This window comes from Giraffa tippelskirchi, chromosome 13 (assembly GCF_054371585.1).
Source record: "Giraffa tippelskirchi isolate mGirTip1 chromosome 13, T2T-mGirTip1v1.2.pri, whole genome shotgun sequence".
Taxonomy (NCBI): domain Eukaryota; kingdom Metazoa; phylum Chordata; class Mammalia; order Artiodactyla; family Giraffidae; genus Giraffa; species Giraffa tippelskirchi.
Genome location: NC_137287.1, coordinates 101,206,190 through 101,435,911, shown reverse-complemented (window position 1 = coordinate 101,435,911; position 229,722 = coordinate 101,206,190). Strand labels below are relative to the sequence as shown.

General features: G+C 45.9%; 1 protein-coding gene and 1 long non-coding RNA gene across 2 annotated transcripts; one reads left to right on the top strand and one right to left on the bottom strand.

Moving 5' to 3' along the window:
- Positions 1 to 15,686: 15,686 nt before the first annotated feature.
- Positions 15,687 to 169,355, top strand: LOC145533356 (uncharacterized). The gene is made up of 6 exons (XR_014074017.1): positions 15,687 to 15,807; positions 40,274 to 40,387; positions 40,513 to 40,619; positions 82,633 to 82,737; positions 165,078 to 165,124; positions 167,408 to 169,355. It is a non-coding gene; the product is annotated as an uncharacterized LOC145533356 (long non-coding RNA).
- LOC145533354 (uncharacterized) lies at positions 31,268 to 44,118 on the bottom strand. The gene is made up of 7 exons (XM_081560561.1): positions 43,251 to 44,118; positions 40,255 to 40,321; positions 39,838 to 39,924; positions 38,574 to 38,630; positions 33,446 to 33,715; positions 32,503 to 32,794; positions 31,268 to 31,737 (listed from the first exon to the last, which is right to left on the bottom strand). Exons 3-6 carry the CDS (start codon positions 39,860 to 39,862, stop codon positions 32,766 to 32,768), a joined length of 381 nt encoding a protein of 126 aa, XP_081416687.1. The 5' UTR covers positions 39,863 to 39,924; positions 40,255 to 40,321; positions 43,251 to 44,118; the 3' UTR covers positions 31,268 to 31,737; positions 32,503 to 32,765.
- Positions 169,356 to 229,722: the final 60,367 nt, after the last annotated feature.

Below are 229,722 nucleotides of genomic sequence, written 5' to 3'. Positions count from 1 at the left end.
ATTTATGCATAATTTAATGGGGTCTGTAAATACGGGTGCACTTCTTATGACTTTTTGAGAAATGGGATTCGATTTTAATATTAACTTTTAAAGGTGAAGGGGTGATCTAAGACACATCTTTAGGTTTTATTCGTATGTACACAGGGTATTAAGAGTTAAGAGGATCTTTTGACTCTGGAAGACTCTTATTTAATTGAAGCTGTCTGTCCACAAAGCAATAACTTTGTCTTGTTCCTGTTGGGCTGACCCCCCGAAGAGGTACAGTGCGTGTGGGTGAAAATGGAGTTTTGGAATTGAACTCCTTGCCTGTAAATGTTCCCTAGATAATTGTTGTGTATATGAAACCTGTATAATAAAAAGTATTCTCGATAGAAGCTGTGAAAGTCTGGTTGGAACCTGATGTATTTTTTCATCTCTAAGAGGAGTGGCAGAGATCATTTCTGGTTTGACTGTAGCCGAGCAGTAAAGCTGTGTGCCAGGGCAATCCCTCGCAAGATTGCTCTGTCACCCCATGCCATGCACTCAGCAGCTCTCACCTTCGTAAGGTACCATCTCCCCTGACATATAAGGGCTGCTGGGAGATGTGTAAGGGATGGTTGATTGATAAATAAGAGGAATCTGCAGTTTGGGAATCCTGTTTATTGTGTAAGGCCACTTATTGAGAAATATGGTTCATATGGTTAAGTTGCATCAAAATTTTGAGAGTGGACATGAGATGATTGTGGGTCAAGACTTGGGCAGATCCTCCTTGGGAGGTCTAGGCATTCAGTCAGATGCAGGCAGTGGAGGTGTGTGGTAGGTGCCCTGAGTGTTTTCTTCATGGAATTTCTTCATCTTTGGAAACATGATCATGCACATAGACATTCTAATCATTTTGTCTGCTGGGCAGATCAGAGGTTGGGTTTTTGTCCTTGGGGAGCAGAAGAGACTGGCAGGGCTTGTGTGCTTGTGGGATGTTTGCTAGGATCTTGGATGTTCGCTGACAGTACTTAGGTTTCAAGTTGAAGTGGCCTGGCACATCCTCCAGGAAGTGATATGTTTATACTTCGGCCTAAGTGGCTGGGCTTCAAAGGGAGTGTGGGAGCAAAAGGGTTTTCCACGTCGGATAAGGCTGTTGCTTCAACTCCAGACTCATAATCCTTGATTCATAACTCTCTACCAAATGCTTAGCAATTCCTTATTTAATATTGGCATTGGATGTTATTAAGTAACTTAAACTCTGCCAACCTAATACTTTGCTCTTGGCAGCTTGTCCCTGGCCATTGAACATTCCCATTAAGTTGGATTTATCTGGTTGCTATCTCAGGATTACAATTGCTTCGCTTTAGAGCAGCAAAAAGAGGTCTCACATTGGCAGTTATTTCTCAATCGAGATGGGAGACCTTGGGTGTTAAGAGGAGATGAAGAGGGCAAAGGATTGAAGGAAAAAGGACTATTTGCTTATCAGCATCTCTGCTTGCTTTTGGACTAGACTCTGGCTTTGAGGAGCTGTGCTGAATTGCAGTGCAGACAGTGCTCTGGAATCACCCCAAAGTCAACCCGGGCTTGAATGAGTCATAAAGCAGGGCTTATGCCTGGCTCAGCGCTCTGCGCTCAGTTCTTTTTCTTTGCTCCCACTGAACACCAGCAGGACAGCCACTGGCTTCCTGGGTCCAGTGTGTTTTTACAGGTTTTACTTCCCAACACTCTGAGCTGATGGCATGGGGAGCAACTGAGCACCCTTATGAGGTCCTTACCAAAACCTTGGCCGCCTTGATTTCTCTCCTGCCCTCTGAGCATGTCCGACTCCCATGGCCTAACCTCAGGCCATCAGACATACAGACTGTTGTTGTTAAGCCCTGTGTTGGTAAGAATTACGTTTCTTTCTCCCTTTTCCCTTCACCCTGTGCTGTTGCCTCCCTGGCTCTTTGACAGGTTGATTTGCTTTTTATGAAGACATATGATGCTGCTGAAGTCTTTGCACTCCAGGAGAAGAATGAAAATGCTCCTTTTTTCCCTCCTGGTTGCACTGAAAGAAAACCCATCACTGTCCGAAGACACGCACAATCCAGAGTTCATTTAGGAGAGAGACTCAGCAGGTCTCTGCATCTACAGACTGGATATCTGCCCATCCAGGCACCTTGGAGATGCCTGCCTGTCTCACAGACACTTAGAGGTTCTCTGGAAGGTCAAATGGGGTGTTGTCAATAGCCCTTCGTGGCTGTCTTCTCTCCATGTGCACACAATTTAAGTTGTGACTTAGGAAAGGGACGATTAGTCTGTTTCTCATTTGAAATGATTTGATAACAACCATCATTCTTTCTTTCCGTTTTGGGTGTCTAGTGTCAGGGTGAGATCTGAGATCCTGTATTTGGATATGAAGAAACAAAACAAGATAAGGTCACGGATGGGTGAGAGGCAGAAACTCCTGAGGCTCAGCAGTAGTGGGAATGCTGGTTGGGAACCCACTGCCTTTTTCCTGGGGTAAGTGTTGGTTACTAGCTGTTAGGAATTCCTGTATGGGTTGCTGTGATGCCTGAGGACTTCGGGTCGATCCTCCTTGATGGAGGATGGGCCTACACCTCAAACTCATCAGAAGTTAAAATTGCTTCAAGTCCAAAGTGTATTATTGTATATCAGCTATTTTTTTTTTTTTTGGCTGTGCTGTGCAGCTTGAAGGATCTTATTTCCCTGACCAGGGACTGAGCCTAGGCCCTGAAAGTGAAAGTGCCAAGTCCTAACCACTGAATTGCCAGGGAGTTTCCTACACCTCAAGTGTTTAAAAAATTATTTAATTCACTTGATCTATCAATTGTCTTCACTTAGCCTTGCTTACCCTAAACCTTCTCAGAACACTTACATTAGCCTATAGTTGGGCAAAATCATCTAACACAAAGCCTGTTTTATAGTAAGGGGTTGAATATATCATAATTGTTTTTCTTTTTTAAAAGATTTTTGGCCACACCCCTTGGCATGTGGGATTTCTTTTTAATTTGCTGAATTCTTTATTTTTGGCTGTGCTGTCTTCGTTGCTGTACATGGGCTTTCTCTAGCTGCAGTGAGTAGGGGCTACTCTAGCTGCGGTGCTTGGGCTAATTGTGGTGGCCTCTCCTGTTGCAGCTCTAGGTGCTCGGGCTTCAGTGGTTGTGGCGCACACACAGGCTTAGTTGCCTCGTGGCATGTGGGATCTTCCTAGACCAGAGATTGAACCCATGTCCTCTGAGTTGGCAGGAGGATTCTTAACCACTGAACCACCAGGGAAGTCCAGCATGTGGGATCTTAATTCCCCAACCTGGGATTGAACCCTCACTCCCTACATCGGAAAGGGGAGTTTTAACAACGGGACTGCAGGGGAAGTCCTCATGGAATTTGTTGACTACTCTATTGAAGGTGGAAACTAGAATGGTTGTGAGTGTATCAGTCACTGACCCTTGCTGCTGCCCAGCATCACGAGAGGGTCTCACTAGCCCAGGAAAAGGGCAACATTCTAATTTTGAAGTATGGTTTCTACTGAAAGCCAGTCATTTTTGTTCCATCCTTAAGTTGAAAAATTGTAAGTTAAATCCTTCTAAGTCAGGGAGCATCTGTATTTCTCTAGTCTTTGCCTTTTCCCAGGGGTGTGTTGGGGTGGTGAAGTGACAGTTTAATTTGCCCTCCTTTACTGCAGGTGGAAAAGACCTTGAGGCTGGGAAAGACTGAGGGCAAGAGGAGAAGGGGGTGACAGGATGAGATGGTTGGATGGCATCACCGACTCAATGAACATGAGTTTGAGCAAACTCCGGGAGATGGTAAAAGACAGGGAAGCGTTGTGTGCTGCAGTCCATGGGGTCACAAACAGTCAGACATGACTTAGTGACTGAACAACAATAGCAGGTGGAGAACCCAGGAAACAAAACAGCTGTCCTGGGTGACAAGGGGAAGAACAGTCTGAGGTAATTTTAAGCATGGTTTCCAGGTGAGGGAGCTTTCTCTGATTCCTGGGGGTGGCCGTGACCCTCAGCCAATGCCTCTCCAGTTGCCTGTGCTGAGTGCATGGTGAGGCTTGTATCCTTAATAGGAGATAAGAAAGGTTTGCTTTCAAAATTTCAATGGCCATAGTGCACCCACGTGCTATTCTCAGGGGTGGCCTTTGCTCCCTGATGATCTGATCATTGTTGATTTACTTTCTCAGATCTCAGATACATTGGATTTCTCTTCCAGTTGACAGTTTTCATGTACTTCTCTGAAATCCATAGGCCACCAGGCTGGGAGGCTTGGTGACTCTTGGAGTCACCAACACCTGACCCCTTCCTGGCTTTGCCAACCCAGGCTGGCATTATGTTCAAGGTCCATGGATGCAAGGCGTATCAAACTTCTGTCTTCTAGTCTGCAGGAAAAACCTGATCTCTTGAGTTTTAAAAGCTACACTGGAGTCCATAGTTTCACGGAATGCTCAATTACTTTTGGCACCATCATAAACACTAGTTTTCTTGCCTCTTTTGGATAACATCTTGATGTGGGAGATGGATGGGAAAAAAGCATACAAACTGAGAAGAGCTGAAAGGCCTAGTTCCAGGAATATGTTCAAGGAAGAACCTTGGTAAGAATGTTTACAAGGTCAAGTCTCAGGCTTGTGGGATTTTAGTTGCCTGACAGGGGATTGAACCTGGGCTTTCAGGGCCCTTGGCAGTGAGAATGCAGAGTCCCAACCTCTGGACCGTGAGGGGATTCCCTTATTCTCTTTTATCATGATGCGCTGAGTGTTCTTTGTGGCTTTCCAACAGTTTCCAAGGAAAGATCTTGGTCTTAAGGAATGGTCCCAAAAAAAGAGTCTGAGAGGTGGTGGGTTCAAGAGCGTGTCTTGGCACCTGGCCCTTGCTGAGATTAGAAGGCCTTTGGGATGTTAGGAGTTGAATTGTACTCCCTAGAAGTGTATGTCCAAGTCATAACCCCTGTACCTTGGTTTTGACCTTATTTGGAAATAGGAATGCTGTGAGTAAATAAGATGAGGTCGTGCTGGAGTCCAGTGGGCCTTAATCATCATGACATGTATCCTTACAAAGAGAGGGGAGGCACAGACATGTGAGCGGAGATGGCCACATGAGGTCAGAGGCAGAGGTGGAGGGTGGCTGGCCACCTCTCGAAGCTGAAAGAGGTGGGAAGGCTCCTCCCCAACAAACTTCAGAGGGAGCATGGTCCTGTGGACACCCTGACTTTGGATGTTTAGCTTCTGATGAGAACAGAGCCAGTCACTGTGTCGTCATTTCGTCCCAGACCTCCCGTTCCCCTCCCCCACCTCTCCTTCATCTCCCCTTTGAGGTGGGGGTGGTGGCCCAGAGCGGCGGCTCGGTTTCATCACAACTTGCCCCCGCAGTTCCTTTTTGAGGAACCAGGAGGGAATCACGTTTGGGCCTGAGGACTTGAAGAGGGGGTATGATTTTTCCCCAGATTTGACGATGTCTGGAGATACATTTTTGGTTGTCAAGAGTAGGGGGAGGGAAAATTGCTATTGGCATCCTAGTGGGTCGATGGCTAAACACCCATGGCTAAACACCCTACAGCGCACAGGACAACTCCCCCCACAAAGGATCCCCCGGGGTGTCAGCCATCCAGAGGTAGAGAAATGCTGCTGTAAATAAAATCTGGAAGCCTTGCTCAAAGTGATCGCAGGATTTGCTTCCTCAAGGTGGATTACCATCTCATTTTCTACCTGATGTGAGTCTAAAATTTTTTAAAAACAAATAGGCTTTACTTTCATAAGTACATAATGAATGAATAAATGAATAAATAATGAATGAATACAGAATTTGATGCATCACTAATATCCATGCATATTCGTTTAACCTTGAAACAGGAAAAATTCAGTGGTGGCAAGCACCAACTGTTTAAGAAGATCTTTAGAAAGACAGAATTTTCTCAACTGTTCCCTTTAAATTGTCGTTTTCTCTATCCATTGTTGCTAACTACTTCTAGCTGATGACAGAATGAATTAAAGTGTCACAAACAATTTCCTTTTTATGTTGACAAAAGTAATACAAATCACACTCTTGTACACACTTAGAATATCTTTGGGAGTACAGATGAGTGACCAGGAAGTGGTTGTCCTGGGCAGGGATCTGGGAGGCTGACACCAGGGCTGGGGGTCGAGGGTGGCTGGCAGACCATCTTCCACTCTCTGTCATGTTGTCCAGTTTAAATGTTTTAATTTGAATGTGGTCAAAACAGGGCTTCCTTCATAGCTCAGTCGGTGAAGAATCTGCCTGCAGTGCAGGAGACCCAGGTTTGATTCCTGGGTTGGGAAGATCCCATGGAGAAGGAAATGGCAACCTACTCCAATATTCTTGCCTGGAGAATCCCATGGAGAGAGGAGCCTGGCAGGCTATAGTCCATGGGGTCTCAAGAGTCGGACATGACTTGGTGACTAAACCATCACCACCAATACGTCTCGGTGGACCCAGCAAAACCACATTTTGGATGTGATCAAAACCAGCAAAACCTGGTATCAAATCTAACAAAATAAAAACTTTAGTAAAACACACACACACACAAATAAAATCTAGGGAAATCCCTGGTGGCCGAGTGGTTAGGACTCCACACTTTCACTGCTGAGGTGTGGGTTCAATCCTGGTCAGGAAACTAAGATCCCGAAAGCTGTGTAGCATGGTCAGAAGGGAAAAGAGAGAAAAAGAAAGAAAGAAAATGCAGAAAAACCAATTTAAAAAAAATGTGACGCTTACTGTAACACAACCTACAGAAAACACGTATGCACCATGTTGTTTAATTCCCTAATAACCCTGCATGCATGCATGCTAAGTTGTTCAGTCATATCCAACTCTTTACGACCCTATGGACTGTAACCCACCAGGCTCCTATTTCCATGGGATTCTCCAGGCAAGAATACTGGAGTAGGTTGCGATTTCCTCCTTCAGGGGATCTTCCCGACCCAGTGATTGAACTCTTTAATGTCTCCTGCATTGCCAGGCAGGTTCTGTACCACTAGCGCCACCTGAGAAACCCCCCTAATAATCCTATCTTAGCCCATCTTGCAGATGAGATGCCAGAGGCTCAGACAAAGGTGAGCAAGATGCTGAAGCTCTCATAGCTTCCAGAGCAGGCCTGGCTGCCTCCAGGGGTGCTGCTTCTGACCCAGTGCTGTCCTGTCCCCACATGGTAAGATACTACCTTATCCAGCATGTAGTATGTGCCAACCACTGTTTTAGACCTTTTTCATGATAAACTAGTTTACTCTTCCCCAAAACCTTAGGATGTAGGCATTACAGCCCCATTTTACAGATGGAGAAACTGAGGCTCCAAGTGGTGAGTTGCCTGGGCAAGGTCCCTTCCTCAATGGATGGGCAGCCCAGACTGGAGCTCCAACTCCAGCGTCTGTCTTGGGAAGCAGCAGCTTGTCCTTCAGGTTTGCTGGTCAAGGGAAGTTTCCTGGGAGGGACTCTCTGCGCCACGGATTCTGAGCCTTTAAGGAAGGGACCAGACACAGAAGATAGAAATTCCTGGCAAGATCACATCAGAGCAATGGGTAGCTTTTTATATTATTATTATTATTAGTGTAAAGTGGGGTCCCCAGGAGGAAATACAATGGTACACAGAGATGAGGGTGTTTCCCTCCCACCCCCATCTCCCCGGTTGGAGACCAATCTCATTACCAATTACGTGTGTGTAAGAAGCTATTTTAGGCACATACACACAATGACATGTATTTCTTTTTTAACTGAAATGGTGGCATTTTGTACACACAGTCTGGCACCTCACTCTTCTCACTCGGTTTATCACCTTGATGGCTCCTCACTGGTTCATATAGAGCTGCCTTGTTTTGCAGGATGTCGTTTTGTGCATGATGCACAGATAATTCATCCTGTTCTGACGGGGTTTAGAAGGTTTCCAGTCTTCTGTGGTTATAAACAAGTGGTGGGGAGCATACCTGTTCACCAGCCATTTCACAGGGGTCTTTATTGGCAGGTTCTTGAATACAGAGTTTCATCCCTGCAGTCTGCAGTTGTAGAGTCTACATGAACAGGCCTGCTGGGGGTGATGAAGTGGGGCCAGGGGCTGCTTTATGTGAAGTGTTCAGGGACTCTCACCAAAGAGGTGATATTTGGGCTGAAGGATCGGGAGGGATCATGTAAAACTCCCAGGATTGGGCCTCAGCAAAATTTACTGAGATGGTGGAAGATTCAATATATCGGCTTTGTGCAAGTAAGACCCAGAAAGTCAATCACAGGGAATAAAAACCCATGGAAGGTGCCACTGGCGTTTTTTTTTTTTTGGCTGGAACGTGACACACTAAATCCTAAAGGAAATCAACTCTGAATATTCATTGGAAGGACTGATGTTGAAGCTAAAGCTCCTGTAGTTTGGCCACCTGATGTGAAAAGCTGACTTGCTGGAAAAAGCTGACTCGCAAAAGCTGACTCGCTGGGATAGATTGAATTCAAAAGAAGAAGTGGGTGACAGATGATGAGATGGTTAGATAGCATCACTGACTCAATGGACTTGAATTTGAGCAAACTCTGGGAGATAGTGGAGGACAGGGGAGCCTGGTGTGCTGATGTCCATGGGGTTGCAAAGAGTCAGACATGACTTAGCAACTGAACATCACCAACAACTAGACACTGAAGCAGGGCCCTGGGACTTCCCCGGCAATCCAGTGGTTAAGACTCCCAACACAGGGGCTTGGATTTGATCCCTAGTCAGGAACTAACAGTAACAGGAAAGGTCCCCCAAGCTGCAGCCAAAAAAAAAAAGACAGGGTCCTGGAGGTGGTTGGTTTGGGGGCTCAAGATGAATCCCAAACTAGCTCTGAAGACTGACACCTCCAGATGCCCTGTCACACCAGGACCAGAAAGCAGAGAAATGAGCATTCTGTGTGGGGCTAGCCTTGTCTAACTCAGAATTTAAAATTCCTCAAGCTTACAGTGTCTGTCCAGGAGATGAGGGTGGGGTTGAAGCCTGTGGGTGGGGCTCATCAGAACTTTATTGACTGTCAACAGTGGAAGGATCCTTAGAGGTCCCTGGCTAAGCCATTGATTTGGAAAAACAAAATTTGTTTAAATGGTAAATTCCTGATGCCCTTCAAGTGGTTATTTAAAAGAATTACGATAATAACAGATATTGTTTGTTTATCAAGTATTATGTACTGGGATCTAGGTCAAATGTTTTACATTCAGTATTTCATTTCAGTTTTCCTTTTTTTTTTTTTTTTTTTGCTTAAGGATATTTCTTGAAGATCTTTACCAGTTGATACATAAAGAAGTGCCACACTCTTTTGTGTAGATGTATAGTATTCCATTGCGTGGATGAACCATTTATTCCATTGTATGGATGGACCAGAGCTAGGCATCATTCCAAATGATTAGGTGAATGAAACTACATGTGACAGTTTGTTCTTCCATGACATTATTATTATTGTTTGTAGCATTTACTGTGTGTTTGTGTCTGTGAGGAATCTGAGAGGAATAACTTTATCAGGGAGGTGATTTGAGACATCAGAGGAGGGGCTGCAGTTTCAGACCCACCTTCTTTGAAATGGGTTTTTGTGTTATTTAAAGAGAAAATTGACACAAAGGCCCCAAAACAGTATTTTGAAGCAGGCACCCAACATGTAATGTCACCTGCTATCTTTTCTTATATATTGCCTGCTACCATGCAGAAGCCTGAGCTGTGTGGGGTACTTCATAAACACCAGCACCATCTTCCTTGAAAAATCGCTTCTGTGGTCCAAATCTCCCTTTCGGAGATTAACTGTCCTCTTTAAGGAACCGAAGGCTCTGGTAAATCCTGCAGTGAAGAAACTTTTGTTTCATCCATTGTTACCTGAACTTGAGGACATCATTTAATCCCTCCTCCATCCCTCAACTGCCGTCAACATCTCAGGGGCCCAGAGCTTGACAACCTGAGAAATGCTGGCTGCGGTTGACACATCAGTGATCAGAAAAAAAGATTATAAAAGATTTGTGTCAACTTTTCAATGAATGATGTCTCTCTCAGGTGAAACCCCTTGTCTTATTCTTTCCCACACACGATCTCTGGGGAAGCTCCCAACCGCCCACTTTCATGCCTTTTTTGCATCCTGTGAGGCACTAGGGTACAGTATGCAAATTAAATAGCACCCAGTATGCAACTTAAGTAGCACCCTACCCAAAGAGCTCCCTCCCATGAAAAATGGGGCCTCACCTGGGTCTTTCATGAGAACATTTTACCCTGGGGCTGCGCAAGGTTTAACTTCTGGAGTTACAGTATATTATTTGCTCAGTCGTTTCTAACTCTTTGTGACCCCATGAACTGCTGTAGCCTGCCAGTCTCCTCTGTCCATGGAATTCTCCAAGCAAGAATATTATGGTGGGTTGCCTTGCCCTCCTTCAGGGGATCTTGCTGACCCAGGGACTGAACCTGGATCTCCTGCATTGCAGGAAGATTCTCTACTGTCTGTGCCCCCTGGGAAACTCACAGTGCAAAAGTGAATGGCTTTAAAAACCTCTTTACCATCTGAGCCACCTGGGAAGCCCAGGATTCCCCTGAAGAAGGGGCATGGCAGTCCACTCTAGTATTCTTGCCTGGAGAATCCCACGAACAGAGGAGCCTGGAGGGCTACAGTCCATGGGGCCGCAAAGAGTCGGACACGAATGTGTGACTAGTGACTAACACCTTCACTTTCACGTAAAAATCTCAATGCAAGTAGAAACTTCTTAGGTGATAGACATATTTTAAAACTGGATAGAGGCAATGAAGATGCAAACTCCAAAAGCTAATGAAAGTCACAGCACCGTGTACATGCAGTGGGTGGTGATTTTGTGGTATGTAAGTTACAACATTTATAAAGTTGCTTTTTAAAAAGAAGGCAAAAAAGAAAGATCCCACAGTCTTGACTCCCGAGTCTGCAGAAGGAGTCTTGTTGCCTCTGCAAAAGATACGGGTTTCTGCAGGACTGGGTGTGCGCCCCGCCGTAGGTGGGCTGGAGGGGTCTATCTGGATTCTCTCCTGTAAATGCATGAATTCACAGTTTAGGTGGTGGGAGCCTCTGCCCACGTAGAACTGACCAGATCAAATGTCCACCCCCAAGGGCATCATCACCATGCAGCCAGAAGCACTTGGGCCAGCTGCTTGCTTTGTGATTTGTGGTTGACTTTGCTGGGTGGTGGTTTCTGAGGAAGCACAATTACATTGATTGAGGCTTTCAGGAAATGGTCCCTGAAGAGAGGTAAGAAGACCTTAATTATGGGTCTGGCTGCCAATTAGAGTGAGATCCAGAGTTTATGAATCCAAGAATGTCTCACCAGACTTCTGCTGCTCTGTGGCTTTTAGCCCCAGAACACTCACATGGGAAGGTGGATTCTGGAACTTATGGTAGAGGCTCCCTACTGAGTCTACAGTTTCTTCTGAAATCATTTAGCTGCTTTTCCAGGGGCTTCCCTGGTGGCTCAGATGGTCTGCCTGCAATCCAGGAGACGAGGGTTCCATCCCTGGGTCGGAAAGATCCCTGGAGAAGGGAATGGCAACCCACGCCAGTATTCTTGCCTGGAGAATCCCATGGACAGGAGGAGCCTGGTGGGCTATAGTCTACGGGGGTCACAAAGAGTTGGACACGACTGAGCAACCAACACTTTCACTTTCAGCTGCTTTTCCTTAAAGATTTTCTGACTATAATGTAGGAAAGAGAGTTTCCAGTTTATGATCGCTCTCTCTTTTCTTTTGGCCACACAGCATGTGGGATCCTAATTCCCTGACCAAATCCATATCCTCTGCATTGGAAGCTCAGAGTTTTCACCACTGGATGGCCAGGAAAGCCTCCAGTTTATAATCTTGAAGGGACTCAAATTCCTCTCTTTTTTTTTCTCATGAACGCTCTTAAGTTTCTAGAGCACCTTCTATGTGCTGGCCCCGATGTGGGCAAAGGGATGCACCCTGGGAGCCAGACAGGCTCTTTCTCATCTCTGTGGAGTGTCTGGCCCAGCGAGAGTGTGTAGTGCATACCAGCCTCTGCCCCCCCACTGTCCTTTGCTGTGTGACCTGTAACAAGGGGTGACCCCTGCCCCACTCGTGACAAAGTGCTCACAGACTGTCCTCCTGATCCTGGAATTTTGAAATCACTTTTTGGTAAGTCTCTATGGACCCCGCTTTATCATTTCTTCACTTATAAGGTATTTACTGAGTACCTACTATGTGCCAGCTCATTTATGGCACATGGTGATGAATCAAATAGACCTGGTCTCTGCCATGGAGGTGATGGTCTTGCGATGATGATCATCACCTGTGCCCTTTGCCCCCGTGGGACCCTCCTAGTGGCCCCTCTCAGAGATAGGCACCATCTGTGCCCATTTTGCAGATGTGGGAGCTGGGGTCCAGCCTCTTGTCCCTTCCTTCTGGATGCTGACCTACTTGTAAGACCCTGAACCTCCGCAGCTGAGGCGGAGGATGAGCTATGTGGACCCCACCCTTCAACCCCCACACTCAGAAAAGCTGAAGAATCCTCCTGCCTTTCAAGATCATTTCCATAAGAAATGAAAATCTCTTCTCATCTGGCCCTGCCTAGTGATTTACAATTCCCCAAACAGGGCAGTCCCACCTAGTCTTGGCATCCTAGGTCCTGACCCTCTCAGCCCTCTACCCCCACACCCGCCCCACCTCAGTCCCTATTTATTTCTATGCACTTTCCATCCTCACAAAACACAGAAATTATTATTTTTTTTAATAAAAAGTAATTAATAAATGTTTAAAATTCTTTTAAAAGGTTAAGGAAAATTATGATAATGTCTTAAAGTGTACATTGAACAATACTTCTTTTTTAGACAAACAGATGCAATGTAAGGTATTTGTATCATTCAAAAAATAATTGAAAGAAGTGAAAGTGTTAGTTGCCCAGTCATGTCTGACTCTTTGTGACCCCATGGACTGTAGCCTGCCAGACTCCTCTGTCCACGGGATTTTCTAGGGAAGAATACTAGAGTGGGTTGTGATTCCCTTCTCCAGGGGATCTTCCTGACCCAGGAATCAAACCTGAGTCTCCCACATTGCAGGCAGATACTTTACTGTCTGAGCCACCAATCCCCCCAAATAATTAGAAATTGCCTAAAAATAGCAGAGCTGTTAAGAGAAGGGATCTGGTGCCAAGATCAGCTTGGACTCGATACCTACTTCTGCCACATCATAGCTGTGTGACTTTGGTAAGTGTTGCACTGCCAGCCTCAGTTTCCTTGTTGGTCCCATGGAGAGCTGTTGAAGAGTCCCATGGCAATGCAAGTCCAGTGCTGTGTGTGGTGCCCGCCCCCAAAGGGGTTCTGTCTGTGGGTTTTGTTTGTTTTAAAATATTTATTTATTATTTATTTATTTTTGACAGTATCAGGTCTTAGTTGTGGCATGTGGGCTCTTTCATTGCAGCGTGTGGGCTTCTCTCTAGTAATGGCACAGAGATTTGGTTGCCCCGCAGCATGTGGCATCTTAGTTCCCCGACCAAGGATCAAACCCGTGTCCCTTGCGTTGGAAAACAGATTCTTAACCACTGGACCACCAGGGCAGTCCCCCTGGGTTTTATTTGAGGCAGCCCCACATGGGCCCAGGGTGCAGCTGTGAATGGCGGTTCCTGTGTATACACCTTGCTGCCAGCAGAGATGCTCACACTTGGAGAGGTCCAGACCTAGGGCTGGAAGCTGGTGGGGAAAGTGCAACTTCATGGGGTGGGGGTGGACGGTGCCTGCTCTGCCCTCCTCCTTGGAGAAGCCTTCTTGGACCCTTCCAAGCGCAGTTGGCCAGTTATGCCTTTGCACCGGCTGAACGGAGACACCTGCAACACACTTCGTAACAGAAACAGGTTGCATGCTTATCTTGGTGATGGGACAGTGATGACAAGGGGTCAGAGGCCACATTTTTATCTATCTTTGTCCTCCTCCAGTTCAGTCCAGTGCCCAACAGGCAGAGTGATTGGATAGCAATGCTGGGGTCAGACTGCCTGGGTTTGAGTTTCAGCCTCTCCACTTACCAGCTGTGTGCTCCTGGGAAAGTTACTTAACCCCTCTGTGCCTCTATTTTCTCATAGGGGATAAAAGTTAATAGTGGTCCTCGAATAAGAGGATGACTTTGAGGAGTAATGAAGGTCATGCATCTACCTTTCACCATGTCTGGCAGTAGGAATTTGTTTCCCTCATGGACCCATTCAGCACATACTCATTCCCTGCCATTTACACAGGGATGTTCTTCTAAATGATGGGGAGGTCAACAGAGAACATCAACAACTCAACAGACATGAGTTTGAGCAAACTTTGGGAGATAGTGAAGGACAGGGAAGCCTGGTGTGCTGCAGTTCATGGGGTCGTGAAGAGTCAGACACGACCTAGCGACTAAACAACAACAACAACAGAGAGCAGATAGTCAAAGATCCCTGCCCACCTGGAACATCTATTCTAGCTGGGGTGCCAGTGGTAGGGACCAGGCTAGACTATGGGCACGGCTTCATCAGGCAGCCCCTTGCAGCCCAAAGTATGGGATTGGAGTTAATTCTGAGAGCAATGGGAAGCTTCTGGAGGGTTATGTTTCCAGATCACTACTCTTAGGCAGAGGAGGGATAAGAAGGGATTGGGACACCAGAGAGGAGGCCCTTCAGTGGTTCCATGAACAAGGATGGGGCTGGGGATGGTGGTGGGTGAGCTGAATGGCGACCCCCCCAAAAGAAATGTCCATGTCCTAATAACCTGTTGTTTATGATTGTGACCTTATTTGGAAAAAGTCTTTGCAGATGTAATTAAGTTGGGGATCTCAAGATGAGATCATCCAGAATAACCAGATGGGCCCTAAATCCAATGACAAGTGTCCTTTGTAAGGGACAGAAGAGAAGAAGACACAGACTCATGAAGAGGCGGCGGTCCTGTGACCGTGGAGATGGAGACTGGGTGAGGCAGCTGCAAGCCAAGAACACCTGGATCCACCAGAAGCTGGAGGCAGCAAGGAGAGTCCCTCCTCTAGACCCATCAGAGGGAGCACAGCCCTGCCCACACCTTGATCTCAGACTTCTGGTCTTCAAAATGAATGTCATATTAAGCTGCCCACATTATGTTAATTTCCTGGGCAGCCCCAGGAAACCGATAGGGTGTCAGAGTTGTGGGAGTAACAAGATAGCAGTTACATTGCCTCCAAGTACTTTCTCAAAAGGCGAGCGAACATAACTTGACAGTGGAGATGCCTGGTCAATACCACCTTGACCAAGTGACAAAAGTTAATCTCGCCCATAATGTCACTGATCCTTTTGAGTCAGGCCCCAATGAGGGTCTTCCTGTTCACTGTTGTTGAAGATAATAGAATGAGATCGTGTTCAATTCAGAAGTGTTAGTGTTAGTCACTCAGTCGTGTCTGACTCTTTGCGACCCCATGGACTGTAGTTTACCAAGCTCTTCTGTTCATGGGATACTCCAAGTAAGAACACTGGAGTGGGTTGCCATTTCCTTCTCCAGGCGATCTTCCTGACCCAGGGATGGAACCTGGGTCTCCCGCATTGCAGGCAGATTCTTTACCCTCTAAACCACCAGGGAAGCCCTAAAGGAACATTTTATTTGATCAAGGGATGGAGGGTCTTGAACCCATGGTCTCGAGCACAGGCTCTCCTGGATAGGCTATGGGCGGGGCTGCTTTACCATCTTGACAACTGGGAGGGGAGGGGGTGGGGTCTTTGCACACTGCCCGCCTCCATCCTGAATTGAGTGTGTGAGTCTGCGCACACCTCCCGCAGAGCTGCGTGGTCAGCGCAGGCGCAGCTGTATCCTGCAAGGAGCTCGGGTCCGAAGGTGGGCTACTAAGCTTCTGAGTATGGCACCCTGTGAGCCACTGACAGCAGAAAGAAACAAACAGGTTAGACTTTATTTTATTACCAGATTCTGATTCCATTTCCTGGGACTTGTTACTGGGCTTTGCTGGTTCCCCTTGGGGCTGCTCCCTCTGCGGACTCAGTGGGAACCCGCGTCTTTACCCTCACCTTCATCTTGTGCAGCTACTCATGCCAATCACTGACTTGTGGGGCCAAGGTCAGGGCCAGGACAGACACCCGAAGTTCACTGGCAATGAATGAGGCTCGGAGAGGAGTAGCCCTAAGCTTGTAGTGCACCGGCTGCCTTGTGTTGCTTGAAAGAGCCCTTCCTAATTACCCTGCAGATGCGCCAGAAGTGATGGAAATAGGCCCAGAGCATAGCAACCTGTCTCCAGGCTCACAGGGCCAGTGGGAGGCAGAGCTGGACGCCTAGCCTGTCGGGATCGACCTAAAATCTGTGCTCCTTGGTCTCAAACCTGTACTGGGCCCTTTGGAAGGAGGAATTCTCAAAGAACTTTTTCTTCTGGAAGCTGCATTAGGGCTGTTGGGACAGAAAGGTGTTCTGTGCAGCTGGGGATGAATCTGCTGGAGATTTCCCTTTGGAAACTGGAGGTGAGGGATCCCTGCTGGTCCAGTAGGTAAGACTCTGCACTCCCAGTGCGGGGGGCCTGGGTCTGATCCCTCATTGGGAAACTAGATCCTGCACGCTGCAACTAAGACTGGCACAGCCAAGTAAATAAATAAATAAAGATAAATATTGAAAAAAATAAAAAGAAACTGGAAGTGGAGCTGCAGGGGAGGATCCAATGATTGGATGATGTAATAACAAGTAATAATAAATTTAAACACTGTAGCAGTAATAAAAAGAGCTCCCCTTCAAGCCTTAGGATGTTTACAGGATGCTAAGAACTCTGCCAAGTAGTTTTGATACATTATCTTTTGTGTTTTTATTATCTTAATCATTTCAGTCTTCCTTTCAGCATTTAAGCTAGATCCAACTCCTACCCAAACTGACGTTTCCCTGCAAGTGAGAAGAGCACTACAGGTCACATATAGCTGCTCACTTCATATTAATAATGTTCACAGGATGGGATGCCGAGGAGTTGATGCTTTTGAACTGTGGTGTTGGAGAAGACTCTTGAGAGTTTGTTGAACTGTAAGGAGATCAAACCAGTCAATCCTAAAGGAAATCAGTGCTGAATATTCATTGAAAGGACTGATGCTGAAGCTGAAGCGCCAATAGTTTGTCCACCTGATGTGAAGAACTGACTCATTAGAAAAGACCCTGATGCTAGGGGAAGATTGAAGACAGGAGGAGAAGGGAGAGACTGAGGATGAGATGGTTGGATGGCATGACCGACTCGATGGACATGAGTTTGAGCAAGCTCTGGGAGTTGGTGATGGACAGGGGAGCCTGGGGTGCTGCAGTCCAAGGGGTTGCAAAGAGTCGGACACGACTGAGCGACTAAACCAAACTGATGGAATGCTAGCTTAGGTGTGCTAGTACTACACACACACACACACGTGTGCGAGTGTGTGTATATGTGTGTGTGTGTATATATATATATGTCAGGTATACATATATATGTACATGTGTGGTGTACTCATGTTCAGTCATGTCTGACTCTTTGCAACCCCATGGACTATAGCCTGCCAGGCTCCTCTGTCCTTGGAATTTTCCAGGCTAAAATATTGGAGTGAGTGGTTATGCCCTCCTTCAGGGGCTCTTCCCAACCCAGAGATCGAACCTGCAACTCTTGTGCCTCCTGCATTGGCAGGTGGTTTCTTTATCACTAGTACTACCTGGGAAACACTATATATGTATGTGTGTATATATATATATATATATATACACACACACACACACACACATATGTATGTAGTTATATATACAGTCATAAATACAGTCCTATATATACAATCATATATATGACAGATGTATGTACATTAATAGTCATGTAAACACCACAAAAATATATAGTCTTATATATACAATCATATATGTGTGACAAACATATATATAGTATATATATATAAACTTTCATGTATTTATATATATATATATATATATATATGTAGTGTGTGTGTGTGTGTGTGTTAGTTGCTCAGTCGTGTCCAACTCTTCACGAGCTCATGGACTATAGTCCACTAGGCTCCTCTGTCCATATAATTCTCCAGGCACTAATACTGGAGTCAGTAGCTGTTCCCTTCTCCAGGGGATATTCCTGACCCAGGGATCGAAGCTGGGTCTCCCACATTGCAGGCAGATTCTTTACCATCTGAGCCACTAGGAAAGTCCCATATATATATATATATATATATTCATAGGTTTATAATAGACTTCCTGCCTCTGAGTCATGGGCCACATGGAGGAGGGGACATTGCCACGGGAAGGGGTGGATGATAGTGATCACATTGGCTTCATTTTGGCTCACTGTGCAGAAGGCATGGAGCTAAGCCTTCTGCATACATTTTCTTTTCTTTCCTTTTTTTTTAAGGCTGTGCTGTGAAGCTTGCAGGATTCTTAGTTCCCCAACCAGGGATCAAACCCACGCCCCACTGCACTGGGAGTGTAGAGCTCAACCACTGGACTGCTCAGGAAGTCCCCACATCTTTGTATTTAATGTCCCCGACACCTGAACACTTAGGAAACAGAATTCTCACCCTGCACTAGGTTGGAAGCTCTGGGCACAGAGGAGTTTCCTGGACAGTTCACTGCTGTGTCTAGAACAGACCCCAGCATATCGTGAGCGCCCAGCACATGCTTGGAGGAATGAATTACACTGCATAAGTATTTGTCAAATCGAGCAGTGTTTCCACCCCCAAGTACACACAGCCAGGAAGAGGAGGAAAGAGAGCATGGCGTCTGGATCCGTTTACACTCACCATGGAGCCTGCTCCCTTCTTCCCACATTGGGCAGGTAGGGGGGCAGCTGGGTGGGAGCTGGGACGGAGCCCCTCAAGGCTGGGGCAGTAGTGCAGTGGAGTGCCAACATTCAGGGTTATGCCAACTCTTTCAGCCCCTGGCTTTGAATTCCCAGGACATGCAGAGACCTGGGCCTGGAAGAAGCATGGGTGTTAGGAGAGGACCTTGGCCTCAGAGGGGTCATTCATTTGCAGAGTCTAGCTCCTCATGAAGCTGTGTGCACTGTGAGCCTCTGGGCCCAGAGATGAGTCATAATACATTTCCACCTTTAAGGGGTTTGTTAATTGGAGAGAGGTGGACACCATACTGGATTATGTTTAATTTAAAAAATTTCTAGATTATGAAAAGAAGTTAGTGAAGTACAAAGTTTCCAACAGAACAGAAGAGAAAGTTTTGCTGAAAAGTAAGTTTTGTTGTCCTCCCTGACCCTCATCCCTCTCCCTGGGGGCTGTTGTTACCTGGTAATGCTTTCCTTCCAGAAAGTCTGTGTCAATGTGTGTGGTATGGACCCCTTACACCCTTTATACCTTTGTACTTTACACACTTTTGTGCACTTTGTCTTTTTTCTTTTCATAAAATAATAGCATGTATAGTCCAATGGCACCATTTTTCATTGCTGCATACTATTCCACGGTGTACATGTAACATAATGTACTGAATATTTAACATTGGTGTGGTTTTATTTCCTTTGCTAACATAAATTATGCTGCAGAGAAAGTACTTGAAGACTCATCTTTCCTAACGTGGAAGAACATATGTGCATTTTATCATATATACATATATAATATAGAAGTAGAATTCCTAAAATAAGGGGTATGATTTTTGCAATCTACTATAGTTTTTGCCAGATTACCCTCCTATGAGATTGTATCAATGCTTATTATCACAAATATGATGATTCTTTCTCCATATTTATAAAAGCTATATTATAAAACTTTTTGATATTTATACATCTGATAGCTAAAAATGATATTTCCTTGTTTATATTGATATTCCTTTAACTATGTGGTTGAGCATCTTTTCACATATTAGTTTTTATTTAATTTTAAAAAAAGTATTTATTTGGCTGTGTCAGATCTTAGTTGCATCATGCAGGATCTTGCATTGTGGTGCTGGGGCTCTGGAGTATGTGGGCTCAGTAGTTGCAGTGGGCAGGCTTAGTTGCCCCAAGGCATGTGGGATCTTAGTCCCACCAGGGACTGAACCCATGTCCACTGCATTGCAAGGGGGGTTCTTAATCACCAGGGAAGTCCCTGTTTGTTTTTGTATTTATGTGAACTGCTTATTCATATGCTTTGCTCTTTCTTTTTTCTATTGCCTTGTCTTCTTAACATTGATTTATAAGAGCTTTTACATATTAAGGAGATGAATACTTTGTCATATGACTTTGTTTATACAGGGCTGGGTCAGGAGTCTTAGTGTAGTGATAGACATAAGTCCAGGATAATATTGGAGCAAAGACAAGGGTCCCATGATGCCTGGTGAGTTTGTATAAGTTCTGAGAGACTTTTGGGAGGAAGTGAGATGGAAATGAGTCTTAAAGGATGAGATAAAGCACGAGGATGTATCAGAAGATTGCATATGCAGGGTGTCATGGCTGGAAATTGTGTGTACATTGGTGGCAAGTTGGGGGAATTATAAATAATTGTCTTCTGAAGGTAGAGGGCTGGGAAGGAGTGATGTGCCAGTGAGAGATGCTATTGGAGAAGGCCAGTAACAGAGTTGGTTCACTTTCCTGTAAGCAGTTAGAACAAGAGGTTCTAAGCGAAATGATTAGATTTGTGTTTTAACTCTGCATGGATTTTAGGAGAACAAGCTCCGTCTAGTCAAGGCTATGGTTTTTCCAGTGGTCATGTATGGATGTGAGAGTTGGACTTTAAAGAAAGCTGATCGCCGAAGAATTGATGCTTTTGAACTGTGGTGTTAGAGAAGACTCTTGAGAGTCCCTTGGACTGCAAGGAGATCCACCCAGTCCATCCTAAAGGAGATCAGTCCTGGGTGTTCATTGGAAGGACTGATGTTGAAGCTGAAGCTCCAATACTTTGGCCACCTGATGCGAAGAGTTGACTCATTGGAAAAGACCCTGATGCTGGGAAAGATTGAGGGCAGGAGAAGAAGGGGACGACAGAGGATGAGATGATTGGATGGCATCACCAACTCAATGGACATGGGTTTGGGTGGATTCCGGGAGTTGGTGATGGACAGGGAGGCCTGGCATGATGCGGTTCATGGGGTTGCAAAGAGTCTGACATGACTGAGCGACTGAACTGAACTGAACTGAACTGAAGCTTAGAGAAGGAAAACCAATAAGGAGCTTATTGTAGCAATCGAAGAAGGGAGAGTGCCCAGACCAGGGCAGGCGGACTCTTAACTAGTGGACCACCAGGGAAGCCCCTTGAATCTCATGCTTAAATGTGAATCAATAGCCAAGATCACCTGATGTTAGAGAGAAGGTTCCCAGATGAAACACAGTGATGAACTCCAAGAGGAAAAGGAATTCTGAGGATGTAGGGAGAGAGCAGAGAACTTCAGAGAAGCAGAGACAAGAGAGCCGCCCCCCTCTCCCATCTCCCCCACCTCAGCACTGGATGACCTTTGCTGACTTCCCAGTTTGCAGTTCTTATGGAGCCCCTGCCCTTTCCACCCCTGGTTTCTGTGATATGGTCCTCTATCTACCATGATCCCCCTGGGCGCTTAAGATGCTGTTAGTGTGGTTCTTTCGTTTCTGACCTAAAGATTCTTCTGTCCCGAGGAAAAGTATCTCCTATCCAGGATACAGGCTTCCCAGGTGGCGCAGTGGTAAAGAATCCACCTGCTAATGCAGGAGATGCGTGTTCAATCCCTAGGTTGAAAAGATCCCCTGGAGGAGGAAATGACAACCTACCCCAGTATTCTTGCTTGGGAAATTCCATGGACAGAGGAGCCTGGTGGGCTACAGTCCATGGGGTCGCAAAGAGTCGGACACAACTCAAAACATACACAACACAACACAACCCATGATGTGTCTGCTCTGGCCCCTCTGTGCTGACCCCAGGCAGCTGGAGGAAGAGGCCCCCCCACACCACCCAGGGTTAGCAATCAGCCTAGGGTCTCTGCCAAGTGACCCTGGCAGCTGCAGCCTCCCCGTGCCCCCAGGGAGCCAGGGCCATGTCCAGAAGTCTCCATCTGAGGCTGGCCCGGCTCCTGGCTGCCCCTTGGCTGGCAGAGGATGGAGCCAGTTGGCTCTGTTTCTCAAGTGGAAGTCGTGAGCCCACACGTGGTTTGTGCCCCTCATCAGTGTCATCTCTCCTTTGCTGAAGCAGGCAAATCTCATGCTCCTTTGCATCTTGTCTCCTCCCATGTTGAGAAGCTCTGGGAGAGTCAAGGTCTTGATGAACCTAACTCTCTTCAAATGGTGTTCCTGCGTGTGTGGTTAAGTCGCTTCAGTTGTGTCCAACTCTTTGCAACCCATGGACTGTAGCCTTCCAGGCTTCTCAGTCCATGGGATTTTCTAGGCAAGAATACTGGATTGGGTTGCCATGCCCTCCTCCAGGGGATCTTCCTGACCCAGGATCAAACCTGCGTCTCTCTTTTTTTTTCAAACCTACGTCTCTTACATCTCTTGCATTGGCAGGTGGGTTCTTTACCACTAGTGCCACCTGGGAGGCCCCTCTGATAGATTATTGTATATTTATTTGAAAACTCCTGGAATGAAAGCACTCCTGTATCTGAAGCACCTGGCCCCAGGCCTGGGCTCTTGGAGGCACTGGAAGATATTTGTGTGATTGAAAGGATGGGTGAATGTGTTGCTTTGCTATCTGAATGAGCCCTAGAACTTCCTTTTGGGGGGAAAGACCCTGGGGACATAAGCCAGGAGACAGTGGTCTGTCCCCCCACTGACTGGTGGTTTGACCACTAACTGGTGGTTTGACCACAGGCTGCTGCTCAGTTAAAGTCTCTGGACATGAATTAATTACTTTTTGACTGTGCTGGGTCTTCAATGCTGTACATGAGTTTTCTCTAGTTGTGGCATGCAGACTTCTCATTGCGGTGGCTTCTCTTATTTCAGAGCACGGGTTCTAGAATGCGGGCTCAGTAGTTGTGGCACACAGGTTTAGTTGCTCCAAAGCATGTGGGATCTTCCCTGACCAGGGACTGAACTCATGTCCCCTTCATTGGCAGGTGGATTCTTAACCACTGGAGCACCAGGGAAATCCTGGACCTTAATTTTTTATCTTGCAAATGGAGATAATAACAGGCATGCAGTTTCCTTGAAGTGTTGGGGAGCGAATAGAGACCAGGAGATGGGGAAGTGGAAGCTCTGAAAGGGAAGACAGGTGCCAGTCTCCACTGGGGGTGGGCGTGGCAGCAGATGGCTGCAAGCAAAGGGTCCCAGGTGAGCTGGAGCCCTGGTCTGGCATTGGGTGCAGCCCCACACCCACAGGTATGCACAGACATGGAGATGCACAGGTATGTATTTCTTTTTGCAGGCGTTTGCATGGACGCACACTCCCCATATGGGCACAGGCAGATGCGTGTCAGTGCACACATGCACCCCCACATCACGCATTCCCTGGTGTTCACACCCACTCATGTTCACATCAGCAGGAAGAGATTAGGAGTGGAGTCTGCTGCGAGCCCTGCTCTGCTCCAGCTGATGGCTATGTGGTGAGGCTGAGGAGCAGGGTTGCCAAGAAGCCACTCACGTGGGGGACATGTGCGTGAGGTCAGGCGGGCAAGGCTGTCTCTCTGACTCTGTCCTAGGTGCCAGGCTGGGCAAGGCCACATGCTGGGCTGAGGTGTCCAAGCCAGCATTCGTGGGTGCCTCTGGTCCCAGGGCTGGTCTGTAAAGAGAACAACTGCTGGCAAACTCAGCTTTTCTTTAGTGATTTGTCCCAGGAAACTCTGAAATGCACCTGAATTAATGGTGTTGAGGGCTGATCAGTGGCATTGAGTCTGATTTCTCTCCTCATCCTTTGTTTTCTCTCATTTCTCTACAGTCAGCATGCATTAGCTTGAACAGTAACCAGGGTCATAAATGCTACTGGTTGAAGACATCACTGATGGACATTTGAGTTGCTTCCAGTTAGGGGCTATTTTGAATAAAACTGCCATAAGTATTTTTGTCTATACTGTTTGGTGGACACAAACACTCATTCCTGGAATTGTGGGATTGCTGGGTTAAGGATATATGTTTTACTTAAGTGGATAGACAGACAGATTGCCAGAGTGGGTACATCAGTTGACTTTCCCACCAACAGGGTATGAGTGTTCATTGTTGTGTGTGCTGGATGTCTTTTTGATTTCAGCTGTTCTGGTACGTATGGGTTAGTATCTCACTGTGGTTTTAATTAAGTCTTTATTAAAAAAAAAATATTTGTAGGATGAGACCTAAAACAGACTCCCACACAACTTGAGAAGTTTTTTTTTTTTTTCTAATGTGATCCTGTGCATCAGTTTTCAGAGAGAAGGAAGCCAACATTTGCCTTGCACCTCCTCTCTGGCAGACACTGTGCTAGGGGCTTTACAGATTTCATCTCGTGTCATCCTTGTGCAAGATGCGGACAACGCCAGGATAGAGTGGGGACAGGCACCACTCCTATCCCCAAAGAGCTGAGCATGCCAATGAGACAGGTTCACACTCCCCGAGGAACTGATTCAGCAATTGCTTCAGTGACAGGCGCGGTGTGAATGTGACAGATGTTCCCGCAGAGAGAAAACTGCTTTCGATGGGAGCCACCCAGGAATCAGCTAGGTCTCAGCATGTGTGTTTCCTGTTGGTCCTTGCATCGGGACTGCAGGTTGTAGGTGTAGGGAGCAGAGGCAGCCTGTGGTTTCCCCGCAGACCCGTGTCCTTGTGCATGGATGCCGCATCTGCCTCATGCACTCTGGATCTTCTGGATTTCTTAGGCCAGGAACATTTTCTAACCAGCCTTTGGTGAAGGTTGTAGGTGAAGGTTATTTCTGTTGTGTGAAGGCATTTTGTTTATTTTTGGCTGTGTTGGGTCTTTGTTGCTGTGTGCGGGCTTTCTCTAGTTGTAGCAAGTAGGGGCTACTCTCTAGTTGCGGTGAGCAGGCTTCTCATTGCAGGCTTCTCTTGTTTCGGAGGGTGGGCTCTAGGGCTCGCGGGTGTCAGTATTTGTGGCTACCAGGCTCTAGAGCTCTGGCACAGGCTTAGTTGCTCCATGGCATGTAGGATCTTGCCCATCAGGGATCAGACCTGTGTCTCCTGCATTGGCAGGCAGATTCTTTATCACTGAGCCAGTAGGGAAGTCTGAGAAAGCATTTTTGAGTTCACTACCATTGTCTCTTCTTCAAGAGAACATCTGAGCACTAGAAAGCAGGTAGAAGTGAATCTCCGGGGTTAAAATACATCTTATATATTGAAAAAGTCAACATCTTGTCCTTATTTTTCTCATTGTGCTATGGACTAGTGGAAAATTCACCACAGAGTGGATTTTGCAAACCACCAGAGTGATATGAAAGTACAGAGGTTGGTGCTAAACCTTGGTTGGGAAACTGAATCTGCTTCTTAGAGCTCTATGACCGCGGCAAGGTCACTCATCCTTCTGCAATTCAGATTCTGGGTAAAGGCTCAGAAGGGTATCTGTCTGCAGATACAGTGCCTAGCCCATGTGAGGGGGTCCACTAAATGTTAGGTGAATGACCTTCTGCTGTATTTCAGCTCTGCAGTCTGTTAGCCACAAGTGCAAAACCTTAAAACACTGTGAAAATAGAAAATGCTTTTCTTATGTTTGGTGCAAATTCATATGGCAGCAAGGGACTTTCCTGGTGGTCCAATGGGTATGATTCTGCGCTCCCATTGCAGGGGCCCAGGTTTAATCCCTAGTCAGAGAACTAGATCCCACATGCCACAGTTAAGAGTTTGCATGCTGCAACTAAGACCCTAAAACCCAAATTAATCAATTAATATTAATTGATCAGTTAATATTTTAATCAGCCAAATTAATCAATTAATATTTTAAAAATCCATGTGGCAGCAAAACCTGACATGAGGCTATTTTATAGTCTTCCTTGATCCCACTTGGCATGAATAATCATATGTTTTTCTCTAGAGATATTATCGTATTTGATACTGAGATATTTCCCCATTGTATAACATATGCAATGTATTACATTTCTACAGTCTGCAGTGTCCTAAATTCTGATACACATTTGCATTCCAAATGCCAGGAACTAAATTAAGATTTACTTAGGAAAATATTTAAAATGGTGTGTATCATCTCATGGACCTAAAAAGGCTGGGGGTAGTTCTGGCTTCAGGTGTGGCTGAATCCAGGGGGTCAAATTATGTCTGTCTCTGCTTCTCTTTTATCACTTTGCTCTGAGCATCTCTCCTTTGCTTTGTCAGGTCCATTTGCATTCTTGCCTCAGGCAAATGGAGGGTATAAGGCATCGTATATGATATCATATATGACAAACCTAGGCAGGGTATTAAAAAGCAGAGACATCACTTTGCTGACAAAGGTCTGTATAAGTCAAAGCTATGGTTTTTCTAGTAGTCATGTATGGATGAAAGAGTTGAACCATAAAGAAGGTTGAGCACTGAAGAATTGATGCTTTTGAACTATGGTGCTGGAGAAGATTCTTGAGAGTCCCTAGGACAGCAAGGAGATCCAACCAGTCAATCCTAAAGGAAATCAACCCTGATATTCATTGGAAGGACTGATGCTGAAGCTAAAACTGCAATACTTTGGCCACCTGATACGAAGAGCCAACTCATTGGAAAAGACCCTGATGCTGGGGAAGATTGAAGGGAGAAGGAGAAGGGGGCAGCAGGGGATGAGATGGTTGGATGGCATCACCGACTCAGTGGACATGAGTTTAAGCAAACTCTGGGAGATAGTGAAGGACAGGAAGCCTGGTGTGCTGCAGTCCATGGGCTCTCGAAGAGTCAGACAGGACTTAGTGACTAAACAACAACAAGGGCATCATAATTCGTTTAGTTTGAGTCACGTCTACAACTCTGCTTTGGATGGGGGGTGGGATTGGTAGCTCCTCAGAGAGATGAGGAGCAGACCAGAGCAGCAGGTGCCCACCAAGTCAATTATGAACTAGTTCTGTGCCAGTCTAATCCTTCATGGGCTGTTCCAGCTCCAGGGCAATCCCAGTCAGGCAATGAGCACCTGGAGGAGGTGAGACTCTTGTTGTCAGCTGACCTTCTCTCTCTCTTTAAATGGTTATTTATTTGGCTGCATCAGGTCTTAGTTGTGGCACTTGGGATCTTTCGTTGTGGCACGCAGGCTTCTCTAGTTACAGCGCATATGCCTTGTTGCCCCACTGCATGTGGGATCTTAGTTCCCCAACCAGGGGTTGAACCTGCATCCCCTGCATTAGAAGGTGGATTCGTAACCACTAGACTCAACAGGGAAGTCCTTGAACTTCTTTTTGGCTGAGTCTGCTGCACGATGATACGTCTAAGCATCTCACTGCCACTTTACCTCTCACTTCTCCAATCAGAGCGCGGGTCCTTCAAGCCACCGGTGTTTCTGCACCTCTCGGTGATGGGAAGAGCCACAGCACATGCTGTTGCCCCTGCTGGGATAGTCTCACCGCCCATCCACCTGGTTACAGCCAGTTCATTTGTGATTGTCAGCTTAAAGGACACACCTTCAGAAGAGACCTCTCTGCTCCTCCACGGTTCTCCTTTCAATCATTTCCTGCCCTTCTTTTTTTTCCCCCAGCATCAATTTAACTTCGTAATTATATGTTAACTGGGACTTTCACAGCCAACTTCCTGCTCAGACTGGCATGGTTTGATGGCTGGGCTGTGTCTCTCTCATTGCTGTACCTCCTCAGTGCTGGACACACAGCAGGTGATCAATACTTTCTGAATGCATGAATGGGTGAATAAATGAGTGGTGGGAATTGAACTTAAACCCTGACCCCTGCAACGCCAACTGAGGGGCTCACACTGCTAACCATAGCCCACATCTCAGTATCTCCAGGTTGAAATGAGACCTGAGTCTGTCTTATTCTGGTGTGTTCTAGAGCACACTGTGGTGGTTTTCCATGTTCATCCTTTTCTGTGTATATTTCACATGTGACAGTCCCCTACTTGGGCCAGATTCCTAGTTTTCAGCAACTTTGGAAGCTCTCTTCCAGCTCCAACACCTCTCCCTGTGCCTGCCTCTTCTTACCTGGGGTGTGGTTCCACCTGGATGTCCCCACGTGGGCAGCTTCCTGGCAGAAGAGCCCTGTGTGTGTCTCTGGGCTTTTCCAGACATTCTCTCAGGATGGCTGTCTCAGTCCCAGGGCGCTGGGCAGTGCTTTCCCATGAAGTGCCCCACAAGAGTGTACAGTGAACTCACTTCTCTCTCTTTCCATGCCATGCCATCCTTTGGGGAAACTGATCTATGTGGTTCTGACAGGGTAGGGTTCTCTCCTGGAGCCTGCTTGTGGTCAGGAGACTGAGCACCAGGGAGGTTGGTGCAGGCCCATGGCACAGGGAAAGCCAGTCAGAGTCCTTTCCTGAGATTTCTCTAATTTCTGCTTATGGGGTCAGATGATTGTGACGCTGAACGCAGTTCTAATTCCAGAGAATAGCTGCTCTGAGATAATAAAGCTGGCTCACCAAGAGAAGCAAAGACTGAAGAATAGAAGACCCTTAGAAAAGGAATGACTCTTTTAGTGGACACCTCTCTACATGCCAGGCACCCTGCATATGTTTTCCCTGAAGCATCACCAGCATTATGATGGAAGAAGTAACATGGGATGATGAAGCTCTTGGAGGTTCAGACATTTGCCTATATTTCAACAAGGTGGAGCCAAGCTTCTGACACAGCAGGGTCTGCCAGAAAGCCCTGTGGCCCGTGCACTGGTCTGTGGGATGCATGCCTGCCCCCCACCCCCGGCCAGTTTGGGGGAGTCCCTTGCCTTGGAGTTGATCTTGCCCCAGGAGACAAGAGGGCACCCTTCATGCACCTCCATGATCCCAGTGAGAGAGCACAGGGTGGGCAGAGGACCCTGTGCCAAGGCCTGGGATGCTGTCCTGCTTCCCCTCCTCTGCCCTCCCGCAGGGCAGATGCTTCAGGGCCACAGTGGAAGCAACTCTTAGAAATACCTGTGAAACAAAGGGCTTCCTTCATGACCAAGAAAGTCCCTTTCCCAACAACAAGCAGAACGCTTAAACAAACAGCTGCAAAGCACACCCATCCAAGGAAGCAGTTGGGAAAAAAAAGCCTGCATCTCTCACTTGGGTAGCCATATCCCTGGGAGGGAGGCTGGAGCAGATGGAAAGCATCCCCCCCGCCCCGAACCTGGTGGCCAGAGGAATTGCTGGCATCTCTTAGAGTTGGAGCAGCCCAGCTCTTGACCCCATCAGCCAGAACAAAGAGCTGAATGCACTTCTGAATGGGGATCCCCGACACTGAAGTAGGGCTGGGGGGCTCTCCCGAGGACAGGAAGGCCCCTCCTTGTGCCAGATTTTCAGCAACATCAGGATGTGGAGCGAGCCCAGCTTACCACATCCCCTTGGCGAACTGTGACAAGCAACGCACCAGCTTTCAACACCACCCTTGTTCTCCGTCAATGGGCTCCATTGTAGGCACGAATTCTCTGGCTCTGGGAGTTGGTTCTGTGCCCTGGCCAGAGTCTCAAACCAGGGGACCTGGGCTCATCTACTCCCTTCCTCAGTGTTGGGAAGCATCCCCAAGGTCTTGCCCAAGAGCCCCACTGGGGGAGTTTCCTTTTGCTCCATCAACGGAGGGGCAGAGCGCTGGTGAACATGCTTGGCCATCCTCCGTCTGGGCACTTGAGCCTCTAAGTCTCCACTTTGCCCCCTCTCATTGCTTCTCACCTGATGTTCTCCATTTAAGCCTGGGACAGAGGTTGGCAAACTACCACCTGGCGGTCAAATCTGGCCCACTGCTTGTTTTTCTAAATAAAGTTTTATTGGAATAGTGATGCCCGTTCATTTACATAGTGTTTATGGCTGCTTTTGCCTATAATGGCAGAGTAGAATAGTGGCAACAGAGAATTGTATGGTCCACAAAGCCTATCATTTTTACTACCTGGTCCTTTCAAAAAAACTTTGCCCACTCATGTTCTAGATCCAAGGGGAGCAATAGAGAATTTAAGGTTTGGCATTTTCAGTCTCTAGCTTGACTGACTGATTCATTCATTGGACAAATACTACCTGAGCATCTCCTATGCCCCAAGCTCTGAGACGGTTGCTACAGATACAGAATGGGTAAGATAGACATGCTGCTTGCCCTCCAGGGAAGCAGAGGAGATGATTACTGTACAAGCCGTTCACACACATTTAGACTGTGCTGAGGGTTACAAAGAAAAGGGTGGTATGCTATGTCAAGAACACAGGTAGGGGTCAAGGACAGTTCCCTGGTGGGAACAATATATCAGCTGAGACATCAAGGAGGGGTGGGAGGTAGCCAGATCAACAGTTCAGGGAAGAGAGGACAGAGGATCTTCTAGCCAGAGGGCCCAGCCTGGGCAAGGCAGGACAGAGCATGGCCCTGGCCAGGAATGGGGTGAGGCCCTAGGAGGAGACTTGAGACATGGGCCTCACTGGATGGGTGCTTGCCCCCTAGGCCACCTATTCACTGTGACTAGTCTGATGAGAGGCTGGGACAGTGTCCCTCCTTCTTTAAGACAATAAGCTTTCCCTTCTCCCTTGTGCAAAGCTCAGTCTAAATCATATTAACAGTTTCTTCTAAAATGTCTGATTTGATAGCCACTAGCCATGTGTGGGGTTCCAGGTGGTTCAGTGGGTAAAGAAGCTTTCTGCGATGCAGGAGATATGGGTTCAATCCCTAGGTCAGGAAGATTCCCTGGAGGAGGGCATGGCAACCCACTCCAGTGTTCTTGCCTAGAGAATCCCATGGACAGAGAAGCCTGGCAGGCTGCAGTCCATAGGGTCGCAAAGAGTTGGACGTGACTCAAGTGACTGAGCATGCACACACGCACAGGTGTGGTAATGTAAATCTAAATTTAAATGAATCAAGATATGATTTAAAATGTTGAGATCCTCAGTCACATGAGCCATGTAGGGAGTGCTTGAGAACCTCATGTGCAGACTTAGAGCATTTCCACCATCAAAGAATGTCTCTCTGGGTGACTTTGGCTTAAATGAGGACCCTGGCCTGATCCTCCATCAAGACATCACCACTGGGGACTTCCCTGGTGGTCCAGTGGTTAAGACTTCCAATGCAAGGGGGCATGGTTGGATCCCTGGTCAGGGAACTAAGATCCCACCTGCTGTGTGCTGCAGCAAAAAAAAAAAAAAGTCACTATGGAAGTACTTGTCTATCAATCAGAAAAATAAAAAGTCAGCGCTTTGGGATTTAGGCTTTTCCATTCACAAACTGTGTGATCCTGGGAAGGTTATTTATTTATCTAAGCCTCAATTTCTTCACCTGCAAGACAGGCCCAAAACAGTGTTGGTCCTCCTTCTAAATTCAACTGTAATAATTTCAACCTTGGCAATAGAATAAAAAAAATGAAAAACCTTCATGGTGCACTGAGAATCCCTATGAGGGAGGAAATTGTCTTTGTGAAAACTGCTGAGTTGCTATGAGGTGAGACCTGCGGGGTGGGTGACAATATCCAGTGGCTTTCACTGGAGGTTAGTTCTTTATTCATTCATTCATATGAATAAGTGGCCAAGTGTCTGACTCCTTGTAACCCCATGGACTGCAGCACACCAGGCTTCCCTGTCCTTCACTATCTCCCAGAGTTTGCTCAAATTCATGTCCATTGAGTCGGTGATGCCATCCAACTATCTCATTCTCTGTTGCCCCCTTCACCTCCTGCCTTCAGTGTTTCCCAGCATCAGGGTCTTTTCCAATGAATCTGCTCTTCGGCTCTTCACATTAGGTGGCCAAAGTATTGGAGCTTTAGCTTCAGCATCAGTCCTTCCAATGATATTCAGGGTTGATTTCCTTTAGGGTTGACTGGTTTGATCTTCTTGCAGTCCAAGAGACTCTCAGGAATCTCCTCCAGCACCACAGTTTGAAAGCATCAATTCTTTGGCACTCAGCCTTCTTTATGGTCCAGTTCTCATTATCTATGTCCCAAAATGCAATGCAAACTAATTGAAGGGAGAAAAAAATGAATAGTTTATGTAACATGAGTAATCTAGGGGGTGAATCAAATCTGGCTCTAAGGGAAAGCTGGATCTGGGGCTCTAGGAATAGGAAAAGGGCTGAGTTTTCCCTCTTTCTTTGGTCCCTCATTCCATTCTAATAAGACAGCTGCCAGCAGCTCCAGGGCAACATGAGCTTCCTGATTCCACAGCAAGGGGAACAAGGAGTTTCCCAGAAGCCCCGGTGACTGTGTCTTTGTGAGTCACTGGCTCTGATGGGGTCACGTGCTTCTTGAACCTGTGAAATGGGATGGTCTGATTGGTTTGGGCTCTCATATGTTCCCCAGGGGCTGAGCTAGAGAAATTAAGGAACAAAGTCAGTCAAGGGAACCCAGGAACAAAAACAGAGTTGGGCAGATGCTGGGCGTGCAACAAGAGATGTTCAACACCCTGTGCTGCTCTGAGGCAGCAGAGGGCGGGCTGGGCCCTGCGCCCTCACTGAGCTTATATTCTAGCGGGAGTGTTGACCCTTAACCCGATGGCCCTTTGCCTCCCTTCCCTTCTGGCCCAAGTCCAGCCCAGAGAGAGGAGTGAAATTAACTGTCCTTTGTTATTGGGACATTTCCTGAGAGCAACAAAGGGCCTTTCACAGGAGAACACAGAGCAAGTAGATGCAGGATGACCTGGAAGTCACAGAATTTGGTTGTTGAGGTGCCAGATGGAAGACACCCAACAGGTCATGTTCAGAATCTGGAGCTGAAACACACATACTCTTAAAGAGAAACATCCATATATGGCCAGTGTAGCAGGTACATCTTTTGGAGTGAAGGGCGCTGGGCTGGATCCTCAGAAACTGAAAACGCACGTAAGGTTCTACAAAAGTCGGTGCTCGATGGCAGCCAAGTTCTCTTCCAGGCTCACTCTGGCTGGACGTGTCCCTCTGGGAACTGCCGGGAATTGAGGCCCCAGGAACTGGTTCTCAGGCTCACCCGTCTCACCTCTCAGGCCCACCAGACCACTTTAAGTGGAGAGTTCTAGGTAGAGGGTATAGCAAGTGACAAAACTGTGGAGAGAAAGAACATGGAGAATCCAAGGGACAAAAAACAGAAGGCTGGAGCAGAGAGAGAGACAGGGTGGGCGATGAGGGTGGACGTGGAGTTTGGAAGCCGAGGAAATGGGTTTCATCACTATCCTGAGAGCCTGGGATGCCCTTGACAGGAGTGAAGTAAGGACAGAGTGGGAGAGATGGGCTGTATGAGTTTCCTGGGGCTGCTGCCATTAAAAAACAAAACCAACCAACCAAACAAAAAGTGTGGCTGAAATGAGAGAAATGTGCTGTTGGAATTCAGAAAGTTAGAAGTCTGAACTTAAGGTGTCAGTTCCCTCCAGTGACTCTGGGGAGGGGTCTTTCCTGGCTCTTCCAGCTTCTGGGGCTCCTGTCAGATCTTGGTTTTCCTTGTTTGCAGCTGTGTCACTCCAGCCTCTGCTTGTCTTTGTGCAGCCCTCTTTTGTGTGTGTGTGTCTGTGTGTGTGCTCTCCTCTTATAAGCACCGGTCATTGGTCTTAGGGTCCACCCTAATACAGTATGATCTCATCTTAACTAATTAACACCTGCAGAGAGCATATTTCCTATAAGATCCCATGTGAGGTTTTAGGTGGACATGAGTCTGGGGGGACACTTCAGTTCATAGTGGTGGTCTGATATGACTCTTACTTGGCACAAAGGACTCCAGCAGCACGAGGAACGGGTTGAAGGTTGCTAGCATGGTGAGCAGGAGAGAGGCGGAGGGAATCTGGACCAGGATGTTAATGGTGGCGATGGATGGAGTCCAGAGATGCTTCGGAAGCAGAATCAACAGGACTTGGTGATGGACCAGGTGTGGGCAGATTGAAAGGGAGATTGTAAGAATGTGCCCTAGGTTTCCAGGTGCTCCATCGTCAGTGAACCCAACTTGGTGAGGCTTAGGGTAGGATATGAAATAGACTTGCAGAAGGAAGAAAAGGGAAAAAAAAAAAAAAGAAAGAGAAGGTGGGTTGGGCTTGTTTCCACCCCAGGAGCTTTGCGCACAAGCTGCAGGAGTTCTCTGGGGACACCTCACCACCTTGTGGCTCAGCGCGTGGGCTCCACACAGGAATGCTGATGGCCCAGCGATAGAATAAATAACCCTCCCAGTGAGCTCATCCTAAATTAGGTCTCTTCTCCTTGCTCACTCCAGCCCCTAGACCGAGGAAATTGCTGACAACGTGACGGAATGTAGCATCCTGCGGCCCTGGGGCTGGGACTGCCCAGTGCCAGGTGACAAGTTTGCTTTCTCTGTCCCTTGGTGTGTGAGGGACATGGCCTGACACAGCGGGCAGGGGCAGGTGCTCAGAGTCCACATCTCTGACCCAAAGTGCTGGGACATGGGACAAGTCCCTACCTTTCTTCCTTCTGTGGACTTCTGGTGTCTTAAAGGTAAAGAACATGCTCACTGGAGCCAGGCAACCTGGGTTTGCTTAGTCTGGGTTAGTTCCTGGTGGCTGGCTTAGTAACAAACTAACATAAACTTAGTGACTTAAAAGCTACAGAAATGTAGGGACTCTCCTGGTGGTCCATTGGCTAAGACTCCATGCTCTCAATACAGGGGACCCAGGTTCAATCCCTGGTCAGGAAACTAGGTCCCACATGATGCAACTAAGAGTTAGCATGCTGCCACTAAAGATCCTGCATACCACAACTGAGACCCGGTGCAGCCAAATAAATAAGTAAAATAAATATTACAATTGCTTTGTTGTTGTTCAGTAGCTAAGTCATGTGTGACTTTTTGTGACCCCATGGACTGCAGCACGCCAGGTTTCCCTGTCCTTCACTGTCTCTCAGAGTTTGCTCAAACTCATGTCCACTGAGTTTGTGATGCCATCCAACCATCTCATCCTCTGTCATCCACTTCTCCTTCTATCCTCAATCTTTCCCAGCATCAGGGTCTTTTCTAATGAGTTGGCTCTTCGCATCAGATGGCCAAAGTATTGGAGCTTCAGGGTCAGCCCTTCCGATGAATATTCAGGGTTGATTTCTGTTAGGACTGACTGGTTTGATCTCCTTGGGGTCCAAAGGACTCTCAAGAGTCTTCTCCAGTTCAGTTCAGTTCAGTCGCTCAGTCGTGTCCGACTCTCTGCGACCCCATGAATTGCAGCACGCCAGGCCTCTCTGTCCATCACCAACTCCCGGAGTCTACCCAAACCCATGTTCATCGAGTCGGTGACGCCATCCAACCATCTCATCCTCTGTCGTCCCCTTCTCCTCCCACCCCCAATCCTACCCAGCATTAGGGTCTTTTCCAATGAGTCAACCCTTCGCATGAGGTGGCCAAAGTATTGGAGCTTCAGCTTCAACATCAAACCTTCCAATGAACACCCAGGATTGACCTCTTTTAGGATGGATTGATTGGATCTCCTTGCAGTCCAAGGGACTCTCAAGAGTCTTCTCCAACACCACAGTTCAAAAGCATCAATTCTGCGGCGCTCAGCCTTCTTCACCGTCCAACTCTCACATCCATACATGACCACTGGAAAAACTATAGCCTTGACTAGACGGACTTTTGTTGGCAAAGTAATGTCTCTGCTTTTAAACATGCTATCTAGGTTGGCCATAACCTTCCTTCCAAGGAGTAAGTGTCTTTTAATTTCATGGCTGCAGTCACCATCAGCAGTGATTCTGGAGCCCAAAAAAGTAAAGTCTGACACTGTTTCCACTGTTTCCCCATCTATTTCCCATGGAGTGATGGGACCAGATGCCATGATCTTAGTTTTCTGAATGTTGAGCTTTAAGCCAACTTTTTCACTCTCCTCTTTCACCTTCATCAAGAGGCTCTTTAGTTCTTCTTCATTTTCTGCCATAAGGGTGGTGTCATCCGCATATCTGAGGTTATTGATATTTCTCCCGGCAATCTTGATTCCAGCTTGTGTTTCTTCCAGCCCAGCGTTTCTCATGATGTACTCTGCATATAAGTTAAATAAGCAGGGTGACAATATACAGCCTTGACGGACTCCTTTTCCTATTTGGAACCAGTCTGTTTTTCCATGTCCAGTTCTAACTGTTGCTTCCTGACCTGCATACAGGTTTCTCAAGAGACAGGTCAGATGGTCTGGTATTCCCATCTCTTTCAGAATTTTCCACAGTTTATTGTGATCCACACAGTCAAAGGCTTCTCCAGTACCACAGTTCAAAAGCATCAATTCTTCAGTGCTCAGCCTTTTTTATGATCCAACTCTCACATCTGGGCATGACTATTGGAAAAACCATAGCTTTGACTAGATGGACCATTGTTAGCAAAGTGATATCTCTGCTTTTTAATATGCTGTCTAGGTTTGTCATAGCTTTCCTTCCAAAGAAAATAACTCCCCCCACCCCCCCAGAAAAAAGCCGAAACACCAACACCAAAAACCTCTCTTCTCATAGTCTGCAGGCCAGATGTCTGAAGTCAGTGCCTCAGGGCTGAAATCAAGGTGCAGGCAGAGGCCATGCTCCCTCTTAAGGGGAGAATACTTCTGGCCTCGTCCTGGTGATCACCCTGGTGGCTGTTGGTGATCCTTGACTTTTGACCCCATCACTCCAGTCTTCAGGGACAACATCTTCAGGTTTCCCTCTGTTTCCTGCTTGTAGGGGTACATGTGATTGCATTTAGAGCCCATCACATAATCCAGGACACTCTCCCCATCTCAAGGTCCCTAATTCAATCACTCTTTTGATCCCTGGGTTGGGAAGATCCCCTGGAGGAGGAAAAGGCTACCCACTCCAGTATTCTGGCCTGGAGAATTCCATGGATTGTATAGTCCATGAGGTCGCAAAGAGTAGGACATGACTGAGTGACTTTCACTTCACTTTTCCTTTACTATGTCCAGGGATTAGGACCAGAGATTTTTGGTTGGGAGGCAGAAAGTAGCTTTATGTTGCCTGCTACAAACTCTGCTTAGAGTCTGCATGGCAATTTACTTTTCTCTCTGTGTCTCTGTTTCCTCATGTGTAAATAGCAGAGACTCTGCTTTTAATGAAAAAACCCTGTTTCTTTGGGCTTCCCTGGGGGCTCAGTGGTAAAGAATCTGCCTGCCAATGTAGGAGACGTGGGTTTGATCCCTAGGTTGGGAAGATCCCCTGGAGAAGGAAGTGGCAACCCACTCCAGTATTCTTGCCTGGGTAATCCCATGGACAGAGGAGCCTGGCGGTCTACAGTCCATGGGGTTGCAAAGAGTCAGATACAATCTTGCGACTAAACAACAACAACCCCAACTTCAGGTGGCCACAAGGTCATTGGAACACAGACAGCATTTCCTGGGATGCCTTGAAGCTTGAGGAGATCATATGTCTTGGGTCTAGCCAGTGGGAAGTATATAATCCCCTTCTCTTTCTTCACGTTTGCTGGTTGGGAGTTGGACATGATGGCGGGAGAATTGGAGCAGACATCTGGGACCAGGAGGTCAACTAGGGAATTTAATAAGAGGAACATGTTTCTCTCTCCTCCCCCTTCCCCTTTACCCCTTGTTCTTCCTCTTCTTACCCTTCCCCTATGAATATTCCTCTCTTCTCCCCCCCCTCCCACTTCTCCTCCCTCTCTCTTCCTCCTCCCCATCCTCCTCTTTGTCATCACTGCTGCTGCTTTAGTTCTGAGACTCCTGGACTCTTAGGCGACCTTGGCCACGACACTCAGCCCTCTGACCAGCTGAGCTTTGGGGATCTTTTCATGGAGTGCCTACCTGGGCCACACCCACAGTTTGCTGTTTTTTAGTCTTTCTTGATTATTAATACAAACAAGCAGTGACTAAACAAGCTGCTGTGCCGGGCACTTGACATACCTGGCTTCCAGACTTTACAGCAATTCCTTTGTAAAATGATCCCTGTGTAAGAGATCGTGTCATCTTTATCAAATTCCTGCTGTCCAGTGTTACAGGTGAAGAAGCTGAGGCTCAGAGCCCCACAGTTTCACATCTGGTGGGGATGGAATCAGGGGTCTGCCTGCTTCTTCAGCCATGGCCCTGCGTCCTTCCACGATAGTTTACAGAACCCCGAGAGGGGACTGGTGCTGGGTCAGTAAGGGAGACCAAGAGAAAAAAGATCAGCCCCACCCTTAAGGAACTCCTCACGGGGAAGGGCATGCTGGCTTCTGGAGGTCCTCTGGGGTCAGCTCCGGGGTTTCCTGGAGAAGGCAATATGTGACCGGAACCATGAGGAGAGAGTAGGGTGTATCCAGGGGCAGTGCGGGGAGCTCTAGGGTGGTGGGATGAGGGTGTGCTGGAGAATCAGGAAGTGGACCATTTGTCCTGGGGATGGGTGAGGGTTTTTATTATTATTACTATCATCATTTATTTATGTGGCTGCATCCGATCTTGATTGCAGCACTTGAGATTTTTAGTTGCAGCAGGTGAACTCTTGGTTGCAGTCTGTGGGGTCCCTGACCAAGCATCTAATCCAGGCCCCCTGCAGTGGGAGTGTGAATTCTTAGCCACTGGACCACTTAGCCCTGGGGTGAGGGTTTTGAGTCTGAGCAAAGTAGTGCTTTCTCTGTTCACCAGGAGATCTGTAAGTTTCTTCCTGTCTCCGAGAAATGTGTTTCTCTTTATATTAACATAGCACATATTCATTGGGAGAAAATTTGGAAAATACAGGAAATCATAGAGCAGACCTCTCCACCTAAGTGGAGTAGGAACAGGCAACCCACTCCAGTATTCTTGCCTGGAGAATCCCACGGACAGAGGAGCCTGGTGGGCTACAGTCCATTGGGTCACAAAGAATCGGACACGACTGAAATAACTGAGCAAGCTCCACCTAAGGATTCACTGTTGTGAGATTGATTAGCATCTGTACTCACCCTCATGGACCCTTCTGATGTAGGCATCCCACTGCCAGCTCTTCACATCGCTGTGTCCTGACAAGGCGGAGGGGACAGGGAGCTCTCTGGCCTCCTATCCCATTCATGAGGGCTTCACCCGCATGACCTAAGCACCTCCCCAAACCTCCACACCCCCCACCCCCAGTGCTGCCTCACTAGGGGTGAGGATTTCAACATGAATTTAGGGGGTGGGGTGGTCACAGACATGTAGTCCATAAAGAGTGCCGCTCAAGACCCTTCCTGCCCCCCTTTTATAGCCACAGCTCATCCCACCCCTGGCAGCTGATACTATATTCTCCATTTCTATAATTTTATCATTTCAAGAATGTTATATAAATGAAATTACACAGTATATAACCTTTTGAGACTTTTTTTTTCACTCAGCAGAATGCCTTTGAGAACTACCCATGTAATTCTGCATCCCACAAAGGGAGGACTGCATTCAATTAGATGAATAGATCGTAATGTATTTAACTAACCCCTCCTACTACTTAGTTTGTCCACTTAGAAGTTATTTTGAGTTAGGCTGTGACAAATATCCTTGAAGCCGAGCATTTGCTTATATAAAGTATTTGCTTATATAAAGATTTGTTTCTGAAGACAGATGCACCACGTTGGACTTGCTGAGTCACACATGTTTTAAAATACAACACCTCGCCTAATTGGCCAGTAGAAGCCATGTCCTTATTTTCACCCCTCCCACTAACATGGGAGACTGTTTGGGTCCCTACATCCCCACATCCCTCGTCCCTCTTGCACCACTTGGGCATGTGAAATCTTAGTTCGCCAACTAGAGATGGAATCTGTGCCCCCTGCAGTGGAAGCAGGAGTCTTTTTTTTTTTTAATTTTTAATTGAAGGCTAATTGCTTTAAATAAATAAATAATTTAAAAAATTGTTGCCGACAAATTTACAATACCATCATTAACGACAACAAGCCCACTGCTTGGGCCAAAGGGCCATGTCTGTGAGCTGGGTACTCCCAGGACCATTGGTTGGCAAGTAACATAAAGGTTTCAATAGCTAGTCGTCATCCCCAAATGCAAAGTATCAGCTCTCCTGGGTCCGTGGGTTCAGCAGAGAGGAACAGGGCTAACAGAAATGGAGAGGTGGGAGAGAAGTGGGAACATGGAGGAGTCCTGCCTCCCCCACATACCAACCGCAGACCCCTGCAAGAAGCCCCTTCTCAGGGAGGGGCTTCTGCCTGCAGTGGTTCTTCCCCGAGCCATACGGGGCGGCCCTACCTTGCTGGCCCCAGCCCGAGCCCATTCTCACTTCTGGGTGGGGTGTGATTTCATCAAGCGGCAGGAGCTTGTCAGCGCCGTTGCTGCCTGTGATCAGATGCACAGATGTTCGAAACTCAGAAAGGTGCTAAAGAGGCTGCTGGGCCATGGAGGGGGGTTGGGTGGGGAGAGAAGAAGCTTCTGGAAATAAGACAAGCCAGTCCTCGAGTATGATAGGGCCTTGGTGGGACTGAGAAATGGTCCCTCATGGGGGAAGGGTCAGGTCAGTATTGTCTGGGGACAGTGCTAGCTGGCCTGGGATGGGGGTTCAACCTGCCTCCAAGTCCAAGCTGGGGAGCTCCCCTCTTCCACCCCGTCAAGTGCCCCAGGGTCTCCCATCCCTTTGGATTGGGCATGGGCCCCCCTTCATTCACTTACTGTCTCATTCTTTTCTCAGCTCCTTTGCGCTGAACTTCCATCACGATTCTGGGTGCTGCGGAGAGAGCTGTGAACAAGAGGCAAAGCACCCAGCTCCCTCATCGAGTGGGTCAGATGGAAAGTAAGTCAACAGGTAAGCATGCAGAGCAAGGTCGGAGCCCTGGTCTGTCCACTGCCTGCCTTGCTTCCCTGGGACTCCTCTGAGCCCTCTCCAATCCCTCCACAATCACCACTGTCTCCTCTTTTCTTTTGCCACAGGCCACGAAGGTCCACAAGACAAAGCCCATGTCATTCACAACTGTACCTGGCTTCTCTTTCTGGGATGCTGGAGAGAGGATGCACGTGATGGGCATGTGCTGCTCCAGGTGAGTGCAAGCGTTTGCCCTTCCAGGCAGGGCTGTGGGGCAGGACAGGGGCAGGGCAGAGGGTGGTAGGGATGGGGGAAGGTTGGAGTTTTCTAACACAGCAAAGAAAGAGCAGCGATTGCAAATCAGTTAGGCATTGTACTAAATGGTGGAGGTTTCTTTCCTGCTACGTGTTTATGGCCATTTGGAATCATGTATTTGCTTGTTAATATCTGTCTTCTCCACTTGCTTGAAATGATCAAGCCACCAGTTACTGGCTGCTTCCTTGTGTTGCTTTACGTGTATTCGTTCATTCAAGTGTCACAACACCTTATGAGGTAGGGATGGTCGTGATCTCCTGCTTATAGTACAGGAAATTCAGGTACAGCAAGAGGTTAGGTAAAGGTGCCCAAAGATACACAGCTAGCAAAAGGAGAGGTCTGGCATTTGAACTTAGGACCAAGATCCTGCGTTCGTAATTTCTGTCCCATGTTGCTTTGTGGATGAATGAGGGCAGGGGCCGTGCCTGTCTGTTCAGCACCGGGTCCCACAGTGTCTGGCTTGGAGTTAATGTTCAGTTCCTATTTGTGAAATGAATGAATGGATGAAGTCACCTTTACCAGGATGGGTGGTGCTACTTCTGTGAGGGGTTATTGGGCTTCCTGTACTGTTTTTGTTTTAATTAGGTTTGGCATGTGCTTAGCTCTTGACACATGGCGTAGGTCCACTGAGAGGATGAATGACTCTGAATTTGTATTAAGCTGAGAGGCATAAAGAGAGAGAGGGCAATTGGGAGAGAGAATCCTACCTTTGGATAGATGCATGGGAACCTGGCTTCCAGGGTCACGTCTGTAGCCAGGATGAGACAGTTCGATGCTGCTAAGTGCACAGATTGTCCTAGTGTGGGCTTGGGGGTGAGCTCTGGTGTTTTCCAACAAGAAAGAGTTTTTGGCTTCTTTGGGTGTGGTTGAGTGGCCTAAAGGGGTTAGACCTGGAGTCACCCACCAAAGAGCAATCTCGATGTGTGGATTTATTGCAAGCATTGGCCAAAACCATCTGCTTAATCTCTCCTTCATTTACTCATGATGTTCATTACAGAAAAAGTGGGGAGATCAGACGAGGTATCTGAAAACAGAGAAATCCCTCGTGGTTCTACCACTCAGTTTATTTTATTTTTAATTTTTAAAAAATTGAAGTATAGCTGATTTATAATGTTTCAGGTGTACAACAAAGTGATTCAGTTATTCTTTTTCATATTCTTTTCTGTTACAGATTATTACAAGATGCTGAACATATTTCTCTGAGCTATATAGTAGGATTTTGTTGTTTATTTATTTTACATACAATAGTGTGTATCTGTTAATCCCAAATTCCTAATTTATCCCTCTATTCCCCTGCTTTGGTACCCATAAGTTTGTTTTTTGTGTGTCTGTGAATCTGTTTCTGTTTCAGAAATAAGTTCATTTGTATCATTTTTTTTTAAAGAGCCCACGTGTATGTGATATCATATTTGTCTTTGTCTGACTTACTTTGCTTCCTTTAATAGTCTCTAGGTCCATCCATGTTGCCCCAAATGGCATTATTTAATTCTTTTTAATGGCTGAGTAATATTCCATTATATATTTTATATATATATACATATATATATATAAAATATCTTCTTTTATCTATTCATTTATTGATGAACATTTAGGTTGCTTCCATGTCTTGGCTGTTGTAAATAGTGCTGCTATGAACACTGGGGTGTATGCATCTTTTCGAACTAGAGTTTTCATCTTTTCCAGATATATGCCAGGAGTGGAATTGCAGGATCATACCATAGTTCTATTTTTAGTTTTTTAAGGACCCTCCATACTGTTCTCCATAGTGGCTGCACCAATTTACATTCCTAACAGTGTAGGAGGGTTCCCTTTTCTCTACCATTTAGTTTACATCAGCTAAATCTGCTAGTATTTCCATAAATGGTATATCAGGGCCATTAGGTGTTTAGAAAGAACATGGGAAGATAGAGCCATGTTATCACCAGACGGTGTTTGATGGAGCCATTAGCACACAACTGTGCAGGTAGGGACCCCCTGACCTTCATCGCCTGGCTGGCCAGAGGCACAATGTGGTCCAGGGATAAAAGCACCCTGTCAGCTCCCACCGCTCCAAGTCAGGAAGGTGGGCTGCTCTTGGGAAATTTGGGATGGGGACCAAGGGATGTCCCAGGAACAGTCCAGTGAGGAAGTGACCATCAGCAGTGGGTGAGGACCCTGCCCCTTCCTGCCTTGGCAATGAAGCCTGTGGGGGTGCCCCACTGTCGCCTTCCTCATGTCTGTGAACCCCAGCCACTGGACCGGTACTCCTCTGCCCTAAGGCTTCCTGTGGAAACTGTGTGAGCCTTGCCATTCCTGGGGCCGGCAGGAGTGATGGGAGCGGCTGCCCCTGGGAGTGGTCCTCAGCCAGTGACCCACTGGGTGGTACCTGAGTCCCTTCCAGTGGGATGACCTCCAGGCCCCCCAGCAGCACTGAGCTCCGGTCGCTCAGACCCTCAAGTGGCAGCTGGTGACACTTTCTGTGCTGCTTCTCTCACTTCCCATCCCCCCACCCCACCCCCAGGTGTCCTGTGGACTCACCTCCCTGTCAAATCCTTCGCATTCAAATCCTTGCCTTAAAGTCTTCTCCTAGAAGCCCACGGTCTGCCTGCATGACACGCAGGAAAGGAAGACAGACGGTAAAACCGATGCTGGTGACGACTGCTCTAAAGGGAAGCCCAAGAGTGGTGGGGAAGCTACGGGGACTCAGCCTAGAAGGAAAAGAATACCTTTGCTTTGCTGTTGTTGTTGTTCAGTTGATAAGTCATGTATGACTTTTTGTGACCCCATGGACTGCAACCGGCCAGGCTTGGCATTCTTGGCCTTGCTAGTTGCTTGGCATTCTCAAAGACATATTGTCATAGGGACCTTTTCTCACATACAGGAAACTCTTAGAGCAATTCAGAAACCTTTATCGAGTGCTTCCTTGGTACCAGAGGTCCAGCCTCAATACTGAGGCCAAAAAACTGGATTTCTCTCATGCAGTTCAAGATATAACCGGAGAGACACTGATCAGATCATCTAAGGAACAAGTGTGCAGACGCAGATGTGACACGTGTGGCAAAGGGGAGGTGAGAGGTGTCCCGGCTCCTTTCACAGGAGGCTTTGACTTCATCGGCTCCGTGGAGTGGAGCTCCAAAGCACAGGGAGGCTTTCACCGGATGCAAAGGGAGGGACATGTGTTTCAGGCAGAAGGTCCGGCATGTGCAAAAGCACAGGGATGTTGGGCAGCGTGGCTGGAGAAGCCGCACAGGGCCAGTGAGATGCACTCGCAGGGGACGAGACTGGAAAATGCTGTCCCTGACCTTCAAGGGTTTTACCCTGGGAATCTCAGAGGCTATAAAGCCAGTGACAGGCTTTAGCTGACATGATTTAGCTGAAAGAGATCACTCTGGTTGCTATGTGATCCACTCAGAGTTTATCTAAAGATTCCTTCTGTCCCCTCCCCGCCTCTCTGGGCCATTATGACCCTCAGACTGGAACCCAGAAGCAGGAAGGCCAGGATTGGCCTCAACAGAAATGATGGTCATCCCATGGGAACCAGCCCACCGCACAAGGTTCCTCCTCTTGCCAATTGCTGTTCTGTTTCCAGAGGCATGTTCCCACCGGAGGAGTAAGTGGGGTTGTGCGGCCTTATATAACATTTGGACGTCCCTCGTGGCAGGAAAACAGGGCTCCTGTCAAGCGATCAGCCCCAAAGAGCACGCCTTGGATCTGATAAACAGACGTTGGCAAACAGGAGGTTTGAAGGTGGTGCCAAGCGCTGTGGTTTGGACTGGTCCTGCGAGGGGAGCAATCGAAACAGCTAACCATGTGCAGGAAGGGAAGACGTGGGGGAAACTCAGCTTGATACAAAAGAGGCAGTGTGGGCGGCGGAGGGCCGCCGGGCACGAGTCGGCGCAAGGGTCTGCCCCTCACTGCAGCCTTGAAGGCGGCTCCCAGCCCACCCAGAGGGATGCTGTGCTTGCTGGTCATCAACCATCACTGTTCATCCACTAACGTTCCTTCCAGCAGTGCCTCCTTCAAAAGTAAAGGGGTGAGGTGGGTTACCGGGCGTGAGCGAAGGGTGTCAATAAGCAGTCCATTATTAGAAGCAGCTTTTCTGTGCCAGGTGTTGCATTTTCCCTATTTCATCTCATTTCATCATTTCATCCTCACAACCACTCCAGGGGACGGAAGATGCAAATGAGGATTCGGGAGCTGAGTGATGTCAAACGTTCAGCCCGAGGTCCTACTGCTGGTCAAGGGTGGGGTCAGGTCTGAGTAGCCACTGCTGTCCTGTTCCCTTCAAGAGCACCTAGCTGGACACTGTCCATCCACAGCTTGGTGAACCTAGGTCTCCTACCCTCACAGGAATCCTTTCTCCATCCAGTGAGCAAGCCGACTCTTCACCCACTGCAGCCCCACGGCCTCCTGCCACCTCCTGCGGGGCCTCACAAAAAGTTTGCAGAAAGACTGAGACTGTGCTCAGGCATCAGCGTGAAGTGGTAAACCACCTGGGTGTGGACAGAGACTCACAGCTAGAAAGACCTCATCTCCCACAAATGCTGGCTCTAGTGATGTTGAGATGTGCCCTTACTCCTGCACATTCCCTGTTCTACCCTGGAGGCCAGGCTGGGTGGAGGGCTGCACACTTCTGCGTTTGTGCATATTATACACAGCAAGGCCTGTAGAAGCCAGCTCAGTTGAAAGACAGAAAGCGTTTTTTTTTTTGTTTTGTTTTTTTAATTTTTAAATATAAAAGCCTGGTGGTTGTTGGAACAGATTTTGGCCTGTATTTGGCCCTGCATTTTTTTTTTTTTTAATTTCACTTCCACTAGGGGCTTAAGTTGTTGGGTTTGGACAAGAACTAGGCAGGCAGCTGTGGCTACTTGCCTGTCGGGGTTTAATCTTCTTTCATTTGTGTGGGATGGTGGCCCACAAGGCCCCAGTTTGGTGCCACCGTTGCTTAAAACAGAGATCTGTGTCAGGCATCCATGAGCCTTGTGGTCCTTACTGGACAGTTAAGTGTGGTGGCACTTACTGGACAGGCCACCCCAGCAGGCACAGGACACACAACCATGAGTGCTTGAAGGTCTGCTTCTGGGCTTAGCAGATGAATAAAGCAATCTGACTGTTCTCTCACTCTCCCCCACTGCCTGCCCCATCCCCCAAACCCTGCACCTCTCTGACCATTGACATCTTATTTCAGTGACTTAACTTTTAAGGAGAGGTGAGTAAACTAACCCCTTTGAGAACAGATGTCAGGTTCTTATTATATCATGTGTTTTTAGCCCACTCACTCACATTTAGTTAAAAAGAAAAATTCTAGGACAGGACTTTAAAATTCTACAAGAGATTAAATTTCATCTCGGTTGCATTTGGTTTGCGAAATCCTAGGATACCCACTGTAACTACAGCCCATTCTGGTTTAGGATTTAGGAAAAGCCAGAGGTCTAAATTCAGATCTTTCATTCAACCATTCGTTCAACCAAGTTGCTGAGTACCTACTGTGTGCCCAGTACTCTTCCATGCTCTGGAATGCTGGTGCTTGCTCTGTGGAATCTCCACTCTTAGGGAAAAGACAGGCACTAAATACATGAATAAACAAGGCACTTCCAGACCCCGATCAGTGCCACAGGATGAGAAAATGGACTATGTGCTGGGGCAAGAGGGAAAAAGTCTGATGGGCTGATGGGAAAGTCTTCCTGCTGATATTTATTTCCCATTTTCTACCCAATACATAGTCAAAGCTATGGTTTTTCCAGTAGTCATGTACAGATGTGAGAGTTACACCATAAAGAAGGCTGAGCACTGAAGAACTGATGCTTTCAAACTGTGGTGCTGAAGAAGATTCTCGAGAGTCCCTGGGACAGCAAGATCAAACCAGTCAATCCTAGAGGAAATCAACCCTGAATATTCATTGAAAGGACTGATGCTGAAGTGAAGCTCCAATACTTTGGCCACCTGATGCGAAGAGCCAGCTCATTGGAAAAGACCCTGATGCTGGGAAAGATTGAGGGCAGGAGAAGAAGGGGGTGACAGAGGATGAGATGGTTTGTTGGCATTACCAACTCAATGGACATGAGTTTGAGCAAACTCCGGGAGATAGTGAAGGACAGGGAAGCCTGGCGTGCTGCAGGCCATGGGGTTGCAGAAGAGTCGGACATGACTGAGCAACTAAACAATGACAACAATTGGAGACAGATTTGAATGCAGTCTACAGAAGTTCTGAGGCTTACTGTTCTTTCACAACTGTTTCTTTACCAGCGTCAGGATTGTCACGCCTAAATTCTCATTCACAGAAGGACACAGTCCCATGGAACTCTCCTGCAAAACGAAGACTCTCATCACAGGGCCTTGCCAGCTCCCCAGAAACACTTGGATAATTCTGAATCCCCCTCACCTTGCTGGGACCTTGAGAAAGCATTTGGGTTGTTTCTTTGTTTGTTCTCATAGTTAGACTGAAATGGGGCCATCTCTTAAAGGTTGGGTGATATCTATAGACCTGGCCCCAAACTGGCTATAGAGAACAGGTTGGAAATTTTAGAAATAAGTATGTTTCCTTGTAAGAGTGCCATTGGACTTCCCTCATGGTCCAGTGGTTAAGACTCTGTGCTTCCAATGCAGGGGGCACAGGTGCAATCCCTGGTCAGGGAAGTTCCTCATGCTCTGTTGGGTGGCCAAAAAAAAAAGGGAGATTATGATATGTATAAACACACACACACACACACACACAAACACAAATGTGCACACCTATTTACAGTTGTTGTTATGGTGGTGTTGGTGGTGGCATTTAATATTGCATTCTCCATCTCACTTGACTTCTCACCTTGAAAATGACATAAGTAACTCCTTCCCTAAAGTATGCCTGTATCTGCAAGTCAAAATATATGTTAAAAGGGACTTCCCTGGGTTGTCCAGTGGTTAAGAATCTACCTTGCAATGCAGGGGATGAGGGTTCAATCTCTGGTAGGGGCTCTAAAATCCCTTGGCGCCATGGAGCAACTAAGCCCACGAGCCCCAACTACAGAGTCCGTCCGTGGCAACGATGGAGCCACATGAAGCAACAAAGATCTGGTGTGCCACAACTGAGACCCAATGCAGCCAAATGAATAAATATTAGCAAAATAAATATGTTAAAAAAAAAAAAAAGAGTGCCATCAGTGATGGCTTTGAGACAAGTTAGGTGGCGAAGATAGGAAGCCGACCTTGTGGCGGACTGGCATTTCCAGCACCCACGTGGGCCTTGAGACTATAGAGAGAGGAAACGTTTGCAAGACCTCCTTCCTGGCTGAGAGGTGGGGCCCACAGCCAGCCCAGCACCAGCCACGAGGGAAGCTGGGTGTGTTTGGGTTTCATCTTAACATCTTGGAATGATTCATTTCGTCTTCTGCTCTCAATAAAACCCACCAGCCTTGCGAGGACCTTCCCATCATCACAGACTCTGTTTTGTATAAAATAAATTGGATCCGCTGGCGTCTGATTCATCTACATTGAATGCGGCAAAAATAGTGTTTTGTGAGAAATTCTTGCTGTCCGCTCACTAAGCCGGGAGAGGCTTGTCTTTAACAAAACGCCTCCTCCCCCTTGGAAAACAGGAAGTTACAGTGGGCCAAGAGAAAATGAGTTCCGGGCTGGCCAGGTTCAAGTCCAGACTCCACCCCCACGCCCACCTGTGGGCTCCGCATCAGCCTGCCCAGCTCTCTCCAGCTCTTGACATCGGTGGGTGGTTAAGCTGCTGTCAACGCTGCCCTCCTTTTTGGCTTGGCCTTTCTGGTGTCGACAATGTCCCTGTTTTTATTCAGAGAGAAGGTTTCACTTCCCCCTCATCTCTCCTCTTGGCCCCCTCCTTAATCCTCCGAGTGCAAAACTCTGAATGTGTTTTTTCCTCAGATAAATTGAAAAAAAAAAAAAAAAGGGAGGGTGGATGCCAGAGGTTTCTAGCCAGCACTCCATAGTCTTTCTTCCTGGCTTAGAGTTGAAAAGGAGCACTGTTTTATGATTCTTCAGCACAGGTTTCTAACCTAAGAAGCTTCTTGAAGGTTATTTAATTGCAGATGAATGGAAACCCAATGCAAACTGGCTCAGATAGAAGAGGGAATTTATTGGCTCATATCCTTGAGAAGGCTGGTAGCTTCAGGTACAGCTGGATCCAGCAGCTAAAACATATCATTAACAATCACTTTCTAGCTCTCAATTTTACTTTCCTCTCTTGACTTCTTTCCAAGGCACATTATCCCCTCTGGGTGGTGAGATCCCCACCATCAACTTCAGGCTAACACCTATCACTGTAGTTACTACAAGCAAAATTGGTATGGGCAGGCAAAAATGAGGTTCCTGTTGATCAAGACCTAACTGGTAGCTCTCCATGCAACTGCTTGTACTTAAATAAAAGAAAAAGTTTCTTTATGTTTTCCAGTCTTTCGCAAACTTTAAACAATAAACATGAGTCTAGGTAAAGATAGTTTGGTTGTAAACAACAGACATCTAGTCAAACTCACTTAAGCACAAAGTTTCGAAGAATTTAGGGATCACAGTGAGGCTTGACCTGTGAGAAGGGGAAGGAGAAATCAGAAATCTGCTGAGAATCAGCGTGGCATTCTTCTCTCTCTGTGATCTCTGCTTCTTCCTGGGCGCTGACGTCAGTCTCCTGCTCTCATCTGATGCTTTGCCTTTCTGTGCTCATTGCAGGACACGGCCACTGCAGGCAGCTCTCAAAGCTGCTCAGAGGTCATCACTGGAAGCCCATGCTCTTCTCTGAGTCCCAAGAGAGAGCATCTGATTGGGCTGGCTTGGGCAAGGGTCCACCCTAGGTCTGTTCAGTCATGGCCAGGGCATAAGACACATGGCCTGTGTCCACTCTATAGGGAGAATGGAAGCCAGGTCTCTGAGAAGAAGGTCATGGCCCTCCCTGCCACAGTGGAAGTGGTGTCCTGTTCCCAACTCAGGCAAACTCTGCACTAGTGTCCTGGTTTGGAGGGCCTTCTTGGGGGGCTTCACCCCTGTGACATCCCGCTTCACCTCCCGCGTCGTGTTTGCACCTCCATTCCTATAGACCAGTGTCACTCCACTGAGTCTCAGCCTCTGTACTATTTTTTTAACACATGAGTAGAATTTATTTGTAAATTATTCAAGCAGAACATAAAGTCACATTTTAACCTTTTTTTTTTTTTATCAAAGGATAGTTTTAATCTTTGTTGTTGTTCAGTCGCCAAGTCATGTCCAACTCTTCGAGATCCCATAGGCTGCAGCACGCCAGGCTTCCCTGTCCCTCACTATCTTCCAGAATTTGCCCAAGTTCATGTTCATTGAGTCAGTGATGCCATCCAACCATCTCATCCTCTGTTGCCCCCTTCTCCTCCTGCCTTCCATCTTTTCCAGCATCAAGGTCTTTTCCAATGAGTTGGCTCTTTGCATCAGGTGGCCAGAGTATTGGAGTTTTAGCTTCAGCATAGTCTTTCCAATGAATATTCAGGGTTTATTTCCTTTAAGATTGACTGGTTTGATCTCCTTGCTGTCCAAGCGACTCTCAAGAGTCTTCTCCAGCACCACAGTTCAAAAGCATCAATTTTTTTGCACTCTGCTTTCTTTATGGTCCAGTTCTCACATCCATACATGACTACTGGAAAGACCATAGCCTTGACTGTAGGATTTAATCTTTGTCTATGTCCCAAACAAGGTAAGAATCTCGGGATTCTTCCCTGTCCTTGTTTTCTTCCTTGCTCCTTGTTCCACTTTGAGATTTCTAGTTCCATATTATTGTTACTATTTTTACAACATTATGAATCAACAAATGTTCAGACTGAAATCTATTATTACTAGTTTCTTTGATCTGTTTTGGGATTTCCACATCTTCCTCTGTCTTGGATTTATTATTTCTCTTGCTGAAAAAATTCTTCAGTCGTTCTCTCAGAGAGTGTCTCTGTGGTGAACCCCTTGAATTCCTGCATGTCTGAAAATCACTTCATTTTGTTTTACCACTCAAATGTTAGTTTGGGATTCTTTTTTAAAAAAAACTTTTTATTTTATAATTAACGATGTTGTGATAGTTTCAAGTGAACAATGAAGGGACTCAGCCATACACATACGTGTATCCATTCTCCCCCAAACTCCCCTCCCATCCAGGCTACCACATAATACTGAGCAGAGTTCCATGTTCAGCCTCGGTACTATTGACATGCGGGTTCATTCTCTCTTGGGGAGACTGAGCTGTGCATAGTGGGATGTTAATGTGACCTGACCTCCACCTACTAGATCCTAGTGCTCCCCCCTCAAGTGTGACAACCAAAAATGTCTCCAGACATTGCCACATGCTCTCTGGGGGCAGAATCACCCTAGATGAGAACCTCCATGTAGACCTTCAAACTTGCCGTAGCCTCACCCTCTTTAAAGGAGCCACTCCCCTTCACCACAAGATTGCCTCTGTCACCAGGGTGTTTTCTGTTCCCTTCATCGCAAGTTGTCTCTAAAGAAGAGTTGATTTTCACTGAGTCCACTTCTTTTCCTTCACTTCTATCCTTGGTCTAAGAAGACAAAGGACTGATAACCAAAACAGCAGCTATAACTTTTTAAATAGCAAAAATGAAAGATCATAGATTTAGCCTTATCAATGGTTTAAATTGAAATCTGGATGAATGATAAGAATTATTAATGATAAACTAAAATATATTCAATTTTGGAAATTTACAAATACAATCTAGGGGCTTCCCTGGTGGTTCAGTGGTTAGGACTCTGTGTTTACACTGCAGGGGGCATGGGTTCCATCCCTGGTTAGGGAACTGGGATCTTGCATGCTGCATAGTGTGCCAAATTCAAAAAAAAAAAGGAAATATGATCTAAATTAAGTCTCAAATTCAACATTGAACATTTTTATATCAATTTTAAAAATATTTTTTCTTCAAATAAGTGAAAAGTGTTATCAGACAAGATTACAATGTTTACTTATTTTTTAAATAAAATTTTTATTTTAAAATAGTTTCAAATTTACAGAAACATTGCAAAGATGGTACAGAGCATTTCAATATATCCCACACCCAGTTTTCTCTTTTGTTAACATGCTAGTTAACATTTTGATTAATTGTATATAAATTGTATATTTTTTGTAATTAATGAACTGCTATTGATATATACAATCTATTGATTGATATAGTATATATCACTCTACTATTGATATATACAATATAAAAAAATAAAATACATTATTTTTAAGAAAAGTCCATACTTTATGTAGATTTGCTTAGTTTTTCCTCAGTGTCATTTTTCTGGGTCAGGATCCCACTCAGGATACTGTTATCATGTCTCCTTAGGCTCCTTTTGGCTGTGACTGGTTCTCGCACTTCCTTTAGTTTTGATAACCTTGACGGTTTTGAGGAGTGCTGGCCGTGGATTTTGTAGAATGTCCCTCACTTGGGATTTATCTATATTAGGCTGGGGGGATAGGTTTTGGGGAGGAAGACTCCTAGAAGTAAAGTGTCCTTCTCATCACATCATGACCTAATACAGTTGATGGTAAACTTGATCACCTCACCCAGGTGATGTTTGCCAGGTTTCTTCACTGTGAAGTTACCTTTATTCCTTCTTGTCAATTCTTTTCTTAACCTTTTGTCATGGGTCTGTAGTGTACCTGTGACATAATCTTGCATTTGATGTAAAAAAAAGAAATAGAATGTCATATCAATTTAAACACCTTTGGAGCAGAGTTTTTTGTTTTTTTTCTTAAAACCCTTTTGCAAAATATGTGGTTTTCTTAAGAGAAAAAAGCATTCTGTCCAAAGTACTGTTCAGTTCAGTTCAGTCACTCAGTTGTGTCTGACTCTCTGCGACTCCATGGACTGTAGCAGGACAGGCTTCCTTGTCCATCACCAACTCCCAGAGCTTGCTCAAACTCAGGTCCATCGAGTTGATGAGGCCATCCAACCATCCCATCCTCTGTCATCCCCTTCTCCTCCTGCCTTCAATCTTTCTCAGCATCAGGGTCTTTTCCAGTGAGTCAATTCTTCACATAAGGTGGCCAAAGTATTGGAGTTTCAACTTCAGCATCAGTTCTTCCAATGAATATTCAGGACTGGTTTCCTTTAGGACTGACTAGTTTGATCTTCTTGCAGTCCAAGGGACTCTCAAGAGTCTTTTCCAACACCACAGTTCAAAAGCATCAATTCTTCAGTGCTCAGCTTTCATTATGGTCCAGCTCACATCCATACATGACTACTGGAAAAACCATAGCTTTGACTAGACAGACCTTTGTTGGCAAAGTAATGTCTCTGCTGTTTAATATGCTGTCTAGGTTGGTCATAGCTTTTCTCCCAAGGAGCAAATGTCTTTTAATTTCACCATCTGCAGTCATTTTGGAGCCCCCAAAATAAAGTCAGTCACTGTTTCCATTGTTTCCCCATCTATTTGCCATGAAGTGATGGGACCAGATGCCATGATCTTTGTTTTCTGAATGTTGAGTTTTAAGCCAGCTCTTTTATTCTCCTCTTTCACTTTCATGAAGAGGCTCTTTGGTTTTTCTTTGCTTTCTGCCATAAGGGTGGTGTTATCTGCATATTTGAGGTTATTGATCTTTCTCCCGGCAATCCTGATTCCAGCTTGTGCTTCATCCAACCCGGCATTTTGAATGATGTACTCTGCATATAAGTTAAATAAGCAGGGTGACAATATACAGCCTTGACACACTCCTTTCCAGTTTGGAACCAGTCCATTGTTCCGTGTCCGATTCTAACTGTTGCTTCTCGACCTGCATACAAATTTCTCAGGAGGCAGATAAAATGGTCTGGTATTCCCATCTCTTTAAGGATTTTCCACAGTTTGTTGAGATCCACACAGTCAAAGTCTTTGGTGTAGTCAATAAAGCAGAAGTAGATGTTTTTCTGGAACTCTTTTGCTTTTTCAATGATCCAACAGATCCACTTCGATCTCTGGTTCCTCTGCCTTTTCTAAATCCAGCTTGAATCTCAAAATAAAATCTGGAATGAGGTTTAGTTTCTTATCCATGGGGATACCATTCTTACTGGAATGGGTTATCAAAAGAACTTGATTTCTCTCAAGTTTTCAGTTTTCTTTAAAAAAATTTTTGATTTTCTAAGTACTGTGAATTTAAGAAGGGAGAAATGACCCAAGTAACTGGGGACTCCTGAGTTCTCTGTGGACACATGAAGTGCGCTTTGGAAATAAATGATTACCTAAATAATCCAGTCCTTAATGCTTCCTACAGTACAAGTGGAAGTTTCATTTAAAAACAAATATTCCAGGGGAAAACATGTACACTCATGGTGGATTCATGTCAATGTATGGCAAAACAAATACAATATTGTAAAGTTAAAAAATAGAAAATAAACTAATTAAAACATAAAAAAAAACAAAAACAAATATTCCTATGACCCTGCCACCATGTCCCCCCCATCCCATCCCCTGAACAACCTGCCAATTGTTTTTCTTTTTGTTTTCTCTCAAGCAATTTTGGAGCTAAATAAAAAAAAAATTTGCATTCTTCAGTTATGGCAATCAACCTTTTTTCTTTGCTTTGCTGAAGCTGCCAAATGTTGCTTGCTTTTAAAAGGCACTTTGAGGTATAAGGAAGGGGAGAACTCGATGAAGGATAATGCTGTTTTGAAGGGTGTGTTTATGAAAGGAGAATATTGTGCATTGCTGGGTGGCTGGATTCAAGGTGGATTTTGCTGGTAGGAATTTGGTGCCCTGCTGAGGAGGCAGTTTGCTTCCCTGGGTGCTTAGGAAGCTCCTAGGTAGCTTAGCACCCAGTGCAAATGCCCGCATGATAATCTTCTACACCGTGGCTACATGTCATCGCCTTGCTGGGGAAAGGCAGTGATGACACGTGACTGTAACCAGATCAAAACAGCATAAGCAAAATGATCATTCATTGGTTGCCCAAGTCCATGGAGGGGCCAAATAAGCAATAACTACAATGCTGCTGGGCCTCTGAAACCGGCTGCTATCAAGGATGGGTCAGCAAGGTTCTCCAGTCAAGAAAAATGGGCATCTCATGCATAGCACACCTTTCTCAGCTGGAGACAGGATGGCTTTGAAGCTCTACCTTGTCCATCATGGGGCTTGAAGCTGGGGAATGCTCCTCTTGGCTTAGCTCGGGTCAGGTAACCACCTCTGGACTGAGAGACCGAATCACCTGTGGAAGCCATGTGGTCCAGTGGGTGGGAGCGTTGGCTGGAAGAAGTGGAGCTCAGATCCTAGAAGAGGTATAGTGGAATAGACAAAACAGTTAACATTAACTTCATAATGAGCATATACTTAGAAAATTCAAGTTGTTTCTATGTCTGGCATTTTCTCAGTTTATTTCTTGGCCAGAAAAGTCAAATGTCTTATTCTGTTCATTACTAGTTACCAGGCAGCCCTTCCCACAATTTCACCTCCTCACATACTACTAACCTGTTGGTATTCTTTCTTCTGATATTTCCCTTCCCTGTCTCCCCGGCTTCTTCCTTTTTCTTTGTAGGAGACTGGACTGACCTTTGCGTGCTTAGCTTATCTCCAAATCTGTGGAATTCTTTCAGATGAACTTGGAGTACTTTTGCTTACCAGCTATATTGACAAGGACCTCTGTGAAAAGTTCTCAAACGTTCCCGCCGCCCCTCCTCCCACCCCGCCCCGCACACATTTGGTTGCCAATTTTGGTGCCTCTTGAAAGGTAAGGCTTTCAAAAGAAACGATTGAAGTGACCTTGGCCACTTGGTCCCATGAAATAGAGAACCCTAAAAAATTAGTATCACAAATCACTTTCTCAATTTTAACCTAGACTTTGCAAGCCAGAGGACTGTAAGTCAGATCGGGCCCCAAAGCATTCTGTTTGGCTCATATCGCTAAAGAAAAATCTCAAGTGAATCACCAGCATTTGAAATTGAGAGCTGTATCAGGATTGCCAACTTTTCTCCAGATATCAGGGGTGGCCGTGCCTGACCAGCCTTCCTGCTGGACTGTTGTGGACAATGGGGCACGCCGGTTGCCCCAGAGCCCCAAACCCCAGCGTCATCCCCTTGAGTCACATAGGAGGCCTGCCTGGCCCGCATGCACCGTGGTCCCAATCCTGCAGTCTCATTAGGCTCCTGTGCTTGGTTTGCTGAGACTCAGAACCATTCTGCTCCATCTAACGAAGTGCTCTGTGGGGTTTCCTGCCACAGATGGGCCTGAAGCCCAGACCCAGGACCAAATGCTGTAGAGCTTGATGGTTGGAGAAAATGTTTGTGAGATGCTCAGGAGGGAAACACTGGGTGCAAATTTTCATAGGACGTATTGTCATCCTCGCGTAGTTTGAGAAATATGCACGTATGGAATGATCTCTGTCTTACCAGCGTTTGTGTCACTGCCTCTGCCTGCCTGTCTTCATATTCACCTCAATGTTTTAAGCTATAGAAGAATCCCATCCAATGTGCAGCCAGTTTAACCATATTGGAGAAGGAAATGGCAACCCACTCCAGTATTCTTGCTTGGAGAATCCCATGGACAGAGGAACCTGGCAGACTACAGTACCTGGGGTCCCAAGTGTCAGACACAACTTAGCGACTAAACCACACACCACACAATTTAACCATATACACACTGAAGAAGAAAGAAATCCTTGGCTGCATATTTTGCATGTGTATGGGTACTCTTCAGAGGCTACCCTCTCCATTCCAATACCTTATCCATGCCTCATTCACATGGAAAGGGATCCATTTCATTCCCACCCATCATCCCTACTCAGGGTTTATTTACAAAATCCCTGTTGACAGGATTTTTGTACATGATTGATGGGATTTCCCAGAATAATTCTTGCCATACCCAGATCTTTTTTATGCATTGATTTAGAACCCAGAGGGATTGATTCTTGGGGAGAGAAGGTGATTCCTGAGGAGAGAAACAGGAAGAAGACAGCCAAGGTCAAGGGCTGTGTGGAACTGACATTCTAGTGGGAGTTTTCAATTTGGCACAGTCAGGATTCAGACTTTGATTTGCCAGACTCTAAAGGCATCGATTGCATCCTTCCCTACATCCTATGAACTGAGCTAATTTTTACCCCCCAGGTGCCAACACCGAAGTTGATAAGGTATCTTGGAACCACATAGTGTGCTTCTCAGGTGGCGCAGTGGTGAAGAATCTGCCTGGCAATGCAGGAGATGCAAGAGATTCGGGTTTGATCCCTGGACTGGGAAGATCCCTTGGAGTAGGAAATGGCAACCCACTCCAGTATTCTTGGCTGGAAAATTCCATGGAGAGAAGAGCCTGGCAGGATAGAGTCCATGGGGTCCCAAAGAGTCTAAAATAACTGAGCATGCACGTGCACACACATGGCACCACATTGTTGTTCAGTTGCTCAATCATGTCCGACTCTTTGCAACCCCTTGCACTGTAGTACACTAATCTTCCCTGTCCTTCACCATCTCCAGGAGCTTGCTCAAACTCATGTCCGTTGAGTCGGTGATGCCATCCAACCATCTTGTCTTCTGTCATCCCCTTCTCCTGCCTCCAATCTTACCCAACATCAGGGTCTTTTCCAATGAGTCGGCTCTTCTCATCACATGGCCAAAGTATTGGAGCTTCAGCTTTAGCATCAGTCCTTCCAATGAACATTCAGTGTTGATTTCCTTTAGGACTGACTGGTTTGATCTCCTTGCAGTCTAAGGGATTCTCAAGAGTCTTCTCCAACACCACAGTTTGAAAGCATCAATTCTTCAGTGCTCAGCCTTCTTTATGGTCCAACTCTCACATCCGTACATGAATACTGGAAAAACCATAGCTTTGACTAGATGGACCTTTTTTGGCAAAGTAATGTCACTGCTTTTTAATATGCTGTTTAGGTTGCAAAGAGTCGGACACGACTGAACGACTTTCACTTTCACTTTCTTTCACTAGGTTTGTCATAGCTTTTCTTTCAAGGAGCAAGACCATATAGCAGGTGGGAAAACATGCAAGAACACAATAAACAATGAGAGGTTAACAAGATGGTTCCTGCTTGTTACCTACATGATCTAAACATGTATTTAACCTTTCGGATCTCAGCTTCCTTGGGTTGAGTAATGGGTCCCTTATGCAGTGGACCTAGTTCATGAAGATTATTTTTCTTGTTGAGTTGCTCCATCATGTCCAACTCTTCTGTGACTCCCTGGACTGTAGTCTGCCAGGCTCCTCCGTCCATGGGATTTTTCAGGCAAGAATACTGGAGTGGGTTGCCATTTCCTACTCCAGGGGATCTTACTGACCCAGGAATCGAAACTGCATCTCCTGCAAGTCTCCTGCTTTGCAGGCAGATTCTTTACGTCTGAGCTACCAGATAAGTCCCTCATGAAGATTAGGAGTAGTAATAATGCCCCAACTTTGTAGTAATGTGGTAAGATTTAAAAATATATTTATGTGAATTACTTATTGTAATAAGGGTGTAGTCAAAGCTGAGCTAAATTAGTTCAACATCCTACATTCTATTTATATTTATACACTTGTTTTACAAAAATGAAGCCATACTTGTCCTGCCGCTTGTTAACCGTACAACACATGGTGACATTAACATATAATCCTCAGTGTCGTCGTACAGCAGCTACATCACACTTCACCGTATGGATTTTTAACAGTTTTTAAGCTGAACCTCTATTGATGTCCCTTTTGATTGTTTGAATCTTTCACATCCTTATAAGTTTAGCTTTGTGCATACCCTTGACTGTTTTTTTTGTAAGTCCCTGATCAGGGCAGCATTTTCCTCTGGCTCCACCCTGCTGTTTCCCTCCCTCTATTCTGGGAAAGGAACATTTGTTTGAAATCAACAAAAGATGGGGATTTTGGGGTGTAGACTGGGGCGGGGATTCTGCTAGCCCAGGTATGGCTGTAAAACCAGATGAAAAGGCTGCTTATGCATGCTGATGGAAGTCCAGATAACCTCCAGTTTACAAAACCTTTCTCACTGAGAGTTTTAAAGATGCCCTTCTTTTGTGATTTTAATACGTCCTGACCCACCCACCCACGGAAACTACCAAAGAGCCAAAGAACCAGCAACCTGTATCTTTCCCTCTTATCTTCCTTCCCTGAATTCTTTCAGCCCTCCAGAAAGGTCTGGTTTTGAGGTTTTTCTCAGAGAAATGAAATACAAGTCCTGGATTTTTGACTTTTGGAAACAGAAGCATGGCTTTGGGAAAACAAGCAAGCTCTTCCTTAAACTGGCTTGAGCTTCTGCGCCGTGCTAGGGCTTGGACCCTGGGCCTGAATGCTGTTTTGGAGATTTGAGGGTGAGACAGGTAGAAAGCGAAAAGATGTAGGTGTAGGGTGGGCTGAGGGGGTTTAGGGCACCTCCCTGTCCTGTTTTCTCATGTAAAATGGGGACCTATCTCAGGGACTCTGGTGAGATGAAAGAATCTGATGCCAGTAAAAGGCGTGATGCTCAAATCCTTGCACGAGTGATTGTTAAACTACAATTAGGAATCAGTCTCTCAAGGAAAGCTTGAGAATGGGGCTTTCACTTACATTTGAAGGTGCTGGGGGTTCTGCAAAGGCTTCCCTGGAAGGCAATCAGACCTGCACACAGCGTCTTCTCATCACATATCAGCACCAGGAGCCCTGGGCTGCTCCCATTCTCCCAACACACCAAGCCCCAACAGACTTGGTCGTGCTGTCCCTTCTGCCTGGGACAGTGCGCCCAAACTGGTGGACCACTGATATTTAATTCCAAGGTCAAGAATCATCTCAGAAAAGCCTCCCTCACTCTCTACCAGGCTTAATTTTTCTTCACAACACATCACTCCCTGGAATCTCTGCTCACTTTCTGCGTTAAGTCTGTTCTTCCTTCTTCAGCCAGTGCCTTGCAGAGTGTTGGCACTCATCAGTGGCTGGCATGCCCTCCAGCAGAGCTCCTTGGCTTGAAGAAAATGTGCACCGTGTGGGGGAAACCTTGTTAAAATCGAGGGTTTGTTTCCGTGCATATGGACTGGCATCCAGATCCTCTTCCTGGTTGCGATGCTGGGAGTCAGTGGATCACGCTTTCAGGAGCAAGGTTCACATGTGTTCTTATGGTACAGACCCTACACGGTGGTTGGGAAGTGGGGGTGGGGGGAGGGTCAGCACACGTGTCACAGAGGAGACCCTGGCAGGGGATAGGATGGGTGTTGTTCCCATCTTGGGACCTCTGGGTCTGTCCTTTCATTTGGGTTCTGACATTGAGCACTGGGGTTTATTCTCCTGTCTTCACTCCCCCCATCACTTACTTCCCTGCCACATTATTGATCCTCTCGCCGTATCTTCTTTGCCCCCTGCCTTCTACTGTCCCCGTGTGTGGGTTAGCTTTCTAAAGCTGGTGCATCACTTGCCATGGCCTCCAGATTCCTTAGACTCCTGACCACTCAGCCTGGCACCAAACAGGTGCAAAGACCTCTGCTGAGTAAGGGATGAGGTGACATCAATGACCACCATCGGCACCTCCCCCCCAGGGGGAGGGGAGGCTCTATTGTCCCTTAGGCTCCATGCTTCATCTGCATATGTGAGCCTCCCAGTTAGGTTGGAAAAAGGTTTAGTTCCTCTCTTTATCCTGTAAGTAAGCTCTGCATAAAACTCTTCAGTGGAACAACAATAAGGCCCCTGCCTTTGCAAAAACATCTTAACATCTGTTATTCTGGCTAATTCTCAGATAAGTGCTCTCTCCAAATGTCATGTGTTCTCCATAGATTAGGGCTCAGACTCTGCGTCCAAGCGCCTGACTCACTCATTTTAACTTCTTTGTGCCTCCATTTTCTCATCTGTGTAATGGGGATAATCAAACATACCTTAGATTGCTGTGAGGACAGTGACAAGTTAAGACCCTAAACTCAAGTTGCATAGCATCTAATACCCGATGAGCTTTAACAATGCAGCTGCCATTTTGTTAGCAGAGTAGGAAACAGGCAGTGAGAAGCTCAGAGGCCAGTTCAAGGCTGCTTTCCTTGCTAACGGGAGGATGGGGCTGAACTAATTCTGATGACGCATTCTCTGTGCTTTCCGTTATACCCCAGGCATTGCCAATCTGGGATTTTGTGGACCAGAATAATTTGTTTGAAATAGTTAAAATATGGGGGTGGGATTGGGTTGCCAGCTCTTCAGTGACCACCTGAGCTCACTGGCATTTCATCCAGGATGGGACTGTTAAGCATACACATCAGAGCAAGAACACAATTGACCTCGAAATTTAGCAGCCTCATTCTCGTGGAAGAACAGCTAGAAGGCGTCGGCATCCATATGGCCTGACCCTTTGGCATCTGTACAACTCAGTCTGCTTCCTTGTGGCCTGGTTTTCTTTCTTTTCTCGGTTCCATGGGGACTCTTGACAACTTTGTTCTAGAGCCGTGACGCCTCCCTTCAGGGAACACTGGACATGTTTGGGGGCACACATCTTCGCTTGTCACAATAGCTGAGGGGCAGCTGGCATTTGTGGGCAGAGGCCAGCGATGCCAAATGTCCCGGAAGACGCAAAGCAGCTCTCCAAGAAGACCTGTCCTGCTGCCCACGTGACTTTTGCACCCCCCATCCCTAGCCATTCCTGTTGCAAAGAACTGTTTATCATTATCCAGGTCTAGAATCCAATTTCACATGACAACTGAAACACTAAGTAGTATTTGCAAAGTCTTTAATATCCACTGACTTTTCCAGGAATAGATCTACTGTGTAAAAGGAGGGGGAATATATTTTGTTCTGTTTGGAACTTGATTGAGAATGGTTCACCATTCCGGGGAATCTTGTCACTGACAGCAATGCCGCCTCCTCCTTGACTGTTGTCCCCTCTAAGGTGTGAGTCCCTGGGGGGCAGTCCCTGGACTCCAGCCACAAGCACGGAGCCCAGTGTGATGTAAGCCAGTGTGGGAGGCTACAGGGCCTGGTGATGATCAGCACAGGTGACTTCACCATGTGGTTTGGGCACTTTCTAGCTGGGTGTCCTTGAGGGAGTCTTCAGTCACTCTGAGACTCTGTTTCTTCAACTGTAAAGTGAGGATCCCAAAGTCCCAGCCTCATAGGATGTGAGGATAGAATGAGATAAGGGAGCCCCGTGCTCAGCCCGGCAACAGGAGCACGCAAATAATAAGCATTACTAAAGATGCAAAGAATAAACAGATGGAAGAATGAAGTAGACCTCAGGATTGTGTGTATCATATATTGTTCCCATGGTATGTAATGGTGCTGAGTGGGGTCAATGATGTTCACACACACACCCCAGTTGGATCCTTCCTCTCCGGTTCCTCTGGCCTCCTGTCCCTCAGCCCCCTCTTTCTGCCCCCTACTCCTATCACTTCCTTGTGCTGAGTGAGGGATGTCCTAAACCCCACCCACTAAGCCTGTCCTGCAGTGTGGCCTTGAGGAACAGAGCCCATGCCTGGAATCAGGGAGGCTGGGTTCAAGTCCCCGGCCACCACTTAATATTATTAGCTGAGTGACCACCACCTGCTGACCCCATTTTCTCACTGGCCAACCATCAGATTGACTGCGAGGTAGGTTGGGAGGATGAAAGATGATTCCATGATGCCACGTGCAAGATGTTTGGCCTGGTGCCCAAGGATAGAGGTATACTTGGTAAGCAAGCCCCCTCCTCCCCTATCCCCTCCCACTTTTGTTCCCAGAGGCTCACACCTGAGTTTCAGGGCACCTGTGAATCCTCATAAAACAGTGCTCAGGGGACAGGGATGGGATGGGGGCATGGAGAAGATGATTAGGAATGCTGCAGAGGTGTCTCCACCTGTGGGAAAGCTTTCCATCCCTCTCCAGGAAGCAGGTGTGCTGTAAGTAAAGGGGCTGGGGTTGGGGAGAGGTACCCCAGGCGGAAAGAGTGGCAAGGGCAAAGGGGCAGAGGCAAGAGAGCAGAGCAAGCTCGAGAAGTGCAGGCCTGTGCTTTCCATCCCCTGATGGCTCCTCTCTGCAGGATGTGGTTGGAAATGCCTTCTTGCTTATCCCATCCTTGGAAAGGTCATCCCATTTGACTTAGAGTTAGGGCATTCATTGTTTGCCTGAAATTCAAAGCTCACTGGGCATCTTGTATTTTAATCTGGCAAGTCCGGCTGCAGCCCCAGATCCTGGAAGAATACTCAGTGCATGGTAGCGTGCAGTGTGTATGTGCTCAGTAGTGTCCGACTTTTTGCAGGCCAGTGGACTGTAGCCCGTCAGGCTCCTCTGTTAATGGGATTTCCCAGGCAAGAATACTAGAGTGAGTTGCCATTTCCTTTGCCAAGGGATCTTCGCGACCCAGGGATCAAACCCAGGTCTCCTGTGTCTCCTACATTGGCAGGCAGATTCTTTACCACTGTGCCACTTGGGAAGCCTCAAGAATTATGATGAGGATCAACTAAATGGCTTGTGGTAAATTTTAGGTACCTGCAGATCTGTTCTGATTTCCCTCAAAATTGGTTCTTGGATTCTTGACTTTCTATTCACTCAAATCGATTAATTGGGAACCTACTGTTAAAACCCATGGGCAGAGGAGCCTGGAGGGCTACAGTCCAATGGGTCGCAAAGAGTCAGGCAGGACTGAGTGACTAACCATGCATGCACTGTGCCTCAGCTTCCTCATCTGTATAATGGGAGTGAGGATGGTATCTGTTTTGTGGGGCAGATGGAGAATAAAACAGCTGAGAGTTGCAAAGTGCTGGCCACTCACCTGGTATGGAGAAAGCATTCACGGTCCAGCCACCCTGCCTCAGTACTCATCTCTGCCTGTACTTGCTGGTCCTTTGGGGACAAGTCCCTTGCCCACCTGTGACCACCCAACCCTGGCCTGTTTCCCTGTCACTCCAGGGAAGGAAGAGGGGCTGGCCCATGTGACTTTAAAGTTCTGTTTCAGTTTTGACATTTGATTGCCGGTGACTGTGTGTGTGTGTGTGTGTGTGTTTATGGGAGTGAGGGTGGGTGGGACGGAGGCCGGGAAAGACACTCTGAGAAATGTTTATATTTTATGCCTTTTGATGTAATTCCAGTCAAACCAGATCTTAAAACATGCAGCAGGAAGCTCCTTTAAATGTTTAATTTGTTGTTTTTCTTAGAAATGATTATTTCCACATGAGCCCAGAGACACTCCAGTCTCATCCTGTCTTCCCTCCTTTTATTGTTCCTAAAACTCTCTGGGCGGCGGCTGTTTACTGCTGCCAATCAGGTGGGCTTTGCACAAACCATGCGCTTGGAACCAACAATTGCCCCAGAAAAGCAACACACAGAGTCCACCCAACAACACTTGGGTGCACCCTGTCCCTTGGGAAAGGGGTATATATCTTGGAATTCTCTGCAGCTGGGTAAGGGGTGTCATTTAGAAGAAATCCAACCTGTAGAGTTCCTTGCTAAAAGCCACGGTAATTTTATTATTTTTTTTGACATGTCCACACTGCTTTATTTATTTATTTATGGTTGCACTGGGTCTTCATTGCTGCACTTGGGCTTTCTCTAGTTTTGGCCACCGGGGGCTACGCTCTAGTTGTGGTGCACTGGCTTCTCATTGTTTGGTTTCTCTTGTTTCGGAGCAGTCTCTAGACGCATGGGCTTCAATACTTGCGTTTTATTAGTTGTGGCTCGTGGGCTCTTGAGCGTGCAGCGTCAGCAGCTGTGGCTCCCGGGCTCTAGAACACAGGCTCCGTAGTTGTGGCGCACGGGCTCAGCTGTTCCACGGCCTGTAGAATCTTCCCGGACCAGGGATCGAACCTTTGTCCCCTGCATTTCCTATCCACTGAGCCACCAGGGAAGTCTGTCACAGTAATGTTTTACAAGATAGTTTGAGAAGAAGACCTGGGGTGGGGATGTGGGGGCAGTGTGGAACTAGTTTTCCTGGGGGATCTTCTCAGTGTTCAATTTTTGATGCCAACAACTTAGTCTTGGTTTCGAAGAACAATGAGTGAAGAAGAAAGAGATAACTTTAATAAGAATTGGGGCAAGAGATACTTGTGATCTTTAAAAGACTTAAACCCCAGCCACGTCAGAGGCGGCTGCATCCCCAGCCTTTCAGCTGTTGGGTGACACCAGGAGGGTGTCACAAGGAACTGGAGAATATTTATGAATGGGGTGGGGTGGGGTTAATGCCTGACCCGAAAGCCAACATCAAAGGCTTGTTCTTTACAAGGGAGCAAGGACAACAGGAGCCCCTTTGAGGAGCCGGGGAGCCTCTGGAGGTGGGTCTGCAGGATTCTACACCCAGGCTGAGGTTGGGCTTTGGTCACTGATGGGGTCAGAGAAGGGGCTTGAGCCCATGGATGTGTGTGGCAGGGGGGTCCCTCTGCAGGGGAGACTTCCTGGAGGTCAGGATGCGGTAGGGGCATGATGGTGGGACTTGGGACAAAGCATAAACTCTCTGAGCCTCGGTTTCTTCCTCTGTAATTGGAGGGTGACTTTCAGCTCATAATGTTCCTGTGAAGGTGAGACAAGCTAATGGGGGTAAAACATGCCCAGTGAAGAGCAGCAGTAGGACCTCAGAATGGAATATGCATCGTTGCTGTTTTTTGGTTATAACCGGGGTTTCTAAACCTTGACCCTATTGACAGCTTGATCCAGATCCTTCTCCGCTGTGGGCAGTCTTGTGCACTGTTGGGTGTTTGGTATCATCCCTGGCTTCTATGTACTAGAAGCCAGTAGCACCTCCCCCTGACCCCCAGTAGGGACAACCAAAAATGTCTCCAGTCATTGCCAAATGTCCCTTGGGGGAGGGGCAAAATCCACCCTTCATGTAGCCAAGTTATAACTAAAACACATGCCCATTGTAAACAGATAGGCTTCCCAGGTGGCTCATTGGTAAAGAATCCATCTGTCAATGCAGGAGACACAAGAGATGGGAGTTTGATCCCTGGGCCAGGAAGATCCCCTGGAGTAGGAAATGGCAATCTGCTCCAGTATTTTTATCTGGAAAATTCCATGGACAGAGGAGCCTGACAGACCACACAGTCCATGGACTTGCAAAGAGTTGGACATGACTGAGCACACACACATTTTAAGCAAAACTGAGACTAAAAACTGTAATCGACCAATATAGAAGAATGTAAAGAAGAAGTAACTATCCAGAAATTCCAGTATTGCCATGTTTGCATTTAAATGTATATATTTATAGAGATTTTTCCTTGCAAACAAACACATGGTATACACACACACACACACACACACACACACACACACACACCAACAACGCATATGTCACTTTTCTTTTAGGGCTTTGAGCAGTGGGCCTCATACCTGAGTGTGTATCAGAATCATGCTTGTTAAAACACAGACCCACTCCCTGTTTCTGAGATTGACAATCTGCATTTTGAGTAAGTTCCCTGGTGATCTGCAGAACACACTGAAAACCACTGACTTTGATCCATATTTCGCAAAACCTGTGTGTCAGACACTACTGAATCTATCCAAGGTCATTTTAGGTGGTTTACAAGGCATGGTATTAAGTGATGTTGCATTCCGTCACAAGAGTTATTCTTGTTTTCAAATTCTTTTCTAATTTTTCTGATTATATCAAAGAGGTAGTTTCAGTTTGAGGTTAATCTGTCTTCATGCTTCTCTACATTTGCTAGTCTTCCTCCTTGCTTACTTATTAGTTTTAATAAAAATAAAAAGGGCTGCAAACTTAGACACTTCATTGACACTGCTTGTCTAGCGAGGATTTAACGGTATTATTTGTTTTTGTTGTATTTGTTTAGTTAATAGTCATCAGGAAGGACAAGTGATGCTGGTTAACAGCAGTGATATAAACTTTCCTTTCAAAATTAAGTCCCTAAAATAAGTCATTTTAAAAGAAAAGCAAGTAAATAAAGCGTAGGTGGCAAGGTATGGGGGAAACGCTTTGCAGGGGGCACTGGAATGATCGAAATCTGGGGAACGTTTGATATACTAACTGCACACATTTCTGATTCCCACCCCAGTTGATGAAAGTGTGACCCTGGCACCCTGGAAAATCCCTTCCTATCTCTGGGGGCCAGCCTGCCCGCCACTACATCTTTGAGGGCTGGAGGACTGGGATGGTCCAGATTCTCACTGTGATTGGCTGGCGTCAGGCTCCAGGTACGGGGCATACAGCAGGGCATCTTCCCTCTGTTTCTGCCTCTGAGTACTGATACACCTTCCTGGAGTCCTTCTGGACTCCCCATCAGCAGCTGGCCTGTTTTCTGCAGACTTGTCCATGCTGGGCTCATTTCCTGATGTGCCGTGCCAGGGTGCTCACCTTTGGTGTACAGAGATGCAGCTTTGCTTATTGTTTGTTTGTGGCCATGCTACATGGCATGTGGGACCTTAGTTCCCCGACTAGGGATTGAACCCACATCTGCTGCACTAAAGGCGGAGTCTTAACCTCTGGGCCACCAGGGAAGTCCTGAAGTTTTCTTCTTCATCAACTCCTGCCCTGCTCTCCTGAGCTTGGCACTCTCCTGACTATAAAATTCTTCAGTAGAAGCACCCTCCCCCAAAAGGGGTGATGGAGAAAATTCAGACTTTTTGGCCTGATTTTTAAGGCCATTTATCATCTGTTTACTCAGGCTGGCTTCATGGATAGACATTCACACCAGGCTCAGTACTCAGAAGGGCCCAGTGCTGGACTGAAGGCTCTGCTGTTGTTGTCTGGAAATTCTTATTTGTTTATTTTCACATCATTCCTTATATATCTTTGCTAGCTCTTTATTGGTTAGGTCACATTATGCATGTCTCCACACCCAAAATAAATTTTTGAAAACCACTGGATTTGAAAATAACACACCATGACTTAGTCAATGAAGAGTTCTAACATGTACCTGCATGTACCGTCAATGAACTTAAGCGAAAGATAGAATGTTCAGAAGTTGAATATTCAGCTAAGCCATTTAGGAGACCTGCTTGGCAGGAGAGGAGCGGTCGGGACTCTGGTAGCTACGTGATTAAGCAGCTCATTATGTATCTTGTGAGGACTGGAGTGGTGGCAATTCTTAGCAGCTCTTTTTTTTTTTTTTTAAAGATTATTGTTGTTGTTCAGTCTCTCAGTCATATCTGACTCTTTGCGACCCCATGGACTGCAGCACGGCAGGCTACCCTGTACTTTACCATCTCCTGGAGTTTGCTCAAACTCATGTCCATCAAGTCGGTGATGCCATCCAACCAACTCGTCCTCTGCTGCCCCCTTCTCCTGCCTTCAATTTTTCCCAGCATCAGGGTCTTTTCCAGTGAGTCAGCTCTTCGCATTGGGTGGCCAAAGGATTGGAGCTTCAACTTCAGCATCAGTCCTTCCAATGACTATTCAGTGTTGATTTCCTTTAGGATTGACTGGTTTGAACTCTTTGCGGTCTAAGGGACTCTCAAGAGTCTTCTCTAGCACCACAATTCAAAGGAATCAGTTCTTCGGCGCTCAGCCTTTTTTATTGTCCAGCTCTCACATCTGTACATGACTACTGGAAAAACCATAGCTTTGACTAGACGGACCTTTGTCAGCAAAGTAACGTCTCTGCTTTTTAATATGCTGTCTAGGTTTGTCATTGCTTTTCTTCCAAGGAGCAAGCATCTTTTATTTTCATGGCTGCGGTCTTGAAATTTAAGCTGATTAGGAGACTTTAAAAATATATATATATTTATTTATTTGGCTGCAGTGGTCTTAGTTGCAGCACATGGAATCTTTAGTTGTGGCATATTAATTCTTAGTTGTGACATGTGGGATTTAGTTCCCTGACCAGGGATTGAACTTAGGCCTCTTCCACTAGGAGCTAGGGGTCTTAGCTACTGGACCACCAGGGAAGTCTCCTTAGCATCTCTTAACCAGGGACCCCACAGTTTTGTTCTGCACTGGGCCCCGCCTTAGGGCTTCCCTGGTGGCTCAGTGGTATAGAACCTGCCTGCCAATGCAGGAGACATAAGAGACATAGGTTTGATCCCTGGGTCAGGAAGATCCCCTGGAGAAGGGCATGGCAACCCACTCCAGTATTCCTGTCTGGAGAATCCCATGGACAGAGGAGCCTGGCGGGCTACAGTCTATGGGGTCACAAAGAGTTAGACACGACTGAAGAGTGACTTAGCATGCTGCACGGGAATGAACTGGGGTTCCCAGGAAAGGCCAAACTCTGTCTCAAAAAGCCTTTCAGATCCAGCCACACCCTCTTGACTTCTCATCGACAGCAGACTTTCAGATTTGAAGATAGATGTCAGACTTTTAAAGGTTGACAGCAATTAACGTTTTTTAAAAAGAAAACGCAAATCCAAACTAAGAGACTTTCTACAAAAAACTAACCTGGACTCTTGAAAGCCACCCATGTCTTAAAAGACAAAACCTGAAAATGACAGCAGAGTAGTCCTAGATGAAAAGAGACAGAGGAGATACGACAGCTGGGTGCCAGGCAAGGGACTACAATGGACATTATTGGGACAGCTTGGGGACATAGACTGTGTATTAGGTAATAGAACATGTACTACTATGTTGATATGGTAATAGGATGCGTGCCTGTGTGCTAAGTTGCCTCAGTCTTGTCCAATTCTTTGTGACCCCATGGACTGTGATCCACCAGGCTCCTCTGTCCATGGGATTCTCCAGGCAAGAATACTGGAATGGGTTGCCATGCCCTCTTCCAGGGGATCTTTCCAACCCAGGGGTCAAACCTGCATCTCTTACTGTCTCCTGCATTGGCAGGCGGGTTCTTTACCATTAGCATCACCTGGGAAGCCCATGATAATATAATTGTGTGCTATATGCTAATATGTGCAATGTTTATATAATATTTTACACAGAACAGTGTTAGAACTATATTGTGGTAATATAAGGGAATGTCCTTAGTAGACATAAATATGTATATGGCTTGTGAGCCTTCTAGTCCTAGTTTATGACATTTACATTAAATTATCTGACACACAGGGAATGTTCTGCCTGGCTTTTACGTCTGTGAAACCTCTCCAATCCCTCAGAGTTAACCCAGTAACTTGTACTGGGCACTTAATAACAGTTCGGGCCACTGGTTAGACCTAGGTGCCTTTTTTTCTTCCTTACTTTGGTATTCTTTCCCACTTTTCCCTCTATTATTAGGACTAGAATGAACTGCTAGGGTTTTAAAGCCCCCAAATGACAGAAATTTGGGCAAGAGAAGCATTTATGTCTCTCATATGCTTAAAAGATCAGTGGGTCAGGGGATCCATGTCTTGTGTGGCCAGCATGCAGAGTCCCATGATGAGCCCTCGCTGAGAGCCATGGGCCTCACCTCCACTTTCCCACCAGCAATGCCCTGACACTCCCTGTAGCTTCACCTCTTTGAAACTTTTAACTTTGTGAAAGCACTCCATGGAGAGAACCGTTCTGTATTTTTGCCGTACTACAGAGGACTTCCTAAGGATAACTCATGGACCAAGATGGCTTCTGGAGCTCCAGCCATCACATCCACATTCTAACCACCAGGAAACAGAAAAGGACAAAGAAAAATTTGGAGAAAGGTTATGTGCTAGCTGACTTTTTGGAGAGTCCCAAAGCTTTCACGTGATACTGCCATTTGCATCGCATTGGATAAATTTAGTTTCATGGAGATGGCTAGCAGCAAGGGAGGCTGAGAAATGTAGTCTTTATTCCAAGAGACCATGTGCCCACCTGAAGTACAGGGATTCTGTTCCTGCTGAAGAGGAGAATGGTGACACTAAGGGAAAAACAGAAGTCTCTGACACTCCCCTAAACCAGCAGAGGACCTACCTGACATATACTTAATCAAAAGTCAGCAAACTCCATCCCATGGGCCAGATTTGGCTAGCTGCCTGTTTGTTTATAGTCTAAGAGCTAAGAACAGTTCTTGGATTTTTCAGTGATTGCATTTTAGGTAGTTACAAGAGAACTTATATAACAGCTTCCATGTTATTTTTTAGCCAGTAAAGCCTAAAATATTTACTATTAATATCTGGCCTGCTAGGAAAACTTTTGCTGACCTCCTGTATTAGATGCTTAATAATAATACATTCTTTTAAATATTTACCTTTTCAAGTATGTACTAGTCATTTGCTATGTGCCAAGCCCTGAAGATGCAGCAGCAAGCTACCCTCACAGGACTCTAGGGCTAGTAGTGGACAGAGATAAGCAATAGCTGCTGCTGCTACTGCTGCTAAGTCGCTTCAGTCGTGTCCGACTCTTTGCTACCCCATAGGCGGCAGCCCACCAGGCTCCCTCGTCCCTGGGATTCTCCAGGCAAGAACTCTGGAGTGGGTTGCCATTTCCTTCTCCAATGCATCAAAGTGAAAAGGGAAAGTGAAGTCGCTCAGTCGTGTCTGACTTTTAGCGACCCCATGGACTGCAGCCTACCAGGCTCCTCTGTCCATGGGATTTTCCAGGCAAGAGTACTGGAGTGGGGTGCCATTCTAGGGCTAGTAGGAGACAGAGATAAGCAATAGCTAGTGAAATGTAATTGATTACAATTGTGCTTTGTGCTGTGAAGCAGTATGGGGTGCTATGAATGCATAGGATGGGGCACCTAATCTATTTGGAGCAGGCCAGGGAAGGACTGCTTATCTGAAACCTGAAGAAGGAGTTAGTTAACCTGGTTAGCCCAGTGATGTGTGTGTGTGTGTGTTGAGAGGAGGAGCCTTTCAGGCACAGGGAGTAAGGATGAAGACCACAAGGGGGGAAGATCTTGATTTCATCTAGAAGTGACCTGTGTGTGCTGTGTAAGAATGAAGGGAGAGGGAAGTGGGGCAGCACAGAAATGAAGGAAATCCTCTCCTGGGATGTGCAGGAAACATATCAGCTGGGGTGATTCACACTGTCTCCATCTGTTTCTGTTTCCAGCGGCCTCTCAAATCCCATGAAATAGCCATTTCTAAAATGTACCCACTGTCTTCCTTTCTTTTCATCCCCACCGCCTTCCACTGAGTCTCTTATAGGAAAAAAAAAAATGCAGGAATTCCAGTAAGACTGGTCCAGCCACATGGAAAGCGGCCCAGAAAACTGCTTGGTGATGGCTGCAAATGCCGTGAGAAGAAAATTATCCTATAATTGAAGGGGAAATTCTTTATTAGCATTGTTGGAGAGTTCTACAAGCTTCTTTCATCTGTGGCTTGCTCCATGCTTTAATTAATTTGGATTCAGGAGGTTTCCCAAGCCTTCGGTTGTACCATCTTCCTGAGAGATCAGGCCTTCTGTGGCAGGGAAACCGAGGCCATAGAGACCCTGGAGCTTTGGGACAGGTCCTGGATCAGAGAGCTGGTTTCTGAGCATGCCAAGGCTCGGCTTTCAGGAAAGAGCTCAACAGCTGTTCCAGAGAAAAGGAAGAGTTTCTACCTTAAAACAAAACAACTTTTTGTTATAAAACTGGTTAAATCCCATTTTACATAGGACTGGAAAAAAAACAACATATAAGCACTTGAAATTCATGAGCCCTTTTTATATTACAACTGGCTAAGGAAAACCCTGATATCGCCACTGAGTTATTCTTTTTTCTTGATTTTTAACTGAAGCCCTACTCAAAAACTAGCTTAAACAAAAATGGCAGTTTGTTGGCTCCAGTAAGCAAGAACATCTAGGAGGCAGATCTGCCTTCAGGCATGTCTGGTTCCATGAGTTTAAGTGGTGTCACCAGAGCTCTCGCTCTCTCTCCCTCAGGTATTCTCTCTCTTTTCTGCTTTCTAGACTATGAAGCCGCCTTCAGGGGCTCACAGAGGTTTTTTTTGCAACCTATGACTTCTTCCCAGTAGATCTGTGAAAATACGGAGAGAACAGTTCTGAGAGGCACAAAGATAGTGAGGAACTTCAAAGAACTTTGCTCATCGTTCTGACAATATCCTTCCCTTGGGTGTTTCAAGAGACTTTAGTAAAGTTTCCAATTACTTTCAACCTTTTGTCTTCTTAATGGATTGTTTCTTTGAAACTATGCAGAAAAACAGGCACAAACCAGTCACCCCTTGTCCTACCAAGCTACGACAATCACCTATCATTTGGGAGTGTGTCTTCTTCACTTGGTCCCAAAGCATTTCTGAATAATTGTGGTGGTGGTGTGGTGGGCAGCATAGTTTACATGAGCTTTGGAGCCGATGGACTTGGGTCTGAATTCTGCTGTTTTTATTCTTATAAAGTGTGTGGCCTTAAATAAGAAGGAAGGGACCAGGGAGAGAAAGAATTCTCTCCATCCTGGAACTGAAAGCCCGATGATCCTTGCTAATTGGACCACCTCTGACCAATGCCGGGTGGCCAGGGAAATGCCGTGTGCTTATTGGCTTAGGTCTGAGTCAGTTGAACCAATCATGATGGAAGACTGGAGAGAGCATTCTGATTGGCTTAGGCAGATGGCGATGGCTGCAATCAGAGGGAGGTGTGAACATCCTGCTGGCCTATGAGGTCACCGAGCCCAGGGCCGGGTCTCAGCAGGCAGGCTGTACCACCTCACTGTGCAGGACAGTGTAGTCCTTAGGGGTGGCGGAAGTAGCCGTTAGGCCATCTTGGCTTCCTCTCCTGTGGTCTGGGGCTCTGTTTTCCTGGACCCCATGTCCTCTGCAGCATCACCCATCTACTGTATCTCTGTACTCCCTAACTGCATCCCGAAACCAGGATTCTACCACATTCTGAGCCCACACCTTCTCCTGAACTCAGGGACAGTCCTAACTGTGGCAGTTTGGAGGCTAGATGGTTTTTATTGTTTTCCCTTTGGCAAAACATGCACGCTGTCTTCTAAGAAAATGAAACTTTTTTTTTTTGAAGAAAAATTAGAAGAAAAGGTGGGGGGGACTTGTCAAAATGAAAGCACAAATCCCAACTTTAGTAGCAAATTGTATTTCAAATAGCTCTTAACAAACTAGGCTTGAAACAGTTCTACAGGAGCCAACCAGATGCACAGGAATTGTCTCTCACAAAGGCAGCCCCAAAGGAAGGATGCAAGCAGGGAGATTGTCAAGGGAAAAGACCCTCCAGGCTTCTGAGGCTGCGATTATAGTAATTGCTGTCAATGCCCATGGTTTCCTGAGGGCTTACTCTGTGTACAGTTACCTACTCATATTATCTATCATCCTCCCTAAGGCCTCCTAGCACAGAACAGGCACCCGAGGCACAGAGGTCAGGGGGCTTGCCTCAGGGCGTGCAGGTTGCTGTCGTAGGGCTGGCACCCAAGTCTGTGTTTCTTTCTCCAGAGCTTTCTAACCACTGTCGTTCCCTGCCTCCCTTCAGATCTGAGACTTGAGAAAGTTTACCGGCTGTGTTTTCTGGGGTAAGCTGGGGCCTGAGACAGACAGAGCCTCCCCTCCTGGTGTCTATAATCTGTTGGGTTTTGGTTTGGTTCCCGTAGGTCTATTTCAAGCTGGCTGGAGCAGGAGTCTTATTCTTTTTTTACTTTCTGTTCCCTGAGTTGCAGTTGCTCAGTCATTCAGTCGTGTTTGCCGCCCCATGGCCTGTATCCCACCAGGCTCCTCTGTTCATGAGATTTCCCAGGCAAGAATACTGGAGTGGGTTGCCACTCCCTTCTCCAGGGAATCTTCCCAACCCAGGAGTTGAACCGAAGTCTCCTACATTGGCCAGTGGATTCTTTACCACTTGAGCTACTTGGGAAGCCCCCTGTTCCTGAATTCCTCCGCAAATAAGTTGGCTCCAGAAAACCTGGAGTCATCTATCTTTTAGGGTATTTTATTTATTTGTTATTTTAAAAATATGTATTTATTTATTTGGCTGTGCTAGGTTTTAGTTGTGGCACACAGGATCTTTTTTAATAATTGTGGCGTATGGGATGTTTAGTTGCAGCACGTGAAATCTACTTCCCTGACCAGGGATCAAATGTGGGTCCCTTGCATTGGGAGATCGAAGTCTTAGCCACTGGACCACTTTGATGGTGTTTTAGATGAGAGGGAAACAGTGTACTGTTAACCCTTCCAATGGGCAAGATCCCTGGACTTGGGGAGCAATGAGAGTTCCTTTTCATCCTGACTTTGTGGGGAGAGGCAGACTAGAAAGGATCAAGGTAATCTCAACGAGGGATAAGTGCTAAAAAGTCAAGAAAGCAGGATGAAGCAGTCAAGAAAGCAGAATGAAGCGGTCAGGGGGGATGGCTTCAGATGGGATTAGGCAGGACCTCTCTGAGGAGGTCCCCTCTCTAAGCAGAGCCCTGAATGAGGGGGAAGAACCAGCCATGGGAGAGTCTGGGGAGAGAGTCTTGAAGGCAGATGGAGCAGCAGGTGTTAAGATTTGGAGGGTGAAAGCAAGCTAGCCAGACGAGAGGGGCAGGGGACGTGGGAGGAAAGGCCCAACTGGAAGAAGAAACTGTATGACCTGGAATGTCTCTAAGCCCTTGAAAGTTTCTGCCGTTGTCAGCTATGACATCATCTGAGTCTATGCCCAGTAGTCTCCCCAACCTGGTAACACAGGGGTCCACTCAGTGGCCAAGGAACATGGTCTTTGGGGCCTTCAAGGGCGGTGAAGGATGAGGGGACTGTGAATGTCACCCTGCTCTCCTTGGGGAAAGGAAGTTGCAGGTTGGGAGAGAAAATTGACTCCGTTCCACTCAGATTCGGATCAAAGGGTCCAGAGCGACAACCCATCATGTGTGGCAGACCCGGACAGTCCCCCCACGGGGACCCTGGAGCTGCTTACTAGCTAGCTGCTTCACTCGGGCTCAGAAGCCTGTGAGGCCAACAGCCCGGAGTGGTGCAGCCTACCTCGCTGCCAGGCTCAGAATGCCAGGAGGAAAGAAGAGCAGGCTTTGCTGAGAAAGCATGAGTAGTCACTTATAAAAACGCTTTTTTTTCCCTCTTGCTTTTCCTCTTTCCAGTTCAGAGCAGAAGGCACCGCCTTATCCTGGAGGCAACATCAGGTTGTTTTTCAAAAGTGAAAATTGATATTTGCTCTCTGAGCTGTGTTGATCTTCATTTTAGTGGCCCTCCAGGCAAGCAAATAAGAAAATATCAGTTTCCGGGATGGGAGAACTGAGAGATGCCATAATTGAGGGGCAGCAACCCAAAATTTAATATGGATGATTTGTTTAAATATTCACAGGATCTGTTTAAACTTTCCAAATAACCAAAATTATATCCTGGGGAGGCTGTAGGGTGCATATTTAAATGGTCAAGTGCATGGGTCATGAACACTTGAGCTTTAGTCTTCCTTTTGCCTGTTACTAGCCCTAAGAATTTGGGCAAGTTCTTTATCTTTATATGGCTTTTCTAGTGGCTCACACAGTAAAGAATCCTCCTGCAATGTAAGAGACCTGGGTGCGATCCCTGGATCGGGAAGATGCCCTGGAGGAGGAAATGGCAACCCACTCCAGTATTCTTGCCTGGAGAATTCCATGGACAGAGGAGCCTGGTGGGCTCAGTTCAGTTCAGTTCAGTCGCTCAGTCATGTCTGGCTCTTTGCAACCCCATGAGCTGCAGCACGCAGGCCTCCCTGTCCAACACCAACTCCTGGAGCCCACCCAAACTCATGTCCATTGAGTCGGTGTTGCCATCCAACCATCTCATCCTCTGTCGTCCCCTTCTCTTCCTGCCCTCAATCTTACCCAGCATCAGGGTCTTTTCAAATGAGTCAGCTCTTCTCATCAGGTGGCCAAAGTATTAGAGTTTCAGCTTCAACATCAGACCTTCCAATGAACACTCAGGACTGATCTCCTTTAGGATGGACTTGTTGGATCTCCTTACAGTCCAAGGGACTCTCAAGAGTCTTCTCCAACACCACAGTTCAAAAGCATCAATTCTTCTGCACTCAGCTTTCTTCACCATCCAACTCTCACATCCATACATGACCACTGGAAAAACCATAGCCTTGACTAGACGGACCTTTGTTGGCAAAGTAATGTCTCTGCTTTTTAATATGCTATCTAGGTTGGTCATAACTTTCCTTCCCAAGGAGTAAGCGTCTTTTAATTTCATGGATGCAATCACCATCTACAGTGATTTTGGAGCCCCCAAAAATAAAGTCAGCCACTGTTTCCACTGTTTCCCCATCTATTTGCCATGAAGTGATGGGACCACATGCCTTGATCTTAGTTTTTGAATGTCGAGCTTTAAGCCAACTTTTTCACTCTCCTCTTTCACTTTAATCAAGAGGCTCTTTAGTTCCTCTTCACTTTCTGCCATAAGGGTGGTGTCATCCGCATATCTGAGGTTATTGATATTTCTCCCAGCAATCTTGATTCCAGCTTGTGCTTCATCTAGCCCAGCGTTTCTCATGATGTACTCTGCATATAAGTTAAATAAGCAGGGTGGCCATATACAGCCTTGACGTACTCTTTTTCCTATTTGGAACCAGTCTGTTGTTCCATGTCCAGTTCTAACTGTTGCTTCCTGACCTGCATACAGGTTTTTCATGAGGCAGGTTGGGTGGTCTGGTATTCCCATCTCTTTCAGAATTTTCTACAGTTTATTATGATCCATACAGTCAAAGGCTTTGGCATAGTCAATAAAGCAGAAATAGATATTTTTCTGGACCTCTCTTCTTTTTTGATGATCAAGCGATATTGGCAACTTGATCTGGTTCCTCTGCCTTTTCTAAAACCAGCTTGAACATCTGGAAGTTCACGGTTCACCTATTGCTGAAGCCTGGCTTGGAGAATTTTGAGCATTACTTTACTAGTGTGTGAGATGAGTGCAATTGTGCGGTAGTTTGAGCATTCTTTGGCATTTCCTTTCTTTGGGATTGGAATGAAAACTGACCTTTCCCAGTCCGGTGGCCACTGCTGAGTTTTCCAAATTTTCTGGCATATTGAGTGCAGCACTTTCACAACATCATCCTTTAGGATTTGAAATAGCTCAACTGGAATTCCATCACCTCCGCTAGCTTTATTTGTAGTGATGCTTCCTAAGGCCCACTTGACTTCACATTCCAGGATGTCTGGCTCTAGGTGAGTGATCACACCATTGTGATTAACCCCATGAAAGTGAAAGTGAAGTTGCTCAGTCGTGTCTGACTCTTCACGACCCCATGGACTGTAACCTACCAGGTTCCCCTGTCTATGGGATTTTCCAGGCAAGAATACTGGAGTGGGTTGCCATTTCCTTCTCCAGGGGATCTTCCTGACCCAGGAATCGAACCCGGGTCTCCCGCATTGTAGGCAGACGCTTTACCATCTGTGCCACCAGGGAAGTCCCCATGGGGTTGCAACAAGTCGGACATGACTGAGTGACTAGCACACACTCATCTTCATAAGTCTCAGTTTACTTGTGTTACAAAATGGAAATAAGGGACCTCCCTGGTGGTCCCTGATAGCTCAGTTGGTAAAGAATCCACCTGCAATGCAGGAGACCCTGGTTCAATTCCTGGGTTGGGAAGATATGCTGGAGAAGGATTAGGCTACCCACTCCAGTAGTCTGGCCTGGAGAATTCCATGGGCTCCATAGTCTATGGGGTTGCAAAGAGTCAGACACGACTGAGCGACTTTCATTCACTGGCGGTCCAGTGGTTAAGACTGTGCATTTCCCATGCAGAGAGTGCGAGTTTGATCCTTGGTCAGGGAATTAAGATCCCATGTGCTGTGAGGCATGGTTGAAAAATTAAAAACAAATAAATAAATTTTTTTAAAAATGGAAATAAGATCAATTTCTAGGTATTCATTCATACAAATGCATTTGAATGTCAATATACCTGTATAATTTTTAGTTTAAAAAATGCAAATAATAAATCTTTCCAATAGAATTGTTGTACCTGGCAAATAATAGATGCACAGTGCCTGCTTAAATATGCATAAGGTGTTTGGGGTTGTGCTGGGGCATGACAGAAGCTCATGAAATTTAAGCATTGGTATAACAATAATAATTAGTGTAATAGTCATGCTAATGAGGGGTAGATACTGGAGTCAGACTTTCTGAGTTACCTGGCTCTGCTACTTACCAGCTTTGTGGCTTTAGGCAAGTTAGTTGACTTCTCTGAGCCTCAGTTTTCTTGACTACAAAATCGAGATGATAGTAAAACATGGTTATGAGGATGACATGACTAAGAACTTAGAACTGAGCTAGATGCAGGGTGAGCGCTATGTGAGTACTGTTAAATTATTATGAATAGTGTATTGTTCTAGTGCTAGAGAGTATTCTTCCTGAGAGCAGGGACTTGGTCCTATTCTCCATTATATCCGCAGTGTCTGCAACAGTGCTGAGCACACAGTATGTGCTAAGTAAAATTTCACCAACTTTATTGAATAAATGAAATGGAAGGAAAAGAATCATTTCTGTGTTTCTCTGCAGATGGAAAGATCCTGAGCCCCTCTATATGCTAAGATCAGTGATAAGTCTAGAATGGAATCCCCTCTCCCCTGCCTCCAAGTAGGTGACTTTCATGTTCACATCTCTTGCCCCAAATATACACAGCACTCAGAAATGGGATGCAAGGGCTCCTTGCTAAATAGGAACCCTGTCTCCAACCATGCATCTCCCAGCAGGGTCACCCCTGGCCCAGGAGCCTGGAATCTCATTGGAGACTCATGGTCAGTTCATTTGCATCTCTAGGGCCTTCCCAGGGAATGTGGATGAAATAGTACTGATGCATGTAGATGACACCAATTATGCCATTTTGATGGAGATTTGTGTTCACACATCTGATTGAAGGGGAGAATAAAAGAGTGCACACAGGCTAGGGCACACAGGCTACTGAGGGGCAGACCTAGATGAGAAGATGAGCCAGCTAAGGAACCACGAAGCATTCCTAGGATACTAACTTAGGCTGGCAGCCTGAGACCATCCCTCAAGGAATTATTGATTGTCACCAGACTGCCTCCATAGAAGGGTGTGCCAGTGAACTGTTGGGCTGCTGAGAAGGGCCAGACCTGAATTGCTCTACAGAATAAATCCTTGGGCTCCTAGTACCATTGCTTTTGTGTTTGCAAGCCAGTAGAACTTTTATCCTGCTTCCCAAAGTGGTCATGTCTGGGGCGGGTAGTGGTGTGTCAGTATGTACAGCTGTAGCTTAAACATAGCATGTATTTCAAAGCTGGTTAGAAACCCTTTTAAGACAATTTAAGACAAGTATCAATGAAGTAGGATGATCAACTGTTTCATAGATTTTTAAGTTAAAACACAGGACTTCAAGAAAATGTTAAGTCTGCTCCAGTCAGATCATCCAGATTTTCAGAGAACTTGTTTGCTTTTCTCTCTGCAATTAAAAATATTCTGGCGGACACATTTATGAAGTACTGGTATTCTTAAAACCTTGAAGTGGGACCCAGCCAATTGGCCATCTCCCTTTAATTCTTCCTGTGAGACTGATTTCTGGAAGGAGTTGACATCTTTGATCTTGAACTCCCTCAGAGAAGCAGGCTAGAGTTAAGCTATTATTAGCACTGATGGGGCATTTAGAAGAAGAGTTTTTTGGTTTCTGGGACAAAACCCAATCAAAACTAGTTAAAGCCAAAAAAAGACACTGTTTGGCTCACAGAATTTGGAAAAACAAGGATGGATTCATGGATTCATATGTGGTCATCAAAGCGTACACACTCTCTCTCTTTAGAGCTCTTCTCTCTCTTTCTCTATCTGGCCTCTTGATATTTTTCTACAGAGGGACTTCCTTTATGCAGCTGGGCAAAAGTGGGAGGGTCATAGATACTGACACAGCCAAATTTACACACAAGGCAACCTTGTCCGTGGCCAGCCCAGAGACACTAGAGGGCTCAGATTTCTCAGGGTCTGCCCATTAAATCCCAGGGCAGGGCTATGATTGGTCCAGTCTGGCTCATGTGTGTGTGCCTAGGCCAATCATAATGGCCAGGGAGATGACACACTGTGATTGGCCTGACCTGGATTATGTTTTCCTTTAAGGAAGGTGATGGGGCAGTAGATAACTGGACAGCCCACCAGAACCACATGCTCCCCAAAGGTAGAAGGGAGTCCTTTACCAGAGTTGGGGAGAAATGGGGAGCATGGGGCAGAAATAAAGCACAGATATACACCACCTAGGAGAAGGTGTCCACGTTTGGAGGAACAGGAAGGCACCTAACATCTTCTCGTGAAGTTAGCTCCGGGTAGGCGTGGGCTTCATTTAAAGACAGGTTCCACATTGTCAGAGGCCTTATCTGCCTTCTCAGGAGAATGTTAAAAATTAGAAAAGGTCACTTGTTTTCATGACCAGAACATGACTTTGGTTTTGATTTCTCTACATGTTAAGAGGGTGGGAGAATGTTCTGGAGCCAACGGCTCAGTCGTGGTGCCACTTTCTAATTCTGTGCATCCAGCAATCCACAGGCTGCCTGTGTAGCTCGACGGGTGCACCAAAGAAGAAAGATTCATGGACAAAACTTTTGAAATATTTAATAGTTTTAAGCCAGAGGCCACAAAGCGATGGCATGCTTTCTTTGGCCAGCACAGAGTTTAGGAAAAAAGAAAGACAAATGCTTGCCAACATTTAAGAATTGGAACATTTCACATGAAAACATGGATTTCCGGCTTCTCTAGGAAAACCATAAGATCTGGCCCTGCTAGGCCCAGAGTTGCACACAGTCACAGTGGGCTGGAACTGAGAAACATTGATCCCTTTTAACAGAATGTAAAACTGTAGTTTGCCACAGTCTCCACCACTCCCTATCGCTTACTTCATTTGTTCATTCTTATTTCCTGTTTGGCCTCTGTAAGCATTTGCTTTTGCATGTCCTATGTTTTACAATAACAAATTCCCCAAGCAAATCTCTGAAAAACTAAGTCTTTCTTTTTCTAGCTTTGTGACGTTAGGCAAGTTGTTGTTGTTCAGTTGCTAAGTCGTATCCAACTCTTTGTGACCCCATGGGCTGCAGCATGCCAGAGTCCTCTGTCCTTCACTATCTTCTGGAGTTTGCTCAAACTCATGTCCATTGAGTCGGTGATGCCATCTAACCATCTCATCCTCTGTCACCCCCTTCTCCTCTTGCCCTCAGTCTTTCCCAGCATTAGTCTTTTCCAATGAGTTGGCTTCGCATCAGGTGGCCAAAGTATCAGAGCTTCAGCTTCAGCATCAGTCCTTCCAATGAATATTCAGGGTTGATTTCTTTAGGCAAGTTACTTCTCTCTAAATCTCAGTTTTTAGATCTGCAAGTTGGGGATGAAATACTACATTTAATCAATCCTTACTGAACATCTGTTTTGCTGGATACTGTGAACAAGTAGACATGGTGGGGGCAGGTGAGAGTAGGTGTTAGTGAGTCAAGGAGGTGGGAAGCACACTTTGGGGAGGTGACAAAATGACATACTGTATCTACATCACTTAGTCTAGGGGTTGGCAAACTACAGCTCATGACACCTGCTATTGTAAATAAAGTGTTCCTAGTCCACAGTCACACCCATTCACTTACATACTGTGTGTAGCACTACAGCTGTCTGCGTATAGCCTCAAAGTTGAGTAGCTGCAACACAGACCATAAGACCCATTAAGCCTAAAATATTTATCATCTGGGCCTTTAAAGAAAAAGTTTGCCAGCTCCTGCCTTAGCCCAAAGCCTGGATAAATAGAAGGAACTCCATCAATTGCAATTTTTTATTAGTAACGGTCCCCTCCCTGCCTCACTTGCTGATCCTTCAAGGCTGGGAGGCCTTAATTGCTTACTAGGCTCCCTCCCCAACGACCCTTCTGTTCACTTGTTCAGCATCTGTGCTCCTTGTTCAGGTAAACTGCCGAATCCGTACTGGCTACTTCTTCATATAGATTTCATGGAAAGTTTAACGTGGCCCTAGTAGGGGCAGGGTTGCAGTTCACCCACTGTCCCTTTCTGTGTGTCGAATCAAGTTAATCAGACCAAATCAAACACAGGATTAGGCAGGCCACAGCTTGAAACCCCACATTGAAAAGACCGGATCAGTGTTAGCTTACATTTTTCAATGGGGTGTGTGGCAGACTTGCTGAGGTTTTACGGTCTCATCAATGATTCTACCCCTGTGCTAGCCCGACTACGTGCCCGACTTCTGTCTTCACCCCAGCAGCATCAGCACAGACCTTCGGCCTGGGTGGGGTCACAGGGAGAAAGCAGGTGTTGCCCAAGAGTATGGAGCAACAGCAAAGAGTCTTGTGGGTAACCACGGAGGTCAGCAGAGTCCAAGGGCAGCGCCCACTCCATGGGTGTGTGACCTGGGTGGTTATACAGGTCCCCATGCTCAGAAAGGCCCTGCTCTATTAATGCTCTTTGTCAAAGTCTTGAAATTCTTTTTCTTTTTTTTTTTTTAATTTTTAGTTTTTGGCCGCATCACTTGGTGTGTGATATCCTGGTTCCTTGACCAGGGATTGAACCCGAGCCCTGTGCACTGGAAGCATGGGGGCTTAACCGCTGGAATGCCAGGCGAGTCCTTTGAAATTCTTAATAATTTTTAACATGTGCATTTTGCACTGGGCCCTGCAGATTTTGTAGCCAATCCTGACCTTGGGGGTATGGGCTTGCTTAAGTTTCAATTTTGGAGGGGTTGCAGGGGGTCCTGTGGGAATTAAAAGTGATCAGATTTCCTAGTGGGCCTTAGAGCTCCTGGTTCTGCACTCCAGACAATTCTGAGGGGAGGGCAGAGGAGGGTAGGAAGGGAGTTAATAATGTAGGGTTGGAGACCAAAGGACCCCCCTTCCTTCTCTGGTAGCTGATGGGGCAAGAGCAGGACAAAAACTGCATCGTTTACAGGGACATCAGTGGCTTCCCTGGTGGTTCAGTGGTAAGAAATCTATTTGCCAATGCCAGGAGACGCAGGTTCAATCCCTGGGTTGGGAAGATCCACTGGAGGAGGAAATGGGAACCCATTCCAGTATTCTTGCCTGGAAAAATCCCATGGACAGAGGAGCCTGGCGGGCTGCAGTCCATGGAGTTGCAGAGTCAGATACGACTGAGCATGTGCATCTCATGCACCCCCAAGAGAACTCTAAGTGGGCACCCTTGTGTGGGATATGAGAATCAGCTAGGTAGGGAATTTTCCAGAGGTCACAGAGCTAGTAAGCGTGGAGAGTGGGGATTTGGCCGTCTGAGCTCAGAACTCCTGGATATGTTATTTAATCTCTTAGTTTCCAAGTCTGGAAAAATGAAAGCCAATAAAGCTAATTTGGAGCATCATTGGGAAGATTGGAGAAGGGATACATATAGTGTCTAGCACACAGCATGAAGTACATGGTCACTAGGTAACAACCTGTGATAATGTTGATGATGATGATGACGACAACAGTGATGGTGGTGATGATGGTGACAGTGGTGATGGGGATGATGATGATGCTGGTGGTGATGGTGGTGGTGGTGATGGTAGTAGTGGTGATGGTGATGGTAATGGTAGTAGTTATGATGGTGATGGTGGTGGTGATGATGATAATGGTGATGGTAGTGGTGATGAGGGTGACACCACATCCTGTACTGTTTCTAACACTAGCTTTGCTTACCCTTATCCACCTCACTAAAAGGCCAATTTGTCCCACAGAAAAAAATGTGGAGTAAGGTCCTTTTGCTCCCTGAGTATATTTATTTCCTGTGGGTACCGTAGTAAGTTACCACTCACTGGGTGGCTTAAAGCAACAGAAATGTATTTTCTCATAGTTCTGGAGGTCAGAAGTCCAAAATGATTCCAATACTGATTCTTCTTGGAGACTCTGAGGGCAAATCTGCCCATGCCTCTCCCCTAGCTTGTGGTGGCTGCAGATGATCCCTGGAGTTCCTTGGCTTGTGGCCTCACCTCTCCAGTCTCAGCTTCATCTTCTCTTGGCCTTTCCCTCTTGGTGTCTCTGTGTGTCCTTTTCTATCTCTTATAAAGACGCTCTTGTTTGATTTAGGGTCTATCTTAATCAATAATGATCTTATTTCTATCCTTGCGCGTGTGCATGCTAAGTTGCTTTAGTCATGTCTGACTCTTTGCTACCCCATGGATTGCAGCCCGCCAGGCTCCTCTGTCCATGGGGATTCTCCAGGCAAGAATACTGGAGTGAGTTGCCATGCTCTTCTCCAGGGGATCTTCCCAATCCACGGATCGAACCCTCATCTCTTGTGTCTCCTGCATTGGCAGGTAGGTTCTTTATCATTAGTGCCACCTGGAAATTCCTATTTCTATCCTTACCTGAATTAAATCTGCAAAGACTCTATTTCCAAATAAGGTCTAATTCTGAGGTCCCAAGTGAATATAAGTTAGGGGGCGGGCATGCAATTTAAGCCATTCACTTGGATAGGTCAGTAGGGTTCCAAGGAACTGAGGGGGACCTGTCATGCCCCTGCTCCCTACGGCCCCGCAGGCACTGCTCACCAGGCAGCTGTCACAGCGGCTGTCGTTAGTGCTGTGGAAATTCCGGTGGATTTGTCCAGGGCACCTCTTCGAGCCTCAAGGACGATGACTCACCCAGGAGTCATCCTGGCGTGTGCCAGCCCAGGGAGCTCATGGGTGCACCCAGCCCCGGAGGTCCAGCGGCCCCCAAGGAACGGGAGCTCCCAGTGAGGCCCAGCAACCCCTCTCTGGGGGGTGTGTGTGTGTGACCTCGGAGGCTGTGTGTTGCGGGCCGGGCTGGGCTCTGGCCACATTCACCTGTCTTTCCTTCTTTCAAATAAAATGTTGGTAAAGGAAATTGCAGCTTGCTCTCCTTGCAGGCAGGCTGCAACCCGCGGAGGCAGCTTGGACGGTATGTGGGCTTCCTGGCAGTGCTGGGAGGATTCAGCTGGGCGCAGTGATGTCCCCTGGACTGGCAAGACTGCTCTGAGGTGGACGCAGCCTCTAATGTTTATTCTGTGTGTCAGGAGGGGACAGTGTGGCCGAGAGAGAGTGGGGAGAGAGGTTAGATCATGAGGGCACAGCTTGCCTTTCTTAAGAGTGATGTAAACAGAGTTCTGTTGGAAGGGGGCCCCTGTTCCCCAGCATTTCAATTTGGGATGCCCCTCAACCATGCCCACATCCCTAAGTTGGCAAGAAAACACCTGAGAACCCCTCTTTTTTTTTTGTTTTTTTGAGAGAAAGCAATACCCAGGTTTGGGGGGGGGGCTGGTGTTTGAGGCCATTTTTCTCAACTGTGTTTGGTCCAGGAGAGGGCTGTGTATTTGGTGGGAGGGGGTGGCATGAGGGTGACTGTAGATACTGATGTCCTTCACCTTGTCTGTGGAGTTGGGAGTCTTCAGGATGTCTCCCCTCCATTGGTGTCCTGACCCTAGGATCTGGGGAGCGCAGAGGCTCTGGGTGTCCTTGGAAGCTGGAGGGGGGTTCAGAGAAAAGCCGGGGATTTCTTTGAAATTCGACTTCCCTTACAAATGTGGAATTTGTTGTTTTATTAGACGAATGTGGGTAGGGAGGATTGAGTGTTTCCTTAGTGGGCTGACATGAGTGTATACTTTTTAGTGCCTCTGATAATGATAAGGAGGAGAAACAACAGAAGAAGGAAGGATGGAAGGGTGGGAAGGAGGGAGAAAAAAGAGGGAAAGAAAGAAGGGAGGAATAAAAAAAGACCAAAAGATAATGAGAAAAAGAAGAGAAAGAAGAAAAGAAACAGGGTGCCAGAGAGTTCTCTAAGGAGGTGACATTTAAGCAGAAACTTGTTTGGGCCACAGGAGGCTTCAGGGGCTGAGTTGTCCAGTCGGGGAGCATGTGCAAAGGCCCTGGAGCTGTTTAAGGAACAGATAAGAGAGCCATGACTGAGCCCGGTGGGTTTGGGTCTGAATGAGATGGATGAGATGAGTTTGGCATGCACAATATCCAGACCACAGGTCCAAATTCCTATGGGTGCCCAGCAGGAAGACGAGGCAGGCTGAGGGGGGATGTGGCCATCTGGGGTATATCCACTCACTGGAAGGCTGGCGGCCACCTGTGCACGCAGGCTTGATGTTGCCAGGTCTTTACTTGACGAGAGAGAGCCAAAATACAGATTGTGGTGTGAATGATGCTGGCTTCTAATGTAGAGACTGAAGAGAGAATTTGCAGACTGAATAGGAAATGTGGGCTGGGGCCACCAGTTCCATTGCTAGATTTGGTCATCATGGACTATTCTGGGGCATATCCACTGTTACCTCTTGGTCTGTCCCCAAGTCACAGGAACAATCCTTTGCTTCACTATCTATGCAGCTGGCCGAGAGACTTAATCCAGTAGGGGCACAGCCAGGAGGAAAAGGGTGTGTCTTCCTTAAAAGGCCTTAAATAAAGGACTCCTATTCAGCACCTGAAAAGACTCAGGTTTGCAGTGAGTGGCAGCCTGTTCAGGCAGGTCTGTGTGCGCTGTGACCTCTCCCAGAAGGGAGGTTTGCTTCATGAAACTTTGGTGTCTCTGCCCATGGAGGAATCTCCTCGGGCAACATCCGACACATTTACCTGCAATCTCCGCTTTGATGCTACAGACCCAGGTCCTTAACCTTCCTCTGGAGATTATGAGAAGGAACCTCCTGGGCACAGTTGGCTTATCCTTGCCTCCAGTGAGGAGAGCTGGCACTCAGCCCCCAAGGAGAGACTGCAGCCAGTGTGTCAGTAAGCTTGTGAAGTCACATGGCACTGAGGAGGTGGTTGGTATCTAGCAGAGTTGTAGAAAGTCACCCAAGTCTAGGTGATAGAAAGTGGACTCTCACTGGGTTAAATAAACAAAAGAAGGTGACAACTTGGTGGGCCTGGAGGGCATTGTGCTAAGTGAGGTAAGTCAGACAGAAGAAGACAAATATTGTATGCTCTCACCTGTATATGAATCCCCCTCCCCCAAACCCAAAAAAACCCAAGCTCATAGAAGAAGAGATCAGATTGGTAGTTGCCAGAGATGCAGAGGGGTGGGTGGATAAAATGGATGGAGGTGGACAAAAGGTACAAAATTCCAGCTATAAGATAAATAAACCCTGGGGATGTCATGTTCAATGGGTTGACCTTAGTTAACACTGCTGGATGGTGTATTTCAAAGTTGCTAAGGGCAGGTCAGGAAGCAACAGTTAGAACTGGACATGGCACAACAGACTGAGTACGACGTCAAGGCTGTATATTGTCACCCTGCTTATTTAACTTATATGCAGAGTACATCATGAGACACGCTGGGCTGGAAGAAACACAAGCTGGAATCAAGATTGCCGGGAGAAATATCAATAACCTCAGATATGCAGATAACACCACCCTTATGGCAGAAAGTGAAGAAGAACTAAAGAGCCTCTTGATGAAAGTGAAAGAGGAGAGTGAAAGAGTTGGCTTAAAGCTCAACATTCAGAAAACTAAGATCATGGCATCTGGTCCCATCACTTCATGGGAAATAGATGGGGAAACAGTGGAAACAGTGTCAGACTTTATTTTTTTGGGCTCCAAGATCACTGCTAATGGTGATTGCAGCCATGAAGTTAAGAGACACTCCTTGGAAGGAAGGTTATGGCCAACCTAGATAGCATATTTAAAAGCAGAGACATTACTTTGCCAACAAAAGTCCATCTAGTCAAGGCTATGGTTTTTCCAGTGGTCGTGTATGGATGTGAGAGTTGGACGGTGAAGAAAGCTGAGCGCCGCAGAATTGATGCTTTTGAACTGTGGTGTTGGAGAAGACTCTTGAGAGTCCCTTGGACTGCAAGGAGATCCAATCAATCCATCCTAAAGGAGATCAATCCTGGGTGTTCATTGGAAGGACTGATGTTGAAGCTGAAACTCCAATACTTTGGCCACCTCATGCGAAGAGTTGACTCATTGGAAAAGACCCTGATGCTGGGAAGGATTGGGGGCAGGAGGAGAAGGGGACGACAGAGGATGAGATGGCTGGATGGCATCACCGACTTGATGGACATGGGTTTGGGTAGACTCCGGGAGGTGGGGATGGACAGGGAGGCCTGGCGTGCTGCAATTCATGGGGTCTCAAAGAGGTGGACACGATTGAGCGACTGAACTGAACTGAACTGAACTGAAGGGAGCGAAAGAGGCACAGTGGTAAAGGACTCGCCTCCCAATGCAGGAGACACAGGAGACATAGGTTTGATCCTTGGGTCGGGAAGATCTCCTGGAGGAGGCAATCGCAACCCACTCCAGTATTTTTGCCTGGGAAATCCCATAGACAGAGGAGCCTGGCAGGCTACAGTCCATGGGGTCACAAAAGAGCCAGACATAGCTTAGTGACTGAGCATGACAATTACAAGCACGAAGAGAGTAGATCCTAAAAATTCTCATCACAAAGGAAAAAAAAAATGTAACTAATGAGGGGATGGATATTACCTAAACTTATAAACTTATTGTGGTAGTCATTTTGCAGTGTTCACATATATCGAGTCATTATGTTGTACACCTTAAACTTATTCAGTGTGGTATGTCGATTGTATTTCAATTAAACAGGCAAAAAAAAAAGAAGGAATAAATTGGCTTATGACACTGAAAGGTCAGCCCCTGGGACATGGAAAGAATCTCTCTCTGCCCCTTGACCTTGATTTCCAGGATGCTCCCTTCTTAGCCACCTGCAGCTCTTGATGCAATTTCTAGCCTGGCAAGTTCAGAGTACACAAGCAGAACCTAGGGCTGACTCCTATTGGTTCAACTTTGTCAAGGGCCCGTTTGTGACCCAACCGTTGTGACTCATTGGTCTGCCCTGGTTCCAGGGGATAAGGTCAAATCTGTAGTCCACGAGGACCAAAAATAGAAGAGGAATAATTTTTCCAAAGAAAGTCAAACACTGTTATTACAAAAAAGGGGAATGGCTGTTGGGCAGGAAAAAGCAAAAGACCATCATACCACAGAACACAGCTGATAAGTAGCAGGTATTGGTTTTGAGTCTAGGTCTAATTTGGGACCCATGGTTTTAATTTGGGGGTTCAGGAATGGATGGATCTAGGGATTAAAAAAAAAATGTTAGTAGCACTTGGTTTTCCCCAGAGTCTTCATTTCTCCTCTATGCTTTCCATTGGTTGGTTTCTTTCTCAGGCAGGCTTTTTTCTTTTCTTTTTTTTTGGCTACTCTTGGTCTTTGTTGAGGAGCTTGGGCGCTAGTTGTGATGCTTGGGCTCTAGTTGAGGTGCTTGGGCTCTAATTGCCGCATGTGTGGCTTTCTCTAGTTGCAGCACGGACTTCTCTTGTTGTGGAACACGGGCTCTAGGGTGCATGGGCTCAGTAGTTGGGGCTCACAGGCTTCTGTAGCTGGTTTGGTTGCTCCACAGCATGTGGAGTCTCAGTTCCCCAACCAGGGATGGAACCCACGTCCCCTGCATTGGAAGGAGAATTCTAAACCACTGACCCACCAGGGAAGTCTCAGGCAGGCTTTTTTTCATGGTGTTCTTTAGCAACTCCAGGTTTACAACTAATGGTTTAGCAATCTCTGTGGAAAGAAATGTATCTTTTCCTAAATAGCAGAAAAAAAAAAAAAATTCACAGGGCTGATGCTCATTGAACTGACTTGGGTCCTATGCCCCTCCCTGATCATTGCTGTGGTTTGCTGGGAGCTAAGCTGATTGGCCAGCCCTGGAGCAGGGGGTGATTCCCACCTGGATAGATGCACTATGGGCCATCAAGAGGGGGACACTGATCACCTGAGACCATAGACATCGCTTAAGGGAGGAGAGCACACAACTGACGAGGCCCTGATCCTTTCCTTTAGGAGCCTGGGAAGCTGTGATGTGCCTGACAGCTGGGGCCAGTGGAGATGCAGGTTGGCAGTAAGGACCCTTACACTGTCAGCCACAGTGATTCATCAAGTGTCCAGTAGGATCCTTAGGCAGAAAATTCTACATGGCCAGTCTTCTCGTGGATTTGGTGGAACTAGGATTTCTAGGAGCAAATTGTTTGAAAGGGAGTGTGGGACTGTCCCTCAAAGGACACTGGCACAGGTGCTGTGGGAAAAGGGCTTTGCATTTCTGCAGTGATGAATGACCTTTAAAGAGAATAACGCTTCCTAGTTGCACAGCACATGGTATTTTTTAAAGTGTTGAAATCTGGGAACTCAGAAGAACCTCATAACACTCCCAGAAAAGCCTGGACAATCAGCCCCATTGTCATGGGCAGAAACTGAGCAAGTATACCACATGGTGACCGTGTAGGTTATTAGGATGCCCAAATGGGCACCTGGTCTCCTGACTATTAACTGTACCAGCTTTTCTTGTTTCACCATGACTGGACTTAAGTATCCTGAACGTGACTTCTGTAGTCAGAGGGCTACTGGCTCAAGCCACTTATTAGTTGTGTGAACTTGGGTTCTGTGCCTTGGTTGCCTCATCTGTAAAATGCGTAAGCAATGGCACCTACCTAGTAAGACTGTGGCAGAGCTTAAGTGAGTTGCTATATGAATAGTCTTAGAGTCACCCTTAGGACACAGAAAATACCATTAATGTTTACTATTGTATCAAGTAGCAATTAGAGTCAACTGTGCTACTGCTAAGTCACTTCAGTCGTGTCCGACTCTGTGCGACCCCATAGATGGCAGCCCACCAGGCTCCCCCATCCCTGGGATTCTCCAGGCAAGAACACTGGAGTGGGTTTCCATTTCCTTCTCCAATGCGTGAAAGTGAAAAGTGAAAGTGAAAAGTGAAAGTGAAGTCGCTCAGTCGTGTCCGACCCTTAGCGACCCCATAGACCCCCTACCAGGCTCCTCCGTCCATGGGATTTTCCAGGCAAGAGTACTGGAGTAGGTTGCCATTGCCTTCTCCGACTGTGGCTAGAGTTTATTTTCCCACTTAACGCCCAGGGATGGGTAGTTGCTGGCACTCAGTTATAGGCTCTCTGGTGCCAGAGCCGAGGTGGCTGTGCTTCCTTTGGCCTTTCCCTTTAGTCCCAAGATGGCTGCCGGTGCTCCAACCATCATATCTCTTTTCCAGTCAGGAATAATGAGGAATGAGGAGTGGCAAAAGGGCTCTCTTCCAACTGAGTCAGCCCCTTAAAGAACTCGCATGGATGCCACACCCACTGACTTCTGCTTATATAACATTGGCCACACACTTTGCAAAGGAGGCATCAAAATGTGGTCCTTTAGCCAAACTCATCTCAGGCTTTGATGATTCAGGATTTCCCTTAGAGAGGAGGAAAGAGACTGGATAATGGGAAGACATCCAGCAGTCTATGCTAGAGAGTTTTTGTTTTGCCTTTTTTAAAAAGAGCTGTGCTATGAGACTTGCAAATCTTAGTTCCCCAACCAGGGCTTGAACCTAGGTTCCGGCAGTGAAAGCTCTGAGTCCTGGCTGAACCACCAAGGAAGTCCTTTGTTTTTCTTTTTCTGAAGCAATCATGCATATGGGGTTTAAAGCAAGAGTCACACACTGACATGCCCATGAGCAAGTGTCCTTAAATGAATGAGGTAGGCTTCAGAGGCAGAGAGGTAATAGGGGGTGGTGGGGACTGGGGCAAATGGAAGAACTCATGTTCTGTCTCCAGTGGATTTAGCTGATACTTGTTGTGTGAGAAAGAGAGACTCAGTGTTACTAGGGCCTCAACTTTAACAAAGAAAAAGTGGATATACACAGTTTTAGATGAAATTCTGCTGATTTTTGTGGATTTTTTTATTTCAAAATTTTTTAGCTATACCTCACCATGAGGCATGTGGGATCTTAGGATCTTAGTTCCTTGACCAGGGATCGAACCTGCACCCCCTGCATTGGAAGGGTGGAGTCTTAACCCCTGGACCAGCAGGGAGGTTGAAATCTGCTGGTTCTTAAATTATAATAATAAATTCAAATTTATCCTCTCCCTCCCTGGCTCCCCTCTGCCCCCCTAGTTACATGGGTCAAATAACACACAATTAAGAGATGGATCTTACTTTTTTTTTTTAAGTTAGGTTTATTGAGGCATAATTTACAAACAATAACGCCCACACTTTTCAGGTATACAGGCCTATGAAATAATTTGCAGCATATTGCAGATGTGTAACCATCATCACAACCGAACTAGACAACATTTCCACTGTCCTTAAAAGTTGCCTGTGTCACTGTTTAGTCAACCATTGCCTCTATCCTTCCCTGGTGGCTCAGATTGTAAAGGATCTGCTCTGAATGCAGGAGACCCGGGTTGAATCCTTGGGTCAGGAAGATCCCCTGGAGAAGAGAATGGCAACCCACTCCAGTATTCTTGCCTGGAGAATTCCATGGACAGAGGAGCCTGCCAGACTACTGTCCATAAGGTTCTCAGAGAGTTGGACATGACTGAGTGACTAACACTAACACGCCCCTACCCTCAGCCTCTGGCAACTACTAATCTTAGAGAAATCTCTTCCATAGTTTTGCCTTCTCCAGCAGGTCATAGAAATGGAATCATACGGTACCTAGCTTCTGAGCCTGGCTTCTTTCACTTAGCGCAGTGCAGCTGAAATTCGTCCATGCTGCTATGTGTACAGTAGTCAGTTTCCCATTGTATAGATGTACGAGTTAGTTTATACTTTCACCTTTTAATGGACATTGGTTTGTTTCCAGTTTGAGGCGATTAAGAGTTAAGCCATTATAAACATTCATGTACAGAGTTTTGTGTAAATGCATGTTTTTATTTATATAGAGATAGATCTAGGATGGTTTGTTTTTTAAAAATTTTGTTTATTTATTTATTTTTATTTTTGGCTGCTCTGGGTCTTTGCTGCTGTGCACGAGTTTTCTCTAGTTGCGGCAAGTGGGGGCTACTCTTCATTGCAGTGGACAGGCTTCTCAGCTCTATGACTTCTACTGTTGCAGCACAGGCTCTAGGGTGCCAGGGCTTCAGTAGCCGCAGCTCATGGGCTCAGTGGTTGCAGCTCCCAGGCTCCAGAGTTTGAGGTCATTGGTTGTGGCTCATGGGCTAAGCTGCTCTGCGGCATGTGGGATCTTCCCGGACCAGAGATTGAACCAGCGTCTCCTGCACTGACAGGTGGATTCCTATCCAGTGGGCCACCAGGGAAGTCCTAGGATGGTTTCTAAGGTGGCTGTATAGTTTTGCCCTCCCTCCAACATTGTGAATGGGTCCTGGTTGTTGCACAACCTCACCAGCACTTGGTATTGTCAAGTGGGTTGTTTCATTTTGTTTAGCCACCTAGTGATATGGAGCATCTTTTCATTTGTTAATTTTAGTGTTCACATATATCCTTTGGTGAAGTGTCAGTTCACATGTGTTGCCCATTTTTAATAGAGTCACTTGTTTTCTCAGTGTTCTGTTGTGAGACTTATTTATATATTCTGGATGCCAGTCCTTTATAAGATGTATCTTTTGCAACTGTAGTGTCCCAGCCTGTGGCTTGTCTTTTTATTTTTGTAACAGTGCCTTTTGAGGATCAGAAGCTTTAAATTTTAATTAAATTTAAATTTAAGCTTTTAAATTTTGATTAAAATCCAGTTTATCAATTTTATCATTTAACGTTTATGGCTTTTGTGTTCTATCTAAAAAAACCTCTGCATACTCCAAAGTCACAGAGGTTTTTCTCCAGTGTTTTCTTCTAGAGGATTTATAGTTTTAGGTTTTACATTTAGATCTATGATCCATTTATTTATTTCAAACTTGAATTCTATTTATTAAAGCTTATTTATCAGGCAAGAAGTTCTGGGCCTTTATTTTTTTTTTTTTAATTTGTTTATTTTTAATTGGAGGATGATTGCTTTAAAATATTGTGTTGGTTTTTGCCATACATCAACATGAATCAGCCATAGGTATACATATGTTCCCTCCCTCTAGAATCTCGCCCACCTCCTGCCCCATCCCACCCCTCTGGGTCATCACAGAGCACTAGGTTGTGCTCCCTATGCCATACAACAGCTTCCCACTAGCTATCTGTTTTAAATATGATAATGTATGTATTTCAGTGGACTCTCTCAGTTTGTCCCACTCTCTCCTGCTCCCACTGTGTCCATAAAGCTGTTTCTATATCTGAGTCTCTATTCCTGCCCTAAAAATAGGTTCAACCATTTTTCTAGATTCCATACATATGCGTTAATATACAATGCTTGTTTTTCTCTTTCTGACTTACTTCACTCTGTGTATCAGGCTCTAGGTTCATCCACCTCATTAGAAGTGACTCAAGTTCATTCCTTTCTATGGCTGAGTCAAATTCCATCGTATATATGTACCGAACTTCTTTATCCATTCATCTGTCGATGGACATCTAGGTTGCTTCCACGTCCTGGCTGTTGTAAATAGTGCTGCAGTGAACACTGGGGTACATGTGTCTTTTTCAGTTATGGTTTTCTCAGGGCATATGCCCAGTAGTGGGATTCCTATGATCCATTCAACGTATTTTTTGTGTATAGTGTGAGGGATGAGGTTCATTTTCTGTACATGGATATGTGATTGTTCCAGCACCATTTATTGAAAGCCTTTCCCCTCTTCTTTGAATTGCTTTGACAGTGCTCTTGAAAGCCAGTTGACTCTGGATGTGTGGACCTCTTTCTGGAGTCTGTATTCTGTTCCATTGTTCTCTGTATTGTCATTTTATAAATGCCACACTAGTGCCCAGGCAACAGTCCTGAATCAGAGTTAGCACTTACCATATTTTACTAACTTTTTAAAAATAAAATTTATTTTAGAATAATTTTAGATTTACAGTGTAGTTGCAAAGACAGTAGAGGGAATCCCCCTCTACCTTTCACCCAGCTTCTCCTAATATGAACATCTTATATACCCCCGTTTATACATTTGTCAAAATGAACACATTAACGTTGGTACAATACTATTAACTAAACGACTTGGATCTCACCAGCTTTTCCATTAGCATTCTTTCTTCCTGTTCTGGGATCCAGCCCAGGATACCACACTGCATTTAGCCATGGGTTTTCTTTTTCTCTCCATACCCCGTGGCTTGCGGCATCTTAGTTCCCTGACCAGGATTGAACCTTTGCCCTCCAGGAAGCCTGAGTCATAACCACTGGACTGCCAGGGAAGATCCAGCCGTGGGTTTTCTAGAGGCATGTTTTGACATCTCTAGAATCAAGATTCATCTTATCATCAATATTGTCCTACAGTGATAGCTGGGTGTTTGTTTTCTTAGTGGAACATAAAATTACAGAGTGTCTTCGATTTTAGGAAATGTGATATTTGTATTATTACTTGCTCTCCTAAATCTCTACTTCCCTGTCTGTAAAATGGGAACAATTCTATCACTCACCTCACACAGATGTGGAAGGGTAAAATGAGAGACTGCACTGAGAAGGTTCGGGACAGAGCTAGTAATGAATAAATGGTTAGTGTCAAACCAAAATGTTAGCTCCATCCAAAGCCTGTGTGCTGGGGGCTGGTGAACACACCTTCCTTACCTTTCCCCATGTTGAAGAAAAGTTGCCAGGAGCCCTGATTTCTTAGCAGCTTTTGTTCTCCCCACAGGAGCCCACAGGAATAGCTACCAATTAAAATAACAAAGTTTCGGGTGACAGCAGTTGCAGAAAAAGCTGCAAATGTTTAATAAAAACCCAGTTGCTGGGAGAGCAAGACAGCTACCTCTTTCGGAGGACCTGAAGCCTCGTTTCCAGTTGGCCGGAGAATTTGCTCTTATTAGAACAAGACCCTGTGTTTGCTCAGGCTTCAGACCCTGGCCCTCTCCTTGTCGAGTGTCTGGGGCCAGGCAGCGCCAGTGTCCGTCGCCTTTTCTGCTTTTATTTTCATATCCTGTGGTATGTTCATTTGTCCTCTCTGATTGGTGCCTTTTCAAAGCTGCACCAGTCACACATTTCTTGCGGACGGTTGAGACTTGTACAGAATCGAGATAATAAAAAAGGACATTTAAAAAGTGATCTGTAACCCCACTACTCAAGAGATGGTCACTGTGGAGGCTGAGCACTTTTATCTTTCTTCTTCTGTTAAAAAAATTCTTATTGACATTTTCTGTTAAAAAATAATGTTCACCATAAAAGAAATTAGAAATTGTAGAAAGAATACAAGAGTAAACCATCCCTTCTCATCTCACCATCCAGATTACCAATGTGAATGTCCACCCTTTCAGAACTTTAAACACTTATATTTTCATACATATGTTAAAATAGTACAAGACTTAGTAACTGACAGCAGGTGCTGGGGGCAGACCTGGATTTAAATTTTAAATTTTAATTTTGCCTCCACTGCCAACTAGCTGTGGCCAATTTATAGAACTACTGTGGTCCTCAGTTTCACTATTTACAAAATGGGGAGATCATTGGAACTTACTCCAGTTGAGAACATCCCAGGAGATCCACTGCATAAGGCTCTTAGCAACCACACCCTGAAAAATGGCAACAGTGATTAATGCATGCATCTCCAGTGCAGGACAGATTACCCCACAGACCTGGTGGCTGAAAACAACACCCACTTATTATCTCACGGTTTTTGAGGATCAGGATTCTAGGCACAGTGTAGCTGGGTCCTCTGCCCAGAGTCTCTCAAGGCTGCTGTCAACATGTTGCATGGGGCTGGGGTTTCTTTTGGCTCCTGGGGTCCCGTCCTAAGCTCATGTGGTTGTTGGCAAAATTCATTTCCTGGCAGCTGTAGAACTCATAATGTCTGACTTTTTCCAGGGCAGCAGGAGTACCATGGGGCTACTAAGAGTGTCTTCTTCATCTCTCAACTCTTGACCCTTTTTTAAAAGGCTCACCTGATTAGGTCAGGCCCATCAGGGTAAGACTCATTAGTAAAGACCCTGATGCTGGGAAAGATTGAGGGCAGGAGGAGAAGGGGGAGACAGAAGATGAGACGGTTGGATGGCATCACTGACTCAATGGACATGAGTTTGAGCAAACTCTGGGAGATGATGAAGGACAGGGAAGCCTGGTGTGCTGCAGTCCATGGGGTCACAAAGAGTTGGACACGACTTTGCAACCGAACAACTACTACTCAGGATAATCTCCTTTTGATGAACTCAAAGTCCAGTGTCCCAGGACCTTAATTACATCTACAAAATCCCCTCACCTTTGCCTTATAACATAATCTGGGGTGGCGGGGAGGAGCGGGTGACATCCCATCATATTCACAGGTCCTGCCCACACTCAAGACAAGGTGTTTACCTCAAGGGAAGCAAACCTCGGGGCCAGCTTAGAATTCTGCCGATCACAATTAGTAATCCTAAGGTCTTTCTGCACCCTGTGTTTTAGTTTGAGGGCAAACTAGAGAAACTCAAGCTGTTCCCAAGGATTCAGACTTGGAAAGGAAGATTTCTTGTATCTAACCAAGCACTGGCATTGAATGTGCTTTTGAATAGATGAACAAGCCGCTTCATTCTGAAAACATTGAAAACACCTGGGTGTGACCTCTGCCAGGCAGCCAGCTCAGGTGCAGGGAGGTGTGGAGGGAGGGTCTGGAATGCCAGCCTTGTCCACCACCAGCTTGCACACGTCTGGAAATCAAAGGCTCTGCCTGCTTTGGGGGAGACACCAAGGGCGGGAGAACCTTCCAGGGGCTTTCTTTTGCTCTGTTACTTTTTAAAAATTTTATTCTAAAGAATATTTATTTTTGTTTATTTGATTGCACCAGGACTTAGTTGCGGCATGCTGGATCTTGCAACCTGCCCTCCTTTTGGTCCCTATCAACGTGAGGTTCATTTATATTTTTAGATTTGTCTGAGCTCAGATCATCTGGGTTAGACTTCCAGACAACGGGGGTGCCATTGCAGGCTTTCTGTGACTTTGTCTTTAGAAAACGGGTTGATTGTCCCTACAGGAAAAACAGATGAACCCCACAACACATATTTGGAAATGTCTGCCCTGTCCCGACAATGGGCTTTCTGAGAATATGGCTAATTCTTCATCATTTCACAACACAGAGGTGATTGAGCAAGTGTCAGCCACAGTGAACCACAGATGGACTTGACTAGATTCTGTCCCTGAATATTAAAAACAGGTCAATTTTCTTCTCGGAGCTCTAAAGATTTATGGATGGGCTGGGCATGACTTGGAGAAGAGGACTGACTCTAAGTGACATAAAGAGAGGATGTCTACAGGGGAGCTCTTTTAATCATGAACCTGGCCTTGTGACTCCCCAAGAAGCTTTGCCATTCTCAACACCTAGTATCCTGGCCTGGAAATTGGAATTTACAGACAAAAATGCCGTCTATTTTCATCTAAATGTTCCTAGGATTTTTTTTTCCCTTAATAAAAAAAGAGTCTGTCTGAAATGTTATATGCACCCCAAAGTTCATTGCAGCACTGTTTACAATAGCCAAGACATGGAAGCAACCTAAATGTCCATCAATGGAAGAATGGATAAGGAAGATGTGGTACATATATACAATAGAATATTACTCAGCTGTTAAGAAGAATGAAATAATGCCATTTGCAGCAACATGGATGGACCTAGAGATTGTCATATTGAGGAATGTAAATCAGATAAAGAGAAATATCATATGACATCCCTTATATGCAGAATCTAAAAAGAAATGATACAAACGAACTTACAAAACAGAAAGAGACTCACAGACTTAGAGAACAAACTTATACTTACCAGGGAGAAAGGGTGGGGGGAAGAGGTAGTTATGGAGTTTGGGATAGACATGTATTCAGTTCAGTTCAGTCGCTCAGTCGTGTCCGACTCTTTGCGACCCCATGAATTGCAGCACGCCAGGCCTCTCTGTCCATCACCAACTCCCGGAGTCTACCCAAACCCATGTCCATCGAGTCAGTGATGCCATCCAACCATCTCATCCTCTGTTGCCCCCTTCTCCTCCCGCCCCCAATCCTACCCAGCATTAGGGTCTTTTCCAATGAGTCAACCCTTCGCATGAGGTGGCCAAAGTATTGGAGTTTCAGCCTCAACATCAGTCCTTCCAATGAACACCCAGGATTGACCTCTTTTAGGATGGATTGATTGGATCTCCTTGCAGTCCAAGGGACTCTCAAGAGTCTTCTCCAACACCACAGTTCAAAAGCATCAATTCTTTGACGCTCTGCTTTCTTCACCATCCAACTCTCACATCCATACATGACCACTGGAAAAACCATAGCCTTGACCAGACGGACTTTTGTTGGCAAAGTAATGTCTCTGCTTTTAAATATGCTATCTAGGTTGGCCATAACCTTCCTTCCAAGGAGTAAGCGTCTTTTAATTTCATGGCTACAATCACCATCAGCAGTGATTCTGGAGCCCAAAAAAATAAAGTCTGACACTGTTTCCACTGTTTCCCCATCTATTTGCCATGAAGTGATGGGCCCAGATGCCATGATCTTAGTTTTCTGAACGTTGAGCTTTAAGCCAGCTTTTTCACTCTCCTCTTTCACTTTTATCAAGAGGCTCTTTAGTTCTTCTTCATTTTCTGCCATAAGGGTGGTGTCATCCGCATATCTGAGGTTATTGATATTTCTCCCGGCAATCTTGATTCCAGCTTGTGTTTCTTCCAGCCCAGCATTTCTCATGATGTACTCTGCATATAAGTTAAATAAGCAGGGTGACAATATACAGCCTTGACATACTCCTTTTCCTATTTGGAACCAGTCTGTTGTGCCATGTCCAGTTCTAACTGTTGCTTCCTGACCTGCATACAGGTTTCTCAAGAGGCAGGTCAGGTGGTCTGGTATTCCCATCTCTTTCAGAATTGTCCACAGTTTATTGTGATCCACACAGTCAAAGGCTTTGGCATAGTCAATAAAGCAGAAATAGATGTTTTTCTGGAACTCTCTTGCTTTTTCGATGATCCAGCAGATGTTGGCGATTTGATCTCTGGTTCCTCTGCCTTTTCTGAAAACCAGCTTGAACATCTGGAAGTTCACAGTTCACGTATTGCTGAAGCCTGGCTTGGAGAATTTTGAGCATTACTTTACTAGCATGTGAGATGAGTGCAATTGTGCGGTAGTTTGAGCATTCTTTGGCATTGCCTTTCTTTGGGATTGGAATGAAAACTGACCTTTTCCAGTCCTGTGGCCACTGCTGAGTTTTCCAAATTTGCTGGCATATCGAGTGCAGCACTTTCACAGCATCACCTTTGAGGATTTGAAATAGCTCAACTGGAATTCCATCACCTCCACTAGCTTTGTTCGTAGTGATGCTTTCTAAGGCCCACTTGACTTCCCATTCCAGGATGTCTGGCTTTAGGTGAGTGATCACACCATCGTGATTATCTGGGTTGTGAAGATCTTTTTTGTACAGTTCTTCTGTGTATTCTTGCCACCTCTTCTTAATATCTTCTGCTTCTGTTAGGTCCATATCATTTCTGTCCTTTATCGAGCCTATCTTTGCTTGAAATGTTCCTTTGGTATCTCTAATTTTCTTGAAGAGATCTCTAGTCTTTCCCAATCTGTTGTTTTCCTCTATTTCTTTGCACTGATCGCTGAGGAAGGCTTTCTTATCTCTCCTTGCTATTCTTTGGAACTCTGCATTCAAATGGGAATATCTTTCCTTTTCTCCTTTGCTTTTCGCTTCTTTTCTCTTCCCAGCTATCTGTACGGCCTCCTCAGACAGCCATTTTGTTTTTTTGCATTTCTTTTCCATGGGGATTTTCTTGATCCCTGTCTCCTGTACAATGTCACGAACCTCTGTCCATAGTTCATCAGGCACTCTGTCTATCAGGTCTAGTCCCTTGAATCTATTTGTCACTTCCACTGTATACTCATAAGGGATTTGATCTAGGTCATACCTGAATGGACTAGTGGTTTTCCCTACTTTCTTCAATTTAAGTCTGAATATGGCAATAAGCAGTTTTAGAATAAATAACCAACAAGGATCTGTTGTGTATCACAGGGAACTCTGCTTAATGCTATGTGGCAGCATGGATGAGAGGTGAGTTTAGGGGAGAATGGATACGTGTATATGTAAAATATATATATATATATATATATATAAATATTATAATATATTCAGTTTAATTCAGTTCAGTTGCTCAGTCATGTCCGACTCTTTGCGACCCCATGAATCGCAGCATGCCAGGCCTCCCTGTCCATTACCAACTCCCGGAGTTTATCCAAACTCGTGTCCATCAAGTTGGTGATGCCATCCAGCCATCTCATCCTCTGTCGTCCCTTTCTCCTCCTGCCCCCGATCCTTCCCAGCATCAGGGTCTTTTCCAGTGGGTCAACTCTTCGCATGAGGTGGCCAAAGTATTGGAGTTTCAGCTTCAGCATCAGTCCTTCCAATGAACACCCAGGACTGATCTCCTTTAGGATGGACTAGTTGGATCTTGCAGTCCAAGGGACTCTCAAGAGTCTTCTCCAACACCACAGTTCAAAAGCATCGATTCTTTGGGACTCAGCTTTCTTCACAGTCCAGCTGTCACATCCTAACGTGACTACTGGAAAAACCATAACCTTGACTAGACGGACTTTTGTTGGCAAAGTAATGTCTCTTCTTTTTAATATGTTGTCTAGGTTGGTCATAACTTTCCTTCCAAGGAGTAAGTGTCTTTTAATTTCATGGCTGCAGTCACCATCTGCAGTGATTTTGGGGATCCCAAAATAAAGTCTCTCACTGTTTCCACTGTTTCCCCATCTATTTGCCATGAAGTGATGGGACCAGATGCCATGATCTTAGTTTTCTGGATGTTGAGCTTTAAGCCAACTTTTTCACTCTCCTCTCTCACTTTCATCAAGAGACTTTTTAGTTCCTCTTCACTTTCTGCCAAAAGGGTGGTGTCATCTGCATATCTGAGGTTATTGATATTTCTCCCGGCAATCTTGATTCCAGCTTGTGTTTCTTCCAGCCCAGCATTTCTCATGATGTACTCTGCATATAAGTTAAATAAGCAGGGTGACAATATACAGCCTTGACGTACTCCTTTTCCTATTTGGAACCAGTCTGTTGTGCCATGTCCAGTTCTAACTGTTGCTTCCTGACCTGCATACAGGTTTCTCAAGAGGCAGGTCAGGTGGTCTGGTATTCCCATCTCTTTCGGAATTGTCTACAGTTTATTGTGATCCACACAGTCAAAGGCTTTGGCATAGTCAATAAAGCAGAAATAGATGTTTTTCTGGAACTCTCTTGCTTCTTCGATGATCCAGCAGATGTTGGCGATTTGATCTCTGGTTCCTCTGCCTTTTCTGAAAACCAGCTTGAACATCTGGAAGTTCACAGTTCACGTATTGCTGAAGCCTGGCTTGGAGAATTTTGAGCATTACTTTACTAGCATGTGAGATGAGTGCAATTGTGTGGTAGTTTGAGCATTCTTTGACAATGCCTTTCTTTGGGATTGGAATGAAAACTGATCTTTTGCAGTCCTGTGGCCACTGCTGAGTTTTCCAGATTTGCTGGCATATTGAGTGCAGCAGTTTCACAGTATCATCTTTCAGGATTTGAAAGAGCTCAACTAGAGTACCATCACCTCCACTAGCTTTGTTCATAGTGATGCTTTCTAAGGCCCATTTGACTTCACATTCCAGGATGTCTGGCTCTTGGTGAGTGATCACACCATCGTGATTATCTGGGTCGTGAAGATCTTTTTTGTACAGTTCTTCTGTGTATTCTTGCCACCTCTTCTTAATATCCTCTGCTTCTGTTAGGCCCATACCATTTCTGTCCTTTATCGAGCCCATCTTTGCATGAAGTGTTCCCTTGGTATCTCTAATTTTCTTGAAGAGATCTCTAGTCTTTCCCAATCTGTTGTTTTCCTCTATTTCTTTGCACTGATCGCTGAGGAAGGCTTTCTTATCTCTCCTTGCTATTCTTTGGAACTCTGCATTCAAATGGGAATATCTTTCCTTTTCTCCATTGCTTTTCGCTTCTCTTCTTTTCCCAGCTATTTGTAAGGCCTCCTCAGACAGCCATTTTGCTTTTTTGCATTTCTTTTCCAGGGTGATGGTCTTGATCCCTGTCTCCTCTACAATGTCATGAACCTCCATCTATAGTTCATCAGGCACTCTATCAGATCTAGTCCCTTAAATCTATTTCTCACTTCCACTGTATACTCATAAGGGATTTGACTTAGGTCACACCTGAATGGTCTAGTGGTTTTCCCTACTTTCTTCAATTTCAGTCTGAATTTGGCAATAAGGAGTTCATGATCTGAGCCACAGTCACCTCCTTGTCTTGTTTTTGCTGACTGTATTGAGCTTCTCCATCTTTGGCTGCAAAGAATATAATCAGTCTGATTTTGGTGTTGACCATCTGGTGATGTCCATGTGTAGAGTCTTCTCTTGTGTTGTTGGAAGAGGGTGTTTGCTATGACCAGTGCGTTCTCTTGGCAAAACTCTATTAGCCTTTGCCCTGCTTCATTCTGTACTCCAAGACCAAATTTGCCTGTTACTCCAGGTGTTTCTTGACTTCCTACTGTGCATTCCAGTCCCCTATAATGAAAAGGACATCTTTTTTGGGTGTTAGTTCTAGAAGGTCTTGTAGGTCTTCATAGAACCGTTCAACTTCAGCTTCTTCAGCATTACTGGTCGGGGCATAGGCTTGGATTACCGTGATATTGAATGGTTTGCCTTGGAAACGAGCTGAGATCATTCTGTCGTTTTTGAGGTTGCATCCCAGTAGTGCATTTAGGACTCTTTTGTTGACCATGATGTTTACTCCATTTCTTCTAAGGGATTCCTGCCCACAGTAGTAGATATAATGGTCATCTGAGTTAAATTCACCCATTCCAGTCCATTTTAGTTCGCTGATTCCTAGAATGTCGACATTCACTCTTGCCATCTCCTGTTTAACCAGTTCCAATTTGCCTTGATTCACAGACGTAACATTCCAGGTTCCTATGCAATATTGCTCTTTACAGCATCGGACCTTGCTTCTATCACCAGTCACATCCACAACTGGGTATTGTTTTTGCTTTGGCTCCATCCCTTCATTCTTTCTGGAGTTATTTCTCCACTGATCTCTAGTAGCATATTGGGCACCTACCGACCTGGGGAGTTCCTCTTTCAGTATCCTATCATTTTGCTTTTCATACTGTTCATGGGGTTCTCAAGGCAAGAATACTGAAGTAGTTTGCCATTCCCTTCTCCAGTGGACCACATTCTGTCAGACCTCTCCACCATGACCTGTCTGTCTTGGATGGCCCCACATGGCATGGCTTAGTTTCATTGAGTTAGACAAGGCTGTGGTCTGTGTGATCAGATTGGCTAGTTTTCCGTGATTATGGTTTCAGTGTGTCTGCCCTCTGATGCCCTCTCGCAATACCTACCATCTTACTTGGGTTTCTCTTACCTTGGATGTGGAGTATCTCTTCATGGCTGCTCCAGCAAAGCGCAGCCGCTACAATAAACTTATAGATTATAGATATAAAAATAATTATAAATATACATGTATATGCAATATATATAAATATTATATGTATTACACATATATTACTCTTAAAAAATCTGACTGTGAGAGATAACATGCACATGAAATGGCAAAATGTAGGAAAAAGAAAAAATAAAACTTAGCCAAAACTCTATCACCCAGTGATTATCACTGAAACATGATATCTTTCAGCCTTCTCTTGTTAGCACAGCTGGTAAAGAATCCGCCTGTAATGCAGAAGACCCCAGTTCGATTCCTGGGTCAGGAAGATCCACTGGAGAAGGGATAGGCTACCCACTCCAGTATTCTTGAGTTTCTCTGGTGGCTCAGCTGGTAAAGAATCCACCTGCAATGCGAGAGACCTGGGTTTTATCCCTGGGTTGGGATGATCCCCTGGAGAAGGGAATGGCTACTCACTCCAGTATTCTAACCTGGGGAATGCCATGGACTGCCAGGGGTTGCAAAGAGTTGGACACAACCTGAGCGACTTTCACTTATACATAAATATTTATAATTGATTTTGTATAGTAGTTATAATATTGCTATTATACATTTTGTGCCAGTTTAAACATTTTTTGCTTCATATCAAGAACATTTTGTCATCTCATGCAATAGTTGACATCAATCTGAGTGACTGCACAGCCCTTCACTGTGAAAGGAAATCAATACTGACTTAAACAATTCCCCATTGTTGGATATTTAGGTGGATTCCAACTTTTTGCTATTGTAAATAACCCTACAATGCACATCCTTGTACATAAATCTTTGCACACATCTCTGATTATTTCCTTAGGGTAAATTCCTAGAAGTAGAATTACTGGTGAAATGGTTCATACTTAGTAAGACTTTTTGTTAAGTACTGTCATGTTAGTCGAGAAAGCTTATGATAAATCACATTTCCAGTAGCAACAGAGTGTTTCTCTCTCGCTCCTTCTTCACCCTTGCTTGTCCTGGTGGATATGATACCGACTGAAACACAGAAAAAAATATAAAGAAGTAATTCTGCGTCCTTGAGAAAACCAGTGTTAACAATTTGGTGAGTACTTTTTCCAGACTATTTTCTGTGCATACATGTGTGTATTTTTCAGATCTGGAATGATGTATGCATAGTGTTTTATACCCCGATTTTTGTTCTGTTTTTGTTTTTAGAATTATTTATTTATTTGGCTGCACCGCCTTAGTTGCAGCATGCAGGATCTACCACATTTGTAGAGGTATGTGGGACCTTTTTTTACGAAAAAGATCTTCATGACCCAGATAATCACGATGGTGTGATCACTCACCTAGAGCCAGACATCCTGGAATGGGAAGTCAAGTGGGCCTTAGAAAGCATCACTACGAACAAAGCTAGTGGAGGTGATGGAACTCCAGATGAGCTATTTCAAATCCTCAAAGGTGATGCTGTGAAAGTGCTGCACTCGATATGCCAGCAAATTTAGAAAACTCAGCACTGGCCACAGGACTGGAAAAGGTCAATTTTCGTTCCAATCCCAAAGAAAGGCAATGCCAAAGAATGCTCAAACTACCGCACAATTGCACTCATCTCACATGCTAGTAAAGTAATGCTCAAAATTCTCCAAGCCAGGCTTCAGCAATACGTGAACCGTGAACTTCCAGATGTTCAAGCTGGTTTTAGAAGAGGCAGAGGAACCAGAGATCAAATTGCCAACATCCGCTGGATCATCGAAAAAGCAAGAGAGTTCCAGAAAAACATCTATTTCTGCTTTATTGACTATGCCAAAGCCTTTGACTGTGTGGATCACAATAAACTGTGGACAATTCGTAAAGAGATGGGAATACCAGACCATCTGACCTGTCTCTTGAGAAACCTGTATGCAGGTCAGGAAGCAACAGTTAGAACTGGACATGGCACAACAGACTGGTTCCAAATAGGAAAAGGAGTATGTCAAGGCTGTATATTGTCACCCTGCTTATTTAACTTATATGCAGAGTACATCATGAGACACGCTGGGCTGGAAGAAACACAAGCTGGAATCAAGATTGCTGGGAGAAATATCAATAACCTCAGATATGCGGATGACACCACCCTTATGGCAGAAAATGAAGAAGAACTAAAGAGCCTCTTGATGAAGGTGAAAGAGGAGAGTGAAAAAGTTGGCTTAAAGCTCAGCGTTCAGAAAACTAAGATCATGGCATCTGGTCCCATCACTTCATGGGAAATAGATGGGGAAACAGTGGAAACAGTGTCAGACTTTATTTTTTTGGGCTCCAGAATCACTGCTGATGGTGATTGCAGCCATGAAATTAAAAGACGCTTACTCCTTGGAAGGAAGGTTATGGCCAACCTAGATAGCATATTTAAAAGCAGAGACATTACTTTGCCAACAAAAGTCCGTCTAGTCAAGGCTATGGTTTTTCCAGTGGTCATGTATGGATGTGAGAGTTGGACGGTGAAGAAAGCTGAGCGCCGAAGAATTAATGCTTTTGAACTGTGGTGTTGGAGAAGACTCTTGAGAGTCCCCTGGTCTGCAAGGAGATCCAATCAATCCATCCTAAAAGAGATCAATCCTGGGTATTCATTGGAAGGTCTGATGTTGAAGCTGAAACTCCAATACTTTGGCCACCTGATGCGAAGGGTTGACTCATTGGAAAAGACCCTAATGCTGGGTAGGATTGGGGGCGGGAGGAGAAGGGGACGATAGAGGATGAGATGGTTGGATGGCATCACCGACTCGACGGACATGGGTTTGGGTAGACTCCGGGAGTTGGTGATGGACAGAGAGGCCTGACGTGTTGTGATTCATGGGGTCGCAAAGAGTCGGACACGACTGAGCTACTGAACTGAACTGAACTGAACTGTGGGACCTTTTGATGGTGGCATGTGGGATCTAGTTCCTTGACCAGGGATCGAACTTGGCCCCTCTGCATTGGAAGAGTGGAGTCTTAGCCACTGGACCACTAGAGAAGTCCCTTTTGTACTCTGATTTTTGAATCCAGTATGCCATCTTTATCTCTTCTGAAGCATCCTTCTTTTCCTTGATTCCATTATATTACACTGGACATCTGTACTGTCCAGCATATGTCACCAATTTCTTAATGCTGGTCATATAGGCAGGTTGCTTTTGACTTTTCCCTTTATATGTTATGGAAATAAATTTCCTTTCTTATCTGTGGTTTCTAAATAATTCCTTGCAAACAGAAAATGCTAGAACAGAGACTTCCCTGGTGGTCCAGTGATTAAAACTCTGTGTTTCCAATGCAGAGAAACCAGGTTTGATCCCTGGTCAGGGAACTTCACTTTCATGCATTGGAGAAGGAAATGACAACCCACTCCAGTATTCTTGCCTGGAGAATCCCAGAGACAGAGGAGCCTGGTAGGCTGCAGTCCATGGGGTTGCACAGAGTCAGACATGGCTGAAGCGACTTAGCAGCAGCAGCAGCAGGGAACTAAGATCTGACATGCTGGGTGGCCCAGCCAAGGAAAGAAAAAAATAGAACAAAAAAGAATGCCCACTGTAAAGATTTTAATATGCATAACAAAACTCAGAAAGACCAAGGACATCTTCCCTCCAGTAGTCTGAGCCTTGCATCATTGTGTGTTTTTATATTCTTTTTTAATATTGCTATCCGAATAGCAAGCAAAGTTATCTCATTATATATTTTCATTTCAATTGCTTTGGTTGCTAATGAATTTAAACATTTTTCATAAATGTATCCTCCGTGTACATTTCTACTTTTGAGATTTGTCTCTAATTTGTGTTTAGCCGTTTTGGTTGATCTGCCAGAGCTTTGTATATTTTGAGAGGCTTAATACTTTGGCATATATGTTGAAACTATTCTTCTTAGATGTTATGTGTTTTTAAAATTTTATTAGTGGTGGCGTTTGATGTCCTGGAATTTTTAATGTTTGTGTTACATCATTTTGTCTTTTCCTTTGTGGTGTCTGCCATCAGGAGACTAGAAAGGTCTGCCAGGGGAATGAAGTGTAGGGCTCATTGCCACAGGGGACCACTGGACAGATACCCAGACTGAACTATGTGATATCATGTGTGTGAATAAAATTGCCTTTGACTTTGGAGGAGCTGATATGATCGCTTGGCAATGCAGCCCAGGTAGTAAAGAACCCTCTGACTATTCTTAATTTTTTATTAGGAATTTGTTCCTAACTAATTACATAGCAGAAAAAGCCCTGAGCAAAGAGAGTCAAGGCCAAGAACCTTGGGCCATGCTGCCTACTCACTGTGGAGCCTCCATCCCCTCATTTGTAGAACGAAGCAATGATCAGGATCTTTTCCTCCCCCCCCACCCCTGTAACTGATCACAGGGTGACCTTAAACAGGGTCCTAAAAGTCACTCCCCAATGAAGCCTGTTCTAGGCACATAAAGCCAGACCACCCAAAGAAAGGCAGAAAGATCCCATCATATAAACATTCAAAATTCCTGGACGTCAAGAAAGACCACAAATACAGTGAAAAGACAAAGAACAAGCTAGGAAAAATATTTTCAACCATTAAGTCGTTAGACTTGTAATGGACAGATAATTCCTGCTCCTCCTTCGGATGGTGGGGGAGGGTGAAGGAACCCGGCACAGAGGAGGGGCTCAGTGCAGGCTTTTTATTCTCCGGAAGGAATGATTGAATCAGTGATGAAACCAGCATCCTTGGTGGAGTGTGTGCCTTCCTTTAAATTAAAGGGAGATGGACTGCCTGAGCTGGGGAAGGAAGTGGTTTCTCTTCTATTGTTTACTGCAGGGTTCACTGCAGAACCTCTGAGCTCATCTGGAAAATGGGTTTAGAACTGTTTACTCTCTCAGTCCAGCCTCCTCCCTCCCAAGGGATGTCAGTTGGATGAATCAGAACAAAGGTATTTTGGCTCAGTCATTGCTTTGACAATAGGAACGATTAAACAGATAGTTTATTTATTTTATTCTCATCTTTTGCACCCACATCTCCCAAAGGGCTTTGTTCATAGGTGTAGACAAGAAAGGAACTTTCTGCAAAGTCAGAAACTGGTTGTGGGAAGAAAACGGGGGCATCTTTGAGGCAAAGGAGCTTTTATTTTTTTTCACAGGATTTCTTTTCAACTGGTTCTTTTCTGCTCTTGTGTGGCCTGGAAAGTCTGTGAACTCCAGGCCTGAGAAAGGACTTGAGTTGCAGCATGAAAGATTGGGTCAGATGTCAAGAGGGACTTCCTGGTCGACATGGTGTGTAGGTCAAGGAAGGAGTGAAGAAGGAAAATCACCACCTTCTTCCTTGTGAATAGAAGGCTCAGAGGCAATACCTGCGGGTGAGACCCTCTCCCCACGTTCCCAGAACTCTGGAAAGCAGCAATGCAGACAAAGCATAGCCCTGCTGGAGGATCCTGAGAGAAAATGCATTACCTCCTTCCCGTTTCACAGGTGGAGAAACCAAGGCAGGACCATGCAATAAACATTTACCAAGGACCTCCGCATGCCGGGACTGTTCTGAGCACTAGGGCTGTAGCAGCGAGTGAGACAGATGACTAGCAGACGAGGACAGGAACACAGAATTAACACTGGGGAGTGATGGGGCTGGACTGGGACAGGAAGGAATGGGGAGGAGGGGTGGAAAGCATCCTTAAAGGAGTGGTCACGGTGACGCAAGACGAAGTGACTCACCAGGGTCACACGGAGATGCAGTCAGAGTCTGGCTTCCCGAGTCTTAGTCAATGGCTCCTCTAGCTTCTCCAGGGTGTTTTGGTTGCAAGTGACAGAAAACTCAACTCAAAAAATGCTTATGCCCGGAGGACATTGGTTGACTGAAAAAGCTGGGGGTAGATCTTGGTTTCAGGCATGTCTTGATCCAGGTTCTCAAACAATGTCCCAAGCCCTGCCCTCTCTCCGTACAGTCTGCATCTTCCATGTGTGTGTGTGTGTTTTTTTTAATTAATTTATTTATTTGGCTGTGTCAGATCTTTGTTGTGTTATGTGGAATCTTTCAGTGTGGCGCGCAGACTCTTTAGTGGAAGCACATGGGCTTAGTTGTTCCACTGTACGTGAGATTTTAGTTCCCTGACCGAGAATCAACCGTTGTCCCCTGCATTACAAGGCACTAACCACTGGACCACCAAGGAAGTCCCTTCCATGGGGATTTTAATTCCCAGGAGGCTCCTTGTGGGAGCAAGATGACTCCAGCATTTTGAGAGTCAGCCTCAGCAGGACAGGTTGCTTCTCCTTCCCCAGCCGTTTGAACGAAAGTCCTGGGCCTGACTCCCTCCGCCCAGTTTGGGTCACAGCCCCATTTCTGAACCACTTGCAGTGGCTTAGGGGACATTCAGCACCAATTGTCCATGCCTGGATCACAGGCCCACCCTGGAGCACCGGGCTGAGAAACGGGAAGATGTGTTCGCAGGTGAATTCTGAGCACTGTTGGCAAACAGAGGAGGATGGATTCAGGCCAGCCCAAACCCAGCCATGACAGTGACGTCATCCTCCTGCATCCCTTCCAGCCACTTCCCCAGGCTGTATCGGATGCTGGCTGTGTTCTTCCATTTCTGTTTCCCCGAGCTCAGCCCTCAAGATATAGGAGACATTTTTTTTTTTCAATCCTCCTCCAGGATCTTACAATTTACTTGAGGAAACAAATCCTATATCCTTGTTTTCATCCTGTCTTTTTGTGGTTTGCTAATGACATGAATTTTCTGTCCACAAAGGGAAGGATGTCTGTGGGCTGGAGGAGTCAAGGCGGGCAAGGGAGGCTTCCAGTGCATTTCAAAGGGTGGGTTGCATTGGGCAAGGATTGGCAGAGGGTAAAATTCGATAGTGCATGCAGGATGCTGGCTATGGTCAACTGCACACATAGCCGCTTGATTATGGTTTGTCAGGATACATGGTTAGAATTTGTGTAGTTCTTGTACCACTGGTAGTTTACAAGATTATAAGATGGGAACCAGGCAAATGTGTATTTTAGTAGCCAGATATTTATTCCAAATTTGTCTTTAAAACAAATATGTTATTAAATTATCAGTCCTGGATGATATGGCCAAGGATGAAGTGAAAATTTAAAAAGAAGAAGAAAAAAATAGGAAAAAGAAGGGGGAGGAGTTGATTTAAAGAAAGATCCTAGGGACTTCCCTGGTGGTCCAGTGGCTAAGACTCTGCACTCCCAATGCAGGGGGTCCAGGTTTGATCCCTAGTTAGGGAACTAGATCCCACATGCCACAGCTAAAAACCTGGTGCAGCCAAGTAAATACATAAATATAAAAAAGAAAGGACACGAGATGCTAAATGGCATGCAGAAATGGCGAGATATATTGTATGAGAATGAGTCAGGTTTGGGAAATGCTGGTGTAGAGTGTGGACTCTGGGACCAGACTTGGATTTCAGCTTCAGACCTGTGTGCATCTGTGCCAAAATTTTGGGCACACGGATTTGCCTTTCCAGCCCTCAGTCTTCTTGCCTGTAAGATGGGGCTGAGACTGGGACCAGCTTCATGAGGGGTTTCAAGGAATCCTTCACCTAGATAATGTGTGTGCAATGCTTAGTGGGGTGTCTGATGCAGGTAAAGAGCCATTCAGTTAGCTGTTAATCATCTGTGTTATTTTTCACCGGAAGCGGGGAGGGAAGGCAGCCTGGGTAGCAGGCATGGCAGCAAAGGCCCGGAGATGGGCATGGACGTGGCAGGTTGGGGGCTGCCGTGCAGGTGGGACCTTGTGCAAGAACAGCCGGGCTGATGTTGTGTCCAGAGAGAAGGACACTTGAGAGGAAACTCCAGAGGGTGAAGAAGACTCCTTTGGGGGTTTGGACTCACTGCTCCCTCCCAGCTGACGACCCACCCCTTCGTCCTCCCTCTGCCACGTTGAAAGCCATCTGTGCAGGCAGATCCCTGAGAACTGGGGTGGTGCTCCCTAGAGTTAATCTATGTTGTTTATCTTTTAAACACCATTAACCACAAATTAGCTGATTCTTTTGTGGCCATAAATTAATAGATTCCATTAGTAAGCAGTCAATTACAGGATGATTACTTCTTCTTCCCTGAACCTCGAGTTCTTTTTATAGCTATTTGAGAGCATCTGATTCTGTCCTCTTCCCACTCCCAGTCTTCTCTCTGGGTTCTTGGTTCACTGGACCAGATCTTCCAAATGGGCTGGAGAGGCTGAGAGTGGGTGGCGTGGATTCTCTTGGTAATGAGCTTGTAAGCAGCGGCCTGTCCTTTGTTTTGCAGAAACAAAACCAACTGGAGGTTTATGTTCAAGAGGATTTTTATTTCCACCATGAACCAAAACAGCAAAGTTGCCATCTCCTTTTCTTTGTGTGTATACCATAAGTGTATTCAATTTGTGTTTTCTTCCACATCTTTCCTACTTCTGGGGCTTCATTCTGGTAAATGCCTGATAATCTTAATTTTTCTACTTATCTGTCCATTCACCCATCCCACTATCTATCCATTGATCTATCCATCCATCCCCCCATCCCTCTATCCATTCATCCATCCATCCATCCCACTATCTATTCATCCATCCACCCAATCATCCACCCATTCACCCATTCTTCTGTCTTGATACATCCTTCTGTCCTTGGCTGGTGTTGCCAAGAGGGACTAATCCCGTCGTATCCATCTTCCAACTCCAAACATGTTCAAATAATGAGATGGAGTTAGTCTTTGGAACCCATAGCCTTAAATCTACTACAGGGGTGGCAAACTTAGTGCCTTCAAGGGTTAGGCAAATAACTTAAATAATTAAAAGCAAAAAAAATGTCCCAGGGCTTCAGTGAACTGTGGGGTTCTAGCCATTCCTAAAGCCTTCTAATTCAAATTAAAAACAAAATAGAATATCTTTAGACCTTGAGTTTGTGACTTTTGCTGTTTCAGCCAGAATTCTTTGGTTGCAAGCAACAGAAACTGACTCTTCTAGGAGGCTGAATAATGGTCTCTGAAGATGTCCGTGCCCTAATTCCCAGAGTTTGTGAATATGGACATGGTAAAGGGGACTTTACAGATGTGATTAAGAATTTTGAGATAGCAAGATTATTCTGGATTATCCAGGTGAGGCTGATGTCATCGCAAGGGAGGCAGGGAGGTCAGAGTCAGCAGTCAGAGACGTGAAGATGGAAGCAGAGGCTGGGTGATGCAGGGAAGCAGCCATCAATCAAGGAATGAAGACAACCTTTAGAAGCTGGAAAAGGCAAGGAAAAAGATTCTCCTCACCACTTTCAGACAGAAATGCAGCCCTGCCATCATTTGATTTTAGTTCAGTGACTGATTTTGGGCTTCAGAGCTTCAGAACTGAAAGATCATAAATGTGGGTTATTTTAAGTCATGGAGTTGATAGTAATTTATTACAGCAGCTACAGGAAACTCATCCACTATAAAAAAAACAAACAAACAGAATTTATTGAAAGGGCTTTTAGTAGCCTCCAACTCCAACTCCACGTGCTGTTCTCAGTTGTGTCCGACTCTTAGAGACCCTGCGGACTGTAGCCCATGAGATGTTCCAGGCAAGAACACTGGAGCTGGTTGCCGTTTCTTTCTCCAGGGGATATTCCTTACCCAGGGATCGAACTCACGTCTCCTGCATTGACGGGTGGATTCTTTACCACTGAGCCACGTGGGAAGCCCTGGAAGGACTGATGCTGAAGCTGAATCTCCAATACTTTGGCCGCCTGATGTGAAGAGCCAACTCACTGGAAAAGATGCTGATGCTGGGAAAGATTGAGGCCAGGAATAAAAGGGGGTGGCAGAGGATGAGATGGTGGTTAGATAGCATCACCGACTCAATGGACATGAATTTGAGCAAACTCTGGGAGATAGTAAGAAGACAGAGGAGGCTGGTGTGCTTCAGTCCATGGGGTCACAGAGTCAGACATGGCTTAGCGACTGAACAGCAACAACTGCAACTGAGAATAGAAACTCAGGACAGACCGTTGTAAGAGAGAATTCTAGGATTTTAGATGCAAATCTAAGGGATGATCCCTCAGGCACCTGAACTGGGATAAAATCAGCATTTCCTATCCTTGTTTAAGGCTGCTCAAAATTCACATTCCTAGGAGAGGGTCTGACTGAGTCTGGGTCAGCTTAACTGGCCGCCTGACTAGAATGGAAGTTCCCTAAAGTAAAACCAGAGGCCACACTTGGAGTGACTTGTCCCCTCCTCTTAAGTCATCTCTGGCCAGGGGCAAGGTCACAGGCTACAAATATGGTGGTGGGGGCCGCTCTGCGAGGTTCAGGGGCTGGACATATGCTCCAGCATGACCTAGAATATTCCCAGCTATGTCCCATTCTCTGCAAGCCCAGCCATGGGGGCCTTCTAGTTGGACATCTGAATTCTCAGTCTCCAGGAGAGCGATTCAGTCCTTGCGACCTGAGCCCTGGGTTTCAGCCTCATGTGGGTTCTTATCAGGATTAAAGCACCCCCAGGCCTGGTCCTGGGTCTTTTCTCTCTGGTTTCCCACCTTTCCAGCACAGGTCCAGTTTTCTTCTTAAATACCAACATTTAAACAGAGGGCTTCCCTGGTGGCTCACATGGTAAAGAATCTGCCTGAAATGCAAGAAATGTAGGTTCAATCGCTGAGTCGGGAAGATACCCTGGAGAAGGGGAATGGCAACCCACTCCAGTATTCTTGTCTGGGAAGTCCCATGGACAGAGAAACCTGGTGAGCTATAGTCCATAGGGTTGCAGAGAGTTGGACGTGACTGAGCAACTAACACTATCCACTGTCCAAGTGTTGGCTTAAATGTCACTTTCTCCTAGAAGCCTCCCCTGATTGCCCAGACAAGTTCAGCTACTCCTATTATATGCTCTCCTAGCACCCTGTACCTCTCCTCATACCCTAATCACAACTATAATTTATTCATTTACTTGTATATTTGATTAATGGGCATCTGTGTTTTTTTTTTCCCTTGGGCTGTGAGTTTAGTGAAGTTCATTCTTGTTTCTCCAGCCTAGCACAGTGGCTGGTACACAGTAGGACCTCAGTGACTATTTCTTGACTTCTTGCTGCCAAATAATTCATGACCCTGTCCGGCCCAGGACTTTTCTTGCCTCTGAGCGGGGAATAGCCTCCTTTAGTCATCTGCCTTCCCAACAGTGGCCAATCTCTGTTTTGGCATGTTTTCTATCAGCCTCAGTTTCTGGAATGGGTCCCCCTGCTTTTCAGTTGCACCTCTGTTGGCCACCGCTGATCAGGAGAGGACGCTTGTATGCCGATCAGTTCTTAGATACCCTGAGGCTGCTCCTGGTGGGGCAGCCCCTGGGCTCTGGGAGGACCGAGGTTCTGGGTTTCCTGGGACAGAGGGCTGGGCCCCACCTCCTCACCCCCTTGTACCTACCTGCCAGGTGGGACTCCTGGGATTCCTTATGTTGCTCTTTTATTGGATCCGGTTGCTTTACGGTAGGTTTTATAGTTTTTCCTATAAGACAAAGTAGCATTGTATATTCACATCGTGCATCTTTGTTGAATGCCTGGTAACCTGTGATGCTGCAAATATGGGTGGGCGGGAAGACAGAAAATGGAGACAGTTCTTGCTTCTGTGGGGGCTGCAGTCTGGTTTGGGAGACAGACAGGCATTAGTCAAAGACTTACATAAATGTAAAACCACAGTTACCGCAAGTCCTGCTAGAGAGAGGCAGTGGTGCTGGAGCACTAGCAGGACATCCCCCAGGAAGGTTAGAAGAGGCTTCTCTCTGAAGTTCTGATGATCAAGTTCAAGGAGGAAGGACAACAGGACTCCATCAGGGGAGGGGGCTGGGAGGATGTGTTCCAGGCAGCGGGAGCACATGGCAACAGCCCTGAGGGGCAACACAATGGGCTGAGTGGTTGTTTCTTTTTTTTTTTTTAATTGAAGGATAATTGCTTTACAGAATTTTGTTGTTTTCTGTCAAACATCAACATGAATCAGCCAGAGACATACATATGGGTTGCCCTTTACAGTAAACATCCAGGGTTGGACACTGGCAGACACATAAATACATGGGCTCACTTGCTCACTGTCTTTGGGGAACCTACTCTACCCCCACCCTGGTGCTGTGCACAGGGCTCCCCAAATGAGCAAAATATTCCTCCCATCCATAACTTTACTCAAATGGTCAGAAGAGATGGGTGTACCTGACTGATGACAATAAGGAAGGCCACCCTTTTCCAGACTTAAAGCTGTTTCTAGGCAGACAACTCAGTCTGCTGGGTACCTCGGGTGTTGGCCGTGGGCAAAGAACTTAACTGATGCATCCTGGGGCTCTTCTGACCAGCAGCAGGCCAACAGATTCCCAGGGAGGGTGAGTTCGAAGTTTATTCAACATCCAAATGATCAAATTAGAAAAAACAAAGGAAAAGGACAAATACTTTCAGCCACATCCAATATAGGAAAAGCAAACATTTGCTTTCTCTTTGGATGTTCTGGTCAGCTGTGAATTTTAGTATTGCTGCATACTTTGGGCTGACCCTTTAGGAGCAGGAAGAAAAGTTCACATTTGTCCACCAGAATTAAATGAAGAGAAGCCAATGGATATCCCAGTGCAGAACCTCATCCTGGGGTCTTACTCAGTGTGGTCAAGTTGATTAAGAGGCTGCCACTCGAGAGTTTTCTTTTTGCCGTGGTGGATGGGACATTGGGGGTCTGGGGGTGGGGAGAGATTAGGAGCTGTGGGTTTTGTTTCTTGTGCTCCTGGCACACACAAAAAAATTTTTTTAAGCCTGGTCATTTTTTCTCTTTGGTTACAAACGTCTTTCATTTCTCCCGAAAGAAATGAGAACACACAGTGCCATGTAATGATGTTTACTGAGAAAAAAATCCCCGAGTAAAATCAACAGACACAATCTGGATAAAATAGATCATTCAGCGACTTCCTTGCGAACTGTGCCCCTTAATCCCTGCCAGCAGGCCGTGTGCTCTGAGCTCTTTGGCATTTATTTGTTTTGCTTTCTTGAAAGTGCGCGAGTGGGGAGAGGCAGGTCTGTAATTGTGCCGGGTGAATAGCGAGGACACATTCTCTGAATAGCTCATCAGAATAGCATCCATCAGTAGGAGTTTTTCTCTTCAGCTCATGGCAGTGGATCAAATATTTAAATGTGATTTTTAGACATAAAGGCACATGAAGAGATTTGTTTGACGAAGGAGGAGTGATTTAGAAAACTCAGCTCCAACGATGGGGAAGAATTTTCTGCCAGGATGAGGCTCATCCACCTGCAACACATTTTGCCTGAAAACTTCATATCCCCATCATGTTTTCTCGAAGGAAAAGACCCCATTGGCCAGACCTTTTGCTGGGGGCCGGGGCTGGACCTCACTGGTAGGTGAGTTTGGGGACTGGGGTGCCCTTTGCCCTCACAGCGTCTGCCTCCCTATGGACGGTCCCCTTGGCAGCTTTCCGAGCTGAGTGCTGACAGCTCTGATTTGCCATCAAGGTGGGGAGAGATCAGAAATGATCCATCCGCCTGCTCAGTGTAACAGGAAAGGGTCTGACAGGGCTTTCAGCCCACGCTGGAGTCACAGCAGGAAAGCAGGAAAGCTAATGGGAGCAGACAGCTCAGGGCCAGGGCTGCTGCACAGGATGGGGGAGAAAGGAACAGGCCAGGGTCTGATGAGGGCACATCAGGTGGATTCAGGTGAGACCCGAGAGGGTAGTGCATCCTCTTGGGAGCCAGCAACTGCCTCCCCAGGCTCCCTGGTCCTGAGAGAGGCATGACCCTGGGAATAGGGGGTGGGCTTTCACCTGAGGCTGGTAACTGTAGTATAATCTGGGTGGTCCTCCCCTGGAAATTTTTCATTTAGAAAAATGCATATTAGTGAAAACACCACTAACACTCTGAGCTCATGGTTTCAGGTGCTGGTGATATTTTTTCATTGATTCAGAAAGTACCTAGGGAGATGTCAGGGGCCAGGGATGGGGGTGGGGTATGGGAGGGGAGATGGGGACTTAGAGTTTAACGGGGATGGAGTTTCAGTTTAGGAAGCTGCAAAATTCAGGGATGGATGATGGTGAAAGTTGCATGACAATGTGAATGTATGTAGTGCCACTGAGCTGTAGTTAAAATGGCTAAAACAGTATGTTTTATGTTATGTGACTTTTACTGCAATAAAAAAAATTTAAAGAAAATCATGATCTCTAATTGTGAAGGCTTTGCCGCAAGCCAGGCATGTTGCTAAGTGATTGTTGGCATGTATGCTTGTATGGATTCATGTCCACACACTGTAGCTCAGTGGTAAAGAACCTGCCTGCCAATGCAGGAGACGTGGGTTCCATCCCTGGGTCGAGAAGATCCCCTGGGGAAGAAAATGGCAACCAAGTGCAGTATTCTTGTGTGGGAAATCCCCACGGACAGTGGGGCCTGGTGGGCTACAGTTCACGGGGTCGCAAAAGAGTCAGACACGAGAGACTTAAACAACACACACACACACCTATATCTATATATTCTTGTAAGACTTGAAAGAGCCCCGTGAAAGTTTATCAGCATCCCACGTTACAGATGAGGAAACCAGAGCCAAAGAGCTTAAACCTGTTACTCAACTGTCCTCAGCCCAGTGGTTGATTTTTGTAGCCCAGTGGTTAATTTTTGTAACCTAGTGATAATAAACCCTGCTTCTTTCTCCCAGAAATAGCATCCCTGGAGGTGCTTAGAGGAAACCTGTTGATTAATCACTCTGTCAACTCATGACTCTTGTGTTTTCTCAGTCCCTTTTCTTGGACCCGTTCTATGATTTTGTTTATTTAAACCCTGCTCATCAAAGCTTTACTGGTTTCTACACTAGAGCCGAGCTCACAGTCCCTCTTCCAGAAAAGCCTGCTTTTCTGCATTTAGGAAATAATGACGGAGGTAAAATACAGGGAGTTTGATCAATAGTGGTTGAGAAAACAACACTTTACCTTCTGTGGGGTCCATTCTAAAGCCACCACACTCTCACTAAGGTATGAAGCCTCAGACAAGGCGTGTACAGTGCGAAATGGAGTCCCTTCCAGTCCAAATGCTTAGTGTCTCAGCTCCCGGTGCTCAGACTCTCTACAAGACAGAAGGCTCTTTTCTTCCTCTTCTTTTGTGTGTGTGTGTGTGTGTGTGTGTGTGTGTATGTGTGTGTTAGTTGCTCTGTCATGTACGACTCTTTGTCACTGCGTGGACTGTAGCCCACCAGATTCCTCTGTCCATGGAATTCTCTAGGCAAAAATACTGGAGTGGGTTGCCATTTCCTTCTCCAGGGGATCTTCCCAACCAAGTGATTGAATCTGGGTCTCCTGCATTGCAGGTGGATTCTTCACCGTCTGAGCTACTAGGGAAGCCTCCTCTTCCCGTGGAATTGGCAATTGGCCCAATCGCACTGAAGACCTGCGTAGTAGCCCTGGAAAACAGGCTGTATAACACACACACATACACGCAATCCTCACACATGTTCTCACATCACACACACATTTACCCTCTTTCTCACAACACCCTCATGCACATGGGCACACACATGCACACCCACTGTTACACTCACTTGTGATCTTTGACACACTCACCCACCCATGCACGCACATACTCATGGACTCACACAGATGCACTCAAAGTGGTGACCACATATGTGCACTTGGAACTCAGGGTCAAAGCCGAGGAAACCCTCGACTGCAGGACCGCAGGTGGAGCAGGGGTATGTTTCAGCAGCCGTCAGTCCTTGGCTCACCTGAGTGAGGTTGTCTGGAAGCTGCTACCAGGTACTAGGCTCTGCATGGGGCCCTGAGGGGACCAAAGCAGGAGAGGAGCAGCCTGTGAGGCAAGGGGACACAGACTGACAGGTGGACCAGGACCCACATCTCCCGATGCTCTCTGAGCCTCTGTTTCCCCATTTGTAATGACGCCATCCCTTCGCCCCTTTCCATTCCGTGATGCCAGGACAATCCAGCCCCACTTCCATCTGACTTCTCCCTGAGCCCCTCCTCTGAAGAAATTCTGAACTGCCTTTGGCTAGACTGGACCTCAGGAGCCCTGACTCTCCTCTGTCCCTCTCGCTCACTTGCCAGTCCCCTTGTTGTTCAGTTGCTCAGTCGTGTCTGCCTCTTTGCGAACCCAGGACTGCAGCACACCAGGCTTCCCTGTCCTCCACTATCTCCCAGAGCTTGCTCAAACTCACGTCCATTGAGTTGATGATGCCATCCAACCATCTCATCCTCTGTCATCTTCTTCTCCTCCTGCCTTCAATCTTTCCCAGCATCAGGGTCTTTTCTAATGAGTCAGCTCTTCACATCAGGTGGCCAAAGTATTGGAGCTTCAGCTTGAGTATCAGTCCTTCCAATGAATATTCAAGACTGATTTGCTTTAGGATTGACTGGTTTGATCTCCTTGCAGTCCAAGACTCTCAAGAGTCTCTCCAGCACCATGCCAATGCCCTTAGGGACTCACAAACCCCTCTGGACCAACTTCTGCCTGGCGGCTACCTCTTCTACCACCTCTGGTCACAAAACCTTCCTGCACCTTTAGGCAAACCCCTTTCTAACTTGGCTGAGCCTCCGCTGATTCATCTGCCCATAGGATACCTCCTCCAACCCGTGCTGATGGGTGGGAGCCTCCTTGAGGGGAGGGGGGTGGAAAAGGGGTGGCCAAGGTGGCACTGGTTTGTCTGCAGCGGCCTTTCTGGGCTTCTGCTTCTTTTTTCAGTCGCTTCTAAAAAACAAAAACAAAACCGTGCTCTTAAGTTTCTCTGTACTTCTCGGGAAAGGATTGGACTTCCCAGGTAGTGCTAGTGGCTTGAAAAAAAAAAAAAAACCCATCTGCCAATGCAGGAGACTTAAGAGACATGGGTTCGATCCCTGGGTCAGGAAGATCCCCTGGAGGAGGGCATGGCAACCCACTTCCAGTATTTTTGCCTGGGGAATCCCATGGATGGAGGAGCCTGGCAGGCTACAGTCTGTACTGTCACAAACAGTTGGACATGACTGAAGCAACTTAGCATGCATGCACGCTTGGGAAAGGATTATCGTATCGTTCAGAAGGGTGACTGGCGAGGAGAGAAGGTTCAGCGTGAAGGGTTCAAATCCCCAAGTGGTTTTGTTCAGGACAGAGGGAGAGGCGTCTGGGGCGGCTGGGAGCTGGGGTGAAGGTGAGGACAGCTCTTCCTGGCTCGGCTCTCGGGATGCTGATAACAAGCTGGTGCTTATCTCTCCTAATTCTTACCCGCCCACCTGCTGAGATTTCACAGGCCGTGGGAGTGGGGTCTGTCATTCTCTCCCACCTCATGTACCGGTCCTGTCTGTCCCTGGTGCCGGCACATAGTCATTGAATCAGAGAAGGACCGTGTGGTCCCCACCCCATTGTTGGGGACTGTAGTCTCCCAGGCCTGCACCAGGTTAACCTGCCTCCCAGGACCCCCTAAGTATTCTTGGAGCTTCTTCCTGGGACCTTTATCTCCTGGGATCTGCACCCATCACAGGCTGGCATGGCGAGGGGTGTGTGGGGAGAATGGGAGGTGAGAACCTGCTATGAGTAAGAGCCTGTGGTGCTCTTCAGATGCTTATCTGCCCATTTCACAAACCTCCCTTCTGTGGAATAACTTGTTTGGTGAAAAAGGCTTCCTTTCCTCATTTTATGACTGAGAGGTGTCATAGACAATTGCTTCTGAGTGCTGATCTGGGGCAGGGGTGGGTTACCAAGATCCCCTCACCCTGGAGTCTCCAGCCGCCTCCACCGTCCCCTACTTTAGTGAGTCTGAGATGAGAGCTGGGAGCTGGGAGGGCCACCAGGTGAAGGAGCGGGACGTGTCTCCACCTGCCACTGTCAGCTTCTGCCTTTTGAAGTGAGGTCACCTTTCAGACTGGGCTCCACCCACCACTGTCCCCGTCTACAAGAAAAACGGGGTACCCCTGCTCCAGTGTCTGCTCCCCTACATATACCTGTTTCTCCCCACCAGTTTCATGTATTCCCGTGTGTTCATGGGCAAAAATGCATCGTCTGACCATATACATTCACCTGGGCTGCTCTTTAAAGTCAAGTCCAAGATCATTTCTGGTGAAGAAGATCCACTCTTGCTGTAGAATCACTTACTTATTAATTCATTCAATGAATATTGATTTACTGCCCACAGTGTGTGGGCCACTGGGTCAAGCCTGAGATCAAGAAGAAGGAAGTGAATAGATCAGACACTCACTCAGCCTGTAGAAGAGAAGAGGTTTTACATGACCCAGGGCAGGAGTGAACGGGGCACCCACTGCCTGCCAGGCATCAAGTGCTTTACCTCTGGCCCCACCTTAAATCTTCACAGAAACCCAGTTGGTAGGTTGGTTACTCTCATCCCCATTTAGGAAACTGAGGCTGGGAGGGGTAGGGGGACTTGCCTGAGATCACATGGCTGGTGAGTGGCAGGACCTGGATTTGAACCCAGGTTCCCCAACTCCAGAAGCCACACCTGTAACCACGACCACGTACACCCCAAAGATAAGGTCTTACTCACCATGCGACGGGCTGGGTAATCTAGGTCACTCTGGGTAATTCTAGAAAGGGACCTGATTGAGTCTGGAGGTCACCAGAGTGTCTAAGGAAAACAGACTTGTGGTTGCCAAGGGGCAGGAGGTTAGGGGAGGGAAGGAATTTAGCAGAGGCAAACTATTATATAGGATAGATAAACAACAAGATCAATACTGTATAGTACAGGGAACTGTAGTCAATATTCTGTGACAAGCCATAATGGAAAAGAATACAAAAAAGAATATATATATATATACATAAAACTGAGCTTCCCTGGTGGCTTAGATGGTAAAGAATCTGCCTGCTATGCAGGAGACCTGTGTTCGATTCCTGGGTCGGGAAGATCCCCTGGGGAAGGGAATGGATACAAACTCCAGTATCCTTGCCTGGAGAATCCCATGGACAGAGAAGCCTGGCGGGCTATAATCTAGGGGGTCACAAAGAGTTGGACACGACTGAGCGATTCACTTTCATATACATATATATATAAAACTATATATATATATAACCAACACTTTCATTTTTATATATAACTGAGTGACTTTGTTGTATAGAAGAAATTAACATTGTAAATCAAATATACTTCAAAAAATTAATTTACCTTTGGCCACACCGTAGACCATGTGGGATCTTAGTTCCCTGATCAGGATGGAACCTGTGCCCCCTGCAGTGAAAGTGTAGAGTTTTGACCACTAGACCACCAGGGAAGTCCCAATTAAAAAAAAAAAAAGACTGTCTAAGGAAATGCCCTTGATGCTGCACTTGGGAAGATGGTGAGGTATTAGACATGGAAAGAATGGGAAGAAGTATGTTCTAGGAAGAGGGGACTGCAGGTGCCAAAGCTCTGAAGCAGCAGGGATGTGGCAGGCTGGAGGAGTGCAAGAAGGTCCCTATGCTTGGAGCCCAGCACACGAGTCGGCTCTCTTCTTAGAGCAGATGCGGCTACTCCTGGATGATCATCCACCCGGCGTCCACCTGACCCGCAGCACCCCAGGTGAGGCTGTGCTTCAGGTGAAGCAGGCTCCAACTCTGATACTTTCTCAGAATGGCTGTGACTATATCCTACATGCTCGTCCAGAATCTCACCCCACCGATCCGTGAAGAGGGAGAGTCTATTTCTCAGTCCTTTGAATCTGGGTGATTTTGTGACTGCTGCGATGAAGATAATAGAGTGAAAGTGATACCATATGATTTCTGAGGCTGAGTCAGAAAAGGTGACATGTTTGGTGAGCAATCTCTCTCATGTAGGGCACTTACCCTTGGAACCCAGCCACCATCCTGTGAGGAAGCCCAACCAAGCCTGTGAGGGTAGGTAACACATGGAGAAAAACTGAGGCCTCTAGCCAACAGCCAGCATCTCCACCACACACGAGAATAAATGAGAGTTCAGCTGATTCCAGTCCCCAGCTTTTGAGATGTTCAGTCTCCTGTACTCTGTCCAAATTCTTGACACAAAATCTATTAGATTATGATAAATGTCTTTGTACCACCAAATTTTGGGGTCTGGTTTCTATGGTAAGTCATGTCTTATTTGATAGCTCATGCCTTTCTCCAGGGATTGGTTTGGGGGTTGGTTTGGGATCCAGCCCTGGCTAATGAGATGAGAAGAGATGTCTACTGAGGGAATTTCTGGAGAAGGTTTCCTGATTTTGAAAGAAAATTGTCAAGAAGATGCAGTTTTTTTTTTCCTACCTCCAGATGAAGCATTGTGAGGAAATAATGCCTGGGTAACTGCAGCCATTTTGTGACTATGAGGGAGTGGTCCAATGATGGCAGAATGGAAAGAGAGACAGATCCTTGGTCTGTAAGTTATGAAATGCTGCTTTTCCAGTCTTAAGCCCACCCTATTTTTGTGAAATAATAGCCCCCCCTGTTGTTTGAAGCATTTTGTGTATGACTGTCACTTACTTTCTAAGTGATATGCCTTCTTTCCCTTCACAACCCTCCTTTCCCCTGTCCTAGTTCATCTCTGAGTTTGGAGCAGGGAAAGCTTAAGCTCTGATACACAGAGGATTTTTGCCAGTTTATCCTCTAAACCCAGAGCAAGAGGGACTCAGAATGGGAATTCCCAAGGAGCCTGATGACGGAGGAAAGAGGTCAAGAAAGGAAGAAAACAAATCAAGAGGAAAGACCAGAGAGAGAAGAGATGAAGAAGATTAAGCCATAAGAACAAGGGAACTAGGAAAAAAGAAATGGGGCAAAGAAGACCTGGGAGGAAGTGGTAAAGAGTTCAAGGCTACAAGACATTTTCTGTACCACTCTTTGATTCTAGAACCATCTTCTTCACATCATCCTACAAAGCCACAAAGAACAAGGATTAAGCATGCAAGCTCTGAACTGAGAATTCTGACCCCCTACTCTCTAGTGGGTAATATTGGGCAAATTACTTAAGCAAATTGAAAAGTGAAAGTGAAATTCACTCAGTTGTGTCTGACTCTTTGCAACCCCATGGACTATACAGTCCATGGAATTCTCCAGGCCAGAATACTGGAGTGGGTAGCCATTCCCTTCTCCAGGGGATCTTCCCAACCCAGGGATTGAACCCAGGTCTCCCGCATTGCAGGCGGATTCTTTACCAGCTGAACCACCAGGGAAGCCCAAGAATACTGGAGTGGGTAGCCTATCCCTTCTCCAGCAGATCTTCCCAGCCTAGGAATTGAAACAGGATCTCCTGCATTGTAGGTGGATTCTTCACCAGCTGAGCTACCAGGGAAGCCCAAGCAAATTGAAACTGTTTCCTAATTTGTAGAATAAATATGATAATAAAACCCATCTCAAAGGGTTGCTAAAAGGAATTTAGACAGGACTCTACTAGTTGTCAGTTCAGAAGCTCAAGTCAGACTAGCTTGAGCAAAAGAGTGATTCCTTTGGCACCTGTCCCTCATAGGCCAAGAAGTGATAGGCTTCAGGCATGGCTTGATCCAGGGACTCAAACGACATCATCAAGATTTGATCTCTATATATCTTCTGTCTCTTTCTCTCCCACTGGCATTGCATTCAACTAAGTTTTCTCTTTATGGCTGCATCTTCTATGCAGGCTTGAAGGAGTCCGTGCTTTGTTGCTGGTGGGTCTTCTGTACCTATTCCTACACCTCTTGTACAACCAAGGAGATGGATTATGCTAATTGGCCAGCCCTGAGTCAGGTGTCATCAACTCTGGACACGGCGACAGGGCCAGCTCTACTCCCCTAGGTGGGCTGGCGTAGGGTATGTGTGGGGTGGGATCGAGTGGGAGAGGCTTCGAGGAAAATTGGGGCTCTGTCACTGGAAGGAGAGAGGGTGACTACTGGACAGACTACAGAGCAGTGTCTACAATAAGGACTTGGACAGCCCTCACCTTCAGTGCCCTGTGCTCACCCCTAGGAGAAGCAATTACACAGAAGACAAGCCCTGAGACACACTTGACTCCATGGTGAAAATGTGTCAAGCGCAAATGACTTTTTTAAAAATGTGATTTTTCAGTAAAATACACATAACATTAAATTTACCATTTGACCCCTTTTAAGGGTACATTTCCGTGGCATTAAGTACTTTCATACTGTTGTACGGCCATCACCACCATCCATTGCCAGAACTTGTTCATCTTCGCAGGCTGTGTCCTCATTGAACAGCGTCTTGCCACCCCGCCTTCCCCCAGCCCTGGGCAAACACCCTTCTACTTTCTTTTCTCTATGAACCCCTCTATTCCAAGTCCCTCATATAGGTGGAACCATACAGTATTGGTCTTTCTTGTGTCTGGCTTACTTCACTAAGCCTAATGTCCTCAAGTTCTATCCATGTTGCAACATGTGTCAAAATTTCATTCTTTTTAAAAAATCTATCATTTAATTAAAAAAAATTTTTTGTGGCTGTGGTGGCTCTTCATTGCATTGCTCAGATTTTCTCTAGTTGCGGTGAGTGGGGGCTACTCTTCGTTGCAGTGCTTGGGCTTCTCATGGCGGTGGCTTCTCTCGAGGAGCACAGCACAGGCTCTAGGCACATGGGCTTCAGTAATTGTGGTACACGGGCTTTTGTTGCTCCATGGCACTTGAGATCTTCCTGGACCAGGGATCGAACCTGTGTCCCCTGCATTGGCACCACCAGGGAAGTCCAAATTTCATTTAAAAGGAATTTCGTTCCTTTTAAGGCTGAATACTTTGGCCACCTGATATTAAGAGTCAACTTGCTGGAAAAGACCCTGATTCTGGGAAAGACTGAGGGCAGGAGGATAAAGGGGCAACAGAGGATGAGATGGTTAGATGGCATCACTGACTCAATGGACATGAGTTTGAGCAAACTATGGGAGATAGTAAAGGGACAGGGAAGACTGGCGTGCTGCAGTCCATGGGGTCGCAAAGAGTCAGACATGACTTAGCAACTGAATAACAACAAAGGCCGAATAATATTCCTTTGTACATATATACCATATTTTGCTTAGGCATCTGTTGATGGACACTTGGGTTGTTTCCAGGGCAAATGCCCCTTAAGCCAAGAGTGTGCCCACTTTCAGTTTTACAGGCAATGTGACACCCAAGCCGGTATTCTGTTTGTCCCCTCCTGTCCTTCCCAACCCCAGTTATTCGGCTTCAGAAAGTAGAAAGAGAAGGGTCACATAAGTATAGAAGTAATAAAGAAAAAGAGAGGGAGAGGGAGAGAGAATTAATAGTTTTTTGTTTTTTTTTTTTTAAGTTTTTCAGCAAAGGAAACTCATTTTTAAGAGAGAAAAAAAACCCAATTAGGTCTGGTGGTAGCACTTACAAAGGAAGCACAGTTGTCAAAAGGAGGGCTGGGACTTTTCAAAGCGCTTACTGGAACTAAACAGAAATGCTGAACTTTGTTTTGTCTTTCCCAAGAACATGGTCTTTTTGGAATCAAAAGGCTCTGAGGGTGGTGAAAGACTTCTGAGCATGAAATTGCATTACTGGAAATGGTTTGGGGCTTTTGTTCTTGAGGCTGGGGCCTCGGGAGGGATGGGCTTAGTGGCAAGCCCAGCCAGACTGCAGAGGGGCACAGAGGGCAGGGGGCAGGCTGGGTTCCTGCCTCCAGGAGGCAAACCTACCTCCTGAGGCCAACCAAGAAGCCTCAGGGGCCATGATCAGATGCTAGGAGGCTTGGGGAAGTGAGACCTAACGCCTTGTCAGATGTATCAAATAGACATCAAAACACAAAAACAAATGGTGCCTAGACCCAAAACAAGAGCAGCAGCGGAACAGACAGAAGTGGGTCAGAGACTGTGGGTTTGTGATCCCCACAGCTTACTTTGAGATCTTTAAATACTACTGAATGACCACAGCTGTCTCCCCAAGGGTCTCCTTGCCTGTTTCTCTAAAAAGGAAATCTGACTGCATCACCTCCTTGCTTCAGAACCTTCGATGGCTCACCATTGCCCTTGCAGTCTCTGCTCCAGCAGCGCTGAGTTACCTCTGATTCCTTCAAGGAGACCAACCCTCTCCTGTCTCTCGGTCTTGCATGCAGTATCCCATCTGCCTGATGAATGCTTTTTGTTCCCTTTTTGCCCACCAATACTGTGTATTCTTTTGGTTTCAACATAGACATCACTAGGCTAAGAGCCTCTCCTCTGTGCTTCCCAAGACTTCTGGGGTTTTCTGAGTATAGACATATCACTTTATTGTGTTTATGCTTTCACTTGTCCCCCTTGGGGTTTTTCAACCTTGACACTGTTGACTTCTGACTCTGGGTCCTTCCTTGTCTTGAGGGCTGTCTTGCACATTATAGATGTTTAGAGGTATTCCTGACTTCTACCCACCGGATGCCAGCAGCACTCCCTTCATCCTCAGTTGTGACAACTACATCGCCTGATGATCCAGAGTAGATGCTGGAGCTCCAGCCATCACATCCACATTCCAGGAAACAGAAAGGAGAGAGAAGATGCAGTAAAGGGGCTTTCATAAAACATTTTATTCATTTCAGTGTGTTAAATATGCTAGGAGTTAGGAGTATAAGAGTGAACAAAATAGACACTACTTGTTCCTTTAATCATCAACAACATAAAGTCTTTCTAGACTTCAGTTTAGGCAGAAGTCTTTCTGCCTTTCAGTTTCTCGCTATCCCTTTTCTGATCATCTGGCAAATCCTGCCAGCTCTATTGAGATCCATCCCAGACCCCCACTCCTTGTCACCACCTCCCGTGCCTGGTCAAAGCCACCCTCCCCTCAGCCGGGCCACCACAGTACTCCCAACTAGTCTTCCAGCTGTACCTTCACCCAGCCATACCCTGGGCTGTTTTCCACACAGCAGCCAGAGAGGTCTTTTTATTTATTTATTTGACTGCTTCGGGTCTTTGTTGTGGCATATGGGAGCTTTAGGGGTTTCCCAGGTGATGCTAGTGGTTAAGAACCCACCTACCAGTGCAGGAGATGTAAAGAGATGCAGGTTCAATTCCTGGGTTGGGAAGATCCCCTGAAGGAGGGCATGGCAACCCACCCTAGTATTCTTGCCTGGAGAATCCCCTGGACAGAGGAGCATGATGGGCTACAGTCCGTGGGGTCGCAAGGAGTCTGACATGACTGAAGTGATTTAGCACGCACACACGTGGGGTCTTTCGTTGCGGCATGTAGAATCTTAGTTGTGGTGTGTGGGATCTGGTTCCCTGACCAGGCATCAAACCTGGAGCCCCTGCCTTGGGAAAGCTGACTCTTAGCCCCTGGACCACCAGGGAAGTCCCCAGAGTGGCCTTTTTAAAACAACACAAGTTGTCTCTGGCATGCTGTTTCTGCAGCCCTCCGATGTCTCCCATCTCATCGAGAGCAAAAGCCAAAACCTCAGAGCAGCCCTGTGACTCCTGCACCACCTCTCCACTCCCAGCACAGGAACTCTCTCTTCTTTTGTTATTCAGTCACTAAGTCGTGTCTGACTCTTTGAGACCCCGTGGGCTGCAGGACACCAGATTCCTCTGTCCTCCACTGTCTCCTGAAGTTTGCTCAAATTCACGTCCATTGAGTTGGTGGTGCTATCTAATCATCTCATCCTCTGCCACCCTCTTCTCCACCCATTGCCCTCTTCACTGCTGGCCCTCTGTCTCTTGTGAGTCTTCAGTCATAGCCCTGGCTCAGGGCCTTTGCACTGGCTGCTCTAGTTGCCTGGAAAACTCTTCCTCCATACATCTTCATGGCTTGCATCTGGTCCATCTTCAGATCTCTGTTCCTGTTACCTCCCCAGAGAAGACTTTGCTGACCACCCCCTCCACCCCCACTATTCATTTCACTCCTCCAATGACCCCCTCTCCCAAATGCCCACCACCAACAAGAATGAGGGCTGGGAAACTTTTCTTGGTATTTTCACTGCAAGACTCTCAATTCCTGAAACTTAGCTTGACTCACAGCAGGTTCTCATTTGTATCTGTTGAAATGAACCCCAAGTTTTGAAAGTCTAGTCTTTTGATGTGGACCATTTTTTTTTAAGTCTTTATTAAATTTGTTACAATATTGCTTCTGTTTTTTTTGTTTTGGGGGCATGAAGCATATATGATCTTATCTCCCCAACTCGGGATCGAACCTGCGCTCTCTGCACTGGAATGGCAGAGTCTTAACCACTGGATCACCAGGGGAGTCCCTCAAGGTCTAGTCTTTGCTGGTACCATTAAACCTACTTAGTAAGGGAGCTTTGCTGAATGGGAAAAACTGCCATATTGGAAATGTCAGACGCCCAAGACTTTATTCTTTGTTTGGCTTGATTTTTCTGCCTGTAGCTTATACTTGCTTTCAGATCCAAGGATGTCTTGGCATAAGAACTTTCCCCCACTTACCACTACACCTACAGGAATTATTCTGATCCTTTCTGTTGTGATGCATTGACTGATGGCCAGTGTCTTAAGGCTAAGTAGAACATTTGGCTGCTAGGATAACTAGCCTACACTCGGGTTTCTCAATCATGACACTGGTGACAGTTGGGACTGGATAATTCTTGGTGGTGGGGGCAGTCCTGTGTGCTGGAGCATGTTTAGCAGCATCCCTGGCCTCCATCAGCTAGATGCTAGTAGCATGCTCCTGGCATGACAACCAAAAATGTCTCCGGACTTTGCGGGATGTCTCCTGGGGGACAAAATTGTCCTGATTGAGAAGCACTGTTCGACGTGATTAAAAACGCACTGTGTTAAGGAGTTGGGATGTGGCTGTGGGTGAAGCTAGCCAAGTGTCCCCCGACTTTCCCCCGACTTTCAGTAAATTATTCATCCATCAGGTGGCAGCCATGAGGGAGCTCTTATCTTCTTAAGAACTTCCAGTCAAAGGTATTTTGGGGTACAAATGAAAAGACAACCCATGTTTCAGTTGAAGCTAAGAAACAGGTTTCCAAAGCATCCCAGGGCCATTAAATTGTTCGTGAGGAAGGAAAATATGACTATCTTTTGTTCTCCCTTGATTCAACAAAACAGGTCTTGAAAATCACACTCTAGGCTTTTTAAGATCTCATCATTAAAAAAAAAAAAATCTCATCATAAAAAATAATAAATTAACACCAGTTTTAAATGAACTCATGTAGACAGTGTATTCCCAGAACCTGTCTAGGAACCTTTGCAGAATCACATTTAGAATTGAACACTATTGCCCATTTTAAGGATGAAGATGACACAGGAAAGAGAAGTGATGTAGTGAGAGTTAGACCCCTGGGGACCCAGAGACTCTCAGGGGCCAGGATTTAACTCTCCAAGCAAGAGAGGGACACGGAGGATGTGAGCTGAATGGGAGAGCTTCTGGGTCCGCTTGCATTTCAGGAAGATGTTGCTGGCAGCCGAGTGTGGAATGGTTTGCAGGTGGGTGTATGTCTAGTGAGCATCGAAAGTGTGCCAGGCGAGGGGGAATCGAAAGTGCACAATATGAAGTCCCAGTTCCCCTGAGAGCCCAGTAAGGACACAGACAGAAATCGAATCAACAGGTAAATACGCTCAGCATAATGCCCCTCATTCAGTTAGGGCTATGAAGAAAAATGTCCGGGGGGCAGAGAGGCTGATGGTGATGGGTGTTTTTTCTTCCTTTTTTTAAAAAAAATTTTTTATTGTGGTAAAAGTCACATCATATGAAACATACTATTTTAACCATATTTAACTGTAAGGTTCAGCGGTACTAAGTACATTCACCTTGTTATGCAACTCTCACCATCATCCATTTCCCAAATTTTTCACCTTCCTAAACTGAAACTCTGTCCCCATTAACCACTAACTCCCCATCTCCCCTCCCCAACACCACATCCCCCAACTCCCTGGCCCCTGGCATCTCTCGATGAGTCTTTCTGACTCTATGAATTTGACTATTCTAGGTACCTCGTATAAATGGACTCAAACAGTACTTGTCTGTGCTACTGTATATTAGGGGCTTCTCAGGTGGCGCCTGTGGTAAAGAACCCGCCTGCCAATGCAGGAGATGCAGGAGACGCAGGTTCAATCCCTGGGGTGGGAAGATCCCCTGGAGAAGGAAATGGCAACCCACTCCAGTATTCTTGCCTGGAGAATCCCATGGACAGAGGAACCTGGCAGGCTACTGTCCACAGGATCGCCAAGAGTCAGACACGACTGAAGCGACTTGGCACACACTGTATATTGGAATACATTTTTAAAGTCAATATATGCCCTATAAACAGATTGTTTTTTTAGCCTAAGTCATAATCCAGGAGAGAGACGAGGGAGGCCTGGGGTGGGGTGGAGGGGGAGCACAGGGACTTTCATGCCGTGTGCCCTGTGCAGCACGTGTCACACAGCGGATGGGGGGTGTCGGGCTGGCTGTCTCTGGGTTCACTCCCTCCTCCAGGGTGCCCACATTGCCTTTGCTTTGGAGCAGCTGTCTAGCTGATATAAACATTTGAAAGTGGATGTAGCTCGGCTCTCATTCAGCATGTAAATAGTTGTCAAATCTTCAGTTTTGAAAGGACTGCTTCCTTGAGATTTGTATAAATTTTGGACCAGAGTAAAGGCCGCACACACGGAAAACCAGGTCTCTGTACACCAGGGACGTGTCCTGGGTTTCAAAGATGCAAACCTTTCAGATAGGAACTCATTTTAGAGATGGAGACAAGCTAGAGTTAAGAAGGAGGATAACAAAGATTCAAATGTGTCCCGCATCCGACAGGCACAGCTTCCATTTAGAAAAGTAGAAATGCTTAGAAATGTGATGATTTTCAGCTTATCAATACAATTTGATTTTTAAAAAATAATTTTATTTATTTATTTTTGGTTGTGCTGGGTCTTCGTTGCTGCATGGGCTTTTCTCTAGTTGTGGTGTGCAGGTGTCTCATTGTGGTGGCTTCTCCTATTGTGGATCATGGGGCTCTGGGCATTTGGGCTTCAGTAGCTGTGGCTCTCCGGAGAAGGCAATGGCACCCCACTCCAGTACTCTTGCCTGGAAAATCCCATGGATGGAGGAGCCTGGTAGGCTGCAGTCCATGGGGTCGCTAAGAGTCGGACACGACTGAGCGACTTCACTTTCACTTTTCCCTTTCATGCACTGGAGAAGGAAATGGCAACCCACTCCAGTATTCTTGCCTGGAGAATCCCAGGGACGGCGGAGCCTGGTGGGCTGCCGTCTATGGGGTCGCACAGAGTCGGACACGACTGAAGCGACTTAGCAGCAGCAGCAGCAGCAGCTGTGGCTCTCGGGCTCTAGAGCACAGGCTCCATAGCTGTGGCGCATGGGATTAGTTGCTCCACTGGTGTGGGATCTTCCAGGATCAGGGGTCGAACCTGTATCTCTTGCATTGGCAGGCAAATTCTTTACCACTGAGTCACCAGTGAAGCCCCTACAATTTGATTTTATTTCTTATGTTTTTCTTATGTTTTCCAGATATTTAGCATTAAGGGGATTTTCTTTGGGGATAGTCTCCAACAACTCAACTCTTTTCTGAAATTAGACTTTGGGTACCAACCTAAGTAGTCAGATTCCTGGGAAGCCAACAGACTCAGCATGTCATGTATTTATCCCCAGCTGCCGCATGACACTAGCAAAGATTAAAGAGACGGAAGGATTGTTTCTGGGGAAGATGATGGGAACTCATACCTCTCAGTGGGTGGATACACGGGAACAGTGTTTTCTGATGGCGATTTGGCAGGATCGCAAAATTTTAAAAGAAGCCTATCTTTCAAAACCAAGCAACTGATTTCCAGGAAGCATATCTCGGAAACATCTGAAATATTAGCCAAGATGATGTAACAAGGATCAGCCCTGTGGCATGGTTTCACATAGGTGTATGTGTGAGATACACATGCATTATCATTAACCCCCAGCTGGTTTAAAATCATAATTATACTTCCCAACAACAGAACATTTTACAGCTGCCTAAAAATGAAGTCAGCCTCAGCTAGGTGATCAAGGTTAACAGTGATGGTGATAGGTCACGTTGATAACTTGCATCCTTGATAGGATGTGATGAAAAGAGCACATCATCTCTGTGGTTCATCCTCCCCAAACCCATCATGCCAGTCTAACGACAAGAAAAACACCAAACTCTAACACTGGGGCATTTTACAAAATACCTGACCAGCATTCCTCCAAACTGCCCAGGTCACCAAAAATAAAGAAAGTCTGAGAAATGGCCACAGCCAAGGAGAACCTAAGGAAGCACGACAAGTAAATGACATATGGTGTCCTGGGTGGGATCCTGGACCAGGAAATGGATATTAGGGAATAACTAGGGAAATCTGAATCAGGTATGACTTTTAGTCAATAATAACTTATCAATGTTGGTCCGTTAATTATGCCAAATGTATAATATTAGCCTAAGTTACTAATAATAGGAGAAACTATTATTAATACAGTGTGAGGTGTATGGGGACAGTTTGTACTATCCCTAAAATTTTCCTGTAAATCTAAAACTGTTCTAAAAAACAAAATCTACTGCAAAAAAAAAAAAAAAGAGAGAGAGACAGAAATTTATGGGTAGGGATTTCCCTGGTGGTTCAGGAGGTAAGACTCCGTGTTCCCAATGAAGAGGGCCTGGGTTCGATCCCGATCAGGGAACTAGATTCCACATGCTGCAACTAAGAGATTGCATGCTACAGCTAAAGATCCTGCATGCTGCAATGAAGGTGGAAGAGCCCATGTGCTTCAGCTAAGGCCCAGTGCAGCCAAATACTGAAAAACAGAAAGTTATAGATGGATGTGAAGGTTGTTTAAGATGTATCACCGAATGAAAACAGTGATTCCATTTTTAAAAAGCACAGTCACATGTGTGTGTTTATTGGAAGCGCCAACAGAGTCTGAGCAGATGCTCCCCCTTCTCCCCGAGTGGTTATCTTGAGGCTTTAGGGTTAAACTGCTTAGTGGGAGCGAATCTTTTACATTTCTACAATGCTTTGAAATTATTATGCACACATGAGACTTTCATAAGCAAAGTCGAGTAAAGATACTTCAAACACATACATGCAGTGAAAAATAACTCCATGATGGGCAGAAAAAGGCAAGGGAAGTGTGAACAGCCTGCCCCGATCTCATTCCATACAAATAGACTCCAAATTGATTGAGACTCCCCCCTTGATTCATAATTTAGACTCAATAGTATGGAAAAATTAGAACCCCATCGAGGTTTCTGGGCACACTGACATGGCCTTGTTCACAGAGAGTCTGATCTTATCTCCAGGGCCCATGGACTCTGCCCCTGGAGCTGGCCCTGGGAAGGACTTCCACACATGCCCTCATTTGGTCCTGAAAATAACCCTTCGAGGTCAATTATGTCACCCTTTTAAATATGAGGCCGGGGCAGAGAAAGTCACTTGTCACCCAATCAGTAAAGGAAGGTGCAAGTCTAATTCAGAGCTCTCTGATTCAGGACCCCCAGCTTAACCACTCGCCCCCAGCTCCTTGAAGGCAGAGGCTGTGAGAAAGGAAGCTACTCGCCTAAACACAAATACCCCTCTTGGTCCCCTCATATGAGGAGGTGCCTGTTCAGCAAGATGGTTCCAATGAGCTTGAATCTCCAAAGCCATTGTTTATCTTTCTGGCGGAATATTTTGGTCCCATAACCAGGTACACATGGAGTTTGGTAACAATCAGAAAGTCCAAGGGTGCATGGAAACCCAGCACATGTTGACTAAGCTTGGGCCGTATGGAAAGTGTATGTTCGTCTTCAGTGTTTATGTTTTACTTATTTATTTTTCCTGATATCCCATCAAAATAAAATTCAACCATGTTGCCCTGAAGCCGTTTCTGATGTGTGGGAGGTACCCTGGACATAATTTTCTGTTAGGGGGACAGAAAGCAGCAAAATGGAGATATGAAGCAGGGTGGATGGTGTGCACAGGCCAGTGCTGGGAGGAAGAGAGATCTTTTCTCTTATTTAACTCAGATGCCCTTTGAGGAGGGCTTCCCAGATGGCTGAGTGGTAAAGAATCCTTCTGCCAGTGCAGGAGACACAGGAGATATGGGTTCAATTCCTGGGTCCGGAAGATCTCCTGGAGGAGTACATGGCAACCCACTCCAGTATTTTTGCCTGGAGAATTCCATGGATAGAGGAGCCTGGTGGGCTGCAGTCCTTGGGGTCACAAAGAATTGGACACGGCTGAGCGTGTCTCCTCTTTGGAGAGGAGAGCATCTGTACAGGATGGCTGATAGGAGCCGACTTAACATCAAACAGAGCTGGACTAACTCTTTTGGAAAATGTGTTTCCAGTATCACTTAAATTTTGACCTTTAACTTCTGCAGCCATGAGAACTACCTCATTTTTACACATCTCTCCTCAAACCCCATCAGACCTGTCATCTACAGATAGACAAACAGCAAATAGGGCCATGTTTTTCTTGAGAGTCCTCCTGCTACTTCAGAGGGCACTGTCGTCTCTAGGGAATAAGATTCTTCCTTTGTTCTTGTTACCAGGTGAGAAGATGTCTTACCTTGATTCCCTCCCACCAAAGTGCCTTTGAGGAGTGGACCTCAATATGTATAATATTCATGGACAAAGAGGTCAGCTTCAAACTCCTAGTGGAAAGCTTTGCCACGTATTTAGTGCCTTTTCCTTTCTGGGCATGTGTGTCATGTGATTCCACGCAAGGAACCAGAAGCTTACCCCCTTGGTCGCCCTCACTGATGAAGACTGAAATTCATATTAAACACGATTCTGGGAGGTGTTTCTTTTTTCTTTCTTATTCCATTTTTATGGTTGAACTTCATCTGGTGCTAAGGTTTCCTCTAGAGAAGTAATTTAGAGCATCGTGGCATTTCCTTTCTTAATTAATCCCAACTGGGGCTTTGTCTAGAGCAAGCATCCGCGGTTGATGGCTTCATCACCGTGCAGAGGGCTCTTCCTGCTGCATTTGTAAACACCAGCCCGACCACAGTGCTATGGCAGGGTTCTGGTTTGAATTAAAGCCCAGGCTGAAGGATCAACCCAGCTGTGCTTTCCTGTAAGCTCTGTCAGTTTTCCAAAGCTTGTTAACATGCTAATATAAAAGGAAATAGGACGAACTTCAAGGAATTTACAACTGGTCTTAAACTTCAAAGACAAAAGCTACATCCATCCAGCGCATACACACATACACATACAAAACCAATATGTCCCTCCATCTCCTCCTTCCTCAAACACAACACAACACAACACAAAAGAAAACCCAACTGATACAAGTTCATTTAGCAACCCTGGGATGGCTCTGGACACCCGTTTGAAACATTGTGGCCACAATCCACTGATGTCGCAGGCAGAGTTACAACACCAGGCTTTTGTGCTGTTGTGAAACATGGGGCAAAATTAGTAGGTCTGATTGGAGGCGTGATAAATATTTCTCCAGTCCCCGAGAGAGTGACGCCAATCCAACCTAAAAGGTCGGCTCCCTTGTTCCTCCCCAAACAGAGCTGGCCAGGTGGGTTGGGTGGAAAGGGAGGACCGACCGTCCTCACCCACCGCCTCCCCCGTCCAGCCCAGCCCTGGAACAAGGCACAGCACATCCATCCTGACAACAGGGGCTTGTGATGAACTCAAGAGGGAGCGGCTGGGGCACGTTTCTTAGCAAACGGTGATTCATTTTCAGAGCCGTCTCTTGGAGATTCTGACAACAAATAGAAAAGCACAACTTTTTCATTTCCTCTTCATGTTCTCCTTTCTCCAGTGAGTATCAGCAGAGCATATTTATCTCAGCCTGCCTGGGCATGGATGCCAAAACCCAGTTCCAGGATCCTTCTTAATTTCCTCCGTTCATTTCCAAATTGGATCCCAAATAGTGAAACTGAAGGTCCCCATTTAGGAGGAGGCTAATGGCTGCGGCGGTGACTCCTTCATTCCTCAGCCTCATTAATTGCTGACCGTAGGCAGAGTGTTCGCACTAGTGCCCATGTGGATCCGCTGAGGTGGTCCAAGAATGGCTGCTTTGTCTGCTTCCCTGATATCGCCAACACTGGAGATGGAGGGCAGCCACATAGGGCGGCGGGTCTCAGCCTCAGCATCATCGACAATTCGGACATGATAAATCTTTGCCGTGGGGGCCGTCCTGGGCATTGCAGGATGAGTAGCCGCATCTCTGGCTTCTATCCAGCAGATGTCAGAGCACAACCCCCCTCCTCCCAAGGCAGGACAATAGAAAGTATTTCCAGACACTGCCAAATATCCCCTAGGGGTTGAGTTGTTCCATAAAATGCAGGATTAAATTTGAATTTCAGATAAACAATGAATACTTTTATCTACAGCTTATCTTAAGCAGTATTTGGAATGTGCTTAGGAATTATTTTTTGTTTACCTGAAATTCAAAGTCAACCGGGCAGCCTATAGTTTTCTTTGCTAAATATGGCCATCCTACCCGGAAGGCAATATATTCTCCACCAGTCCCTGCCCTCTACCCTATTTTGAGACCCACTGACTAAGGGGAAAAAAGCAAGTGAGAAGAACGGCTTCTGGTTCCTGGTTTGCCCCATTCTTGGCCATATTATCTCAGAAAAGCCACTTAAATTCCTGGAGCCTTTCTCTCTTCTGTGTAAAAAGGGGTCATGATGTCTGCTCCCATCTCATGTTGAGAGTTCAAGAGACAAAACTTCACTGTGAGAAACAAGCCTCACCTAATGCTGTCCTGTCACAAAACCCCTCCTTTCCCGGGGAACAACACTGCGTTTCCCAGCAGTGGGGCTGAGCTAGTCCTGAATCCAGTCTTGACCAATCAGATGTTCATATTTATCCAGGCGCAGCGATTGGCTCATGGGACACCATGTGACTGGAGCAGAGCCAATGGGAAATAAGGTGGTTTTGCTGGGGGATTTCAGTGAGAGATGCTCCTGTCTGTGAACCTGGTCTTGGAAGCTGTAAGATGGGAACTGCTGGGGGGCTTTCCTGAGGAAGAGCTGATGCAGAGCAAGGCATAGCTGAGGGATGGGAAGAAAAAGATGATGCTGATGGAGCCACCCCCAAAGCCTCTGGACTTCTCTTTGAAAAGAAAGTGAAAGTGTTAGTTGCACAGTTGTGTCTGATACTTTGTGACCCCATGGATTGTAGCCCATCAGGCTCCTCTGTCCATGGGGTTCTCCAGGCAAGAATACTGGAGTGGGTTGCCATTCCCTTCTCCAGGGGATATTCCTGACTCACGGATCAAAGTGGCATCTCCTGTGTCCCCTGCACCACAGGCGGATTCTTTACCTGCTGAGCCATCAGGGAAACCTGAGCTTAAACCTAAATAAATCCCCTCTTCACTTGAACTAGAGTTGAAGTTTCTGCCCAACCCAGCAAAAGAGGACCAGCTGACTCCTGTGTGAAGGGCTTCTCCAGCCTCGCCTTCATTCTAAGCGTTCAGTAGAATGCTGTTGTTGTTGCTGTGGGTTTCTTCAACTAGCCTATAGTGTGTCCTCAAGTTCAGAGGCCATCTCTTCTCTCCCATTGGCTTTCTGGTGGGTGTACCAGGCCCTGGGGGGTTTGAATCAGAATGGACAGAAGTGAAGGATAGATGAAGGTGGATAAATGAACAGGCAGGATGCATGGTGGGAAGCAAGGAAAATAAACACTGTCCTAGCTCCACCAGAGAAGCTTTTACTGGATGATCACCAGGGGTCCCCCCTTTCCTGCCTCCACTCTCCTGCCCTGCCCCTCGGCACTGAACCCTTGGGTGCTTGCTGATTAACATAGTTCCCACCAAGTGCAGTCCCCAGGAGCTCAGGCCGTCGGCCTTGCTGGTCCCTCTGCCTGTATTGCCCTTTCCAATATCTCCTCGTGGCTCACTCCTTACAAGTTATATCTTTACTCCAGTGCTGCCTCCTCTGGGAGGCCTTCCCTCATCACCCCTGGCAGCCCTGCTTCCTGTCAGCTTTATCTTATCCATGGCCACTGGTCACTCAGTTGTGTCCGATTCTTTGGAACCCAGTGGACTGCAGCATGCCAGGCTTCGCTGTCCTTCATCATCTCCCAGAGTTTGCTCAAATTCATTTCTATTGAGTCGATGATGCCATCCAACCATCTCATCCTCTGTCGCCCCCTTCTCCTCCTGCCCTCAATCTTTCCCATCATCAGAGTCTTTTCTAATGAGTCAGCTCTTTGCATCAGATGGCCAAAGTATTGGCGCTTTAGCTTCAGCATCAGTCCTTCCAATGAATATTCAGGGTTGATTTCCTTTAGGATTGACCGATTTGATCTCCTTGCTGTCCGAGGGACTCTCAAGAGTCTTCTCCAGTAACACAATTTAAAAGCATCAATTCTTTGGTGCTCAACTTTCTTTATGGTCCAACTCTCACATCTGTATGTGACTACTGGAAAAACCATAGCTTTGACTATATGGACCTTGTCAGAAAAGTGATGTCTCTGGTTTTTAATACACTGTCTAGATCTGTGACAGTTTTTCTTCCAAGGAGTACATGTCTTTTACTTTCATGGCTGCAGTCACCGTCCACAGTGATTTTGGCACCCAAGAAAATAAAATCTGCCACTATTTCCATTTTTTCCCCATCTACTTGCCATGAAGTGATGGGACACATAATAGATGCTCAATAAATATCTGTTGAATAAATAAATGAACTATTTATGTGTCTGGCTTTCTCTGCAGAGTGTGAGCCTGTTTTATTAATTTTATTTATTTACTTATTTATTTTTGTTTGTTTGTTTTGGGGGTTATGTGGAGCGGCATATGGGGTCTTAGTTCCCCAACCAGGGATCAATCCCATGCTCCCTGCAGTGCAAACAGAGTCCTAACCACTGGCCCACCAAGGAAGTTCCATGTCTTATTCATTCTGAACCCCCAGGGTCCATTAATGAGACCCGAGTGCATGAGTGTTGAATGAATGAAGGATTTCTAATACCATGCTAGTCTCTGAGGAAGCCAGGGCACCTGAAAGCTCTGTGGGCTCAAACTCTCAGCCTCCCCAGCAGGACTTGCGGGATAGGGACACCATGAAGCCAGAGAAGGCAGAACTGGGGCCTTGGATCTGCTGTTTCCTGACACCATGATCCTGGGCATCAGACACTTGTCTGTAAAGTGGAGAGAACACCAGCATCTCAGTCACCATACAACTGTGAGTATTAATTGAGGCTGAGCATGTGACCTAGAAGTATCCAATCATGTTAGCACAGAGTTGTTTGTTTCTATTGATCTGAGTATCCTACATCCATCATCACTCCAAAGGAGGGAACTTGCCTCCAAGATCTCACAGCAAGTCAGAATTTTCTGATTGAATTGTGAAGTGCAACCCTCCCCCTCTCCACCTCCATCTAGGCTCTTGCCTCCCTTCTCACCCCCATACCTCCCAGCTTCCACCCTGGGCCCCTTTCCCTGCAATGACATCCTCAGGGCCTTTTCCTTGGGTGGGCGCCTTTTATTCTCAACAGAAAAAAAAAAAAAAGAAAAATGACAAAGTCACTCAGAAACCCGAGCTGTTTTTCACACTGTTCCGTCTCTGACAGGCTGTTAGAAAAGTTGGGAGGAGAGGTGCTACTGTTATACTTTTGTTATTCGGTGCTAATTAGAAGAAAGCCAAGCACTGGGATGGGAAACAGTTCCCCATGAGGCCTTTATTGTTTCCGTTGGAATGAAAACGAATTCAGATTAAACGTCTTCTGATTCCCAGACATTATATTTCAAGCAAAATACTTTGTTTTGCTTTTAAATAAATCAAAATTAGCTGGTCAATCGAATAGCATTGACATGTCAAAGAATTTTCCATATTCTGAGTATTAGCTTTTTCTGTAGCATTTATAATGAAGATGCTGATCGAATTTGCCATGTGGGCCAGTGTGTTTTGATCAGCAGAAATGCACAGTCTGTGTCAACAAACTGAATAGAAGAGGTGGGTGAGGTTTCTCCTTTTCGAGGAGGGCGGGGTGCTAGAATGAGAGAGCTTTACCTGAGAAGCCTGGAAAGGTGAGAGAGGGCTGCCCTGAACCTTGCTGTCTTGAAAGCCTACTATGCACTGATTGCACAACTCAATCTGTGTTTAACAGCGAGGCTACTGTGCCAGGTGTGGGAATACTTTATGGAATCTTCACAATAGACTCTGGGGTGGGCACTCTTATCATTGTTCCCAACTCTACGGAGGAGGAAGGAGAGGCTCAGAGAGGTTAAGTCCTGTGCCCAACATCACATAGCAGGGAAATGGTGGTCCCAGGACTGGATCCCAGCATGTCGAGCTCCAGTGCTCATACTTTGGGCTGCAGTGCTGGCCAGTCTGACTGCAGGAGCACTATCGCTGCCCAGCTGTACGGGTGAGGGCACGGAGACTAAGGGGGCTCCATCCTAGCAGGAGGTTGCCCTGAGAGAAGGGGCAGGGCCCTGACGCAGAGTGGGGCCTCTGGCTCCAGGAAGAAGGAGGTGCCAAGGATGGTGGAGAACGTGTGCTCTGGGCCATTCGGTCACCAAACTCTGATGCTGCTTTCCAGCAGGATGACCTCGGGCAAATGACTTCACCTCTCTGTGCCTCAGTTTCCTCCCCTGTAAAGTGAGGACAAGAGTTCCTGCCTCTTCGTGGGATTTGAGGATTGAAAACTCTTACAACTCTGCATAGCATGCTGGTCACCTGATTCACCCTAGATCAAAGCTGGCTGTTGCTCTCATCATTACTATTATTCTGATTCTCAAACTACCCCTTCTGGATGCCAGAATGCTGCTGGCAATAGAGCTCTGTTATCAAGCTGGATCATCCTGAGTAAGCATGTAATGTGCTCCGGGCTTCAGTTTCTCCCAGAGAGGAATCAGAGAATCTGAACAGAGGACCTTGAAGGCTCTGGGTGGTTTCACTGCTTTGACCCCGAATTCTTACTATTGTATTTCATTTGATTCTTTCAGTGATGCCAGGCACTGGAACAAATAGCCATGACCCCCATTAAGTTCTTGTGTCTTTTACATAGAAGGACAGAGATGCACAAAGCTGATGAGAGTGATAAACCCTCTGCAGCCACGTGGTTTCTGCTCACCTCTCTCTGCTGCTGCTGCTGCTAAGTCGCTTCAGTCGTGTCCGACTCTGTGCAACCCCATAGACGGCAGCCCACCAGGCTCCCCCATCCCCGGGATTCTCCAGGCAAGAATACTGGAGTGGGTTGCCATTTCCTTCTCTAATGCCTGAAAGTGGAAAGTGAAGTTGCTCAGTCGTGTCCGACTCTTAGCGACCCCATGGACTGCAGCCTGCCAGGCTCCTCCGTCCATGGAATTTTCCAGGCAAGAGGACTGGAGTGGGGTGCCATTGCCTTCTCCGTCACCTCTCTCAGAGATGACCAATAATCAACGATATTTGTTGGCACGTTTGTTTTCCAAAATGCTTTCACTTCCTCCCTTTGGGGCTGTCTTCATGATGCCTGTCTGAGCTTTGTGGCATGCTGAGCAACCCTCATTTATCCCCATTGGACAGATGAGAAAATTGAAGCTCACAGAAGTTAAAATGATTTGCTCAAGGCCAGGGAGCTAATTATCAGTGGAATTGTATCTCAGCTCTGCCTGTTCCCACAACCTCCTCTCCTGCCTCCTCCTGCCCACTGAAGCAATATCTGAGTTCTATTGCCATTGGCAGGGTCAGATACCGTCTGGTTTTTCTACACTGGTAGCTAGAAAAATGGGCTGGTAACCTTTCAACCACAATTTCATTATTGTCTCCTGAGTTCTAGCTGAGCAGAGGCTACGGTCTCCGTTCTCTGTGAAAAATCACTCAGTGAGTCAATAAGTGCTGAGTAGACATTTTCCTGTACCTGGAAGGAAGCTAAAACTTACTCATAACCTCCAAGACTTATTCTGGGTGTGGCAACATAATCAAAGTAAATCAAATTATGGGCGCCGACTATGTGCCTAGGACCGTGACATCCTGTCACTTACTCTTGGCCAGATTAGGAATTCGCTCAATAAGGTTACCTTTCCAGATCCAGGGAAAGAGGCTGAGTGAAGCTGAGACATCTACTAAGATTGCCCAGTGAAATGCACGACACCTGTCGTTTGGGGCACATTTATATTAAAAAATCATTCATTGTTTATCTGAAACTCACATTTAACTGGATGTTCTGTGTTCTCGATCGCCAAACCTGGCAACCCTTCCAAGATCATGCAGGGCGTCAGAATTAAGACTGAGATACTTAGCTCTTTGATGTGAAGAGCTGACTCATTGAAAAAGACCCTGATGCTGGAAAGATTAAAGGCAAAAGGAGAAGAGGGCGGCAGAGAATGAGATGGTTCGATAGCATCACCAACTCAAAGGACATGAATTTGAGCAAACTTCTGGAGGTAGTGAAGGATAGAGAAGCCTGGAGTGCTGCAGTCTATGGGGTTGCAGAATTGTATAGGACTTAGTGACTGAACAACAACAAAAGTAACAACATCTGGTTCTCAAGCTTCCACTTTTGACCACTGTGATGTCCTGCCTCGTCTATATCAAGAGGAGAGCTTTTCAGGGACTTCCCTTGTGTCCAGTGGTTAACATTTTGTGTTTCCAAAGCAAGGGACATGGGTTTGATGCCTGGTTGGGGAACTAGGATCCCGCATGCAGTGCAGCTAAGGTTGCAGATGCTGCACAGTCAGAAAAAGAGAGAGAAGAGCTTTCTTCTGGCTCCATTTTATAATTGTGCCCTATATCTTATTGACCAGAACTGGGTCACCTAACTGGGAAGGTGAGTGTTTGTAGTCGGGGGAATGCTAACCCAAACATAAAATCAGAGATCTGTTTACAGGGAAGTTAGGGAAATGGATATTTGGGAAATAATACAAATTAAGCCTGGAATTGCCAGTGGCCTCCACAGGGGGAAAAACTGAGGATGAACAAAGTGACTCGGGGGGGTGCAGGCAAGCTGTGGGGAGAGACCATGTCTCAGGAGGGCAGAAGAACCCTGGGACTGTGCTTTACCTTAAGTCAGAGCAACCTCTGGACATTTTAGCTATTTGAGTCAACAGTAACGAACTTGTTGGCTCCCTCCATTTCTGCCCACCCCCCCCCCCACACTTTTTGTTTTCTTTTTGAGGAATTTGAGTTGGGTTCCTACTCCACGTACCATCATTGCCACGTAGGCACGCGAGGCAGACTTCACTAATCGATTGTAGCACTCTGAAAGTTACAGAGGTTAAGAAGCTTCTGCTCCAAAACCAGACTGGCTGGCTTTGAATGCAGGATCTTTCACTTTCTAGCTGTGTGTCCTGGGGCAAGTGATGTAACCTCACTGAGCTTCTATCTCCTTATCTGCAAAACAGACATAAATAGTACCACTTCACAGAGTTGCTGTGAGAATAAAATGAGATTTATCCAAAGCACTTAACGTTGTCTGGGGTATCATAATGCTCCCTGAATGCTAGCTGGCAGCAGTAGCAGCAACACGGCCAGGGTTTGATTCAGCTGCAGGAGTCCTTCTCCACCCAGCACAGCAGCAGGTACTATGGCTCAGCCTGAACTACCAGGAGAGGTGGACTCTGTCTGCCATCTCTGCTCTGATCCAGCCCTTGCAGATAAGAAAACAGGCCCAGGAAGTTGAAGCCATGAGCCCACGGTCTCATAGAGCCGAAGCTATGGGCTTTGCTCTGGTTCAATCTTGAGTCACCCACGCCTCCGCATCCCATTTCACTTCTATTCTAAACACATGGAAAGACTCATGGAAAGCCCAAGTGTGGGCTTGGGCACTGAGGTCAGAGGGACCTCCTCCAGGTGCTCTTGGGGTTTGGGACCATGTTCATAAGTCTTGCATCTTCCTATTCAGGCCAGGTCTCTGGAGGCAGTACAATGTCTGTCCTTAACTTCCAAGTTTGGACAGCAGAGAGAGAAGTGAGGAATGAAAGGCATTGCCTCATCTTGGGAGGACCCTGAGATGGGCAATTCCTGTCTTCTTGTGAAAGGTGGACCACAGTCAGGACTACCCAGCTGCCCTTTGCTCTGCCGAGAGGAGTTCTCACCTTTGCCCTGTGTTGCTTCATAGAAACTTGTCCTGCCTGGTTGCTACGGGTAGTGAATTTCAGAGTCTGCAATTGTCACTTGGCTGAACAGGCCTGGGGGCCAGACCCTGGGTAAAGGACATCCAGAGATGATCATGTAAGGGAAACAAACAGCCCAGAGGTGTGGAGAAGCTGGACCCAACCAGCCTTCCAGACTGAGCATCTCAGCCAGGCTCGTAGGTGAGCCAAGATGCAAACACAGGTCTGGGCACATCTGTCAGGAAGCATCTCTGCTCCGCACCCATGAACAAAGCCACCCAGAGGCCTAAGGCAGGCTGACTCCAGCTTTTGAGGCAGATAAGATAAGAGGTCAAGAAGTCAGCCGGGGAAAAGAGAGGCTCCCACATAAACAAACCGCTGTAGCAATAATGCCTCAGCCATAAGAGGCTCAACAGTGCCCTCTGAGTCCTCAGTTCTGTGCAGGGCTCCGACAAATGTGCAGGATCCAAGGTCTTTCTTATTCTTGCAGGGCGGGTTGTGGCCTAGACTTCAGGGCCCACACCCATAGTTTCTGGACTGAGATTTTCCATTTGTAACAAGTTCCTGGGTGATGTGATGCTGCTGATCCAGGGACCCCACGTAGCAATCATGATGCAAGGGGGTTGGTTATAACACCTGCTGTCTCCCAAGGCCCTCACCATCCAGCTGAGGAACAGTGGGGAAAGGGAGGCTGGGGACGAGAGTCAGGCAAGTATGGGCCAGGAGGGCACCCCGCAGCAGGGCCTGTCTGGGCCAGAAGGCAGGGGGTCCCTGAACCCAGACCGTCACAGAGTCAGTCTCCTGATGATTAATTCATTTACTCAGTCACTGGAGACTGAAGGCCAGCTAGGTTCTAGGAGGCAGAGAGGCAATGATCTGATGGAAGCTCTGCATTCCAGGCCTGTGATTGACTCGAGATATATTCACTCATGAAATACCCAAGCAGAAGGAGGGTCTGTGGCTGACAGAGGTGGTCCTTCCGGGTCTCCTAGGATCTGTGTGCTGCTCTCCTTGGGGCGTCTGTTTCCAGTGACAAGTCTTTGGAGACTCGCCTGGGGACTAGCGGCGTGGCATCGGGCAGGCTCAGAGATCCAGAGATACTTGGAGTTTGCAAGTCCAGGTAACACCCCACCAGAGGCAGGCAGGTGAGGGTTATGAAAGTCTGGCGTCTTACCTCCAGGCCAGGAAAACTCAGGGGGTAACTTAGCCTCCAGAGGTCCCCACAGGACCAGGTGAAACCACCCTCCCGGACTCCCTTGCAGTCACACCTGCCTCGGCTCCACCTGACCCAGGCTGCTGCCCCAGGCTGCTGCCCCAAGTCCTTTTTGTCTCCTCTTAATAATGAATCACATGTCTATGAATCCTCGAATCAGGCTCTACCTCGGACAGTCGACCTAAGACACATGCCATTTTCTGGAATTCCAAGAGGGATGTGAAGCAGGTGGGGGGTCTGTGACCGAGTCCATGTGCCTGGAGACGGAGCTCGAAGGCATCTGGGGTCAGAATACAGTAAGTCCCATCCATACGAACCTTCAAGTTTCAAACTTTCAAAGATGCAGAACGTGTGTTCACGTGTCCAGTCACGTAACTTAGTTCTTGTGTCTGGCATACTTTTCAAGGTACTGCAAGATTAAAAATTATTTCCTTATTTTTTCTGTTTTTTTTTTAAATGTATTATTTATGTGAAGTATATAATCAGTACAGTACTATATACTGATTGTGTTAGTTAAATACCTAGGCTAACTTTGTTGGACTTACTAACAAATTTGACTTAGGAAGGAACACACTCTAGGAATGGAACTAGTTCCTATGAAGGGGACTCACTGTAGTTAAGTTCTGAGAGTCAGAGGAGTAACTTTCTAGAGGGTCTCCCTCTAGGACACTCAGAAACTTCCCCTCCTCCGGAAATCAAGTGAGATGCAAAAGCAAACGGGCCCTGTTTGAGATGTCTATAATCTCTCCTGCTACTGAGAAAGTTAATTGAGTTTCTTATAGAGGCTTTTGGCTTATAATGTATATCAGAGATCTCTCTTGGCTGCACACAGCCCAGCAGACGTGACAGGGAAGCCACCGGGCACAGCTGTGACTTCCTGCTCCTACAAGGAGGCGGGGTGGCCCCCGGTTGTGTCCAGGAAAACCAGAGGGTCCTGTGTGGGGACAGTGCTGGGCTGGGCATAAGGGGTGTCAGAGCTTTCGATGGATGACATCCTGGCCTTGCCCTGTGTCTGTTTAGTGACTGGTGGAGAATCCACCCGTTTGCTGCCCCAGAGGTGAGTGATGAGGGGGTGGGGGAAATACTCCAGGAACAAGACAAAGTGCTTCCTTTGTCTTCAGAGCTATAATTACCTATTCAGGTGTTGCCTCCCACGACTTGGGCAGAGCAGGGTGGGAGGAGCAGGGGAGACTTTTCAGCACTGAAAAGATGAGCTCAATGTTTGTGGAGATTTCTGTGCAGCACCCTTGCTCCGGCTGTGTTCAGAACCAGGTCTTTTTATTTGTCTGTGTCATTGATTCAGTCACGATCATCTGTGGAAACTGTTCCCCCTCGGGCTTTGACATTAACGGTATGTTGTTTGCGTGCATGCTCAGTCATGTTTGGCTCTTTTGCCACCCCATGGACTGTAGCCTGCCAGGCTCCTGTGTCCATGGGATTTCCCAGGCAAGAATACTGGAGTAAGTTGCTATTTCCTATTCCAGGGGATCTTCCCAACCCTGGGATTGAACCAATGTCTCCCGCATTGGTAGGTGGATTCTTTACCATCGAGCCACCAGGGAAGCCCTCATTTATAATTACTGTTTTCACACCAGCACAGGCTGAGGTGTGTTCTCTCTGGTTTATCTCTCAGTCCCTTTGCTAAGACCAGAGGATGCTGTGTTCCATCCTGTTACACCCATGGATCTCATCCAGGATCATCTGTTTTTCAGACACCTCCCCCTAAATGAAGCCTCTCCACCCCTCCCTGCTTCAAAGTCCCCAGTCATCTCCATTAGGATTCTCATTCTGGAGTGACCAACTATCCTGGTTTGCTTGGCTCTGAGGGGTTTCAGAGCTAAAGCTGGACAAACTCAGGGAAACCAGGGCACTCAGTCCCTTTACTGATTTGGCTGCTACAAAAAGAAGCCTGTTAGAGGGACTTAAAGAAACACAGGGTTTATTTATCTCTTATATAAAAGAAAAAGTCCAGGGCTGGATGATGGCTCCATAAGGTCATCAGGGACTCAAGCTCCTTGCTTTCTGTCCTGCCATCCTAAAAGCCTAGCTTTTAGCCTCCAGGTTGCCTCATGGTCCCAAGATGGCAGTTGCATCTTCAGTCATCACATCTACATCCCAGGCATGGAGATGCAGGAAGGTAGAAGATTTAAAAGGGCAAGTGCTTATTGAATTAGCCCCCTTTAAAGAGCTTCCCACAGAAACCCTATTTGGGACTTCTATTCACATTTCATTGGCCAGAACTGTACCACATGACCATCCCTAACTGCAAGGGAAATATAGCTTTTTAGTGTGTGCCTTGTTGCCCTAATAAAATGTGGTTTTGCTTGTTTGGAAGAAAGTAAGAATATGTCTTTGATAGTTGAGTTGGCCAACTCCTGGGTTTGCCCAGAACTTGCTCAGTTTTAGTACTAAAAGTCCTACATTCCAGGAAGCCCTTGATGTCACCAACAAGATGATTTGTCCCCATATTGGTAAGAAACCTCCAGTCTCTGACACACCTACCTTCCTCGATTCAACAATGGCAGCTGCCCTAGGAACACAGTGTTGGGTGTTTGTCTAATACCTTGACATCCAGGCATAAATCAAACATCAAACAGCCCGGATGATACATTAAAAAATAATTTCACCATAGCCCAGGTGCTGAATTACAACAGTTGAGCTGTAATTATTTGATACCTATCTAGGTAGCTGAGAAAAGTCTGCTTCAATTAGGAATAAAATTAGGCTTCCAGATTTTCTCTGCACACTTCTCTCTTTCAGGGAAAAAAAAATCCCTCCTTTTTCCAAGTTCAGATTTTTATTTTTAATACTTAAACTCTAGTTTTCAATGCTCGCTAAAAAGATATGATATTGAGCTTAGCAAAATCTCCAGATCTGGAGGAAAGATGTAGGAATGGGAAATGGAAAACACCCGTCTTTGGGATAACAGGCATTTCTTATAATTGAGCATGAACACTGCCAGGGGCTTCTTAGCTCATGAAAGGGGGTGGCCAGGGAGAAACCATGACCAGCATTAAAAGACTGCCAGCAAACATTCATCAGCCACTTCCGATGTTAGACGCTGGGCTAAATTATACCTTCAGCTTGTTGCATCTTCATGTTCTTCTCTGCTCCATTTTGCAGTTAGAGAAACTGAAGCTTCCAGAGACCAAATCATGCACTAAGTCCACACATCTAACAAATGGGTGATGATGTAGCATTGGCACCTACATCTGGCTGATTCCAGAGTCTGGTTAATATATGCTGTCTCTTGGAAAGAGCTGGTTTGTTTTTGTCAAGCTATTATTAATACATAGGTTTGTAGGGAAAAAAAAAGAAGAACACCTGGCTGCACCCAGATATGACTTGTTGTTCAGTTGCTAAGTCGTGTCCAACTCTTTGCAACCCCGGGGACTGCAGCATGCCAAGCTTCCCTGTCTTTCACCATCTCCTGGAGTTTGCTCAAATTATGTTCATTGAGACGGTGGTGAAGCCATCCAACTACCTCTCTGCTGCTTCCTTCTCCTCCTGCCCTCAGTCTTTCCCGACATCAGGGTCTTTTCCAGTGAATCAGTTCTTCACATCAGGTGGCCAAAGCATTGGAGCTTCAGCTTCAGCATAAGTCCTTCCAATGAGTATTCAAGGTTGATTTCCTTTAGGATTGACTGGTTTGATCTCCTTGCTGTCCAAGGGACTATCAAGAGTCTTCTCCAGCACCACAATTCAAAAGCATGAGTTCTTCAGTGCTGAGAACTGATGCTTTTAAATTGTTCCAACTCTCACATCTGTTCATGACTACTGGAAAAATCATATCTTTGACTATACAGACTTCAGTCAGCAAATGGCAGATGGCTCTGCTTTTTAATATACTGTCTAGGTTTGTCATAACTTTTCTTCTAAGGAGCAATCATCTTTTAATTTCATGGCTGCAGTCACCATCTGAAATGATTTTGGAGACCAAGAAAATAAACTGTCACCGTTTCCACTTTTTCCCCATCTATTTGCCATGAAGTGGTGGGACTGGATGCCATTATCTTAGTTTTTAGAATGTTGAGTTTTAAGCCAGCTTTTTCACTCTAGCAGCATCCTTAAAGTTGAAGGAAAGAAAGCAATTTGTAAGTCTTGACAATTTATGTTTCCCAACATACAGGGTTCTTAAAAATACCCCATGTTTTTAGGATAACAAATGCCACTGTACTCTTTTCAATTATTTCTGCTTATTTCTTGAGATGGCTTGGCATCTAGCTACCACCCAGTTTTCTAGGGCCAATTTCACAGATTAGAAGTTGCAAGGCAGGTTTTGCAGCTTATAAAGAGACCAGAGTGACTTCCCAGGTGAAGGCTCCCCAAATGCTAGTCTAAGTCACAGTGGAGATTCTTCTTGGAGCCCAGTGCCTGCTTGGACATGGTGATCCTCTGCTGATGCTCTAGCTGCTGGTGTGGGGTTGGGGGGAGCTTCTGGGGTCAGCTCTGGCCCAGTGGATGCCCGTGCTGGTCTTTGTTGAGACCCGCACATCTTCTGAGGCCAGCAGGGAGGACAGTCTCCACTGGTTCTTGAGTCCCAGCTGGGTTTGAGGTTTCCAAGTGTGACGCTGAGTCCTGGTTCCTTCCTCTGGGGATTAGTGACAAGGGCTAAAGTAGGACAAACCTCCCAGAGCTGTTGGGGGATGAACTGAGATGGTCAAGTGCCTGACTTGGTGCCTGGCATATATGAAGGCTTGGTAGACCTTAGCCTAAAGTGACAAGGAAGATGAGGAAAAGGAGAAGAGAGACAGGAAAATGAGGAGAAGAAAGAGATTGTGAGCCTCAAGTTTTTTAAGTTATAAAATGGGAACAATACTAAAACCTCTTTCGTCAGAGTGTAGAAGAGCTGGAATGATAGGATGTCTGTGAAATTATGCTCAGTGCAGACTCAGTGTCAGATAAATCTTAGCAGTTGATGCAGCCTTCAGAGCATCAACAAAATGGGGATGAGAAGGTCATGTTTTTGAAGTGACTACAGAGTGCTTGGTACCGCATCAGAACTCAGTGTGGAAGGATCGCTATTCAGAGGTGAAGAAATCATGCTGCCCCACTGGTGGTGGCTGAGCTTGTGGTCTCCAGGGGGTGGGGGTCTTTGGGAGAGAACAGAATGGAACTGGCTGTGTGGCCTGTGGACACTCCCAGGTGAAGTGGGCCCCAGGGAAACGTCTGGCAACTGATGGCACTGGCCTGAGTGGCTTCCATCTTCACATCAGACCTGTCCTGGTGGCGAGTGTCACTCTCCATGTCCTTTAATTCTCTCGCCAAAGGCCAGGGAAACAGCGTGTGACCAGACCCGGGCTGTGTGCACGCTGCCCCTGGGTGGTCCCCATGCACGCGCTCAGCTTCCCCGGCCACTTTGACATCTGCCTTCTGCGAAGCACATGTTGTCACCAGTTGACACTTACACAAGCCAGAAGCGGGCTGGCCCACACTCATCGCCGTAATAAACACATGTGGCAGTTTTTGAGAGCTGGGCTGTGCCATCCATCAATCCGAGTGACACCCCAAGAGTCCCCATGGGGAGGAAGGCAGTACTTCAAAGTGCAGAGGTTCACAACCAGGTGTGCACACCAGGCACGCCGGGTGCCTTGGGCTGCGGCCCATGGGAGTAGGTGAGTGACAGGGGTCTGTGTGTCTGCGTGCCTGCATGTGTGTTTGTATGTATCTGTGTGATGTACACATGTGTGTATATGTGTGTACACGCACATGTACCTGCATGTTTGTACATGTGTATACATATGTACACATTCGTGTTTATGTGTGTGTAGATGTGTGTGTTGGTGCATGTATGTGTGTGCATGTGTGTGTGTGTACATGCAAACACATTAGATCAAGAGCCCCAAATTCCAACAGCATCAGGGACCAGTAGGGTTGTGAAAATGGAATGGGATAGATGGAAACTGACCTTGGCCCTCAGAATTCAGGATACGATAGAGAGTGGTGGGAACATGGCAAACAGGAAGCTTGTGTCCTGCCGAAGGAGGAAGATACAACTCAGTTCTCAGCACCTGCTGCCTGCTGAATCTTGGTTATCTATTGTATTAATATATATAGCAGTGTGTGGGCTTTCCAGGTGGCGCTAGTGGTAAAGAATTCCCCTGCCAATCCAGGAGACATAAGAGACACGGGTTCAATCCCTGGGTCGGGAAGATCCCCTAGAGGAGTGTGTGACAACCCACTCCAGTATTCTTGCCTGGAGAATTCAAGGGACACAGAAGCCTGGCGGGCTTCAGTCCATAGGATTGCAAAGAGTCAGACACGACTGAAGCGACTTAGCGTGTAGGCATGCATAGCAGTGTGTATATGAAATTTCCTGATTTTTAAGATCATTGTCAGTTCATCAAGATTTACAATGTTCCCTGGCTCAAACAAAACACACTCAAGGCTGGAATTTGGCCTGTGGACCCCAGTGGAGTGTAGCTGTTTCTCCCAGTGAGGAAGGGACTACTCTGCCCAGTTGGGCTGTTCCCAGAAGATCCTCATTGACCTGGAACAGTCGTTCTCAATGGAGTGAGCTTGTCCTCTAAGGGACATTTGGAAATGTCTGGAGACATTTTCCATGATCAAGACTGGGTGGTGGGAGGCAATGGCCTGTTGCAGAGGGTGATTGTTATTGGAAGCTGGTGGGTAGAGGTCAGGCATGCTGTTGAACACCTACAGCACACAAGATAGACACCCCCACCACCACCATAGTAAAGAATTGTCTGGCTCCAAATGCCAATATTGAGAAATCTGAACGAGAATCATCCCAAAGATGATCTGGGAGGGCTGGCTTCCAGCTGCCCGAAGTCGTAACTCTTGAGCAGTGGCTTTTAGGTGTCAATTGTGTGACCAGTTGAAAACCCCATCCAAGAGGTGGATTTCTGGCTGAGGGGCCTGCCCTAGTGCCTTCCCCACACAACAGGCTTCAGGTTAGTGTCTCATATGACTGAAATTACTGAATTCCCACGCCCCATGGGAAACACCTCTTTTATCCTCATTCTGTAGATGCAGAGTCACACACACACACACACACACACACACACACACACAAGTTTGGCAGACTTCCCAGTGTAACTCAGGGCAGACTTGCTCCCAAGCCCACCCTCTTAATGACAGGGCAACACTGTAAGAAAATATGGACTGAAATGACTTTACCTTTCTTGCACATTTGAGTTTGAATTGATTGCTTCTTGGCTTCCCTGGTAGCTCAGATGGTAAAGTGTCTGCCTACAATGCAGGAGACCCGAGTTCGATCCCTGGATCGAGAAGATCCCCTGGAGAAGGAAATGGCAACCCACTCCAGTATTCTTGCCTGAAAAATCCCGTGGACTGAGGATCCTGGTAGGCTACAGTCCATGGGATCGCAAAGAGTCGGACACGACTGAGCGACTTCACTTCACTTCTGTCTGGAATAATGCTCTCTTGGAAAACTCCCACTCATCTTTCCAGGCTGAGCTTGAAAACTGCCTCCTCCAGGAAGCTTCCCTGGCTGCTGAGCCTGTGTCAGGCCCTGAGTCTGGGATCCCTCCACCAGTCAGGTGTTTCCCCTTCTAATGGATCATCTCCCCTTTACTGTGATGGCTTCAGTGTCTGTCTTAACATTAAATGAGCACCCATCATGACTCTGCTAAGGCCTAACATGTACTAGGCACTGACTAAGTAGGTGTTGAATGAACAGATCCATGAATGGTGGGCGTTTCTTAGCTTCCATTCTTAACATTATTTCTGAAGTTTGGAGCACGTTGTTGAGCCTTCATGATGAGCCAGGCGCTGCTCTTAGTACTTTACGTGTATTAACTTGTTTCACACTTGCAACAGTCCCATGAGGTTGGTATTAATCCTGTCCTCACTTATCCCATTCTCTCAACTTCTCAGGCAAAGAGAAGCTAAACCACTTGGCTAAAGTCACACAGCTCATAAGTAGCAGGAACTTCCTCAGCGGCTGCTATGAGTACACTGTCTGCATGCAGGTGGAGACAGAGCTGAGTTCTGTGCTTGTTCCAACTCTTTACATCCCCCATTAAGGGCTTAGTGAGCTATTGTTATGTGACCCAGGGCAGGTTCAGGCATCAAACAACCATTATACCAAACATCTATGATGTGGCAGGCACCGCGCTAAATGAAGTGTTTAGAATTTCATATGTATCATTTGCATTTCTCATTTAGGTATTTGCCTGTAAATATGGTACTGGTATATTTGACTTTTTTTCTTATTGATTAGCAATTATTCTTTATATGTTAAGGTCATACACCATATATATTTGTCACATTTTACATATTTTCCTTGAAAGTGAAAGTGTTAGTCACTCAGTCATTCCAACTCTTTGTGACACCATGGACTGTAGCCTGCCAGGCCCCTCTGTCCATGAAATTCTCCAGGCAAGAATACTGGAGTGGGGAGCCATTCCCTTCTCCAAGGGATCTTCCTGACCCAGGGATTGAACCTGGGTCTCCCACATTGCAGGCAGATTGTTTACTGTCTGAGCCACCAAGGAAGCCAATTTTGTTATTTTCCAACCTGTTTATAATGTTTCATTTGCTGTTCAGAGTTTTTTATTTTAATTTTTAGGTAGTCAAAATTGTTTTTTATCATTTCACTTTACATGCCATGCCTCAAAAGATTCTTTCCACTTCCAAGATTATAAAACATTAATTAATACTTATTTCTCCAGCTCTTTAATTAATTAATTAATTAATTTGGCTGTGTTGTGTCTTAGTTGCGGTGTGTGGGATCTTTCATTGGCGAGCTCAGACTCTCTTGTTGTGGCACTCGGACTTAGTTGCTCTGGACATGTGGGGTCTTAGTTCCCCAACCAGAGATCAAACCCATGTCCCTTGCATTGTAAGGCAGATTCTGAACCATTGGACCACTAGGGAAGTTCCCTCTCCAGTTCTTTTAGATTCATTATTTAATTTATTCATACCTTACTTAACATTAATCTTTGGTTCACTAGGAATAAATTTTAGCATATGATATGAGGCAGGAAGCTCACATTATTTTTGTTCACTAAGTCTACTACATTCTTATGAAAAACTTGAGAGCACCTTGACTGAAACAGGCAGCAAATCCTCACAGTATTCACTTGGACAGCTCACCTTGTAAACCAGCTGTCTTTCGGTTGCCTAAGATATAGATACACCTTGCATACCTATGTCTATAAAGATGTAGATATGTCTTATATGTCTATATATTCACCATTCAGTTGGTGAATGTGGCAGTGTAACAGTCTGGATTTTTGCAAGATGAGATTTTTAAGCTTTTGCTTCCCGGGGATACAGTTACACCAGCCTCTGTCACTTGCTGATTCACAGCTTACATGGGACCCCCACCTTCCCAGCCAGCAAATTATTGGTTTATCACATGACTGATAGAGATCCCTTGATGCCTTCTAAGTTGCTTCAGTCATGTCCGACTCTTTGTGACCCCATGGACTGTAGCCCTCCAGGCTCCTCTGTCCATGGGATTCTCCAGGTAAGAATACTGGAGTAAGTTGCCATGCCCTCCTCCTGAGGATCTTCCTAACCCAGTGATCGAACCTGTGCTTCTTATGTCTCCTGCATTGACAGGAGGGTTCCTTACCACTAGTGCCACCTGGGAAGCCTGAGAGATCCATTGATACATACCAATTAAAATCATTGTCAGTTTTGCGATTCGATTGGCAAAGATGAAAGAGCTCTCCAGTTTCTGATGTTGGTCGACATGGAGCATACAGTTGTCCTGATGTCACCTCGCTGTCACCCCGGTGCTGGAGACTAGTCACTATGCTGTGGTTTTGCCTGAAGAGGTGGGAACTATCATTAAGTCCATTTCACAGAGGAGGACACTAACGTACAATGAGGTGAAGTAGCCTGCCTAAAGTCAAACATCCAGTAAGTGTGAACCAGACCACCTGCTTATCCCCTCTGCCGCCTTGCAGAAAAGTTTACAGTGGAAGCCTTTGAGGCATGCTTATTCATCCACCCAAGGAAACTGGTTGCAAGGAAAGAATTACAGATGGGTAAACAGATTTGGGATAGGAGTGTTTTTTAACCGTGAGAAGTTGTAAATAACCTAAAATTCCATCAGTGGAAAATCAGTGAATTCTGTTACAGTATTTGCATATCCTGGATAGCAGGAACACGCAGGCTATGCTGGTCCCCCAGCCAGGACCCCCTCAGTCTTCAGGTCTTGGCCAAACTGTCCCCTCCTCCAAGAGACCCCCTTTGGAACCATATAGCTTCTGTGTATTGAAAGGTACCTCACAAAAGTGGTACCCAAGACCTCAGATTGAGACCTTGATCGTAATAGAGGTTTTTGCAGTTGTAATCATGGTTAAAAACCTCAAAGTGAGATCATCCTGAATTAGAGTGGTCCTGAATCCAGTGACAACTGTCCTCATCAGAGAGAGAAGAGAAGAAAAAGCAGAGAGACACGGGGGGAAAGGCCATGTGATGATAGAGGCAGAGATGGGAGTGATGTATCTCTAAGTCCAGGAAGCCAGAACCATCAGCAGCAGGAGAGGGGCAAGGGATGGAGTCTCTCTTAGGGACTCTGGGAGGAACCGATCCTGCTGACACCTTGATGTTGAACTTCTGGCCTCCAGAACTGAGAGAGAATAAATCTTCCTTTGCTTTAAAACCACCAAGATCGCAGTAATTTGTTATGGCCGCATCAGGAAACAGCTGGTGACTGCAGGCGATGTGGTTTGCATCCTGGCAGGTTACTTCTGCCCCCGAGCCTCTGCTTTCTCATCTATGAAATGGGGATTCTGGCCATATTTACATGAGGATTAAATAAAGTAATAAATGTGAGACCTCAGCTGGGTGCCTGGTACCTGGCAAATGCTCAATAAGTGTTAATTATTTTTACTCGTTTATCAGCCTGAAAAGTGTCTGCAGAGGTCCTGCATTAGAGTAAAAACTGAAGCCAAACACGTTCTTCAGATTCTGTGCACAAAGATGTCCATGGGGCGTTAGTCACAGCGCAACAACAAAAGTAGGGGAACAAACCAACATTCGCTCAAAGGGCAGAGTAGTGTAAGATATGTCAGGAGGGGCTGTGGGAAGAAGGAATGATGTGCAGCCACTAAAAGGACACTTAGGAAACATTTCTGATGGTGTGGAAAGATCCTGAGTGATAAGGTTAACCGGCTGAAAGAAGCATGTAAAATAGTACATGCAGAGTGACTACAATTATGTAGAAATAAATGGAGGAAAAGGGTGAAACACCAAAAAAGGTCAGAGGAAAGCCATCTGAATCCATAAATGCAGGCAAGAAGAAAAAGAAAAAGAGAGGGAGAAGAATGGGTGGGAGGGAGGAAGCAGGACCGGAAGGAGGGGGCATGGCCAGTGCTTCACTGTGGTGCTGATGGTGCTCAGACGTGTCCAACTCTTTGTGACCCCGTGGACTGTAGCCTGCCAGGCTTCTCTGTCCATGAGATTTCCCAGGCAAGAATACTGGAGTGGGTTGCCATGCCTTCCTCCAGGCAATCTTCCTGACCCAGGGATAGAACCCACATCTCTTGTGTTTCCTGCATTGCAAGCGAATTCTTTACCACTGAGCCACCTGGGAAGGCCATTCACTGGGGTGATGTTAACCCATCATTGTGTGTAGAGCAAGTGAACCTTTGAAACACTTGACATCCTTTATCCCAACCCTTGTGTCACCTTTAACATATTCTGAGCTCCAGATACACTCGAGATCTCTACCTCCTGTTCTGGCCACCCTCTAGCTTTGTTAGTTTGTTGGTTGGTCGTGCTAAGTCTTTGTTGTGCTGCCCAGGCTTCTCTTAGAGCATGGACTCTAGATTGCATGGGCTCAGTTAGTTGTGGTGCGTGGGCTTAGGTGCCCGGAGGCATGTGGGATCTAAGTTCCCCAGTTCAGATCAGTCGCTCAGTCATGTCCGACTCTTTGTGACCCCATGAATCACAGCACGTCAGGCCTTCCTATCCATCACCAACTCCCGGAGTTTACCCAAACCCATGTCCATCAAGTCAGTGATGCCATCCAACCATCTCATCCTCTGTCATCCCCTTCTCCTCCTGCCCCCAATCCTTCCCAGAATTAGGGTCTTTTCCAATGAGTCAACTCTTCGCATGAAGTGGCCAAAGTATTAGAGTTTCAGCTTCAATATCAGTCCTTCCAATGAACACCCAGGATTAATCTCCTTTAGGATGGACTGGTTGGATCTTCTTGCAGTCCAAGGGACTCTCAAGAGTCTTCTCCAACACCACAGTTCAAAAGCATCAATTCTTCGGCACCCAGCTTTCTTCATCGTCCAACTCTCACATCCATACATGACCACTGGAAAAACCATAGCCTTGACTAGACAGACCTTTGTTGACAAAGTAATGTCTCTGCTTTTAAATATGCTATCTAGGTTGCTCATAACCTTCCTTCCAAGGAATAAGCATCTTTTAATTTCATGGCTGCAATCACCATCAGCAGTGATTCTGGAGCCCAAAAAAATAAAGTCTGACGCTGTTTCCACTGTTTCCCCATCTATTTGTCATGAAGTGATGGGACCAGATGCCATGATCTTAGTTTTCTGAACATTGAGCTTTAAGGCAACTTTTTCACTCTCCTCTTTCACCTTCATCAAGAGGCTCTTTAGTTCTTCTTCGCTTTCTGCCATAAGGGTGGTGTCATCTGCATATGTGAGGTTATTGATATTTCTCCCGGCAATCTTGATTCCAGCTTGTGTTTCTTCCAGCCCAGCGTGTCTCATGATGTACCCTGCATATAAGTTAAATAAGCAGGGTGACAATATACAGCCTTGACGTACTCTTTTTCCTATTTGGAACCAGTCTGTTGTTCCATGTCCAGTTCTAACTGTTGCTTCCTGACCTGCATACAGGTTTCTCAAGAGACAGGTCAGGTGGTCTGGTATTCCCATCTCTTTCAGAATTTTCCACAGTTTACTGTGATCCACACAGTCAAAGGCTTTGGCATAGTCAATAAAGCAGAAATAGATGTTTTTCTGGAACTCTCTTGCTTTTTCGATGATCCCGCGGATGTTGGCAATTTGATCTCTGGTTCCTCTGCCTTTTCTAAAACCAGCTTGAACATCTGGAAGTTCACGGTTCACATATTGCTGAAGCCTGGCTTGGAGAATTTTGAGCATTAGTTTACTAGCGTGTGAGATGAGTGCAATTGTGTGGTAGTTTGAGCATTCTTTGGCACTGCCTTTCTTTGGGATTGGAATGAAAACTGACCTTTTCCAGTCCTGTGTCCACTGCTGAGTTTTCCAAATTTGCTGGCATATTGAGTGCAGCACTTTCACAGCATCATCTTTGAGGATTTGAAATAGCTCAACTGGAATTCCATCACCTCCACTAGCTTTGTTGGTAGTGATGCTTTCTAAGGCCCACTCAAATCCACATCCCCTGCATTGGAAGGTGGATCCTTAACCACTGGACCAGGGAAGTCCTCACCCTCTCTAGCTTTGTGTTTGTGGGCTTAGTCCCTAATGAACTCAGTTTCCCATCTCTAAAATGGGCATGGTAAGGGAAGCTATCTCATTGAGTTGATTTTGTTGTTCAGTCGATCAGTCATTATCTGAGTCTTTTTGACCCTCTGGACTGCAATGCGCCAGGTTTCCCTGTCCTTCACAGAGTCTCGGTGAAACTTATGTCCTTGAGTCAGTGATGCCATCCAACCATCTCATTCTCTGTTGCCCCTTTCTCCTCCTGCCCTCAATATTTTCCACCATCAGGGTCTTTTCCAATGAGTTGGCTCTTTGTGTCAGGTGGCCAAAGTATTGGAGCAGTATTGTGCCTGGCACTTAGTAGATGCTCACTAAACATAAGCTGATGTTCTTACATGCAGGACCAGAGCTTGATGGAGACCCACTCCTCTGAGGCTTCCTTACCACCCTCAGAGCTTCCCAAGGGTTGAGGAGGATTCCCTGGGACACTGACAGACCCCCAGGGCAGGAGGGCAGGTAGGGAGGTGGGAGGGGCCCCATCCTACTCTCAGCATTCCTATAGACATGGCCTCATTTCATCTTGGCACAAGACAGCTTCCTGGTTCAGAGACCAAAGGCCTTTAAAAAAAAGAAGGGGAAAAAATGGTTCTTGGACATCAAATGCTTCTTACAAACACTGTTTTGATGCTTTAAATGTAAACAAATCCAAAACATGTGGATTAAATTTCTCCCAAAGGCTTAAAAATTAAGGGGAGAAAAAAGGGGAGTTGTCTCAGGCCAAACGCATGTTGATTTTTGCCAGTCTCCAGAATCTTCGGGAAATAATTGCAGACATGTCCCCCACACCCCAACCGGCGCTAAGCCGTACCTTTTTTTTTTTTTAAATTGCTGTTATGACTCACTGTTGAGTTGGTGATTATTTTTATCCAGTTAATGAAGGTAATCTATAAATTACCACTGACCCAGATTCATGATTTAATAAGATTTAAATTACACACCCAGGCTCTCTCGGAAGCAGCGGGCTGGAGCCGCTGTCTGAATGGAACACATGCATCTGTCTGTTCTCAAAGGTCCCGAAGCTCAGACATTCACCCACTGCCTCTCCTCCCCCGCACTGAACTCGCAGTCCACCCAGTGTGACATCTGGGGCCACCTGGCTGGTTTCTGGGCCCTGTGACTGCCCATGCTCTATGGGCACTGGCTTTAGACTCAGTAGAGAACCCCACCTGGAGGCCCAGAAGGCCATCCCCTCTGCTCCCACCTCTGTAACACCTTGTGTGCTCTAAGTGGACCGTTTGCCCCTCTCTGGGCCTCAGTTTCCCCTTGTCTGACATGAGAGAGTGTTGCTCTTTAAGGGGTTTCATAGCACTGATGTGCCAAACTCGGGTTTCTCAAAGTGGGCCCTATGGAACCCTGGTCCTCAGGATGCCGTGTGGAGAAGATCGCGGTTAGAGACTCACTGGCTTGTCCAATGATACTACCTGTGCAGCAGGCTTGAGGTCAAAGTTGAGGTTACCACCGCCTCTCACCCCACAGAAGCCGCAGCCTCCAGGAAGCCCTCCTGGTTTAAAAGCCAGGTCAAGTCCACACTCCTGAGTGGGCAAGACCCTGAGGATCTGTACCTAGAGCTGGCTTCACAGACAAGCAACCTGGACAGTGCTCTGGCCAGCGCTCACATGGACATGGAGCCTAATTCTCATGCTCCCTCACTTCTGACTTAAATTCTTAATAAGTTTTGCCCGAAGAGCCTGCATTTTCATTTTGCTCTGGATGACTTGAATCCTGTCGCCAGTCCTGCTTGAACCCCAGCCTCGCCTTCTGTAGGACCCTGCCGCTTCCCTCCTCGATGCCAGGCCTCTGCACCCAGGGTCCCAGCTCAGCCTCTGTGCTGCTGAACGCTTGCCTGGAGCATTGCCCTCCCTTCTTGCTCTAATTGGACACATTCATCATCCTTCAGGTCTCAGCTCAAATGTCAGCTCCTCAGGGGCTCTCTTCTGTCCTGGATCTCAGGTGAGGGCGCCCCCAGGGCCGCCCCTCCCTTCTTGTTCCCCTTTTGGCATTATTTGGAATTGCCTGGTTGGTCCCGCAGTGCGACAGGAGCACAGGGTCTGCTGTGTTTGTTGCTGATGCCAGCTGAGTGCGTGACACACACACATATATGCGTGCACACACATGCACACACACACACAGAGAAGTCCTTGTGTTGGCAATGAAACCCACCATTTATCCCCAAGGAAAAGGTCCCCCGCCCCCACCAGAGTGCACCCCTGACTCTTGGAGCCCCCTGCTCAGTGACTACTCAGGGCCCTCCGCCCTCATCTCCCACCTGGTACCCCCTCCCCAGCTCTCTCACGTCCCCCAGCCCCCTGCCCTGAGACCAGTCCTCCCCGCTCCCTCTCCACTTATCTCCCACCCAACCCTCCCTCTGCCTGTCCAGTATCACTGCTCCCAGGACCCTCTAGGACTTGTTCCTTTTTTAAAACAATTTTTTTCTTTCTTTTATCTGCACCATGTAGTATGCAGGATCTTAGTTCCCCCACCAGGGATCGAAACTGCACCCCCAGCAGTGAAAGCGTGGATTCTTAACCTGACCACCAGGGAAGTCCCGAGGACTCTCTCTTATCAGATCAATTTCCAGGATGTTTCTGAGATCATAGTTTCACGGTACTCCTTCTCTGGATCTTTCAGTGGGGGCTGCTGGAGATGGGAGCTGCCACTAGTATCCCCACAATGTGGGATGGCCATCCTCATCCTGGGGAGAGGCTACACAGGTGCTCACTTTTTCATCAGTCATCTATTTTAATGGGCGAGACTGAATTTCTTATTGTTGGTGTGTGTGTGTGTGCATGCTAAGTCACTTCAGTCATGTCTGACTCTTCGAGACCTCATGGACTGTAGCCTGCCAGGCTCCTCTGTCCATGGGATTCTCCAGGCAAGAATACTGGAGTGGGTTGCCATGCCCTTCTCCAGGGGATCTTCCCAACCCAGGGGTCGAACACGTGTCTCTGTGTCTCACGCATTGGTGGGCGGGTTTTTTATCACCAGTGCCACCTGGGAAGCCCGTATTGATGTTGAGAAGTGGGTTTAAAAGAACTATATCAGCAAATGAAGGGAACAAGGGCCCAAGGCTGAGCAAGGATCACAGAGGTGTTTCTCAGGATAGTGATAGTGGAGATTGGGTAACACATGTTAACTTCCCCCACCACAGTTCCTCTCATTGGAATTGCCTTCCATCTAGGGGCTGAAAGTCCTATGGGGTAGAGGGTGGAGGGAGTCAGGGTGGAGACTGGTCTCAAGTCTTTCCCTAGAAAGAGGTGTGACCTTGAGCAAGTAGGGTGACATGCTGTTGCAGTGTTCCTGGGACTTTTCTGCCAGGTTTTGCATTGAAAGTCCATGTCCTGGGAACCCCATTAGTCCCAGGCAAACCCTCAAAGGAGCCCAGAGAAGCTCCTTCCCCGAGCTGCTCCCTAAGTGCCTGCCTTTTCCTAAAGTCTCCTGTCCCCACCTGCAAGCTCCTCTCTCCTTTTGGGGGGCAGGCTTCAGTCGTATCTCTAGACCTTACTATGTCCTATTTCCCTTCGGGGGCCCCAGGCTGCCCACAGGAGGCCAGAGACTGGTGGGAAAATCAGGATTCATCCCAGGACCCCACTTGCACCCACATAAAGCTACCCGGTCAGTGTGCTGCTGGCCACGGGTTTGCATTTGGTGGGAAGGTTGTTTTTGTTTTTAACTTTGTTTTTATTTGTGGTTAAATATACAACATATAAAATTGACCATCTGAGCTATTTTTAAGTGTTGAGTTCTGCAGTGTCAAATACAGTCATATTGTTGTGCAACCATTCTCCAGAACTCTTTTCATCTTGCAGAACTGAAACTCTGCTTTTATTAAACAACAGTCCCCCACCCCATCCAACCCAGGCACTGGTACCCTACCGTTCTACTTTCTGTATCTGTAAATTTGACTACTCCTGGAATCTCATATGAGTGGAATTGTACAATAAGGGTCTCTTTGTGACTGGCCTATCTCACGTAGCATAATGTCCTCAAGGTTCATCCCTGTTGTAGCAGGTGTTGGAATTTCCTATTTTTCAAGGAATGAATAATATTCCATTGTGTGGATGGACCCTATTCTGTTTATCCACTCATCCCTTCATGGATCTTTGGGTTGTTTTCACTGTGAGGATGTTTTGTTTTGAATACTTACTTTAAGCAGGAATAGAAAGGAAATGACAGGAGTGGGATGTACCCTGGGAACTGGGCTGCGAGGGATGGCCTGAGTCCCGGCTGAAAGATAAAGAGAGGATGAACACATGCTGGAGTAGAGGAGAGGGATGCGATGGAAAGAGAGAGACTGAGAGCACTGTTTGTGAATCAGCCTCTTTGGAAGCTGGTAGTTGATTGATTATCTGTCAGAGGCTCTTGGGATGATATTTATTAAAGCCTCCATGTTGATTGAGTACTTACTATGAGCCATGCCCTGTGGAAGGGCTTGATACATGAACGTTTACTGTATTCTCTTAATAACTCTCCTAGGTGGATGCTGTTAATTCTGCTTTACAGACAAGGAAACCGAGGCACAGGTATGTCACTAGTCTATGAAATCTGGGCTGAAAAATAAAAGACAGTTAGAGGTATTGTAGATCAGGGGGGTCTCAGGCTTTTAGCCCATGTCGGAATCACCTGCAGGGCTTGTTAACTTTTGTGTGATTTCAGCCCACCCCTGGGGCTCTGATTCAGGTGGTGCCTCTGGGGCTGGGGCTGCATAAGATGCTCTAACTTGACAGTGTTCTTGTAGTGTGCTCATTTCTCAGTCATGACTGATTCTTTGTGAACCCTTGGACTGTAGCCTGCCAGGCTCCTCAGTCCATGGGATTCTCCTCCAGTGGAGGAGCTGCAAGAGATGCAGTTCGATCCCTGGGTCAGGAAGATCCCCTGGAGGAGGAAATGGTAAACCTCTCCAGTATTCTTGCCTAGGAAATCCTATGGACAGAGGAGCCTGGTGGGCTACAGTCCATGGGATTACAAAGAGTTGGAAGGGCCTGAGTGACTAAGCACACAAACGAGCAATGCTAAAAGGAGTTCCCAAAGCACACTTGACCATCCACAAAGCAGATTAGTTGTCATTTCTGATGTTTTTCAAGAGTATTGAACTATTTTTGCAGGAAATTTGACATGCTGGCAGTCAAATTGTGAATATTTTAATGATTTTTGCAATGTTAATTTTCATTTGTTCTAGGACCTCAGCATGACCAGATAGTTCTTTGTTATGAGGCTGTTTTGAGCATTTTTGGATGTTTAGCAGCATCCCTGACCACTAGCTACTAGATGCCAGCGGAAACCAATCCTCACTTCCCCCGCCCCCAAACCCATGCATGACAACCCAGATCATCTGTAGACAGATGTCCCTGGGGGACAAAATCGCTGCTATTCTAGAAAGTTCCAGGAGGAGTATCCTTACATCTCCTAATCATAAACAGAGCTCAAACTCTACTTTATGATATTGGTATATATGTGATGATGCTTTTTAAGGGATCCTACTTAAGAAAACAGCTAATTAAGCAAGAGAATGAGCATTAATAATATAGCTAATGTTATATTCCATGTGGTTGGCATTTGTGTGTGTGTGTACTTAATGTTTTACTATCAATTACACTTAATTACAATTAGTGTTACATTACACTTAATATTATGTTACTAATTTCACTTAACCAAGAAAAGGGGGCTTTGGGGAAATTTAAGCTTTTTCTTTTTTTTTTTTCCAATGACCAGCTTCCTGACTGAAGGATACTATTACATATGAGATATAAAGACAGCTTTTCCCAAAAGTGGTTGTTGATGAACAGAAAATAGCTCTTTAAGAAGAATTGCCCCAGAACATTACAGACGGGGGACACCCTACAGGAAATAGCAACTGCTTTTGAGACAGTTCAAAAATGGGTATTTTATTCATTCAATGGCCAATTGAATTTTAGGAAAGTTGAACCATGTACATGGAGTTTTTAGTAGGAGAATTTCTAATTTCCGACAAATGAAGAGGTAATCTCCTCTGAAGAATCAGGAGGCTTTTTGTTCTTAAATTTGCCTTGAGAATCCATAAAGGAAAGGATGTTTAATACTACTGGACAGGGACTTCCCTGGTGGTCCAGCAGCTAAGACTCTGTGCTCCCAACACAGGGGACCCAGGTTTGATCCCTGGTCAGGGAACTAGATCCCACATGCTGAAACTAAGAGTTTCCATGCTGCAACTAAGACCTGGTACAGCCAAAATAAATAAATAAATATTAAAAAAAAAATACTACTGGACAAATAAGATTCATCTTGCAGAGTCTCATTTGGCCAAGCTCAATAAGTCATCTTGTGAAGAAGGCTTATTTAGTACAATGTGTGTGTGTGTGTGTGTGTGTTCTTACATGTGTGAAACAGAGGCGTGGGCTATTTTAATTTATTATTTCTCACTGTGCGGACATGACTGAAGTGAGTGAGCATGAGCACTGTGCTTGAAAAGCAAAATTAATGTAAAGATCCTAAAGGGTTTTTTGTCAACCCATTGGTATTGAAAAATGCCATGGGAATCAACCCACTGGTATTGAAAAAAGAAAAGACAAATGTATTACCTCCATTTTCCAACCAAATATGTTATTTCACTATAAGTACTGCATGTATCTTATAGAAAATCTGGTGATATATATGTATGGCCGAGTTGTGATTTTGAAAAAAATGAAAAAAAACCAATATCATAACTAAATTTGTCATTTCAAGGTTATTACTATAAAAAGGTTGATATCTTTCCTTCCAGTCTTATTTTTCCAGTGCATGTGTATACATACATTTTTAAATAAGTTAGACTTTTTTGGGCTTCCCAGGTGGCGCTTGCGGTAAAGAACCTGCCTGCCAGTGCAGGAGACATGAGAGACACAGGTTCGATCCCTGGGTCAGGAAGATCAGGGAGGAAGGCACGGCAACCCACTTCAGTATTCTTGCTTGGAGAATACCATGGACAGAGGAGCCTGGTGGGCTACGGTCCACGGGGTCACAAAGAATCGAACACAACTGAGGCGACTTAGCATGCTGGCACGTAAGATATTTTAGTTTTCAGTTCCATTTCACTTTCTGTTGTAACCTGAGCATTTCCTCCAGGAAATACGATTTTTAGGGAGAAGTCACTGATGGTGAGTGAGACAATTAAATGAGCGAGCCATGGACAGTTGTGCAGGCTCTGCAGTGGGCAAACCTACGGGCTACAGTGTGAATGGTCCTGCCCGAAAAATCATTCACACTTCACAGACTAGAGAACCAAGACTCGGAGAGGGGCTGTCACTAGCGTGATCTACTTCCTGCCTTGGAGTCAGCCCCCACCAAGCTGTGATACGCTATCACCCCGAGTGAGGTCTGCAAGATGGAAGCACTGACAAAGGGTCTGTCTCTCCCCATTTCCTGTCTTCCAAGTCTGTCTGTCGTCTGCAAATCAATGATTCCTGCCCTGCTTGACAGCCTGGGTGGCAAACCCTGAGCTGAAAAAAATGGATTGAGCCACAGAAAAGCCTGCCTCCGCTCCCGCCCTCTTTAAGCTGCTCTTGATCTAAACATTGTGATGAGAGCTGCTTAACACCAAGAGCAAAACGGGCTGTGCCTTTGGCCATCATGCACTGGAGAAGTTTGATTTATTGCCTGCATTTGAAGGGATCCTCAGACAATGCGGGCTTCTGGTGGCCTGTCTGGAAACATGCTCACACACGGTCACCAAGCCCAGCTCTGAATCAGCCTCTGGATTCGCAGGAGCATCTTCAAAGTCTCGGCAGCTGGGTTTCTAGCGAGACACGGCTGCGGCCTGGGAACCAGTGTGGAAGAACTGACTGGATGCTATTTTCAAATGTGGCAATGGTTTTGAGGACAATTTCATCAAGAGGCGTCCCTGTCGTATTTTTATTTTTCATTGTCTTGTCATTTTCTGGGAGGCCATGTGAAATCAGGCTTCCGACATCCTCAGTTGAGGCTGTGAGAACCTGGGGCTTCCAGGCTGATTCCTATCGTCTGTCGGTGGCCACATCCAGCAGATGGACAGCTTTGGGAGGAACAGGGGAGGATGAAGAGGATGCCCAGCTGCTCAAAGGAGGACAGCGTGGCTTCACTGCTAGACTTCTCTGTTCAACCCGCTTCCTTCCCTCCTTCACAGGACTGGACAATCGCCCACTGGATCGATTGCCCAATGATCACACAGCACCATGTGCTCTTTATTAAAAAAATCAAATGGGTAAACAAACCATGACATAGCCAGACAATGGAATATGATTCAGCAATAAAAAGAAATGAGCTCCCAAGCCACAAAAAGAGTGACTTGATGTGTGTCTTGCAAAGTGAAAGAAGTCAGTGTAAAAAGGTTATATGCTCTGTGATGCCAATTATGGAGATTTTGGAAAAGGCAAATTTATAGAGCCAATACGAAAATCAGCAGCTGTGGGAGTTTAGGGGCAGGGGGAGGCAGGGAAGGATGAATGGGTGGAGCAGAGGGAATGTTTAGGAGGATGAAACTAGTCTGTATGACATTGTAACAGTGGGTACATGTCGTTGAACATGGTACATTATGCATTACACATATACGTTGTATAACACCAATAGTGAGCCCTACTGTAAACTATGACTGAGTCAATAATGATGTATCAGCATTGGTTCATCAAAAACAAATGCACCACATTATTGCAAGATGCTAATAATAGGTTAACCTAGAGTTGGGGGAAGAGAGGGTATATAGAACCTCTCTGTACTTTTTGCTCAGGTTTTTGTAAAATTAAAACTGCTATTTTTAAAAATAAAGTCTATTAATTTATGATTTTTAAAATGCATCTCCAAGTATATCAATGGCACCCCTTGACATTTGGAATAAAGTCCCCAGTCCTTGCCTTGTCCATGGAAAGGCTGATGTGGTCTGTACCTGTCCACCTGTCTGACTCCTTCCTCCCCCTATCATCCTTGCTGGCTTTTCTTTAGTCACACTAACCTGCATTAGTCCCTCCATCAGGCCTCAGGACATTTGCACGTGCTGGGTCTTCTGTCTCCTCCTGTTGGTGGTTTCTCCCATTTCCAAAGTCAAAGCTTTAAGCCAAAAAGCCTCCCTAAACCCACCAACTAAGGAGGTTTCTATTAGAAATTTCTACCACTGAGCCTTTCTTGCTTCACTGTTGGTAGCTCTGGAAAGCTGTTGCTATTTTGTGTTTATGGTTATTTATTTCTTTTGGTTACTTATTGTTTGCCATCCTCCCTCCCTCAACTGTAAGTTGGAAGACACAAATGAGGGAAGGGAGTTTGGTCTGTTTGGCGATTGATACCTCCAGCTGTGTCTGGTATACAGTAGGCATTCGATAAATGTCTGTGCGTTTACTGATACCTACTGTATTTGTTGGAGTTCAGGATAAGAAATCTGTAATGTGGGAGACCTGGGTTCAATCCCTGGGTTGGGAAGATCCCCTGGAGAGAGGGATGGCAACCCACTCCGATATTCTTGCCTGGAGAATTCCATGGATAGAGGAGCCTGGTGTGCTATGGTCCACAGGATTGCAAAGAGTCAGACACAACTGAGCAACTTTCATTTTCAGAATAAGAAATAAAAGCCATTTTACCACTTTTAAGCTGCCAGTGTTCTAAGGTGCAGAGTTAGGAATTGTGAAATTTGTAGAAGGACTAACAAAACAAGCACAAATTCTGAATCTCCGTCGTTCTGGCCCATTTTGACCCCTCCTCCCACACTCTGCCCCATGAACCTTAGAGACAGCCTCCCCACAGCTCCATGACTTCCTCTGCACACCCCATCTCCTACTGTCATGTCCCCCCCACAACTGGCCTGCAGGTTAAGCATTAGTCCTTCAAGGCAGACAGGCCAGAGTTGGAGTCCTGACTAAGTTTACTGGCTGTACAACAAATCTCAGTGGGTTGTTTTTTTTTATCTGTAAAATGAGATCTTTATGGGCCTGGCCCTCAGGCTCTTGGAGGATTAAATGAGATAATGCATGTAAAGTGCCTGAGCTGATGTTTGGCTGAGGAGCACACCCACCCTTCTGGGCCAGGTGGGGTTCACAACGGTGAATGGAAGAGGTGAGGACCCTGCCCACAAGGAGGTCGCACCCTTGCTGAGGACAGGTGTGCTAAGCCAACAAATACAGCCCAGAGGCAGAGGGTGACTGGTGTGGGAGGAGGCAGCCACTTCAGCAAGGGTGGTTAGGGAAGAACCGTTTCATATCAACTAAACCTGAATGATGGGGGTGGAGGGAACTGTATGAAGACCTGGGGAGACTGTTCCAGGCAGAGGAACATCAAAAGCAAAGTCTGTGAAGTGGGATCAGGCTGAAAGAAATAGCAAAGAAGCTGATGGATCCCAGAGTACCAAAAAAAGTTAGTTCTTTTTTTTTTTAAGTAATAATTATTTATTTATTTTAGTTTTGGCTGCACTGGGTCTTCATTGCTGCACGGGCTTTTCTTTAGTTGCAGCAAGCAGGGACTACTCTCTAGTTGTGGTGCATGGGCTTCTAGTTGCGGTGGCTTCTCTTGTTGCAGAGCACAGGCCCTAGAGCACTTGGGTTTCAGTAGTTGGGGCTTCTGGGTTCTAGAGTGTGGGGCTCAATAGCTGTGGCATAAGGGCTTAGTTGCTCTGCAGCATGGAGGATTTTCCTGGACCAGGGCTTGAACCAGTGTCCCCTGCATTGCAAGGCAGATTCTTAACCACTGGACCACCAGTGGAAGTTTGAAAAAGGCTAGCTGTTAGCAATCATTATTATTATTAAGATAAAAGCAGAGCAGAAGTATTTATTTTCTCTCATTTTACCCCCTCTTTCCTCTGATCCTTACAGGTTCCTCATATCCACTGAGATTTATGGGTGATCTTACTTAAATGTACTTCATAAGAAGTCTCACTTCATAAGTGATGCTCTGTATTAGGTACCTACTGCTGTGCAGCAAATTATCCCCAAGCTAGGTGTCTTCAAGTCACAATAAATATATATGATCTCACATAGTTTTTCTGGGTCAAGGATTTGGTAGCATCTCAGCTGGGTGGCTCTGGCTCAGAGTTTCTCTTAGGGCTGTGGTCAAGATGTCAGTCCAGGCTGCGGTCATCTGAGGGTTTGGTTAGGGCTGGTGGATCTTTTTCTAAGTGGCACACTCACATGGCTGCCAAGTTGGTGCTGGCTGTTGGCAGGAGGCCTTGGTTCTTCCCCAAGTGGGGGTCTCCATAGAGATGCTTGGGTGTCCTTACAACATGGTGGCTGGTTTCTCCCAGAGCGAATGATCTGAGAACAAGGGGGACACCCTGATGCCTTTTACGTACTCATCTCAGGGTTGACAAGCTTCCATGTATCTGCAGTCACATGGGCCAGCTCAGTGTGAGGGGACGACACAAAGATGAGAGGCAGGACCATGGGAGCCATCCTGGAGACACTGCCCTATCAGAGAGATGCGTTGAGTTCATTTGCTCCCTGCTTGGGTCAGAATAACTCCGCTCGGTGAAATCCTGAGTGTGGTCCCCAGGCAAGAAGGTCATGGCTTGTCTTTTGGTCTTGATCATTTTTACCTTATTTTTATCACTGCACACTTTTTTTTTTCCTTTGCATGGCAAGAGCCCTTTTATTTCACCCTCTGTCATAGACGACCTGAGAGACCAACCCAAGCTGATTTAGTCCCTGAGACAATGAGGTAGAAATTTATAGTTGAAGTGGGAAGCAAAGGCAATGAACTTGTCTGGCAAAAGGCTATAAAATAATTCTACTGCCAGACACAGAATCTGCCATGGGAAACAGATGGGAATATTATGTAAATATAACGAATGCCAAGAAGGCTCAGGAAAGACAACTTGTAGCTATTTAAGTGGTTTCCTAAAACATTTTTTTTTTTTTTAAATCGAGGCTGTACAGAATGCCAAAATGAGGGATGGGAGTGTGAGGCTTCCTGTCAGTCCCATCTGCATGGGCGAGTGTGTGTGTACATGCGCGTGCATGTGCACGTGTGTGTGTGCATGTGCTTGCGTATGTGTGTGCACACGCATGCGTGCTCAGTTGCTCAGTCATGTCTGACTCTGCAACTCCATGGACTGTAGCCCGCTAGGCTCCTCTGTCCATGGGATTTCCCAGGCAGGAATACTGGAGTGGGCTGCCATGCCCTCCTCCAAGGGGTCTTCCTGACCCAGGGATCAAGCCCGTGACTCCTGCGTCTCCTGCGCTGGCAGGCGGATTCTTTACCACTTAGCCACCTGGGAAACCTGATCTGCAGGTAAAGACATAGACAAAACCAAGAGGTGATCACTGGAGTCATGTTTGGGGATCAGGCAACAGCTTCTGAACTTATGGGCATGGAAGGCCATCCCTGGAGCTTGGAGAACTTGGAGTCCCCTGACTCAATGCTTCTTGGTGATATGAGTGTTTGCACGTGAACTTGACCCAGTTCAGTCAATGTCCTGATCATCATTGTTTCAGCACCTTTGCAGCGGCCTGCAGAGGAGAAGTGGTTTGGAGTTTAGGTCTGAAGATAAAGGAAGTAAACAGCAGCATATAAATTTAAAAAATTTTACTACTGGCAAACATGCTGGGGGAAATGAAGACGGGTCAGCACTGCAGTGTAGAAGGCAATGTCTCTGAGTGTATCTTTTTTAAAAAAAATTATTTATTTGGCTTAGTTGGGTCTTAGTTGCATTGGGTCTTAGTTGGGCACTCAGGATCCTTGTTGCGTCTTGCAGGATCTTTCCTTGCAGTGCACAGACACAGAAGTTGTAGCTCTTGGGCTGAGTTGCTCCTTGGCATGTGGCTTCTTAGTTCCCCAACCAGGGATCAAACCTGTGTCCCTGCATTGTAAGGCAGACTCTTAAATCGCTGGACCATCAGGGAAGTCCCCATGAATGTATCATATTTGTTCTGCGCAGTCATAAGAAGGAAATGTATTAATTTGAGGAGCATGTGCAGTAAGAAGTGATAAAGATGATGAAACAGGAGCTAAACTTAGAATATTTATCATTGTTAACCTCTCTTAAGAGGTAACTCTCCATCTGACTTTGAAGAAGGAGGTGAGGGGTGGTCAGAGTTTTAGAAGAGGACCTTGACTGAGGCCAGAAGGAGGGAATGGGGAGGCGTCCCAAAGAACTGTTGTTTAAGCAAAACACGAAGAATGAGTAGCGTTCACAGGGGAAGGGGGACAAGGCTTATTCTCCTCTTTGTAGGGTGGAGGAAACAGACGCGGAACTCACTCCCAGTTCTGCCCTTGAGGTGTGATTCCAGTCTTCTCTGGATGACAGTACTCCCCCGTCAAGTCAGATTCACTCACTAACTGTGCATGTACGTCAGGAAAAAATTCGAGTTATAAGTGATACCATGGCATGCTCAGTACCTGGCACATAATCCTATGATTATGCACACAGTCTTGACAACAACAACAGCATTCACTAGCTCTGCCAAGCACCAGAATTCAGTGCCTCACCTGGACTGGCTCATTTCCTCCTCTCCATGTGGTCTCACTTTCCCATTTTACAGATGAGGAGACTGAGGCCCAGAAAGGCTAAGTAACTGACCTGAAGTTGCATCAGCAGCATGTGGCAGAGCCGAGGCAGCTAGTTTGAGAAGTGGGTTTGATGGTGCGGATACACAGCCCCTACCCCATGTCAGTCTGTCTCTCTGCTGGATCCTGCCAAGACCTTACCTAGCATGGCTGCCCAAATAAAACTCCTCTAAAGGGGCACCTGCAGCTGTTTGGTGGGTGCACCAGTCAACATCTCTGGTGTGTACTGGGCATTGTGTGTTTCTGTATCTGTGGGTCTCTGTAGATGTCTAATGAATGCTCTTCCCTGGACCCAGGAATAGTGCCCTTCAGATGCCCTTGGACTTAGGCCTGACAGTGCTCTATGTGCAAGGCTATTCACAGCAGCGTGACTTTGGATAGCAAGTCTGTGGGAACAACACAAACGTCTTTCCGTGCGCTTAAATGAGGTCACGCCAATGATGGACGCCTGCATGCTGTGATGCGGTGCTGGACTGCTCCGAAAAGAGCAGAGGTGTTCTCTCTGTACTGATTCAGAAAGTCTGCTGAGATAGTGAAGTAGCAAAGCAAGACGCACAGCACTGTGTATGACCCCCAGTCTGTTGTGCCCAGAAAAACAGAAGACAAGTGTGCAGGCTCATCAGGAACGTATGCAATCTCCAAATGGTCACCCAAGAACTCAGTAACAGGCGTTTGTCTCTGGGGAAAGGAGCAGAGAAATTGGTGGTTCAGGGGTGGGAGAGAGGCTTCCATTTCTCTGCACAACCTTTTGCATTGCATTTGAGATTTTACTGTGTGTGTCTATACTATTGACTTTCCTGGTGGCTCATAGTCAAGAATTTGCCTGCCAATGCAGGAGACTTGGGTTCAATCCCTGGGTCAGGAAGAGACCCTGGAGGAGGAAATGGCAACCTGCTCCCGTATTCTTGCCTGAGATATCTGGGGGATAGAGATGGGGTCACAAAGAGTCGGGCACAGCGACTGAACAACACAACAACATGTATACAGTTAATGGACATATGTATCAAGAAAAGATAAAACAGAAACAGCTCAGGGTCTTTGAGAGATGCTTCTTTAAACACTTGGGGGGGAAATATTCCTTCTCAGAGCGTGGTGTGAGCACCGGTGTGAGGTTCACCATCCCCCATTTCTGGAGGGGCACCTGCCTCCATTCACATCAAGTATCTGGTTTCACTCCAAAGCCCCTTCCTAGGGTGGCCTGGCCTACATTCAGATGGCACGTGTGTCCTGTCCTCAGAGGCTGCCAGCCCTGCCAGTGCTGCTCCTCAGAGCCCCTCCGTGACCCCAAGGTGCCTCTGGGGAGATTCAGCGTTCACTGTAATTATGGTTCCCGATGCCCTGGTGTCCACGGTCATTAGAGAGCATCCCTGCCAGCTGCTGCCCTTCCAGCCAAGCACGGTCCGTGCAGAGGGTGAGCAGGGCCCAGTCACCTGGCATGACACCCCAATTTGGGATGATCTCTAACATTCCCCGCAGCCTGCCCCTGGGCTGCCAGCTTGAGTCCTTTGCAGTCGACCCTCCCCCTCGCCAGCTTTCCTGCTCTCCTGGGCGATGTTTGGATAAATGTGCAAAAGCATCACTTCCAGGAAAGATGAGGCCCTGACAGGTGTGTCCAGAGGGGACCTTGTTCTCCTGGGGACACAGAGTCGGACAGAGAACTCCTGCCCTCCAAGAATTCGCTTACTGTTGAGACACCAGACCACTGGCCCTTCCCTGCCTCACTGAGCTCTGTGTTACTTGGCCTGATTCTTCCTGATTCATTTATTTCAACTACAAGCATTTATTCTCACATTTACAAATCTGAAGATCAGCTCTGCTTCAGCTGATTCAGGCAAAACTGGGCTGGGAAGCTCTGCTTCAGCCTGCTGACAGCGATGTTTGTCCAGAATGTGGTTGGATCAGGTCTGTCCCACGTGTTTTGTTGTTGTTGCTATTGAATTTTAATTTTAATTGGAGGATAATTACTTTACAATATTGTGATGGTTTCTGCCATACATCAACATGAATCAGCCATACGTATACATATGTCCCCTCCCTCCTACCTCCCACCCCATCCCACCCCTCTAGGTTGTCACAGAGCCCTGGCTTTGGGTTTCCTGCATCATACAGCAAGTTCCCACTGGCTATCTACTTTGGCCACCTGAGTGAAGAGCTGACTCAATGAGAAAGACCCTGATACTGGGAAAGATTGAGGGCAGGAGAAGAGGGTGACAGAGGATGAGATTGTTGGATGGCATCATCAACTCAATGGACATGAGTTTGAGCAAACTCTGGGAGATAGTGAGGACAGGGAAACCTGTTGTGCGGCAGTCCGTGGGGTTGAAAAGTCAGACACGACTGAGCTACTAAACAAAAATCTATTTTACCTATGGTAGTGTATCTGTTTCAATACTACTCTCTCAAGTCTATCTTTCAAGACTCAGTGGTAATTCCAGAGGTCAGACAGTGGGCTGAGAGCTTTACATACATTCCACCCAGGTATCTATGAAATAATCATAAGAAGTAGGTTGCATAAAATCAACATTTGTCATGTGGAAGCCAACACTCAAAGAAAGTGGAGAACTTGACCAAAGTCCCACAGATGAGGGCTGAATCAGGAACAGAGTCAGGGTTTAAATTTTGACCTCTTGGGCCACCACCCCACTCCTGCACTCACAGGAGACATCACACATGGGTCCACACATGCTTCCCTCTCAGCCCAGATGCAGCCTCAAATCTCAGTGGAAGGTTCTAGGCAGCCACCACCAATCAAAAACACCATAAGCTATCCAGGGCAGAGATGTGGTCTGGTTTTCAGCTACACTGGGTCCCGGCAGCTACCCCAGTGTGTGATACTTGATTGTTGTTGCTGTTGTTCAGTCACTAAGTTGTGTCTGACTCTTTGCAACCTCATGAACTGCAGCTTCCCTGTCCTTCACCATCTCCCAGAGTTTGATCAAACTCATGTCCATTGAGTCAGTGATGCCATCCAACCATCTTGTTCTCTGTGGCCCCCTTCTCCTCCTGCCCTCACTCTTTCCCAGCATCAGGGTCTTTCCCAATGAGTCAGCTCTTGGCGTCAGGTGGCTAAAGTGTTGGAGCTTTACCATCAGTCCTTCCAATGATTATTTGGGTTGATTTCCTTTACAATTGACTAGTTTGATGTCTTTGCAGTCCAAAGGATTCTCAAGAGCCTTGTCCAGCACCACAATTCGTATTATACACTTGGTACTTTGTAGAAGCTCAATGAATAATTATGTAAGGGATGGAGGGAGGGAAAGAAGAGAGGAAGGAAGGTCCTGTGAAGAGTTAGCTGCCTACCAGTTAACCTTCCTCCTCTATGATGTAGGTTATTACTCTCACGCACCACCCAACCTGCTTCACAACCAACCAGATGATGAACTCAGCAATCAGGTGATGAACTCTCCCCAGGGAAATGGGAGCAGAAGCAAGAAAGGCCACTTTGGGGCGAGGCTTCTGAGAAGGGTAGCTCCTCCCAGACTCTCTCCGCTGGTGCAGCAGCATCCTAGTGGATTTCATGGCCACAAGGCGGAGCTGGGGCCCGGAGTCATAGAGTGACCGGCCATCCGGAATGTCTACCGATCGTGGCTGTTTCCTGGGCAAGAAATAAACTGTTCCTGCATCTAACCCATCGTGCACCGGGGGGTCTGTGCATGGCAACAGATTGTTCTGCCCTAACCGATCCATCACAGAAGGGAACAATCTGTTTTCCTGTGACCCAGGTAGCAACCCTGGCCTCTGTGCAAATGAGCCAATGTCTGTGGGTTCCCTGACCCCCCTTCCTGCCCTAGCAGAACCGGACGGATTACACTGGGCAGGCCGGAGCACGGTTGTGTGTACAGATTCCTGGAGGGGCTGTTGGAGGACACAGGCCACTGTGGAACCCCCAGTTACTTCTGGAAACCTTAGGCCCCTTCAGCATGTAATGAGTTCCTGTTTATCCTTTTTCCATTTGGGAATTAACTGTTTGTTAAGGCGTGAGAGTTCCTCTTTATTTTTTTTTTTTAACTTTTTATTTTGTACTGGCATGTAACCAATTAACAATGTTGTGATAGTTTCAGGTGAACAGTTAAGGGACTCAGCCATACATATACAGGTACCCATTCTACCCCAAACCCCCCTTCCATCCAGGCTGCCACATAACACTGAGCAGAGTTACCTGTGCTCTAGAGTAGGTCCTTGTTTGTTATCCATTTTAAATACAGCAATATGGCTATTGTGTGAAAATGTATCAATATTAATTATGTTGATTTGGTTCATTGTGCTTTGCAGGTCTACTATATCCTACTTTTCTGTCTATTCGTTCTATTAGTTTTTGAGAGTTTGATATTAAGACTCCAACTAAAAATCTTAATTTATCTAGTTAAAAAATAATTGTAATATATAGTGGAACTATATGTAACTTTGTTCTGTCTTTTCCAAGTCTTTTGTAAATGTGTTATAATATTTCCATAATTAAAAAAAAGAAAAAAGAAAAGGAAAATATAGCAGTGTGTACATGTCCATCCCAAACACTCTAACAAACCCTTACCCCTATCCTTCCCCCGCCCCCGGCAACCACTAGTTTGTTCTCTAAGTCTGTGAGTGAAAGTCCCTTTTTAAAGACAGAGAAATATGAGGAACTATGTAAAGTCAGGTTTCCTAGAAACAGAGCAAGTGGTTTATAGAGGAGCAAGTGCTTCCAGAAGAAAAGCCTGTAAAAGAGAAAGACAGGCAGGACAGGAACAGGGACAGACCAAGCAAAGCTGGGGTTCAGCCTCAGCCGGACCCACGGGGAGCTCTGGAGTATAAGGAGCATCAGTCTTCCGGACTTGAGGCAAGGGAGCCCGGCTTTTGTTGCCCCATCAGTCACTCACTGGTTCTTGGTGGGGGTCAGGGGTGAATGAGGGTGTGGGGGATGTCTATTCCTGGGCCTCTCCAGGCAAGGCAGCATCCATCAGCCAGGATCATTCTCCAAGAGCATTGCTTATGGAGCCAGCAGCCACAGGATTCACAGCTGGGCTTCTGGGCAGGGAACTAAGACCCCAGGAACAGCTGGGGTCAGCTGTGGGGACAGGGGCAAAGAGAATTCAGGATGAGGTGGTGGGCCAGGCACCAGCACTCTCTCTCATGTGACCCCCGCAACAGCCCCAAGAGGTAGGTTCTCTCATTGCTACTGTTCCATTTTACAGATGGGTGGAGAAAGAAATGGCAACCCACTCCAGTATTCTTGCCTGGGAAATCTCATGGATGAGGAGCCTGGTGGGCCACAGTCCATGGGGTTGCAAAGACTTGAACACGACTGAAGCGACTAAGCACGCAAAGACGCACTCAGGCACGCACACACGACTGAAGCGACTAAGCACGCACAGACGCACTCAGGCACGCACACACGACTGAAGCGACTAAGCACGCACAGACGCACTCAGGCACGCACACATTGAAGCTTATAGAAAGATTAGGACCCAGATGTCGGACATGGCAGAGCAAGAGTTTGAACACAAGCATAACTGTGACTCGGGAGGCCCACGTATCACTGCTGTATGTATAATCCTGCTCCCCTCGATTCAGGAGGGGTTCGATGGTGGGCAAGACGACATCTCTCAGCACCTTGACATTTCCATAGGAGTCTGCCTGTCCTTTGTCTCCAGGGGTGGCACCGGCCAGGAAGGCAGCTGGCAGGGCAGCTGGTCTGGCCAGGGACCCCACCCAGGGGTTGCAGACAGGGCAGGGCCAGCAATTCTCAGGCTGGGATCCTCCGCGCGCCACCCTGCAGGTGGTGCAGTCACCGCTCTGACTCAGAGGTTGCCGGCCTCCTGCGTTTGCTGATTTTGCAAAATAAGCAGTCCTGGGCTGCTGCCCACATGCCTTTGTGATGCCTGGCTTTCCTGGGAGTGGTGGAGAAAGAGAGGGTGTTTAAATCAGTGCGAGAAATGCACTGATCAAACAGGTCTCCCCTCCCCACCCAATCCCCTGCCACAGACTGCAAGGTACAGAGAGAAGATACCTGGGGACCAGTAGCCTGCAGACTCAAGCTTGGCTGCCTGGGCTCAGATCCCAGTCCATCACTACCGGTGAGATGGCCTGGGGCAAACCACTCACCCTCCCTTCGCCTGTGGATAAAACAGGCTCATCCTTGTAGAGGTTTTGTAAGAATTAATTGCGCTAATGCATGGAAAGTGCCTAGTATGTATCAAGACCTCAGTTAATTTCTACAGTCGTGAGACTATGGGTGCGCAATCCCAGCTTTCCATTCCTTGTAAGTCAAAGACCAGGGTCTACCCTGAACTATAAAGATGGAAAACGTACCCCATCTCCCTCCGGCACTGCCTGCTTTTGTTCCCTGTCCAGTGCTTCCACTTAACTAACTGTTGCTTATATTGGTCCAGCATCTAACGTCATTGCCAGAAGCCAGAAGTTCACACCGTCTGGTTTCCCATGCTACCAATCCTCTGTGAAGCTCAGAGAGGTGAAGCAGTTTGCCCACCGCTCCCTAGTGACAATTCGCTGGAGCTTGCAAGGGGGCTTAGAATCTGACTCCAGTTCCCTGCTTCTTCTCCATCCCCTCACATTTATTTGTTCACTGTAGGAATATTTACTGGCTGCCAGTGTTGCACCAGGCCCTATGCTGGTTCTGGTGTCACAGCCATGAACAACTTCAATGAAGTCCCTGTGCTCACAGGCTCACATTCTATGCATGTGTGTGCTAAGTCGCTTCAGCAGTGTCGGAGTCTTTGTGACCCCTTGGACTGTAGCTCACCAGGCTCCTCTGTCCATGGGATTCTCCAGGCAAGAATACTGGAGTGGGTTGCCACGCCCTTCTCCTGGGGATCTTCCAGACCCAGGAACTGAACCTGCATCTCTTATGTCTCCTGCATTGGCAGGTGGGTTCTTTTCCATTAGGGCCAACTGGGAAGCCCTTACATTCTAAGCCTTAAATTCAATATAGCAAAGTAGGATACTAAGCAAGCAAACAACTCCCCACTTAGGATAGTTGTGGGTGACGACAGATGCACCAAAGAAAATGAGACAGGACACTGGGAAATAGAGTGATGAAGTGGGGACTGCTCTGGTTTGGTGGTCTGGACGGGTGATGTTGGAGAAGCAGCAGGGATGAGGTGAGGGCGGGAGCTGGTGGATTTCTAGGGGAAAGGTCTCTGTGCAGAACAAGAGGCAAAGTAGTGGTGGAGGATAGAGCAAGCCTGGCTCATGCTCATGGAACACAGGAGGCCAGAGTGGCAGGAGCTGGGTGAGCAGGGAGCAGGCAGGGCTGCATGACCCCGCCTCGGTCAGCTCCTCAGAGCTCACACTCGACCTAGCCCCCACTCCCTCCACAGCTGCACCCAAACTCCAAGGACCATTTTTGCAGCATCCGAATGCACATTTTGAAGCTCATGGAATCTGATGGCTGGAGTCTCTGAGTTCCTTGCCCTCTTCATCATCATCATCGTTGTTCAGTCACTCAGTCTTTGCGACCCCATGTACTGTATGTAGCCCACCAGGCTCCTCTGTCCATGGGATTTCCAGGGCAAGAATACTGGAGTGGGTTGCCATTTCCTTCTCCAGGGAATCTTCCCAACCCAGGGATCAAACCTGTGCCTCCTGCATCTCTTGCACTGGCAGGGCAGATTCTTTATCACTGAGCCACCAGGGAAGACTGTCATCATCATTATTATGATATTGTCACCAGCCCTATTTAACAAGTGAGGAAACGGACTCAGAAAAGTTAAGTGACTTGTCCAGCATCACACAGCTAGAAAATGGAAGAACTGGAATTTGACCTCAGACTGATTTTACCACTGCCCTTCACTGGCTCAGAAGACAGGACCCTGTGTATCCTAAACACTCCTAAGTCCAAGCTTATACACTTATTACCTTAAAAATTCAAGTGAGGTTTCTGTTCCTCTCAACTTTATATTTTTCTATGCCTTCAAGGAGCCACAGCACAAACACTGGCCGTTGGCTCAGACCATGGCCGGAGGACCCAATCCTGCCTGCCCTTTGCTTGTCTGCAGAAATACACTTTACAGAACAAAACCACACCCCTTCATTCACAGATTGCCGTTGGCTGCTTTCCTGCTCAAACATGGAACCCAGTAGCTGCTACTGGGACTGTATGGCCCTCAGCGCCTAAAATATTGACTGTCTGGCCCTTTAAGAAAAGGGCTGCAGACCCTGGTACATGGGCACCTGCTCAGCTTCTGTCTGCAGGGGCATGACTCTGAAAAGACACCCTGAGTACACAGTGCCCAGCCCAGGGTGCAGCACAAAGTGAGCCCTTAAAGCAGGTGATTAATTCTTCCCTGGGGCTTCCCTGGTGGCTCAGCTGTAGGTTAAGAATCTGCTGCCAATGCAGGAGAGGCAGGTTCGATCCCTGGTCTGGGAAGATCCTCAGAGAAGGAAATGGCAACCAGCACCAGTATTCTTGCTTGGGAAACTCCATGGGCCGAGGAGCCTGGAGGGCTATAGTCCATGAGGTTTCAAAGAGTTGGACACTTAGCACTTAGCATCTGAACGACAACAAATTCTTCCAAGGCCTTGAACAAATGTTCCTTCCTGCAAGGAGACGCCATAACCCTGGCCACGGACCCCCTCTCTCTCAGAGGGAATGTACAGGTAAAAACCTCTACTGCATATGCTGCTAGCAGTTGCCAGACTTACAAATAAAAGTACAAGACAGCCAGTTCAATTTGAATTTCAGATAAATAGCAACAAAGTTTTTAGCATAAAAACTTACACTAAAAAGTTAGTCTAACATTATTATGCTAAAATTTTCACTTTGCTATGCTAACTTCCAAATTTATTATGCTAAAATCTTTAGTATAAAATGTACCCAATGTTACATGGAATATACATATGCTAAAAATACATTCTAAAATTATTAGACTGAAAATTCTGAAGTTTTATATTAAATTCCAAATTTATTATGCCAAAATCTTTGGATAAGTATGTTCCAAAGATTGCATGGGATATACTTATGCTAAAAATTATTCTAAAATTATTATGCTAAATTTCTAAAATTATTGGATCAAATTCTAAATTATTACACTAAAATCTTTCGTAAAAGGATTACACTAAAATCTTTTGGTAAAAAATATGTTCCCAAAATTACATATAGAACATACTTTACTAAACAAATTATTCTACTAAAATTATTAAGTTATTATACTAAGTTCCATATTTATTATGCCAAAATTTTAGTGTAAGTGTGTTCCAAATGGGCTTCCCTGGTGGCTCAGATGGTAAAGAATCTGTCAAATATTTCCTGGGACATACTTATGCTTAAAGGTTTTTATCCATTGTTTATCTGAAAATTCCAGTTTAACTGGCTTCTTGTGTTTCGTCTGGGATTACTACAAAAGAGGGAATCTGGAGGCAGAAGAGGAAGCTCAGACCTGTAGGGACTTAATCCCTGCCAGACTTCTCCATGGTGAATTGGTTTCAATAGTAGACGCGGGAACTGTAGCCACAGCAAGCTTCCAAGACCTTTCCCCAAATGGTTTTAAAATAGGACATCCTCTCAGTACCCAAAGTGAGCTATTTTCCAAGAGAGCATCCCAAAATCTACTTCTGGATACAAGGTCTGTAGCTTTAAGGCAGCAGAATTTTTATTTTTTTTAACCGTCATCCTGGTTGTTTTGTTTCGTTTGGTGTTTCACAAGCTGAGATCTGATTTTCCTATCTAAGTTGCTCTATCCTTGTGTTTCTCTCTCTGTCTCTCTGGCTCTCCCTGTCTCATCATAACATTTCTTGCTCAGGGGAATGGAGCAGGAGATAAAATGCCTTTTGACAGGTGACAAGATGAAACCAGCATCATGAAGGGTTTGGGGCCGTAATCCGGGTGGCAGAAGGGAGGAGCGATGAGGCTTGGGAATGAAACAAAATTGAGCTGGAGGCACAGCTGCTGCCAAGGGGACCTGCAACCAGGAATTTCTGCTTCATGGGATCATTGTGAATGTTGGATGAGTTAATAGGTGTGTGGTATGTGAGGGTGAACTATTATTATTAGAGCAAACAAAGCAGTGAAACACAGTTGAACAGAATGAGAGGGTGTCGTGTGTGCTATTTCAGGGGATGAGGATGGGAAAATCTTGTTGGAGGTGACAAGAGGGAAGGACAGAGCCTTCCTTGGATGTTTAGAAGGAGACGGCTCTGGTGGCAGAGGAAACAGCTCATCAGAAGCCCTGAGTGAGATCATGGTTGTCAGGGGCAAGTTCAAGGCCACTGAGGCTAGAGCTTAGATATCAAGGTGAGATCAAGTGATGAGGCTGAAGAAGGACATGCCAGTGATGCAGGTCACTGCTGGTCTTGCCTTTTGTTCCATGCTGGCTGGGAGCCACTGGAGTTTCTGAGCAGGAGAGTGACAGGTTGTCTTGGCTACTACATGAGTGAGGCGTGCGGGGGTCAGAACAGAACCAAGGAACTAGCTGGGAAGCCATGGGATCCAGATGAGAAGTGATGGCGACTTTGAAAGGAATCTGGATGAAGGAAGTGATGAGAAGTGGTCAAATCGGGCATCCGTTCAGAAGATGCGGCCAATAAGAGTTGCTGACAGATGGGATAGAGCCTATGAAAGTCAGGGGTCAATGGTGACTCTAAGATTTTGGTCTAACCAGGTGAAAGAGAGCCGGCTACCTGAGCGGGGGTAGAGCACAGAAGAGTAGCACCATCAGTGGTCATTATCATTGCATTATTTTATTATGAGAGTTGTAGGAGAGCGGTATATATTTGGCCCATGCTCCTTCAAGCCCTAAGCTCACTGTTTAGGTTAAGTCAGTCCCCACAAAGGCGAGGGGTTTTAGTCTGAATAAGAAACCTCACACAAGGGTAAGTATGGTTTGGTTCGCCCTCCTATAGGAGGGAGTCACTTTGTGCCCGTACCTATGGAAAACTTGACTTTCTTGACAAACATTGAATGAAAGTTGTCAGTTGTCCAAGAAAGACTGTATCCGTGGGACTTCCCACTTTGTAAACACCCATTTTAGTATTTCCTCAAGTTGTGCATATTCTAGAGCAATTTAGAAAGCAGCTCCTTCTCCAACCCCGTTCACACCTAATACATACTGAGGACAAACCCAAGGGGTGGGTCATTTCATGTTTGGAATTTTCAGCATTATTGCCCCCTACTCTGGATGGCGCTAATCAAGAATTGCATGTGTCTCAGAGGCACAGAGGTGTATATACAGGTGCATGGAAATTCATCAGGGTGTTTTTACTGTGTCCTCTCTACACTCGGGTTGGTTGAGCTGAAGTTTCTTTGGTGAACATTTCCTAAACCACAGGAGAGCAACACAACATCACTGACCACATCACACACACACACACACGCGTGCACACACACATACACATACACGCACACAAGAGGTGGTTAGATCGTGTATCCGTTCAGAAGATGTGGCCAATAGGAGTTACTGACAGGTGGGATAGAGCCTATGAAAGCCAGGGGTCAATGGCAACTCTAAGATTTTGGTTTAACCAGGTGAAAGAGAGCCGGTTACCTAAGTGGGAGCAGAGCAAAGAAGAGGGACACCATAAAGAGTAACACACACACACCTTTTTTCCAGGGGGAGAAAAATCTTTGTAAATGCAAGTTGAAGTCACAGGAGAGGTGGAAAAGTGGAAAGGGGGTCTTTTTCCCCAAAAGACTTCTCTCATGGTGTTTTCAGTTAATACAATACAGCAGATTGAGATTCTGTGAGCTTCCCCAAAATTGTAGACATTTCTTCTAAAACCATGACTCGAGATAGTCTATGATAGTTGTTTAGTCGCTCAGTCGTGTCCAGCTCTTTGTGAGCCCATGGACTGTAGCCCGCCAGGCTCCTTTGTCCATGGAATTCTCCAGGAAAGAATACTGGAGTGGGCAGCCGTGCCCTCCTCCAGGGGATCCTCCTGACCCAGGGATCAAACCCACGTCTCCTATATTGGCGAGTCTACAATAGACACAAGTGATCCATACTTGATGGATGCCAATATTCAGCATCATCAGCTTCAGTGGCCATCTTCTGCCAGCCAGCCTTCCACGCCCCTTGCTGTGTTGGCTCCAAGACACTCAACAACCTGCAAGGGACCTGTTTTTACGTTCCCTGCCCTCAATGCACGTCAGGGCAAGAACTTTCCTTTCATGATGCACACATTCCTTTCAAAATCTCTGACTTCCCAAGCCACTTGGTAGCACAGAAAACCATCTCCCTAGAACCTTCACACATCTTGTTCAAGTTCAAAACTCATCTCCTGTCATTTATAATCATTTGGCAAGTTTCATTTAAAAAGAAAACCCATTTAATGAAATATTTCCGTTTAAATACCAGCACATTAGATTTGCAAAAATGTACCCATCTTGAATATATTTAAGCAAAAATCAATAAAGGTTAATAGCATATTGCTAGAGCATTGCAATGACAGAAAGTCAAATAATTCCTTTTGTAATTGAATAGTATCACTGGAGTGTATGAAGAAATCAACAACGACATTTCTACCATATCTTTTCAAATGGTGTGTGAAATTCAACCATTGGGCTGTGATAGCCACATACAATTCAAATTTGACTAATTAGGTGAATTGTGCAATTTTCCATTTTTTAATAGGAAAGGGGGGATGGCAAGGCAATTTTGAGAGGATTGGGGCCAGAAGGAGTGGGGGGAAAACCATGTGAAGACAGCAAAGTCTTTAACAACAATGTAATTTGAAAAAAGGATTTAATTGGAACCTATTAGGAGACAAGCCAGCTGGTTTGAAGGACAAGATTAAAAATATTTCATTAATGCACATGTGACTATGGGAATAGACGCTCAAAGAATTCATCATTTTCTCGAGTCACTGACTGCCCAGCACTTTCTCCAAAGAAGAGGGGCTCGCAGACTGTTAGGCTCAAGAGACTTTGTATTTCTTTCTGGTCTCTGGTATGGATTTTCCCCCAGGATAATGGTCATCTGTTCTTGACCTTAAACACCAATTTCTACCCTTCCTTAGGAGCATCTTGCCTGTTTTCTGAGAAACCATACCTCCTCTGTTCTTAATCCTGAGTTTTTGAGTCAAGAGTTTCATATCACCTGCCTTAGTGTGGGCCCTGATTGGATAAAATCAGTCGTCAAGTTCGACCTCCTGGACACAGGGACTGGCTCAGTGGATGCACACATCACCAAGTCTACATCAACAAGATGTGAAGGGTATATATATTTTCTTGCTCTGTCAGCTGAGAGGACCTAGAAGCAATGATTCCCCAGTAACAACAAGCCAAACCAGAGTCTAGATCTTGGTTTCCAGTGCCATTCTCAACTAAAAAGAACCAGGGCTCCTTGGAAAAATTGCTTATCCCAGGATCCCAGTGGGAAATATACAAGATAAGCCTGCAGCATCAGACAATGCCAGAATGTAAAGATTTGTTAAAAAACAAACAAACAATAATGGGGGCATATTGAAGGGACACAAGAGCCAACTGAAACCTCCCAATGGTCAAAGCTTGAACAATTTGAGCAGAAAAGTGAAGTAATGTTGGACTATAATCCAAAGTATAAAATGAGAGGATATAAAATCCACAGTGATATAAGTAAATGATTGAGCAATGAATAAATAAATACATAAAAATAGACAAATCTCCCATGCAGAAAAACTCCAAATAATTTATGTAGATACTTTACCCCCAGGGAGATGGCACATAACCCTCCCATCCTTAGGTGTGGGTTGCACCTAGCAATAGCCCTTCAAAGAGCACAGGATGGAAAGGGTGAAAAAAGAGTAACTTTACGGTAGAGAAACCTGCATATGACCTCAGCCAGGTGATTTAGGTCAATGACAGAGACAGTGTGGACATTCCTTAGGATGTGATGAGAAGGGCACTTTACCCGGGGGGTCTTCCTCCCCCAAACTTACCATCCCAGGATGCACATGAGAAAACACGAGACAAATCTGAATCTGAATTGAGGGACAGTGTAGGGAATAGCAGAGCAGTCCTCCTTGAAACTTTCATCAAAGACAAGGAAAATGAGAATCTCTTACAGCCAACCACAGCCTAAAGAGACACTATGACTAAATGCCATATAGTGTCCTGGGTGGGATCCTGGACCAGGAAAAGAACATTAGGGAAAAGTTAAGGAAGGGTTAGTCACTCAGTCATGTCTGACCCTATGCAACCCCATGGACTATAGCCCGCCAGGCTCCTCTGTCCATGGGATTCTCCAGGCAAGAATATTGGAGTGGGTTGCCATACCCTTGTCCAGGGGACCTCCCCGACCCAGGGATCGAACTCACATCTCCTGTATTGCAGGCAGTCTTTATTATCTGAGCCACCAGGGAAGCCTGAATATACTTTAGACTTTAATTAATAATCATGTATCAATATTGGTTATTAATTGTGACACGTACTCATCTAAGATGTTAAAAATAGAAGAAACAAGTTGGGGGGTATATGGGAACTCTGGTACTATGTTTGCAAATTTCTTGTGTAAATCTAAAACTGTTCTGAAAAAATTTTAAATATCATTTAAAAAATCTGATAGGAAGTGATATTTATAGGGGTTCTGGGAAAATAAAGCTCTTTTGGGCTGTGTCACATGTGGAATGTGAGGATTTGGCGTTTAAAAACTGAGTGCGCTATTTTGCTACCAAAGAGGGAAAGACAGCTGCTGGCAGTTGCTCAGTACAGCCTGGGGACAAACCCACTCCAGAAGAAAGAAAGGAGAGGTGGAGAGGAATCAAGCCCTTAGGGGTATGCATGAGTGTTGGGCTGAGCCTTGCCTGAAACTAACACTTTTCTTGACTTCTCTGATTCTGAGCCAATGTATGAATCCCTTTATTGTTTGAGTGGGAATTTTGGAAAATTGAAGCATCATGATTAATTATGCACTATTTAGAAGGATTCCTCATCTTCTCTGATCTTCACCTGACCCCCCAATTCTGAACTCACACTCCATTGGGTTTGGGGCACAATTTAATGGCCAATAAGGCCTGAACAATAAGGTCTTTGGGGCTACTTTCCCACAGTTTCCAAGGGCAGAGAGTAAGGTGTAATGGCTGGGGGCTGCAGGGACCCCTGGGATAATGGGGTTTTCATAGCTGATCTTCAGTTCCCACCCAATGATCTCTCTCCCCAGTGGAGAAGCTACTGCCAGAGGATGATTTCTGGAAGGTTCTTTTGTCAGAGCCGAGACTTGAGCTCAATGCTTCTCAGTTTTGTGTGGTTTGTGGTTATTTGTTGTTTTACTTAAGGCTGGCTGGAGGCGTGGTGTGACTGCTGTTTGGGATGTCATTGGACTCTAGACTTCATTGGACAATCATCCTTTCCTGGCCCCACCTCTCTGCTGCTCATCATGATGTTTGTTTGTTATTTTTTAAATCCTTTTTGTGTTGATTATTTAACCTGGCAAAACTTCAGAAATGAATACCATGCATGTAAATAAACAGTCAAACATTTCTAAATTGTCCCTGAACCCCCAGGGAAGGGATTGTCTCTTAATCATCTTTAGTTTCCCAGCTCTCATATTGCCTGGTGGCTCAGTGGTAAAGAATCCACCTGCCAATGCAGGAGGCACAAGAGATGCGAGTTCGATCCCTGGGTCAGGAAGATCTTCTGTAGGAGGAAATGGCAACCCACTTCAGTATTCTTGTCTGGAGAATCCCATGGACAGAGGAACCTGGCGGGCTGCAGTCCATGGGATTGCACAGAGTCAGACATGATTTAGTGACTGAAATAATAACAAGGTCGAGTTGAGTGGCATAACGCTAGGATGAGATGCTAAAGTTGGTGAGGAGGGCAAACATCTTCTATGGCAAAAGTTGGCCTAGAAAATCCATGAGATCTCCTTAGAGTGTGGATTTGTGCACCCAATCCTGTACGGTAGGTAATGTGTGTATATCAGTGTGTAAGGTGTGTGGACATATGATATGTGTTGCAAAGAATAAACATGCAGAATTCTTTCTCAAGGTTTTCTCTTATATCAGAAAGAGTCCATAGTGTGTGTGCTAAGTCACTTCAGTCGTGTCCGACTCTTTGCAACCCCATGGATTGTAACCTGCCAGCCTCCTCTCTCCATGGGGATTCTCCAGGCAAGAATATTGGAGTAGGTTGCCATACCTTCCTCCAGGGGATCTTCCCAACCCAGGGATCGAATCTATGTCTCTTATATTCCTGCATTGGTAGGAGGGTTCTTTACCACTAGTGCCACCTGGGAAGTCTGAGAGTCCATAGAGAGCACTACAATTTCAGAGTAGCCTCCACTGGCTCACTGGCTCACAGCCTCACTGGCTGTCCATTTGGCAGCTGGAGGAGCCCTGTTAACCCAGATGTCATCTCATCACTGCTCCTGCAACTCCCCTTTCACACAGAGTCAAACCAAGGCTCTTGCAGCAGCCCCAGGACCCTAGATCTGGCCCCCCTCACATCCCACCTGCCCTCTCCTTGTTCCATTCAGCCACACTGGCCTGTCAGTCCTGCTCTCAACAATGACTGCTGTCCCCTCTGCCTGCAGGTCCCAAAGAGCCACAGGTTGCCTTGCTTACCTCCGAAGTTTCCCACTAATGTCACCCTGACCACCCCCCTATGCTCAGCTTTAGTCCCTCTTACCTTGCTTTATTTTTCTCCAGGCAATTTACCCTATATGTTTTATTTTAAAATTTTGTTTCATTGTAAGCCCCAGGAAGATGAGGTTTCATGACTGGGTTTTGTTTTCTGATGTAAGCCTGGCTTCTAAACATGTGCTAGGCACTGGCAGGTGCTTAGTCAATATTTGCTGCATGTATGTATGTATGAATGAGTAGCCCTGTGCCCCATAACTTATGAGTCAGTCCAAGTCTTTCATTCAAAACGTTGTGCAGACATACTGGATGCTATGCTTCAATCAAACATTTACTTAAAATGGAGTAGGAGTAGAGTGTCTTCATGACCACTCTTCAAAACGTTGTGCAGACATACTGGATGCTATGCTTCAATCAAACATTTACTTAAAATGGAGTAGGAGTAGAGTGTCTTCATGACCACTCTGTGAGATATGGTTATTATTGTTTAAATGAGGAGGAAAGGAAGGTCCAAGAGGGGTAAAGTGGCTTAGTTTATCTTCTCTTAATCAACAAGCAGCAGGTGACCTCGTTCTAGGAGAGCTCAGGACTGTCACCTTTTCTCCTCCCTCCTATAAGTGGGCCCTGGGAAAGGAAGGTGTGCTGTGGATGCCATCAAGAGACAAAGAAGACACTTGAATGTCTGGGTAATTTGTTGACTGGGCAAGTGTTTGTTGAATGACTAAAGAGGCGACAAAGCCAACGTCTTCCCTTTGGAGCCTCTGCTGTAACATATTGTAGGTGAAAGAATTGGGGAGGAGGGAAGGAAGATGGGCAGAAAGAAAGAGAAGCAAGATCAGGTCTTGATTTCTAATTTTATGGTCTCCCTTAGGCTGAGCTAAACCTGCCTTTGAGTGTTTGAGTATGAAGGTACAGGCCAGCAGTGGCCTGCCACTGGGGGCTCTGGGTGCAGCAGACCTGGGTGTGGCATAAACCCTCTTGGAGGAGGTCACCATTAACCCCACCATAGAACCGCCAGAACTTACACAGGACTGGAGAAACAGACTCTTGGAGGGTACAAACAAAACCTTGTGCACACCAGGACCCAGGAGAAACTGTGCTCACAGTGACCCCAAAAGAGACTTACCCAGATTTGCCTGTGAGTATCCAGGAGTCTCCGGGTCAGCAGTGGCCTGCTACAGGGTCAGGGAGACTGAGTGCGGCAGTGTGTGCATGGGACCTGTTGAAGGAGGTCGCTGTTTTCTTCATTACCTCCACCATAGTTTGGTTTCAGGTTAAACAACAGGGAGGGAACACAGCCCCGCACATCAACAGAAAATTGGATTAAAGATTTACTACTGAGCATGGCCTGCGCATCAGAACAGGACCCAGTTTCCCCCACAGTAAATCTCTCCCATCAGAAAGCTTCCATAAGCCTTGTATCCTTCTCCATCAGAGGGCAGACAGACTGAAAACCACAATCACAGAAAACTAATCAATTTGATCACATGGACCACAGCCTTGTCTAAACCAATGAAACTATGAGCCATGCCATGTAGGGCCACCCAAAATGGACTGGTCATGGTGGAGAGTTCTGACAAAACGTGGTCCACTGGAGAAGGGAATGGCAAACCCCTTCAGTATTCTTGCCTTGAGAACCCTATGAACAGTATGAAAAGGCAAAAAGATATGACACCAAAAGATGAACTCACCAGGTCGGTGGGTGCCCAATATGCTACTGGAGAAGGGTGGAGAAATGACTCCAGAAAGAATGAAGAGACAGAGCTAAAGCAAAAACGATGCCCAGTTGTGGATGTGACTGGTGATGGGAGTAAAGTCCTACGCTGTAAAGAACAATATTGCATAGGAACATGAAATGTTAGGTACATGAATCAAGGTAAATTGGAAGTGGTCAAACAGGAGATGGCAAGAGTGAACATCGACATTTTAGGAATCAGTGAACTCAAATGGACTGGAATGGGTGAATTTAACTCAGATGACCATTATATCTACTACTGTGGGCAAGAATTCCTTAGAAGAAAAGGAGTAGCCATCATAGTCAACAAAAAAGTCTGAAAAGATTGCAGTTCTTGGGTGCAATCTCAAAAACAACAGAATGATCTCTGTTTGTTTCCAAGGCAAACCATTCATATCAGAGTAACCCAAGTCTGTGCCCCAACCAGTAATGCTGAAGAAGCTGAAGTTGAATGGTTCTATGAAGACCTACAAGACCTTCTAGAACTAACACCTATAGAAGATGTCCTTTTCATTATAGGGGACTGGAATGCAAAAGTAGGAAGTCAAGAGATACCTGGAGTAACAGGCAAATTTGGTCTTGGAGTACAGAATGAAGCAGGGCATAGGCTAACAGAGTTTTGCCAAGAGAATGCACTGGTCATAGCAAACACCCTCTTCCGATAACACAAGAGAAGACTCTACACATGAACATCACCAGATGGTCAATACCGAAATCAGATTGTTTATATTCTTTGCAGCCAAAGATGGAGAAGCTCTATACAGTCAGCAAAAACAAGACCAGGAGCATACTGTGGCTCAGATCATGAACTCCTTATTGCCAAATTCAGACTTAAATTGAAGAAAGTAGGGAAAACCACTAGATCATTCAGATATGACCTAAATCAAATCCTTTACAACAATACAGTGGAAGTGACAAATAGATTCAAGGGATTGAATCTGAGAGACAGAATCCATGAAGAATTATGGACAGAGGTTCATGACACTGTACAGGAGGCAGTGATCAAGACTATCCCCAAGAAAAAGAAATGCAAAAAGGAAAAATGGTTGTCTGAGGAGGTCTTACAAATAGCTGAGGAAAGAAGAGAAGCTAAAGGTAAAGGAGAAAAGGAAAGATACACCCATTTGAATGCAGAGTTCCAAAGAATAGCAAGGTGAGATAAGAAAGCCTTCCTCAGTGATCAGTGCAAAGAAATAGAGGAAAACAATAGAATGGGAAAGACTAGAGATCTCTTCAAGTAAATCAGAGATACCAAGGGAACATTTCATGCAAACATGAGCACAATAAAGGACAGAAATGGTATGGACCTAACAGAAGCAGAAGATATTAAGAAGAGGTGGCAAGAATACACAGAAGAACTGTACAAAAAAGATCTTCATGACCAGATAATCACTATGGTGTGATCACTCACCTAGAGCCAGACATCCTGGAATGCCTTAGGAAGCATCACTGTGAACAAAGCTAGTGGAGGTGATGGAATTCCAGTTGAGATATTTCAAATCCTAAAAGATGATGGTGTGAAAGCACTGCACTCAATATGCCAGCAAATTTGTAAAACTCAGCAGTGGCCACAGGACAGGAAAGGGTCAGTTTTCATTCCAGGCCCAAAGAAAGGCAATGCCAAAGAATGCTCAAACTGTCGCACAATTGCACTCATGTCACACGCTAGCAAAGTAATACTCAAAATTCTCCAAGCAAGCCTTCAACAGTACATGAATTGTGAACCTCCAGATGTTCAAGCTGGATTTAGAAAAGGCAGAGGAACCAGAGATCAAATTGCCAACATCTGTTGGATCATCAAAAAAGCAAGAGAGTTCCAGAAAAGCATCTACTTCTGCTTTATTGACTACACCAAAGCCTTTGACTGTGTGGATCACAACAAACTGTGGAAAATCCTTAAAGAGATGGGAATACCACAAGACCACCTGACCTGCCTCCTGAGAAATCTGTATGCAGGTCAAGAAGCAACAGTTAGAACTGGACATGGAACAACAGTTTGGAACAACATGATTTGAAATTGGGAAAGGAGTACATCAAGGCTGTATATTGTCACCCTGCTTATTTAACTTCTATGCAGAGTACATCATGAGAAACACTGGGCTGGATGAAGCACAAGCTGGAATCAAGATTGCCGGGAGAAATATCAATAACCTCACATATGCAGATGACACCACCCTTATGGCAGAAAGTGAAGAAGAACTAAAGAGCCTCTTGAAGAAAATGAAAGAGGAGAGTGAAAAAGTTGGCTTAAAGCTCAACATTCAGAAAACTAAGATCATGGCATCTGGTCCCATCACTTCATGGCAAATAGATGGGGAAACAGTGGAAACAGTGAAAGACTTTATTTTTGGGGGGCTCCAAAATCACTGCAGATGGCGACTGTAGCCATGAAATTAAAAGAGCTTGCTCCTTGGGAGAAAAGCTATGACCAACCTAGATAGCATATTAAAAAGCAGAGACATTACTTTGCCAACAAAGGTCTGTCTAGTCAAAGCTATGGTTTTTCCAGTAGTCATGTATGGACGTGAGAGTTAGATTATAAAGAAAGCTGAGCACCAGAGAATTGATGCTTTTGAACTGTGGTATTGGAGAAGACTCTTGGGAGTCCCTTGGACTGCAAGGAGATCCAACCAGTCCATCCTAAAGGAAATCAGTTCTTAATATTCATTGGAAGGACTGATGCTGAAGCTGAAATTCCAATACGTTGGCCACCTCATGTGAAGAGTTGACTCATTGCAAAAGACTCTGATGCTGGAAAAGATTGAAGGCAGGAGGAGAAGGGGACAACAGAGGATGAGATGGTTGGATGGCATCACCGACTTGATGGACATGAGTTTGAGCAAGCCCCGGGAATTGGTGAAGGACAGGGAAGCCTAGCATGCTGCAGTCCATAGGGTCGCAAAGAGTTGTACACGACCGAAAAACTGAACTGAACTGAACTTAGGCTAGGTGGCATCTCTGCCCTAACTAATGTAGAAGTTAGTTAAGAACAAGAATAACTAGCATAGATAGAGGATTTTTTGCTTTCCTGATTGCCTATGAGTTATACAGCAGAACTTCAGTCCACTGCAGGTTTAAATTAAGAAAATAGTTCTGACGTAAATGGTAAGAAAATGTAAGTAGGTAAAGGGGAAGAGATACTGCCTTTCCTCTACCCTGAGAGGCCATCAGTTGTAAGGATGTTGGAATGAGTGAACTGTTGGAGTCAAACAGCCCTGAATTCAAATCCTGGTTCTTCTACTAACTATTAATAGTTACAGGACCTTAGACAAGTCATGCTGCCATTTATCCATCCACTTATCCATCCAACCATCCATCCATTCATCCATCTATCTATACATTCATCCATCCATCCACTCAACAAACATTTGAACACCTACTACACACTAGGCATTTGAGAACTGAAGCCAACAGAATTCCCCGTGTCTGTGTTAAACCGTACAGAAACCAAACTAAACAGCATTGCTTGCTGCAGGACATATATACTCCTGGAAGATAAGACTATCAACTAGCTAAACAGCTTCTTTATCAAGAGTTTTTTTTTTTTTTTTTCTGCAAAGGACTTGTGTTCAGTGGGACGGTGGCCTTCAGTGTCTGTCATCTAATCCTTGGAACCTGGGAATATGTTTTATTTTGTTGCAAAAAGGACTTTGCAGATGTGATTGGGTTAAGGACCTTGAGATAGGAGATTATCCTAGATCATCCAGTGGGATTAATGGAATCCCAAGGGTCCTTATAAGGGAACAAGGGAGGCAGGAGGTGTAGTGTCAGAATGCAGCAGAAAACAGCTCCACTGGCTATTGTTGGCTGTGAAGACTCAGGATAGGTACATGAGCTAAAGAATGTGGGAGCTTCTAGAAGCTGGAAAAGGCCAGGAAATGATTCTCCCCAGAGCCTCCAGAAGGTTCTGTAAATACTAAATTCTATTTTATTAAAAAAAAAAAATTTAGTTAAAAAATTTTTTATTTTATATTGGAGCATATTTGATTAACAATGTTGGGTCAACAGCTTGATTTTTAGTCTAGTGGGACCCATTTCAACTTTTGACTGTAAGATAATACCTTTGTGTTAAGGCACCAAATTTGTGGTAACTTGTTTTAGCAGCAACAGGAAATTAATACAATGTCAGATAGCTTTGAGAATTGTATGTTCTTTTTCACAGCCTCTGTCACTGATGGTAAACACAGGAGCCAGTTTGGACCCTGGGCCATAATATGGTGACGCTTGTCAGAGGAGCCTGGTGGGAATAGCATGGGGGTCTGCTACAGTTGATGCAGTTGCAAAGAGTCACACACAACTGAGCACACACAGTCCTAGCATACTGAGTGGGGAGTGATAATAGTAGAATGTTGTATTGTGAGCATGGAATGAAATAATGCATGTAAAACTTTTTGTGGTGCCTGAGAAATAGCAAGCACCCAGTAAAGTTTATTATTATTTTCTTTTTTTTATGTGGATCATTTTTAAAATTTTTATTGAATTTGTTACAATATTGCTTCTATTTAACGTTTTGGTTGTTTGACCACAAGACATGTGTGATCTTATCTCCCCAACCAGGGGTCAAACCCACACCCCCTGCACTGGAAGGCGGAGTCTTAACCACTGGACTTCCATGGGAGTCCTATAATTAATATTATTTTCTCAATCAATATTGTGGCATTGGTTACATGAAGAGGAATACACTTGATTTTTCCAATAGTCTGCCCATCAGGACACTATAAGGAAAGGCCAAGCACTGTCTGTTTGTCAGATATTTCTGATTAAAGCTCTTTTCCAGCAGCTCATAGACAATCACAGAAGGGGAAAAAAAAAAGCTTGAGGAGGAAGAATAAATGAGAAGAATCGTCTTTACCTGAAAATGACAACCTGGAACAGATTTGGTGAAAAACAAACATCTCTAAGTCACAGGATCATCCCAGCTTTGAATGGCGTGGGGCTCTTCTGTTACTATTTTCCCATTCCAGCATTGACATATTTTATTACTAATTGCTTCTTCAAACCTCATCAATGATCTTTTGCACTTTCCTCAAAGAAATGTTGAAAGCTTTTAATGAAGAAATTAATTATGTATAGTCTTGAATGCAAATTAGACTAATTAATTGTAGCATTGATACCCTCTCCTAGCACAAAATATGAGAAGTGGCATTATACATATTTATAAGGTACAGTACATTTTGACAGATGCCTGCAGATTGTGATGAAAGGGTGGTCAAGGTGTCTGAAAGGACGCCTTCTCTCTGACAGATGAGTGTGGCTGCGTTTCGTGAGAAGTTTGGGTGAGTTGTCAACAATAGTGACTTTAGAATGTTGAGATAGGAAAACTTTGGGCATAAAATGAATTTCCCCCCAAAATGGAAAACTTGAGTGGAATGGAGATGATTGGAAGCAGGATCAAATGTTTCCTAGGAGAATGAACGTGAGTGTTCTTGGTTCCGACTGTGTGATTGTCCAAGAACCATTTCCATCAAGGCTGAGTGGTTGCAATTTACAAAAGGGGTTTTGTGATGTAATTAAGGCTGCTCATCAGTCGACTTTGGGTTAATCGAGAGGGAGATTACCTGGACAGGCCCATTCTAATCACATGAGCCCCTGGAAAGCAGAGAGTTTTCTCTGTCTGGTAGCAGAAGGAGAAGTAAGTGAGAGAGATCCAACATGTGAGAAGGACTCATTGAAAGATCATCTTTTGTTGCTGATGAAGGGGCCACCTGTTAAAGACCTGGAGTGGCCTCCAGAAGCTGAGAGCACCCAACCCCTGGCTGGCAGCTAGCATTTAATGACAAGGATCCAGTCCTCAGTGTTTTTTTGCGGGGGAGGATGTTGCCTCTTCCCTTCAAATGTACAACCTCAAAAGGCCATAAGTAGCCCCCAGAGGATCTGGCTGGTCACTTGCAAGAGCAGAAAGGAAGCAAGGTCATAGGGTTTCACACAGTGATGGGGAGAAAAGCAGACCCACGCTGGAGAGAGAGAGTGTTGGGATCCTACACCCTGATCCAGCCCCCTCCCCAGGCCTGGCATCAACCGGCCATGGGGGGTCTTCCAGATAAAACCAGTTCATAAGGTCATTTCTCTTGCTTATGTTCAGTTTGGTGTTGACCTCTTGTGGGGAAACATGTTTTATCTGATACAATACCTACACTAAAGAGGTGAGTTACAGAAGGCCAGTTTAGTGACAGCCTCCAACTTGGCTCGACTTAGACTCCAATCAGTGCCTTCTTTACCATAGATGCTACGGGAGAACCAAATGAACTTTTTGGCCAACCCAATAGCTCCAGTGAGTTTCTCCCAAGGGCAAGCAAATGCCCTAGACCACGGCCACTTGAAGTGTGGTTTGAGGTTTCAGTGCCCATTGGAGAAAAGTGGGCTACTACTCTTTGAGGAGTTTAGGGGAGAATGCTGAGATGTGTATAGCTGTTGGACATTGAACCTCATCAAAGTCTCCACCCAGCATCTGGCCTCATTGACCAGAGTATAGATGGGTGATGTGGGTGGTGGCTGGTAGCCATTCAAAGTAGAACCACATATTGGTCTGCAATGAGTTGACAATAAAAAATATTGATCCCTCACCACTGGTAGCTTGTGAAGGCTGCCCCAGGCTCAGGCACGGCAAGGTTTCCCTAGCAGTTCTCATAGTTTGAGGCAATCTTTTGAGTCCAAACCATAGCTTTCCTTCCTAGAATGAATGAAAGAGTGTCACACATTCCTTTATTTCCTTTGGGGGAAGCTCTCGGACTCCAGTCTTCCTTAGGACTCCAGATGGAGATGTCTCCAGTTCAGTCATTTCTGCACAGTGTTAGAGGGAAGGCATCGAGGGGCTTCCCAGGTGGCACAGTGATAAAGAATCTGCCTGCAATGTGGGAGACCCGAGTTCAATCTCTGGGTGGGGAAGATCCCCTGGAGAAGGGAATGGCAACCCAATCCAGTATTCTTGCCTGGAGAATTACATGGACAGAGGAGCCTGGTGGGCTACAGTCCATGGGGTCGGTCGCAAAGAGTTGGGACACAACTGAGTGACTAATACTACTATCATTGAGGCAGCACTTCCCAAACAGTGTTATTTGCCCCTCCCCTACCATGGGCCCTGAGAAAGGCCCCATTAATACAGGAGACACCTCCCAGTGTGTCTGTCTCATGGAAGTTGGGGATGGGAATGGTGATAAAGTGAGACCTCAGAAACAAGGACTGGAAAGGACCCAGAAATTATGCAAATGCTCCATTTCAGTTTCTGGGGCACTGAAGTCAAAGATGTCAATCAAAGGACCTGCCTAAGGCCACACATAAAGTGAGCCAGGGTCACACCCTTGAGCCTCTGACACTAACTTATCTTATTAGGTTACTACAGTGGCTGTTGTAACAGAGATCTGACTAACAGTGGCTGAGGCTGGTTTCTCTTTTATGTCTCAGTGTGGTAGTTCAGGCTGTACTGTCAGTTGTCCAGGCTCCTTCTGCCTTTTTTCTCTTCTATCTTCAATAGGAAACATCTGTTTCATTGTCTGAGGCTTCCCAGGTGGCACAGTGGTAAAGAATCTGCCTGCCAACGCAGGAGACAAAGAAGGCTTGCGTTCGATCCCTGGATTAGGAAGATTCCCTAGAGAAGACAATGGTAACCCACTCCAGTATTCTTGCCTGGAGAATTCTATGGACAGAGGAGCCTAGCAAGCTAGTCTGTGGGGTTGCAGAGTCAGATATGACTGGGCACACACCCACATTCCATAGTCTAGCCTGAGAGATGGTGGAGTAACAGGATCTGATTTAAGTTATAGAAAGATGACCGGCTTGCAGGGGGAGGCATGGGTGGGCATGCATGGGAACTGGCCACAGAGTCAAAAGTAGAAACATCTGTTCAAATAGGAGGGTCAGACAATAATGAGAACTAATGAAGGGACCCCATGTAGGATGACAAAGGGCAACTCACCCTTGGCTTCGCACTCTGGGATGCAGTAGGGAGTGGTGGGGACTGTGGCAAACTGGGCCCTGAATGCTGCCCACTGCAGGGCTTCTCACCTTTGGCCCTATGGACCTTCAGAAAACTTCACATCCTTCATTCCAGGGTCTGGCCTGTGTGCAGTGGGATGTTTACCAGCATCCCTGGCCTCTACCCACAGGATGCCAGTAGCACCCTCCCCCCCATCTGTAACAAGAAAAATATCTCCAGATGTTACTAAATATCCCCTAAAGGGTAAAATCTTGCCCAACTCACAAACACTGGTCTTTCAACTCCTGCTGCAACTGCCTGGTGGGAATGCAGGCTCCATGTTCCTGAATCTTCCAACTCTTAAAAAACTCCTTCTCATATTTAATATTGGCAAATAACCCACTTAAAAAAAAGTGCCAGCCAATACCATGTGGGACAGATAAAAGCCCATCCCAGGCCCTGGTCTGCATGCTTTGAGTCAGCAGTCTACGACCACTGCCAAATGCTGGATGGGATTGGTGGACTTATTCTCACGTTCCCAAAGGACCTGCTTTATGGAACCTTCCATTGAACAGCAGCTTGTTCAACATTTGTTGAATGAGTAAATAAAAGAATCTGACAGTTTAGGACTTCCCTGGTGGTCTGGTAGTTAAGAACCCTCCTGCCAATGCAGAAGATGTAAGTTCGATCCCTGGTCTGGGAAGATTCCTTGAGCCTTGGGGCAACTAAGCCCATGTACCACAACTACTGAGCCCAAGCCCTAAAGCCAGTAAACCACAATTACTGAAGCCCGTGTGCCCTAGAGCCCATGCTTTGCAACAAGAGAGACCACTGCAACGAGAAGCCAGCCCACCGCAACTAGAGAGTAGACCCCGCTGACCACAACTAGAGAAAGCCTGTGCACAGCAATGAAGACTCAACACACCCAAAGATAAAATTAAAAAAAAAGAATCTAACAGTTTATAATGTCAATCCTGGGTGTCCCTCCCTCCTAACCCCCTAATTTTTATTTGACACGCAAACCCTTCATCTTTCAGGTCATTCCAAAGTTCATTTCTCTCCCCTTCCTGATACATCCAGGGGTTTCAGGGTTCGGAACAAAAAAAAAGAATCATCCGAAGTCACAAACCTGATTCTACCCAGCTGTCAGCACCCCCATTTGAAGGCGGTCCTTCCGGAAACACACAGAAGAGCCACACATGCTCATCACCGCACCCCCCCCAACCTTCTTTTTTAGAGGAAAAAGCTCAGCCACGTGTGGGAAAATTCTGTCGGCTTTGTGGTGGTCAGAACGGCGAGCTTATGGTGAAAATGTTCTGCTCTGGATAAAAGTAAATAAAACAGAACTTTGTTCTTTAGAATTAGCATCAGTATTTCCTTCCGCACTGCTGACATCTCAGGCACCTCTGCCCCTTCGTGGATGTCGTAGGAAGGGCTCCTGGTAAAGGTCATCGCAGGACCGTGCCTCATTTGCACACTTGCTCCCCTCCTCTTGTCTTCTCATGGTTTGGTGTTTTTGACGGGCTCTGCTGCTTGTTTAGAGGCTGAGTGAAATGTGGCAGATTCAGGGGTTCTGGTTCCTGAAGTTGGCTTCTGACAGGAGCCCTGCATCTCCCAGATGGTGTACAAATTGACAGCAAGCCCTGGGATCTCCAGGCAGTGGCGGAGCCGAGGCACACAGGGGACAACACCCATCATGGAGGTGATAATATCGTACCAACAAGGCCCGCTTTATTGTCTGGGGCTTCCTCCGAGCCCAGGCTCGGCAGACACTTGGTGGACACTGCTCACGTGACACTGCTGCCAACATCTGGAAGGGGCAAGTAGCATAGTTACCGCAGACACACCACAAGGGCCTGTCACCACGCCACCCGCCTGTCTTTGCTGTCTCACCTCCCACCACTCGGCTCCAGCCACACTGAGCTGCCTTCAGTGGCTCCAAGGTGGGAGTGGTATGGTGGGGGGGTGGGGGGTGGCAAGTACTTTCTGTAAAGGACCAGATAGTAAATATTTTAGGTGTTGTGGTTTGTGGTTGCTCTCCTAGTGGTACCACTGAAAACTGCATTCCCAGGAACCCCTTGTGCTTAGTCACTCAGTCTTGTCTGACTCTTTGCAACTCCATGGACTGCAGCCCGCCAGGCTCCTCTGTCCATGGGGATTCTCCAGGCAAGATTACTAGAGTGGGTTGCCATGGCCTTCTTTAGGAGATCTTCCCGACCCAGGAATTGAACCCAGGTCTCTTGCACTACAGATGTATTCTTTACTACCTGAGCCACCAGGGAAGCCCCAGGAACCCTTTGATCCTAGGCAAAAATGGATGGTTGGTAAACCCACTTTGCAAGCTATCTGGTCTTTGTTGCAGCTGCTCAGCTCTGCCCTTGAAATGCTGCAAATGAGTGGGCATGGCTATTTGCAAATAAAACTTTATTCATAAAATCAAGTGGCCAGCCAGAGGCGTTCCTGACCCTTTGTTCTAAGGCGCCAGTCTCACTCTGTCCTCAGGGCCTTTGCACTTGCCCAAGTCCCTCTTCCCTCAGATATTCACCCAAGTCTTTGCTTAGTTGTCACCTCCTCAGAGTCTGCTGCTGCTGCTGCTAAGTGGCTTCAGTCGTGTCTGACTCTGTGCGACCCCACAGACGGCAGCCCACCAGGCTCCTCCGTCCCTGGGATTCTCCAGGCAAGAACACTGGAGTGGGTTGTCATTTCCTTCTCCAATGCATGAAAGTGAAAAGTGAAAGTGAAGTCGCTCAGTCTGGTTGCCTCCTTCTCCAGAGGGCTGTTCTCAACCAGAGGGCGACGCCCTGCCTGGGAGCTTATGCTCTGCCTCCTGGACCGTAAGGGCTCCAGGAGGGCCCGTCAATAACTCGAGGGCCGCAGCACCCTCATCTTAGGCTCTGCTTCCCTGGAGCTATGTCTAACTCCCCTCCTGCCCACATGCCCACTTACTCACCATCAATCCAGTGGTTTCATTGTCTTTACTGCACCGCACACCATCCTAAATGATCTCGGCTATACATTCACTTAGTGGTCTGTGGCCTGGTTGCCCCTAGAATGTAAGGACTACGAGGCCAGGCTGCCTTGTTCCTTGCTGGACTGGAGTCAGGCCAAGCCAGCGGATGGCTCGCCACTGAGATTTGTGGTATAAATGAATGTGGAACAACTGGGTGAGGCACACGGGCTCAGAAGGCATACTGTGGTTTGCTCAAGGTCACTGCTGGCTGGAAGGAGAGAACTCGGGTCCTGGGCTTGTCTCTGTCACCAGAGTCATCACTTTGGGAAAGTTACTTGCCCTCTCTGGACACTGACCTCCAGCTACAGAAGCATGTGTCTGTGTGCAGCACAAGAGGCCAGGATGGCCTCAGCTGAGGCCATTCAAGGAGATGTTTCGTGGAGTCTCCTGATTTGGCTCCAACCCCCACCTGGCCCCAGATGATCCTGGCTCCCCTGCCAAGGGACTCCTACTTGCACCTCTTTGTGGACAGTTCTTTTTTCTGACTTCTTGGGTGCATGACCTGGGCAGCGGCACAGAGCCCTGAACGCAAAAGGGCCACGTGTAATGCTCTGCTATTGCAGTTTTGAAATTCTCAATACTTTAAAAAAAAAATCTTGATACGTTTTGCACAAGAGCCCAGATTTTCATTTTGCACTGGGCCCTGCAAATCCTGGAGCCAGCCCTGGGGCCCTGTTTACAAGATTTAGTTCCAAGTGCTTTTTAGGCATCATCGTGATTATCTGCAGTCTATTACAAGAAGAAACGGAGGCCCTAGGAGACTGAGGGAGTCATCCCTGGGTCACTCGGCAGGGAGGTAGGTGGCAGAGTGGGTCTGGAGCCAGGCTGGTCCCTCTCAGAGCCTCCCTTCTCTGCCTTGAGCATCTCACATGTACCATTCAGCCTACTTCTCCTGAGGACATTGGAGCTGCTCAGGAAACGGCCATTGATGATTGATTTATTGATTTTAGTCCAGCCTGGGAAGGGAGGCTAATTCTTCATGTGGCTGCCTGCTTTTCCTCCTCTAATCTGCTGAGCCCTCCTCCTCCAGGAAGGCTTCCAGTTCCCCATCTGCTTCAACCCTGTGGAGTAGTCCTGAGGTCACACCTACTGATGGACAGGTGTGTTCAGGCAGCTCCTCACTTCCTGGACCCAAGAATGTAGTCTGATTCATCAAACTGATGTCTACAAACCTAGAATCAAGCTTGGATGTCAATTTAGTGAGTACCTGCTGGGTTTGAAAACATTTATCAACTTATTTTTACGTTTCCTTGTGACCTTATGTGGCAAAAGACTTTGCAGATGCGATTAAGTTAAGGATCTTGAGGTGGGAGGCTTATCCTGGATAACCTGGGTGGGCTCACAAGGGTCCTTATAAAAGGAAGCCAGAAGAGTCGGGGTCAGAGAGAAGTAGGGGATGGGGTTGGAAGACGCTGGGCTGTGGGCATTGAAGCTGAAGGAAGGGGCCACACACCAAAAAAAGCAGGTGGCCTCAGACACTAGGAAAGAGACGATTTCTCCTTGGAGCCTCTGGAGGGTGTGAAAGCCTGCCAACTCCTTGATTTTAGCCCGCTGATGTGGGTTTTGGACTCCTGACCTCCAGAATTATAAGATAATGCTTTTTTTAAAAAGCCATTCAGTTTGTGGTAATTTGTTATAGAAAACTCATTAACACATGATAGAATCTCATTTGTGTGTGTATGCTAAGTCTCTTCAGTTGTGTCCGACTCTTCATGACCCTATGGACCATAGAGCGCAAGGCTCCTCTGTCCATGGGATTCTCCAGGCATGAATACTGGAGTGGGTTGCCATGCCCTCCTCCAGGGAATCTTCCCGACCCAGGGATTGAACCCATGTCTCTTACGTTATTGGAGACCAAAACTGAGTAAGCTTACCTCTAAGTAACCATCTGGTCAGAGAGGGAAGCCCACAACCTTTTTGATTCACAAGGTATGTGGATGAAAGCAAAAAAAAAAAAAAAAAAAAGGCACTCTCAAACCCCATCAATTCAAATTCTCCAAGAAATTCTTGCTGAAGATCTTCATAGCATCCGTGTCTTTCCTGGTGGGGACCTCAGATCAGCAACCCTCCTGAAGCACTTAGGGAACCAGAGAGCCTTCCAAGGCCATTGTGCCTGGACCACCAGGATGGGGACAGATGATTTGTTAACAATTGTGAACTCAAAACACAAATTGAAACCTTTCTCTTATGTCTCTCTCTCTTTTTTTTTTTCTAATGAAAAATCCAACGCATCCATAAAACTTATTCAAACAGTGCAGAAGGAATAAAGCAGAGGGCGTGAGACCTTCCTGTAAGGGGCTGGATACATGAAATGGGAAAGCTGCTGTGGTCAGGATGGTGAGTGGGCAGTCTCTCTCTTGCTAGATTACAGGATGCTGTCCACTCTGACAGTCCTCAGTGCCCTGTGGTGGCCCTTAAGAACATGAAGTGTGTTTGGTCTTAATTGAGATGTGTTGTGAGCATAAAACACACACTGATTTCAAAGGTTTCATACCAAAAGAGGAATGTAAAATATCCCATTAATAAGTTTTTTTTATGGGTGTTGTGGAAATGATAATATTTTGTATATACTGGGTTAAGTAGATATATTATTCAAATTAATTTCACCTGGCTCTTTTTCTTTTTTAAAAAAAATTTTTCTACTAGAAAATTCAGAATGGCGCACGTGGCTCCCAGTTGTGGCTTGTGGTATGTGTCTGTTGGACAGCACTGTTCCTAGTATCTTCTGAGTCCTGATGTCCTGCACTTCTCTTGCAGAATAAGCAGGTGAGCTGCTGGACAGACTCCACTGGGCTCATGGGTACCACAGGGAAAACCTGTTCTCTGAAGACCCCACTGAGGGATCTGAATGGCTAAATATTTATGGTTCTGAGGTTGCATTTCTAACAGCTCCAATATGCCTTCGGATTTTGTATAAACCTAATCCTAGCAAGGCACACGGTTTCCATTTCCACTGCCTTTAATCCTCCAGCCCTGGATAAAAAAGATGTGATGACATCTCTTGAAGTGCTATTCCAAGTCTGCAAATGGGCTGACAGGGAGCATTCCCCGGTGGTTGTATATTTGGAAGTAATAGTGGTGTTTTTAGTGGTCAAATTCGATTACTGTCCCAACCTGATCATGGAATGAAAAGTCAGGAATTCTATAGAGTCTAAGCCTAGGCTTGCCATGCCTGTGCTCACCCCTCCAGGTGTGTGGGAGGGTGGAACTCAGTTCAAGATTTAATATTGCTGCTAATAAAAATTTAGGTTGGATGTTGGAGGACAAGAAAACTTAGCATTTGTTGTCAGTTGAAGTGGTGAAAGTAGATTTATGGTGCGTGTGTGTTAAAGCTATCTAGTTGCATTCAGTTGGGCTGTAGCCGGTGAGTTCTGTTTTACCAAGCCCTGAGAATGGGGTGACTCTCTGCATCCCTGAAGTGAAGGTATATGGAGATATGGGTCACAGGAGAGAAACATTTGGGAAAATCGGGAGGGCTTCAAGATGACTTAGAGGCAGTTGGTGTTTTTCTCTAGTGGGACTGCTCGCAAAGCCTCAGATGGCATAAATAATATGAAGACTCTGAAACATTTGCAGGACTTAAAGCAAATTGTAATTAGAAGGTAAAATAATTTGCATGGCTACCATTTTTTTCCCTTCATGTTAGATCCTAAGAATCTTGTTAATGGAGACATCTTCTAAAGCTGGTTATTTGAAAATTGTTTTATTGGAATGAAAAGTCTCCTATTTCTTTACTTTTCACTTCCTCAACTACTGGTAGCAATTTTTTATCAACTGGAATTGTTATCCATGAGGTAGAGAGCACACTTTATATTATTCTGATTGTGTCTTCTTCCTGAAAGTTAGTTAATTCTCATTCAGGTCCAAGAGTGTATTTCACATGAACACTAAGATTTTTAAATCATAGACAACAAATTACCTTAAAAAAAAAACAAAAACAAATTCTTTCCTTTTTTCTTTCCAACTCTGGTGCCCAACTTGGAATGAAATGATGCTGTCTTCTCTAAGTTCTGGCCTCTCGGCAAATGGTTATTTTAACTGACACTCAAGTCAAAAGCTCGTTTGTAATGTCCTTTCATTTCAGTTTTATAGCAAATTAAATTATGGTTGTGGTTATACAAAATTACATTAAAAACCATATGTGCTGAAGAAGTTTTGCGGGAGAGTATCGAGTTTGTACTTTAAAAAGCCTGAACTGCTGTGTTTAAAGTGGATCTTTCATAAACTTGGAGTCACCAAGCGACAATCACGTCCTTCACTGAGTCAAACAGTTTGGAAAGAAAGCGGGCGAACTGAAAACGCTAAGTCGAGTTTTTCTGTCAAACCACGTTTGAAACGAAGGAGATCCTGTAAATTGCCATCTTTTGCATCAGAAGGAAGAAATGTACACAGTCCCTCTTGCTATATGGAGTTGTTGTGACATAAGAAAACAGAATCTTTTTAAACCTCGAGTTTAATTAATTCTTAAAAAAAAAAAAACTTTAGCAGCAGCACGCTAAAAGGAAAGAAGAAGAAAAAACCCGATTAGTTCCAAATAAGCTTCTCTTAATCACCCTTAGGAAGGCGTAATTTGCAAAACACTACGAGGAAGTAACATCTTTTTAATTTTAGGGGGGAAAGTGCATTGATAAAAAATAAGTAGAACATTTTAATTAAAACTCATAAAGTTGTGGACATCTGCTGGGGATTGTCGAGCGCGGGGCGATTAGCGCAGCCCCGCTCAGATAATGAGTGGAGACTGGCACAATGGCCAGGGCGCGCTGTGAGAACGCTGCGAGCTCACTGGTGGGGCCGCGCAGACGCCTATTAGATTCCAATAAGTGCAGCGCAAGTGGGGGAGGAGGGTGCGGTGGGGACGGGGGGAGCCGGAGTTAAACACAGGAAACAAGCGTTGAGTGTGTGCCAATAAAAATGATCACAAATCGGGGCTGCTGATGTCATAACCCTGGGGGTCGGGGGTCACGGGGAGTGAATGCGCCTGAAAGGGACCGCCTGTCTGCGGCCGGGGCGGCGGCGGGCGAGGGGGGCGCGGGCGCACAAAGGGCCCGGAGCGCCTCATTAGAGACGCGTTTGATGGGCTCCCGTCCCCCACGGGGCCCCTGGGCGATGTCAATGGGATAATTACGATGATCTAATGGCCGGCTCTTTTGCATGCAGGCCCCCTGAATGGGGCGCCTGGAGGCGGCATTGAGGCCGGGCTGTGTAAACTGTAGGGTGCCTCGCCGACTTGGAGCCGCGGAGCCTGGCGGCGGGTCAACTTGGACCACTTTGCATTCACGCTCTCAATAGGCGGACGGGAGGCGCCCCTCTCCGCCGCCGCCTTTCAGCGGGGAGAGTGACAGATTGGAGGTCAGGGGCTGGCGGCGCAGATGGACCGCGCGCGGCCACTGTGCGGACCCCCGCCCGCCATCCAGGCGCGTCTCCTCGGCCCACTCGGACCGCGGGCCCCTGTGGGCCCCCCAGCTTCGGCTCTCCCAGTGCGGCCCAGGGAAGATCGGGATTCCGTTTGCCCCCCAAAGCTGTTCTCTCTTAATTACAAGAGCAATATGTCCAACAAGTCCTACAGCCCAGCACTTGGCTCATGTCCTGGCACTTGTGCGCTCCCCCAGGAGCAGACTTGGACCCTGCCAAGAGCAAGAGCAAAGCAGAGCAAAGCAGAGTGAGGGTAGGGGAAGGGGGGAAAGAGCCAGGGGAGTTCCATATCCCCAAAGAATGCTAACTGGATGCTGTTGAACCACATGACTTTGCCAGTCTCCCACCACTTTGGACCTAAGAAGCTGGCAAATTCATGCCATTCAAGCTAACCAGTATCCCGCTTCCAACTCATGGACTTGAGTCCGTGAGTTCATTGTGAATTATTTTGCAGCGCAGGGATTTTAATCTGTTCAGCCCTTAGAATTTTTGCAGAGCTGGTCTTTCAAGCACATAATAGGCACTCAATGTACATTGGTGGAATGGATGAATGAATAACTGAACACAGAAAAAGTAAGTCCTTCTCTGCTTTATCCTCCTCCTACCAGCCGCCCCAACTCCTCTAGGCAAGCATTCCAACAGCCTGAAACCGTGCTTTTTCCTCCTTTCTCTTGGAGTTAAAAAACAACAACAACTCTTTTTAGAAAACTTAAATCATACTCACTGGGTAAAAAGTAATAATCCTCATGTCATCATTCCAGACCTCTCTATGTGTTCTCTCTGTAAGATTATGTGTGCTACATCATACATCCTATGCCATAAACAGAGCCCTGCTTTTGTATCAGCAAGACCAAAGGCTACACGGTATTTCACAACCTGGTATAACCCACCCTCACTGACATTTTTCCATATCAGTAAATATTGATGTACATGCTCTTATAAATGTCTGTCTACTGCTGTGATATGGAAGCAGCCTTGTTTGCTTAAGCAATCCCCCCACTGATGGACATTTACGTTGTTTCCATTTTTCTTCTTTCAAGCAATATTGTTATGAATATATTTGCACATTCTATTTTTTTACATTCTTCCAATTATCTCCTTAAGATGAATAATTATTGTTTCAAGGAGGGTAAAAGATGCCATTTCTCTTATACAGTTTATATTTAGAGCTGGGACCAATCCTGGGTGACACTCTAGCCTTTGTCACATATGAAAATGCATAAAAATGCACTTAGCTGTTCAGTCCTCATCCTCGCTGCAAACATTTAAATTTTCTCATTCTTTTCAACCCAGAAACTTTGTTTTTCTTAGCAGACAATTTGGGGTCATTCCAGGAAAAAGGATGTCTCAGATCTTATTATCCACTCTTTTCTTCATTCGGTGAAGTCCTTTTCTTATAGTCAATAATTAGAAATGATTTCATCTTTGATGCCTTTCCTGGAATCATAACCCTTTCACAGTTGAGCTGAGCACCAGATTACCCTGAGGTCCCAAAGTCAGACTCAGAAACAATACTCAGCCCAGCAAATGACAGCGAGTAACCGATGGAACGGAATTGTCAAGAGTAATAAGCAGTAGCCCCTGCTTCGGGATCACTGCTATTCACATGATATCCAAGCTGCGTCTGGGCTGCAGGATAAAGTCATCGTTAGACAGAAAACAAAGCTGGAACTAAGAAGTATTTAAGCATTTAAAGGGTTTCCCAGGGAAGGGGCTTCAGTGGTAAAGAATCCGCCTGCCAGTGCAGGAGACCTGGGTTTGATCCCTGGGTCAGGAGGATCCCCTGGAGGAGGAAATGACAACCCACTCCAATATTCTTGCCTGGGAAATCCCATGGACAGAGGAGCCTGGTGGGCTACAGTCCATGGGGTTGCAGAGTCTGACATGACTGGCGACTGAGCATGCAAGCATTTTAAAATTGAATCCAATTTTGATAAAACAATGCACATATATAGGAAACACCTTTTCCAAACTTGATAGTGAAGAGTTTCTCCCCCATTTCATCTTCACCACCACCATCTAGTTTCCAGATTTCTCTTCTCAGAGGCAACCATTCCTCTATTTTCCTGTATCTTCTTTCACTGATATTTGCAAACATACACACAGCTGGATATATGCATCTCCCCTTTTTACAGTGGAAGTTCATGTACTCTACACTTTGTTCTGCATTTTGCTCTTTTCATTTAAAGACTCTGGATCAGTAATCCTCGGTGTGACAAACCACAGTTTAACCAATCTCCTGCTAATGGACACTTAGATTGGGCTCAGTCTCCTGCCTACAAGCAATATTCTTCTCCCACAGGTTAACTAAAGCTATTGTTACATTCCCAACAATGGAAATGAGTTAAAAAATGAGTGCATTCAAAGCTTAACAGCTGTTGCCAAAATGTCCTCCGAAGAAATCCTTCCAATTTGTACTCCCCAACGTCAGGTCTGAGAGGACCAGCCTCCCTAAGCCTTCACCCTGTCAGTGCCTCATCAACTTTTTCTGTCAATCAGAGCTGGGAAAGTGTCTGGATGGTATTTTTGATGGCTAAGGAGCCTACATGACTTTGAATTGGAACCTATACTCAAAGGAAAGATGGAGTGATGAGCTCCAATCCTGCCCTGAGCCAGGATTTCAAAATTCCTGAGAGTGTTGGCCCCATGGAATTTCCCCCTACCATGAGGGAGAATGAGGACAGCCCCGGCTGTGTTTACCCTGCACGAATGGGGGAGGGTCCATGCCCTTGTTTGGGGGTGTGACCCTCTCTCTTGCTGGCATTACCCTGCCTCTCCAGTCACTCTACCCACGGGGACCATGGCATCAGAGATGCCCCCCGGCTGTAATGGGAGGTCAAACCCAGGATAGGACCCAGGTACCAGGCATAATGCACTTGCTTAGGCAGATTTCACCATGGAAGGGGGCTAGATTTCCAAATTATCATTCAACCAGAGTCTTCATCAAAATCTCCTGGAAATCCCCATCCCCGCCCCACCTCCACCATGCCCAACAGGACGGATTGCTTTGGAAATGGACAAAATTGCATATTCCTTTTGAATAAGCAAAGAGACTTGGGCAAGACTCAGGCACGGGACACAACTCTCCCTCAATACCTTGTCTTTGCACAGAGGCTTGTGAAACCCACTGTAAAGATCTGGTCTAAAATATTCTCTTTCAGCTGTGATTTCAGGTATGACTGAGGAACTCTGGGCATTTCAGCTCTTTAACCTGTTAAAAAAAGACCACTCAACCTTTTAATTCCTTAGAGCCCTCCCTGCCTTCCGCTTCCTTTTAAGTGCCCGCCCAGGGAGCGAGCGATGCTTTGCTCTTCCACGCTGCTTTCTACCCAGTTTTCTGCCGGTCCAGCCAGCAGCATTTCCTGCAAAAACACAATTCTCTCTCAGTTTCTTTCTCAGGATCTGCAGCTCCTTTTGCCCCAGTGAAAACAACCCTCGGCCACAGTTTTGCAGAGTGACACAAACGTGGAGCAGTATTCTGTGTATTTGGAAATTGGTAAAGGCTTTCGTGCCATGAAAAAAAGATTTTAAGGCATAAAGATTTTGCTGCAACTAACTGTACCTCGATCTAATTTTACTGGTTGTTGTTTCAGAAAAATACCTTTCGTGTTGGTTTAAGAAAATTTTTCATGTTGTCATTATCTTCGCTATTTGCTGCTTGTTAAGTCTTTATCGAGAGCTAGAACTAATCTGCAAACAGTCGAAGGGGGGAAAAGGGGTTCTGTTGTTCAGGGCTGGGGCTTTGGTTTGGTTTTTTCCTCTCCCTCCTAAGAGGACGCTGTCCACTATTTCTTTGATGGAGTTCTCCGATGTTTACATCCTCAGTCAGTTCTGATGGATTTGAGCACCCGGAGCCAGGACATCAAAGAGTTAAATGTAAATAGCTTGTCTTTGCAGGACGTCTGGCTCCTGCCTCCTGTGGGTGGAGTTTGGAATCTGGGGTCCCGAAAACCCCTTGCATTTTTGGTTGATTGTCTTTAATTACTTTTGAGAGCTGAGCAAGGTTGCTTGTGCCTCAGGGCGCTCATGACAGACAAGGAATGTTTTTAATGCCATTTATAAGGAGCACATCATGAAGCATCAAACAGAGCAAAAATGACAAGAACAGCAAGTGTATCATTATGTCCTTTATTTAAGTAGAGGATGCAGTAAACAGAAAGAAAAACTAACCACGTAGGGGGCGGTGGGTTCATTTGCTTTGATTGCCTATTGTTCAGGAAGGCATTTATACTCTGATTTTTACAGTATTTGCGGAAGCCCTAATCTCTCTGGTTGAAGGATAAAGGGACAGAGGTGGGGTGGGGCTGGCGGGGGTGCTGACCTACTCTCAGAAAGCCTGGTTAAATCCAATTTAGTGTCTAAGAGGGAAAAAGTACTTTAACTTTTTTTTTTTAGATTTTATTTTTGAGGAGAGGGCAAATATGGAGAAGCTATTCCCATGTAGCCAGAAATTAGGATCCTTAGATTTATCAAATAAATATACAGAATATACACACAATTATTGAGTCATGGTGTATGGCCTGAGATTAATATCACATTGTGTGTCAATTATACCTGAAGAAGGAAGTGGAGGGAGAGGAACAGTACTCAGCCATAAAAACAATAGAATCTTGCCATTTATTAATGTAAAAACATGGATAGACCTTGAAAGTATTGTGCTGTGTAAAATGTCAGATGGAGAAAGACAAATATCGAATGATTCCACTCATAATGTGAAATGTAAATAAACCGAAACAAGCGAACAAACAAAAGAAAGTGAAAACAAACTCATAGCTACAGAGATCAGATTAGTGGTTACCAAGGGGAAGGGGCTGAGGAGTGGGTGAAGGATGGAAACTAGGCTGGTGGTGGTGATCACTTGGCAGTGTATACAGATGTCTAATTACAATGCTGTACACCTGAAAGTTACATAGTCAAAAATGGCACCCCAAGTCATAGTTTGTGTTTGGGGAGCAGTTTTGACCTCAAACAGAAACACTAGGCTCCTGAGATTGAGGCTAATGCAGAAACTGCAAACAGACCCACAGAATTTTCCCTTCATTTATTTAAAGGCATTCATCTAAGAGCAATATTGTGCACCTAATATGTGCTTGCTACTGTTCTAAGATCCTAATAAACCACCAAATATTTTTAAAAAGTAGAATTTCTATTTTAAGTACTTTGCACAGACCAGGCACCAGATCAGGTGTTTTATAATGTTGATCTTAATAAACAATGTCCATTCCTTCCGTTTTTGCTCGATAGATTCATTTGTGCTGTGTGCTGTGCTAAGTCGCTTCAGTCGTGTCTGACTCTTTGCAACCCTGTGGACTGTAGCCCACCAGGCTCCTCTGTCCATGGGATTCTCGAGAAACGAATACTGGAATAGATTGCCATTTCCTCCGTCAGGGGATGTTCCCCACTCGGGGATTGAACCCACGTCTCTTGTGTCTCCTGCATTGGCAGGCAGGTTCTTTACCACTAGCACCACCTGGGAAGCCCGATAGATTCATTTACTAATTAGCAAATAAGAAAGGTACAATGAATATCTCCATGGCGTGGGTGAGGAAACTGAGGCTCAGAGAGGAGAAGTAACTTTTTCAAGGCGGCACAGCTAGGAAGTGGTGGAGCAGGGATATGAAACCACAGTGACCTGTCTTTAAAGATGGTGCTTTCACAGCTCTCCTCTTCTCCCTCATTGACAAGGAACACAGTCTGAGCTGAGCTTCATACCACGTGCATGGAACCATCTAAAAAAAGAATTGATTTTGTTGGAAAAGTTGAAATCAGTTGACCAGTCAAATTAGTCCAAAATCATTAGTTCTGCTCACAAGGTAGGGTTTAAAGAAGTGACAAAAACCCAACAGCAACCTTTTGGCCCATGAATATTTTTCCTTCTCAGTTGTCTGACAATAAGAGAACTAGCCTATGACAAAATAAAAATGGTATTTTAAGTTACCGTTGGAATGGATTGGAATGTTTGTTCACCTTCCCTTTACTCTCAGCTTGATTTCCTTGTGTATTAGGGCAGGAGTTGGAAAACTTCTGTAAAGGATCAGAGAGAAAATATTTCTGGCCCTGTGGGCCATTTGACTACTCAACTCTGCTCTTGTAGCAGGAAAACAGCCATAGACAACGCATGGCTGGATGGCTGTGGCTTTGCTCCGATAAAGCTTTGTTCAGTCAATTCCCATTATTCATAGTAATGTTCCATAACGATGCTGCCAACACCGAATTAGGGAACACAGAGTAAATGTTCCTAGGGGAGATGCGGGGTTAGGTACCCAGGAGCTTCTGGTCATAGCATTTTGTCAGTCGACTGACACGTAAGCTCGTTGTGTCCAGTAAGTCCCCTACATACAGACCTTCAAGTTTCGAACTTTCAAAAATGCGAATGTGTGTTTCATCAACATCGGGCGTGAGTTAAACTGTAGCTTGCCCTCCATCTCCTATTGCAATCATCCTTCAGCTCCACCATCTGCCACCTCCTCTCCCCCCCTCCAGTCAGTAACTCTTCTTGCCTCTTCACTCGATGCCAGCCCCTGTGTGCCAGCTGTTGTACTGTATTAGTGTAGTTTTCAAAGTACTGTAAGATCAAAAATGTTTTATTTTTTGTGTATGTTTGTTTTAAATGTATTATTTGTGTGAAAAATATTATAAACCTATTACCGTACAGTACTATATAGCCGATTGTGTTGGGTACCGAGGCTAACATTGTTGGGACTTACAAAACAAATTGGACTTTAAGAACTCGCTCTTGAAACAGAAATTGTTCATATGTAAGGGATATACTGTATTGACTGACACCGGTTTAAAGACACTTTGTTTAACATACACTGGTGTGGGTTTTTTTTTAGCATTTTTTAGCAATAAATTAGGAGAAGGCAATGGCACCCCACTCCAGTACTCTTGCCTGGAAAATCCCATGGACAGAGGACCTGGTAGGCTACAGTCCGTGGGGTCGCTAAGAGTCGGACACGACTGAGTGACTTCATTTTCACTTTTCCCTTTCATGCACTGGAGAAGGAAACGGCAACCCACTCCAGTATTCTTGCCTGGAGAATCCCAGGGACAGCGGAGCCTGGTGGGCTGCCATCTATGGGGTCGCACAGAGTCGGTCGCACAGACTGAAGTGACTTAGCGGCAGCAGCAGCAGCAATAAATTACTTTTTAACTTTTCATTTTATATTGGAACATAGTTGATTAACAATGTTGTGTTAGTTTCAGGTGTACAGCAAAGTGATTCAGTTATACATATGCATGGGTCTATTCCTTTTCAAATTCTTTTCCCATTTAGGTTGTTACATAATCCTGAGCAGAGTTCCGTGTGCTATACAGTAAGTCCTTGTTGCTTATCCATATTAAATATAGCAGTGTGTACATGTCAGTCCCAAACTCCCTAACTATCCCTCCTCTAACCTTCCCCCTGGTAACCACAATAATGTACATTGTTGATTCATTAACATTGAACTCACAGCCCACAGTGCTATAACTCATGCTTGAACAAAGCTCATCTAACACCTGTAATTTCTCCATAAGGCACACGGTAGCCTTCTTATGCTTAGAAAATACCAGATAGCACTTGAGCACTGTGTTTGGGGGCCATTTTATTTATTTACCTTTTTAAACAGTGAAATCTCCCACAAAATGCCCCCAACTGGGGAAAACATGGCACTAAATAGACCGTGAAAAGGGCATTTGTTTACAGTTTGAAACTAGACAGCGTAGGGTTGTCTGTTCCATCTCAGCTGGATGATGAAAAATTTTTGCCTTTTTGCATGGGTCACAGAACAGCCGAAAAAAGTATTATAAATATTGCTTTAAGTGAAAGTGAAAGTGTTAGTCTCTCAGTTGTGTCTGACTTTTTGCAACTCCAGGGACTGTAGCCTGCTAGACTCCTCTGTCCATGGAATTTTCCAGACAAGAATACTGAAGTGAGTTTGCCATTTCCTTCTAATCTTCCTGACCCAGGGATTGAACCTAGGTCTCCTGCATTGCAGGCAGACTGTACTGTCTGAGGCACCAGGGAAGCCCAAGTATTGCTTTGGGGGTTACAAATAACTTTTAGGGAGTAGATGAATTTGTAAAAATGGAATCTGCAAATAATGAGAATTGACTGAATATGGTCATTGGAATTTGACTTTTATAATTTTCAAGTGTCACAAAATATGATTCTTTTTTGGATTTTTTCCCAGCCATTTAAAAATGTAAAATCCTTTCTCAGCTTGCGGGCTGAACATAACCAGGTGGTGGGTCAGATTCAGCCCCTGGTCTGTAGTGTGCTGACCCCTGGAATAGAGCATTAACTTCCCTGCTGTTGAGAAGGGAGGGGAGCCTCTTGGTGCTGACGGGACTCTTCATTCCACGTTGCTGGTGGTAAGAGTCTGACTTTTCTCACTTGGGTAGGAAAATGAATTCATCCCATATCCACTGTCTGATGCTTAGATGGTGAAGTAATAACACTTCTTACATGCAGTGGCAACTTGGTTTACTTTCTACAGACAAACAGACAAGGAATGGACTGTTTTCTGAGAGCATCCAACATTCGGTGTTATCCCCTGTCACAGCCTCTCCATCATCATGATGTTAGAACGAGCTGAAAGAATCAATGCATTATTTGAGGCCCAGTTTTCCCCTTTCCTAAAATTCCCATCCATCCTTAGCATATCTATAAATAGAAGTTAAAAATAAAAAGAAAATTAAAAACAAAAAAGAAATGCCAGCTTTGTTTCTCCCAGAGACACATCCTTTTTGCATTCAAGACTATCAAGGTCATTTATTCCAATGATGCAACTGGTTCTGAATGCCCAAAATGCAAACACAAGCCAGAACAGAAGCAATAGAATTTTCGGAAACGTCTTTGCCTCCTAATTTTTACTTTATGCATTGGCTTTTTTTTTTTTTTTAAGTTCTCAGAGAAAAGTCCAGACATGTTGGAGGAGACTGCTTCTCAAAACTCTTCCCAAAATAGACATAAGGTCAGAGTGAAAAATAAAACTGACATTTCCTGATAATCTGAGTCAGTCTTTCCATCTGAGGATTATTCATACCTTTGTCTTCCCATCCTGGGGTCAATGGCTAGCAAGTATCCCTGGAAGAAGGACTTCAGTGTGGGGTATTCTTCATGCAATCATCCACGCACGCTATCATTCATTCAACAATATTTCTCAAGCTTCTACCATTTAGCAGGGGTGGCTCAGTGGTAAAGAATCCACCTGCCAATGTAGGAGACTCAAGTTCAATCCCTGGGTTGGAAAGATCCCCTAGAGAAGGAAATGGCAACCCACTCCAGTATTCTTGCCTGGGAAATCCCATGGACAGAGGAGCCTGGTGGGCTATAGTCCATGGGGTCACGAAAGAGTTGAACATGACTTCGTGACCAAACAACAACAACAACTGCCCACTTTGGGGATGAAAGAATGAAATATCTTCTGGGTTTACCATCTCCAGGATGTCAGGGATAAAGGTCTGGACCAACCTGGGTATCCAGAATTTTTTCAAAAGCGTTTTCTGGAATTTCCACGTTTTCACTCAGGGTTTGTCAAGTGACAGATGCTCTAATCTACATATACAGGAAACAGTGGAATGATTCCCTGGATCTTTTAAAAATAAAAACTTAAACTTCGATCAGTCAGTCAAATCAACATGAGATGACATTAGTCTGACAACTTTTCTCATTAAAAATTAAAAAAAAAAAACCTCTAAATCTTGTGTTTGTGAACCCAGAAATGCATTCTCATTCTGCTCCTCTGAAACCTTTTGCTTTCGTTGAAGATGGTTTCATATTCATTCTTCACTCTGTGAAACTTGCCTTTGGCCAAAAATATTTATTAGTTAACCTTATCCAGTCTAAAATCAGCTGATTTTAACTACTTCTTAGCAACTATTTAAAAGGCAAAAGAGTTTGGTTTAAGCACAATAAGATCTGTAGTTGTTAAGAACCAGCTAACTTCTGGTTTCCACAAGGTGACAGGTGACCCCAGGCGGGGAGCATGGCCTTTTCTACTCCAAGGTGGCCCAATCCATTTGTCAGATTTCTTTTTCAGAAAGTTCATTTTTAAGGGAGGCACATGGAAAGCCCTGGGTCACTTTCTTTTTTTTTAATTTTTATTTATTTATTTGACTGTGCCGGATCTTTAGTTGCAGCATGTGGGATCTAGTTCCCTGACCAGGGATTGAACCCAGGCCCCCTTCATTGGGAGCACGAAGTCTTAGCCACTGGACCACCCTGGGTCACTTTCTGAAAGCCAAGATAGCTACAACTCCACCTCCTCCATCTCATTCTTTTCAAGCTCCTAAAAATGAGCCCATTAGCAGATTCTAGAGAATTCTGAAACAATCACTTCTATTCACTATGATTGAAAAGCTTAATATCAGAATCAGAACCTAATGTTCTGATATCAGAACCACCCCTGAACCTTAATGTCTCACAGAAGAGGGTGGGAATACGAATTTTATTACTTGGTATACTTGTGGGCAATTATCCCAGGTTGGTAAGAATTTACAGGAAGGGGTCACTCCTTTGGACTGGGAGGAAAAGCTGGCATTGCCATCAAATATATAGCCTTTTTGGAGGGAGATTTGTGATACTCATCAGGATGTAAAACACGCAGATCCAACCGAGCAATTCTCTTTAGAACAGGGAGAAAACTACATCCCACAGCCTGTTTTTGAATAGCCACAAACGTTTTTACATGATTTGGAGAACTTGATAAGAAGAAGAATATTTCATGACACAAAAAGAGTATATGAAATTCACATTTTAATGTGTGTTTATAAAGTTTTACTGGCACACAACCATGACTACTTGTTCATGCTTCATGGGAAGAGTTGAGTAGTTGCAAAAGAGACTATATAGCCCACAAAAATATTTACTCTCTGGCTCTTTACAGAAGTAATTTGCTGATCCCTATATTCAAAGAATGTGTTCTAAGGAAACTATGGGAAGGTAATGCTCATCAGAAGGGGACCAGCTCAATAACTTGTGAGACATCTGTTCCGGGGCAGCGGAGTTATAAGGAGCCATGAGGTAGTCAGGACACAGGCATGCACTTATTCCCATGGAGTCGTTGCAGTTCACATTGCTGTATTTTTTTTTTTTTTACTTTGATGTATTTTGAAGGAAGAAACGGTTTGTCTTAAAAGAGCCCGAAGGAAGTGAACTTACTGTTTTGTTTTTCTTTTTTTTTTTTTTTTACAAAATGATGCATCTTTTGGACGCATCAGAGATACATGCAATGTAACCCTGCATGGACATAATCAGAGAAAATTTAAAGCAATTTGTTTTGAAATTTTAAAAAATAGCACTTTGAATGTTTTGCTTTTTCTGAGTCCCTCCACTGACTTTTCTCTTGTGTTCTCCTCTTACCTTCAAAAGGAATTGTCTTGAAAGATCTCAGGGGCATGTTAGCAGTGTTTTGTGGGGTTTTTTGCTGTTTTCTGTGCTCAGTTGTGTCCAATTCTTTGTGATCCCATGGACTGTAACCCATCAGGTCCTCTTCCATGGGATTTCCCAGTAAAGAATACTGGAGTGGATTGCCACTTCCTCCTCCGGGGGATCTTCCAGAGATGGAAACTGTGTCTCTTGCAATTCCTGCTTTTGGAGGCAGATTCTTTACCACTGCACCATCTGGGATGCTGTTCCCTAGTGATCGAAAATACTTATGACCTTTCTTGTCTAACTCTTTCTTTCTGGTCATCATCCTGGTGAGGTGGTGAGATGCTTTGGGTTTGTGGGTTAGTTCAGTTCAGTTCAGTTCAGTCGCTCAGTCCTGTCCAACTCTTTGCGACCCCATAGGCTGCAGCACGCCAGGCCTCCCTGTCCATCACCAACTCCCAGAGTTTACTCAAACTCATGTCTATTGAGTTGGTGATGCCATCCAACCATATCATCCTCTGTCTTCCCCTTCTCCTCCCGCCTTCAATCTTTCCCAGCATTAGAGTCTTTTCAAATCAGTCAGTTGTTCGCATTAGGTGGCCTAAGTATTAGAGTTTCAGCTTCAGCATCAGTCCTTCCAATGAATATTCAGGACTGATTTCCTTTAGGATGGACTGGTTGGATCTCCTTGCAGTCCAAGGGACTCTCAAGAGTCTTCTCCAATACCACAGTTCAAAAGCATCAATTCTCTGGCACTCAGCTTTCTTTATAGTCTAACTCTCACATCCATACATGACTACTGGAAAAACCATAGCTTTGACTAGATGGACCTTTGTTGGCAAAGTAATGTCTCTGCTTTTTAATTTGCTGTCTAGGTATTCATAACTTTTCTTCCAAGGAGCAAGCTCTTTTAATTTCATGGCTGCAGTCACCATCTGCAGTGATTTTGGAGCCCCCCAAAATAAAGTCTGTCACCGTTTCTCCATCTATTTGCCATGAAATGATGGGACCAGATGCCATGATCTTAGTTTTCTGAATGTTGAGTTTTAAGCCAAATTTTTCACTCTCCCCTTTCACTTTCATCAAGAGGCTCTTTAGTTCTTTGCTTTCTGTCATAAGGGTGGTGTCATCTGCATATCTGAGGTTATTGATATTTCTCCCGGCAGTCTTGATTCCAGCTTGTGCTTCATCCTGCCCAGCATTTCTCATGATGTACTCTGCATAGAAGTTAAATAAGCAGGGTGACAATATACAGTCTTGATGTACTCCTTTCCCAGTTTCAAATCATGTTGTTCCAAACTGTTGTTCCATGTCCAGTTCTAACTGTTGCTTCTTGACCTGCATACAGATTTCTCAAGAGGCAGGTCAGGTGATCTGGTAGTCCCATCTCTTGAAGAATTTTCCACAGTTTGCTGTGATCCACATAGTCAAAGGCTTTGGCATAGTCAGTAAAGCAGAAGTAGATGTTTTTCTGGAACTCTCTTGCTTTTTCGATGATCCAACAGATGTTGGCAATTTGATCTCTGGTTCCTCTGCCTTTTCTAAATCCAGCTTGAACATCTGGAAGTTCACGGTTCACGTACTATTGAAGCCTGGCTTGGAGAATTTTGAGCATTACTTTACTAGCATGTGAGATGAGTGCAATTGTGCGGTAGTTTGAGCATTCTTTGGCATTGCCTTTCTTTGGGATTAGAATGAAAACTGACCTTTTCCATTCCTGTGGTTAGTTAGTTGAGTGCAATTTAAATGTCTTTTAGGAACTTCCTTGATGGTCCAGTGACTAAGACTCTGCACTCCCAATGCAGGGGGCCAGGGTTCAATCCCTGCTCAGGGAACTAGATCACATGTTGCAACTAAGATCTGGTGCAGCTAAGTAAATAAATATTTTTTTAGAGAGCCTTTTATGTTGCATTCTAACTAACTCTTGCACACTGAAACTTGAATTCAGAACTCACAGACCCAATTATAGTCAAGAAACTCAAGAAACCCCTGGTGAATCTATCAATCAAGTAACCTGGGAATCCCAGCCCCCAGTCTCTGACCCGCAGCAGGGAAGCTGTGGTCAGTTCACCAGTAAACGACTTGGTTCTCCCACCAGAGGGACTGAATGCCTGTGATTTGGTTAAGTTGTTACTCTTTTGTATAGGAGGCTTTTCCAACAGGCACTCAGTCACCGCAATGAAGAAAATTTAAATATTTTGAAATCTTCCCAGCAGTGCCTTCTAATGCCTTCTTGTGGGGCTAGAATTGGCCTTTGACTTTGGAAACCCAGAGACCTGGATCCAAACCTAGCTCCATCTCTCACTGATCAGGAGAACTTGGGCTAGTCTCTGAGCCTCAGTTTCCTGCTGTGTAAAATGGGAGCAATAATCAGTTCAGTTCAGTCGCTCAGTCGTGTCTGACTCTTTGTGACCCCATAGGCTGCAGCACGCCAGGCCTCCCTGTCCATCACCAACTCCCAGAGTTTACCCAAACTCATGTCCATCGAGTCGGTGATGCCATCCAGCCATCTCATCCTCTGTCGTCCCCTTCTCCTCCTGTCCCCAATCCTTCCCAGCATCAGGGTCTTTTCCAGTGAGTTAACTCTTCGCATGAGGTGGCCAAAGTATTGGAGTTTCAGCTTCAACATCAGTCCTTCCAATGAACACCCAGGACTGATCTCCTTTAGGATGGACTGGTTGGATCTCCTTGCAGTCCAAGGGACTCTCAAGAGTCTTCTCCAACACCACAGTTTAAAAGCATCAATTCTTCAGCGCTCAGCTTTCTTCACCATCCAACTCTCACATCCATACATGACCACTGGAAAAACCATAGCTTTGACTAGACAGAACTTTGTTGGCAAAGTAATGTCTCTGCTTTTTAATATGCTATCTAGGTTGGTCATAACTTTCCTTCCAAGGAGTAAGTGTCTTTTAATTTCCTGGCTGCAATCACCATCAGCAGTGATTTTGGAGCCCCAAAAAATAAAGTCTGACACTGTTTCCACTGTTTCCCCATCTATTTCCCATGAAGTGATGGGACCAGATGCCATGATCTTAGTTTTCTGAACGTTGAGCTTTAAGCCAACTTTTTCACTCTCCTCTTTCACTTTCATCAAGAGGCTCTTAGTTCTTCTTCACTTTCTGCCATAAGGGTGGTGTCATCTGCATATCTGAGGTTATTGATATTTCTCCCGGCAGTCTTGATTCCAGCCCAGCGTTTCTCATGATATACTCTGCATATAAGTTAAATAAGCAGGGTGACAATATACAGCCTTGACGTATTCCTTTTCCTATTTGGCAAAACAAGCTCAGAGCTGTGGTTTAAAAATGAGACAAAACAGAGCAAAATCCTCAACCAAAAAGGACCCATGAGATGTTTTTCCTGAGAGATTTCTTGATGCCACCCAGCAAGGAACCGCTCCCCCCACTACATACATTTAGGCAGCAGCATCCGCTCCGAGGGTGATGCTTGTGTGATGTCGATTGCTCAACAAGGCATTCATTTAGGCAGAAGGAGAAAAAAGGAAATGATGGGGGTAAAAATACCGGTCCTCCTTCTCTGCTGTTTTCATACACTATGGGGCTCAGCTCGTAATAAGGAGCCCCAAACAAAAGGCCAAGGGGCCACTGGGATGGCTTTGTGGAGCCAGTTCTATAGAGTGGTGGAGGTGGGGCCAGGCTGACCTGTGTCCGGCTTCCTGTTCTCCTGATTTGTAGCTGTGTGACCTTAAGTTTGGGTAAACTCCGGAGAGTTGGTGATGGGCAGGGAGGCCTGGCATGCTGTGGTTCATGGGGTCGCAAAGAGTCGGACAGGACTGAGCGACTGAACTGAACTGACCTTGGGCAAGTGTCTAAGCTTCTCTGTGCTTCCATTTTTTTTGTGCAGGGCCAGGAATTAGATCCATCTTACAGGAATGCTGTGATGATGAAGGGAGTTCATGGTATGGGCTTAGCCTGATACCTGGTACATCAATAGCACTTGAAAAATGTTTGCTATCTGTCAATGCTTCTTCCTTTACATGACAAGTCGGCTTAATGCATTGGGTTTTTTTCATCATGGAAACAGATACTAAGTTTAAAAAGGGGAAGAGGTAGTGGTAAAAGAGGAGTTAAAGGCTAAGACACGTAATTCATCACACAGAAAATGCCAAGAGTCAAAACACTCTATATAAAAAGATGTCCAGTCCCACTGCGGGTCTGTGAAATGCTTATCCAAACCCCCTCCCCTAGAATGTCAGGTTTCACCCACCAGAGTGGCAGGAATTTAAAGACAGGTAACAGATGATGCCAGGGAGGGCTTGAGGATGGGTGCATCCTCATAGTTACAGGTAAAAGCAAAACAGTGACATGGAGCTCACCTGAACATGGGGTTATTCTCACCTCTGGGGAGCTGGTCAACAGAAACACGTGTCAGTGAACAACCAAGGATGGAGGAAGTAGTTCATTGTCTCATCAACAAAGCGGAGCCTGGAAACATCCTGAACATCCAGCAATTGGTTGGATGGATCCTGGGCCATCCACAGTCTGTAATGCTATGCAGTTATTTAAAGGAATAATTGGAACTACAGATCTTAATAATTACAGCTGATATTGATCAACGACTGTCCCTGTACCCAACACGGCAATGAAAGGCCCCTCTTTGCATGTTAGTTGTAGCTACTACAACTTGTGAAATAGACTTGGTTATTACCCTAATTTTATAGTCAAGGAAATGAAGACTCTTTAGGGGTGAGCAGGTCACCCAGGATTTTACAGTTCATGAGCGGCAAGTCAGATTTAAACCCACCAACTGCTTCTGGAATCTGAGGGATTAAGTGCTGGACTAACTGGAACCCACTGGCCCCGAAAAATATGGCTTATTGGACAAAGAAGCTGTGAGAAAAGGGACTATTATAACCCACTGTTAGATAACAAATAAAATATGAAATGGCACTACCTTCCCTCCGTTCTCCAAACTCTTTTCCTTTCTTCATTTTCTTCCTGGCACTCACCACACACACACACAGACAATTTGTCAATTGCTCATTCTTTGTCTTCTTCCACTATGACTGGAACACAAACTTTGTAACAGCAGGTCTTTGCTGTTTTGTGTCTCTGCTATTCAAGGATGGTGTATTGTGCCCAGCAGACACCAGATAAGTGTTCAATGAATGAATGAACACAATACCTTAACCTCAACTCTGAAAGCATGCAGCCACTAACCAGGCCACTGGAATGGGCTGGGCAGCCCTGTAGCCTGGTGCTGATGCCTGATGTTGCGGACAAAGGGAGTTGGGAAGTCCACTGGGCAGCGTGATCCTGAGAAAACCCAAGTTTGTGAGGACATCCTGCCTGCCATTGCCCCCTTGCCTCTCTTAACAACCGAGCGCATGCAATTATTGAGAACTGGATGAGGACTTAATAAATATGGAATCTAAATTTCTTTTGGTGGCACAACAAAAGACTGTTGGCACATCTAGCTGCATACATTAAAACAATAAACTACTTTTTTAAGATGAGCATTTCTTGGATGGACCTAGAGACTCTCACACAGAGTGAAGTCAGTCAGAAAGAGAAAAACAAATACCACATATTAACGCACATGTGTGGAATCTAGAAAAACGGTATAGATACTATTTGCAAAGCAGAAATAGAGATACAGACATAGACAACAAATGTATGGACCCCAACGGGGGATGAGGGGGTGAGATGAATTGGGAGATTGGGATTGCCATATACACACTATTAAATACTATGTATAAAATAAATAACTGATGAGAACCTACTGGATAACCCAGGAAACTCCACTCAAGGCTCTGTGATGACCTAAATGGAAAGGAAAATCCAAAAAGAATGAATGTATATGGCTTCCCTGGTGGATCAGTGGTAAAGAATCTGCCTGCCATGCAGGAGACACAATTGACCTGGGTTTGATCCCTGAGTCAGGAAGATGCCCTGGAGGAGGGAATGGCAACCCACTCCAGTATTCTTGCCTCGGAAATTTCATGGACAGAGGAGCCTGGTGGGCTACAGTCCATGAGGTCACAAAGAGTCGGACACCACTGAAGCGACTGAGCAGGCAGGCAGGCATAGAATATAAAGTGAATATAGCTGATTCACTTTGCTGTACATAGAAACTAACATAACACTGTAAAGCAACCATATTCCAATAAAAATTAATTAAAAAATAACATTTCTAAACATGCATTCACTTAAATTAACACTCATCACAAGACTGTCAACAGAAGACAGGAAAACTGGCTGTCTGCCCCATACATGCCCCTTGCTCTTCTGCTGCAGTGAAACCACCGAGGGCCTTTCCAGAATATTCCAGAATGTTCTAGGAACAGCATTGTGTTATGAGGCCTGCCTCCTGAACCTCGTCCTGATCTAGACTGGACAAGCTGAGTTACTGCGCAGCATGTGCAGTGAGGACACAGGGCACAATCCCGCAACAGTTTTCTCTAGAAAGAATGGGTTGGCTGCAGCTGCAGCTAATTTGCTTCTGATTAGTCTAACCTTTCCCCCTCTGAGGAAGTTGTTGTGCAGGAGGGGAAAATGCGGTCACAATATTGTTTTATGACTGTTTATCTTTAGAGCCCAAGCGATACTGATTGCAAATATTTATGCGCATTTTAAAAAATCTCAGCTAATGTTTGGAATGCAATTTTTTTTGGAGAGTGAAATCAGATTTTGGGTGGATCTAGCAGTTTTGGAAGATTTCAAAGTCATAACCAAGTTTTCTCTACCAGCCCACTGGGACTAACATGAATGTAGCAATTAGGCAAACCTGATTAAAATACAGAATATTACCATTCTGTTTGGGCTTTGGAAGGCTTGTCTCGGTTTTAAATGTCCATTATTAATGACTAGTTGAGAAATCTAAGTCTTCGTCTATGTTGTATTAAAGAAAAGGACCTCCAGATGAGAAAACTTTGCATTTTTTAAGAAACACTGCTTTCCTCTTAGAGAAATGATTAGCTAAGTGTCAAATGAAAGCTCTGGTCACAATTCATGTCCAACTCTTTGTGACCCCATGGATTATACAGTCCATGGAATTCTCCAGGTCAGAATATTGGCGTGGGTAGCCTATCCCTTCTCCCGGGGATCTTCCCAGCCCAGGAATTGAACTGGGGTCTCCTGCATTGCAGGTGGATTCTTTACCAACTGAGCTATCAGGGAAGCCCATTAATGGCTAGTTGAGAAATCTGTCTTTGTCTATGTTGTATTAAAGAAAAGGACCTCCGAAAGAGAAAACTAAAATGAGAAAACAACTTTGTTGTTTAAGAAGCACTGCTTTCCTGTTAGAAAAATGATTAGCTAAGTGTCAAATGAAAGTTCTAGTCACAATTCCCCCACCCCCCAGGTAGTCACTATAATGGGATTTGCTAACCTGAGCTGAAAGAATGACACTATTTCTTCTAATTCTCTATTTCTCTCCAAAGAGCGCTGCTTGCAGATCTGCTGTAAAGTTTTTTGGCCTTTGGTCTCATGTAATGTGTATCTTTTTGGCTTTAGGGTCACAAGGATCTGAGATTAAATCCCTGTTTTGCCAGTTACACTGTGGTCATAAGGAAAGTGACTTAGCTTCTCAAACTCTGTATCTTCCTCTATAAAATGGGGGAAAATGATACTCACTACTCTGTTGGTGCAAACTGGCTTCATTAAAGAAGAGGACACTTACTGATTCAAGGAAATGTGAAACCCACGGACAGTTTCAGGTTTGGCTGCATCCACTAGCATCAGTGATGTCATCAGGCATGCGACCTCCCCTCCCCACCCCCCCATTCTCCATCTCTGACCTGTGTTTCTCACTGGGCACTGGCTGCAGTCAGAGAGGAGAGACTTTACTTCTATCCTCTTAAATTAAGTGACTGGGGACTGTGAATTGAACTGACAAGAGATAGATAGCAGGAGAAAAAGTAGATACATTTTAGTTGATATTAACATTTTAACATGGCATGGGAGCGTCATAGAAAGAACTGAAAACCCTAAAGAAACAGCCCTGAGAGCTTATATGCCATTTTGACAAACAATACACAGTGAAGATGCAGGAAGGGACGACTCTCCAAGGCATGTGGGTGACCTCTAGAAGATGTGAAAGGCAGTGAAATGGATTCTCTACCAGAGCCTCCAGCCAACACTTGAGTCATACCCCAGTAAGACATGGCTTCAGATTTCTGGCTTCCAGAACTAGAAGATAATAAATTCATTTTTTTTTTTTTTAAGGCTGCAGCCAGAGTACATAAATATAGCAACTTTAGGGGCAGTGGGCAAGTTGATTATTTTCCATAACTTCTCTTTTTATTTGTTAATTCCTAGTATATTCTGAGGAAACTCAGCATACCTACTTACAGCTCTTGTAACATGCCATGACAGCTAGTTGGCACTAAAGTTGTCCTTTTGACTTGAACATTGGACAGAAAAAAACAAAACAAACAAACAAAAACTTTTATGTAAAACAGTAAGTTGGTCCCTGGAAAAAGAAATTGAATTTGAACAAAGGAAGTTTGAGCTTCACTTAGAACTGTAAAACCACAATATTCCAACACTCTCCTTCCATCAACATCTGCAAAATGTACACACAGGAGGATACATAGTCTACTGTTTTACATTTCAAATTTGAGTACAGGCTGTCAGAGGTAAATCAAGCACTTTCATCGCTGGCATTTTTCAAAAAATCAATTATGCATTGACATCTCTACGAGTATAGGCGTGGAATTATTTACAGCCACCACTTGAGGTTGAGACGTGGTGAGAATCTGGCCCTGAGCACAATATAGAAATCCATATTCAGGTGGCTGAGAAATAAAGTCTGCAAGAGTTCTGGAAGCTCTCTGGGCTGTTGGGGTCTATCACAGGCTTCCTGGTGACAGCAGTGCCAGGGCCATATTGGAGCATCCCCACCTGGCATGGCCATTTCTCTTCCTCTTTCCCTTCACTGATATATGGTTAGCTTTCTGTCCTGGGACAGAAGGGCTCAGAGTTTTTACGGACTTCCCCGACAGTACGACCCCAGCATCTGTCAGGCAAGATTCTGCTCGTCAATATCAGAGTCCGAGTGATGGCTTAAAAACAGTCTGTGCGGGCTTATGACATTTAAGGCATAAATTAAATCATAACTGAGTGCTTTGCTGACAGCACGTGATGACAGGTGTTGTGAATAAGTTGGCCCAGGGGCCACTGTCCTATGTAATGATCGTCAGTTACAGCCACTCCGCCACCCCTCCCACTCCTGGGGACGCCATGTCTAGCCAGGGTGGGGGTGCCCAGGGTGGGAACCAGCTCCTGCTCCACTGATGACATCGCAGCCCCATGGAGTCAGCGTATCTCCCACCTGCAGCTGAACTGCCCCTCAGGAGTGAGGCCATGCGCCAAGGCACCCAGGTAGGCAGCTCCCCGCACTCCACCCCACCATGAGCGCCACCATCACCATCACCCCACCATCAGTGCCTGCCTCCCACCAGCTGCCAGAGCACTTCCTGAAATAGCAGCTGAGCATGGACACCTGAAAACTGAGCAAAGACCCTGGAGAAAAGAAATTACAAGTGATGTTTAGAAACCCAATTGTATCAAAATGGTCATTCTGGGAAATTTCAGAACTTCGCTGGATTTCCTTGTATTTATGTTGTGGTCTATAATAGTTTTTTTTACAAATTTCTGTATAGTGCAAGTAGCCCAATCTTTAGGGCTTTCTAGAATGTTTTCTGGGGCAGAGAAACCCCAAACCCAGATCCTCCATCCCCTCCATCCTGTTGCCAGGACGACCGTCTCCTTG

Coding starts and splice junctions, on each gene's coding strand:
- LOC145533354 (XM_081560561.1), bottom strand. CDS start 39,862: ATGGGCTCGGGCTGGGGCCAGCAAG. Junction 33,716..38,573: donor CATCAGAAGGGTCCATGAGG/GTGAGTACAGAT, acceptor TCCTTCTGCAAG/TCTATTTCATATCCTACCCT. Junction 32,795..33,445: donor GCTGGAGTCCTTTGTGCCAA/GTAAGAGTCATA, acceptor TTCTCTCCACAG/TTTTGTCACTTGCTATACCC.